Genomic DNA, 288,358 nt, shown 5'->3' with positions numbered 1-288,358 from the left:
CATCCCACTGAATCTTAGAACCAATGACAGTTTCAAAAGAATGGTGAGTTTTCATGTCAGCAAATTATTTGATGAGAGAGCATGATAACAAAAAAGTTTTGCATAAAATATCCCTCATGCAGAAGAAGGGCTAGGAAGACCCTTTCAGCTGGCAAATGTTTGTCATTTTTCCCCCCAAACTGGGAGATACAAATGTGACTTAGTAATTTCCCTTGCAATGAATTTCTTCATGAACTTCTCAGTTGCCATAAATTAAAGTGCTTATTATTACTGAGAATGCCTGAAACTCATTTGGCCCCAAAGTATCACTGAAATTTTAATGAATACTCCAATTTTTATTATATATATATATATATATATATATATATATATATATATATATATATATATATATATATTTTTTTTTTTTTTTTTACTGACTCCCACTACAAAGTCTGATATTTTTAATTGCTAACGAGCTGCTGAAAGCAATGGAGAAGTTGGAGATGAGGCTATATAGGTGGTCAGGGCTCAGGTTACACAGGGCTGTAAGAGGAGCTTAGAGTTCACTTACCTGTGAGTATGGACCAATTTCTACATGTTTAAAAGAAAAAAAATAAAAATTTCAAATACGTTCTAAACATCTTCACATTAGTCGACGAGGCAAAAATACATTTTCCCCTCGTTGTTTAAATCAATCTTATCTTTCAAGTGTAAATTCAGTCTTCTGAAAGCTTGCCACAGAAGGGCATGAGCCAGTTTTTAATTTTCTCTGTTTAATTAAAAACAACATTGGGGCAGCCAGTTAGCTCAGTTGGTTAGAGCATGATGCTCATAGCACCAAGGTTGCCGGTTTGATCCCCACATGGGCCAGTGCGAGCTGCACCCTCCACAACTAGATTGAAACAACTACTTGACTTGGAGCTGATGGGTCCTTGGAAAAACACACTTCAAATAAATAAAAGTTTAAAAGAAAAAAACAACACTATCCAAGATGCTACCATCAGGGGGAACTGGGTGAAAGATCCATGAACCCTTGTACATTTTCTGCAACTTTCCATGAATCTATAATTATTTCAAATTTTTAAAGTTTAAAAATAATAATAACATTAAGATAGCAAATAGCCCTGTTGGCTGGAAGTTGGATTTGTTTAACCCTGCGTCATCTGAGTGCTTAGATGGCATTTTGAAGACATTGAAGCTGGAAACCTTTCCTTTCCACAAGTTTATCATTCCAGAGAGCAATATAGAAATATAGCCTCCAAAAATGACTCCAAATTACAGACATTTGCAGCCATTCAAGACTTGGAGTTTATAAAATGTCTACTTTCCTTCCATTTGGAATCCTTTGTGGGGGGAAAAAGCCCTTTGGAAACTTTTCTCCTCAAAAATGATTACACTGAAAGGCCTGGCCTTGTTCTACATTCTGTGTGCATTTTGGGTTCAATTTACATCTGGGAGTAGATTTTTTTTCATCCATAACTACATTTAAAACACAACTATGGAGTTGTGTTAACAATTGTTCATTTAGGCAGTCTGAGTTTGCAATTGATGGGGGCAAAAATCTCTAAATATTGAAAATTTGCTAAAAATTGTCAAAAATAGTATCATCTTTTTGTTTGGGGGCCACTGACATAGTACCACCTGGAAATCCCTCAGAGTCCCTCAGGCGATGCCTCTACTTCAGTCTTGCAGAAAAAAGTCTTGAGGGCCATTTATGTGCTAGCCACTGCCAAGAGCAGCAATTAGGTTGAGAGACCACGTTCCAGTTCTGATCCATGCCTTTCAGGACAAGAATTAGATGTTCTTCTACCAGCCTCTCAGCAGCAGACTCATATTAGCAAAATTCACAGAAACAGCGATGGAGACGGAGTTACAATTTATTATATTAATATGGGATTGACCCCTCGCTCCCTCACCAGGGACCAAAATACTAACTTCCCAACCAAAACCACTCTTGGGTATGCAAGTGCAAAGAAGTGGTTAAGAGTTGGGGACCTGAGAGCCTGATGGCCTAGATTCAAATCCCAGCGCTCTTACTATGTGAACCTGGGTAAATTAATTAATTTCTCTGTGCCTCAATTCTATGACTATAATATCTGGATAATAATAGTAACATATGTCATTGGTTATCATTAAGATTAAATGAGATAATGCATGCAAAGGGCTTAAAAGAATGTTCTCTAAATGCTTAGAAAATGTCCTCTATTATTATTAAGTCGAATTATTCACCAGACGACTGCTTGGTGAGCCCAGAATGAGAACAAAGGGCAGTTGAGGCAATAGTTCCCCCTTAGTTAGAGACATCAGTGACATATCCCTTGTTCCACCGCACCCCTTGTGTCACCCTCTGATCACCAGACTACTCATGCCCTTCACAGCCTGCCTATGCTTCCTTTCCCTGGGCCGGGCTGGAGAAGCTTGACACATCTTGCTTTTCTAAACTCCTTTTTCTATGTGAACCACCTTTTGTCTGCTACCCCATTTTTGCCTTCTGTTTAAAGGGTAGTAAGATTTTTCTTTACACAATTCTGGTAGACATTATATCTCCACCCCACCCCGACCCAGCCGGGTGTTGATCCAATTAGAACCCCACTCAGAGCTCTGACTGGAGCACCCAAGGTCACAACCCATGTGCAGAAATCACATTATCTTTCCTATGAATCACAACCCATCATTTCATATTGGTGTCAACAAGATTTAAGTCTTTCAATAAGAGCTACACATGCAATTTTACAGTTGCATAGTTCTTACTCTTTTTTTTAGCATAATTAAGTTTAGAGCACATGTAATTTTATTTTAGTTTCCATTACTTTATTTGTCACTCAGAATGGAAACTATATATGTTTGCATATTTTTTAATGTGGCAGGTAAACATGCTGAGGTAGCCCACATCGACTCGTTTGATCTCAGTTTTCCTGCTTAGCTGAAAGTCGCCTACTTCCAATCTGAGCTTCGTGTTTTCAGATGACTGGCTTTGGAAATCTCCTAGCCTGAGCACATAATTGTTGATTTGACATTTCCTCTCTGATTGCCAAAAGCACTGATGTTTTATACATCTAAGACTAAACTCATAATCTTAGCCCCCCAAACTAGGTCTTTTTCCTGGGCACTTCATTTGCATGATGGTACCTCTATCTATGCAGCTAGACGAGCCTGCAACCTAGAAGTCATTCCCAACACCTTCCTTCCCTTGCCCACCATATGCAATCCATCTCCAAGATTTTGGCTCTTGAATCTCCCCTGAATCCATCAAAGTCTCTCAATCTCAGATGCCTCAACCCTCAACGTCTCTCCATCTCAGATGCCTCAACCCTCAACGTCTCTCCATCTCAGATGCCTCAACCCTAGCCACCTTTGTTTCTGAGCTAGACTACAGCAATGGCCTCCTGACTTGTCCCCCTCTTCTCCTTCCTGATGCTCCATTCTCTTATTGACCATTTATTGATGAAGGAAGCATGTTCCATTTTCCAGATTGCCTAGCTGTGCTTTCTAACCTTGGTGTACATCAAATCACCAGGACTCCTTGCTAAAGCGGCATCCACCTGTGGAGACTCTAATTTACTAAATTTTGAGTAGGGTTCCAGAATCTGTATATGTAATAAGCCCCCAAAATGATCCTGATGCAGCTAGTCTGTGAATTAGCATTTGGGGAGCCTTGGCTACAGCTCATCAGGACCATATCTGGCCCATTTTAGAGATGGCCAAATATGTTTCCTAAATGAATCAGAAATCAGTACCCATCTGACAAATATTTATGGAGCCGCACTATGTACCAGGCTGTTCAGGCACTAGGGGTAAGGTAATGAATAAAATGGACAAAACTCCCTGTCTTTGTGGAGCTTACATTCTGGTAGTAGGAGACAAACAAAACAAAAAATAAAATATATGAAATGTTAGATGGCAATGAGTGGAGAAAAAGAAAACAAGTTGAAGGATGGGGGCGATAGAGCTGCGGAGGGAGGGGCAGATTGCCATTCAGATAAGGAGGTCATGGAAGGCCTCGCTTATTGGCTATTGGGAAAGTGGCTACTGAGTAAAGACTTGAAGGAGAGTGAGGCATTCAGATAACTGGAGAAAAGGCTTTCCTAGACGAACTCCAGAAGCAGCAAGCACACTTTGCTCTTCCAGCATTCTCCACAAGAAAAGTATTCTCTGCGGACCATGTGTTCCTTCTCCTAGTCCTCAACTCCCAACTGGAGAGGATTTTCCCAACAAAATGTGGTATTGCTCTCCTCCATGTCATTGCTCAAGTATTCCTTCTGCCTGCAAACCTACTCTGGACTGGACCCCTCAGGTCTAAAACTTTACTAATTCAGCTCTTCTATGATCCATCACATCCTGATATCCTTCTACCACAGCACCTGAGATGCTGGTTTACATGCTTGTCTCCTCCATCCCCAAGACAGACCTCAGGCTGTTTGTCTTGAGCTATTATGGTATCATTAGTGCATAGCAAAGTACTGGGCCAGAGTAGATTCTTGATAAGTGTTAAGAACAGAAAAGAAAGAGGGAGGAAGACCTAACTTCACGTTAAATGCCAGGATAGGTATTATATAGTGGAAGGTGGGCAAACCAGGACTCCTGCCAACCAGTCCTATGGAGAATAACACCCTCACTTTTCTACCATCCTTCAGTAGTCTGTCTGGAATTCTGGAATTGCCCTCAGGTGCAGGTGAGTGATCATAAGATATGGTAGTAATAATAATAATAATAATAGCTGTCACCTGTCAGGTGTAAGTTATGTGCCAGGCCCTACACTAACTCCTTTACATGCATTACTGCATTACCTCATTTAATCCACACAACAGTTCTATGAGGTACATACAGTTATTATCTCCATTTCACAAATAAGGTGTCCCAGCTGGTGAGTCATGGAGCAAGTATCCAAATCCAGGGAGTGTGACACCACAGCTCAGATATTTAACTTCTATTTCTGAGTCAACTGAGCTGTAATTTCAGAGGACCCAAGTTCTGTGTCAGGAAGCTGGGGAAAGCAAGCGAAAAAGAGAGAAAGAAGGATGGTCTGGGCCAGAAGAGACACCTGCTGATGGAGAGAGAGGGTATGTCAGCAGAGTAGACAGAGGTCTAGGGCTTAGGAACCCTCATAGTCCTCTCAGGAGCTGAGGGGTTCTTTGACAAAGCTCTACCCAGAACAGAGGAAATGAGGCTGAGAATCCTCTGAGGAAATTTGGGGAGGGTAGCTGGACTTGAAACTGGATTGAGCAGGGATCCAGAAATCAGGAGTTTCTGATGGTGACACGTCTCCTGAGTTGGCCACAAATGGACCTGGGGCTGCTTGGCTCTCTGGGGCCTCCCACTGGCTAGGACTACCTGGTTACACGGTTCCAGTGGCATCATTCATACTGGGCTGCAAGAGAATCTTTTTTCCACTGGGTCAGCAGACCTGAGAGGAAGTGTATTCAGTCCCTGTGTCCACGGGACTCTCGTACCCATCCCACAGAGTTCCATTCTCCACAGCAACTCTCTGTCATCCTCTATCCCACTCTCATCCTACATGCTCTCCACCCCCACGACAGCCTTCCTTCTGTTGGATTTTTCTACCACCTGAATAACAAAATGTTACCATAGGGAGATAAAGGCACAGGGCTTGGGTCAAGGAAGAAAAGACACCGAAAAGGTGAAATGGAGAGAGGTGAGGGGTCCAGCTTGAGCCCAAGTAGGGCCTCTAATTCTGGAAGCTCTGGAGAAACTTGATACTATGGCCAGGTCCTGAGCCAGGGCGGGAGGAGGGAGTAAACCATCTTCCCAGAGCAGGAAGTGAGGGAGAGAGAGTGAGAGAGCTGGGGAAGCGCTCTGTTTTCTTTGGCCTCTGCCAGCCCAGGGAGGGAGGGAGAGAGGGGGACCAGAGGGAGGAGGATGGGGCTGGTGAAAAGATCCGGCCTTTGTGTCCTGCCCTCCCCCAGGAGATGGAGGCTGGAAGAAGGCTGGGGGTGGAATGGTTTGGAAGCTAGGCCACAGTTTCTCCCACCCTGCTCCCTGTGAGATGTGCAAGGGAGCTGGGGCCATAGCATTCTGGAATCAGACCAGTCAGGTGAGACCATGGAATGTGGAGAGGAGTAGGAAGACCAGAGATGGGAGGACAGAGCATTATCATGTTGGAGGGATGGGACTGGCCCAAAAGCACAACCCCAACACTCTGGGAAGCACTACATTCTCCCCAGCCTTGATCTCTAAGCCACCTCCCAAAGGCCTTAACCTCATGCAGTGGTCTCTCCAGCAAACAGGGCCTGAGGAGGTGGGGGGTCATCCTGGGAAAAGTTCCAGGTTTAGGGAGGCCAAGGCACCCCCTTCAGGAAGCCAGACTTGTAGAACCCCAATGTGTCTCCTTCGTGTATGCTGGTTTGTAGACAGATGTAGTCATTCTACTCCCAAGAGAAAGGCTTCCTTCATAGCAACTCTATCCCTAACCGTAATTCTCTCAGCAACTTCCATTCCAAATATCATCCTAACCCCAAAATCCATCCCTCACAGGAACCCCAAACCAATCTCAACCCAAACATTATTCAAAATCGCTGAATTTAACTCCATACCTTTATCCTCATCCAAAACCGTACTGTAGCCCCAGCTCCAGACTCTCAACCTGATCTGTGTAAATCATATGCCTGACCACACAGAGGTGTCTGTTGTGAGGTGGGAATTAACAAACAGTAAGAGTTAACATGCATCAAGCATTTATGAGGTGTTAGGCACTGTAATGGGCCTTTTCTATTTACTGCTATATTAATACCAACCCTATGAGTTAGTCATTACTATTACTACCATCTTACAGAGGAAAAAACCAAGGCTCAGAAAGACTAGTCTGGTTACTCCAGTCAAGTGCCACCAGCCCTGAATGTGACTGGTGGAACCACTGCTCCCATTTGCAAAATCTCACAGGGTGAGTGTGGGACTTCAAGTAGGACGCCTTCTGTCTACATAGGGAATGTTATGGCTGCTCTAGAAGCCAAACCAAGATCCATTTGATCCACATGGGGTCATCATTTGAGATCCACATGGGGTCTCTGCTCTTATATTAAGTGAGAGTTGGCTCTGCGGTGTCAGAGCCTAGAAACCCACTGCAGAGTGACAAGAGAATCATAGCATAGGTGTGAAAGATCTAATCCAGGGAAACAACCCAAAACCTGGTTAACTCCAAGTCCTGAAGAACCACTGAAGACCCACCACCACAGCCCCCACCCCACCACTTTTGGGGAAGAGGGGCTCCTCCTGACCAGCCAACTCTAACTTGATCTCAGCTAATACTGATTCATCCTGAGGACTGTGCTCGGAGCCTTCCAGAATACAATGTGGGGTGTCCTCGACCAGGACAGGGATGATGACCTTCTAAGCTTAATGGTTTGTCCCACGCACACACTTACAGATGGGCTTGTTCCTAAATTCACACAGTGTCCCATTCAGGACCTCTCCAAACTTTATGTTTTCCCTAATCCAGTGAGGGAAACCAATGGGGGGTCTACCTCCCTCATTCTAGAGGACCTCACTCAGGGGAACACTGGCCTGCAAAGTTCCTGGGACATCAGCAAATCTGGGTGAGACCAAAGGGAAGGTACTAGCCCTCTGGAGTCCTCTATACTTTCCTAGCTTAAGCATTGTTTAAGGGTTTTTCTGGCCAGGGTGTCTGTCCAACCATGAAGGACCACATCAAGAAATGCTCAGTGCACTCCACCGCCACCACTTTCCACCGTCTTGAGAAGGTGACCTAGCAAGAGAACTTTGGCCACAAACGTGCCTGATCAGAGGCCAGCTAGGAGACCCAGTCAGTCTATGGCCCTAGGTGCTCTGGCTTAAAAGCCAGAAGAAGTCCACTCATGGATACTTCTGGCTTGTGGGCCTGGAACATCTTGGTCACACAACCTTGGCCCTTATTGTTGCATGTTGGCATTACCTGGTTCCTTTCTAAAACTGTCCAAGGACCCCAGAGATAGCCCAAGGTGGCCCCCTGAAGCCACCTGTGCCCAGTCCCATCTTGCTCGCCCTTCTACCATCCCCCACATTTATCTCCCTCTCATATGCAATATGAGTGCTCTTTCTCTTCTGCCACCACCCCCATTTGTCATCTAGGAGCAATAACATGGAGTCAGTAAGAGTAACAAGTATAATTAGCTCCTGGAAGAGAAGGTAGAATTCGCATAGGCAGAGTAGGACTAGGGGAGGGAGAGAGCCTGGGGAGGGAGGTATGAGGCTCTGACAGGATCACTTCCCAGCTGTCTCTGCCTGGAACCAAAGAGATAGGAATCCACGACTGCAAAAAGGTAGGAGCTGATGCCTGCAACTGAAGCCCATCCCAGCAGCTTCTCTGGGCCGGGTGACATGGAGTCCTTCTTAGCCCTCCCCTGAAAACTGACAGCTCCTGAGGCTGGGAACCCACCACCCACAGATCCCCTACAGATTCCACAGATGCAGATAAAAGTCAGAATAGAAATAAGCGGTTCTAAGAGGGGCAAATGCAGATGTGGCCATGAGAGCCCCAGATGTGGCTTAGTCATGGCCGCCGCCAGGCTGCTGTGGCTCTGAACAGGAATGTAAGCCCAGATGGGGCTGGGGCTGGGGCTGGGGGCTGAGGAAGGGACAATGCACAGAGCTGTTTTGTGGGCTCCAGGAGGGGTGCAGCTCTGAGGAGGAGAGAGCTCTAGCATCTAACTTCATGAAAAGACTCAGCCTGGTCCTGGGGAACATAAATTTCGGCAAATGAATACTCTAACCTCATCTACCGCAAGCCTTATTCCCTTCATTCCACACTCTCCTCCAACTCCTGCTGCTCTTCCCCACTTCATCCTCCAGCTACAGAATCAGCTTCATTGGGATTCTTCTCTGCGGGTGGCCCCGGGGTTCTCCTTGGGCACTTCCTGCCACAGAAGAGAGGGCAAAACTGCCTCTGCCTCCAGGAAATGGGGGGAAACGTCAGTGTCAGCCTGGCAGGATAGCCTCTGTCCTAAGCCCCGCTAATACCCAGCATTCCGAGTGCCATAAAGATGAAGGAGCCCACGGCCCTGCTCAGGAGCCCCTGCACATAAACACCCCCAATGGTACAGCTCCCTGTGCCATTGCTAAGGAGGCCCATTTACTTCCTACTTTGTTTTGAATTTTCATCTCAGGAGAAGTTTGCAATCACTAACAGCAGGAACTTTCCAGAAGTTGCAGAATAAAACCAGTGTATTCTCAGCCTTGCCACTTACTCTCAAACGGAGCACCCAGAAGCCGCCGCCTACCAGTGAGTGGAGGAGGCAGGAGGCTGAAGGCGTCAGTGGAGTCTGGGTGGGACAAGGCCAGGAAAGATCTCCTTGCGCAGCCCCCACTTCTGGGTGAGCTTGGCCTGCACCCCAGCCAGCCTCCATCCTGGCCCTGTCTGTGAAAATAAGGAGACCAGCCCACGCTCAGCTATTCACAGAGAATTAGCTATCTCAACACAAAACATCTCTCCTGGACAGGAAGTTTTTCTTTAAATATACACTAAACCGCACCCATTGCAGAATCAGCCATCGTCTTTGGTCAGGCCTCAGGGGAGGAAAGATGGAGGAAGGTAGCTCTCTCTGTGCTCCCTTAAGGAGCCAACGCCACAGCACTAGGATTGCCAAATCTGCTCCACAGCCTCCACTGCTGCTCTTCTGCATGCTGTAGACCCATTCATTTGCAGAGAGCAGCTCTGTGATCTGCGTGGAAGTCCTAGGACTATGTGTTTCAGTATCACCTTGTTCCTTCGATGATCTCTAGGGATGGCCTACTACGTCTACTGCAGGAAACACAACATCTTTTAGAAAAATTTACTCCAGAGAGGATAAACAAATTCACCTGAGGTGACACAGTTGACAGGTGACAGAATAGGGCCAGGACTCGAACTCAGGTCTGTGCTTTCTCCTCTATGTCACACTCCACCTGAGAAGGCTGGATGCTGGACCCTGAGTGGGCAGAGGAAAGTGGCTAAGGAGAAACATGCAGAGCTTCCCTCTGGTTCTTGCAGTCACGCTCCAGCTGTCACTCGACCTGGCTGCCTTCTTGACAGGCCACTTCACACCTGGGACTCATCTTCCTACAGCCCAGGCACAGGATTCCCTGCAGCCAAGCAAGGCAAAGGGGGAGCCAGAATCACTGCTTCCTTCTCCTCCACCAGAGGATAGCTTTTAGCGTTCCACCTGGAATTATAGATTGATGAGGACTATCAATGTCAGAGGGGTTTAAATCAAGGCAGACTCCTGGGAAGAAGGGAGATCATGGCCAGTTTTACAAAAAAGTGAAATTCTTTGTGCAGAAAGGAGAGAGAAGAAAGCTCCAGAGCTAAGAAGGTACGGATCAAAGGTTGGAGAAGTGGGCCCACTGCCATGGGGAGGGGGATGGGCATCAGGAAGGACACGCACTATATGGGGTTCCTGACCATCTGCAGCTGTCCCATCCAGAGCTCAGAATCCCCAATCCCCGATCCCCCATCCCCGAGGGGGCTGCAGCAGCCCTCCTCCTGCGGTCTGCTCCACATTCCTCACATTCTTTATGCACAATTAAGGAGAAATAATCAGGGGAGCAAGCAAGGCCGCAGCAGGGCGGCCATGCCCTAAGCTGGCGGCATCATATGTGTGGAAACAAGACCCCTTGGTCAAGCCAGACCAGACCTCGGACCAAGGCGCCTGGGGGGATGAGGAAAGCAAGCAGTGAGGACAGGGGTGTCTCTCTGTGCTCCACAAAGACAAAAGAGTGTGAAGAAAGCAGGGATCAGGAAAGAAAAGGAGTTGAGAAGGCAAGGTCAGAGCAGAGGCCAGGTGTGCCTGGCCTCTGACAGAAGTTCTCAGTCATCAATTTCCTAAGTACATTATTGCTTCGCTGCGATCACAGCATTGTGTCACCATCCACCACTATCATCAAACGCCCTTTGATGCTGAGAGCTTTCTCACCTTCATCAGTTAGTGGCATGTGTTAATTAAGTGTGTCAGTAGAATAGTACCTCTCTGTGGTCTTCAAAATATACCATCCATAGTTTGCAGGGAAATGCCATTCTTGAACTCAGTGGAACATGCATATCATTTCTTCCTCTGGGACCCAACAGGCCTGGTCAGACAAGCCAAGTCTCACTCCCTCCAACCTCTATCCAAGGGCTGCCTCCACCCCTGACCCCCATCCTTCACCTTTACGCAAACCTTCCCTGACATCCCCAGCAGACCCAGAGTCTCCTCCATGCTCCCCCTTTACTGAGCATGTTCTGTGTGCCAGGCACTGTGTTAGCACTTGATAGATGACCTCATTTAATCCTTTTAACATCTTTAGAGGTCATTATTATTATTATCCCCAATTTATCCATGAGGAAGTTGAGGCTTTGAAAAAGATTAAGTAACTGTCCAAAGGGACCCAGCTAGTAAATCAAAGAGGGGGAATTTGAATACAGGATCATAAAATGCCAAAACCTATGCTCTTAGTCTAACAATGAGATGTTTGAGGACAGGGTCTATATTTAGCCTTACTTACCACTATATGGCAAAGACTGTGCTCAATAGAAGATAGATGGATGGATGGATGGATGGATGGATGGATGGATGGACGTACGTTGTGCGCTTTACGGAATTTCAGCAGTGGAACTAGGCCAAAAAGCTCTCTTCCTACCTCCTAGGCCAATAGATCACATTTGTGAGATGATTTGTTAGAACAAAGACCCATTCTATGCTCTTTATTGGGTCTACGGTGAGGACACACTCTGTGGCCACTTTGGAGCTTCCGTCTATAACCATATCCGCACTGTGGGGTCTCCCGTGGTCAGAGGTAGGGGCCAGTTTATAATCAGGAAGGGAATCAGTCTGGGCCTAGTGTAGAGGGGGTCTGTATGTCAAAGGAAGAAAACACCTCTCTGCCATGCTGACTTGCAGCTGAACCGAGAAAAGACAGTTCCTCTCAAGCCAGAGTGCCTTGTTCCTGTGAATTTAGAGGTGGAGAGATGATACGTGTGACAGTAACTGGTGTGTGGGACAGCACAGGCTGGAGTGCCCTGGGAACAGGGGTGAGGGGCTGTGCCCAACAAGGGAGCACCGTGTCCTCTTCCCGAGTCATGGCGTGGCACGTGTGTGTGCTGTATGTGGTGGGGCAACAGGGGCTGGGTAGGGTGTGGGAGAGACAAGCACACACCTGTAATAACATTGGCTTCAGACGCTAGGAGAGAAGAAATTCCCCCAACTGTTTTATCAGAGCCGAAGTTACCAAATTACGTTGTTGTTTTAAATTTGAGCTTCTCGGCCTGCAAACTGCAAACTCAGGGGGTGGGGGTGGGGTGGGGGATCTCAGGTTCATGAGCTGAATGCTTGGCTGGGCCTGGAGCTCCTCCACTTCCCGACCCAACCCAAGCTCCCAGAGATCCCAGGCCCAAGGAACAAAAGTCTTCTCTCTCGGGGCTTTGAAGTAGAAACACTAACTGCTCCCTTTAATTAGAAAGAAACCCCCTATTGTTCCTGCTTTTATTACTGATGGATGAAGACATGGGGAGGGGGGATTCTGCAGAACAGGGGGGTGGGGGAGGAGTGGAGGGGACACGGAATCTCTATTTAGATTAGAGAATCTCTACACTCAGTCTCCATGCACCGAACCAGACTTCTTTGTCCACCCAATCAACCAAGATTTACAGGGCATCAGCCTTTGATTAGATGTCATAGGAAAGAGTGAAGACAGGGTCCCAGCCCCCAAAGAGTTTATAATCTAGGTTAGGGAGGCAGGGCAGGGGGACAAGAAATGAAAGGTAATTGATACTAAATCAGTACTGCCAACATAAGCAAGAAAATTTTGGAGCAGGGAGATAGTCTCGTAAGACAAACTCCTAAGAAGATTCTGAGGGTAGTATCTACAGGCTTGAACTGAATGCTGCAGACTGGAGAGAATTGACAGAGAGTACAGAGAGGGTATTCCCGCTCAGAGTAGGTTAATGGCCTGGTCAAAGGCACAGAAGTCGGAATGGGCACAGCTTCCTTGGAGGACAGTAAGGAAGCTGGCCTGGTTCTAGAGGAGGGTGTGTGTGTGTGTGTGTGTGTGTGTCTCGGGGGGTGGGGGGACGGGGATGACTGCAGGGAATCAGGTTGCATTGAGCAGATGTAACAGGAGAGTGGAAGAGTTTGAAAACACATAGGGGAGAATGGCCTTGATGAGACAAGTGGGAAACCATTGGGCTTTCCTGAGCAGGGGAGTGACCTGATAATAGGTGGCCCTTGGGGAGATTAATCTGGCAGTCTTATGCAGGAAGGCATGGAGGGGAGGAAGAGTGAAGGTGGGGAGACCAGTTGGGGAGCTCCTGAGGAAACTCAGGTAATGATGGCTAAAACTAAAGTGGTGGCAGAGGGGCCGGGAAAGAAAAAGTGAGTCTAGGGTGGATTTCAAAGGAAGAAATAAGATGTGTTGACAGAATAGATATAAGGGGATAAAGGAGTGGGAACACATCTCCAGTCTGGGAGACTAGGAGGGTGATGGAGGAAGAGAGTAGAAGCCCCCCCAAGGGAAGTGAGGGACCAGAAGAGTTAATAAACAAAGCCTCCCAAGGCTTTATGCTCCTTTCCAGAGCCCAAAGATGTCTTGAACCAGGTACTCAAAGAATAGCAACTCCAGGGCGGGAAAGCTCTATTCCTCCAGACTGGGAACACCATTATGAAAACAATGACTTCTGTACAATCTTTTTTTCATGCACATCAAAGTGATTCACACCTGTGCCTCATTTGATCCCCAAAACAACCACAGGAGGTATCATTATCCCCATTTTACAGATGAAAAAAACGGAGGCCTGGAAAGACTAAACTTCTCCTACGTCACATAAGTAGTTAAGGGCAGAGCTGGGAGCAGAAGCCTTCTGACTTTCAGCTCAGAATCCCTTCCAATACCTGTTGGCAGCCCAGGGGAAGAGAAGGGCCTGGCGCTATGTGCCCTGAGTCACTGGGGACCAGGAGTCTGGGGCTTAGGGAGAGGGTCCACCCTGGACTTCAACCGCACCTCCAGCCTGCTCCTCACACTCACATAGGGCGTAAGTCGGGAGCCCAAGGTTGGAAACGCCAAGTCTAATCAGACCTCACAAGCCCACAGATGGTTTGAATCAATGTGCTACCTTGATAGGAATAATGAGGAGTCCTGAAGACAGTCTTATGCCAGTTCCATCCGTCTGGACAGAGAACAACATCTTCCACAAAATTTCCCCAACCAGGGTTCCATCACCCTCCAAGATGTTCAAATCCTTTATGAGGAAGACCCCTGGTCCCACATCACAGCTGCTCCCCAGCCCCCACCAGCAGAACCACCCACAGGTTTTCCAAAAACTGGCCTTGTGTTCTGATTTGACACACTTGGACTTCTTAGGTCTTTCAGGTGGTTGAAAATGGTTCCTAGGGAGAAATGAGTGACAATAGGTCACAAGGCCAGGGCAGGGGTTGTGAGGCAATATGGGGAGTGAGTGGGCCTGCATCCAGACAAACGCAGAACCAGACCAGTGCCCCTCCCCTACTTCCTGGCAGAATATTTCCAATGTTCATTGTTTCATTCATTCAACATAAATGTCATCAAGACACTTCCTTTGACGGGACACCTGACCTAGGGCACCCAAATCTCATGAAGCCTGGGGCTAATCCATCTATGAGGTCCTGGAGCCCCAGGAACAGAACCAGACCTATGGTTTAGTAAAACCTCGCCTCTTGCTGGTAGAGTCTGTTGGAGCCAGGCCCCCAAAATGGCAGCAGTGGCCCTTCCCCAGAAAAAGCTCAGGTTTGGGATTTCAACTGCCTTTTCCCCCACTGAGGGTGGCCTGTGGGCAGGGACCTGCTTTAATAAAAATTTGGCCTGCCCACCCCCTTGCCTAGCAAAGCTTAATTTGAAGCTTAAAAAACAATGAAGTTAATTTTTAAAAACCTTTCATTGAGTTCCATGAGACCCCTATTAATTTTATTGTTTCAATAAAGCATTTATTTAATTGTCTCCAGAAGGGCCCTGTTAAATGCACAGATGTTACCTGAGTCAGAAGGGAGGGAGCTGGGAGCCTTTTTTTCACCCTCTCCCTTTAGCACATTAGCAGGATTCTGTTATTGGATTAACTGATTGTCACCTTGAAAGTCACAAAATAGAGTTTTGAGGGAACGAGACACAAGGCAGGTAAATTGTGGGGAGAAGTTCAGGTCACAGTTGCAGGAAGTAGGAAACCAGGCTCACGATAAAGAGGTTGGGTTTGGTTGAGACAAAGAAAAGGATGTTTTTCTGCTGATGAGGAGACGTTGATTATTTAGCCTCTGACACAAACCTGATATTTCTGAAAAATGTCAGAGGACAAGTGCATTACTAGATGCATGGTGTCCAAACCCTAGGAGGGGAAGGGTTCAGCCTGAGTTGGCAGAAGATCTCTGGAATGTCACGTGGAGTCCTCCCACAATTATTTACTGACTAGCTACTCTATGCTGCCACTACTTGGAGCGGTGAGCATACAGCAGTGAACAAAGCAAAACCCTGCTCTCATCGTGCTTATATTCTAATGAGGGGAGACTGACAACAAAAAAAGCAAAAATATAATTGATATATCAAGATAATTTCAGACAATGATACGTGTTCTGAGGACAAAACAGTAATGTGGTGGAAAGTGGTCAGAAGACGCTGTCTGATGGGATGATATTTGAGCCAAGACTTGAATATACAGAGAAGGAGCTGACTACGGAGCCTTCCAGGTGGAGGGAACGGCAAGTGCAAAGATCCTGGGGCCCTATTTTGAGAGGAGCATTATCAAATGAGTAAGTAATCAGAGGAGCTGAACTGGGGAGAGGCCCAGGAAACCCTCTTACATCAAGAATATTTCAAGAACTACCTTAGGATAGAGACTGCATCATTCATCTTTGAGTCCCTAGTTATTTGCTTCGTGTTTAGCACAGAGTTGGTGACCAATAAATGTAGGATTAAAAGGGGAGAGAGAAATGAGAGAAAGAAGAAGATCGAACACTTAGAGAGAATGTCATTTAGTCAGATTATTTTTTTTATTTAATAACCAATTATTAAAACAGAAAGAGAGTGGGGAGGAAAGCTCAGTCTATATACTAGTTCATTTGTTACCAAGCTAAGGGGGTGGGGGTGTTGGGGGGAAGAAGGCATGAGAGATACCCATCTGGATCCCTCTAGAAAGGCAACATTTAATTGTACAAATAGTAATCACTCCTAAAATTAGGCTCTGATCTAGAGCTTACAAAATGCTTTTGCCTACATTACCTGTTTCTAACAGCCTTGTGAAATCACAAATAGCAATATTAGTCAATATTTAATTAATTGCCTATAGTTCTTGGCAGTGTGCTAAGAATATTGGGAGCGGAAATCAAACAAGGCCCTGCTTTCATGGAATATCTAGTCTAGAAGAGGCAGACTTCGATCCAGGGACACAATGAGAAAAATTACAACCACGGTGAGTGTTACCATGGATAGGTACCTACGGCTCCAAGAACCCATTCTGGGGGGATCACAGAAGGCATCCTCGAGGAGGTGTCTTAGGAGCTGCGCTCTAAAGTGGAATGGAGTAAGCAGGCAAAGAGGGAAGACAAGAGTGTTCCAAGCAGAGGAACAGGAAATGGGGGTGGAGGGAGAGTAAGGTGCAAATGAGGCACAAGGGAAGGTGAGTGAGTCTAGAGCAGAGATAGGGAGGCTACTTAAGGGGGAAGTGCAAGAGATGGACAAGGCGGAGAAGTGTGGGCAGACAGTATGTGGGACCTCAGAGAACATGGAAGAAGGTTTGTCTTTGGCCTGCTGGAAACCAGAAGCCAATGAAGGTTTTAAGTTATCTTCAAATACTTGAAGAGTGTCCGGAGGAAGACGGCGTAGATTTTACGATCAACTCATCTCTTGGCTACCTGTAAGAAAGCGAGCTTGTCCATCAGGGGGCTGCAGGGTGGGGATGAGTGGGCTATTTGAATGTCAGGGAGGAGTCGTACTTTAGTCAGGAGATTGGGCAGTATCGATGGCTCCACATTTTTCACCATCAAGGTCCATTTTATTCCTCCTGCTGTCCCACAAACACTAGCTTTTTTAAAGAGTCTGCCTACCAGGGTACATTTACATAACACAATTCCGCCCCCCCCCCCCATTTTTATTACTAAACAACCAGTCATTCATGAACACAAGAGATCCAGCTACAAGCAAAGAAAGTCTGTTTCCCTTGACTGGGCAAACTTATCATGAAATACGTATCATTTCCGATAGGCTTTCTAAAATATCGACAAGAGCTCCACCGCTCCCCAGTACATTCACAGACTCCTGGGGATCTTTGGGCTTCAGCCTGGGAACTACTACTCTACGGACAGACCCAAGGTCTCTTCCAACCAGGGGACTCTCTGAATCATGAGGTACAGTCTCAGTGCACTCAGGCATTTGAGGAAAGAGCAATGGATGTGAACTCAAGCAGTCAGGGAAGGCTTTCTGGGGTGGGGTGGGGGGGGGGAGAAACAAAACAAAAGTCTTGAGAACGGCCTTGAAGGATGGGCAAGCTTTGGACAGGTGGAGAAAGGGTGTCCTCAGGCGGGAGTAGCAGAGCCTGCTGTAAGATTGGTGAAGCAGCCCGCCAGGCTGCCACACTGAGTCAGGAAGTCCTGGTGGATACAGACTAGGAGGGGGAGGTTGCTCCTGACTTTAAATGCCAAGCTAAATTATCCTCCAAATGACAGGGAATCGTTACAGAGTTTAGAACAGAAAAAACGATGTGTCGGAAGCGGTGTTCCTGGCAGATGAATCTGGTGCCCATACATGCTTTGAGGTGGGAGAAGAACCACGTGGGGACCCAATCGACAGACCAGTTGTGAGAGAAAGAGCCTGGCCTGGGGAGGACGACAATGAGGAAATAAAGGAGCAAATCAAAGGGACATTTTTTTTAAAAGAGCACAGGACTTGAATGTGAATTTGGAAGCATCAAAGAGATTTTGAGGTGTCTTGGAGCCTGCTGGTACAGAAATGAGATAGTCATCAAGGGAAGCTCCTGGGGGGAAGGAGAGGATGAATCCATGGGGCATCTCAGGGCGTCTTTACACAGTAAATCCTTCCTAGTGGTTACCTCTGCAGGTGGGGTTGGAGGGGCAGGCAAGGTGGCTTTTACATCTTCTGATATATAATCTTTTAATGGAGGGATTTTGTGTAATTTTTACTTCCTATTTTGTACTTTTTGGAATTTTTCAAATAATTATTTTAATTCCATGCAGGCTCACAGAGTCTCGTTAACCCTTTGTACACCGTCACTGCTGATTCATTCCCTCTCCGCGACAGTGAAGGGGAAAGTGGGAATGATTTACAGAGTCTGCCAGGGTCTCTGAAAAACACTTCATCGGGGTTTAGTGTCAGCTCCCGAGTCTGTTGGGTTCTCTGTAGTGATGGTGAGGGTTTCCTCAATGTCCCTCTTTCTGTGTCTCCCTCCTTTTCTCCTCACTATCCCCTGCTCCTACAGGGCCTGCCTGGGTAGCTCAAAGGCTCAGACATCACCAGCCCCCCATCTCTGAAGCCAGACTGCAGTGCTGGGCTTGGAAAGACTGACCTTGGGATTTTTATAGCTGAAATCAGCCCCAGCCCAGTTCAGCTCATGAGCTAAGCTACAGGCGGCAGGATAGATGATGGGAGAGTATGAGCTCTGCTGTCAGACACATCTGTGTCCAAATCCAGCTCTGCCACAAGTTACCTAACCTCTCTATGTCATTTTCTCATCTTGAAAATTGGAGATAATAATAGTATTTATCTGCTAAAAGTATTAAGTGGATTAAATGATGATGAAAGGCATTTAATAAGTGTGCTCTATCATTAATGTTAATAAGAACAATAAAATAATAAATCTTTATAACCAAACTTTGTTGCTTAGAGGCAAAAATAACCTTAATGCACTTCCATCTTGATTTCCACTGGTGGCATTTCTTAGCATCTCTGCCTCTCCCTTTGACTGGTTGCTTTCCCCTCCCCCAACCCCCTCAAACCAACAAAGAGCTGAGAGAAGAGCTGAATCAGGGCCTGAATTGCTGCTTTCTGATTCATGGTGGTCTACTCTGCCACTTATGTTTTGTGTGGCATTTGACAGATTCCTTAATCTCATGAGCCTCAATTCCCTCGTCTATAAAGCGGATGTAATAATACTGAGCTCACAGTCTGTGTCAAGAGGTTAGACAGTTCCTGGCACACAGTAGACTTTCAGTACATAGCAGTTCTCCACTGGGGTTCCAGGTACAGATCAGCTCTTTCTTACCTGCCCTCCAACCCCCAGACCTTCCTTAATCTCCTTTGTATCAGTCCCTGATGGTTTCAGGTGAATCTTCCCATTACGTCATAAGCTCCTGAGGGCAGAGGCAGGGCCAAGGCCTCATTAACCATAAGGCGTATTCTTCCTCCTGGGTCTAGGTCCAGGCCAGCCTCCTGGGACACCTGGGGAAGAAGGAGAGAAATGTCAGCCCAGCAGAGGTCCAGAACCAGATGCACAAACTCAACAGCCCTTCTTCCTTCCTCTCTTCTCACCGTTTTCCAAATCAGAGGCCTCAGGCTGCTCAGAAAGAACTGATTCTTCCTATTTGACCATGGCCTAGCAGACAAGTTGCCCCACTGGCTCAGAGAAGATGTGATATGTTAGATTCCATCGCTTGGCCCCTATGCTCCCCTTTCCCATCCCTGTCTCATACAAAGGCCTCTGGACAAAGGCAAAAGCCTCCCCTCCACTACCCCCTGCACCAAAGACCATCCATCACCCATTGATCCAATGGCCAACTCTCCGTTCCTCTATCTGCCTGGGGGAACAGAGGCCCTGGGGTGCAGCCCTCACTGTTCTTCCCCCCTAAAGGATCTTCAGGACTGAGGCTCAATTCTGGGGTAGGTCCAATGCCGGGTGATAGCTCTAAACAGTCAACTCTCAGTCTTCTCTGTCCCACCCACCCCCCAGTTCCTCCAATCAAAGCGAACAGTGAAGGGGACAGGACACACATCTCAGACAGCCAGGAAAGGGAAAGAAAGAGAAGCTGTCATAGAGCATCTCTCTGGGTTGGTAGGTGATGTTGAGCAAGAGGGAGGAGGGAGAAAGAAGAGCCCGAGGCCCAGGGAGGGAGATTGAGAGGGACTCGCTAGACCACGGGCCTGGAGGCCCAGACAGGCAGAGAAACCAGCCCAGGCAGTGAGAGCTCTGGGAGCCCACAGAGCCTTTTGGTTTCTGGAGTCCTGGAGGGCCTCACCCTCTGCCAGGGTCGTGGAACCAGAATGGCTCATGTTCCATCTTGAGACCCATGGAAGAACTAAGCTCTTTTCCAGAAACAAGTAGAAAGAGTCCGCCTGAGCCAGGGGTTTCCGCTCTGTCTTTGTCTGACTACCCTTCCCAAGATCCAGGGGGTTTTGTCTGTCTCCATGTTTCTGCGTCTTTGTCTACCTGTCTCCTCTCTCTTTCACTCTCTGCACCTCATCTCTGTCTCAGATAATTTCTTGGGGTCTCTGCCTTGGGGCTTCCACTCTCCAGTGTGTAGGAAACCTGACCTTCATCATCTGTTTTTTATATTTTGGAAACGTCCGCTTCACTTCCTACCTGAGGGAAGTGGGGGTGGGGGAGAAGGCTGCCTGGCTCCAACCCTTTCCCTCCCCCCTCATTTTCTGAATCCGTTCCCTCCTTCAGCTCCTTGCCCCAGGGAACTTGGAGCTGAGCCCTTCCCTGCTCTGGGTCACTGTGGCATCAGTAATCAGGCCCTGATTCATGATCTTCCCTCCACAGCTCACCGCAGGGTGAGGGAGGCAGCAAGGCCTCCTCTGATCCTCTGCTGGTTTGCGGATTTGGGAAAAAGTGAAAATTCCAGGCAGAGAAAGAGCCCAGGAGGCTGAGAGATTTCACCAGTGGAAACCAAAATAGAAAGTAGTTAAAGTCATTTCTGCCTCTAGGCAGGGTTACAGCCAACCAGGTTGCCTAACATGTTGTCACAGATGTTTATTTGTTTAATATTATTATTAATGTTAGCAATAGATTACACATACTGAGGGCTTATCCTGTGCCAATGTCTTTGCATTTCAACCACTCAACAACTTTACATAGTAGGTACTATTATTATCTCCCATTTTCTTAATACTACATAGAGAGGTGAACTGATTTGCCCAAAGTAACTCAGCTAATGAGATCTGAACCCAGGTTTCTCCAACTCCGAGTCCTGAGCTCTTTACATCAAGGTTTCCAAGACCTGAGACATGTATTTTGTTATTTCCTTTTAAATGAAATACATCCACAGAACTCAGAACAAACCTTCAAGATCCCAGGGACCATGTATCCCCAGTTGGAAAATCATGATCTGTAACTCACTGCTTTCTGGGAGACCTTGAAGAACCAGCTAGCAAAGATTATGTGGAAAGGCTGGAAGAGGGCATTTCAAGAAGGAAGAACTGGGAGGGCACAGTGAAAAAAAATGCAAATGGTGGCTGTAAGTCGGGAGACAGTGCAGGCATGAGGCTGGGGGAGTCTGGTTCTGTGCAGGGAAATAAAAAGAAGGTTAACTGAGCTAGGTAGAGGGCTGGGGCCAGCTCAGAGGTCTGAAAGCTCAGTTCAGTTTATGCTCCCGGTTATTGAGCAGCAGACTACTACAGTCGGCACTCCATATCTGCGGGTTCCATTATCCCCAGATTCAACCAACCATGGATGGAAAATATTTGGGGAAAAAAATATTATATTGTTGCTTACATGTACTATGTAGTTAGGCCTACGATAGTTGTATATACTGAATATGTAGACTTTTTTTTCTCATCATTATTCCCTAAACAATACAGTATAACAACTATTTACATAGCATTTACATGATATTAGGTATTATAATCAATCTAAAGATGATTTAAAGTATATGGGAGGATGTGCATAGATTATATACAAATACTACTCCATTTTATATAAAGGACTTGGACATCTGTGGATTTCGGTACCCACAGGGGCTCCTAGAACCAATCCCCTGTGGATACCACAGGAGGACTGCTCTCCAAAAGAGGTGCTTGAGACTTGGGCTGGAAGGAAAAGGTAGACAATTAAGAGGACTGCTGAGAGGTTGGTATCACAATCCTGGCATCTTAGGACAATCTGACAAAACACGCAGAATGAAGTTATCTAAGACACTGCCAAAGAAATTTGGCATTTTGGCGTCTGGGCCATCTGCTTCCTTCCCAAGGATTGCTATCCAAGTTAGTGTTTGGGTGGGGTTGGGGTGTGGTAGGCAGAAGGAGGAGCAGGAAAATACGGTGTGTCTCCAACACTGAGCCTTCACACTAGCAGAAACTCTGGTCTAAGAGTACTCAGCACTCTGAGCTGCACACTAGCCTGAGGACTGGTCTGGGAGGTCCAGGCTACTGGCCCTGCCAGTTCTTTGGGGGAGAGTAGGTGGGCAGATTGTAGACCTGGAACCTGAAGCAGCAGTTTTGTGTCTTTTTCAATTCTTTGAAAGGATCATTCCTCTCCCTGGGTGGCAAAAAAAAAAGAAAGAAAGAAAGAAAGAAAAAAAGCAAACATGCAAAATTTGGTTAAGAACTCAAGTACTGCCAGTTCAGAAACTCTAATCTGTTCAAAAAGTGCAATCCCTTTTTTTCAGAGGCCAAAAACCTATTTCCATCAAAGATTGTATATCTCTTTGTGTCTGGGAGCTGGTGAGGGAGACAGAGTGAGTGTGAGAAGGAGAGAGTTGAAATGTCTTTGTTCCTGTGTGTGTGAGGCTGTGCTCAGTAGGCTTATGTGTACGCATTGTACGTACATTTGTGCCTGTTTCTCAGGCCTCTGTGTGCATTGAACTTTCAAACCATAACAGAAACACTAAAGCTTGGCAAAGATATCACAGGAATAATTATCTAATTTTGGAACATGTTATTATAATACCTACATGATGTGTAACGAACTTAACAATGTTCACGTTATATTCACCAACTCTGAGTTATAGACCCGCAATGCCAAGTCCTACCTCAGAGGCTTCTCCAAGACCTGAGAGCAAAGCAGGCCCCAGAGAAAGCTCTTTAAGGGATATCCCCCCACACAATGGCTTCTTCATGGATCAAGTTTGGCTGGAAGGGGGCAGAGCCTATCCTGGGATGGCAACTCTGTTCCTCCCCAGGAAAGGAGCCTCTGGAACCGGTAAGGAAATAGCCATATTGGGGGTCACAGAGACAGATAGGCTATCCCTGATTCAGCTATGAGCCAAGAGGCCTCATGATTCGCAAGGCTCTCCTCTTCCCCAGGGGGCTGGATTGAACTGAGGCTGAGTGTGAGGGGAATGTTTGCTGTTTGCTGCTGCTCCCTGTTGACTTTAGCCAGTAGCTCTGTTTACAAACCCAGGTTGGTTTTCCCAGCACAGTTAATTAGACCAAAGACATCTGGAGTGAGGGCTGGGGAGGGCATCTGCTCAGAGCCTTCCCCCAACACCCAGCAGCCATGGGCCAGCACCAGGCAGAACAGCTAAACAGGACCAGACAGAACACCACCAAACCCGAAGTTCTCAGGAGAATCGTGGCTTCTCTCACTCTGCTGTTCCCATACTTGCTAAGTTAGAAGGGGCCCCAGTTCTCTGAGTCGTCCGGAACCACAGGAGTCAGGGCTGCATGCCCCTACCTCAGTGGGATCACAGGCTGGAGATCAAGGACTCAGTCGTCTCTTCTACACTTCCGTGTCCAGGCAGAGATTCCTGCCTTCTCTCTCATCACAGTGACTCTGCTTTCTATAGGAATACCAGATTTCTTCAGCCCCCTGCAGTAAAATCTCCCCTCACTGGACACCTTCTCAGAGAGGAGGCTCTGGGCTCACCTCCCCCCACCCATCCCTGCCTCCTCTCCAGTCTCTGACACTGCGAGGAAGGAAAGAGCTTAATCGGCCCAGCACCAGAAGGAGGCAGGAAGGTGCCCAGGAAGGTGAGAGGATCTAGGTGGACAGTTCCAGGGCAGTGGGGAAGTAGAGGGCTGGGGAGGGGGAGGGGCAAGGGCTTATCTCTCCCAGGAGGGGGTAGTTCACTCCAAACAGCTAATGCACTGGCGTGTGAAAGCCCCTCAATTAGCACTAATGATGCAATCAGGAGGGGAGGAGGAGGGACCAGAAGTTCTGGTAGTCAGCACCAACTTACACACAAAGTACGCATTCCCTTCCTCCCACAGAGTGGCCCCTTCAGACACACCAATGCACACACGCCTTAGACAGTCTGGACCACTCCCGTCCGTGGGTCCTAATGCACTCTTTGCAGAAACAACTAACATGCATATGGTTCGCGATCCGCTGCTGACCGCGTTTGACTGCGGGGATCCTGAGCAGAGGGGTTCTATTTTAGGCTTCAGGGACAAGGAAAATCAGAAATCAGAAAGACCTGGTAGAGGAGGTGAAACAGGGTATCTCCAAAAACCTCATGATTATTCCTCTGATCCCAGAGTTCCCGTCCCACGCGCGCTCGCAGGTGCCGGCCCCTCTGCGTCCGCCTCTCTGCCACCCTGCCCGCGAATCCTGGACTGGGCGAGGAGCCGCCACCCTTAGTCCCACCCGCGGGAGGCGGGACCCACGCGCCCGCCCTTCGCTCAGCCCACCCCGAGGCCCCGGGTCCCAGGGAGGGCGCTCTGAGATCACGCGGACCCCCAGCACCCCAGACCTAGCTAACCCCCTCCGGAGCCCGTTACGCGCCGGCCTCGCCCATTTATCTCCTCCCGCACCCAGCCGGCCGGCTCCGTTATCCGCCTCCCGGTCCCGTTATCCGGCAGCCACGGCCGGGTGTCCGCCCTGGCGCGGGGTCGCCGCCGGCCCCTCCCCCTCCTCGGGGCCGGAGCTCCGGGGGCCGCCGGCTGGGCAGGGCCGGAGCCGCCTCAGCGCCGCTTCCCAGGCCCGGACGGCCGCGGGAGGAGGTCCTGCTGTCAGTCAGCGGGGAAGGCCGGGCCGGGCGGCCGGAGGGGGCGGCGCCGAAGCCGGGCTCAGGCCGGGAGCTGGGAGGCGGAGGCGGAGGGGGCGGGGGCGGGGGCGGCTCCGGGCCTTATAAGCGGCGGGGGCAGGGCGGGAGGGAGGCAAGTGTCAGGCCGATGTGCGGCCCGCGAGGGGCCGGGGTCGGGGCCGCCGGGGCCATGCGCACGAGCTGGGCAGGGGGCCGGCGGGGCGCAGAGCGGAGCCGCCTCGGAGCCTGAGCCTCCCGGGGCCGGGGCCGGGGAGCCGCGCGGGGCCGGCCGCCGGGGGGAGGGGAGCGATGCGGCGCCGGCGGGCGACGGTGGCCGCGGGTTTCTGCGCCTCCTTCCTGCTGGGCTCCGTCCTCAACGTGCTCTTCGCACCGGGCTCGGAGCCTCCGCGGCCAGGCCAGTCCCCCGGGCCGTCGCCAGCCCCGGGCCCGGGCCGTCGCGGGGGCCGCGGGGAGCTGGCCCGGCAGATCCGAGCGCGCTACGAGGAGGTGCAGCGCTATTCCCGCGGGGGCCCCGGGCCGGGGGCTGGCCGGCCGGAGCGGCGGCGCCTGATGGACCTGGCTCCGGGCGGGCCGGGCCTGCAGCGTCCCCGGCTCCCGCGGGCCCGGCCCCTGCCCGACGGCGCCCCGGGCTGGCCCCCGGCTCCCGGCCCGGGTTCCTCCGGCCCGGGCCCGCGCCTGGGCTGCGCCGCGCTCCGCAACGTGTCCGGCGCACAGTACGTGGGATCCGGCTACACCAAGGCCGTGTACCGGGTCCGCCTGCCCGGCGGCGCCGCGGTGGCGCTCAAGGCGGTGGACTTCAGCGGCCACGACCTGGGCAGCTGCGTGCGCGAGTTCGGGGTACGGAGGGGCTGCTATCGGCTGGCGGCCCACAAGCTGCTCAAGGAGATGGTGCTGCTGGAGCGGCTGCGGCACCCCAACGTGCTGCAGGTACGAGGGTGGGGATGCGGGGATGAGGGTGCTGGTTGGACGTGCCCAGGACGGGTCACTCTGGCTGGAAGAGAACCCTTGGTCTTATAAATAAGAAAACGGAGCCCCAGTGACTGTGTCCAGGTTAACCTAGGAGCGGAACCCGGACCCTGAACGTTTCCCACTGCACCATCCTACCTCTCACTCCTGGGTTTCTCAACCTCCACACCATATCCCTTGAAGACAGAAGCCAGGATAGAGGATGGGAGGTCTGTGAGGACTCAGCACCCTGTTTCTGGCTGAAACTAGGGTGTTGAACACCAGGGAAATGACCCCAAGCCAAGACGCCGGACAGCGGTCCTCCCTGAATCAGGAGATCCCAACTGCAGTGGTAGGGTCTCCTGTCTTGGTGGAATCTGATCCCCACTTTTCTCAACGTCCAAAAAGTGACTTTCTAACTTTGAAGATGGGATGGGACATTGGTGGGGTTGGGGAGGGCTAGAAAGAGACCCTGTGTCCAGCTAGATTCCCAGAGACTATCTCCACCCGCTACCACACCCAGAAACCACTGGAGGGACAGGAGGGAATTGGGTAGTAGGCCAGAAAATGCACAGCCCTTCCCAGAAGTGACCATGGGTTTTTCCAGACCTTCAAGTGGACCTTTGAACCATTGGGGAAGCCTTGGGGTCTTAACTCAGTGGCTCAGAGGACAGGCTGAGGGCCTGAGGGTCTGAATGTCACATTATCTGAGCAAATGTGATCAAGAGGCTGAAAGATTGAGAAGGCCAGATGCCTAGGTTCCCACTAAATGGCACTCTGTCTCTCCTGTTCATTGGGGTGTGCGACGGGGGCAAAGAAAAAGATGAGTCCCCTCCAGGCTAGACTAAGAGTGGGCCTCTCACAGTCCCAGCACTGCCCCAACACACCCACTTTCTCCTCCCCTCCAGCTCTCCGTCCTTGAGTCGGCCTAGGATTAGACGAACCGTTCCCTTTGCACATGTCTGAGCAGACTAAGAGGGGAATCCCTGACTGCTCTTGGCCTCGTGAACATAGGGTGTATGCAGATTCGCCAGTGGAGGAACCTTGCCCACACCTTCCACCTCCTAGTCCATTCAAATTAACCTTTCTGCACCCAGCAGAACTGATCAGAAACCCAGGAGTCCCTCCCCCCGTTTCCTTAGTATGAACCCTTGGCCAGGGTGGGCATTGCAGAATAGGAGAGATAGGCCAGAGAGCTGTGTGTAGTCCTGCTGATTCATGGTTTCCCCAGGCTAGCCCAGCCCTGATCAGACACTTGTGACCCGGTTCTGGGACCCAAACTGGTTGCAGGCCAGGCAGAGCCAATAGTTGTGGGTGGTTATGCTTATTTGCATGGCTGACACTGGAGCTTCAGGGAGTAAGTGGCTGGTTACGTGGCCATTCTAGCTGGGAGGATCTTGTTCCCTTCCCCGGGGCTCTTGGAAACCCCCACTTTTTGGAATCCTGGGGTGTCAGCCAGATTCTGAGGTGGTAGAGAAGGTCTTGAGTGACTTAGCAGGACAATTAAGTATCAGTTGACTCAAGACACCCCTCTCTTTAGACAGGTTTGAGGTTTGATGTGCTTTCCTGTCTCTTAAGGAGCTTCTCCCTCCCTCACCCACCCAAACTCCCTAACAAGCAGCTAGCTAACTGCCCCACACATACTGCAGGATGTCCTCCACTTGAATGTCAGGCCCGCAGCACAATTCTCAAGGTGCCAAAGAAAAAAATTACAGCTGAATAGTTTTCATCCATTCCATCACTAGACCAAGACTGGTCCCCAGGGCACAAGTATTATAAGGTGGATAAGGTCCCAGATCCTTTCCGTTGGGGGAAAGATGAAAAAGTACCATTACAGAGAGGCAGGGGTCCCTTAGTGTGAGTTCAGGAACTACTTTTGGATGGGTCTCACCCATTGTTATCCCCCAATCCTCAGGCCACTGTCCCTTTGGCTTCTTCAGCAATGCCACCTCTGCTGCCAGGAAAGCCTGTGGTAGGGTCTTCTTGCTCAGGAGGCTTCAGTGAGGGTGCGCAGGGAACTAGAAATAAAGTTGTTTTAGTACCTCTCAATCGTTTAAAATTTCAAAACTGTTTGACTGTTTGCTGAGCTGGGGAGGAGCCAGAGAACATTTCTTAGAGTTCCTGCTCCCCCAGACTGCCCGAGGCCCCCTCCCCTACTCGGGCAGCCCCAAAGTTGGTACTGTGGGTTCTGATAGAAAATGCCCAGGATAGCATGCTCCACGGGGCACCTTCCAGCACTCGCTCTGGTCTCTAGGGACTGCCTGGGTGAGATCTCTACCCATCTTCTGTGACCCCTCCCCAAACCACCTCTGATACACACATACACACACACACACACACACACTCCCTCCCTCACGTGACAGAATCCTCTATAGCCCAGGGTCAAAGGGCGCAAGGGTCTTACCTCCCCCCCACCTCTGTTGTCCTGGAGCCTCAGGCCTCAGATGGGGCCCCTGGCCTGCTTGGACCCAGATTCTGGCCCTGCTAGAATAGATTTCTTCTCCCAAATGAACAAAAGATGAGACTGAAATGCTCAGCCTCAAGCTTCCTGGGGGGGTTAATGGTGTCTTTTTATTTTTTCCTGAGGGGTGTTGATTAATACCTCGTTAACAGCGCATTTAACGACCTCCGGGTGTTTAATAACCTTCAGAAGTTTCCCACAAAGGCTCAGACTCTGGGCAGGAAAATGAGAACCAGGCCCCAGGGCTGCCCCCCTTACCTTCCCCCGCCTCACCAGGGTCTGGGGCCTCCCTGGGCTGATTTGGGGAATGGGGGGGGGTAGAAAAGAGGGAAGAAGAGGGTACCTGGGACTGTCCCCAGATCCAAGTCACAGTCCCAGGGATCTGATGGCGGACACTGAGTGGTGCCTTCCCTTGTGCCAGCAGGTCTGGGACAGCTGACTCCAGGGACGGGGAGCTGCAAGGGCACTCCTGGGATGGAAGGGGGCACGTAAGGGCCTGGAGTGGAGCTGGGAAGGGTTTGAATGATGGCATGAAGGGTGGCGATATACAGGGACATCCAGCCAGTGGGCTTGGTCCCCCTGCCACCCTGCGTCATGCAGCTCTCCCTTCTCCCTACTCTGCCCTGGACAACCCGTCCTTTGTGTTCCTACCCCACAGGGTGCTGGTTGTTTTGAGCATAGTCTGACCCCAGGTCACGTGGAGTACAGAGGAAGAGGCTGGGAGAAGCAAGGTTCTCTGGGGATGCTGGTTTAGGTGTTAGTGACAAAGTCAGGCTGGGCTTCCCAAAAGTCCCGGACCAGCTTAGCTGTACTAAGTCCCACCCCAGATCAGACGGAGTGGGCAGGCCTGGTGACCATGCCCCCAAAGAACTGACCTTCCCCAGGAGCCGGCCCCCACTGCCAACCCCGTTGATATGTGTGGCCCCTGCCCCCCAACGAAGGCAGAGAACACCTAAGAATATGCCCCCTAGATTCTTTGTTCTTATCAGCGCTTGGAACCAATCCCCGGGGAGCTTGCTTCTCCTCCCACAAGACCTGAGCAGAGTGAAAATAAAGCTGTCAGAAAGTGGAAATGCTGAAGAATAGACAAGGATTGGAGCAGGGGAGGAGGTAGAATAACCATTTGCTGGCTAGTTGATTAGCAAATGGTATTCTTGGAAAGAACCAGACTATAGAATTAAAGTGACATAAATTTGAATCCTAGCTCCTGGATTTATTCACCGTGTGGCCTTGTGCAAGTAACTTAACCTCTCTGAATTGGTTTCTTAACATGTAAATTGAAGATAGTAATAGTCCCTACTATGCCCATTTGAGGTTATTACAAGAATTGAGTTATACATGTAAAACATGGAGAACAATGCCTGGCTTGTGGTTAACACGTGGTAGCCAGACCGGCCCATTTACCTGAGTGGCAAGAGGTAAGGGGCTCATATAGTCAGCAGGAACTCTGGCTACAGGGACAGAGGGCAGGCTTCCCAGGCAATATTGCTATTCTCTGCTGGGCAGAGTTAAATCAGAGGCCTCGGGATGGCCGGGAAGGGGTGTTGGGACCGAGGGAGGGGGCATATGATAACCTCGCCCTTCTCTGTCCCCACCCCCACCCTGTAACCTAACCACTCACCCTGGGCCTCTCCCAGCTATATGGCTACTGCTACCAGGACAGCGAGGACATCCCCGACACCCTGACCACCATCACGGAGCTGGGCGCCCCTGTGGAGATGATCCAGCTGCTACAGACGTCCTGGGAGGATCGATTCCGAGTGAGCAGGGAGGGGGGCCGGGCCCCAGGCCTCTCGCTGGGATGGTTCTCCCTTAGAAGGCCAGCCCTCCGAAGCAGCTTTGGTGCCGCCTCAGGGGAGGGAGAGAGAGGGAGATGGAGCAAAGCTGACTCGGCCATCGGCCAAGAGGTTAAAAAAAGAAGCAAGACATAGATGACCCTGACTTTTTTGGTGCTCTTCTACACACACACACACACACACACACACACACACACACACACACACCCCTTCACCAACACACACTGTCAGCCGGACTGCCGAAGGGCCAATGTCCTACGACTAGAAAAGACCTTCAGGCCATCTTGACCCTCCCTCTCCATACACGGGACCATACTAACACGCAGCTTCAGGGAGGAGATTCATTATCCCCCGACGTCCCTGCTGCCCACATCCCACTTACTCCATGTCACATTCAGGGTCAGGCCAGACAAGGATTACTAGAAAGTCACGGGCTTGCTCTATAAGGCCCCTGGCCTCAGCCCTTAGCACTGGGGCCTCGAGGAGTAAGGCCAGCCCCGCTGAGCTAAGTCTGGAGCCCTGGAGTCCCCAGGTCCCCGCCCAGGACAGGAGCAGTGAGCAGCCTTGTGTCTGCCCCTCAGATCTGCCTGAGCCTGGGCCGACTCCTCCACCACCTGGCCCACTCCCCGCTGGGCTCGGTCACTCTGCTGGACTTCCGCCCCCGACAGTTTGTGCTGGTGGCTGGGGAGCTGAAGGTAACGGACCTGGACGATGCGCGGGTGGAGGAGACGCCGTGTACCAGCAGTGCCAAGTGCATACTTGAGTTTCCAGCCAGGAACTTCACCCTGCCCTGCTCAGCCCAGGGTTGGTGCGAGGGCATGAATGAGAAACGCAACCTCTACAATGCCTACAGGTGACCTTCAGCCCCACTCAGGAAGGCCAGTGCGAGAGAGTGGGCCGGGGAGGGCATGGCTGGGAGAGAGCCTCACAGGTCCCGGAGGGCAGCCAGAGCCCACGGCTCAGCCCTGACCAATGACAGAGCAGGGGCCTGGAAAGGCTTCCACCCAGGCAAGAGGAGAACATTCAGGCTCTTGCTGATGAGGCTAAAAATAGCCAGCTCCAAGGAGAAATCCAGGTTGGGGGTGGCAGCTGGAAGCTTCTTAAAATAGTGTCAGACTCAGAGCCTCAGGCCAGTGGCTCTGGCCCTGCCTTGTCCTCCCCTGGCCCTTCACCTCTGGAAGCTCCTCGCTGGGCCCCAGCCATGGGTCTGACACTTGTCAGTCAGCCAGGGGGTAATGTGGGGCTGAGCGGGGGAAAACAGACCTCAGATTTCAGTTGGGTATGAAGTTAGTTGTGGCCTTAGCATGTGCCCCCCTCCTCCAATTCGAGTAGCCTCCATGGTACATTCTGGGGACGCCTAGTTGGCAGACCCAAGGGATCAAGCTCCCTGGCCAGATTCTACCCCAAAGTCGGCATAGAGGAAGAATGCTTCCCCAAAGGCCGGACCACTGAGCCCCTGGTTCTCTCTGTCCCAGGTTTTTCTTCACATACCTCCTGCCCCACAGTGCCCCACCTTCACTACGGCCTCTGCTGGACAGCATTGTTAATGCCACAGGTGAGCTCTCCAGGGCCCAGCAGCTTCCCATCCCCCTGCCCCGCCCCCAGCAGATGTGGGGACAAGAATGACCCAGGACAGTGCATGGTCCAGAAAATGTCGTTTACCAAAGTGGTATTCTGTGGCAAACCCCCCCCCCATCCCCAGGTCATCTGGGCCCAGGCTCCAGAGGGAGAGAGGGAAAGGCAGCTGGCTGCCTACCTAGGGGAGGGGTAGGAGCCCATGTCCCCTCTCATAGCCACACTGAATCCTGCAGGAGAGCTCACCTGGGGGGTGGACGAGACCCTGGCCCAGCTGGAGAAGGTGCTGCATCTGTACCGTAGCGGGCAGTATCTGCAGAACTCCACGGCAGGCAGCAGAGCAGGTGAGTGCCCTGGCAGGGATCCAGGGGCTCGGAGATGGGGAGCAGATGGGAAGGTGACTGATCCCCCATCTGCTAATTGGGCTAAGTGGTCATTGACTCTCTAAGGCTCATTTGGAGTGATGCACAGAGAATGCTGACTATGTAGCCCTTACTTGGAGGTCTCATCTCTGGCTGAACTAGAACAACTATAATTTGCCTTACACTGCAGGGTAGGGACAGACATCCCTTCTATGGGTGGCTCCAAACCCCACTATGTAGTGTGTGACTTACACCTTGGGCCTCACTTTCCTCATCTGTGAATTGGGTTTAGTATTACCTGCTTCACAAAATTCTTATGGGGATGACATACCAGGTGAAGCGTGTGAAAGCAATTAACCCAGTTCCTATTCCACAGCTCAGCCGGAACACAACATATGTTTGCTTCTCTTTCCTTCCCCTACCCTTGTGGGGCTAGGAGGGGGACTGGAAGAGGAGGGGGGCTGCACACTGAAACCAGTCCAGAAGTCCCAGAGCATGGGGAGAAGTCTAGCCACTGCTTACGAGCTGTGGTCCCTCCACTGAGGCCCTGGGGTTTAACTGGTGGGCAGGGGGATGAGGCTTGGGCAGCCTCTGTATTCAAGGAGCTCCGGCCAGTCTTAGGGGTAGGGAAGCCCTCGTTAGCCCTGTAAATAAAGTTTAACGAGGTGAACAATGGCTGGCTCTGTCCCTTAGGACGCCGTTTATGGGGCTGTAAATCACAGCCAGCCCTGGACTTTGGTCTAGGCCCTGGTAGAAGAAGGAGGCAGGAGGGCGGGGTGACCAGAGGCCCAGGGTTTCTGCATTATCAGTCCAGAGCCGGGCTCCGCAGTCCGCGGGAAAGACTCGGGTGAACAGGCAGTCTGCCACTGAGCCGCTTCCTGATGGAGGAGATTTCAGAGGCTCTTCTGTGTAATGAATGGGGAGCGCTCAGATTCTTCCTCCAGCCTCCTCCCTAAACACTCAAGGTGTGGATTCCCAAATGGTAATTTGTGTGTTTTACATTCATTTGCATGCCTCTTAACTTCAAAAATCCCTGCTTGCCCCCCACCAGGGAGGCTTCCCTAACCTCTCCCCAAGGCCAGGAGGAAGTAGGACCAAGGGGTGCTCTAAGCTCATGCTACTCTATTTGTGGTTGGCAGACCAGTAGCATCAGAAGATGGTTAGAAATGCCAATTCCAAGGCGCCACCCCAGACCTTCTGAATCAGAGTCTGCGTTATAACAAGATTCCCGGGAGACTCACATACACAATGAAGTTTGAGAAGCCCACTGTAAATGTCCAACATGTCCTGACCTCAGCAACCAGCCTGGACAGCCAGTCGCTCTGGGTGGCATTGTGTGCTGCCTGAGCCAGCTGCATGCCCTTAGATTTGGGAGATGTGTGTCTCCCCAAAACTAAATCTGAGCCTGCCTTCATCTCCATGCGAGGGGGACTGGGCTGGATTTTAGCTTTCTCCTAGGAAATGAGTCTTACTGCACTCTTCAGAAAGTGGCCCATCCCTCACCCCTGGGCACACCGAGTTCTCATCTGAGCTCCATCCCCAACCCACAGAGTACCAGCACCTTCCCCACAGCACCATCCCCCAGGAAGACTACCGCTGCTGGCCGTCCTACCACCATGGAAGCTGCCTCCTTTCCGTGTTCAACCTGGCTGAGGCCATGGACGTCTGTGAGAGCCATGCCCAGTGCCAGGCCTTCGTGGTCACCAACCAGACCACCTGGACAGGTGAGCCCGTGGGAAAGGACATCCTGAGGGAGGTGACTGGATTTCCCTGGAAAAGATTGACAGGTAGTGGTCCCGACAAGAAGCCAGAGATGATGACAAGACAAGAAGGCTGAGATGATGAGAGGCAAATGCATGTGTCCCCAAGGCAGTCACATTAGGAGGAGCCCTGCCTCCAGGGAGAGAGAGATCCCAACTTATTCCTTCTCACCTCTGCCCGCAGGTCGGCAGCTGGTCTTTTTCAAGACAGGATGGAGCCACATGGTCCCTGATCCCCATAAGACCACGTATGTGAGGGCTTCTGGCTGACCTCTCTGAGGGCTCAGCTGACCATCCCGGCCAGCTGGGCTTGCCTATGGAGGGAGTGACTTGCACTAGCAGCACCGCATGTCACCTGGGAAACCCTGCAGACAAGGCTGACCTCCCAGACAGACCGAGGTGACCCGGACAACGTGCAATAAAGCCAAATGTTAAAATGTGAGTTTACCAGTCTAGATATGGGACTGCTGGCTCCAGGGCCAGGAATTGTGGGGGCTGACTGCCTCTCTAACCCTCTGGACTGCCAGGAAGGCTCAGGCTGGTCTCCACTGGGGGACTCTGCCCCTCACTGGGACAATTCCACGGGCAGCCCTATCACTGTGTCGTAGTGTGAGAATGTAGCCAAAGCCCCGGCTGCTGCTGCTCTTGCTACAGGTGCCATGGCCTAGTGGGGGCTGCATGGGGACAATCGGTCATGGAGTGTTCTCTCATCTGAGCTCCGGACGGGAGACTTGACAGGATGCTCCGGGACGTCAGTGATTCTGTACCTGGGGAGGCTACCTCTGGCCACAGACCGGGGGTGCTCACGGGCCAGCCCAGGGGTTGGGGCAGGGGAGCACACATGGTATGAGCCAAGATGTGGGGTTGAGGAGCAGGTTGCGGTTTGAGCCAGGACCTGGGGTGGGGATGGGGCCGGGGCCTTTCTGCCTCATTTGCTTTCAGTGAAAGCCACAAAACAGCCACAACCAGCCTCTCCCCCCTCCTGGAGTTTGTATATCCAGAAGCTTTTGTACTTCTTGTTCATTCAAATGTTTATTTTTGTAAAAAAAAAAAAATCAGTCAATAAAATGATGTTTCACGGCAAGGCCTCTTCCCAATCCAGTTTCTTGGGCTGACTGACTCGTCCACAGGTGTGTCTTTGGTATATGTTTGTAGGGAGAGGGTGTCACGGGGGATGACCTTTGAGGGAGTGAAACCTCCATGACAAACACTGAAGTCGGCAAAATGTGCTCAGGCCCTGCTCCCATGGTGCCCATGTCCCTCCACAGCCATCTACATCCAAGTCTCAACAAAGGACATAAGGGACTCCTTCCCCTAAGAAGGTTTGGATTTTAACACATATCAGCTTCTTATATGCAGAGCCTTCACCCAAAGAAGTGATGTCCTAATGGTGGGATGTCAGCCTCCTCGGGGGACATGGAGCAACCTCCAGTCAGGTCAGCTTTTGCCTCCACACAGGGTTGGGCCTGACCATTGGATACTTTTCCTTTTCAGAGCCTTTCTCTGAGCAAGAAATATATGGAAAGTGGAGAGAAAGGAAGGTCTAAGGAAAGAGCAGCCCCCTGTTCCTGGGTTTTAAGAGGGAGGGTGTAGCACTGGAAGGCCCAAGTCTATGCAAGCACAGAACAAAAAAGAAGACCTAGGGGTTCAAGACCATGCTGAGGCCAGAGAGAAACCCAGCATGGATGTAAGTCTTCTAACCTGAAACCCCACATCTTCTCTCCTGTACACCATTCTGCTGCTAGAATATTCTCAACGTGCAGAAACCATTGAGGGATTTAAAAAGAACCACTCTTTAACTCTGAACGCAGTTTCTCCTCACCAGATGGGGTGGGTGTAATTTCTCACATACAAGCTATCCTTGTCGTTCTAAGTGATGGAGGAACTGATTTTAGCTCTGGCATCTTCATGGACACCACTGGGACCCTCCACCACAATGCCCGACCCACAGAGCCCACATCTTGCCTCTGGCTACCTGGGCTTGGTGGTTGTGGTGGGGGGAGGGCCAACGCTTCCACAGAACCTCACACCATGACTCAGCCAAGCCAGATCCTGCCCATGGTCATCACCCTCCGTCCCCGCCCCTCCAAGGAGGACTCAGCTATCATCAGCCTCCAGACCTCTTTCCTCAGCTGAATTCATGCACTACAACACGTATAGCCTGTCCCATGCCCTCTGTTATCCTCCAACTACCAACCAGCCTGTGGGGCTCTGAGGGCAGGAGGAAACACATCACGATGCTGGGCCCAAGGGGGTGCCACGGGGCTGGGGTGGGAAGGTATGAGGGGTCTGTGCAGCCAAGAGGGAAACAAAGAACCTGCTTACAGTCATCAGAGATGCTCCTAGGGCTCAGTGAGGAAAGAGAAGGCTGAAGATGAGCCAAGCACTGCGTTGTGGGCTTCTGGAAGTTTCCAGATGAGGGCTTTATTGGCCCATGGAAAGAGACAGTCTCTGGCCTCCGTGAGGTTGGTTATCATTCCAATTTTACAGACCTGAAAACTGAAGCCCAGGTCACAGCTGCTAAGGAATTTAGTGAGCGTTGAAATCCATCCCTAACTTCTAAGCCTGTCCCGGAGGGGAGAATTACCACAAGAGGAATCTAAGTTAGAGTTAAGGAGCCCTCGCTTACTTGAGGTATGTGACAAACTAAAATGGAGGTCCAAAGTGCATAAAATCTTTTTAGCAAGACTCACCCACAAGTGGCTGAAGGGATGGTACATAGCTTTTTCCTCCTGAGTGAACCTTGCCTCAGAACCTTTCTGAGGGCAAAAATGGCCAGGCTCAGTCCTGTAGAGAGAAAGGACATTTGCAGCTGGGAATGGAGGGGTGATGGAGGGCCCTAAAAGGAAGGAGATAGCGCATGAGAGCCCGAGGCAAAATCATTCCTCCCCTTAGATGGCCATTTACATGTAACCACCTGTCTCCCTGGAAAACCTTCAGTTCCTGGGGACATTCTGTCCTCCCTGCGGAAGTCAGACACCCCACCCCCCCAAAGTCCATGTTCTTTCCGCTCCACTGCTCAGCCAGCAATACCCAGGTATCGTGAATGAAAGACATACATTCACCCGACTGAAGCCTAAGGTGGCCGTGCCAGAGGAGGCAAGCCAGCGGTGGGTCCTCTCCAGGGCTGGTGAGGTAGGAAGCAACACAAGAGGGCTGTGTTGCTGTTGGTACCCCATGCGGCTCTGGAGGAATTCTGGCCCGTCCTGCTTTTGCTCACTGTGTGATCTGGGCCAGGACAGGTCCCTAAGTCTCCATGTCCTCCTCTGCAAATTTCAGATTCGTAATATCTGCTTCACAGGAGTGTTATAGGGATTGAATGAAATTATGGACGTAAAGTTCTTGGCCCGTGTCAGCAAACAGTGAGTGCTTAGGAAATACTGGCTGATACTGTCATTGTTAGTGTTATACATGAGCTGAGCTCTCAATGTTTACTTACCACCTGGCCTGGAAGAGTATCCAGGTCAGCTGGGGACGACTGTCCCCACACCCCACACCCCTCAGCACCCACAACAAGAAACACTACCTCCGCCTGGAGGAGGTGGAGCCCAGCTCTCTGGGTCAGTGCCCTGGGAGTTGAGTGTATGGCAGACAGAAGGAGGAAGAGGATTAACATGAAAGCAGAAAATGGGATTAAGAGGCCTCAGGAAAATGTGCCCACACACCCCCCATCATGACAACAGATTTTGCTTTCACTCTTTGGCTTCTGGAGCCCAGAGCATGTAAGGCTTGGTTGCCCTCTGCTCCCAGGGACAAAGCTGAAAAGAGCCACGGTGGACTCAGTGCATGAGACTACTCAGTCTGCTAGGAAGAGGGGCCTGGCTGCCTTCATATGCACTTTCTCATTTCATCCGTATGGCAGCAATGTGAGACAGGTGATGGCTCAGAGAGGTGAGGAGCCAGGATTCAAGCCTAGGTGATTGTGCCTGAAAGCAGGCATTCCTTCCCTCCTACCCACTATCTCACACAGGAGCACAGCACCTCCCGAGACCCTAAAGATCAATGACCGACTCAACCCTGCCACTTCCCTTGGGAAGGATTCCCAGACTCACAGCCTGCCTTTGACGGGAAGCCCAAAGGGCAATTGAAGGAGACCAGGTCTGCCTGTCCGGCATCAACCTGTAGAGATGAGGATGTCCCCAAAGAGCCCAGCCTTGTGAAGGAGCCCTGTGAGAGCTGTTGTGCAGGGCTGTTATTCTCCTGTGAGTCCAGGCCAGTGCTGCCCCCTTGGATGGAGAAAGTGCTTCATCAGTCCCAACTATGTAAAGGAGACAGACCACACTATTTCCTAAAATTACCTCTCAAGCTCTAGAGGATCCTTGATGACAGTGTAGGGGGACGTTTATTTTCCCACCCCATGCCATAAACCCTTTCGGCATCCTGCCCCATCTCACCCAGCCCCTCCACCTCTTCTCACCTGCCCTCTGCTGGCCTCATTCCACTTCCAGATGTCTCTCCTGAGGTGCTGTGACAAGACCTCCTCGCTCTATCATTCAGGGCCCCAACAGGAAATGGAGAGTTCAATGAAAATACGATAAATTTACAAATGTGTGGGTACAGGGGAACCCCAAAGGGTAGTGCTGTAACCTGGGGCTAGTAGCAATAGAGCGGATACCATCTCTACCGGAGGGGGGGGTCTGTTACCAGAACCCAGAAGAAGTCAAGTGACCAAAAGACACAGCCAGGCAGGTGACCTCACAAGGAGAAAGTCAGAAGGACATACTCTTGCCGAACTCTCCTCCCTCCCCCGACTCCTATCTCCTGCGGAGCTCTCCATTCGTCAAACCTACTTGAAGCCAGAGGAAGCTGAATGTGAGGTCCGTAATCATCAGGCCACTGTGATGGAGAGCAGGGTAAGAAGGGGAGAGAGCAGATCAGGAGAGGCAAGGAGAATACTCCAGCACACCACCCCACTTCACATATGAGCTTTTGTTGGGCTTGAGGGGAGGACAAGAGAAGCCTTTCCTTTTCTGTGCCCAGTTCCATTCTTAAATGTTCAACTACTGTTCGGTTGAAGGAACACATTGTGCCCAAATCTCAGTGTGCATTCTCATCGAGGCCTGAGCAACCCCAAGGAGACAAAACTTGGTTCTTGGGAGATGAAAAAAGTCTTAGCAATCACAATGGCTTGTGTGACCTTCCAAGGGCCGCAGTATATAAACAGATATACAGTATATCCATGCTATTAAAATTTCCTGGGGGTGGTAGCAATTAGAAAAAATATCCACAAGAGTGCTTAGCAGGATAGAGGGCAATAATGAAAAATAGGTTAAGAAACACTGGATTATGGTGACCTATAAACTTTTCTTGGGTTGTCACTGAAAGCTTCAAATCTGTCACCCTCAAAAAGTACAGTTTATACTATATGTACTAATACACTAATATCTCTTTAAACTACTCATATATATGTTTAGACATACTCTCTGTGCAGTTTATAATAAAAACAAAGTGCAATTTGAATTATTTTTCACCTAGTGCTTTATTCAATGTACCCTTGCCCATTGCGAACATCTTGGGCCACTCCCGAGCCTCCTGCATGTCCCCACAGTTTACAGCTTTTGGTTAGTATTTCCCTGCACAGAAGAGCTCATTGTCATTGGCAAGCCAGGGGACTTCAAGGTATACTCACTCTTCTCTCAGCTGCTCAAGCCACAAAATATTTCTTGAGTGCTAGTCACTGTAAGGAATACTGAAATATCAGACATTCCCCCTGCCTTTCAGAAGCTCACAATGTCACTAGAGATGTCACAAGTTGGACAAATTCAACAAGGTAATATATGAGCTGTGACTCTAGGGCAATGAGGCCAATTTCCGCATGTAGGTTGTGAAAGCATAGGGCTTGTTGGTCACATCTCAAATCACTAAGAGCCAGTTAACCTGGTCCCCTAAGAACATCAATTCCCCACCAGGAGCCCCACTGTTAACTCTTTTTCATCCAGAGAAAGGCTTTTTTATCCTTACTCTGTATTTCTTATCTCCAGTAAGCCAGTTCCCTATTGTCACTAGACATTCTCCCCATTCCCATGGCGACTCAACAGGCTTTGGTGTAGAGCCTGTCAGAGGCTTCTTGAAAGTGTAAATAGAGTGTGTCTACTGTTTCCCCCCTTATCCATACACTTATTTGGCCCTTCAAAGAGCTCTAGTAGATTAGGGAGGCACAATTTCTCCTTACAAAAGACAGGCTGCCTTTCCACAGGAGGCGGAGTTTGCTCAAGTGCTCCATAATCCTGCCCTTAGAGGTTCTGCTGACTTGCCTGGCGTGGAAACAAAACTTGTGAGCCATTTCCCAGAAGCCCCTCTGGCACCCTTCAGTTCTTAAGCACAGAGGTCAATCTCAAGAAAAGGCTCTCATTTTGTCCTGCCCTTCCATAATATCCATCTTCTTGTTTATTTGGGGAAAGACATACAGGCAAAAAATAAAATAGAATAGAATAAAATAAAATATAAAATAAAATAAAATAATAAAATACAATAAAATGTATGCTTTGCTTTTCGCTGCTTGGAGATTGAAGTCACTGTTATTAATCGGAACTCGTACAGAAGATAACAGTGAGGTTATCTGTATCACATTTCATTTTATGACATATCACCTTGTTTACACTGCTCTTTCGGTTGTTTATAGGATATAGATTACCTTTAAAGGCTCTGGTCTTGTTTCGTCATTATTTTTCCTCCCATCAATAAAAAATTTTAAAGACAGCCATTGTTCTAAGAAATGACTATTGTACTTAGGGCTCAAAGATGCTTTAATCAGGAGAGACGGTTTGTCTTGTATCTTTGCCTCCCATATCTTTTTGAACCAGGCTTTGATGCTATGTGAAGTTTTCTGACTACATCGTTGAGCTATGCAGCATTTTGCAGTTATTAAGAGCAAATGAGTTTCTTCTTTAAACATAGGCCTCTGCTTAGCACATTTAGTACTATTTGACTTGGGTCTCAAGATAGTGCTATTCCTGGAATGAACTTCACATGCTGAAATTTTTTTTTAATTACCCACAATCCTATCACATATGCTAAAATGACCTTTTCTTTCCTATAGCCTCTCCAACAATTTGCTGAGGTGAAGAGATTTATACAGGGTACTTTTGGGTTAGGAATTTACAGGTTAACTCTTTAATGCACGAGTCATTATGTAAACCATTTGTGCTACTTCTGAAAATGTATTCTGAGCAAATAATTCAAAATAGGGAAAGATTTAAATGCACACAGATGTTCCTTGCCACATTATTTAGAATAACAAAAGATGAGGGTTGTATAGGAATCTGATTAAAATATAGAAATTAGTGTTAAATGAAAAAAGCAGGACGCAAACCCATGTATGCAACTATGGAAAAATGTATGTGAAAAAAGACTGGAAGGAACACACACAACTAATAATTTTGCAAGAATGACAAACTAATTAGTATTTTTTAATTTCCTAAACTTCTCTTGTTTATTACGATGTTGCTTGATTTTTATTTTTAAATTTTAATTCAATAACTGTTTCAGTGGATTAAAGGAGTAGCTCAATCTTTTCACCTAAAGTGGGACCAAAATCTCTCTCTCGTATTTTATATAACTTTTATTTAAATTGGACTTTTGGAAAGTCAGCCCCAATAACCCCCTGATCCATAAAAAGCATTGGATGGCTTCATACAGGAGGTGAAATCATAAATGACTACAGGAGCCAGCAGGGAAGGAGACTGCTACCATCTTGATAACTTAGGCCTGAATGCATAGGTATCTCAAAGGAATCCTAATTTATGCATTTTGACCACTAATTCAAATCCAAAAATAAAGGCATTTGTGGGCTAAACACAACATGTCTCAAGCTGGATTCAGCCAGCTGGCTGCCAATTTGTGACCTCTAGCCTAAAACCCATTTCTGAGGTTACAGTCAACTGCCTGATTTCCCAGCACTCAGGCAACCCAACCTTCCCCATATTCTCCCATTCCCTCTTCCCCAGTGAGCCAGGCACCACTTCTACTGTTTGATGAGAGTGATGAAGGACATTAGTCCTCAGAATTATGAAGGCTTGTAAATCTGTCCCTAGTTGGAAGTATTTTTCTTGCCAAAATGTGAAAGCTGGTGACATTTGAAATATTAATTTGTTTCTCTGTCTGTCGCTTACATTTAGTGTGTCTGTGAGGAATGGATTTGATGCTGTTCAAATATGTCCAATTTCATCCCCGCGCCCCTTCACAGTTGTCAGATGGGGCCAGCTGGGCCCAAGCTCTGCTTCCAGCTTGTTGTCAACCAGACTTGAGCAGTCAATATGTTTATCACTAATTTTTCCAAAACCATTGCCTGGCACCACTTACTGGCCTCAGAGGGCTGACCTCAAGATATAGCCACCTCTTTTGCACCGTCTCCACTCTCTCTCCGTCTCCCTGACCCTCTCATGCCTGGAAGCTCCTTTGGCACCACGACCAACCGTGAAGGGATCCTACCTGCTGCCATGCTGGCATCTGCTTCTGATGTCTCATGAAAAAACCCAGGTAACCTCCACCTCTGGAAAATGAGGCTTTTCCCTAAAGTGACCCCACTGCCTTTGCCACACCGGTTTTCCCACTGTTCTCAGGTCCTTAGATATTTGAACTTGGACTTGCAGCAAGGTGCAGCTGACAACCCAGGACTGACCATTATTCCCTATCCCTGCTATACCATGAACCATCTGGCCCCACAAGGTCAATGTGATGGCCCTGCTGCCTTGGGCGGCATGCCAAACTGCACCAGCAGGATCTTCTAGGAGCTTGGGTATTGATCAACTAATTAAGCACTACCCATCAATAAACAAATGAGTGAGACTCCCCAAGTAGTAAGCTTTGGCTTCTACAGAACGAACTGCCCTTTCCTTTCCCATCCAGGACCTATTGTGGTTACAAATGCCTCCTATTAGTTCTTGGTTTATTTTGGGCACTGCAGATGCTGCCAGATGTTTACTTTTAACATGAGAAGAATTGCATTGCTCTTATGGCTAGGGAGGAAGAAAAGAGGAGCTCAGGGCTCTGGGCAGGACTGGCGTGCCCCTCTACAGCCCAGTCACTGCGGGCTCTTTCCCTCTCCCCTCCAGATGTGGCCCAGCTCCCAGCCCATTTTGCCAAGTCAGCAGATCCAGACGATTCCAAGCCTGGAGGGCCCTGCAGGCTCCAGAGCCCAGGGGGCTACACACATGGCCCACCATGTGGGGTGCATGTGTGTAATTTCGAGGTCAGGCCGGGGCTCCACTAGCCCTCATGGTACTCTCAGAGAGGGACTCCTCACCAGAGTCCCCTTCTCACTTTGGCTCCCATTTTGAATCAGCTCCCTCCTTGACAAGACCAAAAGACAGAATTCCCTTTTGAGTGATTTGGACTATGGTGAAATGACACTTATGGCAGTTATGGTCTTGGTAGGACCCCAAAAACTAATCTTGGAACTTCACAAAGCTTGATCCATTTTGTAGCTACGACACTGTGGCCTATCATCACAGTGTCCAATAGGATTTGCGGGATCTTATGCTTCTAAGGGGAGCTGAGGCTGATGGCAGAGGCCAACACAAATACAGGTTGTTCCCACCAGGGTCCAAAGTCTTCCAAAGACATGACAGGCAATTACCTACAATCCATAGCCTTTGAAGGAAAGTTCCTAATCCCATGTCACCTCATGCCACCATTATTTTCACTGCTAAACAAGGAACGATAGCTTACTCCTTTGTTATCCATCAACCTACCTGGTCCATCCTCCTGCTCCCTTCAGTCTTCTTGGGCTCTAGTAACTTAGAGGTTAAAAATAGCTTCTCTTTTTCTTTTCTCTTTCTGGTGCCCAGAGAGCAGGACTGGGCTCATAACTAGACCATACTCCCAAACAGAAATGGACCTCCGAGGAGTGAGAGGAGAGCAACAGCTCCCAGTCCAGCCTAGACAGGCTGGAGGAGACTTACAGAGGAGATGCCCAGGATAGACTCACACATTTTTATTGAGGACTTATTATGTGGCATCGCACAAGTAGCTGTATGGCTGAGTTGGCTACAACCCACATGCTGGATTCTTCTTAGAATTTGTAGCAACTATGCCCCTCCCATTTCTGAGCCATTTAACCCAACTCAGCAATGATTGGGAGCTAGCAGGAGAAGGGGAGGCAGCCTTGATAGCTTTCTGAAGAATAAATGGGAGGCAGAAATCAGAAAGTGATGTTTCAATATGAAACTGTGAACTTACCCAGTTCATGCCTGTATCCAACCACCCTGCAGACCCCAATCCTTCATCATCTCAACCCCCTACACCCCTCAACAGTATATAATTATTCAGGTGGAAACTGAAGTACTCCCAACCAGTGCTCAGCCTTCCTTTTCCTCTCCCCAGAGCTACTCTGGGCCAGGACTAAAGCCAAGGTGATCTTCACCACCGCCGGCTCCAGGAAGCCCCTCTCTCTTTTTTGTCAAAGACTCCTACACGCCTGGGGCAGGTGCTTGACTTCAGAGCTCAGGAAAGGTGAGCTTTCCTTTCTTGCTTGCCCTCATGGAGTCTCTGATCCTTCTGAGAAGGTAGCCCCATCGATTAACAATTTATTCATACACATACCTATTCCATTTTGCAGCTTTATTTAACAACATTTCAGGTGGCACCCCCTGAACACTTTAGGGAGCCCCAGGGCGGGGACACAAGGGAAGAAGAGCCTTGGGACATGCAAGGAAGACTGGGTGATGTGGAGCTCTGGTGGCTCCCTCCTGAAGGTGACCAGGAGTGAGGTTATTCTAGCATCGTCCTCAAAAAGAAGAAGGAAGTATCCAAAGGCTTGACTGAGACTGTGGCCTTAGCCGCAACCCTATGCTTGTGGGTCCGTTGATCTCAAACCAGGGAGAGGTAGTTAGAGACAATAGAGAATATTGCTGGGGCCTTCAGACAGAGGTTGTGGAGGCATTCTGAAGGAAGTGATGATGAACTTGAGCTCTGAAGTCAAGCACCTGGGTCTGAATTCTAGCTCCATAAATTGTACCATGTGGGACCTTACACACATTCATTTACATCACTTACCCTTAGGTTCATCATCTATGAAAAGGGGATATAACAGTCCTTACCTTATAGGGTAGCTGTGAGATATACATAGAAAAATGCTGGTAACTCAGGAGCCTGTCATACCATAAGACCTCCATAAGCATTAAGTATTATTATCATTATTGTTTTTTATTATTAGGCTCCAGACCTGGCCCTCTCCAAGAAGTTCTGAAGGAAGATGACCATCTTTCGGGGGGTCAGTGTGTCAGGGGCTCATTCAGGCTTCCCCAGCTCAGTATTCAGCCAGATGTGGCTCAGTACACGTAGCAGATGAGGTACACTGGGGGCCTGGGACCGGACAGGACCACCCATCGGGCTGGGGAAGGTGCTGGCAGGATGGCCTCAGCTGCAGCTGCTGGGCAGCCATCCAGGGTGACAGGCAGAGTGCAGTGTACAATGGTGTGGAAACAGACAACAGGTGGCAGCTCAGCAACAGTGGGGGGGGGGGGCAGATCTTCTAGCATTTGGGAACGGGGTGTCCCTGCCAGCAGGTGGGCCACAGCAATGGGCAATTCCATAAGGGTATTCCAAAATCCAAGCAGGCAGGCAGCATCAAGAAAGTCTATCAGAAGATCTCAGCACCCATCAAAGGTTAGACTCTTAGGGAGAGGCCAGAGAAAGCAAAGCAGAGTCCCAGGCCTAGAAGACAGACAGGTTATGAAGAGAAGCTGCAGGCCCAGCACACAGGGAGAAGTGGCACTGCCAGCACACAGCCTCTAGCTCACAGGAGGGGCTGACAGTGGGGCAGGTCCCCATGTGGTCCAGCCTCACCCCCAACCCCGGGGCCTCCAGGCCAGGCTAATTTCCAGGGCAATCGGGCCAGGCCTGAGATCATGCTCTCTCCAGAATGAGGGTACAGGGTGGGTGCAGGTGAGGGAAACGGGAGGTCATCCTGGGATACTTCCTCTCTCTCTCTCTCTCTCTCTCTCTCTCTCTCTCTCTCTCTCTCTCTCTCTCTGTCTCTCTCTCTCTTTCCAGCTACTACTCCAGTTTTCTTGCCCTTTTTCTATTTTTTTTTCCTACCCTAGATCTTGCTTATTGATAAGGAAGAATCAATATGGGTAGGATCACCATTTTTAAAACAAAAAGCCCAGTCTATCAGGCCCATAATAGCCCCTCTGACAGCCACCTGACAAGTGACCTGTGCCCCAGTGGAAGGAGCACTCTGCAGTGGTGAACACAGCTGGAGGGAGCTGGACCCCAATTAAGGAAGAAGGGTGAGGGACCCCTTAGCCCCTGATTTGGCTTCAGCTCCCACATGTCTCTTCTTAGGCTCAGCTAACAACTCCTCCATAAACTGTTCTAGACCAATATGTTGCCAATGACCCCAAAGACTTTGTTTTGGAGACCGAGTGACCTTGAGAGCAAGGCTCACGTTTTATCTCCTCCAGGCCCACATCCGCACAGACATGGCAACTTACCCCAGATTCACCGTGTAGGCCATTAAGCCTCATACTTGTGCATCTACATTAGTCCCAGGGCCTTATACACACACACATATTTATACTTTTCTCAACCTGCAATCTTAATCACAGGACTGCAAAACATAAGGGTACAAGCAAAGAGAGAGGGTACCACATCGGGGACCTCATAGGGCAGAAAGCAGTCCCTAGAGCACCCCCAGCTTCTGGGCACATCAGCCACACTGTCGTTTTACCTGCCCTGGTTGGGCCTCTTCTTCCTCCTTAGCAAAGTGGTCTGAGAAGCTAGGAACCTAGACCTGGTGGGAGCAGGCCAGGCTGCCTTCTCAGTTTGCTCTCAGCTCTAGAATAAGGTTACTGGTGTGTATAACATAAGGATCCACCTGGACATGAACTCTGTAAAATCCACCTGGAGCCAGGACCTTTCCTCACCTAAAGGACTTCCTGGGAACTTAAAAGGCAGATGGCCAGTGAGATCAGTCAGAGGAAATTTAATAGAGAGAAGAGGTTACCTAGATGATGGAAGAGCTAAGAAGCTACACAAGAGATGATAAGCCCATCCAGACATGAGCAACAGCAGGGAGCCACTTCTGCCCTAGGGTTGGAGAGGAAAAGGAAAGTGAAAACGTGGAGTTACGAGTCCAAAGCCAGGGCTAAGTGGTAGGAAACGCAACCACAGAGAGAGGGGTCATCTGATGTGAGCTAGAGCCACAAAGAGATCCAGATCCTGACAAAGGCACCCTAGGAAGCAGAGAGAAAAACATACCCGAACTTTCCCCCTCTTATACCCTCTTAATATTCTGCCAGCACACCCTTCCACTGGGTGACCTTTCCTGGAAGCCAAAGGGCAAAGAGACTAGGAAATGTAGTCCCTGCAGAGCAGCCCTCGAAAGCCAAGGAACTAATCTGAGAGCAAGCAGGCAATTGACTAGCACCAGCCCAGAATGCTGACCCACTGAGCCTTGGATGGGCCAATTAGAAGTGTCTCTGCTTTAGAGAAACAGGAGACCAGACCCCCCACCCCCAGGGAGTATCCTCCTTAGTCCTCTCAGCCTCACAGAGGTGGAAATGGATCAGCTGTCTCCAATGCCCCGTTGACGTGCACCATCAGAAGGTTCTTTTGCACATTCATCACAGCAAGAAAACACCCCTGAAGAAAACCGGGCATTGTTTGTAAAGAAGTAGTGCCCTTCCTCAAGGGCTTTCTGGCTTTGTGTCCTAGTTAGGGGCTGGTCTAGGCACTGGTGGGACCCTTGGAGTCATTTCCTACACGAAAAATGCATGCTCTGAGCCTTGGCGAATGGTAAGGTATCTGGCTGGAGACTAGGAGGGAGGCATTGTCCAGGGCTCCAGAGCACTTAACATGCTCCTTGGAGGAAGTCAGAGAGCTCTTCCTCCACCTCCTCCTTCCGCTCCCCCAAATCACGCCACATTGGGCCCAGCTTCCTTCTGGCCTCTTCCCTAAGATCTTCAGCCTGAGCTGGGCATTAGGCACATGTACCTCTATATCCCCCACTCCCCCTACACCTATTCCAGGAGTCAGTCCTGAAAGGGGAATACCCTCCCTGCAAGATCTTCAGCACAATGGGAATATGGGTAAAGGAGGAGGAAGGGTGGGGAAAAGAAAAAACATTTCTATGATTCCTGGAAGCTTTTCTAGCCTCAGAAAAGGAAAACTTTGCCCAGCATGGGTTGCAAGTCTGAATATGAGCCTGAGACAACATGCAAAATGGAAGATTCTGCCCCATCCTGCTTTGGCCCTCCTTCACCATCACAGCCTAACTTCTGCTTAGACATTGTCATTTACTAGCTTCAGTGTTTCCTGAAAGTCTGGTGTCCTCGGCTAGTCTGCGAGTTCTCCACAGGCAGGAAGCAGCCCCACCTGCACAGCACAGACTCAAGCATGAGCCCCAACCCTCACCGTGCTGCACAAATCCTTCACAATGGGTCCTATATAGGAGCAGCTACAGTACAAAGCCTAGTGTAAAAATGAAAATATGGGCCTCCCTGTTAAAAATTAAGAATTTCAAGATGAGGATAACAGAGCAACTATAGGACCCTCCTAAGCATGGAACCCTGCAGGACTCCACTGGTCACACACCCATGGAGCCAGCCCCGGTCATGTGTGGCCCCAGTGGTAGCTTGCTTCTAACCATCGCTTACTTACTTCCCTGGGCCCACAGGCCATTCCCACATCAACAGGTGGAGTCTACTTCCCCGCTGTTGAACCTGGACTTTACCAATAGGACATAATGGAAATGATATTCTTGTACCTCCTCCAAGACTAGGTTATAAGAAGCGTTGCAGGTTCTGCCTGAACCTCATGAATGCTTGCTCCTGGGACACCCCCATCTCAGAACTCAGCTACCATGCTGGGAGAATCCCAGGCCATAGGGAGAAAACACTCGTAAGTCAATGGACCCGGCTGAGCTCCAAGGGAACAGCCAGTGTCAACTGCCAGTCATGTGACTGTACCACCTTGATCACCAGCCCCATTAAGCTGTCATCTGACTGCAACCATGTAAGAAACCCCAAGCAAGAACCAGCCAGCTGAGCCTCGTCAACCACAGAAGTATGAAAAGTCATCATAACTTGTTGTTTTAAGCCACTAAGTTTTGTAGTGATTTGTCACACAACAATAGATAACGGGGACATGCTCCAAGGAGTGGTGGCATTCACTCAGAATCCAATGTGAATGGCCTTGGTTGTATGTCATGGCAGTACTGGCTGAGCACACAGTAGGAGTTCAAGGAAGGGTGACTGCCCTTCCTGACCACCAGTGTGTTGGCACCAGTAACGTGGATCTCCTGACCCAGGAAATGCCCTCACACTGGCAGATGCCTTCTGTGATAAAATATTTGCCATCTGGTTTCAACCTGACATCTCCCTGGCTGACAAGGACACAGATTCTGCTGTCTCCAGAGATTCATGACCACTTCCTCCCACCCCATTCCTACCCTTCCTAGCTCAGGAAATGAAAAGCAATTTTTCCCCAGGGCCTGTTTACCCATAGCAACATAACAGGATTTCCAAAACCAATCTCGCAGCCAGTGCAATATCTGTCTTCACTGCAATAATAATACAGATGCTGCACCTGCCTCTCGATTCCGTCTTCTGCCCTTGTGTTTGTTCTTTTGTTTCTCCAGGATCTTTAAACATCTGATTAAATGTCACGCTTCAAATGAAAAGTTCTGAAGATGGAAGATTATCAGACTTGGTAACTTTCATCAGCCCTCCTCTCTGCCCGGCAGCTTTTTGCAACCCCTATTTTCTCCCTCCTCACCCCCTACCTCCCAGAAGTCCTCTGTGCCCTGTGAATTTCTCTCCCACTTATTGGTCACACTATTCTCTCCCTGAAAACCTTGACATGGGTATCAGCGAGAGGTGGACCTCCTGTCAGCATGCAGCCTGAGACTGACAAAAAAATGCAATTTGGCTGGAAATGGGGTTCCCTCTATGTCAAATAGACAAAAAGGCGTCTGATATTGCAAGCTCACATGACACTCCCTTTCTGTGATGCCCTTTACCACGTGGCCCTGCTCCTCAAAACACCAACTCCTCCCAAATTCACCCCTCCCTAAAGTGGACAGGCAGTGCAGGCAAAACTAAGTGACTGACTGCTAAGGGATATATAACCACAGGGGGTCCTAAGCCAAAGTCTCCCACCAACTGCCCCACTTGGGACAATGAAAGCACGCAGTGGGGCCCAGGCCATGCTTAGTCTGCACGGCCTGATCTTCATTTTCATTTTGTGAACATAAATTGCCACTTTAGAGATCTTGGTTATAAGACAGGTCCCCAAGCAGCTCTTATGTACTCTAGTACTAGCAAGTAGCATGTTCGCCTACCAGGGTGGTGGATCCAAGGCCAACAACTGTAATGCAACAGGAAACATTTTTTGAAATAATGACCAATTCTTTTCCTCCCAAGGGCTCCCTTCTGTCCTCCCACCCCTCCACCCCACCCCCAACCCATATTCAAGTAGTTAGGCTGTTCTATGCTTTTGGCCTCAAGGGAAGGATGTGATAGCGAGAAAAAGGAAAATACAAGCTTTGATGTCTGGACAAGATTAAAATATTTAGGAGAAACATCTTGAGTGAAAGCAGGGCCTCTCTCCACCCTTCCTCTATACTCCCAAAAATAAACAGTAAAGATTCCTCTTAAATGGTGAGGCGGGGAAAGAAGTAGGGAAGGTGATGAGAACAGAAAGGCTAATGGGCCCCTGACCTGAAGGGTGCACGCAGATGGGATAAAGAACATGCCGCAAAAGGGCCTCCATAAGGGGCACTGCTGGCACCTAGAACCCTGGGCACTACATGTCACCAGCACCCAGGGACCCTGTGGCTGTCTTTCCCAACGGGCCCAGTGGTAACTCTTCATTCCACAGCAGCCAGCAAGGGTGGGAGCTATACTTTGCTGTCTCCCCATCCAAGTTACCTTCACCCAGCCCCACAATGTCCCAGGACACCTGAATCCTCAAGAAAAGGAAGTTGGGTCCTCAACCCCCATTGTCATCACCACCCCCACACGCTTCTACCGTGAAGGAGCACAAAACCTCCCTCACTACCCACAAACTGGAAGAGACTTAAACCTGCCTCAGTCACAACACAGACTGAGCATTTGCTAGGTGGCAGGCATTGACATAAGGCTTCTCATGCCTTATCTTATTTTGTGACAGAACAGGCATGTGAATTCCTCCCACCCACCCTGAAAACCTGAACTCATACTTAGCCTCCCTGCCAAGCCTTTCCTTATGGCACTGCTCAACCTCACAGAGTAGTTCATCTTTCCTTGACGTTACATCTGAAACCTTTCTTCATTCTATCATTCCACCCTTACACTGCATTGTGACTATCTACTAACGGGTCTATAACTCTTACTGGACTGGAGCGTCTTGAGATCAGGGCCCAAATCTTACTCATTTTTGCACACCTGGCAATTGGCACATAATAGGCACTAAATTAATATTTGTACAGTTAAATAGAATTGTCCACCCACCCAATTCTCTTACTAAAATTAAAAACAGAATTCCTCGGGGGAGAGGAGAGGGGGGAGAAAGGCAAAGGGATGAAGAAGTATACATTTGTGGTTACAAAATAATCGTGGGGATGTGAAATACAGTATGGGGAATACAATCAATAATGTAAAAACTATGTATAGTGTCATTGGGTACTAGACTTCTCAGGAGGGTCACTTCATAAATTATATAAATGCCTAACCACTACACTGTACACCTGAAAGTAATATAAAATAATATTGAATGTCAACTATAATTAATATATATATACATATATATATATATATATATAGTCATGAGATGTAAAGTACAGCAGTGTCGGGTGGGTAGTAGACTTGTTGGGTTCATCACTTTGTGAGGGGTGTAAATGTCTAATCATTATGTTCTTTTGTACACCTGAAACAAATAATAAAAAAAGAGGATGATCCCCAAATCCCTTCTTGTTAAAAACTAATTGGTGTTATTGGCATGCATCCCAAACACACATTTGAACAACAAATGATATTTAATAAAGTTTCCAATTCAATAAAAGATATTTTTCTTATAATTCCACTATATGCCAATTTTCTTTCTCATAGAAATATTTTCTGTATCTTAATTAGAGATTTGAGATAAAAAATAAACATGAAGAAAATGCTGAAGGTGGATTTTGAGGATCATGAAATGATCAGACAAAAACAAAACCCAGAATTCCTCATTAAAGCAATTCCAAAGCAAAAGAGACAGTCTTACAAAGGAAGCAATTAAAGAAAACACAATTTAGCAAATTATCATCAGGTTCACCTTTTCCCAACAGTCCTTAATTTTTTCTAGAGCAGGTGTTCTGAGCCCCTTGAGCGCTGGTCTTACCTTTGAGCCCCTCATTCTGAACTCCAGCCAGGACCTCACCTCTTATTTTATTGAGAAGAATAAGAATGTCTAATATGAATTCCTTCAAAGTCTCATCTCTCTGCCTCAAAAATCTCTCTAAAATGACTGGCAAAGTATGAGGGGGCAGGGGAAACCTCATACACTGCCAAGGTGCAACTGATAAAATCTTATTGGAATACAATTTGGTGATGGGTATCAAAGTCTTAAATGGCATAACCTTTAACTTAGCCATTGAAGTTCTAAAATTTTGTTCTAAAGAAAGAAGTGGACCAGCGCACCAAGAAATCCACCAAGATGGTCTTTGCAGTGTTGATAAAACACAACCCTCTGAGCTTTGTTTTTGTACCATCTTTATTTTCTGGCTGCTCTGGCCTGCTTTCCGTTGCTCTTCTCCCTCTTTCTCTAATATCCCCAAAGTCCCTACATCCCACCTGAAAGTCTCCTTGTCTGTGTCTCTTATCCCATTTCAATTTCTTCTACCTCACTCAGACCCCCCATAAACCCCCTAAAGACTATCAAACTGGCCACCTTGAAGAGAGAGCATCATTCCAGGGGTAAAGAAAGAGCAACTTAGGTGGGCTTGCTGACTCCTGGCCCCTGCGTGTCTCTGACTCATGCTCTGGCTATACCACTCTGCCGAAGCCTGGGCAAAATTCTTTTCTCCTGAGTTCACCTAAAACAGATTGGAATTTTTCAAAAGGAACTTTAGTGGGCTTTTTTTTTTTTAAGAAGAAGGGAGATAAATTCTGCTATATGAAACATAAAAAAGAAAGAAAGAAATGAGTTTGCGTGTTTCCTATCTTAAAATAATGACCACCTGGCAAGACATCTCTTCCCTGGTAAAGCTCACTGAACACCCCAGCCCTGGCTGCCTGCCCTTCAGCTCTGTGTGCATAACCACTTCTCCTTCCCACAGGGAAAAGTGGTCACCTTGGGTGAATCATGGAAATCACATCTTTCTCTGCGGTTACTGTTGCAAGTTATACTGTATTTTATTATAAATTTTCATGTTTAAAAAGTTAATCCCTGATCATGTTTAAAATGTTTTTCAGTGATACCAAAGCATATACAGTGAAAACAACTTACTTGTATCATCTCATTCCTGCCCAGCTACCTTTCCCAGACACTGTTCCCTGGCCAGCATACCACACACCCTGTTCCCTTTCTTGCCTTTTTCACGTAACAACATATCTTAGAGATTTCTCCATAACATGCATATCGATTAGCCTTATTCTTCTTATCAGCCATATGATTGTGCCATAATCCATACACCAAGTCCCTGTCGGTAGACATCTGAGCTTGTTTTCAGTCTTTTGCTATTGTGAACATGCTGCAGGAAATATCTCTGAATGTTTCCCTTTGTGCATCTGTTAGAAAAATGCTAGAAATGGAATTTCTGGGTCAAAGCAAATGTGTATTTAAAATTTTGATAGACATTGTCAAGTTGCCTACAAACTGGTTGTTCCAGTTCACACTTGCACCAACAATATGCAAGAGCATTATTTCCTCCCAGTTTTACCAATTATCCACCAAACTTTTTTTAATCTTTGCCAATCTCATATATAAAGATTAATATTTCAGTGTAGTTTTAATTTTTTTGTTTTTAAGAATAGGTGACGTTGAGCAGGAGGACTTTAATGCTTGGGAGGACAAACTCTGGTCCCCGATTGCCTGAGTTCAAATCCTAACCCAACCATTTATTAGTTGGGCACTTTTGGGTAATTTACTTAACCTCTTTACATATTTGGTTACTCATTAGTAAAATGAATATCATAATACTAATACATTCCTCGTATAGTTATTGTGAAAATCAAATACATGAAGATTAAGTTCTATATAATTATCATTATTATATTTTAAATGTTTAACGACCATTGTATTTTTTCTGTGAACTGTGTATTCATATCCTTTACCTACTTTTCCCATTGTTTGTTATTTCCCATTGTTTCCCATTGTTTCCCATTGTTTGTTATTTTTCCTTTCTGAAATAGAAAAGATTTTTATATATTTAGGAAATTAACCCTCTGTCATTTGTATAGCAAATATTTTCCCTAGTTTGCCCTTGTCTTTTGACTTTATTTATGGCATTTGTCATTTAGACGTTTTGAATTTTAATGTAGTTAAATATATCAACCTTTTCTTTTATGACTTTTGGAGACTTTAAGCTAGTCTCCAGAAATGTCACACTTCTTGAAATATGAATGAATTGAAACTAGAACTACTTCCTATTTTCACTCTGCCTTTCCTCCCCTCACTCTCTCCCTGTCCTGTGAATAAGTAAAGGTTATTTCTTAATACCTTCTCCATGGCTTTTCCACGTTCAATGTCTCCTTGTGCCCATCTAAAGTCCATCAAAAGTAACTCTAATCAGGGCACTTCCCTGCTCAAACTGTTCAATAACTTCCCATCTCTAATGGAACTAAGAACCGGCTTCTCATTAGAGGCATCTGCCTAGATTATACTAATGTATTTTGCCAGCTGGTGATTCCCTTATCCGCTCTTCTAAATGTCTCCTATCCTCCAGTCCAACTTCACTTTTCAATATTCCCCTAAATATTCTTTCCCTCCTCCCTGACTTTTATCACACTATTTCATCTACCTGTAAAGCCTTCTGCCCATCTCCACCTACGCAAATTCTCCTCATCTTTCAAGACTCATCCCAAACACCCCCTCTCCATGAAGTCTCCACTGGTCCACAACAATCCAATATGAGCTCTTCTTCCCTTGCACACTCAAGGCACCTCATTTGTTCTTTTCCTGAGATATGCATCTCAAGCTGCCTTAAATAAACCAACAAATCAATCTCAGAGAAAAAAGCAAGCTGTGTTTTATTCATCTCTGCACCTGCCGCGGCTCCTTCACCTCTTGTAGAAATAAATTTTAGATACAAGGAATCAGATTTATAGAAAGGGGGAATTATGAGAAAGTTACTGTTCCCTGGCTAAACCATCACATCCAGACAGTTGGACAGGAGGCTGCAGAAACTGCCTCCCCTAGTCAGTTTCCCTTGCTGTGTCAGATACTGGTTAATCTTTTTTCAGTTACAAGTGAAAGAATACTCAACACTTAAACAGAAAGGGGACTTCTTGGGTAGATTTAGAGGCTGTAATGTTGCCATCAGGAGCCAGTTTCTCTCTCCAGCCCTCAGTCTCACTTCCTGTGTATTGGCTCCATTGTCAGGCAGGCTGGGCCCTGTGGAGTTAAGATAACGGCAACAGCTCTAGCAGTCAATCTATTCCCACTTCATCCCAAATTCAAGTACAGAGGGAAAGGGCATCTGTCTACCTCCTAGCAGACCCAGCAAAGGTCTCATGGCTTTTCTCTGTCTCTTAACGAGTTAGATGCCCACCTCTGAGCCACTAACTATGACCACGGGAATGTATTGCTCTGATGGGTTGGGCCTGAGCACATGTCCACTCTGAGAGCCAAAGACTAAGTGGATTCTACCAGTATATATGCTCAGCATACACCCTGGACTAGTTCCACAGAAGGAAAATGACGTCCATTTAGTTACCAAAAGAAGAAAGAACAGATGCCATTGAAAACCACTAAATACCCACCATGCAGAATGCAGAACACTGCTGCCCTCCTGGAGGAGGTGGATGGGCCTGAAGCCCCAACGCTGAGCTTCCTGCCACTCTCCCCTGCCCTGGAGGCAATGGTTCTAGCTTCCAAACACAACATGGTCCCCCAAGGCTTGTGGCTGAGCCGCAGGACCAGTGCGAACAGATCCTAACCAAACCCCAGACCAGGAGATGGCTGGCGTGGTCCAGCCGGCTCCAAGTTATTAGAACCAGGAGTTCCAGCCCTAGTCCCAACAGTTGTAGGATTGTTTATCTTTGTTGGGGAAAAACTGCAGCCAGAGCCATAAATCACTGCCCAGCTGGATGGCTTCGCTGAAATGTTTGTTTAAACAATGAAATCTCCTGACGGACTGAAAATATAGGATGGATCACCCTGTCCTTCTTGGGACTAGTCTCACAGGCTGGAGCCTGAGGCCTGTGAAAGGGACTCGAAATTGTCTCCCCACCCCCACTCCCATCCCTCCCACCCCCAATATCAGCCCTAAAGAATGAAGCCACAGCATAGCTAATCTGAAACAGCAGATAATGCAAAAGCCATGTCTATCAATCTTTGAAATGCAGTCTGTGGAGTGGTTTGCATTGGACGTGCCTTCCTAATGGAAGTAGCATTTCTTGGCTAACGTGCATCAAGAGGCTGCTGCTGGGGTGGTCTCTGGAAGGACAGTGCGTGGAACGCGGGAGCTCTGGCTCTGCCCTGACCACTTTCTGGGCCTTGGTTTCTTCACTTGTTAAGTGAGGGAGTTAGACTCGGTCTTTATGTTTTCTTCCAGCTCTTGCCTGCGAAGGAAGGCAGCTGTGGGTTTACATTCTCAGAAGAAAGACTAGATAAACAGGAGGGGGCAGGGCAAGGAGAGGGAAAGGAGGAAGAGGAAACTATTGAACTGGAAGACTCCCTGAGGTCCCTTCTAGCCCTAGGGTGCTCCCTTCTGTCATCTGTGGCCCTTCAGAGGAGAGAGGCGAAGCCACTGACCAAGGGATAAGCTGGCAGACCTGTAATTAGGCGCCTGCTCCACTCTGCAAAGGAGGTAAACGGTGACCACCGATGGGTGTGAGTGACATGGACCACATCAGAGCGCAGGCCCAGTGCCTGTGCCCAGGCAGTGCCTTGCTCGGCTGGCTCATAGAGGAAGGGAGGGTGGGAGCTAGGGAGCCTGTAGGGGCTGATGGAGCTTCACGGGGGAGGGGAGCATCCAGAGGTGAGCAACTTCCTCCTCAGTTCTGTCTTAAAGGAAGAATGCAGCAGAGGCCTGAGCCTCTGCAGTCTGGGGGCTGTCACCCTGGCTCTGTGATGGGAGCCATGACAGGCCTGTGATAGAGTATGTGATACGGGGTATTGATTGGTCTGGTGTTTGGTTTGCCAAATGTTTTCAAGAACATATTACTTGTCGGGTACTGTGGGAGACTTTGGGAATGCAAAGATGAGTACAACATGGGTTCTTTGAGAATTTGTGGTGGGATATTCCAAAGGGGTGAACGATGGGATTCACAACAAGGATCATGGAGGAGACTGGGAAAGAGTTTGTTAATGGTTATATGAGGGAGGTGTAGGGTATGGAATAGGGTCTGTAATTAAGATCTGCAGTGGAGTCTGTTATGGGATTTCACGATGGAGAGTATGATGGATGTTTTGGAGGTCTCATCAGCTATAAAATGGGAATATAATGGGGTGTGTGATGGAAGAGTATGTGAAGGAGTGGGGGTTGTTAGGATATGTGATATTTTATTAACAAAGAAGCCTTTCCTGACAGCCCAGATGAGATCAAATTCTTCTTAATATGGTCTCAATAGCACTTTATGTTTATCATTTATAACACTTACCACAGTTGAAATGAGTTCATTGTTTCATAATTATTTGTTCAATTTCTGACTCTCTTACTAGGCTGTAAGAGCTGTGGAAGGAGTAGCCTTGTGGGATCTTGTTCAATCTTATTCACTACTATACCCCCTCTTTCCCCCCTCCCACCCTAACACATAGCCCATAGGGCTGGGCACATAGTAGGCACTCAATAAATATTGAATGAACACATAGCTCTGTGGTAGTCAGGGTGGTCAAGCCCCTCCCCAAATCCTGCAGGGCAGCTGGAGGTCCTCAGAATGAGCAACAATTTTGTGTCAAGAGTCAAGTGACTTTGGTTCTGTTTGAAGGGAGCTGTTACCATCTGGTGGCCAAAAGGAAAAAATACACTGAGAGTTGTCTTGCATCCTGCCCCAAGCTTCCACTGCCTAAGGGGCCAGCCAGCCAGGAGCCACCCCTCGGCCAGAGGCCCAGCCCCCAGCCACACAGAAATCCACCCTCGCTTTCCCCACTGCCTCAGAAATGGAGCCAGAGGAGGCTAGAAAATGGAGATTGTGCAGGCCCTGAGCTGGACTGCCCCTTGGTCCATCCTTCCATCAACTTTCCCTGCATATCATGGCCACTCAGCCCTGCCTGCTTCAGGCTGGGCTCAGCTCCCCTTTCCCTAACTTTGAACTTAACCCTTTATTTTGGGGAAACAGTTAGCCTGGGGCAGGGGAGTGATGCAAATGAAGCTTCGATTCAATGGCTTCCGTATGAAAACGTTTCACCATATGAGGTTTCACTTGGGACTTTGACCAAAACCCATACAGAAATAGGATGGAGGGGGGCAATTTAAATGAGGACTCGCTCACCATTATGTAGAGCGAAAATGCTGTCATTTGTGTGTACAACTGAATTGACCCACTCTAGACAGTGCGTGCTTGGGGAGGCTGTTTGCAGATATAGGACGTTTCTATGTCCTCTCGTTGACAGATAAGCAGATTCCTCAGCACTTACCCTCTTCCTTCTCTCCCTCTGCTCTCCTTCCCTTGATACCAAACATCCCTGGGCTCCCATTACAACCAGGCCCAGATTTTTTAAAAGTCTAATCATTCAGACCAAACTTGTAAAACAGAGGAAATGGAGCTTTACCTGCAATATAAAGGGATAAGTTGCTTTACAGTGTCAGTACAGCACCACTGAACAAATATTTGTTACACACCTATTGTGTGTTAAGTACTATTCTAGGCACTAGAGAATGAGCAATGGAGAACATAGGCAAAAACTCCTGTCCTAGGGAGCTTACCTTCTAGTGAAGCATCCTTTAATTACACGGCTTTCACCATGGAGCTACTCATCCTCAGCTAAAACTGGGCTAACAGCATCCTCCCTGCTACCTCCCAGAGCAATGTGCACATGAAATATTAGCCAGAGAATTGCACATTGAAAGGATTGGTTCATAGGAATCCAGCTGCCCTGTAACCTGAGTTAATAATACCCATCCATGTTTTATAATTGTCTTTTTATAATTCCAGGTAACATTTTATTTTCACGGGTTGCCATTGAGTGAGAGACAACAACAATGCCCCAACACCGTCTCATAAAAGCATGCCGACTGAGTACAAACAGTACATTTGCTAAGCAGACCCAGATGCATGTCCCTTTGCCACTCCCCCCTCAGCACCCTAATCCATTCTACATGGCTATTCCCCTGAGGACACAGGGGCACCTCTGAGCGGCTGGCATCAGAATGATGCTCGCCAGTGGACAGGAAGAAGCCCAGGCAGCTTACCAGTAATAAAAGATGTCCTCGTCTCCAATGTACCACTCTCTGCGGGCGCCCAGGTGGCCCGAGTCAGCAGTGCTTCCAATGCCACAATTCTCCCCAAGGCAAATACGTCTCCTCCAGCTTGAATGGCTTTTTGCATTAATCTCCCAAGGAGTAACCTCATTCCTTCCATTTTACCTTCCATTTTACAGCTCCTTCTTTGCAATCACTTTTAAAATGTTTTCCCTGAGCAAAGTTTAAGGATAGAGAATGCTACCCACTAATGAATGCCACCTTACAGCATCCTGGGGGAGCAACCCTGAATCAGTACCTGTACCTCAATCCTCCCCAACCTCAGGCTACATCCTCACCCCCACAGGAGTAGGCAGGACCAAGGGAGCCTGCCCATAGGCCTGTCTCCTGCCTTCTTCACTCATCTTGGTGCTGAGCTGACCATTGCTCCCAAATGTTTCTGTACCATTTTCACCAAGAGGCCCACAGTATTCCACCCATGTGTCCCACCATTCTTATCACAGCTGTGTAGAGTCAGCATCCTCAGGGGACTCTTACTATAAAAAGATAGGCTAGATAAGTGAAAAGGGCCTTAAATTAGATTATTAATACAAATACAATAAGATACATCAGAGTAAAAGAAAAGTGGGTGGATTAACAAAATAACTGCCAGGTTGAAACACGTACACACTCACAGCTCTTTCTCTAATGAAAACAACCAAAAAACACAAAAGTTAATGTCCTGTGCTTAACGGTGAACAAAGCTAGGGTCCTTGACAGGGAAAGCACTGTAAGGACTAAAAAAATCCTGGCTAGATAGAGCACAGTGGACAGTGAACCTTCAGGCCCCATCACCAGGTCCAGCTCAGGCCAAGGGCACAGACATTAGCATATATGTCTGTAACAGAATGGAGGAAAGTGCATTTCTCAGAACTCCTCTCAGGGAGAGTACTGGGACTTTAAAGCTGGTTAGGTGGAGGTACAGGCAGAGAGTGGCGGGAGTCAAACCACTCAGGGCAACAACAGATGCTCAAGTGACAAAGGATGGAGGTCCAACTACCCTCTAGGGAGACAGGCTTTTGTTTACCTGGTGGGATGTACACATTTGAGGCCAGAGGGCACCTGCTCAGGACAACGCAGAGGAGGCTGAGACTGCAAGAAGGAGCCACTGATGGTAGGCAGCTTTATAAACAGAGGACCAAAGAAAAGAACTGCATCAGTAGTGTCATCAGACACCATGCAGGCCAGAAGAGAAAGGAGTGACATCTTTTAAATGCTGGAAGAAAAAAAATGTCTTCCCGGAATTCTATACTCAGTGAAATACTTTTCAAAAAGGAGAAATAAAATTTTTTTTTTCGGACAAACAAAAGCTGAGAGAATCACATTATCAGTAGGTCTCGCTTTCAAAAAATGTTAAAATAAGTTCTCCAGGGAAGAGGACTATGATACCAAACAGAAATTAGGATTTACACACCAAAATTAAGATCTCCAGAAAAAGTTACAATCAGAGTAAATACAAAATATTTTTTCTCCTTTTGAATCATTGTAAAAGATAATTGATTGGCTAAGCCAAAAATAGTATTAAAGTATTGCACGTTGATAGCATAAAAATTAAATGAATGACACTAGCTGAAAAGTTGAAAGGAAAGAATTTGGATTATATATTGTTGATGGTTCTTATACTATACATGAAGAAGTATGTTATTAGTTGGAGATAGGCTGTGATTAATTAAATATGTATATTTTAAATCCCAGGGCAACCTAAAATTGTGATTAATTAAATATGCACAATTTAAATATGTACAACATGAAAAAACCTTAAGGTATAAATAATATACCTTATTATATTATATTATACCTAATATAATAGCGGAGACAAAAACAAATGATAACAAATTCTCAATCCAGAAGCAGGCAGTAAAAGAGGAAAATGTGAACAAAGAACAGAAGAAAGAAATAAAAAACAACTAGCAAGGTGTTAGATTTTGATCCATGTGAATGGTCTTAACAATCAGATTAAAAGATGGAGATTATTATATTAAATAAAATAGTGAGATCTAACTATATGCTTTAAATATAAAGATATGTATAGGTTTTAAAAAAAAGGGTGGTAAAAGATATACCATGCAAACACTGATTTAAAAAATGTAGTAACTAGTTTAATATTAGGCAATGTAGACTTCAATAGAATAAATATTACCAAGGATAATAAAGAATGCTCCTTAATGATAAAAGGGTCAATTCACCAAGACATAATAATCCTAAATTTTTAAGTACCAAGAAAAAAAAAATACATTAGAACTTCCAAACACATGAGGCAAAAAATGATAGAACTGAATAAAATAAGTACACAGAAAATCAGTAAGGAGATAAAAGACCTAACCATCACTATCAATGAACTTGACTAATTGAATTTATAGAACACTCCCCCCACAGTAGAATTCGTATTCTTTTCGAGTGGGCCTGAAACAGTTACTAAAACCATTTTGGGGGGCATAAAACAAATTTCAACAATTTTAAAAGACTTAAAATTACACAAAGTATTTTATCTGATCAAAATGGAGTTAAATTAGAAATTAATAACAAAAATATACTTGGAAAATCCTAAAATATTTAGAAATTAAAAGTCTGATGGGAGTATTTACTAGGTTGTTGCTGTTTGGTGTGAGATATAGCCCTCTACTCCACCACCTCGCAAAAATCCTTGGTAAAATCTGCATAGCTTACCAATGCTTTTGCCCAGGGGGTGGCGACCTATTGCTCACAGAACAAATGTGGCCTGTAAGCTAAGAATGGCTTTTAGGATTGCAAAGGATTGTGAAGGAGAAAAAGAAGGAAGACGAAGAGAAGGAGGAGGAAAAGGAGGAAGAGGAGGAAGAAGAGAAAGAGGAAGAGGAGGAGAAACATCAGCCCTAAAATAGTCTAAAATATTTGCCAACCACCTTTAATCTTATAAAATGAGTTGGGAAGTGTTTCCTCCTCTATTTTCTGAAAAAGTTTGTGACACATTGGTATTATTTTTTTTCTTTGAATGTTCACCAGAGAAGCCTAGTGTTTAGGGTTTTCTTTGTGCGAAAGTTTTAAATTATAAATGCAATGTCTTTACTAGATATAGAGCTATTTAGAGTTTTTATTGTTTTCTTTTGTCAGCTTTGGTAATTCATCCCTTTGTGTTAATCAAAGTTTCCACCTGGCATCGTTTTCCTTCAATTTAAAGGATTTCCTTTAACATTTCATGTAGTGCATTTTGCCAGTGTTGAGTTCTTTCAGCTTTTTTATTTTTATTTTTTTTTAATGCTTCTATTTCACTTTCATTTTGAAGGATATATTTTGCTGGATACAGAATTCTAGGTTAACATCTTTTTTCTTATAGAACTTGAAAGATATCATTCTCCTGGTTTCTCACTTTCATTGTTTCTGAGGAGAAGTCAATGTTTAATCTTTGTTTTTTGTATATACTGTGTCATTTTCTTCTGGTTGCTTTTAGAGATGTTCTCTTTGTTATTAGAGTGCATCAATTTGATATGATGTGCCTTGGTGTGGTTTTCTTTGTGTTTATCCAGCTTGGGGTTTGTCAAGATTCTTGGATATTTGAGTTTATGGTTTCTATCAAATTGAAAAATTTCAGACATTTTTTTCCAATATGTTTCTGCCATATTCACTCTTTTCTCTCTTTCTGGAACTCTAATTATATGTTTATTAGACTGCTGATGTTATCCCACAGGTCACTGAGTTTCTAGGGGCTTTAGTTGGGATAGTTGCTATGTTTGCGCGTTCATAGATATGTTCTTCTGTAATGTCTAATCAATGTGCTGTTGAACCCATTCAGTGACTTTTTCACTCCGTATAATTTATTTTTTAGTTCTAGAAAAAATAAGACTTTTGTTCTTTTTTAGATTTTATACTTCTCTTCTCATTATGTTCATGTTTTCCTTTAAATCCCTGAACATCTTTGCAATAGCTCTTTTAAAGTTCTTGTGTGCTAATTCAATAATCTCTGCCATTTATGGATCTGGTTCTTATCATTGGTTTTTCTTTTTCCTGCTTCTTGTCATGCCTACTAATTTTTGATTAGATACTGCTGGATATGGTGAATGTTACATTGTGGAGTGTCTGAATTTTGTTTTCTTTCTTTGAAGAGTGTTGAGATGAGGGGGAGGGTCAGATAGTTGAGCTACTTACAGGCAAGCTAAATGCTTTCAAGGCTTATTTTTGTGCTTTGGTAGGGTAGGTTCTAAAGCAGTGGTTCTAAATCAGGTAAAAAATTTCCCCCACCCCCCAGGATACTGGCAATGTCTAAAAATACGTTTGGATGTCACAACCAGAAAGGTGTTACTGGCATCTAGTGTTTAGATGTCAGGAATGCTGCTCAATATGCACAGGAAATCCCCCCAAATAAAGAATTGTCCTTCTCCCCAAAGTATCAATAGTGCCAAGGTTGAAAAACTCTGGTCTGGAGTACCTTCACCCTAGGGCCAATGTTACCCTACTAATAGGATATCTATTTGATGGCTACATCTGCTCTCCAGTCTGGCTAATTGGAACTCGAACATCTCCCAACCTGACGTGAGCTCTGGAAATTGTTCGGCTTACAGCTTCCTGGTAGTTGTGTTCCAGTAGTTGTCCTTTGCCAGGCTTAGTGGAGTCTTACCCCGCACAAGCACAGCTTAGTATTTAGTCAAAACTCAAGGGAACCCATGTAAATTGCTGGAGTTCTTTCTCTGCATAGCTTCCCCCTTTCTAGTACCGTCACATAAATTCCAACTGCCTAAGCTTTCCTGACATCTAAACTCTGACATTTCAATTCAGTGAGATCTCCAGACTTTGTTTGGGTTGCCCCTTCCCTATGCTTGGTCTATAAAGTGCCTCCAGGCAGAAATCCTGGGTCATCAAAGGGCTCTCTATGTGTCTCTCCCATTTCTACAGGTCATGCAAGCCAAGGTACTACCTGCCTTTGTTTCTGACTATCTTAAAGATGTTGGTATAGTGAACAGCATTGAAAGACAGAGATAGTATCTCCCCCTGGAGCAGAAGGCAGGTTTCTGTCCTGTCCAGTGTTACAAAGATAAGTTCTCTCTGGAAGGCACAGGTCAAGTTGGCTTATTCCCCATTATAAACGATTCTGGGTCCCTAAGCTCAGGGTTCCTCTTCTGTAATGCAACCTACTACATGTGCATATGTCACCTGGACCTCTTCACATCACTATGTGGGGACTGGGACTTGAGGAACCAGTATAAATACAAATACTCTGCCCGCTGCTATTGCTGGGAGCGATAACGGCCTTTTCTTTCTGCCCTAGGTGTCTTCTGCCAGCACCTATGAAACAGCATCAAGCTAACCTGTTAACTGGTAAGTAGGGGAACATCTCAGTGCCCTACACAGTTCTTCACGTGCCTATTAGGTACTAGGCACTACGCTAGGCTCTGAATATGGACCACACACCAAACACAGGACATAAGCTGCCCTTCTGCATTCTACAGTCTAGTGGGAGAGATAAAGTTTTAAAAAGACAAACATTTAATGTTTAAATGGCAGCAAGTATTTAGAAAGAAGTAAGGAAATTACAACAATAAAATGACAAGGAGGACAATTTTATATTAAGTTGTTAGGGAAGGCCTCTCCAAACAGGTGACATTTAAACTGTGCTTTGAAGAGTGAGAAAAAGGCAGAAATACGATGAGCAAGGGAAAGTGAAAAAACAGTATCTACAGAGGTCCTGAGGCAGAAAACAGTTTGGCACATTTGAGGAATTGAAAGAAGACCAACAGAGGTAAAGCACAGTGAACCATAGGCCTGGTGGTGCTAGATGAGAATGAAAAAAATGGACAAGGTCTAAATCAGAGGTTCTCAACCCTGGCTTTTGCACCTATTCCAGAAACTTATAAAAATAACAGTGCTCCAGGCCCATCTCAGACCAATTAAATCAGAACGCTTAATAGTGGAGCTCAGTCACTGGTCATTTCTTAACTATTCCTAGGTAACTCTAATGTGAGGTATTGAGGACCACTGATCTTGACCCTGAGTATCCTTGAAGGAGTTTGAGTTTTACTGAGGAGTTTGGGTTTGAGTCAAAGTGTAATAAAAAGCTATTGATGATCTAGAAAAGAAATTTGTTTTTATTTATTTTTTAAAGGAGCTATCTGACTGCTTTGAGAAGAATGGATTAGAGGTCAGTAGTGGGAGCAAGGAGATAAATTGGGAAGTTATTGAAATTGTCTAAGAAAGAGATGATGGAGGCTTGGGCTAGGGTCTGGCCATGAAAAGAATATTAGGAATACTGGGAATTGAGGTTGGATGAGTAGAATGATGCCAGGTAATAAGTGCTCTGCCTCAGGACCTTTGTAGATACTATTCTTTTTGCCTGGAAAGCTCTTTCCCTTGTTCCTCCTACATCTGCTTTTTCTCATCCTTCAGCCTCAGTTTAAAAAATACCAGGTTAAGGAAATTTGGCTTTATCCTGTGGGTATTGGAGGAAAGGGGATATTTAAAAATCATGACTTTGGATTACGTCCAGATGAACATAACAAAAAACATGACTTCCAGTGGCTTAAACAAGCAGAGGTTTGTTTTTCTCAGATAAATAAGGAATATAGAAGCAGTAGCATTTGTTTAGCTGAAAGACCAACAGCTTGGTCTTTCCCTCATGGTGGCAAAATGGCTGCTGCAGCTCCTTTGTAACCACTTTCAAGGCAATAAAGAAAGAGGATAAAGGGCACGAGCCAGTTGTCTCTTTTAACAGGCAATGACAAACTTTCCCAGAAACCACTTCCACTTATTTTTTTTACTGATCATAACTGTGACTCCTTTCCCTACAGGGAGAGTAGAAAAGAAAGGATATCATTTTTTCCGGACTTTATTATGCAAAGCAACAAGAACTGCTAGAGTTCATGAACTAGGGAATAATATCATCAAAGAGGTGTTTTAGGAATGTGCAGCAATGGAAAAGTAGAAAGGAAAGAACTAAAAATGGAGATGAGTTAAGATACTATTTGCTATCAGTTCGTGGGGGAAAGATCTGGATTAGCATGAAGACAACAGAAATAATCAAGGGCTTAATTTAAGGGACATAGCTGTGTCATTTATTCCTTCATTCAGCAAATACTTATTGAGCGCCAACTATGTGCAAGGCAATGTGCCAGGTATTATGGGGGAATACGAACATGAATCAAGCACAAATCCTACCCTCAAAGAGCTTACAGTCTAGAAAGGGAGAAAACACATGTCCCCAAATAGCTAAAACGCAAGTGAGTAAAATGATAAATATCATAAAATTATGAAACTTCAGAAGAGGAAGTTATTACCTTAACTGGAGAGATAACGGAGGAGGTGGCATTTGAACTTAGTCTTAAAGAATTAATAGGAGGGAGAAGGAACGTAGGCAGGGGACAAGTAACAATGGAGCACTCTAAGCTAATTGGCTAGAAAGGATGGTGAAAATTAAGCCTGAAAGAAAGCTGATCTAAGGAATTTGGATTTTATTTTGTAGACTAGCAAGTATTCATTGGACCCCTACCAATGAATAGGGTGAGGTGCTGTGCTAAACCCTGAATTTCTACATGTGATTGTCTCCCTGTGTTTCCATATACGTGTGCCTGCTTGTGAACACATGTATGTTTCACTGTGTGTACATAGCTTTGTCTCTCATTTTAACAATTTCTTTGTGTGTACATTATACTAACTCTGTGTCTGTGTCTACATGTGACCAGCAGATGGCACCACAAAATCATAACTAGCAAGGACAATTCTGCGTCTTCCAGCCAAGTAGCATCTCAGACCCTATCAGTCCCTTGGAGAGATGCCCTTGGAGGGGCTGAATATTAGTTTATGTATTTCCATCATTATCATTATTCACCACTGTATTCCCATGCCTCCCGTGTTTCCCCGAAAATAAGACCTAGCTGGACAATCAGCTCTAATGCATCTTTTGGAGCAAAAATTAATATGAGACCTGGTCTTATTTTACTATAAGACCAGGTCTTTAACATAATAATATAATATAATACCGGGTCTTATATTAATTTTTGCTCCAAAAGACGCATTAGAGCTGATTGTTGGGCCTTATTTTCGGGGAAACATGGTAGTACAGAACCTGGTAAATGGAAATATTTAAACACGGTAGTACAGAACCTGGTAGTACAGAACTACATGGTAGTACAGAACCTGGTAGATGGAAATAGTCCATATATATATAGAATGAATTGATGAAATGCTAACATGCCCCATGGGAGAAGTAGGAGATAGGGGGTGGGGCAGGGAAAGGGGAGAGAAGGTGGCCCATCAACAAAGACCCCACAGGAAATAGGAATTCAGTTACATAGAAGTTGCAGAGGGGTCTGCAGGGGAATGTGTAATAAAATAGTAAACTCAGCCATTGCTGTCACTCCTAAGACTTCCCCTTCTTATGATATGGCATCTGACCCTGATCCTTTCCTTCAGCTTTTATTTAGTGCTTTGTGAGTACAAGGACCTGTGGGAAATACCACCTCTGTTCTCCAGGAGCTTACAATCTAGGAAGATAAGTAAAATTAAACACAAAAACAATACAATTCTCTCTGCTGAGAAAGTTTCTTCCTGCCGCATGTGAGAAGTGCTCTGTTAAAGACAGGGCCACAGAACCAGAGGAAGGTCCAGCTGGGTCTATTCAGGGATCTTCTGATCCAGAGACTTTTTTTTTTTTTTTTTTTTTTTTTTTTTTTTATTAATTAATTTATTTATTAGTTTCAGGTGTACAAAACAAGGTAATACTTAGACGTTCATCATTTATATCCCTCATACTGTGAACCCCCCTCCCCCCATCCACTATCCCTCCGACCTCACACTGAACCATCACATTATATATATAAAATTATAGTTGGCATTCATTAATGTTTAGCTTCTGATGTACAATGCCATGATCAGGTATCCACAGTATCCCTGAGGTGGTCTCCCAAATAGGACGCATGTCCATCGGATACCCAACAAAATCTTTACAACATTATAGAATACCTTCCCCAAATTAATTTTCAAAAGAAAAACCCTGAGGCCATCTTGTGGTTACCAGCTGCTTCCAAATCCCTTCACCTTTCCCCTTATCCCCAACCCCCTCCCACACACCCATCTAACCACTCTCGGTTTTTTCTCTGCGTCCCCAAAACTGACTCTGATTAGTTCATTCACATAGTCTTTTCTTTAGATTCCATATATAAGTGACTGATCCAGAGACTTTTGCCAAGTGCCCCTCTGGCACCTCTCCCCTGACCCCTTCCCTCCCTGGCTGCCTTAGGAAACTTCCTGTCTCTCATCTGGGCTACCACAAAGTCTCACTCTTTTCAGAGCCCAAACCTGTGATCTCTCAGCCTCCCCATGCAAGCACAGGCACCCTTCATTAGCCCGTCGGGAGGAAGAAGGCCTCTGCCCACAATGACTACCCCTCTGGTCATTTCATACAAGAACACAGATAACACCTTCAGTACTCACTGTGCTCCCATAGGGGAACTGAGGCTCAGCATTTTGCAGCAAAAATCTTAAACCAACCAAGGACTAAGTGGAACCAATTTCAGGTTGGCGGCATGGATGAGGGCCTGGGAATATCAAACACTTTAATGGTCTGGCTGCTTCCTCAGTCCTCCCCACTGCCTCACTCCTTTCTCTGAGCTACCAGCAGCACATAGTGCTGGATTTGTCACGCCCCCGCAGGACAAGACCTCCTCATGGCCCAGAGGAATCCCACATCCCTCATTCTGGCACTCAGGGCCCTCCACAAAGTGGACCACACCTCCTGCCTCAGCTGTTTCTCCCATCACCCCTTTGTGCCCACTTGTGCCCTACACTCTCAGAGCCCTATATGTACATGCACTTTTTATAGATGTAGTTCCTTTGGCCTTGGAAGTCCTCCTGCCCCATCTACACCTGGAAAATGCCCACCTGTCTTCAAATGGCACCTTCTTCCTAATGCATTTTCTCCTCCACTCTAACCTGTTGTAGCCTTTCCCTCCTCTCATGGCAATTGTTATTGTCAGGTTCATTACCTTACTGTTTTATTTTTCGAATGCCCAATGCCTTCTATTAAACTTTAAGTTATGCAAGGGAAGAATCTGTCTCTTATTCACCCAGTATCTAGCACTTGTTTGACATGTAGTAGGTGCTGGTAAATGCAGAGAAGGTGATACAGCTAAGGGTGTTTGCTGTATGTCTATGCTATGAGGTCCAAGGACCCATGAGCTCTGAGGGACACACAATATGGATATTCTTTCCATGAAGAGATGAAAAGAACACTGAGCACCTATGAGGTGACTTCTAGCCCCAACCACACCTCCATCAGACTCCTGGCCTCAATCCTCAAGGACACACCACTTTAAAACTATCTCCCCTTATTGCCTCCCTACCTTCTGCTATACCCTTCTCCCTTTCCCTTCCCTTCTCTCCCCTACTGTTCCGTAAAACCCTGAGTCTGCTGCTGCCCACAGAACCCTGGGGAGAAAATAGAAGGGCTGATGAAAACTGAGATGAGGAAGTGATTATCAGAGGTCACTGTCTTGGTCAGTTCCTGTTTCTGGAGCAAAGATGCCAAAATCTGTTCCTGTTTCTTGTGGAAAATGTAGGGGTTTTGACTTCCAAAATTCCCAGAACCAATACTGTCACTGTGAGCTGTCTGTGTTTCTGTCTGTGTGTGTGTGAAGGGTCTGCCAAGGCTCCCTGGACCTACTCCTCATGGGCAGAGTATCCAGGGGCAAACTTGAAAATGACACCTCATTCTCTGCCCCTCCCCAGTTCCACCACCAGCCACCCACCAGACCTGTCTGAGGAGGGGCAAGCACATTAGGACAGGCCTGCCTCTGGCCTGCTATCTCTTCCTGGGGCCTTGCAGGAGATTCCCGGCCCAGGGCCATGTCTGGCTACTCAGAAGCCCATGGAGAGGGTGGAAATTCAAGCTGGTCACTTGGACTCTGAGGTGATGTTATGGACCAGTGTGGGAAACTCTGTCCCTGCCCTGATCCTGAACTTGAAGCCATCCCACCCAGAGGCAAACAGACATAGCCACCACCTTCCCTACCCCCAACCTTGGGTCAGGGCATCTTCTGTGCCACAATTCCATTTCGAATGGGTGGATAGCACCACTTCGTGTGGAACCAGACCCTCCTAAGCCCTTGGTGGAGAAAGGAGGAGGGCCAGCATGGGAAGTGTTAGAGGTAGAGGTGGGGGAGGGTAGGATAGGGAAACAGGTACATATCAACTAAGCGAAGCTCAGACTAAAGCCAGGGTGAGAAGAGTGAGAATGGACCTTGGGAGTAAGGTTAGGATCAAAGTGTGAAGGTCAGAGCGATCTTGGGGAAGTAATGATGCCCATCATTACTGGGTGAGAGGGCTGGACGGGTCCTTAGGTGACAGATTCTTTGTGTATGTAGGAAGCAAAGATTAGAACTTTCTAGCAGGATTCACATCTGGCCTGTTTTTCCTTTGGTTTCTGCTTCTATTTGTACTGTGCCTGCCCAATTCCTCCCTCTTTCTCTCATTCATTCACTCAACAAGCATTCCAAAAGTGTCTTTACTGTAAGGCAAGCATCATACGGGACAATAGCCCACAAAGGTACATAAGGTTCAGTCAGCCCTTGACCTCGTAAAGCTATGGCCTAACTAGGGAGATAAATTTATAAGCCACCATTCATGATCTGGTGTGAAAGGTGAAGTAATGTATGCCATGGCAGCAGATGGAGGGTATAGAAGACAATGGAGGTCAAGGAAGAATTCACAGAGAATAGAAGCTATTTGAGCTGAAAGTGGGATTCACCAGCCAGAGAAGGGAAGGGAGGACCTTCCAGGGTGATGAAAAACAAAGGCTGGAGAGTGTAAGTACGAAAGTCCTCAGAGAGAGTTTCTGAGTGTGGGGCAGAAGGGAAAGGCCCCTCTAAATGATATTCTTGATTGGACCAGGCACCCCAATGAAGTGGAGACTGAGGGAGGAGAGAGATCCTAAGTCAACCAATCCCTGTTCTAGCCTCACCCTCCTAGCAGAGGTTACATGGGCCCTAATCTAGGGTCCTACATCCACCTTCCCCACCCCAAACCAAATTTGTTTTGAACTTGTCCAGGGGAGTGCGGGAGGGGGACGGTGGCTTTCCCAAGCTATGCTGACCCTAACGAGGTTTTCTATCCCCTCCTCATGCCTCCACACTCTGGAACCGTCTGAGACAGCCTCGTTACTCAGGCCAAGGTCACACTGTTCTGACGGTTGTGGCTCTGTCTCTACTTCCTGTGCCACCTAGTGGCAGAGGTGACAGCCAGGTGGTACAGTATGAGGGGTCAGCCTCTCAGTCCAAACAAACTCCCTGCCTCGCTCTCAACGCCTGCAGTAAAGCAAGGCCTGCACAGAAGCCACGAAGGCCAGGCCTAAATCATTTGCAGATAGTAGTGGCTAGGGCTTTCCAAAAGCGAAGGCTGGGACTAGCAGAGGCCTCCCTGCCCCGAGCCTCCGCGTCCTCCTACGCTGGGGCCCGACGGGTCGTGCGCCGTGGGCAGGCTGAGGCTGAGGCGAAGCCTGATCCTGATCCTGAACTTGAAGCCATCCCACCCAGAGGCAAACAGACATAGCCACCGCCATCCCTACCCCCAACCTTGGGTCAGGGCATCTTCTGTGCCACAATTCCATTTCGAATGGGTGGACAGCACCACTTCGTGTGGAACCAGACCCTCCTAAGCCCTTGGTGGAGAAAGGAGGAGGGCCGGCATGGGAAGTGTTAGAGGTAGAGGTGGGGGAGGGCTTAGGGCTGCTTCGCAGGGGGCGCACCTAGACCACCCGAGTCAGAAGCAGGGTAAGCCATCAGCCGGCTCAGCCGGGGAGCCCGCGTTGACCCCCAGCGGCTGCGGTGAGTGGGGGAGAGCGCTCCAGAGGAGAGGGCCCAGCCGGCGCGAGGCTCCGAGCCCCGACAGCCCCGGCCAGCGCCGCGCGGCGCCTGCGCACCGTCCCTCGGGCGCCCTCCCCGCCCCGCCCGCCCCGAGGCCCTAGCGAGGCGCCGCGGGAGGAATTCCAGCCATTTCCTCTGCGCCGCGCGGTATGTGGCCTGCTTGCTGCCCGACCGCAGAGCGGCCCGAGGTGGGGGCCAGGCGGCGCGGGCCTGTCCCAGCCACGTCTGGCAGCTGCCCGGGCTCACTGTCCTACTCGGGATTCCCGGCCCGCCGCCCCTCGTCCCGGGCGACCAAACCGGCCTTTCCAGCAGCCCCGGGCCTGCCCGGCGCGGCTCCTCCCTGCGCGGCTGCCGACCGCACCGCTCCCCGCCGGCCGCCCCAGTCCCCGCCAGGCCCCCTACCCGGCCACTGCAGACCCCCGGGAAGTCCCCAGAATCCGAGTTTGAAACTGAAGTTGGCACTTGCTTCGTCACCTTGGGGCAAGTCCCTTAGCCTTTCTAAGGCTCAGTTTCTCCTTTTGTGAAATGGTAACCCTAACAATAGTGCTACCTCGTTTGTGCTGCCCTGGGTTAAATGAGAGAAGGAATGTGCTGGACTAGAAGAGTCAATGATGTTTTTTCTCTAGGTATCGCTACTGTCTTTTGCTTTCCTAGATCTTTCCATCCTCCCTGCCATGGCCTCTCCAATCTAATTTGCGGGTGGAACAATCCGGGCCGGCTCTACAGATAGGCACAGTAGGCGGCTGCCTCCCGATGGGGCCTGCTCCAGCCTGCTCCTTCTATGTCTAAAAAAAATGCCTGAAGGTCAGATGGGAGAGTCTTCCTCCGGATTAAGCATTACCCTCTGGGTTCTTGAAAAGCCTAAAGGACAATTACTAAAATTTTTATATGATGTCATCGTAGTGTGAGAGCCGCCAGAGACGCAGTGATTAGAAATTAGGGTGCGGACCGGATGATGGATGCGCAGGCGTGGATACACGCTGGTCTGAACAAGAGGGTTGGCCACCACGTGCTTTCCGGGCTCCTCTTTCAAAGTGCAGATCCCCCGGGAGAGGGAACATTCTTTCAGTCTTAAACCCTTTGGAGGAGCAGTGAAGAAACGCAGAGCCAGAGCCTGGGGAGACTGGGAGGGTGGGATCCGCTTCCCCCGCAGCCCACACCTGCCTCCCCCACGCCCACGGCTGCCGTAAATGTCACACAAGATGCGGTTGGAAAGCCCCGGGTTTCACCCGGCCTAACCACCGCCTGCTTTGCAGACATAGCACGGACGAGCGGCTCTGCCTCGGTGTTCCCCCAGATGGCCCCTTGTTTTGATTTTGTAACTTCCATTCCAGCCAGAATCCCAAGGCCAAGAATCAGCCCTAGCAGCAAGATGTGCCTCCCTCGTTCCCCACTCCTGCTACAGCCACAGACCGCATAAATCCAGGTGGAGACAGGTCCAGAAACACAGGTGCTATAAATATCCCAGTCCTGCCGGGAAGACAGCTCTCAGGCAGCCCCTCCCCACCCACCCTCCTCTGAGCCCGGCACTTCCGGCCTTCGCGGCGCTGCAGGCGGGTCTCCCCGCGGTGGAAGGGGCGGGCTTCATCTGTAACAGAGGCCTGGCTTCCCCTTCCTCTCCCGACACCCCCTGACTGCCCAACCTGAGGATTTTCCCTCTACTAAGGGTACACCTCCCTCGCAGTCGCAGATGGCTCCTTCCCTCCCTCCCCTGGTACCTGTTCTTAGAAGGCTTCTCCCAGGGACTCCATGCTGTGGCTAGTCTTCAAGAAAGGCTGACTCCTCTCTCCAGATGGTTGCCGTTGGTTGGAAGGCAACCTAAATCAGATTTACAATTTAAATTTTGATTCTAAACTTTTTGGTAGCATCTTTTGTTTTGGGGAAAAAATAGGCTGGAGGCACAGTAGATCTAAAAGAGCCGAAAGAAGAAACGGAGTATATGCAAAGAGGGGAGAAAGCCCACTAAAAAGAGGCGTTCTCAGTAGGCTGGTTCCCAGGAGCTTAGTGGGACTTTCTGAACCAGTCTCCTGGGCCTGGGACTTGAAGAGGAGCCTGTGGGCAGCCAGAGATTCCACTGGGGAAAAGATTAATGAATTTTCACCACCTAGGGCTGAGGATACAAAAATTGTCCCCAGGAAACTCAGACCTGATGGCTTGGAGAGAGGGTAGAAAGAGCACGGCAGGTTTGAAGACCATGAGTGAAACAGATCTGAACCACCAGTTTTCAAATGTGGTTGTGAAAATAAGCTTTAACTAAATAAATAAATCCCTGTTTTAAAACATGGTGGGTAATCCTGAAAATGAAGTCGCATTCCCTCTTCCAATATGGGAGTTTTCTCTTTAGTCACTGTGCTAAGAGAAGCACTTTGCAAACTCTAGCTCGCTGAATGCTACTTAGAATGTACTATTAATTTCCCATTTCACAGATAGGGAAACTGAGGTCAGAGACGCTAATTAGCCTGAGGACAAGCAGCTAGTAGAAGAGAAGTTTGAATCCAGGGAACTGACTCTTACAGGCATATGTTGAACCTCTGTTGTGGGATGATCAACTCCACTGGTCTCTCTGACCAGAGATGAAAATGGCTCTACTATAGTCTTCAGCTGCCTTTCACAGTGAGGAAGACCTTCCTGTAATTTTCACCTGCCTCTAGCAGACCTGAATGATTACAACTTCATTGAACTTGATGGTTTTCCCGAAGGTCCCAGGCAACCTACTCCAAACCCCAGAGTGGAGAGGAACAAACTGTCCAAACGGACTGGATGCAAGTCCCCATGAGCAGAGTCAGCCCTGGACCAACTCTTCCTGTGTGATTTTGGGACCACAGGAGCCCCAAGGCATCTTTTTACTGAAAGTCAACCATAAAAGAACCATTGTGCTTAACACAGAACCAGATGTGTGCTTAAATTTACATAGGTCACTGGATCTCACCTTGGGCCATGGGCCAGGGTGACCCAAAGATATATTTTGTCTGGCTTTCCTAGCATTTTTTTTTTTAAAGTTGAGTCAATGACCAAACATTTAAAATTGGAAGATTGCAAGGAAATATCTGGATTTTTTAGCTTCTCTCTCATCCCCCCCATCCCACCCCTGATCTGAAGATCTGGCCACACTGACATGTGCTCTGGAGCCTACCACAGCCCCAGCCCTCTCATCCTGTGTTTTGCTTCCACCCTACTGCTTGGCCCATTGGCATTTGAATTTGCTGACCCCGATCTCCCTCCCTAAAACATAGATATTCACTAAAGAGGTAACTACAGGCGTCTTACTAGTCACATTCCAGTGTAGCTGTCTTTTGCGGAGAGCTGGTTAAGGGAGATTAATGGAAGTAAATTGAGATGAAGGTAGGAGAGAAAGTGGGACTCCTCCCAGACAAGACATCAGTCTATCCCAGAGCAGAGCAGAGATTATTTCTTGCGTCCTAGAACACCATACGACGAGCAATTGGTGTTCAAACAGCTGTCATGTGTGTGCATCAAAAACATCACCTGTTTCCCCGGAGCTCATCCTTTTTATTTAACTTTTATTAGCCTCCTGGGTTCCCTTCCCCAACCTCGTCTGGAAAGTGCCTTGGGTAGTGTCCAGAAGCAAACCCTGGAGGTGATTAGCAGGCTGGCGACTCAGGCTATGAGTGAGCCCAAAGGAATGGGTCTGGCTTTCGACCAGGACAGAGCTAAACCCAGAAGAGGAGCTGAATGAAGACGAGCACCAACTGATTAACTGGGGTCTGGGCAGCCAGGAGCTGAAGCACGATCTCATTCACCAAGATGGTGAGCAGCTGTGTTTTCTGAAATGTGGACCACATGAGAGAAAATCATCTTCCCTGAATTTGGAAGCTCTGCCTGCCAAAGCAGTTTATTGTGCAGGCAGAGAGGAGAATAGGTTTTGTATGGAGATATGGGAATGGATGAGATGGCCTTAGACGGACTCTCTGATAGACCTCAGAGCTGCCTCAACCTTCCCAAAATGCCCATCTAGGAGGGTTTCAGCTCTCTGAATATTTTCACCCGGACTTTATTTTGGCAGTAGCTCATGTGACAAAAGAGTAACCCGTGGGTAAACAAAGCCCAGGATGTGTACTCGGGTAGGGACTAGGGTTGATATAAAGTACTTTTAGGGCTTTTAGAGAAGCAGGAAGTTAGTAATCAGAGACATAAAGATCTATCTGACTTCTTTTAAAGCTAGTAGGTAATATGGCAGTCAGAATCATCATAACTGCTGGGTACAGTCTTTGAAAAAGGTGAAAATTTAGAGAACAGAAGAGAGGAAAGAGAGGCCCCTGTGGGGAATTGCCAGGCTGGGTCAAGGCACACTCAATTCAGAGAGCCTGCCCTAACCTACCCCATCATCAGGTGGGAAGGAGCCCCTGAAACCCCTTCTGAGCCCTAAAACTATGTCTTGCCACCATTATCTGCCTCGCATCCAATGGGACTAGTTGTCCCGTGTTCTTATCCCTGTTTATGTCAGTCCTAACGTCCCCGGTCCCATTTCCAGCTCTCTAATCCCCATGAAGCCCTGTCTTTTCCCTAGTTGGTGGCCTTCTCCCACCCTCTCCAAATCCTGAAATTCTTCCTCCATGACCTCTAGAGTTCAGAATTCATGATTACCAAGATCTCCTTTATCCTCAACTTATTCTTTGAGTATCCTCTTCTTTCCCTATGGGAGACACCTGGCTCTTCCCTGAGTGTCCTGCTGCCCGCCCCACCCCCACCACTCCCAAACCTTCTCAAGGAAAGCGTGCTTCATTCTCTTACAGCCCTCATCACTAGGCCTGGAGGGGAGATAAGTGTACTTCTTACTCCTCATTGTCACTTTAGATGTGTTTCCTCCCTCCATCGTGAATTCTTGCACCCCACATTGAATTTCTTGTCATCAGATTATATCAATCACTGTCTTCTCCTGACTCCCAACAGTCGTTTTTCAATTACTCTAGTTCCTGGTTCACTGTCACTCTCTTAACTCTTTGTGATTTTTAATATACACATAGATGGCCCTTCCAACACCCAGGCCTCTCAGTGCTTTGAACTCCTCCATTCAACCCATAGTGGTGATTACTCCTAACTGTAACCCCTCCATAATCTCAATTTTATGCATCCCACTCTGACCCAACCTCCTATTTTTTCCAGCTCACCTCCTTGCCCAATTTTAACCATCATTTGACCCCACCAAAATCTCCAATCTATTGATCCCACCACCCTTCACTATTGCCCACCCCTTTGATGTTCTTACTCTACTCCTGACCCAGTGTAAATTTCATGGTTAGTCATTATAATCACCCGCCCCCTCCACACACCCTCAACCCTTTGCCTTTTTTCTTTGTCAGCTTCACCTGGAATGACAATAGACTTAGTCAAATTTAACTCTCTTTCTAATCCACACCTCCACACCTGGCTAAAGAAAAATACACAGCCAACTGCTTAATCTTACTTTATATTCATGATGCTGAAACTCAAGTGAGCTCTTAATGCTCTTAATGCTGCCCAACAGTCATACTTATCTTTCCCTGATCCATTCACTCACCCGTGCCCCTAGATGACAGTTTCAGACCTTCTTTTCTCTTCTCAAACCCTTAACATTTCCTTTCCATTCTCACTCTCCGCTGCTAATTGGATTCCTTTTTTTTTTTTTTTACTGTCATGATTGTAGCAACCAGAAGAGAACTGTGTGAATTCCCACCGTCACATTTACCTCCTGTCCAGCAATTGCATCTTCATACTTTGCCTTTCCACCTATTATCAGAGATGACCCATCCATCAAAAGAAAATCCCTCTGCTTGTACACTCAATCCAATCCCTGTCACCTACTCAAGGACCTTACATCAGCAGTTCTCTCCTACACCAAATTGTCACTCTCTACTGCAGCATTTCTATCAGCACACAAATATACTATCACTTCTCTCATCTTAAAAAAACAACAAAGCCTTTTAATGACTGCACTTCCCTTGGCAGCCTCTGTCCCGTTTGTTTGTTCCTCTTTAGAGCAAACTTCTCAAAAGACTCATTTATACTTGCTCTGTCTGGTTCCTCTCCAGTTCTCTCTTAAACCAGCCCCAAATCAGGCTTATATCCCCATCACTCCACAGACATTGTTCTTGTCAAAGGTAGCATGACTTACACGTTGCTAAATCCCATGTGGCCAATTCTCAGTACTCATCTTATTGATTAATGCCATCTGATGTAATTGACCACATCCTCCTTGAAACACTTTCTTCACTGGGCTTCCAAACATTTCACTCTCTTGGTTTTCCTCATACATCACTGCTCCCACCTCCTCTTTTTCCTGATCTCTAAATGTTGAAGTGCCCGGGGCTCAGACCCCAGTTCTCTACTCTTTCTTACCCACCTCTTTGGATGATCTCATACAGATATATGGTTTTAAATACCATCAATACGCCCATGACCCACATTTATATTTCTAGCCCAGACCTCTTCCCTGAGCTCTAGACTCCAGATGTCTACGCCACATCTCCAAACTCAAGATGTCCAAAACTAAACTCTTGATATGCTTCCCCAAACTTGATCTGCAACGTTTCCCATCACAATCGATGGCAACTCTGTTCTTTCAGTTGCTCAGCAAAAAAACGAAGTCATCCTTGACTCCCATCTTCCTGTCCTGTGCACATCAGATCTAGCAGGAATTAACTCTACCTTCAAAATACAACCAAAATCAAACCACTGCTCACCTCCTTTATTGCTGCCATTCTAGTTGGAGCCACCAGCATCTTTCGCTGAATTACTGCTATAGCCTCCTATCAAGTCTTCCTGCATCTCCTCTTGTCTTCAACACAGCAGCCAGAATGATCCTTTAAAAGTATACCTTAAAGGGGGGTGGGAGATGAGGGTAAGAGGGATCAAATATATGGCGATGGAAGGAGAACTGACTCTGGGTGGTGAACACACAATGGGATTTATAGATGATGTAATACAGAATTGTACACCTGAAATCTATGTAACTTTAATAACAAGTGTCACCCCAATAAATTTAATAAAATTAAAAAAATGAAAAATAACAAAAAAAAAACTCAAAAAGTATACCTTAGATCATATCACTTCTCTAATCAAAACCATTCAGTAGCCTTCCTCTCATTTCTTTTAGGGTAACTCTTCAAGAACTCCTCATTTCTTTCACTGTAAAAACAAAAGTCTTTACAATGGCCCAAAACGTCCTGCATCATCTGCCTACTCCTCCTCTCCCTGCTCTGTCTTTCTCTTCTGATACGCTCTTCTTCACTCATTGTGGGAGTCCAGACTCCTTACTGTCTCTCTGACAGAACTGAGCATGTTTTCACATTGAGGTTTCTGCTCCACCTGACCGGTTGTGCCCCAGAAATCTACTTGACAAACTTTCATACCTTTAATCTTTAGATCTCACCTTTTAAATGAGATCTACCCTGATCACCCTGTATAATACTGAAACTGGTCCTTTCCCCTACATCCCAACGCTCCTGGTCATCTTTAACTTGCACAATCTTCCTTTTTGTCCCCGTGGCACTTGCTACCTTCTAACGTGCTATGTAATTTATATATTATGTTTATTGCATATTGCCTATCTTCCCTCTAATCCCCTCAGGGATCTTTGTCTATTTTGTTCACAAATATATTCTAAATGTCCAGAACAGTACCTGGTACATGGTAAGAAGACAATACATTATTTGTATATGAATGAAAAGAATTCAGACAGAGAAGGGTGTATTTCCTTGGCCATCAGAAATGACGAGGCCAAGAGCAAAGGGGAAACTGGAGCTAGAGAGAGCAACTGAAGCTTATGATAAACACGCGATTCATGAGCAAAGTCAGGTCACGTTGAAATGAACAACCAAACTGTGTACTTATAATTACCAGATGGATGGCTGGATGGATAGACAGGCAGACAGACAGACAGATAGATAGCTGGCAGCTCCCACATGGTAGGTAATAAAGTGACTTTATTTACCACAAGTAGAGTAAATAAAGGCCTGGGCCAATGACATGGACCCAATTCCCTTCATGGTCAGTTGCTTTTTAGTCGCTCTCCCAGCCGTAAGTGAGCCAATCACACTGTTTGACAGAGAGGCACCAGAGAGAGTAAAGGCAAGCCAGGATCCTGTGAGTGAGATCTTTCAAAAAGAACCTCTTCTCTCTTCTCCTGTTCTCCTAGGTGCCTTCTCAGGAGAGGATATTGCAGTATCAGATATTTGGAGCTGTCCCTGGGCCCGTTCCATCAGAATTCTGCAATCATTGGATGTAAATGGGTTAACAGTTCTGCTTGCCTGGCCCCCAACATGTTCCCTGTGAACAGAGGCCTTCTGGAGCCCATGCCTTTCTGTCCCACAGGGATTGCAGCCTCCAGGCAGACTGCCAACATGTTCTGTCTCCAAAGATGCCAATGTTATGCAAGGAGCCTCTGTACTCGGGATAAATCGAGTTAAATGAAGCTCCTCAGGCCTTCCAGACGTTTTGGTTACAGACCCTTGCGTGTCAGCCAGGTGGCTGCCCTAGGGGCTTGAGGCCAGAGTCTAGGGCAGGAGGCTTTACCTGTCTTGAGGAGAAATAGAATCCCAGAAGCCTTTCCAGTCTTGAGGCTTCACCTCACAACGTTCCTAAACAACCCCAGGCAGGTCTTAGTTGCCAAAAGGCTCTGAGCAGAACCTCCAGAGAACCTCTTGGCCACTCATGCTGACAAGACCCCAGGAGATACTCAAACCATGTGGCAACACAGGGGCATGCTTAGCTGCACCTTTCATTATAAGGAATATATGTTGGAGGAATATATTAGCAATATATTGATGGAGGTCACCTAGTGCTAAGAGGGAAACCAAAAGGCAATGAAATAGGGTAAGCCTGTGTAATTTTCTCCATAGAATGGAGACATTCATTCATAAGGAAGGCATTAGTGTTTGACATGAATAAGGACGCCGGATGCCCTGTGTGGTTCAAAGTAAGCACAAAATACAGTAGAAGAAACGGCACTCCTGTAGAAATATGTACTTTCAATCAGTTAATATATTTACCCTGTCTCATGAGAAAAAGTCAAAGGGGATAAGGTGATTCTCAACACACAGTCTAACATCTCTTTCTTCCACTCACAGCTGCCCCATTTTATTCGTCTTTACTCTCCCAAAACTCACCATGTGCCCCACCCCACCCTCTGCAACACACACACTCACACACACAGACTCTTGATGCCTTTCCTCTCTCTATCTTTTCTCCATTTCCAGTATAACAATTCCTGGCCTACTCAGGCTCCGTCAGAGTCCTGAGTCGTTAGCCTGATTAGCATAGTAGCAGACCAGCTAAACTGGAATCTTCCCTAGGCAGTAGTCTGATAAAGCTGTACATACTCATGTGGAGCTATCGTGTGATCCTATGCCTTTATTCCATGTGTCTTTTTAGCCCCCAGAAGGTGGTTTTAATATCCACATCCATGAGCATTTTCTTTCTAAAGGAAAAAGAGAGTGAGATAGGGAGGCAGGAGTGAGAGGAATCAGAACATGTCTGGGGAAGGAAGGAGGCAGAAGTTATTTTGATCTGCTCTTTTCACTCAGCTCAGATGCCTACACTGGACAGTGCCCAGGTTATCAGTGGATTGTGGGACATTCCTATGTTAGAAAAAGAAAGCTGACCATACAGACAAGAGGTTAAGGCACAAAGTCAAAACAGAGAGGATTTTTTGGACTTCTGGACCTGGCTTGGAGCATTTAATGTGAAGACAGGAACTGAGGACATAGAGAAAACATGGAAATGTATTTTGAATTTTTTCCATAATTACATAAATATGTTCAACCTAGAAAATAGGAAAATACAGAAAAATATAAGAAGAGATTCAAAAGGAAAAAAAAACACACTTGTAATACCACCACCCAGATACAATCAATGTTAACATGTTGGTTTACCTTTCCAGTGTTGTTTCAATGTATAAATATTCTTTTAAACATCAAATTATACTTATACAATGTATCATACACATGTCCAAAGTCATTAAATATACTTCTGTAATATGATTTGTTAAAGCCATTTATGATTTTGTGCTATGGATATGCTCTCATAGATTGAACCAATCTAATATAGACGAACATTTAGGCTGTTTCCAAGCATGGAATTTTAACTGTGACAAGGTTATCTGCACAGCCTATTTTCAGACATGCTGACCTCTATCCCTTACAAACAGATAAGGATCCCTTTAAAGTTCTATACCCAAGAGAACCCTGCCATGGCAGAAGTAACTGTTCACAAACGTTAGCTGTCCTTGTGTTCTTCGGAGAACGCCTGGTATTAGGCCTTCTGCATCCTTACCTCTAAATGCTAAGGCCAGACCATTATTGAGCAAATGGAGAGAAAACGTTTGCTATTCTTAGTCAGGGAGTTTTCCCAATTCAATCAATGCATTATTCTTAAAAGTATTTTTGTGCTACTCCTGAGATAGACGTGATAGAAGAAAAGATACTGGGTTTTTTACCTTTCAGAAACTTGCAATCTTTTTGGGTTGACAAACATAGTTATGGAAGTTAGGTAGAAACATAGACTGTGTATGACTAAATGCTAACTGTGGTTCAAATCATAAGGGCTTTAGGAGGTGAGAAAAGTACTGTAGAAACACAGTGTGGAATTGAGTGGTCTGAGAAGACTCCATCGAGGTGGTGGAGCTTGAGGCAGGGTGGGCAAGGAGATGCCATGTGGAGGGGACACTGTAGCAAAGGCTCAGAGGCGAAAAAGCACAGGAAGCAAGAAGGACGTTCATCTGGCTGCAGCCAAGGGAGAAATGGTCGGTCAAATCAGATAACTCACATATGGGGCGCATGGGCAGAGGGCTAAAAAGATGTTTGGCCCTAATTCTATAGATAGCTCCCCTTGTACTGGAAGTGTTACACCAAGAAAAGAAACATCGAATCGAATAAATTCAATCTGGGATTTTTTTTAATTTTTATTTTGGTTTTCTTTTTGTTATTTTTTGGTGATGGTGGATATGATTTATGAGAAGAGCTTCTCAAGCTTTTAATATTGCTTATCTATGTGGTAAAGTCAAGATAGGGAAATTGGATTTCCCAAGAGTCCTTGACCATAGAACTCTTTTTATCGTGGAACATCTCCTCTGGTGTTCCGTGAGACACAATCAGAGGCTAGTGAGCCATTGAAGATTTTGGAGCTGGAAAGCAATACATGGGGGAAAACAAAGTTTTGGAAGATTGATCTCATGGTAGCATGTAAGGTGAACAGGAGAGATAAGAGCCTGGATTCAGGCAATACCATATGATAATTGAATCAAGACTCAAGATAAGTAGGGAGGATTGGAGAACACTGGAACGAAAAAATGGAGGGCAAAGCATTGATTGAATGCAGTTGGAATTTGGGGAGATACAAAAGTGTCAGAGTTCCTGGGTCTTGTAGAAGTTTGAATGAGTATTTTGATTGCAAGGGGCAGAAATCAACTTGAACCAACTTAAGAAAAAAGAGAGTGTGTTTAGGAAATAGGGATACTTCATGAAGAACTGGATCCATGTACTGGAAACCTGGCAAACAGACCCCTGTCGATCTGGTCTCAGCTTCTCTGTGTCTGCTCCATACTGTTTACGTTCTGTCTCCCGCTTCTTCTCTCCTCTCTCTTCTTCCCTTTCTCTTTTCTCCTCTCCTTTCCTCCCCTTTCCTCTCCCCCTTCTCATTTGTGGAAGAATATGGCTTCTCTACAGTTCCTGAGTTTGCATGTTCCACTAAGTTTGCATATCACAGTTCCCGCCATATCAGAAACTCCATCTCATTCCCAATTTCAGATTTGTAGTAGGAAGAATCTTGTTGACTCCCGGGGGACTCATTCTCCTGTGATGAGAGGGGCAGGTTTTAAAATGCAAACATGGCTGCCGAAGACTTACCCTGTGTATTAGAGTGGGGGTCACTTACCAGGAAAAGGTGTCTCCTCTATGACCTTTAATTGAAAGTATGCTCTGGACGAGTTGCACAGAAACAGAGTACTGTTGATGAATGGATGACTATAAAGCTGTAAAGCAACTTCATTAGAGAGTCCATATCCTTATCTCTTTCCCAAACTCCTTTAGTTTCCAAGTCCTGGCAGAATCTACCAATGAGGGAAGCAGGATAAACAGTAGTTAAGAGCATGTGTCTAGAGTTAAATTGTCTGTATTTTGGATCCTGGTCTTGAGTACTTGAGCAAGTTATGTAACCTGCCCGAGTCTCTGGTTTTTCACCAGTAAAATAGGTATCATGAAGATTAAGTAAGAGAATATGTGTAAAGTGTTTAGCACCATGCACTCAATGTTAGCAACACCATTTTTAATGCAAATTAACTGATGGGGCTGTAATTTACATCAGTAGATCCAATTATTTTTGATAAACTGGTCAAAAGAAACATGAATTGGCACATGGGCAAGTGGTCATCTTGGTTCTCCAGATATTCCCATGAACATGGCCTCTGGAATAGAAGGTTTGGGGAGAAAAATAAGCCACAAAGATTCTGTGGCGCCAGTGGGGACATTAGAGATCACAGCTCATTTGTGCCAGTCACACTCCCTTTTGTTCTTAGAGATTTAATATCTATCTACCTATTAAATGGTCATGATTTGGAGGAGAGAAGACAAGAAGAGGAATTGCTTTCAGCTGGCCCTAGTCTTTAAATAACCCGGGGTACAACATCTTTTAAACACAAAGGAGACCATGTGTAAAACATTAGTAAAATTCAGATATAAATCTAGTCTTTGACCAGTCCAGAGCTAATCAATATGCTTTTTTACTCTCTTTGAACTTTGAGTTTTCTGGCAACAACAAAAATCCAAAACCTCATCCAAAACCATCGTCCAGACGGCCCACTTTCTGTGCTCCCTTCCCTCGTGTCACATATTGTTGACAGAACTAGTCTCGTTACCACATTCATTCCAGTGGTGATTCAAATTCTTCTGCAGAAATGGCCTTGAAAGACAGAAAATTGCTCTTGTAATCACTTAATAAGGAATCCTGGGCATGGAATACAGACCTATGAATATGGATTTATTCTTAGCTTTTATGGATGCATTTTTCTCAGTTATTTTCATTGAAAATCACGATGAACCAATTTAAATAGCAAGGTAAATTGAGATGGAAAATTACCCATAATAAGAATTTTGATGAAAATATAGGCTAGCCTCCTTCTGAGCACATCAAGGACACTTTGTTTAAATTGCAAGTTCGCATATATTTGAAATGTGTTTGTTTAAATGGGTCCGTTTTAGGCAAAATTAAACTATTCTATTCCTTTCCAAAAATCAAGAATTTGCTTTGGAAAAAAATCATGTAGTTTGATGTACAAAGCAGAGGGGGAGAAAAGTAAGTAATGGGTGAGAAAGACCCACCCAATGACTGCAGCCAGTTTTCCTAGGAAGATTCATGACCATGTCTCAATACTGTCCTGCAGTTCTTTCCAGTGGATTTTACTATAACTCGAAATCATTAGAAGCAACTGCTGCTGTTCTTTGCCTCAAGGACTATTTTTGCCTCAAAAAAGAGGAAAATTCAGGACACGCAAGATAATCCTCTCACAATCTAAGAGAGGAACCAACCCATTTGTTATAAGAACTGAAACATCAGCTATGTAGTACCCTAAACATTAGAGTTTCATCCCTCACTATTATATACTATTTGTGTAAAAAAAAAAAAAAAAAGCGAACACCCACAAGAGGTGGTTGGATGCAACAGGGATCAATCAACTGGCTTAGGTTGGGTTAACTATAACCTACAAAAACTATTCTCTGTATTTATTGCAAATCCTTTGCAGAAAACGGTAAGAAAAATTCAGCATTTTTTAAACATTCGGAGCTATTTACAACAAATGAATCTTTACCCTTACCAGATGTAAAAACCCTTACCAGATGTAAAAACGTTCCTGTAATGCAGGAGTTTCATAACTTGGAGAATGTTATCAAAGGCTATGCGAATCGTGTTCCTCCCTTTGACTTGAAGGACCTCTTCCCTCTTAGGGTCATTATTGCTTCACAGCGTCCCAGGAATGAAAGGACTTTCAAAGGTCATTTATTTGCCTTGCAACCCAACTAGCAGCATCTGCATTACCAGGGAGAGAAGCTGGATAGAAATGCAGAATCTGGGTCCACCTGGGTCTTACTGACTCAGAATCTGCATTTTGACAGGATCCCCAGGGGATTCATATGCACACTCAAGGTTAAAAATATGCCATTCTAGGTCATTCCCTTGCCTCTGAGCAAAACTGGGCACAATGGATAGACCAGTCTCATGTAGCCAATTTCAGGTCTTTTAATACTGGGGGTGCCAAACAAATGTATACACATTTTCAGCGATGTTATACTATGTATTACTTTTGGAAGTTGAGTTGAACTATGGTAGCAATGTGCAGGTAGTATGACGTTTTCGCTCAAAAGATGGCGTTAATCAAATGAATGCTAGTGTCATTCATTGTATTACAATTTTAATACAGTTTTTTTCCTTTCTTTAAAGTTGTATACATTTTTTGGCACCCTCTGTATTTTGTCTTGAGTCATTGAAAGGAAAGGGGAAATATACACATTTAAGGAAGTCTTGCATGGTCTAACAAAGTTTGCAACTTCTTCTATATGTTCAATACCTGTTCTTGGAAGCGCTACAGATTAGGTCAAAGGAAAGAGAAGCAGAAAATGGAAGGGGTTCAAATAGCAAAGTCTGATTAAGTAAGAGTAGAACAGAAGCTGCGTCTATGAGGGATGGGAGCAGCAATTTCACCAAATTACCAGTTCCAAAATCGTCTCTGCACTGTGGGTGATTTAGAGCCCTGGAAGCTTAAAGGCTTGAGTCCCTTGCTGTAATTCATTTCAGATTAGTAATTTTTATCTAGTACTTCCCCGCAGCTTAAAACGGGGCTCTGAAACTACTAAAGTGAATTCATCTGGTGATTTGTATACTCATTCTACGGTTATCCTGTAGATTTCAGATTTGTAATAGATCTGGAATCTGGACTATAGAAAACTCTGTGGGTTAATGGCAGCCCAAGAAGCCAAAGACTGAAGAATTTAAGATAGTTATACGAGTATATGTGTTCCAGTGGTCTTCAAATTTAGCTGCACATTAGAATCACCAGAATAATATTTCTGAAATACCGTTCTTGAGTTATAAAACATATACAATAAGCTGTACATATTTAAAGTGTATAAGTTGATGAGTTTTGGTATGTTATATACCCGTGAAACTATCACCACAGTCAAGCTAATCACACCCAAAATTTCCTCCTGCTCCTTTGTAATCCCTGACCCCATCCTGCAACAATTTGTATGCTTTCTGCCCCTATGCATTATTTTGCCTTTTCCACAATTTTACGTAAATGGAAACACGCTCTGTAATTATTCTGAGATTCATCTATGTTGTATTGACTATCCTTTTTGTTGCTGAATAATATTCCATTGTACAGATGTACAGATGTACCACAGTTTGTCTAACCATTCACCATTGAAAGACATTTGGGTTGTTTCCAGTTTTAGGCAATTAAAAATAACACTGCTATAAACATTCATGCACAAGTATGAGCATATAAGTTTCATTTCTCTAGGTAAATATCTAGAAGTGGGTACGATAAGAGTACATTTAACTTTAAAAGAAACTAACAAACTGTTTCCCAAAGTGGTTGTACCATTTTGCTTGCCCACCAGAAATGTCTGAGTTCTATTTGGTTTACATCCTTTCCAGCAGTTGGTATTGTCAGTATTTTTTATTTTAGCTATTCTAACAGATGTGTAATGGTATCTTCATGTAGTATTAATTTACATTTCCCTAATTACTACTAATGTTGAGAGTCTCTTCACATGTATATTTGCCGTCTTTATATCTTCTTTGGTGAAAAATCTTTTTTTTAAATTGGGTTTTGTTTTATTTTCTTAACTGTTAAATTTTAAGAGTTATTTATATATTCTGGATACAAGTCCTTTGTCAGATATGTGATTGGCAAGTATTTTTTCACAATCTTAACAGAATCTTTCAAACAGCAAAAGTTCTTAATTTTGATGAAGTCAAATGTATTAATTTTCTTTTGGATTCTTCTTTTGGTGATATATCTAGGAAATCTTTACCTAACCTTGAAAACAAGATCACAAATATTTTTTCCTATGTTTTCTTCTAGAAGTTTTATAGTTTTAGGTTTTATATTTAGGTCTATGATCTATTTTGAGTTAATTTTTATATATGATTCAGGGTTTGGAATGATGTTTACTTTTTTGCGTATAGAAGCTCAATAGTTCCAGCACCATTTATTGAAAAGCCTAGCCTTACTCTTTAAAATTGCCTTTCTTGAAAGTCAATTTACCATATATTTATGGGTCTGTTCTAAATTCTCTATTCTGTTCCATTGACCTAGTTGTCTATGTTTATAATATTATAATATTATCTAGATTACTATAGCTTTATTATTTGTCTTGCAATCCAACTTTATTCTTTTTTGTAAGAAAAACAAGAATTTCAGAATAAGCTTGAATTTTAGAATGTTTATCAATTTCTGGATTAAAAACGCCTAGTGGGATTTTATTGGGATTACTTGAATCTGTAGATCTATTTCGAGAGAACTGACATCTAAATATATTGAATCTTCCAGTCCATGAACACAGTGTATCTCTCTATGTATTTAGTCTTTTATTTCTCTCAGCAATGTTTTTGCAGTGCATATCTCTTACACGTTTTTGGTGAGGTTTATCTCTCAGTGTTTGATATTTCTATGTTCTTGTAAATGCTACTATTTATATAATTTCAATTTCTAACTGTTGAAACTATTAGAAATACAGTTGATTTTTAATATTAATCTTGTATCCTTTAGCCTCACTAAACTCATTTATTATTTCTGTAGCTTTTTTGTAGATTCCATAGAATTTTCTACATAGATAATTATGTTGCCTAAAAATACAGCTTTACGTCTTCTTGTCCAATCTGGATTATTTGTTTTCTTGTCTTACTACATCAGCTAGAAGCAGTACAATATGGAATAGAAATCGTGACAGTGGACAACTTTGATTTATTCTTGGTCTTAGAGGAAAAGCAATCAGTTGTTTCCATTAGATATGGTGTTAGCTTTAGATTTTTCATAATGCCCTTTCTCAAGTTGAGAAGTTCTCTGCTTCATGGGGAGTTGCTTTTTTTTCTTTTTTTAAATCAGAAGTAGAACTTGGATTCTGTCAAATTCTTATTTGGTTCTATTGAGGTATTTGTCTTGTTTTTCTTTTAAGTCTGTTAATATGGTGAATTATATTAATTGGTTTTCAAATATCAAACCTGCCTTGCATTCCTGGGGTAAACCTCAGTTATTATTTATTACCTTCTTATATATTGCTTAAGAATTTTTGCATCTGTACTCATGAGGGATATTAGTCTCTTGTTTTCTTTTTTTGTAATGTCTTTGTCTGGTTTTGGTATCAGTGTAATGCTGGTCACACAAAATGAGTTGGGATATATTCCCTCTTCTTCGATTTACTTGAAGCATTTGTGTGTAGAATTGGTATTATTTCTTCCTTAAATATTTGATAGAATTCACCATCTGAGACTGAAATTTTCTTTATGAGAAGATTTTTAACCACAGTCAGTAAATTTAATTTATTTACTCCATGTAGAGCTATCCAGGTTATCTATTTCTTCTTGAATACGCTTTGGTGATTTGCATCTATCACAGAATTTTTCCATTTCCTCTAAGTTAACCAATTTTATTAGCATAAAGTTGTTCTTAATATCCCTTATAATACTTGTAATATCTGTAGGATCTATGATATAACCTGTCTTATTCCTGATATTAATAATTTTTGTCTTCTCTCTTCTTTTCCTGTCAGTCTAGCTAGATATCTATCAATTTTATTGATCTTCTCAAACAACCATCTTTTGGTTTCATTGTTTATCTATTATTTTTCTGTTTTCTATTCCACGAGTTTCTTCTCTGATTTTTATTATTTACATTCTTATGCTTAGTTTAGGTTTAATTTGCCCTTTTTCTTGTTGCTTAAGGTACAATCTAAAGTCATTGGTTTGAGATCTTCTTTTCTAATGTAAGTGTTTAGTGCTGCACATTTCCCTATAAATATGTTTTAGCTTAGTACCAGATATTTCCTAATTTCCCTTTTGATTTCTTTTCTGACCTGTAGGTTATGTAGAAGTATGTAAATTTGTTCCCAAATAATTGGATATTTCCTAGATATATTTCTGTTATTAATATGTAGCTTAATTCCACTGTGGTCAAAGAACATACTTTGAGTAAAATATTTTTAAATTTCTTAAGGTTTATTTTATAGCCTAAAATATGGTCTATCTTGGAAATTTTTCGGTGTGCACTTGAAAAGAATGTGTACTCTGACATTGTTAAATGGAATGTACTTAAAATGTCAATCAAGTCAAATTGGTTGATAGTGTTTTCAAGTCTTCTCTATCCTTACTGATTTTCTATCTACTTGTTCTACCAATTACTGAGAGAATGATGTTGAAATCTCCAACTATAATCATAGGTTTGTTTTTTTTCTGCTTCACACTTCTACACATCGCACTGCCAAGGCCACACATGGTACCAATTAATTTAGAATATCTCAGGGGTGTGACCCAGACGTCAGCGTTGCTTTTTTTTTTTTTTTTTTAATTCCCTGAGTGATTCCAGTGTACAGACAAATTTGAGAACCACCGCCTTGCACGGTCCATGTTATATGGATTCAACAGATTCTAAAATGCATTATCTTACTTAATCTTCATACTTGCCGTTGAGGTAGGCATTATAAATTTCCATTTTACAGAAAACGAAGAGTCTTGGACACTTGTCCGAGATCACAAGGTTGATCAGAGAGCCTAACTGGGATTTAAACCCAGGTTTCCTAACTCAAATTGCTTTTTTATTATTTTTTCCAGTGAGGTATGTTTATTGACTTAAAGTCAATGTCTGTATTTCTATCCGGTCTGCCTAATACTCTGTTTTGGGTTGTGGGCAAGAGCCATGTCTAAGGTTTGGGTTAGCAAACCTTATAATTTTCAGTGGACCTACCACAGTGTCTGTACCCTGGAGATTATTCTAAAGTTTTTTTCTTTCCTCTTGAAAGATCTAAGTATCTGGGTTCATCTGACCTCATAGTAGTCACCAATCTGCCTTTTTCATGGTCCATCCACAACCTAAGGTTTAAATCAGGCTGTAGTTAATCCCAACACACAGGCTCTTCTCCAAAAACCATCTCAGGCTGCAGATTGTCGGCCTGCTTCATTCCATTAATATATGACATTGGCAGCCAGGGATCAGATTTTGCCCTGAGCTACACACACAAGTTTGGGGCAAGATTATGAGGGTAGAGCAGCTTAAGGTGGATGCGTCTCCTCTGCATAAATGCGGTTTTGTTTCAGTGCTTCCAACTGTTGGTACGTTATGGTTAAGTTGGCCAAGGATTAATAGTTAAAATTCAGAAATGATTTGAATCATTCCTCCAGGTAAATGGCTCAGCTGCCTCCAGGGAAAAGATCAGTCAAAAACAACCTGGACCATTAATATTTTAGAGACAATGTTCATTCCAAAGAGATAGATGGAAAGACTAAGGAAGTACCTCTTTGGCTCTCTCTCTCTCTTTTATTTTTTTGGTTTTCAGGTATTATCAACCTCAATATAGATTAATGAACTGATGTGAGTTTGTTCCTTTTCATAAATATTCAACTATGCACATCCTTTCTCCAAAACTGCCCTCCTGGACCTATTTTCTGTATCTTCAGATCCCATCATCTGGCTCCTCTCATTCATAAGTTACATTCTGAGCTCAAGACTTGATAGTTGCTGATGTGACTTTCTGTTTTGAATGTTTCCTCATTTACTGCCTAAAGTGAAAAAAACACCACAATACATTAGGGAGCTAGAGCATTCTTTCTTAAAAAAAGGAATTATTTATTACTAAGACAAGTCTACAACAGCACTAAAGGTATTTAAAAAGAATACCTCATTTTTTTCACCACGTAACCACTTTCTCCTCTCCCAAATTTCCTTCTAGTCTTCAGTCAGATATAGAAATATTTTACATAATTATAATTTTAAAGTTTATATAATATTTGTGTTCTTATTTAACATCATTTAATAACACTTTTCATTATCCTTCCTAATTATCATTTTTGTGGCTGCATGGTTTTCCCTAGAGTTGCCACATTTATTTAACCATTCCCCTGCTGCTATACATCCAATTGTTTCCAGTTTTCACTATTATAAGTGATTCTCCCGTAAACATCTTAAGTACATGGAAAGATTCCCCCCCTTCTTCTTTTGAATTATTTTCTTTGTAGAAATTTCCAGGAACACTATTGCCATGTTGAAGGGTTTGAATGACTTTAAGGGATGATGAGCCCTTAAAAAGATCGTACCACAAAGTTCATAGCTCATGTCATATCTTGATTTTTAAAATTAATTATAGCACAAAAGCGTCAAGATGCTTCCTAAAGCATCACTCACTTTCCAGTCTCATCTCACAGAGTGGTCCAAGCAATGCAAGATGAATGTATCTCCATTACCTTATTCTTTAGTCCACTGAAGCTCATGAAAGAGAGAGGGAGGGAGGGAGGGAGGGGGGGAGGGAGGGAGAGAGGGGGAGAAAGAAAGAAAGAAAGAAAGAAAGAAAGAAAGAAAGAAAGAAAGAAAGAAAGAAAGAAAGAAAGAAAGAAAGAAAGAAAGAAAGAAAGAAAGAAAGAAAGAAAGAAAGAAAGAAAGAAAGAAAGAAAGAAAGAAAGAAAGAAAGAAAGAAAGAAAGAAAGAAAGAAAGAAAGAAAGAAAGTTCTCCCACACTTTAAGTGATGAGCTTTTGGAATTAAGTCTTTAAAAACTCCAGAATAAAACCGTGGGGCCAAATCAACAATGCACTTCCGGAGATAAATCCTGTCTTAGAAATGAAATGAAGTCATACAGTATGTGTGGCAGGAGGATGCTGGGGAGGGGGTGCAGGTCAGATATGATTGGAACGCCAGTGTCACAGTTGTCCCTTGCAAACTGGTCTCTGGGAGCTGGGTCAAGGCAGCCGAGTTGAAAGCCAAACACAGACAGCAGCTGTTGAGGATGTAAAGTCTTTGGCCAGAGTGGATAGGGAGCTGGGTGTGGTCACCCAGAGGCCAGTTTCCACCCCACCCTACAGGCCCAGTGACAGGCTGAGAAGAGAGAACTTCCCATATCGCATTCCAGTCCTCCTTTCTGGGCTTAGTGGGAATGTCTGTGAGAATGCCGGAGACTGGCTCCAACTGCCTGAGTGAACTGCACACACCTCCCTCAAGGGTATCCCCGCCCTCGAAGACATGGACGTTTCTGAGGATGTCATGTCCAGAGAGACAGAACGCAGGACTGACCTGAGACCGCTGCACGGTCCGGCTAGAGCTCTGGGTATACGTCCAAGTAAATCCCACCAGCCTGGTCTTTGAGGGACTGAGTGGAACTGCAGGAGTGTGTGGGTTTTTCCTCCATTGCCCAAGTAAATGCCGAACCACATGGGCGACACCAGCCCAAGGATTTCCAGAACATTGCACAAGAGCCCACCGGGATGCATCACTGAGCAGGGAATCTGCATTATTCATTCCAACGTCACTTTTCTTGGAAACCCTGACTGCTTCACTCTCCAGAAATAATTCATCAAACTTTTCTCTTTGTTGAAGTCATACTGTGAAAACTCCCATAATCGAATTTCCCACATTAGGATTCCTGCTGATAATTATGTAACAACAGAGTCAAGTGGGGAAAAAGTGGATCAGACATTGACATCTTTTTCTTTTTTTTCTTTCTGTCTTTTAACTTTTCGTCATGAAAAATTTCAAACACCCACAAAATGAGAAAGGATGAAATGCTGAAGCCCGATTCCCCACCACCCAACCTGAACAATCTCCACATGGGCCAATCTTGTTTCATCTACTACCCCCCACCCCACTCCCATGCCCCCACAAATATGCACACTTTGTTTGAACAGAAAGTTTTAAAAAGCAAGTCCCAGACACTGTCATTTTACTCGTACATACTTCAGCATGCATCTCTAACAAAGACTTTCTTTTTTGACATAACCTCCATTTTAGGCATTAGGATTTATTTAGTCACTACAGGTATTTGTTTAGCATTTAGTATTTGGTGCAAGGCATTCCAGTAAGACTCTGGACACAGTTTACTTCACGAACTCTCAGTTTAGCAGAGAAACACCTTGGAAATTCACAAACGCCCGGAGAAAGAAATGCCCTTGCCTGAAGAACATTGCTATTTGCTCATGAAGAAAACTGCTCACCCAAGTCAAAGTGAGTTTTGGAAAGGCTGCGCTCTGGGAGCTGGCAGAGCTTGGAACAAGAGGCATGTCAGAGCCTGACTTGCTTCATCTCCCCTGGGTATTCAGAGTATTAAAAGGACATTGCTTCCTCCTTTGAAAACTGCCCTTTTTTTTCTTAACTACCTTACACCTACCACTTGAGGTTATATTGTCAAGATAGAAACACTCTGCTGCTTGAAAAGGTCATGCTTTCAAAAAGACACCATTCTGTAAAAGAGTTTTGAAAACCTAATTTGCATTTCTACTCATCATTGTGTATGTATAAGAAACAGAAGGGAAATGTTGCTTCAAGTAAAAGCAACCTCAGTGTAAGGATTTCTGTTTGCTGTGTATTTTTCCTTTGCAATCTCAGCACCTGATCTACATATTTACGCTCCCAAGTTTAGGTAGAGTAGCTACATTGGGTTGACTTACCGTAAGCATAGCCTTCGGGTGAGTCCTTGCCTCAAGGACAGACTGATAAATCTTCCCTCAGTCACCAGTCATGAAGATCCTACACAGGCTTTGGGCAGCTGCCAGCAGCCAGGCCGTCTAACTCCAGTCTCCTGTGCTTAAAACCCCAGGTCAACTCCCAGAGACAGTCACAGCATCCTACTGATTTTCCCTTCCAGGTTCTCATCACTTTATGCAAATTGCTACGTCTTGGACTCTGATTGCCCCAGTTTGAATGGGATATCCTCCTTAGGCCCAGTCACCTGTGGCCAGACATTGGGATGTGCTCTACAAAGACGCTGCTGGAGCCACAGTTGTGGGTAAGGGCTTTGCATAAGGAGAGGGATGGATTTTGTAAGTGGGGCCAGCAAGTACATACTAGTACCCAATAGAAAATGAGCTGTTTTCATATATTTCGAGAGATGTTCCCTCCACCTTGACCACCCTTCAGAGGTCTGTGTGATTTGCGCCTTTGTCACCTTCACTCCTTTCCGGTCTCTGCACAAGTACCCATTACTCTCAGGGAGGCCTTCTCGGAACACCTACATCAAATAGCACACACCCACTGCCTCTCTCAAGCCTTTAATTCTGCCTTGTGTGTCTCTGTGCCCCTTATCACAACCTGACACACATTGAGTATTTCTTGTCTGTTTTGGTCACTATGGTATTCCCTGAACCTAGAACAGTGCCAGGCATGTGGCAGGCATTCAACACATTTGTGCGGAATGAGTGATCTCCTTAAGAACAAGAACTTGTTTTCTACCATATATGATTGATCAGAGCAGGCACTGATGACAGGTAATAGGGGCTCCACAGGAAATCCATGGGGAGATACAGACGAACTTTCCAGAGCCAACACTTATTATGAAAACCTAGCTGTTCTAACAGGAATGTCTATTTCTTAAATCTGTATCCTCTGTGACTACTGTAGAGCTTGTCACCACCAGCTTATACTTTGCTCTTGCCCCTCAGGGTCTACGTGAAGCTTCTCAATGGCTTGACTCTAACAAACTTTCAAGCACGTACACTTTAAGAATAATATATCCCTCTCAGAGCTACACCACTGAAAGGTGTGCCTTCAACAACAGAAAGATTTATTACTTTCTTCCCCCACAGAAAAACCACAAAAATATTTCCTTCTTGACTGCAGCAGTAAGTTCCAAGTTTCATTAAAGAACCGGCCAGATGCTTCCTCCTAGCTTGTGTGGGAAGAAGTTAAGATAAAGAGCATTTGAAACTCTACCTCTGCACACCTGCCTCATACCTTATTCCCTTCTGACGGGTCTTCCTGTTTCTTCGAGGTTGGGAATATAGAGCTGTGTGTGACCTGCCTCCCCAGACAGCTGGGGCTCTGGCACCCCCGTGGCCCCTTTCCTTCTGGTATTAATAATAAATGGCTCTTATTGAATTGTGCACCTGCCGTAAACCTGGCACTGCACCTTCCAAATTGTCTCAAATTCGTAACCCCCAAGCTGTAAAAGAGCTGTAACCCGAGTGCCTGCTGCCTGGACTGGCCCTGTATCCATAGTAGCAGAATCTATCTTTCCTCCAGTATATTTGCATAGAGGGAGTTAATCTCTCAACTCCAAGGCCAGTCCAGGCTGCAGCCTGTTCCTCTGCTTTCACCTGCTCCTAAACGCCACGCTATGCCGGCATCTCTGCTCACTGGAGTGTGAGTCCTGGTGTTCTGGGACTGCCATCTTCTCTTGATGTGACATTGATGTGGCCTCAGGGGTGTGGTAGGCAGACTAATGGCCGCCAAGAATGTCTACATCCTTGAACGTGTTACCTTACATGGCAAGAGGATTTTTGCAGATGTGATTAAGTTAAGGACCTTGAGATGGGGAGGTTATTCTAGATTATCTGGATGAGCAGGATGTAATCGCAAGGGTCCTTATAAGGGAAAGAAGGAAGCAGGAGAGTAAGAGTCAGAGAAGAGATGTGCCGATGGATACAGAGGTCAGAGGAATGTGAGGAGAGGCCAAAGAAGGCAGGCAGTCTTTAAAAGGTGAAAAGGGCAAGAAAACAGATTCTCACCTAGAGCCTCCAGAAGGAAGATGGCCCTGCTGACACCTGTGAATTTAGGTCCAATGTCCAGGCCAGTAAGACAATAAATTTGTGATGCCTTTAGGCCACTCGGTTTGTGGTAATTTGTTACAGCACCAGTAGGAAATTAATGCAAGGGATGATGCAGGGAAATCGTGTTTGCCTTTGTTGTCTTGCCCCTTAATTCTACACCTCTAACACATATGTGTAAGCCACTTCATTGAAAGTTTGGGGCTAAATAAAAGGGGGGAAAAACGCTGCGTATTAAATACAATTTCTCCCAGAGCCCAAGGAAGATAAGGAAAAACCTTTATCAGGGTTTGTTCATGGGTATACCCCATTTCCCCGCCTTGCCCCAAGTTTTCCCAGCCCCAAGGCCCACCCTCTTTTTCTTCTTTTCCTCTGTGAGCACACTTTCTCTTCTCCATGGCAAAATTCATTCATTCGATAACTATTTACTGAGTAACTACTATGTCCCAGGCACTGTTCTAAGTGTTGGAAATAGAGCAGTGGACACAGAAGAGAAATAATACAATCTACCACAGTGCTTACATTGCATGATATTCCCACCCAACCCTTACCTTCTACCCCAAACAGAATAATTTGTGAGATACTGATAATTCACAGCAATGCATTTCTCAACGCCTGAGTTACCCAATTAGGAATCATGCCAACTAGTTAGATGACTCCCAGAATAATCCACATCAGGCTTCATTTCTTCATTTCTTGTTCTCTTTAGGGTCCCTCTGCCAGCATGAAGTCAAGATACCCTTCTTCATTTTTCCTGTGGTCTTCTAATCTCCTGTAATTCTTAGATCACACACATGGCACATACACCAAAGACAAACCATCAGAGTCTAAATCCATATTAAGAATGGGAGAGGCCGGCCCGGTGGCTCAGGCAGTTAGGGCTCCATGCTCCTAACTCCAAAGGCTGCCGGTTCGATTCCCACATGGGCCAGTGGGCTCTCAACCACAAGGTTGCCAGTTCGATTCCTCGACTCCCACAGGGATTGTGGGCTAGCCCCCTGCAACTAACAACAGCGACTGGACCTGGAGCTGAGCTGCGCCCTCCACAACTAAGACTGAAAGGACAACGACTTGACTTGGAAAAAAGTCCTGGAAGTACACACTGTTCCCCAATAAAGTCCTGTTCCCCTTCCCCAATAAAATCTTAAAAAAAAACAACAAAAAAAAAGAGAATGGGAGAGAAGAATCTTCCTAAAGGCAACATATTCTGCCCAACTACATAAGGGCAAGCCTTTACTTTTGTTATGCAGAGCAGCTCCAATTCCCCTTTTCCCAGCCCCCATTAGTGAACTATGCTCAGACTATGTGTCAGAAATGCTGCCCATCACTGTGCCTTTGTAAATGGAAAGACCTTCACTGTTACTGTCGTGCGGGGTGGCCGGTGGGGTCTCTGGTCCTGCTCCCCACATAAGAATGCAGGACACAGTAAGGCCAAAAAGGAACACCCACGGAGCCATAGATAGGGGAGTCAAACCAATATATTCTCGCTGGCAGCTGGGCTGGAGACACAGGAAGCAGGATCTACATAATCTGCCTAACAGCAGTCCGCGCTTGCCAGCCACCATCTTCTTGCTAGCCCCCATTTCTTTCTGCTAGCGTAGCCACAGCTGTTATATTAGTGGCCAATGGCTTACAGGTTACAGCTGACGGCCAACTAGCCACAACTGCTGGCCATCTGATCACAGTTGACGGCCATTTACTACCCGAGCCAGCACCTTTCTATGTGAGGCCGAGAGCCTGAAAACTGTTTTTTTGGGCTTTGTCCCCACAGTTACCAACATCCCCTCCTACGCAGAGAACTGGGAGATGCTGGGTCGATTTGTTTTTTTGTTTGTTTTGTTTTTTGATATGTTGAGCCATATCAAATTCCTACCCAGAGCTTCCTTGGCTAACAGTAGAGGAAGTGAATCTGTGCCGTCTGTCCCCCATCCATAGCAAGCCCTCAAGACTTGTGGGACTTTTCTTCTTCTTGTGATAGAAAGGAACCCCCAAGGGTAAGTACCTCCTTTTTATCACTTATATGATCCTTTCCTCCTCCTCTCTTACAGTCTTTTCCTAACAAAGGGTTCACATGTGAACAGCAAATGTTAACTCCCTGGACACGGAGGAATTGCAGAAGGAACAATCGTTAGGTGTAGATTCCATTAAGCTTACCACCTTTAGCTATCCTACAACACTGGTTGCAGAGTAATTATTGTAATGTAAATAATAATACATTGATTATCTGTTTATTGGGTGCCAGGGACTTTACTAAATGTTGTTCTTGTATTAGCTCATTTAGTCCTCACCGGTGAGGGTAGGACTATTTTTATCTACATTTCACAGATGAGGAAAGTGAGGCTGGGGGTGGGGGAGAGTCCAGAAAAATTGCTCCAAGGTTACACTTGAAGTTGGTGGCAGAGCCAGGTCTCACATATGTCTGCCTGCTGATCAGACCCTAACCACTGTGCTATACAGCTGTGATGTGTTTAGTAACTGGAAGGCTATCCAGGGTGATACCTTCCATCTCTCTTCCTTTTTTAAGTGAAAATAATAAAGGAAGAAATGAAGGAAAAGACAGGTTTCATGAGCACATTTGACCACCCTGAAAATTAGAGATAGATGAGAAGAAACCTGAAGCCAGGAACAAGAAATACTTTTAAATTATTGCTAATTAAGCAATGGGTACGTTTGGAAATCTGTGGTTTAAAATCAAGAGCCATGTAAGGACTGGTGGCAACATTTATTTTGAAAGTGTCAAGACCTGCCACCTCCATTTAGATGCCTTTAATAAATGAGAGTCCAAAATACTCTAAAGAGAATCCCAGCAGAGACGACAAGCCAAGAATCCTTGGCTTACAAAAGAATGGGGGCTGCGTCTTCCCAAGTTACCATGCACAGAAGCAAAACTTGGCAGAATCTGAAACAAAGGATTTTGATCTTGTTCCTACCATTGCTTCCACTGAAGGAAGCAAATAAAAACAACAACAACAACAACAACAAAAACACTCACTGGGTTACATCTACTACTGCTCCTGAGTGCCAGACCCGGCTAGGTATTGCTTAGAAGAGAAGCTCACCCTGTTCTCTGCCCAGTTCCCTGGGCAACCCCAGGGAGGCAACCCCAGAAAGACCTACATGCAGGGCCAGATTTTTCTACCCTGACTTATTTTCTGCAGAGTTTTGTTTCTTGAGGAAATTTTCCACATAGAATTGAGCCGCTGCTCTGACACCCTTTTCATTGAGTAATTCCTGGTGATGTCACACCAGCCAGGCACTAGGGGAAGCCCTGCTTTCATGGGTTGGCTCTTAATTTAGAAATTTTTATTTTCTGACTCCCCTCCCTTTTTTGCTAGACTCCACAGCTTTTGAGCAAGATGCCTGAGTGGTGAAGTGTTGCCTGCTTTTGCAAAAAGGAATTCCTGCTCGTTGAGAGGCAAATGGTTGAGTGAAGGCAAGATGTGAGTCCTGTAATAGTACATCTTAATTGGAAAGTTGGCAAGAGAAAAAGACATGTGGGCTCCGTGGCTCCTGATGGGGTGCACGGAGCTGGGCTGAGAAGATGGGCTACGGACAATGGGACTCACAATCACTTCCTGGTGCCACAATCACGGGTACCTGGGGAGGCAACCACCTCCTGCCTGAGACCTGGGCAACCACATCTAACCCACATCCCCACCTTCCTCCCTTGCCTCTCCGTAGCTCTGTGCAGTGAGCTGGCAAAGGCCAGCTTGGCAAACCTCGACTGTAAAAGCCTAATCCAAACAGCATGTCCGCTGAGCTCAGCGGGGTGACTCATGTGCAGTGATGTGTGAGGCCAGTGAGCGGAGGAGATTAGGATCTGGCCCGCCTGCCAGCCTACCCTGCACTTCCTTTGATCTACTCTGATGGTTTTTAATTCTGCAGAAGCAGCTTCCTGCCAGCGGCAAGCACCTCTCCGTGCAGGCTGGAGCCATGTCTATGCTGACCTACTTGTCAGAGGGGAGGCTGGCGTGTGCTGATAACCCACACGGAGCAGAGAGGGGAGCCTCTTTCACAGAGGTGCCCATGGTGACATCAGAAGCTGGCTCCTCAGCCAACACCACCAAGGCCATGTGTGTGAGCAGCCTGGGTTCTGAACCTGAGGCTGGCATTGGTTAGAATCACTGCGTAGTAAAGAAAAATGGGCCTCTCTCTAGAGGACTTTTTTTTTTTTTTTTTTTTTGGTAAGCTGGGACATCTTTAAGGACAGTGTCTGGCACAAAATGAAGCACTCACCTAGGTTCTTCAGAAGTTCTATGACACATCTATTTTGCTCAAATGGAACACATTCAAAGTATGTTACTTTCTTGAACTTCTTTTTCCTGCTTGAGTGGAATGTGTTTGGCTTTGGATTCTTCCAGATCCCCTCAATGACCAATGCCAAGCAGAACACCTGAAACCAGGTTTCAGTCTCCTATCTTGCTCTCTCCCTTTTCTCACTTTTCTCAGGAAATGGAAGAGTGATTCTCAACTTTGGCTGCACTTTCGAATGACCTTGGGGAGCGTGGGGAGGGACGACATATTTTAAAAATCCCCATGACCCAGCTCCACAGCAGTATAATTCACTCAGAGTCTCTGAGAATAGGACCAGACATCAATCGTGTTTAATGCTCCCGTTGTGCAGGCAAATTTGGGAATCACTGAAATGTTAGGGTCCCTGTCATCAGCTGTTAACCCTGAGAATGGTTTCTATTTCCTCAGCTGTCCTCCCGACCACCAATCAATGTGAGGGCCTTCTGGAGACTGAAGTTCAGGTAAGATATTACCTGGATGGGGTAACTAGCCTACATATTCTGAAGAATCTGTTCATCTGATTGAAAGTGCTTACCATTCCACTGAGACTTAGCACAGAGAGTGAACATGAGGAAATGAAATGCAGACTACATGGGTCTCACAGGGAAGAGGTAGGGCTGGTTTGGCACACAGAACAGTGAGCAACCCAGTGAGAACTTCGGGGAGGTGGGTTTGTATGTGGTGGTGACGGGTTGTGAGTAGAGCTTTCAGATAAAATAAGGACCACAAGCTAAATTTGAATTTCCAATGTACAATGAATAATGCAATATTTGGGACATACTTATACTAAAAATTATTCATTATTTATTTAAAATTGAAACTTAACTGGGTAGTCTATATTTTATTTGCTAACTCTGAAAATCCTAGTTGTGGATGGCAGGCTAGAGAGGAGAAACTCAGTAGTGAGGGAGTGGTAGCTCTCGCCTGGGTGGTTACTACCCTCCAGGTGGGGCATTGAGGAAAATGTGTAGGCATTTGGGGTAGTCCCAATGACTGGAGATTGCTACTGGCATTTAGTGGGTGTGAATGAGGATGCCAGACATACTGCAGTAAGTGGAAGAATTGTCTCATCTAAAATGCCTGTTGTGCCCAGACCAGTCTCATCTACTTCACAATTTTACTAAGGACTGACTCTATCACCTTCACGTCGTTGCTCCCTAGAAAGCAATGCACTGGCCACTCTGAGAAGTTCAGAACCTGTCCCCAGTAAAGAGCCAACCAGACAGAGTCCCAGGTACTTGCCCTAGTGCCTCCTATAGCCCAACAAAACCGTACAGCTGATCCAATGAAATGAACCCCTGAAATTAACTGCAAGCCTTAAAAACTTACCATAAGTACTGCCTCCTTCAGGAAGCCCTCCTTGACTGCTTCTGTCTTCATTAGTTGGTCTTCTCAACCCCTAAAACCATATTCTTCTCATTTAAAACTTGAACGTATTCTTTTAATAGTTGCATGTGTGCTAGCCTGTGAGTTAGTCTCTCCAACTAGCCTGGGGACATCAGGGAAGGGAGATCAAGTGCTGGGTGACTTTAGTTGGTTGGTTTGTTGTTACACTTTTATCTGCTTCTTTAAAAACTCTGGTGTGGCTAAAATCAAATGTACAGATAGATGAGGCAGTTCAAGTAAAAATAAAAGGGAAGATGAGCAACCACACAGAGGAAGGGGAAGATGAGGAACCAGAGATAAGATAATTTTGTAAATGGATTAAATTTAAGTCTGGGCTCCCTGACAGTCAGAGCAAAAAAGGAAACACAAGATTGCATCAGTCTTTATTGTCTGGAAAAAAAAAAGGAAGCAATATTAGCTCATGAAGAAACATAATCTTTTCCTTCATGCTAAATTCAAAGTGAAATTTATCACATAGATCCTACAAGGATCCTGAGGAACATAATGGGTAATGTCTGCAATTGAGTTTCCAGAAGATACAAAAAAAGTGGGGATTTTTTTTTTTTCTGTTTCTTATGTTTGCCTTGTAAGAAATGTGGAGCTATAGTACTGAACCTTGGCTCAATGAAGGCATTTTTATAAGGAGTTAAGCGAATATAGTCTAAGTTTACTGGTTTCTTGTGATCTGATTAATAATAGGGGCACTCAGAAGTTTTTAACTGCCCAGAGCTTTTATGAAGCCTTTCTGCGTGGCTCTCCTAGGAGCTTCTGACAGCCTTAAGGAAAAGGGGGGGATGCTGCAGAAACTAGGTCTGTGGTGAGGGGGAGAGGAAAGACGGCTGGAAATAGCCACATTTCACTTCCCACCCTAATTCCCTCCCCCAAGCTAGAATCAGACAGTTGGAATTACCCACCTTTCCCAGAGGCATTTTCCAGCCACATCCCCAAGAAAGGGATAAAGGAAAACAGTCTGTCACCAAGGGTCCACCCCAGGGCAGAATCCTGAGAATGGCTACAGGGACTGCCTGACCCTGTGTATCAACCTTAAATGGGTGCTACATTTGGGGGGTTTGCTGGCCTCTCTTCTACAGGCAGAGAACAAATAATTAGATGACTCAAAAAGACTTTCCTTTTTTTTGGTTTTATTTGGGACTTTACAAAAAAAAGTGAGAGACTAAAACAAACAAAAAATAAACCACAGATTTAAATCCCGCCTTGGGCTGGACAACATTGGGGAGAGGAAACTGTGGCCCGGGGCTTTGAGGAATTGCTGATTAACACTTGTTCCCCCTTCCTATCCCCTACCTCCTACCCTACATCTCAGATGCCAGCCTTTGTGTGTGATGGCTAGCAGTGCCCAAACCAAGATGAATTACTCTATGTGAGGACCCATAGCTATCAAAGGTCTAAGCAGCAGGTCTGGGATGAGAGGTCAAGGCCAAAGGCAAGAATCTCTGACACAGGCTTTGGTTTTTTGCTTTTAGGTGGTAGCAGCCTCTATTTCCTTCCTGCAGGTTCAAAAATGATGATGGAGTAGGCAGAGCTAATCCAGGTACAGGTGGAGAGGCTGCTTGTGCAGGAGTGACTGCTTTTCTCCCCACTGCTGCCTCTCCTCTCTTCACTGATGCTGGAGGGAGGGGGACCACTAGGGAGGCATCTTTCCCTCCTTCCCTGAGTTGTGCCGCCTTATTGGCCCAGGGGCGTGCTCCTCAGGTTGGTGGATACTGGCCTCAGTGTGGGACTGTGTATACTGGACTCATTTTCATTTCCCTGGCAAGCCGGCAATGTTGGCCCTGGCCATCCCCTTCACATAGGATTAGAGGGAGGGGATTTCATCAGGCTCATTTCTGGCTACCCAGCATCTGAACTCCCTTCCCATATTTAGGACATTTCCCGCTTTATGAATCTTGGTGCCCTAAGAAAGAGCCCCAAAGGCCAGATGCTCTCTTCTCTAGGCTCCTCGGAAACTAGGACATGGACACATAACCAAGACTTGTCCAATCAGGTGCACCTGCTCCACATGGAATCAGACGTCATTGGCACAAAAAAAATAGGGACAGTGGAGAATCCTTTCTGGAGGGAGGCTGCAGGGCAACAAAAATTATCCAGGCCCCCAAGGCAGTGGTGCTTATGGTGGTGACCAGGACGGAAGGTGGTGACAATACAATTGTGGTTTCAGCCCTGGGCAGTGGCCGCATGCTGTCCTCATCTCACCCTTGCTCTGCTGGCCTTGGATGGGATTCTGAGTTCCTGGTTCCTGGGTTTTCCGAGCCTGCTTCTCCAGCCTTCTCAGTCATTTTATGAGTTACTGGATAGCCTTTCAACAAATTCCTTTCCTGCTTAACTCAGTCAGAGGTGGTTTCTGTTGCTTGCAAATGAGAATCCTGACTTTGTCCAACTACAACTGGTTTCAGTCAATCGCTTGCAGATGCTTTTTTTTTTTTTTCACTGCCTGCATTCTTTATGCCTCTGCCTTCCTGGCAGTTCCACAAGTGATACAGAAAAGGAGGAATGAGCATGCAGAGAATTTGACCACAGCTGGGAATTGAGCCAAGAGAACTCTGAAGAACTTGAATCTTAGATCCCTCACTTTGTTAGGTGAGGTGAATGCAGGATGAATGAGACAGAAGGCTGTGGGCTGTCCATCGTATTTTATTTTGTAATCTCTAGCTTGGTTATACGATGATTGCCCATGACACTTAAAGATCCCATGAGGGCATGGACCAAGCCTGCCTTGTTTTCCTCAGTACCTACGTCATACTGGATACTCAGTAAATAGTCGGAAAAGAATGATGATGGAAGCTTGAGAAAGAGAATTCAGGAACGAGAAGCTTAATATATCCTTAAGGTCTCTAAAAAATGAATTGTCTCAACTGTGTGGGAGCTGAAGATGAAGGCCTGTGAGTCGAGCCAACCGTGCAGATATTTGGTGGTGTTGACTGAAGAGCAAGAGCCTGGAGCTTTAGCCATCAGACTATCAAAGACAGAGACGACCCACTTCCAGGCAGGCAGAGCCTGACTTGGGTCTAGCCCAGACAGAATGCGGGTCCATTTCTCCTTGGAAGGGGGCCCTGAGAGTGCCTGCAAGCTAAACTGAGATGGCTCTCCAAAGAGCATTTTGAATCCGTTTCAAATGCTATGACAGTACTTGGTTGAAACCCCAGAACTGGGGTGGGGCGCTGGGGGATGAGTGGGCGGAGTTAGTATGAATCTAGAACAGGAGGGCAGGTTTCCCCATCAGCTACGTACCTTAACCATAAAAGAACTTCAGTGCATGGATTGCAGTAATGCTGGGTTTGAGCAACACTTGGATTTGGATTTGGGCCACAAGGAAGCATGTATTACGAACAGACTCTGGTTCTCATTCTTGTTTGTGGGATGAACCCATGAAAGCTTACCTTAGGCAGGTATTTTAACTAACACCCATGCTTTCATTTCCCAATTTTAAAATCCCTTGTTTTAAAAGAGAAGGTTTGGGCTCTCTCGCTCACCCATTTTGTATCTAAAATGCAACATTTCTGTTATTTCCTTTAAGGACAAGAATCATGTGTTCTTCAGTACACCCTTCCATCCAAGTACAAAGCTGGATACAGCAGGCTCAGACAGCCTGCAGTGTGGCTGTGTCCCAGGGAAGCCTAGGCCGGGCTCCTTGTAGAACTTTCTCAAGCCAGGACTTAAGGCTGGCAGTGATAAAGTTAGAAGAGGGAAAACACTGGCATTCTTTGACCTGTAACTAAGATCTACAATCAGTGCTTAGCTTTGCAGCTGGAGCTAGATTTCCAAAGTACCTACTGCTAGCCCAGACTTTGTCTTTACATTCACAATGAACAGTAGAAAACGGTTAAAGCAAACACTTCAGTACAATCTGGGACTCGTGAAGGAGAGAATTGTGAAATCTCATACACATGTACATATGGTTTAAACTTGTACTGTGCAACTTGGTTTAAAGTTGTGGAATCTACAGCGACTGTTTTTTTGCTCGGTGAGGGTGCTTTGACTCTTTCCGTCCTGGGCTTAGAATGATAAGCAGATTTGAAGGTCATAAGTGACAGCAGACAGGATAGTCATCTTATTTCCACTGCTTCCTCCCTGGGGAGAGGCGAGAAAACTCCAGAGAAAAGAGAGATGGAAAGAAAAACAAGTGAATCCCAACAGGGAAGAGAGAGAATGGCAACAGACATGGGAGCTCAGCTGCCAGCAAAAGTCTGATGCCCTGCATTGCTTGAAGGAGAGGAGGCAAGTTTTCCCAAATCCAGGCGCCCCAACATGATTGCGAAAGCCACACCCATCGGCCCACAGACTGCCAACACTGCTGCAGAACCAGTGAGACACCTTGGGGAGCTGCCCAAGTTTCTGGAGACATCGCTGCAAAAGCTGCATTTCTCCTTGGTGGATGCTTGAACACAAGCATGGAGTGAGCCCGAGCTGCCCCAGAGGTGATTATTTTTTTTGTTAAGGCAACATTAATTTCAGAAATTTTGTCCTAGGGCTAACAGCCAATTCCTTCTCCCACCGGCGGCTGGCAGGACTGACTGAGCAAGCACATAGAGCTTTGATGTCAACAGAGGCAGGCAGGGCAGGCCCCGGTGGAAAACTGTGAAGTCAGCAGAGTTATCTCCGGCACTCCTCCCTTCCCCCTTGCTTCCCCTTTCTCCACCCATTTCCCCCCTCTCAGCTTCCAGTTTCTCATTTCCCAGGGGACCCTGGAACATATGAAAACCCGCCATCCTGAGATATGAGGGGGGCCAGCTCATGGCTCCAGCTATCAAAGTCTGCTTTTTTTCCCAAGTCTAAAACAAACAAAGGCTTGCATTCCATACATTTCCTAAGAAAAGAGAGTGAATACAGAAACCTGGTCTTTTGTGCTCTCTCAGTTAAACCCCAAGAGTTTGGGGCCTAAAGTTTGAAGCTGTCTTCCTGCCTCCTGGGGTTTTAAAAAGATTCAAAAGTGCCTCAGACCAATACAGCTGCTTGGTTTATGGCTCAAATTTAAACCACAAATTATAAAATGATAAATCTCTGCTCAAATCTCTTCCAGGAAGGACTATGTTGTCAAGATTAAGTTACAACCTCATGGACATATGAGTGAGACTAGCTGCTGACTAACTCTCACACTCATTTTCCTGCTGGAGATATTTTCTCTTTGTGAACTTTCATTGTTTTTCTGAATACTTTAAACAAAGAAAATGAAGGCAGGAAAAACATTGGGACTTCTTAAACCATGGAGCCTTTTACATGCAATGGCCGCTTTCATTTTGTGAGGACCAAAGGAAGTTTAAGGACTATCTTTCTTCTCGAGCACTTTGCTGCCAGAGAATATGGAGAAATGGCTTCACATGCGCAGCTGCACTCACTTCAAACTCTAGCTGGAACGGGTAGTGTGTGGTAAATCAAAGCTGTTGCAAGGAATTTGGGTCTTAAAGTATTTGTTCAGTGATTTGGGCAGGATTGCAACATGAATTACAGTATTTCGTTCCCATGAAAATCAATTCTTTGGAGTGTGACCAGTAATTAGGCCACATGCATGCTTTCCTGTAATGATGCACCTCTCTGCCAGAGCTTTGGCAGACCGAAGGAAGGAAGGGAGAAGAAATACTTGTTTGAGGCAACTATTTTGCCTCCTTGCAGGGTCTGTCACACTGACCTCTTTCTGATCACCTGGGGCTGCAGGAAGAAACTCGGTTCCTCCAGAAGATACCTTGGTCCCACAACTGTGACCCGGTTTCTCCGGGGCCACCCCAGTCTTGAGGACCATCAGACTGTGAGTCATAATCACTTTAGCATTCACCCCTAAGTTCTTTTGTGTTTATTTTACACCTCAGACCCTTCCAGTCTGTCTGTTTCTTGGGGCCCTTGGTTTTTTTGTTTGTTTGTTTTCCTGATGTCATTTCATGTTATTGTCCACACCAGCCACTGCAGGCCCTGCCACCGCTACTTGTCTCTGCTTTTCCTGAAGTCAGCCCCGCTGTCATTACTGCTGCTTTTTCTGGGATACTTCAAGTTGTGGAGAGAGTTCTTTTCCTGTGATTATAGCTCTTTCTTCCAATTTTAACTAGTCTGGCGTCTCTCTGATTATAGTTCATTAGGACTCCTGAGACTAGAAGGCATTTTTTTTTTAAATGCAGCTTTGTTTTTATTTTTAAAAATAACATGTATTATGACTTACGTTTGCACAGGAGTATAAAGATGAAAACAATAATGGTCATTAATCCCACAGTCCAGGTAACCCCTAACAGAATTTTAAAAACAAAATAAAACTATATATGTGGGAAGAAAATTAAAACAATCAAAAAACTTATAAAAGGAAAAATAAAAGTTTCCTCTTCTGCCCCTGAGTCCCTGTCCAAAATATAACTACTATATCATTTTTGTGCGTATCCTTGTTACTACATATTTATATAGATCTTTTAACAAAACGTTACATGAAAGAGATGTTACTATACTTATTTTGCATTTGCTTTTTTCACCTAAAAAGCCATCTTAGACATCTGTCCACATGTACACTGCAGATATACACCCTACTTTTAATGTCGGCAAAGTCTTTGTTAGAAGAGACTATGGAAGGCATTCAGTTAATATAATTCCTGAGCCCTTCTGTTCCTTTACTTCCATTCCTCCCTGAGTCCAGAGAGACTTAGCTAACTAACAAGTCTAGAAGAATAACATGCTTCTCTATGCTACTCTAATAACATGCTTTAGAGTAGACATGCTCAGTTCTACTCTACACTTCCTTCGTAGGATTGAGTTGCCTAAAGGGCGTGTGCCTTCGGCTCCCACAGAAATGAGCAGAACTGGGTGAGTGTCTGCCCAATTCTGGGTTTCAATAGTAAGAAGACTATGTCTCTCACTTAATATGAAACAGCATATGGTGCCATGTCAACTTTGCCTTTTATCAGAGTTCTTTAGGCCTGCATCTGCCACTCTTGTTTTATTTCTCAGTTTGTTCAGAATCTCTGAGCAGGGAAGAAGGCTGCTACTTAGTTGGTCCTATGCAGAATCGCCAACTGTTGTTCTTTATTTGGATATATAAAATTTTATTTAATCACTTTCTTAATGATGGATGATTAGGTGATTCCAGTTTATTGCTTGAACAAACAACAACTCATTGAATATCTTGTACATACACAGCTGAGTGTACTTTTTGCAAGCACATCAATGAGTAATTTCCTTACAATATAAGTGCTGCATTATACATATGTGCCTTTGTGTCGCAAATAATGGTGGGCAAAAAAGCTTACCCCCAACCTTAATAGGAGTGGGGAAAGGGGTGCCTAGACAATAAACTAATAGTTATAATAGCAGTAATTAACATTAATTGATTTCTTGCTGTGTGCCAGATTCTGTGCTAAGCATTTTATATATACTAACGCTTGTTAATCCTCATAACAACCTTATGAGATAGTGACTATTATTATCTCCATTTTACAGCTGAGGAGACTGAGATCAAAATCGTTAAACAGCCCAAGGTCACAAAGCTAGTAACCAATGGAGATGGAATTCAAGTCCAAGTTTGTGTGATTCCAGAGCCTGTACTTCTGACCCCCATGCCACGTGTTCCCCGTGGCATAGAGTGGGTAGCAGGTTCAGGACTCTGCTCACAGCTGTGTACATACAGAGTGCAGTGACTAAGCACACAGAATCTATAGCCAGCCTCTGGGTTCAGATCCCAGCTTGGCTTCTTACCAACGATGTGATATGTACCTCAGTTTCCTCATCTGCAAAATGGAGATTTTTTTTTTAAAAAGAGAACTAAGTTATTTTAATATTTGTAAAAGCCCTAAGAACACTGCTTGGCATAGAGTAAGTCCTTCATGATTGTTTGTTAAGTAAAATCAATTCATTTATTTTACAATTATCTTTTTCATTCCAAAAGCAATACATGAATTCATATTTGTATTACACTAAATTCAAATAAAATACAAGTATATATAATAAAAAGTGAAAGCCCCGCTTCTCCTTAAACATCTGCCTCCACCTGACCCCATTCAATCCCACTCCATCCTTTGGGGTTAATGTGTCTATGCTTCCAGACTTTGCTTTTTTTAAAAAAATATTTATATGTACATATTTTTATTTGTACACAACTGGGATTATACCACTGAGAGAGAAGTTTAACATAGTGATTAATAAATGGACATTGGAGCAAGATCATCTAAATTCAAATCCCAGCTCATCTGTTTACCAGCTGGGTGGCTTTAGTTGGACAAATTACCTGATTATTCTGAGACTCTGTTTTCCGCAATGGGAAAAAAACTAGTACCTTCCTTGTTATGGAAATTAGTGAGTTAATGTCCATAAATCTCTTGAAACAATGCCTGATACAAAGAAAATACTCAGTAAGTGTTACTTCTCATAATTATTTCTACATATGTTGTATTGGGACTTGCTCTCTCCTTTAACAATGTATTTAGGGGTTATTCCACTGCAATATCTATTGATATGCCTCATTTGAAAAGGGACTAGTATGATGTTTCAGAGAACAACCACACTGAGGTTTATTTAGATGTGCCCCTATATGGACAGTTTCTAGCATTCAGCCCTTTCTCATCTGAGGATACAGAGCTCTGGAGTCCAGCAACACAAGCTTCACCAACCATCACTATATTCCACTTTATTTAACAAACACATGTGTTGTTTACTACATGTCATACAATGTCCTACTCACCTTAAAAAATGTTAGCTCATTTAATACTCATACTAAAGTAGGGGCTATTTAATCTTCATATTCCAGATTGGGAATCTGAGGCACAGACAGGTTAAGTAACTGAACCCAAGATCGCATGGCTAGGAAAAGGGGGGCTGGGAGTCCGGCCCAGGCAGTCTAACTCCCAAGTTCACAGTCTCCACCTCTCTTCTTTGTTCTAAAATCTGTGGCATCACTTCAAAAGGACCCTGAGCCTCATCTTATCACATTTTACACCCATGTTGTGGGTGGGAATTCAGTCTCTTTGGAATATAAGGTCTGATGACCATTAAGTTCACGAACTTGCCACCGTGCGCTTACATTGGCAGCACTGTACAAACAGCTCGGTAAGGTTTCATAACCTTCGTATATCCGTGTGTCACAGCTGTGTTCATGTTGACATGTGGCGGTGTCTTGCTGAGTGGCGTTCATTATTGTGCGTGTTTTTGTGTGCCGTCGCGAGGATGTCTGAGCTTGAATTATAGCAACGAACAAACATTAAATTTCTTGTTAAACTTGGCAACAGTGGAAGTGATATCAGGGACATGTCAGTCCATTTATGGGGATAATGCCATGAAGACAACAGCAGTGTGCAAATGGATTAAACGTTTTTCTGAGGGGAGACAACGCACCCCTGATGAAGAGTGGTCAGGGTGGCCAGTAACGAGCAGAACTAACGAAAACATTGCAAAAATTCATCGAATTGTGCGTCAAAATCGTCGGCTGACTGAGAGAAGCATAGCAGACCAAGTAAAGATCGATAAAGAAATAGTTAGGAAAATCTTAACAGAAAATGTTGTCATGAGAAAGTTGTGTGCAAAAATGGTCCCAAAAGAGCTCTTGGCCTCACGACAATGCACCAGCACACACGGCATTGTCTGCGAGGGAGTTTTAAGCCAGTAAACAAATAACTGTATTGGAACACCCTCCCTACTCACCTGATCTGGCCCCAATGACTTCTTTCTTTACCTGAAGATAAAGGAAATATTGAAAGGAAGACATTTTGATGACATTCAGGACATCACAGGTAATAAAACGACAGCTCTGGTGGCCATTCCAGAAAGAGTTCCAAAACTGCTTTGAAGGGTGGATTTCACCATGGCACTGGCATTGGTGAATAGCTTCCCAAGGGGAGTACTTTGAAGGTGACCATAGTGATATTCAGCAATGAGGTACGTAGCACTTTTTCTAGGGTGAGTTTTCTAAGGTATACAAGATCTTAATTGTCAGATCTTGTATACTTAAAAATATAAAAGTAAACTAAAGTGCAACATGATTTGCTAAATCAACCTGATTCCTTCAACTACCAAGATCCAGTGTTTGTAAGGACTGTTCCTGACAATAGCCAGCCAGCAATGAGAAAGCCCTTCAAGGGATGATCACAGCACTTGCTCTCAGAGGCCCTGGGTCTCGGTTCTCAACTCTGCCTCTCTGTTCCATGTCGTCCCCGAGCAAACTCACAATGCAGGACAGCCTTAAAATAAACAAACACATTTGTGTTGTACCCGGTTATGGAACAGTGCATATTCAATTAGGTGGTGTGCAAAATTCATGCAAATAATGTTCGTGTATGAGTCTTTCACAACTGACTTAGCCGACTCCAATTCCTCAATTGCTAAGGGTCAGAAGGTCTGGTCAAAAGTTTGCTAGTAAAACCCTACCTCCTCTGTCCTCTTTCACTGCCCCATCCCTACCTTCAAGCTACTTTAGCTTTTAGACATGTGTATACTAAATGCCTCTTTCTGTATAGATATGGGTGAGATATTTCTTTTGGAGTAAGTCCAAACAATTTGGCAAATCCACGCTTGACATTAGCCACAGGGAAGCATATTTAAAATAAAAAAACAACAACAACAAAAAATAACAGAGGAACAAGACATAAAATTGGGGCAGACTGTGGACTTACCCTCTTTCGAAATCAGAATATCTTTCCAAATAAAAGACTTCATAAAACTGAATGGGTTTTTTAAATGTTATGCTGTGTTAATAAGAGTTTAAGTTTTCATTTCAAAAGTTATTGCTCATTCTAACATACTAAAACCTGCATGTTTCCTTTTATAAATAAACTTCTATCTCTGGATTCTGTCCTTATAGAAAGAACTTAAGGCCAGTTTTTTTCTACCCATCCTAAAGTTTTAAGTTTTGGCTCAAGGAGCTTCCTATCCGGTTCCAGCTGTGACATGTTGAAAGTAGGGCTGGCAGCTGTGCACAACTTCCTATACTTTTGGAGCTTTTGCTGTGGCTCTAGCACACTTTACAGTTTAGGAAATAGGGAGAGAAGAAAATAGGGTGGAAGGTAGGGAGAGAATGAGGGAGCTCTGGTGGGAACAGAAACTAGAATCTTCTCAGGAACTCCTTTCTACTTCTTTTCACACCACCCAAGGGAAAAATTGCCTTTACCACATGTCTAGTCATTCCTTTCATAAGGAGGTATTTGAGCAAGGAGTGGACTGGGTTGGGATGGGACCATGAGCTTATCTTACCCTTAATTATATTACATAAAGCTGAAGATTGAATATAGGAAACTACATCCTGACAGAATTTCTTTGACCAAAAACAGAAGTTGATTGAAAAAGAGGTGATCCATTTTTCATTAAAAATGTTTAACACACGCACAAAATCAATCACCATGCCCTCCTGCCCCAGTAGCATCTCATGTGACCTGCTCTAACCCCCTGGTCCCTGGTGAAGAAGTAGGTCCAGCAGCCATGCTCTGTATCATGTGATCCAGCTCTCTGATCTCTGATCTTCTCATAGCTGATCGGACCAGAGGTAGGCTCCTGATGTAAGAAGAGTCAATGTCTAGATTGACTAGATTCCCATGACCTGTGGCCAGATTTTTAAAGACATGCTGGGCCAACCAGAGTCTCTCAGAGAGGTGGCATGAAAGCAAAGAAAGAAGTTACCAGTTAGTAGCAGGACAGAAGGGAGTATGGATGAACCAAATTTATAATGATAAAATACCATAAACACCTATGAATTTCTCTTGGGAAGTTCTGTACAGTCACTTCAAACTGTGAATTAGCTTTTAGCACTAGTTTCTCTGTAGCCAGCCCATTATGGTTCCTGTTTTTGTGTTTCTGAAAGCTTCCATTATCTTATCATGTGTTTTTCTTAAAGTTCTTGTACTCGAGTTAACTACAATGAGTGCCTGATATTTGTAGCCAAAAAAAGCCAAACTAAAGCATTATCAAATAGGCAGAGAAAAATAGAGTCAAAATAAAGGGGATTGAGGATTCAAGAAAGTTTAAACCAGAAGCAAAGGAGTAGATAACTTTGATACGGCTCTTGAGGTTGCAAATAATATTACTGAACTTAACTCAAGTCTATTAAAAAAGAAAAAAAATCATGTATTTATGTGAAGGAGGCTAACGTAGCTCCAGGGCAGACAGAATTCTTAAAAACTAGTGTCAGTTCCTCAAAATGTTAATCATAGAGTTACCATCTGGCCCAGCAATTCCATTCCTATGAAAACATATGTGCACACAAAAACTTGTACACCAGTGTTCATAGCAGCATTATTCATAATAACCAGAGGGGAAAAAACTCAAATATCCATCAACCGATGAATGGATAAACAAATTTTCATATCCATACAATAGAATATTATTTGGTCATAAAAAGAAATGAAGTTCTGATACTTACTACAAATGGACAAACCTTGAATAAGTGAAAGAATCCAGACACAAAGACCATATGTTGTCTGACTCCATTTATATGAAATACCTAGAATAGACAAATCCATAAGAACAGAAAGTAGTTTCGTGGTTGATAGGGGCTGGGAAGAGTGAGGCATGGAGAGTGACTGCTTACAAGCCCAGAATTTCTTCTAGGGGGGATAAAAATGTTTTAGAATTAGATAGTGACAATGGTTACGCTACTTCTGAATATACAAAAAACCACTGAATATGTTAAAAGTTTGTATATTTTAAAAGGTTGAATTTTATCACATGTGAATTATATCTCAATAAAGCTCTTATTACATATATATATACATATATATATATATATGAAAACATAACAAAGCAAAAAAAAACAAGTAGTGCTGTAAAGTGGAAAACCAGGAAGAAACCATATAATTCTCTCTCTCTCTCTCTCTCTCTCTCTCTCTCTCTCTCTCTCTCTCTCTCTTTCTCTCTCTCTGGCTCTCATCTTTGCTTCCCTTTGGACATCTGCTTCATTCTTATCTCTCTACAAATCAGCTTTCTTAGCTTTTTCATGCATGTAGTAGACAGACTATGAACTCCACAGTTGAAAACTTATATATTGTGAGAGACTAAATAGATGATCATCTACCCATTTTCTCTTCTTTCTGAGTATAAAACTAGACTATATCTCCCAGCATCCTTTGCAATTTGGTAGGGTCATATGATGAGTTATGGTCAGTCGCATGTGGGCAGAAGTGATGCATAGCATTTCTAGGCCTGACCAAGAAATACTTTGCAGCCCTCCATCCTTTCCCTCTTCCTTTGACTAAGGTCTTAGAGAATAGTTGAGCCACTAGATGGAAGGTGTCTGGGTACTTGATAATATTGGTGGAGCATAGCATTTCCCCATCTCCACTGACCTACATTGAATTTTGATATGATTGAGAAACAAAGTTAAGCTGCTGAAATTTGGGGATTGGTTGTTATAGCAGTTAAGCAATCTGACCATATGTGTCCTCTATACAAGAGACTAACCCAGATTGACTGGATGACTAGCTCTCAATGCCAATTGAAATCTTCAGGTAAGAAAATTGTATTGGCCCAAAGTAAGTCAGGTAGTCTCCTAGTTGAGTCAACTGAAGCCAATGCATAAGGTCACAGAGCATAAACATAGTCCCCTGGGGGCCTATTCATGTAAGTGAGCAGCATTTCTTAGAGAAAAGATGTCTACTGTAATGTTTAAATAGGAGGGGTCAGTGTGAATTAATGAGATGAATGAATGTGTGATGCTTAGAATGGCGTTTTTAACTCTCTCCATCACATTCATAGATATACATAGTCATGTGCTGCATATAGTCATGTGCCACTTAATGATGGAGATATGTTCTGAAAAAGGGGTCATTTAGTGATATTTTCATTGTGCATACATCGTAGAGTGCGCTTATACAAACCTAGATGGTAGAACCTTCTACACACTATGCTATATTGTACAGCCTATTGCGCTGAGGCTACAAGCCTGCATGGCATATTGCTGTACAAAACAACACAAGATTAAATCAAGCACCAGAGAAAATGGTACAATCAACAGACATGGTAAACATGAGGTCTATGAGGCCATTGCTGGCATACACAGCACACTGTTTTACATTAAACTTTTTTTTATAAGTAGAAAGCATACACTCTAAAATAACAAAAAAAGTATAGTGTAGTAAATGTGTAAACCAGTAACGTAGTCATTTATTATCATTGTCAAGTATTATGTACTGTACATAACTGTGTGTGCTCTACTTTTATACAGTATACGAGGTTGGACAATTAAGTTCACATTCATTCTAGGAAAAGTGCTCCATACCTCCTTGCTGAATATCACTATAGTCACCTTCGAAGTCCTCCCCTTGGGAAGCTATGCACTGACACCAGTGCCTAGTCCATCCTTCAAAGTAATTTTGGAACTCTTTTTCTGGAATGGCCATCAGAGCTGTCGTCGTATAACCCTTGAAGTCCTGAATGTTATCAAATGTCTTCCTTCCAATATTTCCTTTAACTTCAGGTAAAGAGAGAAGTCACTGGGGGCCAGATCAGATGAGTAGGGAGGGTGTTCCAATACAGTTATTTGTTTACTGGCTAAAAACTCCCTCACAGACAGTGCCGTGTGAGCGGGTGCATTGTCGTGATGCAAGAGCCATGAATTGGCAAAAAGTTCAGGTCATCTAACTTTTCCACGCAGCCTTTTCAGCACTTCCAAATAGTAAACTTGGTTAACTGTTTGTCCAGCTGGTACAAATTCATAACGAATAATCTGTCTGATATCAAAAAAGGTTAGCAGTATCGTTGCAACAAGTTCAAGAACTTAATTGTCAGAATTCATGTATATATAAATGCAGTGCAATAGGTTTGTTTACACCAGCATTACCAAAAACCGGAGCAATGTAGTGCACTGTGAGGTTACAACAGTTACAATTGTCCCTAGGTGATAGGAAATTTTTAGCACTATTGTAATCTTATAGGACCACCATCTTATATGTGTCTGTCATTGATCAATATGGCATTATACATTGCACGGCTACAGATACAGATATGGATATAGATGATAGAGATATAGATATTCTGAACCCGTGGAGGAATCCAAATACAGATGTTTTAGTTGCAGATGCTGAGGTTTCTGTTTAATAACGCAAAGAGCCATTTTTACCGATTGGGACAGGTATACCTCTATCCGGAATATAGCAATGTCTCATTTCCACTGCTGATGATCAGAAATAAGAAGTTGGGGCTGCAGCAGGGTCAAGAGTAACAGAGGAGTTACCCATCCAGGGGGGTGAGGCATGCTCCAGCACCACAGTGACAGGCTGAGAGCTAAGGACAGGGACTGCCAGGCAGGAGCCCATGGAACCCCTGCAAAGAGCCATATGAGGGAAATTTAGGGACAGTGACATCCGATAGCCACTTTTAAGTTTTCTTTTCCTGGACTGTAATTTTCTTCTGTAATCCTCAAGACTTCGTAGAGTTTGTTAAAATTGCAGCCTTATGTTAGCTGCGTCTTGGGAAATGGTAAGATTGTTTTCACATTTCATGTAGGGTAGATTAGAGTGACAGCCAGCTGGAAAAGCTGTTATGAGATGGCCAGAAGTAATTGGAAGAGAGTCCTGGAGCAGGCCTGCTGACTGTAAGGTGACCACTGGAAACCAGTATGCATTGAGAAATTTGTAAACACTTGCTGGAGGTGTTCAGAAATACCTGGAGAGAGGACTGGCTTTCTTGTGTTCATACAAAATGGAGAGTAGAGTTATAGTATATGAAAGGAAAATAATCCAGTAAGTCTGGAAAATCTGGTCTCTCTCTCTCTCTCTCTCTCTCTCTCTCTCTCTCTCTCTCTCTCTTTCTTTCTCTCTCCCTCCCTCTCTCTCTCCATACACACCACACACACACACACACACACACACACACACACACACCGGGGGTGCCAAAAAAATGGTAAGTGGACATTTTTTTATAAGTGGACACTTTGGTCAACGTTGCTCAAGCAGTAGTTCACCATAATCAGAAGTGCCTGGATGTTGATGGTAACCACTTTGAGCACCTCTTGTAATTGTAAACATGACTCGTATTCATCTTTTGTTATCGGTATAAATTGTGTATGACAATTTTAATTGGATTACAATTTTAATCCTTTCTTAAAATGTGTATACATTTTTTTGGCATCCTCTGTATATCCAGGAGAATGGGGATATATGGGGAAACACACACACACACACACACACACACACACACACACACACACACGAGGTCTGACAATTAAATTTGCCAACTTGTTACAATGATGTTGCTAACCTTTTGTGACATCAGAGAGATTATGAATTTGTACCAACTGAACAAACAGTTAACCAACAAGTTTACTATTTGGAAGTGCCAAAAAGGCTGCGTGTAAGTTAGATGACCTGGCGGGGGTGGCCGCATGGCTCAGTTGGTTAGAGTGTGAGCTCTAACAACAAGGTTGCTGGTTCAATTCCCACATGGGATCGTGGGCAGCGCCCCCTGCAACTAAAGATTGAAAACGGCGACTGGACTTGGAGCTGAGCTGTGCCCTCCATAACTAGATTGAAGGACAATGACTTAGAGCTGAGGGGCCCTGGAGAAACACACTGTTCCCCAATATTCCCCAATAAAATTGGGGGGAAAAAGAAAAAGAAAAAGAAAGTATGCTTCCTTTCTAAAAAAATAAAAAGTTAGACACCCCGAACTTTTTGCCACCAATTGATGCCTCGTGTATCACGACAATGCACCAGCTCACACAACTGTGAGGGAGTTTTTAGTCAGTAAACAAATAACTGTATTGGAACACCCTCCCTATTCACCTGATCTGGCCACCAATGATTTCTTTCTTCACCCAAAGATTAAGAAAATATTGAAAGGAAGACATTTTGATGCTATACAGGACATCAAGGGTAATACGATGAAAGCTCTGATGGCCATTTCAGAAAAAGAAAAAGAGTTCCATAATTGCTTTGAAGGGTAGACTAGGCACTGGCATCAGTGCGTAGCTTCCCAAGGGGAGGACTTCAAAGGTGACCAGAGTGATATTCAGCAATGAGGTATGGAGCACTTTTTCTAGGATGCATTCACGAATGTAATTGTAGACTTTGTATAGTTTCTCCCACTATCCAAATGTAGAGCATTTCCTATGAAAACTTGAAAGCCAAAATGGCATAAAGTGAAGAAGCAATTACCATTAATTTATATGGAAAATATTTTGCGCATACCCAGACCCAAAACATAACCTACTGAATCATACCAAATACACTTATTTATGAGTACATCCAGTTTTACGCTAAGTATAGCACCCTTGCAAAGCTCTCTTAGGCTTTTCTGATACCTTAGGACACATCTTGCTAATGGAAACACAAAATAAATCGAGATAAAGCACAGATGCTCACAGACACAGTTCACAGCTGTGGCGCTTGATGCCGAGATGCTGAGTGTGGTTCCCGGAGAAGGAGCTGGTGGGGCCACTCTTGCTGCTCTAGGTGCGTGCTGCCCCTGTAAGGACTCACGGCTAAACAAATGCTGAAAGCTTTTTGTGCTTTTCACTCGTTTTTGTAAAAGTGAAAATCCTCTTTGGACTTCTTTCGGTTATCGAAAACAGGTACTAATGTAGATCTTAGCACAGTGGCGTAATGTGAACTTTCGAAAAGTGGGGGATAAACACATACACACAAATGGATGTGGTATGTGTGCATGTATGTGTGTGTGTAGCATATATATGAACGTTAGGTTTATAGTATATATTTTTTCACTTAACTTTATGTCATGAGCCTTTTTTAGTATCCTTTCATATCATTTAAGTACATAACAAGTATAAAATGAATAATGGCCTCTTAGTAACCTATGATACGATTATACTATGATTTATTTGACAAATTCCACTTAGTGGAACTTTTTTTCAGTTTTTCACTATTGTAAATAACACTGCACTGAACATTCTCACACATTCTATAATAAATGTTTAAAAAAATTATTTCTCAAGATAAGTTCTCAGAAGAGTATTTTTTGTGCAAATGGTATGAATGGTTTTAATTTTTTATATATAGACTGACAAATTGCCTGCTGGAAAGATCACACCCAGAGAAATTCCATATCCACTGCAGCCACCACTCCCATCCCCCCCAGAATTGTATGGGTGTCCATTTCACCCATCTTTGTAGGGTAACTTGCACATTTGGGGGAAGAGCTGTGCTCATTTAAAGAGGGTGAACATGTCAGACACAGAAAGCCATTTGCTTGTTACCAAGGAATTTCACCAAGAAAATAAGTCTTGATTGCCTTTCTTTCTCCAACAGCCTTTATTTAACAGGTTTGGCTATGAGGAAACATCAATATTTCTTACAGAGAGAACTCGCTAGCTTCCCTTATTTGGAACTTATATTTATTTTTTTAAGGAAAGAGCTGGTCTTTAATTTCTTTTTTATTATTATTATTAGTTTTAGGTGTACAAAACAACACAATGATCAGACATTTACACACATCACAAAGTGATAATCCCCCCAAGTCTACTACCCCTCTGACACCGTGCATAGCTATTACAATACCATTGACTATATTCCCTATACTATACTTTACATCCCGTGACTACATATATATATATATATATATATATATATATATATATATATATATATATATGTTTTTCAATTACAGTTGACATTCAATATTATTTTATATTAGTTTCAGTTGTACAATGCATTGGTTAAGCATTTATATAATTTATGAAGAGATCCCCCCAGTAAGTCTAGTGCCCATCTGACACTATACATAGTTTTTACATTATTGGTTATATTTCCCATACAGTATTTCACATCCCTGTGACTATTTGGTGACTACCAATTTGTACTTCCTAATCCCTTCACCTTTCTCACCCCTACCCTAATCCCTCTCCCATCTAGCAACCATCAGTGTGTTCTCTGTATCTATGTGTCTATTTCTGTTTTAAGGTAATTTATTTTCAATTCTCCCCTTTCTACTTTGAAGGCAAGGTGAAATGACCCATCTTCTGGTGGTATGATTGAGGGAAAACCTTGTCTCCAAGTCTCTCAAGTTTATCTCAACTAGTAGGCATCCTGGCTCTAGGGAAATGTCTACTAGGTTACATAACATAACTATGGTTACCATGATTTTAAAGATCATTATCAGGAATATGAATGGAAAAACGTGATGGGAACATAGAGACCACTTACAGGACCAGACTGACTTATGCAATGTTTGTTAGAACATGAAAGAGTTTCAGGGCGGATTTGAGGTCAAAGCTGTGAGAAAAACTTTACAAGCAATGTGCTCACACCAGCTGTCCTGGCTATCACTGAAGTGCTCCCCTCGATTCAAGGATAACCATGAGCAGCACGGAGTCCCCAGCTCTCCAAATGGGCAGGATGTATAGGGCACAGCTTACTTGGAAGTGTCTACCCTTTTGCTGATCCTGCTCCCAAAGGGGAAGTGTGGATAAGGGAAGATATCTATGCAAGCTGTTCAGTTTCTCTGATGTCATTGACTCTTAATTCATAGGAAGTCATTCTCTAGAAGTACACTAAAGCTCTGTTCTGCAATTTAAATGCTTGACATAATAAATCCTCCACTGAAGAGATATGAAAACTAAGCAAAAAGTTTAGTTGATCTCCTGAATCATAGTTAAATCATGAAAACCTGGATTACTAATGATATATGAGACTGTAGCTGACTGCCAAAGTAATGTATGTGCATTGTAGAGATAGAAAAAAGTACAAAGAATAAAATAAAAATCACCTATCATCCCAGAACCCAGAGATTACCACTATTAACATTTTGGTAGATTTTTTTTCCACTCCTTTATCCATAGATCTATATACATATAATCATCTCTTTTGTAATCCTGAGATCACACAGTATTATTTTATAATCTTTTTTCTTGTAGGTGGTATCTGATTTTACACCATTACAAATAATATTGGGCCGGCCCGGTGGCTCAGACAGTTGGAGCTCCATGCTCCTAATGCCCCAGGCCACTGGTTCGATTCCCACAAGGGCCAGTGGGCTCTTAACCAAAAGGTTGCCAGTTCGACTCCTCCAGTCCCGCAAGGGATGGTGGGCAGCGCCCCCTGCAACTAAGATTGAACACGGCACCTTGAGCTGAGCTGCCTCCCAGATGGCTCAGTTGGTTGGAGCACATCCTCTCAACCACAAGGTTGCTGGTTTGACTCCCACAAGGGATGGTGGGCTGCGCCTCCTGCAACTAGCAACGGCAACTGGACCTGGAGCTGAGCTGCGCCCTTCACAAATACGATTGAAAGGACAACTTGACTTGGAAAAAGTCCTGGAAGTACACACTGTTCCCCAATAAAGTCCTGTTCCCCTTCCCCAATAAAATCTTTTTAAAAAATAATAATAATGTTGTAAGGAGACTTTTTTGTAGGTAAATCTTAGTACATAGGTCTGATTATTTCCTTTGGGCTGGCTAATTTCTCAAAGTGAAGTTGCTGAGTAGTCTAAGGGCTTTTGATAAATAAGACTAACGTGCCCTTCAGAAATGTTGACCACTTTCCACACCTATTGGCAGTATATAAGACTACCTGTTTCCCAGTTTGATTTCTGGCAAGTGATGTCTCCTCATTTTAATTTGTACTGCTTTTGAAATATTCTTGTTATTATACAGAATTATCAGTGATTTGTATTTCTTTCTTTGTGAAATGCCTGTATATGTTCTTTTTGTGCCTACGTTTCTTTTTTTTTCAATCTTAAAATAGTATGAAAAATGTATTTTATTCTGAACATCATGTCTGGAAAGAATATCTGAGTTCCTCTAAGAACTACTATTTCTAGTTATCCGATTGCTATTTTGGTAACATTGACAAAAAAAAAAACAAACACACACACTTAAAATTTAATGCTGCAATCACCTGTCAAATAATTAGGATGAGATAAATGTTGTTGCATATACATTAGGTTAAACACTACTTATAATTTAGGGTTCTTTCATTTAATCTTTTGATATATTGGACTACAACACTTAAGTCTTATGATAATTTTCTAAAACCACTTGGAAACATTTTCCTTAACTTCTAGCCTTAAAAATCCATTTTAATGTCTTTATCAATACTCAGTGTATCCAAATGAAATCATTGTTTTGTGGCCTTAATCGTTGATACAACTTAATACATTTGAAGGTGTGATGAAGTAGCTCCATCTTTCCATTTGTTTATGTGGTCTGAAATCACAGTTCTGCACAGTGGACATGTTTTCTCTCTGTTAAGCCATAAGGTAATGCACTCTTCACAAAACACATGCTGACAGATGAGAAGAATTGGCTCTTGAAATTTAGCTTGACATATTGAACAAATATCATCCACATCTGATATTTGTCTCTTGTTGGCAGCTACTCCGTAACTTGATCGTGTAAAAAATATTCACAAAACCCATCTGAAAGTTCTTAGATGTCCCATAAAGTCCAAAAGTTTTAGTATGAGATAGAATAAAGCCAGCAATATCCAAAGATTCCATCTAGTTACATTTCCAAACTCCCAATAACTTATAAGGTAACAAAACCAAACTGGTACGGGAACAAAAGTTTGATAATACTGACATAATTCTTCTAAAATCATATACCAGTAACCATTGGATTTAAAAGGCATGATGAAAGAAGGCACCAATAAAATAAGGCATGTTCTGCCCATGAAGAAGAATTTTAGAATGAAGTCTGTAATTCCAACAATCCAAAGTGCTTCCCAGAAGCTCGAATGGCCCAGAGTAGGGTTTAAAAAAATTAAGCTGCAATAAAGTGAATGAGAATGAAAGCTATAATATAGAAGAACAGAAGATCCTCGTAAGAATACCAAGAAGCAAGCACGCTGAATCTTTAAGCACCTTTCTCTTAGAAAAACCTGATTTACAATGCTTTTGTTTGCATACATAAAAGTTGTAAGCAGCCCAATTCCAAGAGAAACTCCTATTATATGCTGCATAACAAGTTTGACATGTTGTGTGGAAGACTTTTTTTGCAGGCACTTGAAGAGATATCAGAATTCTGAGAAGGAGCTGCTTCTGTGATCGCCAGACTCCGTGGCAGTATCATCAGGTTGCCTTGCCTCGTTGTGGGAGTGAATCCATGAGCGACTGTGTGTACACATGGCTACAGCTAAGGATACCTGACCTTATATTTCTGGAGCTTGAATTTTCAGCACATTTTTTAGGTATGGAGTTTATCTGGATATGCTCATCTCCAAAAGAACTTTCTCCTGTCAATCTTGTGTGGACACATTGGGAGGCTGACGCCTCCCCAATGTCTGCAGCAACTAGAGGACTATGCAGTTGGCTACAGTTGGCTTGCATCACCCTAAAATACTTTTTAGTGATCCACATTTCTTTGTTTCGGGTCTCTGTCTCCTCTCATGATGATGAGAAAACGGAGACATCAGCAGCCACTGTAGGAAGAGCAGGAGACACGGCTCTCAGCCCTCCGTCATGGCCATCCCCTTCATAACCCACTACCAGCAACTCCAGTCCTGTGTCTACATTTTGGGAGCTGCAGAATACTGGATGACTAAGACTGGCAATTGCTCCGCACTGATAAGAAGATGCCTTTCCCACACCTTCAGCCCTAGGAAGCCCCCAGGGCTTTTCCACAGAATGGCTTCTTGCTTGTGGGTGAGAATGGCCCATCTCACACCATGGACTGTCTGTACTTGTACCTGTGTCATGTCTCACCATACAGCCTGGTGCAGAAATGCTGCCATTTTGGAATGAAGGTTTCAGGTCTGAGGTAACCTCATGTCATTTTGTGTTCATAGATTAACAGATTCCTAGATCTTCCCAACACTTCAACCATCCGAGTTTAAATGGAAGGGAAGTGGCCAGGAAGGCCTTATCTGGTAATGGCCGTTCAGTTAAGTGCAAGTCCCTAGGTACCCAAAATCAAAACCCGCTATTGTGACTGGGAGCACTTTGGTGATGAACATCATAGGCCAGAAAACTGGAAATGCTCTGCTGTCACAGACTATTCACACCTTGATAACTCAGTGTTGGCAAAGCCAAGTGTCAGACTAGGAGGAGGGGAGGAATGATACAAAAATCTTCTTGACCACCTGTCTGGACACACACACACACACACACACACACACACACACGTACACATACGTGCAGTCTGTTTGCACATAAAATTATTAAGGAAAAAAACCTAAAGGGAAAGACATGATCAAAAGCAAATTTTTCATTTTATATTCCTTCCTGCCTTTTTCCAACAATAATTTCAGACTGCCTAAAGGCAATTTAATACAATAACACCCATATAGCTTACTTTTCTGATGAACCGATGATAGGCACTTGAAAGACTGCCTCCCTACAGTTTACAAGCAAAAAGGAAGCTGTTTTTTAAATCCATTGGAAAGGCTTTTATGTGCTTTAATTACGTCCACAAAGAACCATAAACTAGAGGTGAGAAACCTCCAGGTTTTTAATCTTACTATTATTGTCCAAGTGTATTGCACTTAGGAACACTTATGATGTCTTAAATTTCTAGTTACAATTTATTTTTAAAATGCCTGTTCTTTACTCATAGACTTCTGATATTTGGAGAGAGAAAGATTGAAAATAAAAAGAATAAATCTTACATTTTATGTTTATTATTATTTAAATCAGAGGCCATCTAATTTGTATGCTTTTATAAGATTTGGTTATAATGTTTTGATACTATATCTGGTCATTTGGTTATTGGATTTAAAATTTGGCATTTTAAAGGGCCATAGTGTAGTGACTTTCTAAAAATATGCAATTGAGATATCATGTAATGGTACCCCTGAAATTCAGTTTCTAGTTAATTAGACTTAGTTTTATCGGATCTTCCACAACAGCTTACTAAGGTTTTACTGTGGTATGAGACAAAATAAATACGGATGAGGAATATTTGACTTACCTCTGTGTAGGACATAAATTAGTAGAATAAATAAAATATTCTGAGGAAAATAAGAAATAAATAAGGATGAGACATAATCCAAGGAATGGTAATTATATTAGGTTATAGTACAAACAAACTAAATAGTGGAGTGAGGAGGGCAGTAGTAGGGCAGGGAAGAAGCATCTTAGTAGGTAGTGGAGACACTAGGAAATCAAGTTCTTCAGCCCAAGGAGGAAGTGGGAGAGAGGACTTGGTAACCCTGGCTTATAAGCATACTCAGATACCCGTCCCTTGATTCTAAAAATTTGCCCACTTACCATAATTTAGCTCAACTTAATTTTCTGCTTCTGCTCTTCTTTGTCCATTCATTTAACAAATACTTATTAAGAATTTGCCATATGCCAGGTACTTTTCTAGGAGCTAGAAATATGGCAGTGAACAAGACAGACAAAATTCTGCCCAACTCCTTTAAACTATAGCCTATATTTTCTCTTTATACTTTCACACCACCCTCTTAGTCTTTATACCCCTACAACCTGATTTATTTTTCCACCATCATGATAAAACACCTTTCCAAAGGTCAGTAGCCTTCACTATATTGAGTACCTAATTCTCGGTGCTCATCTTCCCTGGACTCTGAGTCATTTAATAGCATCCAATTTCCTTCATTTCTAAAAGTCTTGGTTCTTTTGGCTTCTGTGATATGGCACTAGTGTGATTTGTCCTCTACAACCGTTATTGCTTCTTCCCTGACTTGTTCTCTTGCCTCCTAAATATTGGTGGTCCCTCAAGTTCTACAGTCTGCTCACTTCCATTTCCTCCCTGTCAAATCTTTTCCCTTGATGAAATCTCATGGTTTAAATCTTAGGCTCTACTTAGAATATTCTAAATCTATATTCCCAAACCCAACCTTCTCCTAAAATCTAATCCCCCTTTTCAAACTGTGTGCTGCAGGCTTCCATCTGGGCATCTGGGCATGGTATCAGCACAATCTGTTTAAAACTAAAGGCAGTGTTTATACCACATAGGCTTCTCAACTGCAAACAACAGAAACCCACTCTGGCTAACGCCAGCAGAAGATGAATTCACTGAGAGGATATCAGGTGGCTTACTGGGTTGACAAGGAAGCCAGAGGACCAAACATGGAAAATGGGCAGGAATCCAGGCAATCTAAAGTGCAGAGAGCAGCCTGAAGTTCACCCCATAGGAGGAGTCTGTAGAGGATGCTATCCTGGAGCTGGCTGTCCTCCTTCCTTACTCCACACATGATCACTGGTCCTCTTCAATTTCTCAACTACCTTCCAGTGTGGTCCCCAACTGCTAGTTTTTTTATTATTCCCTCCAGATTAAAAGCCCTAGGCTGGAGATTCCGGTTGTTCAAGGACATGTGCCTACGCCCCGACTGCCAAAGATGACCTCTGATTCCCTTCAGTTTCCCACAAAAAGAAAGGGGTTTTGATGTGGGCAAACCAAAAAATGGCAATTAACCACTATATTTTCTTTTCTTATCACCTCATTTCTTTACATTCCCATCCGTATTTAATATTGCCATCATTCTCTCCATCACTGGGAGTTGCACATGGATAACCTCTTTTACTCCTTCCTCTCCTTTAGCTTCTGAGGCCATCCGTCATCTAGGTCTGCAAGGGTTTTGTTTGTTGTTCATTTATTTGTTATTTTCCTTTAACTCTTTTCTTCTTGGACATTTCTGTGGCTACCACTCTTTTGCAACAGCCTCCTAATTGAATTCCCTACTTCCAGTGCCTCCTCTAATTTATCCACCCACAGGTTAATTTTTCTGTAGCAACACTTTGGTCATATCACTTGCTGCTAAAGCTACATTGTTTATAGATGTCTCAGCCTGGCATTCAAGGAGCTCCACAATAGAATTCCAATGAGACTAAGAGGCAAACTGGTACAGTGAACAGAGCTTGACTCTGAGATGCAGACTGATAGTGTTTCAAATCCTGATTTTCCTACTTAAGGGTATAACTATGTACTCTTGAGGCTTATTATCCTGGTCTAAAAAATGGGAATAATAAAACCTACTTCTTGTAGGCAGTTGTAAGTCAACCCTTTAAAAGTTGGAATGATGTTACAAGTTGTATTTGGATTGCAAAATCAACTCAGAGATGCTTGTAATGGACAATATTCAATTACAGACCTGCTGGTTCAAAACCTTAAATAAGTTTGTCACCAATGTGGCTTTAACATAGGCAAGTTGGGATCAGCATGATAAACATTTTGGGGCTGAGTGGCCATCTAACCACCATTTATAGCATTGTTCCTAATTTCAAACAGCTGACTTACAAATGACCTCTTTGGAAGTATTTTATTAGCAAAGAGAGAACTTCCTGTGTTATTAATTTTGAGAGTTGACTTTCCCTGATTGGCTGCTTTCCATTTTAACACTGATATTTGAAAGTATTTCCCTGTAGATTTTCAATTTTGTGAGAGGCTGCTATGAATTCCTTATGGGGGAAAAGGATATAGTTATGGTGGACAAAAGAAAATGATTAGTTATTACTCGTATTTCTCAGACTTGCCCAACATCCAGTAAATGTGGTGAAACTTGAGCACATACAAACTTTTTTGGTTCTACAATCTCAACAAGTTTAAGCTCCACTTCATGGCATAAATTCTGGGTCAGCACTGGGAAAACTCAGTTCCACAGCCCAGGCTGGGTCTCTTCTCTCTGCTAGTCATGAATGGCACCTACAGAACTACGGAAATTAACCTGAATCCACATTCATTCTCTCACTCATGCATCCATGCAGCAAATACTTCTAAATGAAGCATATTTGGTGATTCCCACAGGATAGATTTCAGTCTTATAAGCTCTTGCCAAGAATTTACAGCACTACTAATTGCTTGATTCTTTTCTGAGGTCAGTAAGTCTGGAAAGTCTTAGGTAAAAGATAACAATCATGCCAAGATTGGTAAAAGTTATATAATAAGCATGATATTTTTAAATCAGTTTCTACAGATACAGTTTGTGGGTCAGTATGTGAATTAATATGCATTGCAACATATATTTTGTTTTTGCATATTTAATGATTTTAAAACATTAACACATTTATGATATGATTAAAATAATATAAAAGTGAAATCCCCTGTATCTCTCCCTAACTTTTCCTTCCCCCACCTCAATTTCACTTCCCAAAGGCAACTACTTTTTAACACTTTGGGGTGTATCCTCTTGCACTCTTTTTTGTTTTTCTCTTGCAATAACTTTAAAGTTATCCCTAGGCATTATTTATGGTTAGGAGCTAGAACAATATTTCCATTTAGCCTCTTACAAACTTTGGAATTGTTTCATACACTGCTTACGTTAAACATATGTTAAATATGTAATAAAAACAAAGAACCCCTTTTTCCCCACTCATATATTATTAATTTCTGATTTAAAGGTCAAAGAAAAACATCTCAGGTTTTTTTTTCCTCTATCATACTTATGCGTATGTGGAGTATAAGTATATAGAATCTACACAGTTCCATGATTATAGCATTTAGTTTTTAAAATAACATTAAGACAATGAAATAAAAGAAGCAGAAAGCCCAGCAAACTTAAAAAACAAACCCAACTTAGTAAGTCTTGACAACACTTTTAAAATGTCTAAGGGAGAGACAGTCAAGAAGCCAGAAAGAGTTTATAGTTATCTTTCAAGGTCATCTAGCTAATGAGAGCAAAGCAATCAGTATAAGAATCTTATTTTTCTCCAAATCTTAGGTCAAGTCTTTGAGAATAGGTGTTGTATATCTTCACAAGTATTCTGAAACTCCTCATACAATGACTTCATTTTGACATAAAGGGGCAGGTAACTGCACAGAGTCAAGATTCAGTGTATGAAAAGAACATTTAAAATTTTTATTATGTTAAAAATTTTATTAAATTTTTTTATAGCTACAGTTAGCCTTTTGAAATAATTGGATTCCTGGAGAATGATGCATATTGTATATTTGCCTGAATTAAATTACATTTAAAGGGCTAGAAATGAAGGACAAGGGAAGTTCTGTATTGAAAACAATCTAAAGATAAATCCTTTGTTAGAGTTAAGAATCTAGATAACTACTCAGTAATTTGTAACTGAGTGTAGTGTATTTAGATTTTTATGTGTGTTTGATGATCATGTACAGCTATATTTTCATTTTGAGGGATTTATATTAAATTTTCCATTTTATTATGGTATTATGAAATAGTTTATAAGATCTAATTTTATAAATGTAATGCAGAAAAATTAATACTGGCTCCTTTCAAACAATTGGGTGCCTAACCACTGCACTGTACACCTGAAGCTGAAGCTGAATAATATTGTATGTCAACTATAATTATATATATATATATATATATATATATATATATATATATATATGTATATATATATATATATATATATATATATATATGGTCACGGAATATGGAGTACAGCATAAGGAATAGAGTCAATGGAATTGTAATAGATATATACGATGTCAGAGGGGCAATAGATTAGGGGAAGGGGGTTATTATTTTATGAGTGCTGAAATGTCTAATTATTACATTATTTTGTACACCTAAAACTAATAAAACAAAATTGGGCACTGGTTGTTGAAATAAAGTATTCGGATTGAGTAGTTTTCAGAGTTCTATGTTTGTTAAATATTCAGCAAACATTTAGTGAACAGCTACTCTGTAGTAGTCACTGAGTGTATGTATAATGGTGAGCAAACACAGACACAATGCAAGCCCACTTATAATAATAACAACAGCTAATATTTATTGAGTTCTTGCAACATAGTGGGCCCTGTTCTAAGGGCTTTATATATATTATCTCATTGACTCCCCTCAGTAACTGTAGGAAGTAGAAATAGTATCCTCATTTTACAGATGAAAAAACTGAGGCACAGAAAGATTAGGTAATTTGTCCAATGCTACATAGCCCGTAAATGGTGGAGTTGGGTTTTGAATGTAGGCAGTACAAACCCAGAAGCTGTACTCTTAACCACTGGGATGTACTTACTCCCTTGCCTATATTCTAAAAACTCCTTGTAGTGTACAATATGAATGAGACACTTATTAAATAATCATTCAAATAAATGAAAATGTGTAACTCTTATAAGTGCTATGAAGAAGAGTATGGCAGGAACTACTATTTGGCTTGTCGCCAAAATGTTTCTCTTTTCCTTCTAGTTACGGAGTTAGACCGTATTTCCTAGCCTCACCGACCATGAAGTGTGGTCATGCAACTAAGTTCTGGCCCATGGATTGTGGATAAAAGTGAGGTACACACTTCTGTGCCTAGGACATAAAAGCTTCCTGCTTGATCCTCTGTGTTCTTTAACTATGGCTGAAAAGAGTGGAGTTCAAGTACAAGAAGCCTGGATCCTTGAATGACTTCATAGAGCTGAATACCCCGATGATCTACATTGGATACTGATAAGAGAGAAAAATTTTTATTACATTAAGCCAACTGAAAATTTGGGATTGTTTGAAATAGCAGTTAGCCTATCTTGACTAACACAGAAAATGAAACCTTGAAGTTGAGTGCTGTTGGAAGGCAAAAAGAACTAAAACATGTGACCTTGAATTCTTCGGTGGGTTGGGAATGGTGTAGAAACAGATACTGAAGTTTGGATTACTTGAGAGCCCTGTTACGTCATGGCAAAAGATTTGGTACAACTGTTGCTTGAGATAACTTAGAAGGTGGCACACCACTTGTCTAGTAAGCCTACAGCTCTAGAGGAAGTTTTTGGGAAACAGTAATAGTGTATGTTGGCTATTATTTACTAACTTTAGTAAAGCATTACGAGAGAAAAGCTCAAGCATGATTTGACTGGTTTGCAAGAATAAGTAAAAGAGAATCAAAGGAAGCCCAGAATTTTGGTGGCTAAAAGATTAGAAAGCTGACTACTTCTAGACACCCAGATAGAAAACAAAATATTAAAAAATTTTGAGTAACAAAAGTCCATTTAGACTCAAGTTCACAGCAAAGATCTGATTAAGAGTGTGGTCTTTTCATCCAAGTCTGTTGGCCTGAAGATAGCTCCCATTAAATTGAGAGAGAGAGAGCAAAGATGTAAACCAGGCTTGAGCATTATGTGTAGGAAAGAAGTTTGGGTGTGATTATTGGCACATGTTGCTGACTGGAAGCAAATAGAGGCCTACGAAGTTTTTGAGGGAATCATTTTCTCAAACAAATCCTTCGATTATTTGAGTTGGAAAGTAACATTTGCATCTCATATTTGCACCAGTAGGAAGTGAGCAGCCTATAAGGAAGGTTTATTCCCCAATACTCTTTTGTAGAATAGCACAGCCAGGGGCCATGGAGTACAATGGACAAAGGAATCCTTGGAAAGAAGAGCAAGATTTAAGAACTTTCCTTACCCTCCAGAACCTATCCCATCAGGGTTCTGGAATTTCTATGGACAAGTGACTGCTGTATTTCTCCTTATTTGTTCTTTTTTTGATCGAGCATTTATTTTATTTTTCCTGTCCTTGCCTTTTTTTTTTTTAACTTTTGGTTGGCTTTACTAGTTAGGATAAACATGGATTACTTTTGTAAAAATTAAAAGTAACTACAACACGCAGATTTACCATGAGGTTAATGAAACAAGATCCAGAGGTCTCTTCAAAGGCTCTAGAAAAGTGTGTCTTTCACTGCAATTTCACTTACATTTAATTAAGTTCTTGTTGGCTGTTTTTGTTTAGCAATAGATTCCAGGAATACCGCACGACCCCCAACATCCTCTCACAGAGGTGCAGGACCAGAGGTCATAATGTGAAATGAACACATGGCTGGAACTGGAAGTATGTGGGTAGTTGGGAGAAACAAGGTTTGAAACATGAAGAGCCAGAAGCTAGTCTAGGGAATTCTTCTAATCATTTGATATATAGAAGTGGACAATTTGTTTTTCACTGATGTCAACCACGATGGAAGTTCTCTCCTGTCAGGAATATACTTAATAATTCAGTGTGTATAACTTAAAATTCATCATACATTTTATTTTTTTGGTTTTTTTTAAATGGGAATCACATGAAATAGAATTAAATCAGAATTCCTGCAGCAATACTACAAACAGCCTGTACTATATGTGTTGTGATTTTTTTATGCATCCCAATTATCAATAATGAGGACAAACTGATCAACCATGCTAGAAAATAAAAAACTAAATTATCTTTTTGCCCTATCTATTACAAAACTACATTTTAAAAAATCACTGTCATATTCATAACCCTGATCTCATGGCTTGCTGTAACGTTGAAATGGGGTTAGATGCATAAAGCACCTGGGTACAAAACCTGTCACATAGCAGGATCCCAACAAAAGATATCTAGTAAGAAAAAAAAAATTGTCACATGAAGAGCTAATCAAAGAGTATGCCAAGAAATTTAGGAAAAACGTATTGGAGGTATGTTGGGTAGTTAATTGAATGTTATATTTCTCAATTTTGTAATGTTTGTAGTATTTGCAGGCTTCTTAAAATGTGTAATCTATTGTGATTTCTTTTCTCAGTCCAAATAAATATTCCATTTAACATTATTTTGTATTTGCAATTTTTGTATTCATTTTTCTCAAAAGGGCCCCACAAATAATAAAAGCTTCAGGCCTCACAAAACGTAGATCCTTTTTTAATTAAAAATATACAGTGTGATCAAAACATACGGTGAATGCTGCTGCCAAGTGCCATCCAACAGAAAGGCAGGGAGCTTCAATACGGGAAGGGGCACGTAGAATTTTAGTAACAGTGTGTGACAAATTTCAACTTGTTCAGTGCAGTCAGCCAGGTGTGAGCTACAGTTGAGAGAAGGTGTGTTTTAAGGTGTGCCGTAAATCAGCCTTCATTATGACAATGCTCGGTGTCACACATCTCTTTTGGTACATGGCAATTTCTGTCAAATAAAAACATTACAGTGTGTCCTCATCCACCTTATTGACAGTGAGACTTCTGGCTCTTCCGCAAAGTCAAAATGATTCAGAACACCGAGGCAGCCACAACAGCGCAACTAAAGATACTCACGAAAGAGGACTTCCAGAACTGCTTCAGAAAGTGGCAAGAAAGATGGGATAAGTGTGTTCGAAGAGCAGGGGAGTATTTTGAGGAGGATTAGTGGCCATGTGTCTTTTACTGTAATAAAATTTTTTAATTCAAATATTCACCATATTTTGTGATCACACCTCATATACACCAGTATACACCAGTATATCAATGCAAGTTCCTATTCTTCTAATAGACCTAAGACAGAGAGTGTTGCATGCAGAAATAGGAGAGCAGTTGTCAGAACAGAAACATTAAGTGATCAGATTTAAAAGAAACTCACCTGAACCAATTCCCAGCAAAGACAATGGGGTTAGACTAAGGGTTCTCACACTTGTGTGTGTCCTAGAATCTCCTGAAGGGCTGGGCTCCCAACGTTTGTGATTCTATAAATATGGGTTGGGAACAGAGAATTTGGATTTCTAAAACTAGAGTTTTCGGGAAAAAAAAAAAAAAACTTAGTCTTTTGCAGCTGATGCTAATGCTTCTGGCTCCCAGACCATCATTTGAGAACCACTGGATTAGACCAATCAGGAATGCCAATTATGGTTTGGGAAGGGATTCTGCAGTTCTATCAAGCCCCCAGCTGCTGCTGCTGCTGCTGCTGCTGGTCCCCAGGCCACTCATTGCGTACGACGGCCCAGAATGCCTCCTCACACTCTCCCTGGTCATGTTTAGTCCCCTTTCCAGCGCACACTGTCCACCTCCAACCCTATGCCCAGAATGCTTTGGGAGGACATTTCCTCCTCCAAAGAATACAGAGCGCAGCACTTTCAGCATATCTGGGAGTGAACAGCAAAAGGAGAACCCACATCAGTGAGCCCTGAGACCCGTGTTTGTTTCATAGGTATATCCCTCTTGTGAGGTGAGCTCCGGGCTCAGGGGAGGGGAGGCAAAGATGCTTTAGGTAGGACCGGGATCCAGGCATGTTGGACTGAGGCAACGTCCGCCTGGCTGAACGTTTGGTTAACCAGCAAGACTTTCATCAAAAGGTCAGTATAATTGTAAGTGAACTGAGGGGAGGACTTTAAAAAAAAGAAAAAGAAAAGAAAAAAAGAAAAAGAAACTTACAGGCATGAAAATGTTCACGGTGGGGGAAACGTTGGGTCAACACTTTAATTTTGAAGAAGGAGGTTAGTGGCTATAGCCTGGATTTATCCTGGCTGCCTTATGGCTAGTCTCTACGTCGTATGGTAGATATTCAGAAGACGCACAGGTCTGATATCCAAAAAAGAAAAATTTAAATTGTCAGGGAAGATTTTTAAAGAGGTACCCAAAGGGAAAAGCATAATGGAAGAGAGCGATGAAATGTTTCACAATCCTTCCACCCATCTAAGTCCTCTCGGCCCCACTTATCAAGAGAGCTGCACGTCATTTCTCACCTCCCTCCCCCACACCGCCACCCCCTCCTGCCCGTCTCTCTGGAATGACTCGTTCCTCCCTTCTCTGTTCTTTAGTGCTGCCTAGATCCATTTAGTTCTGGGGCACCTTCCGTTCTCCTCCTTAACTCTGACTCTGATTCACACACTCAGGGGCAGGGAGGCGCTTGGAGAACCACAGGGAAGTCTTTCAAGGATGGAGACTACGGGTGGGGGGTCGAAGGGGGAGGAAGGCGGAGGCTGCGCAGACTTCCACGTTTTCAGCCCGGTCCTCCCATTTGGAAATGAACGACGCGCGGCCCGCATAAGGTTGGGGGACTGGACACTTATTGAGCCACGCGGAGTGGGGCCTGGAACGCAGGCTCACTTCCTTCCAGCCCTTGGTTATAGCTCCCCGTAGGCGACCCTGCGACCTGCTCCGTGAGGGGTCGCTTGGCATCCCTGGTGCAAAGAAGACCAGGGGGAGTTCAGAAGCCTGGGCTTTTGCTCTGCTTCTGCCAGGCTCCCTGACCTCGGGCAGGTCCTGCCTTTGCTACGGCTCCGTGTGCTCCCCACAGGGGAGGCAAGATGGAGTCTGGGGGCCTGCCCAGCACTCACATTCCTTGCTTCCGTTCTGTCTCGGGTCCTGCAAGTGTGGCCGTGGCGTCCTTAAGCTAGTCAGGCAGACTTGCCCGCATTTGTCCCGCACCCAACCGGGGCAGAGGGCGAGGCCGCGGAAGGAGGGAATGCCTTCCCGCCCCGGGTTGCCTCTTTTGCGTCCTCGTAGTACACACGGAATGCTCCTCTCCTTTTAGGGGCGCTCCAGGCTTGGGCTCTGCTAGGCCTCCGCGTGCTCCCCAGGGGCTGCGATCACAGAGAGAATCCCTCCGTGTTCTGGGGGGCAGAGGCCGGACACCACCCTTTATTCCTAACGCACTCGGAACCAGTTTCCGGACCCAAGTCCCAGGTCCTCAGGGGGCCCGCGGCGCAAGCGCAGCCACCAGGCCCGCGCAAGGCGGGAGAAATCCGAAGCCAGGGCAAGGTGAGAAGGAAGGGTTGTCAAGACCCCGCCTCCGTGTCATCACGTGGAAGGCGGAGTCGGAAACGTGACGGCGTGCGCCGGGGGCGGAGCTTCTGGTGCGCGCGGGCGCGGGGGCGGGGCGCAGCGCGGTGCGGCGCTCGCGGCTGCTGCTGGGGAGGGAGGCCGGGCCGGCGGCGGAGCGGTGCGGGTCTCAACCTGACGGGGCAGTGGCCCTGGCGGCCGCGGCTGAGTACCCCTGGGGCGGACAGACGGACCGGCGGACGACGGAGGCGGGAGCTGGAAGCCGAGCCGGGCGACCTAAAGAGCGAGCGGGTCAGGCTCAGCGTCGGCCACTCTGTCGGTCCGCTGAATGAAGTGCCCGCCCCGCTGAGCCCCGATCCCGGCGCTTTCCCCGCAAGATGGACGGTTTCGCCGGCAGCCTCGGTGAGTGCGCCTGGGGAAACCTCCCCCTGCGCAGGGTGGAAACCGTGTGCCTTCTGTATACAGCCCAGGCCCTGCTCTCCGCCCTGCCCCCCGGGGTGGCAGTCGTTCCTCTGCACATGTTCCCCTCGAGGCTGCAGCCCCTCTGCGGGCTCCGGTCGAATCGTGAGCCCTCCCCCCTTGCCCAGCCCTCGGTGAGACCCTCTTTTCCTTCCAGCGCCCCCTTCAGCGCCCGGTCCTCCTTCCCCAGAAGTGCCTCCTTCTGCGAGAGGCCCCAGGAGCTGTTACACCCCTCCCCGTACGCTCACGGCTCCCCCCACAGACCCACCTTACGGGGTGGGACACCCCTTTCTCAGACGCTGAGCCCACTCAGGGCACACCATTCCTCCCGCTTTCCGCATACTGATCTCCCTTTCATGGTGGAGACCCCCCCTCACCCAGGCAGAGGCTCCCTTTTAGCGCCGGGACCCCCATGCCCCCTTCGGGAAGGGGGCACCCCCCTCAGTCTTCACTTTCCATTTGGAGGCTTCTTTTAAGGGTCTTAGGGTAACTGACCGCTTCCCTCCGCTCCCTCCGCTTGTCTGGACGTTTCGCAGAGGTGGAGAGAACCGGCAGCCCCGGAGCATCATTTGCCTAACGCAGGAGAGGAAGAGGTGCATGCATCTGTGTTGGGGGACCCTCTTCAAGAGGAGTGAAAGCAGAAGTCTTTGCTGGCTGTGCAAGCGTGCTGGGGAGAAGTAATCCTGCCCAGTGCATCCCTGGGAAAGGGGGCCTCTGTCAGGGAGAGAAGGGATTCTCCATTTTTGGAATATGTTGTCTTTGTGGAATGGAGAAAGGGAACAGGTTATGAAGTCGGCTGAAGTATCCTTTCGGCGTCCCCGTTCACCCAAATAAAGGGAGTAAACTTTGTGACTGGCCGAGGGAAACAGAACGCGAGGCTGGTACTCGGGGCCCTTTCACCTGTGTCTGGAATTACTGTTCTTTGAGGCCCTGGAAATCTGGTTACTGTAAAGATTGAGCTCAACTATTGTGATGGTGAGAGAAACAGTTTCTGCTCTGGCTGATACTGCAGTTACGTGATACCTGCTGCTCGATTTGTATTCTTGGGTGTTTTATTTAGAGGGAGCTTGTGTTCAGACACCTTTATTGCATTTCTTGATAATAAATCCCTAGTAGTTGGTTCGTGTTCCTGGATCAGTACATGATCAGGCCACGGGACCTACTTTATTCAGACATGTTGGTATTAGAAGGATTTTTTAATTTAAGTAAGAAAGTAAGTCGAAGAGTAATGGACCCCCTAAGTATTAAATAATAAAAACCGTAATTTTGGCCCTTTCTTTGGGAAGAAAATAACCCACACATTAGAATGCTTTGAGAGTGAAATTCTAAAATAGGAAGCAACTAAGTGTTACTCTTTCCACCCCAAAGGCACCTGTTGTCCATTATCTAACCTTTGATGTCTTAATTCCTTATGTAGGGAGGTCGTTTCATTCTTGGGCTCCTTTTAAAGAAGCATCTTCTCATTCCTTTTTTTTTTAGCCTCATGCCTGGACTTATTCGCTAATTGTCTTGGACCAAAAGACTTATCCTATATGGTCACAAATGGATGATCATATACTAGGGCAAAAAATTGAGTGTCTAGGGGGGTAGTGCTTGGGGGCAGAGCTATCTTTGCACTGTTAGCTCCTCAGCCTGTAGGAATGATGGAATCACTACTCACAGTAGAATCGGCTGTCCTACATCCCTCCTGTTGGTTCTAAGAACTTCTGGAAGACTTGCCGAAGCTTCATCTTCTGTGTTTTGAGGGAGTCTTTTTACTAGTTGGAGGCACTTAAATTTATCTTGTGGATATACCTTGTTAAATAATTTTATCGCTTCTTATCCAATTCATGAGGCAACTGATCTGAGAGACTGAAAGATGAAGAAGATCAATTGCAGTCGGGCTCCCACGTTTCATAAAGAGCATTAGAGCTGACCCTAATGTTGGATTTTTTTCTTATTCATTTGATCCCATCCTTTGGATGGTACATTGATGAAACCTTTCTTTCGATACGGTATTGATCAGAAACAGAGGTGATGCTGGTCTCTAAAGAGAGGAACCTGTGTCAGTGGAGAGGGAAAGGAATGATTGGTTCCTGGAAGTATTTCTGGAGCTGGTCCTGATGAAGATTCAGCAGAAGCTCTGCTTTCTCTTTCTGTCCCCCTTGTAAGAGTAAAACTAGGCCTCATCTTAATTGAAACCTTAAAGGGTTGGGGTGGAGGAGGGGTAGTGCTGGTATATTTTACTGGTAGCCTTTAAGCAGAGCTTTGCTCAACTCTTGCCAAATTGCGTGTTTCTGTTCCCTGCAGTTCATTAGTCTAGAGCTTAGAGTTACATTGATCTTCATTTTATCAAGAGAGCAATGAATGTAAAGGCAAGCACTTGTATTCTAGTAGATGTTTAAAAACTTTTATTGAACCAAACAAGAATTCAAAACATGTGAAGTTCTTCTGGGGTCACAAGTATTGAAAGCGTTTACTTAATTTTCAAGGAAGTGTACGTGTGTATCTCCTGTTATAGTTCCCTCGTAGGCGATCCTACGATCTGCTCTATGAGGGGTCACTTTGCATCCCTGGTGGAAAGAATACCAGAGGGAGTTAAGAAGCCTGGGTTTTTGCTCTGCTTCTGCCAGGCTCCATGACCTTGGGCAGGTCATGCCTTTTCTAAGGCTCCGTGTTCTCCCCAAAGGGGAGGCAAGATGAACTCTTGGGTCCTGTCCAGCACTAACATTCCTTGCTTCAGTTCTGTCTTGGGTCCTGCAAGTGTGGCCGTGGTGTCCTTAAGCTAGTCAGGCAGACTTGCCCCCATTTGTCCCTCACCCAACTGGGGAAGAAGTTCCTGCACTTGGTTGCCTCTTTTGTGTCCTTGTACGTGTGTATAATGGGTAATTGTAAAAAAAAAAAAATACATAAGAAACTACATTTTTATAAGCAGAAAAGTTGATGCTTTATAAACAGAATGATTCTAGAGAAATTGATTGTTTAAAGGAATCTTATAGTGAATCACTTTGTAAGTGGAAAACTTAAAATTTTAACTGTACCCGATTGTTGAGTGTTTAGATAGGGGAAACATTCTATTATGTGCATTTCAACTCTCTAATGGCAATTAAAATGTGTGTAGTGGTTTTTGAAATCTTTGAGAGGAATGTTAAGTGACTGGCCATGTTATATGTGCCACATAGAAATTATATACCTGTTGTATTACTTTTTGTTTTATATAAAAACAACTAAAGGATGCTTTCAATCTCCGCAGCTGATGAATTTCAGGCAATTTGGCTGGCAGGTGCTGGTGCTCTGGAATTTCCCTTAGGCTGGTATCTTTAGTTTATGAATTATGGTAATTAAAAAAGGCAGCACTTTGGAAACAACTTTTTAAAAACTTAGTGGGGAGGGGAAGTACCCTAAACAACTTTATGTCCTGCCTCCAGATCACTATATACAAACACATAAGAGACGCTTACAAAATGTATATACAGTATATATTTTAAATCTCAGGTATATGTGCAAAAGTGGAAAACTATTGACACAGCTTTTCTTATTGATTTTCACAAGACAGGGATTAGGTGCATTTCATGCTTAGTCTTTTTAGCATTTCTCTTTCATAATAAAGGCTTTAATTTTAAGACTTTTATCTTGGAATTCACCTAGAGGTTAGTAAGTGTTTATATTTTAAAGGAAACACACAGTTTAATCAACTATGTCAGTTTTAACTTTTTCTGCTCCAAAGTTTAAAAAACAAAAACAAAAATCACAAAATTCTTTTTAAAGAAAAATTGTAATGAATGAAATTGTAGGGTTAGTACCTATAAGAAACATAACATTCTGGGTGTGGGGTATAAACAAATAGTACCACGGTGCATCAATTTATGAAATATTTTAAGAAAACAATCCTTAGCGCGACAATAGAATTATGATTCTCATCTCATATATATTTTTGCTTTCTTAAATGTACAGTGCAGTATATGATTTTTAAATGTTGATCTAGTCTAAAGCATTTTTTAATATGTTTCGTCACATAAAATGTTTCTCATTATTGGGAATTTTTTCTTAATTTATAATTTATTCTATTTTGAAGGGCTTAAGTTATATAACAAGACATGAATAGTAATTTTTAAATGATTACTACAGCATCTATAATAGGAGTTAGCTAGAGTATTTCTTAACATGTATGTGGATTAACACCTATTTTGTGACCAGTATTGTGCTGGGTTGTTCTTATGGGAAGGACAAATACAAGACACGCTTCTATCTCATTAGGAACTTGCTATCTTAAATAGATATCTAGAGATGTTTAAGCATAAGGAAAGTACCAGAAGTGGGAGTAGAGGGAGGAAGCATCATTTAGAATGCCATGCAATGTAATGTATTAAGTAAGCATGTAATTTCTGAGAGAGCCTGTGGAGATTGCTAAATTTATCTCTGTAGAGCCTGGCTTTTTAAAACAATGAAGTCACTGATTTAGCAGTTGAAATATTAGGGAATAATAGTACTAGGTCTTTTCTGCCTATGTTTAAATTTGAATAATATGTGGGTAAAGTACAATATTAATTTTATGTATATGAGTCCATTTCTGTAACATGTACAACTTAAATGTTTGTTCATAAGAAATTTGAGAACATTTTTATTTTAAAATAGATCAATTCTAAGACTTTTAGAAAATCTAAAGAAATAATCTACTTCATCCTCTAATCAGTGTGGAAGATTCCCAAATCTGTAGTATATTTTAACATCTGTTTATGATCTTTTGTCCTAGAGTTTTAGTTGTCTCAGACTATTATAATGCCTTAACTTTGCATATTGCTGTATAGTTTATAGAAAACTTTATCTCCATTAACCACACTAACCTGGGGAGAGAAGAAATTCCCCTTTTATACATGAGGAAACTGAGGTTCAGAGAGTTTACTATTTTTTTGAAAAGACTATTTGAATACAGGGAGCCTAACTTGTCAGGTTTGTATCCATATTATTTTAAATAATGAAAACACAGTACAAAAGAAGAAATAAAAATGAATTCTTTTTTTCTAGCTTATCTGTATGCATATTAAAGATATTTAATATCTGATAACTTGTTGATATACTTGTGTTTAGTCTTTTTCTATGCATAGATTTTTACATAGTTAAAAGCATGCTGTATATGTATGTATATATGTATATGTATGTGTGTATTTATATATACGTTTATATTCTTGGTTTTTCATTGGATCCTAACTTTTTTTAAATCTTGAACTCAGATTTTTCTGAGGGAGCCCACTGTTCCTTGCCCTCCCCCTTTACCGACTCTTCCTAACTCAGTGGTACATCAAATCCGACATACCAGAATCTGAACTATTTTTCCTCTAAATCAGCTTCTTTTCCTTATTTTCCACTGCATGTATCACCCAGCCTTGACATCTCCGAATCAGGTTTGATTCCTTGCCATTTTTGCCTACCACATTAAAGGCTCTTCTAAGACTTGTCAGTCCTTGTCACCTTCTCTCATCCCTTACTTTTTCACCACCACAGTCCAAACACTGTTCCCTGTTTGGATTATTGCATATCCTCAGGAACCTCCACCTGTCTAATTTATTGGCGAGATGGGGAGCTTCAGATTAATCTTCCTAAAGCAGTGCGTTGATTGTGCCATTCTCTCTCAGATTGCCTCATTGCTTTAATGACTACTTTCAAACACTTCAGCCTTGTTCTCAAGGTCCTCCATTAGGTCTGGCCAAAATGACCTATTTCTTGTTTCCCAAATTTGGTTGGTATTTTTTTCATCCCTGTTACTATTCTCAGTACCTTCAAGGCCCAACTCAAATATTCCTTATTTGTTCCCTTTCATTCCCAACCCAAAGTACCTTGTTTCCCCGAAAATAAGACCTAGCCGGACAGTCAGCTCTAATGTGTCTTTTGGAGCAAAAATTAATATAAGATTGGTCTTAATTTACTATAAGACTGGGTCTTATGTAATATAACATACGACCAGGTGTAATATAATATAATATAATATAATATAATATAATATAATATAATATAGGGTCTTATATTAATTTTTGCTCCAAAAGACGCATTAGAGCTGATTGTCTGGCTAGGTCTTATTTTCGAAGAAGCATGGTATTTACCCTTGAACTTTTAACATAAGGGCATTCTTAGGGTACTTATCACATAATATCTCTTCTTGCAAGGTGGTAGAAGTAATTATTACAAGTCTTAAAATTGTATTTCCCCAGCCAAATTATAAACTTGTTGAAGGCCGACAGTCTCGTGTCTTTGAAATCTCATGGCAGAGCAGTGATTTCATGTTCCAATGAAATTTGGGGAAGAAATTAGTGGACCAGTATATAATTAGCAAGTTAACCTTCATTTTCACTATCGTTTCATAAAAATAACTTTTGAAGGCCAAAAAATTATCGTACACAATCTCAGAGTCCTTTAAAAAATTAACTCATTAGGTTGTTCTTATTTTTCTCATTTCACCTGAAATGAGTGAAAACTTTGTTCCATACTTTGTTGGGAATCTGATAAAGAGCTCAGTGCCAGGTTCTAGGGTAGTGGTTTTCAAGTACAGGTCTTGTGCATGACCTGTTTTGGATTTAGAAATCAATTTATTTGGGGTCAGGACCAACATTAATAAGAATAAGGAAAAGAAAGATGATAAAATACTGATGCTTCACATGATATTGCTTCAAGAAGGTTTTCAGTTTTAGAATTGCCATGTAAAATTTATCTCTTACTATGGGTCACAATCAGATGAAAAATACACTTCTAATGGCTAATCCCTATTTTGAGAGACTAGGTGGGAGGCTGACATATACATGAAAAGGTGTATGAACAATCAGAAGCTGTTATAATAAATTGTGTGTTCTGTTTTTGAAGTTTTTAGAATCTGAATATACTGATTAGAGTATAGTTAATATCAATAGCAGCAAAAATATATCTATAATTCAAGAATCAGTGTAATTGAGGCAAACTCACTATGTAGAAATTTGATTTTATAAAACTGATAGGTTGGGGTATGTTATTTACTTTGCAGAAGGATTTTTTGCAAAAGGATTCACCATATTGTGTTTTCAGCTTTGCTAAAGTTGTCGGTGTCTTGACTAGTTCCCCACCTCATTAGCTATTTAAAATCTATCCAGTTTTTAAGGCATGGCTCAAGTACAATTTTTTTTTTTTTCTGGAAGCTGTGCCTGATTATTCTAGTCTTGTACTCAAACCATTGCACTGTAGTGCTCCTAAAGTGGAGGAGGCTTACACCTAAGGGATCTGGGAGAGTAGCCAAAAGCTGGAGTCTATTTAACTTAAAAATGCATATGATAATTTTGCAGCCATTATAATAAGGATTGGTTGAGACAGGAATCATTGCTAGATAGATCCTAAATCAAGATGATATTTTGATGAACAGAATGTTTGCATGGTTTTAAATATCACCCTATATATTGCTTATTGCAAGGGGGAAAAAATAGTAACTATACAGTGGTGATATGGGATAACACCTTGAGTGCATGATCACAAAAAATAGCACCAGTAGACATTGTGTGCCTCTGAATGTGATGCCCTTCAAAGAACACATCACTTATGTCATTTTTCAGCCAGGAATGCATAACCTGAATGTAATCATGAGGAAACATTGAATTCCAAATGGAGAATATCTTATTTTTTAAAAGGGTGAGGAGACTACTTTTGAAAAATAACATATTGTTACAGAGACAAAAGAAGGCTGTGGAAATGTTCCAGGTTAAAGAAGACTAAAGAGACATGACAACTACTTGAAATACCTGATCCTAGACTGGATCTTGCATTAGAAGGAAAATGCTATAAAGGATATTATTGGATCACTTGGCAAAATGGGAATGTGGAGGGTAGATTAGATAAAATTATTGCATCAACGTTAAATTTACTGAAGTTAATAACTATCCTAAGGTTATGTAAGAGAATTTTTTTATTCTTAGGCAGTACACACTAAAGTTGTGAGGGATCAAGGGCCACGATATAAGTAGAATAACTTGCTCTCAAACTGTTCAGGAAAAATTGTGTAATATGAGTATGTATATGTGTTTTATATGTATACATGTATATGTGTATGTATGTATACAGAGTCATATAGATATGTATATATGTATAGAAGGAGAGCAGGAGCAAAGGAAAATGGGAAGATCCTTACTGCAAACAAAGCAAATGAGTAAAATGTTAATAGGTGAATCCATACTGTTGTACTATGTATCCATACTTTATACTATTGTTCTTACAGCTTTTCTATAAGCTTGAAATTATTTTCAAATGAAAAGCTATAAAAAAAATCCTGTGAATTTTGCATTCTGTTCCATAATACAGCATTTTAAAAATATAGAAATATCTCCTGTCCCAGAAAATTCCAGGCAAACTCTTGGGATAAACTGTGGCTCCAAGAATATGTTCCATGTATATCATGTGGTTTCCTTTTATCCCTAGGCTTCAGTTTGAGAAACATGCCTCTGGGCCAGAGGCAGCTGTGGTTCAGATTTAGCCGACAGACATGTTTTGTTTGGCCCTTTTGAGTAATTTAAAAATTGGGAAATTTCACATAAAAATCTGGGTCTTTGGTTTCTCTTGAAAATGGAATGGTCTTGCCACTGGGCTTGCATTCCAGATCATGCATATCCTCACTGAGTGGTGTTTCAGGTAAGCAACCCCAGTCCTTACCTTACACCTACTGGCTTCAGGTATTTACTTCAGTACCTCGCCTTTATAGGCACGTTTGCAGCCTTCACCTAGGTGGACAAGAGGTGGGGGGGGTGTTTTCTTTATGTTCATAGTGATTTTATTAAATTGCTAAACGGATGCCCTATCACCTACTGACATTTTAGTGTGTAAATCCTATAAACAAGGACATTCTCCTGCACAACCATACTATAACCAAGACAATCAGGAAATTAATATTGATATTACTACTATCTAATCCTCAGACCCATTCAGGTTTTGCTAATTGTCTTCATAAGGTCTTTTGTAGAAAAAGGATCCTGTTCAGAATCAAATGTAGCATTTAGTTGTCATGTCTGTAGTCTGCTTCAACCTGGAACAGTTCCTTCATCTTTCCTTGGATTTCATGACCTAGACGTTTTGTAAGATTATAGACCAGTTGTTTTGTAGAACATTCCTAAATTTGATATTTCCTCCTCATCAGATTCAAGTTAAGTATCTTTGGCATAAATGACGCAGAAGTGAAGCTGTGCTTTGTTTTGTTGTATCCTGTCAGGTGGCACACAATTTTGATTTGTCCCATTACTAGTGATGTCCATTTTAATCATTTTATTAGCGTGGTGTCTGCCAAGCTTCTCCTCTGTAAAATTGCTTTTTAAAAAATTGTAATTAAGAAGTACTTTATAGGATATGCTTTGAAACTTTGTAAATATTCTGTTCCTCATCAGACCTTCAATTTACTGGTATGTTTATATCTGTATGGACTTGGGTATCTTACTTTTTTCAATGGGTCATAATCCATTACTATTTATTTTGAAGCTGAAATTGGCCCCATTTTGGCTAGTGGGTGCCCATTCATGCTGGCTTTTGCATTCTTTTAACATGTTCCTATTATTTTTTTGAGGGCTTTCTTACTTTTTGACACAATGAGATGATTCAGGTGCACGATTCAGCCCATAAAACCAGGCATATATATATTTTACATAATTTTAAGTAGGGTTCGGGTTTGAATTAAGTCATTTTAAGTTGGTGAACATTTTCTTACGGTTCTTTAGTAATTTTATAACTGCATAACATTTTATCTTACCGTGTTTCCCCGAAAATAAGGCCGGGTCTTATATTAATCTTTGCTCCAAAAGACACATTAGGGCTTATGTTCAGGGGATGTCATCCTGAAAAATCATGCTAGGCTTATTTTCTGGTTAGGTCTTATTTTCGGGAAAACATGGTACTACAGTTAAACATTGTGTTAAACCCACGGACTAGACCATTAATGTAAATTAGCTCGAAGGTATTTGCTATCAATGAGAAGTCATTCAGGATTATATGTCTTACTATCCTGTTTCTATATTTAAACAATCAGCAATTATCTTAGAGCAAGGTACTGTTAGGTGGTGTGTGTGAGAGGGTTGGGTAAAAGAAAATATATTTAAGCAGCAAAGTCAACCATGTTTTTTTTTCTCACTTAAAATATTGTAATCATCTTTCCTTCTCAGCAAATTATAAATACAAACTTTAATGTATCGTATTCCATTATTTGAACATCTGGTCTTCTTAAGCTGTGTATATAGAACATAATTTAGCTTATTTTTGATGACTGATGGTGGTTATTATGAGCATTAGACATGGTTCTGTGCTGTAATACAGTGGTGCCTTCAAGAGCTATTTGTGTGGGGCCATTTGCTCTGTGTACTGACTCTAGACAGTTATAACTCTTCCCTGCTATTATATGGCACTTAATGTCAGTGCTTTACCCTTTCCTCTCTTTTTATTATTATTTTTTTTAAATCTCACCCATAATATTTGAGTTTATTTCTCTTGAAAGATAGAACTCTTCTTTCAGTATCAGATCTAAAATTTGACAGTAATTTCTTAATATCAAATATACAGTCAGATATCCCCAGTTTTTTCATAAGTGTCCTTTTACAGTGGTTTATTTAAATCAGGATTTAAACAAGATTCATGCATTGCATTTGGTTGCTATGATTCTTAATCTGTATATTTCCCTTTCCTTTTTTTCCTTTGCATTTTGTTAAAGAAACTAGGCCTTTTGTCCTATAGAGTTTAACACAAGTACTGATGAATCCTTTGGTGTTATTTAACATGTTTCTTTGTGTTCTGTACCTTTAAATTGAAGCTTATGGATTTTTACATATTTGTATTTCTATCTGCTACCATTGCTCTTCTTTTAGATGCTCAGATTTTTCCATTTTTGGCCTGTGGGAACATGTTGACTCCTAAATCCCGATCCAAGTGGTCTTTGCTGGCTTCCTTGCTTTTTGATGCGACAGGATGTTCAAACTTTTCTTTCACACTTTCTGCTCCAATTCTGCAGTCAGCTATTTCTCTAAGACGCTAAGGTTCCTTTTGGAGCAAGATGGTATTCTAGGCTCTAGAGGTGCTCATTGTTACTGGATTGGTGGTGGTTTCTAGTCTAGCCTCTTTTTTTGCACAATTTTTAAATCTGTGGGCTGGGAAACAAGATGAAGCTGGTTTGACTTACATAAGGATTGTTTTGGACCTCAAAAAGGAAGAACCCAGAGTTCAAGGCCTGTGCCTATTTAAATTGTATGGTTGTCACGCCTACAGGGACAGGATCATACCTAATAAATATTGCTAATGTTTGTGATAATGTGAATAACAGGATACCAGATGTTCCTCAGTAAAATAATGGATTTCTGAATGAGGCCCTTAGTAAAATACATGAGTTTTTAGTTTACAAACTTGACAATACATATATGTTTTAAATTATAGATCATTTCTGCTCCCTGTATTTTCTTTTGTTAAGGTTATCTTTCTTTTGTTTCTTTTGTTTTTCTTTTTTTAAGATAAATCAGTAAAGTGTTGGATCAGTAAAGTGTTAGTATATTATAGAGTCAAATTATGCTGTATTGTATTTGCAGTATTCCATAATAAGAATTTACTTTCGTTTCCTTTTTAAAAATATTTTCCTTAGAATGTACTTTTTCTGACTTTCTAAAATTGATGACTTCCTGTTTTTATTTTTCCTTAAGTCATATTTGACACTTGCATACTGGTCTCAAAGTGACTCTTTTATGCTGATCTTTAAGTGACAGTAATATGCTGATTTTTAATTGACATGTCAGAGCAAATGATAAAATTTGTTTGCATTTTTCTTTGAGCCTTTGTTCCAGAAAAGTGTCATAACTGACTTCTGTTGATGAGTGAGTGGGAAGTTTTTTGTTTTTTGGGTTTTTTAAAAAAACTTTGAAGGATATCCTGTTTTCAGTTTAGTTGGGCCATAGCCTTTGATTTTCTTTGACTGTTTTGAGTACCTCTTGGCATTCATAGATTTTAACCCTCTCCAATTATGGTTAGAATGGATATGTTTTTGGCACAATTTCTTGATTTTTAGGATCCAGTATGGTGCATTATTTGAGATAAGGTATTGGAGAACAAAGTTTGGAATAAAGAGAGCTGATTGGGAAAGTAATCAGTATTTGACTTCTTTTCTTGAAGTTTTTGTTTGTGAATGAGATTTAAAAATTATATGCACACTGAAACTTCTTATCTTGGTTCATTAGTGCATACTCTAAAGTTGTGGGTTTAAGACTTATATAAGCCACTATTTTGTGTTTCTTGGTCATAAAGATATTCATTAAGTAAAGGGGTTTTAATTCGCTTTTTTGGATCACACGCTGTATGCTAAGTGCAGTGATAAATTGGTGAATGAGACACTTGAAATCCCTGCTCTCATGAAGCTTATAATTCTGTGGCAGATTCAGGCAATATTTATTCAGGAAATATTTATTGAATGCTTGGTATGTGCTCTGCAGTCTTCCAGCTATAAACAAAGCACTTATGGAGCTTATAATGTAGGCTTTTACAATATAGAGTAATAAGAATTGTGATGGTGAAATATAGGAAGCTTTGGAAGCATGGAGGGCTACCTTAAGCGTTCACTATTTAGCCTTTTATGTTTTTTTCAAATGCATGTTTTTGTTTGGGATTTAAGCAGAAAAATAAAGGTTAGGTAACAATGGACCTTCTAGCTCTTGGAAACAGTTTAAAGGAATGACATTTACTTTTTTTCCTACACCCATACACCTGAGAAAATGACAAACTACCAATAGAGATCACTTTAGTTGCAATTTTTCAACCTGTGGAGGGGCCGTTGTCATCTGTGCCCTACTGGTGTCATCCTAATTTGAGGCAGTGAATTCAGTAACTTCTATCCTCTCCCTGTTTAAGTGGTAGTTTTCTAAGATATTTGCTTTTTCTATGTCTTTGATGGAGTATGAGTCCTGTGATTGTTTAGTTTATGATCTGTAATGTATACTTGTTTTAGGAAATAATCATTGATGCTGTAATTTATGGACTACATTTCAAGAAATTTGGTTTACCTGCATAACTATGAAAAGGGGTCACAAAGCAAAGGCATTAACAGTTATTTAGCCATGATTTCAGGAACTGTCAGATACTTTCCATAAATTAACCATAACTTTCTAGAGAACCGAAAACATCTTAATTTCAGTTTACAATATACCATCAAAAGGAACTGGTAAGTAGATTGAATAAGACTGCACCTGTTACTACAACCCTTCACTTGGAGATGATGATTATAGTAATATATCTGACAGCTTTTTGGGGACTGAAATGAACTATATATGTCCCAGAATGCAAATCTGATAATTCAGCAAATATTTATTCAGCAACTGCTATACACCAGGAATTGTTTTCATACTGGGACTATATCAGTGAACAAAAGAAAGAAAAATCCCTCCTCTACTGAAGCTTATATTATAGTGAGGGGAGATAGACAATAAACAGGTTTCCGTATTCACTCTTAGGACATCAATGATTCCTGTATAACCATTGATGTCTGCATTGTGAATTATAAAACATATTGTAGCATAGATGGTGATACAACCTGTGTGAGGGTTGGTTGTGTCAGATAAGCTTAGAGAAAAGTAATCTTGGGAGTGCAAAAAAAAGCAGGTAGGTAAAACATTGAAAACAGTGCTTCTTTGTCATCATACGTCTTGGTCACTGTATCTGATTGTGATAGGATTTGGAATTTGTATACTTTCTTGTATGTTCATTCTCAGATTCTTAATTTGTCTTTTTGTTTCATTCATATTTAAAATTTTATTTACTATAGTACTTTTATATGTTTGGACATGTATTCCTTTCATTTTTAATATTTTTTCTTGTGGAAGAATTTGATTGTATTTCTATAAAATCTTATTTTTTTTGAAGGTTAATTACTATAGGTCACTGTTTGTCAACCTGGATTTAGGACCCCTATGCAGTTACTAAGGAGAATTTCCAGGATGCTGTGGAGCTCTGTAAACAGCTGTTTGTGGGTGGTGGTGATGGTAGAGCAAACAGTGGGTTGCATGACCAGGATGAGGTCACCTCTTTCACCATTTGGCCCCCCTTTCTTTCCGGACCTGAACACTTATTTTGGTACTTAAAAAGCAGTTTGGGCTATTTGCTGTACTTTGAACAGGTGTGTAGTAGCAGCACCTATAAGCTGATGTTAGACGTTTTTTGAATGAGACAGGAGTGTACTATGTCACAGCAACAACAAAGAAGTTGTTTCAGTAGTTGAAAACCACTGATGTAGTTTTAAGCGTTCTGACCTGTTTTAGGCAATTGTTTTAATGTCTAGAAATTAATGTCTTAGCATTTGGTCTTTGCCTACTCTAGTTTAATATGCATGTGGCCATTGGATTATTCTTTCAATATATTTTTATTGTCGCTCCCCAGTTTAAAAACTTTCTATCATTTCTAATCTCTATGAGATAAACTTAGCTTGGTATCCAAGCGTCCCTGCCACCTGACTCCAACCTTACCTTTCCAGCCTTACCCCTGACTGCTTCCTGTATTTTTGGAATCTTATGTGGATCCTCTCAGTATCCCTTTTCTTGACTCATTTCTTGCTGAGAAATGAGTCTCATTTCTTGTTTCTTCTTGTACCATTATTTATTATATATAATAATGTGTTTATATATAACACATATTATATATAATAAGATATTGACAGAGTTGCCGTATACTCTTGGGCAAATGAAAATCAGCAGAGAAGATAAAGACAGACACATTCCTAAGAGTTATATAAGAAAGTGTCTTTAGAACAGGTTTTGAGAATTTTCTTCATCTGCGTATTACCAGATTATCTGTTTTTACCTCTTATCACTGACATTTTGTATAACCCTGCATGAGCCAATCTGCTCTTTTGTCAAACTTCATTGGACCTTTTTAAAACTGAGTGTTTAAAACTCTGTTCCTTTGGGAATTTGGCTGGCATTTTTGTTATCAAATGAAAGGCATTCTTGATAACATTTTTACAGTCATTTGTCTTGAAACATCACAGAACACCTCATTGTCATATATCTTTTTTTTAATTGTCATATATCTTGATTTTAATGAAAAAGAAAACTACAGAGTAGTTTTGAGATGTCAAAATTTTAAAATCAGCTTTATCGAGCCGTGGTTTTCCTACAATAAGATATGCCTACTTTAAGTGTATAATGGGTCCTGAAAATTTTATATACGTAGCTGTGTATTATCATAATCAAAGACATAGAACATTTCCATTCTCCCAGGAAGTTCCCTCTATTCCCAGTTACTGGCAACTACTGATCTGCTTTCTGTCATTACATTCTGTCTTTTCTAGAATTTCATATAGCTGACATCTTACAATCTGTGGCCTTTTGTGATTTTCAAATAGCTTAATGCTTTTGGAGCTTAATACATACACACATGTTATGTATTTCAGTAGTTTGTTCCTTTTTATTGCTAAGTAGCATTTTATTCTATTGAATACATCATAATTAGTTTATCCATCTATCAGATGATGGACATTTGTCTATTTTGTAGAAAGCTGCTATGAGCTTTCACATACATGTTTCTCCACAACCACTAACCTACTTTCCGACTGTGGATTTGCCTGTCTGGTGCTGATTTTTTTAAAATTGGGTTGTTTGTCTTAAGTTTTGATAGTTCTCCATCAATTACGTGTTTTGTAAACATTTTCTTCCAGTAGTGTCTTTTGAAGGGTGAAAGGTTTTTATTTTGATGAAATCCAACGTATCAATTTATTATGAGTTTAATTTTTCTTCTTTTATAGTATATACTTTTTGTGACCTAATTAAGAAATTTTTGTCTAACTCAAGCTCACAAAGATTCTAAAAGAAAACTGTTTCCTCTACTCACAACACTTTTGAAACCAAATGTGTGCGTTTTCTATACCAGGCAATTCTGACAGTACCTGGCGTTGACGCAGATCCTTAAGGGTTCAGTCCCACAAGACTGCCCCCTACTTCAGATGCCAGTTTCAAGTCCGGTCATCAAGTACTTCTGACTGACTAGTTCTAAACGGGGGATTCCCATAGACTCCTCCTTAGGTTGGATCATTTGTTAAAACAGCTCACAGAATTCAGGAAAACACTTTACTTACTATATTACTGGTTTATTGTAAAGAATACAACTTAGAAATACCCAAATGAAAGATGTTTTGGACAAGGTATGTGGAAGGGGTATGGAGCGTCCATGCCATCTTCCAGAATGTCACCCTCCCCGCACCTTGATGTGCTCGTCAGCCTGGAAGCTCGCTGATCACCATCATTCAGGGTTCTTGTGGAGGTTCCGTTACATAGCAGGGATTGATTAAATCATTGGCCACCGAGATGGGGTCGATCTCTAGTTCCTCTCCCCTCCCCAAAGGTTTCCACCCTCTCATCACATGGTTGGTTCCTGTGGCAGCCAGCTCCCAGCCTCCAAAAGTCACCTTGTTAGCATCCACTCAGGTATGGTTGAAAGGGCGCCTTTCATCCCTGTTATGCAGAAAATTCCAAGAGTTTTAGGAGTTTTATGCCACGAGCTAGAGGCAGAAATGAAATATATTTCTTACGTCATAGTTTTATTTTCTTCTAGTTTATAGTTTGAGTTCTTATTTTTAGGTCTTTGATTCCTTTAGAGTTAATTTTTGTGTATGGTCTGAGGTTAGAATCAAGGTTCATTTATTTGCACATTGATACCCCTTTTTCCAGCACCATTTGTTGAAAATATTAGCCTTTCTCTGTTGAATTGCCTTGGCATCTTTGCTGAAAATCGATAGACCACCTACGTGTCCATCTGTTTCTGGACTCTGCATTCTGTTTCATAGATGGCTGGTTATCTGTGAAGCACTGTCTTGATTACTGTAGCCATATAGTAACGTTTATAATTAAATTTGTTTATATTTAAAAAATAATTTAGAGGAAATAAATTTAAAATTTCAGACTTACAGAAAATGATATATTTCAGTAATTGTTAACATTTTATATTTATACTTTAAAGTTTAATTTTTAAAATTACTTTGAAAAACATGATGTCTCTTGAGTCACTAACAATTTTAGGAGTTAGAACAGGCATTAATATAGCTGTATTCTAATGAGGAAGCGATAAGATTGCAGAGGGCTAAGTGTGAGATTATACAATGAGCGTGATGAAGCAAGACCGAAACCCAAGTGTCGTGCCATCAGCACTGCGCTGTGCTCTCTACTGCAGCAGTGCTTTCATTTGCTACTGTTCTCTCACGTTCAGTATTGGACAAGGAGTGTTTTTATCAAGAATTCAACCACTCACCTTGAAAGTGTAGAGCTATGCGGAAGCAGTTACTCCATTTTTCCTGGTCACCAACATCACAAGACACATTAGGAGGTCAAAATTGGCTTTTTCCGCCCTGCTGTGTGTTTCACAATGAAAATAGGTACTAATGATTTCATTTTACATTTAGAAATGTAGGAAGAGGCAAGATTTGTTAAATGAAAGTGGAAAGATTCCTTTTTAAAAACCTGTTCTAAGAATTGAATATACTCTTTCCAAAATGAGAAAAATAAAATTTAAATTTTAGACTATTTGAGTGTGTGAGTTATCTATATTCTCTTCTGTTGCCACATTTACTACTTTAAGTCCCTTCTCCCCAAAACCCTACAACCTGAGATCATAGTTAGGAGGTTCTTGCAGGGGTACTAGTGAAAGACGATGACAACTGGGGTTTGGGTAATAGTGGTGAAGTGGTAATATTTGTAATATATAATGAAAAGACTGTGGACGTGCTGATGGGTGCACGTAAATGGTGAAGAAAAGGAATGAATTATGGCTAATTCCCAGTTTTTTACCCTGATCAACTTGATGTGGCTGTTTACCTGGTGTGGGGAAGAAGGCTTAGATGAATTGGAAGAGCTGCCCAGTGGAGGAAGGGAAATCAGATAGAAGCTATTATGTAGCCTTTTTACAAGTTTTTCTTTAATTTATTTTTATAGAAAATATTATCACATTTCAGAGTTGGAAGGTAGAGACATGATGAAATTACTTATGATCCTACCTTCCTAAACAGTCATTTGATGTGTTTTGATGTGTGTGTTTACAGTCTTGTGTAGGGGTTGGCAAACTTGACTCTGTTGTAGCATGAAAGCAGCCATAGACAATATATAACAGATGAGTATGTACTTGTGTGCTATTTCATCATTTTTAGTTTTCTTCAATCCTTATCTAGAGACCCTGGGATTCTAGGAACAGCTGTAAAAAGCATTCAGGTTTTGCTCCTCTAGAGGAGTGATGGGTGAAACCCAACCCTAGTAAAATTGCTTCACAGGCCCTGACATGGTGAACAGTATGGCTGGGAGGCTACGGGAGTGATGTGTTGGGAGTGATGTGTTGGGCGGATTGGATCCATTAGCTACACATTACTCTTTAGCTACATCACAGCACGCTTCATAGTAAACACTACAGAATGTGCACACAATTTATTCCACTGAAGGAAAAATTAATAAAAGGTGGTTTGGGGATGAAGAATAAAAAGAGGGAAAGTATTTTGAGTTATGTCTGTTGTGTAAGTGTTTAGACTGACAGTGGAAAATTTCTTAGGAATGAAATTGCTTTTGCAATTTTATTTCTTAAGGCCAAACCCAATCTAATGCTATAATGAGAACTAAAATGATTTAAATTCTTTTAAGTTTTGGCCTTTTTTCATCTCTGAGATTTCTTAAAAGGACATTGTTGATATACTTTGTTTCAGCTTTTTCACTAGTTATTAATCTGTTAAGAGTCATTATGTGCACTTTTATTTTTAAATGTGTTGATCTTTATTGTCAGATGTTGTAGGATTTCCCTTCTACCATTTTTAGGGCAATTCATGTTTTTCTCATTTTAAATTATATTTATAATATATTTTGTGTAGTCTATGTAAATACACACAAAAATATATCATCATAAACTGTTTCTGATGTTAGTGGTGTATTTAAAACTGGAATGTCCTGCAATATTTGGTGAAGAAAGTCAAGTTTTATTTAAAAATAAGGTTAAACAAAATATATTTATATTTTTTTCAGTTATTTCATTTTTCGCTTCATTTTCGTTTGGATTATTTCTATTTTTGTTGATTTGTTGAACTTACATGCTATGACTGCAAATCATTTGTCAGCTATAATTGCCATTAGTATTTTCCTCCATGTTTTGGCTCACCTAGTTATTTTCTAAATGATGTCTTTTGATAAGTAGAAATGTTAAGTTTTTGATGAAGTCTAATTTACTGTTTTGTAGGTAAATGATGATAATTATAAAAATATAAGACACAGTGGGCCGGCCTGGTGGCTCAGGTGGTTAGAGCTCCGTGCTCCTAACTCCGAAGGCTGCTGGTTCAATTCCCACATGGGCCAGTGGGCTCTCAACCACAAGGTTGCCAGTTCAATTTCTCGAGTCCCGCAACTGATGGTGGGCAGCACCCCCTGCAACTAAGATTGAACACGGCACCTTGAGCTGAGCTGCCGCTGGGCTCCCGGAAGGCTCAGTTATTTGGAGCGTGTCCTCTCAACCACAAGGTTGCTGGTTCGACTCCCGCAAGGGATGGTGAGCTGCGCCCCCTGCAACTAGCAACGGCAGTTGGACCTGGAGCTGAGCTGCTCCCTCCACAACTAAGATTGAAAGGACAACAACTTGAAGCTGAACGGCACCCTCCGCAACTAAGATTGAAAGGACAACAACTTGACTTGGAAAAAAGGCCTGGAAGTACACACTGTTCCCCAATAAAGTCCTGTTCCCCTTCCCCAATAAAATCTTTAAAAAATATATATATATAAGACACAGTAAAATTCTAAATGTCAGTCTACATATGCTTGTGTGGGTATCCAGTAGACATTACAGAGACCCAGTCATTGGCTCATGTTTCTTAGATACAAGTATTAAACATGAATTATCTTTTAAAGAAGCTGAACTTGAATTCTCCTACTATGGTAGCATTTGTGCCAGCCTTTGGTTAATCATTATTTTGTTGATTGTGTTTGGTTCAAGATGACTCATTTTTCAAGGAGCTTTATTGCAACTTTGCATATTTACCACAGGAAACCTGGACGGAAATGTAGCATCAGATTATTGAAGATTTTTTTTCTCCAGTCTTCATTGTACCAAGTGTTATTAAAGTTAATTAATTTTCAATAACTGAATTCTGTAGAGAACTTGGTAGTATTTCATTAACCAAATGTTACATGATCATGTTATCCCTTTTTCATTGCAGACAGATGTATCTGTGAGGATTGTTTAAATATTGGTCATGATTCATATCATACACTTATTTCATTTAGATGAAATTATTTTATTTTCATTAAGTTGAGTATTGTAATTGAGAATTTTGGAATCAGATTTCAGATTGAACTTTGCTTATACAATCTACTAGCTTTGGAAGGTTGGGCAAATTAACTTCTCTGAGTCTTAGTTTTCTCATTAATGAATTTGGATAAAAATATTGACCTTGCAAGATCAGGATTAAAAGGACGTATGAAAGAATATGTAGCACTTCATATGTGCTGGATTCAGTGTAGTATTGTGATCATCAGCTGCTGAGATTGAGAATAGCTTACAGTCAACATTGAGGTTAGGCATGCCAGCCCGTCAGCCCTCCTCTTTCCAGGTTCTGACACTTAAGTAATGGACACAGCATAAAGTAGATGCCTCCATCTCTTTCTAAAATGTAGGCCCTCTGATAATACTGGAATTTGAGAACGCAACATGGATCTATCGACAAGTTGGGAGTTGGCTGCTATCATCCTTAACAAATCCTCGCCTATGGGGAGAGTTCAGTGTGCTAACTTACCTGGCAGCTGGCTGGAAGATTACAGGCCTGCTTTTGCACAGCCAGTTATCAGCCCAATGGAGAGCCTGAGCGTGAGTGCGAGTGAGAAACGGGAAGATGGCCCTGCTTTCTATGTAGGGACCTCATTCCTTCTTGTTAAACATGAGGTCCGAGGAAAGCTTTGGACTCTTAACCCATCAAATTAGTAGCTCCTATCCTCCCCAGGAGGCAGCATAAGTTTGTGGAGTAGAGAGCCTGGCAGTTTTTTATAATACCTAATACAGTAATCACCCCTGCCTGCCGACCCATTCCTCCCTCTGTGGGAAAGAGAAGGGAAGTCCCATTGTTTTATAATGTGAGATTAGTATGAGTGCCTCTGTACTTTGAAAAAATAAATTTCACTTACTTATGTACAGTGTTTCTATAGGCTGTAGAATAAATATATACAAGAGCTATGCAAAAATGAAAAGTGGCTGCACTAGAAGAATCTAAATAAATGTTGGCTTAAGGAAGTAAATTGTGTCTTTTTAACTTAACAGAAAAATTATTGACGGTGAAGAAAACTCAAAATAGATGAACATAGGCAATAAAATCGCAAGTCATCTATTGTCAAGAAGTGATAAAGACTTCTGTTTGTAAAGGTATATTTAAGAATCTACTTAAGCAAATAATGTAATATTTTTTAAATGAAAATTCCCATCAGTAAATAAAAAACAGTAGTCTTTAGAAAGATAGGAACGTAAATAGTGTAAACTCAAATTATAAGTCTTTTCAATAAATCAGTAATTTTAAATATATAGGAAATATATTGTAGGAACATTTTATCTTAAAAAACAAAAATTTGAAAGTAATCATTTACTGGCACTTCAGAAGAAACCAGTGAACGTGTATTAGAAGAAGGGATAAATGTCAGTTAAGCCATTAAGTGTATTATCATTAGCTATCGATACAGATTACAATTCTGAAAACTTAAGAGGTATCTACCCCCACGCCGCCTCCGCTCCTCTAGCCAGGACTTATAAGACAGAATTAGAGGAATAATATATCTGCTTGTAATTTGAATACATGTACTTGAAATAGGATAATGGGCTCTACAGAGAGTTACAGTGGGTGTAAATCCTGGCTTCCACAGTTACTCGTTTCTGTCCTCGGGCAACGTACTTAATATTTCTTTGCCTCATTTGTAAAATGGGGCTAATCCAGGTATCTGTCTAGTTCCTAGGGTTGTTGTGAGGCTATAATTAGGTTATTGGTGACTTTAGTAGAACTGTAGAGACCAGTTTGCTACAAGGTAGGTGGTGAGTGGAAACAAAAAATGCCAAAAACAACTTACTCCTACCAGAGCTTTCTTGGGGGAGCTAGAGGAAGTCTGACTTAAAATTGAACATGATTTTTTTGAGTTGAAAGAAATGTGAGTATATTTATATGCTGAGGGCAGATGACGAATGAGTAGGTAGGTCAGATGTGGCGGGGGCGGGGAGGGAGGACGTATGATGGACATAAAATTTCTGCAGCTAGTAGTAGAAGGGGTTGTAGGTGCTGTGATGCAGAGCACTGAAGGGAGGATTAGTACTTCACCAAAAAGACAGCTGTTTCACTGAGTCTGGAGAAAAGGATATAAGCATGTTGTTTGGGGGAGGGGTATTCCTACGCGAAGTCTGCTGTTTTCTCTTTGAAAGAGGAGTTGAGGACACATTCTGAGTACCGTGTTTCCCCGAAAATAAGACCTTGCCAGACAGTCAGCTCTAATGTGTCATTTGGAGCAAAAATTAATGTAAGACCCAAGACCGGGTCTTGTATAATATACTATATTATAACACAATATAATATAATACAATATAAATACTGGGTCTTATATTAATTTTTGCTCCTAAGTCCGACTAGGTCTTATTTTTAGGGAAACAGTAAGTGTGAGATAGAAATGAAGTTAAAAGCTGGAAAAGAGTTGTGAAGATTTGAAATTGTTACTGAAGCTAATAGGAGTGGGAGTTTACTTGAGAAATGTAGAGAGATTCAGATGAGTTTGATGACCATTTTGTTGTGGCTTCTGTGGTGGCCCCTGACTCTCTGTAGTGCTCTGATATTGGGGAGGACAGACTTGAGAAAGAGTGGTGTGAGAAGTGCCAGGGACCAAAAGTTGCAGATACTGTATTGAGAGAGGAGATATCTTGGGGGTCTAGGCTGGATGGGGAAAGAATTGAAGCCAAAACAAGGCTGATAGGTGGGAAGAAAATAGAGGAGCATACTGTCAGAAGTTTCCATGAGGTTAAAGAGTAAAGTGTGATGGGAAAGAAGCATGAACAAGCCAAAGGACAAGCATTGATGCTTATAGGCCAAAGTAATGAATTTTAAGATTTCAGATTAGTAACTGTTCTGGGTGATAAGGGCTAGAGTGGTCCTAAAGGTGGGTCATTCGGTTGAGTATTGGAGGGAAAGACCGCTGTAGTTGGCTATCTCCTCACTCCTTGAGAGCAGCTAGGATGTTCATATGCATCTGGAAGTCACCCAGGTGGATGATGGCTGAAAAGGCAAGTGAGATAGTAAGACAGACATTAAAACTCCTGCAAAAGTTGGGGAGTCGGTTGATGATAATGATTAAGGTTAGGTAGAGCCCAATTGCAAGTAAAGGAGAAAGGTTGTTAACAGAGACTTTTGGAGTAATCATACGTGTGCCACTATAGGAAAGAAGATTTTAAAAAATGCTGACATCGTCTGTTGTGTTATCTGAGAGGTATAGAGAAAGAGAGGTAGAGTGAGGTTCTGTCGAGTATCTAGGGAAGTTTATTTATAAAAGAAGCAGCAATGCAAAGGGCATAGTTAAAAACTGTAAAGGAGGGTAACCTATCAGGAGAGAGGGTGGGTAGGAAAGAGAAGGAACCAAGCTTTACAGAAATTCAGATTCTGTCCTTTACTCGTCAAATGGTGAATGTGTTAAGGGACAAAAGTGATCTGTGTGTTACTGTGGTAGGAGACCATTTGCTGTGTATGAGGTGGTGATAAGTATTACAAGGAACATCATTTGTGCCAGTCTCAAAAAACAGTTTTGATATGGTATCGTTCTTTAATGAGGTGAGCAATGACTGGTAAATAAGGTTGCTACGATTTAGAAGAGAAATCATCAGTACCGTGTAGACATGAGTAAGGAAGTAAGAATTTTAAAGGTAATTACTTATAGACTTTGCTACACACATGGACAGAAATCTTGTGAATTCATTGTAAATGTTTAGATAAATGTTAATTTGTGGTTGTCAGGCAAATTTAATTCATTTAACAAATATATATTGAATTCTTATTTGCTGGTCACTGGGATCAAAAGCTCTCTCTCTGGTTGAAAGGAGTGTTACAGAAATTGTGGCACTAACTCAGACTCATCAGTTTTCTTTGTAGAGACCTTAGTCCTCGAATTCAGCAGTTTAGCTCTAAATAAACATAATGATTCTAAATTCATACTTAAAGGAATGTTTTAAATCTCTTTTGGCATTTTTAGAGTTTTTGCAGACACATGATAATATTGGCAGGTCTTTTATTGAATCTTTGGTGGGAGAAAAGAGTACATAAAGCAAAGGACTGAAGTTTCCAGTGCTTTGCTGGGGAGTGTAGGGGAAACAGGCAGGAAATGAGGGCCCACCCACAAACTACAACAGCATAGTTTATTCCAGGTCTTTGCCACTTTGCCGATTCTCCTTGGATTTGCCTGCTGTTTTTTCCTAGGGATGACCCAGATCAGCGAAATGAATTGCATCCTCTCATTGTTGCACATGGCAATGGTATCGTATTTCCCAAATTCCCAAGTTTGGACGATGACAGTCTCTAGATTTATGACTTACTTTAAAGTTGAAGTCCATATAAATAAATTTCTTTTAAGGGAAGAATACCTGTATTCTAATTTCCATCACTAGAGTTGAATTTCTGAAGATCCTGTGAACTTGGCTAATTTTCAGAATGCTTTTCTTGGCTGCATCCTAGCTAGGAATTAAACTGAGAAAGCATTCCTATCAAAATCTAGCTATTTAATTAAATTAATATGTAATAATAATCAACATTTATTGAGCACCACAGTGTTTCAGGTCCTGTTTCAAGTACTTAACATGAATTGACTCAGTCTTCACAATAGTTTACAAAAGAGTATTATTATCCCCATTTTACAGATGAGGAAACTAAGGCATGGGTTGAAAGTAACTTGCCCAAGGTCACACAGGTATGCTCAGTGTATGTCAATTTTTAACTTGGTTTGCAAAGTTGAACTTAAGACTATTAAACCTTTAAAAACTTAAAATACAACTTACAAATATGCTATAACAACACTTCCAACAAATATCATTTAAACATAAGTTTATTAGTTTTATTCTTCATAGTCCAGTATAGTTTATCTTTCCATGTATAGTAGCCTTTTTTGTTTATCACAGGATCTGAAATAAAAACCTTTTGAATCTGTTATATATAGTATAGTTTTTCTGAACTTGAATAAATTTGGTTTGTCTTTAGGCAAACCAAATGTCTTGACATAGCTGTAACTAAAGTTAATATAACAAAGTTCACCTGAATGTTATATAGATTTTATTTGTAGGACAATGATGGACTCATTGCCTATGGAAATTGTACAGGATCACTGTAAAGTCTGGATCACAGGTTGATATTATAAACCATTTATATATTTATTTATCTCTGTTTCTGGACTTTATAGCCACCCTTGTTTTATAGAGGCCTTTTCTACGTGTTTTGGTATGAGTTTTAGTTGCCTAGAAGTAAAAGAGAGAAAAAAATCAAAACAGAGATATGTACTATCCTTTTGTGCCATATATATATATATATATATATATATATATATATATAGGCCTGGACCCCAACAGTTTGATAGGGAAAGATTCCCCTGTAACTGGAAACTGGATGATGATGGTAATAAAAATAAAATATCATCTAATATTTATTTGATGTATTATATAATATGTATTATATTATGTATATATGTAATACATATAGCTATGTATTAGCTATAGTGCTAAGCACTTTATATGTGTTTTTCCTTTTTAATCTCCACAATAGTCTCACGAGAGAGATAATGTTGTTTGTCTTTAAAAACAAAAGAAAAAAGAAAGAAATCTGAGTTTTAGAGCCATTAAATGACTGGAGGAGTTACATAACTAAACCCAGGTTGGTTTGAATCTCTTGTCACTCTGCTGTATGACGGGTTGGCAAACTTTTTCTGTAAGTGTGGCCAGATAGTAAATATTTTAGACTTCGTGGGCAAAATTACTCAGTTCTGCTGTTTTTGTAAAACAGCCATAGACAGTACCTAGAAGAATGGGTTGGGCTGTGTTTTGATAAAACTTTACTTATGGACACTAAATTTCATTTAATTTCTGTGGATCCTGTTTGTTTTTCAGCTCTTTAAAAATGTAAAAAATCATTCTTAGTTTGCTGGTCCTACAAAAACACATGGTGGGATAAGATTTGGCTTCTTAGCAGTAGTTTGCTGACCCCTGCCAAATAGCTTGTTAATTGTTCTTTCCCCTACCAAGGATAACAAAAATGGAGAATTCTTCTAATATTTTTTAAGAATAAACTAGTATTATTAGGTATACTACAAGTTAGAAATGAATCTGGGTGAAAGTTCTTTGGAGCTGATATTCATGATATGCTAAGATTATGAGACCCTTTATTATTTTAATTCTTCCCATAACCATACCATGTGATTTTAGAAATCATAAATATTCAAATCTTAGTCGTTCGTATTAAATTGTCATTTGTTCTCAAATCATCAAAAAAAAACTTTGATTCTAGGCCTTTTTGTATGTAAGGCGCTGAGGTAATTTGATTCTTCTGGTAAGGGGAAAAGGTGTTGGAAATATAATGAAGGGTACTCAAAAAATGATTCATGCAGAATTTACAAAATTGGCATCTTATAATGCAATTTCTCAATTATAAACTTGACTTTGTAGAGTGAATTTCATATAAGTTCGGCTTATGTGCAACAAAAAATACTTCCAGATGTGATCACTGATATACAATTCTGAATTAAAATGCTTACTGAAAACTTGCAGTGTTGACAAACCAACACTAATAAAAATCTTTTCCTACACATAGTGAAGTTTATCAGCAAACGTTACCATTTTAATATTTGGTAAGAAAAAGGGATAAAGCTAAAACTAAATTAATTTCAATTTGACCAATACCAGCTATAGCTGTAGATGGTGTTGAATTAAATGGTCCTTTATAGGAACTGTATGGTTGATGCCGTCAGCTTCCCTGGCTTGTCTAATCCACAATAAGCACTCACTCAATCAATGTTTGATGTTAAATTCTGTGTAGTGTGGCCTGAATCAGCAGGCACTCAAATGGAGGAATCAAAAGATCTAGTAACACAAAAGGAAAGGTTCTTTTTAAAGAATTGTCAAGTTGAGTGAATCAGTCAGATTCTAGACAGAAATGGAGAAATGATTTGTATTAATAATAGTATGTCAGAATCATTTAGTGTGGTTGGCTGTTGCCTGTAGTATGAAATCTAATTTTCTTTGGGGTGGGATTCAAAGCCCTCTCTAATTTGGCCCCAGCCTTCTTTTCCAGCCTTGATTTTCATTCTCCCGTGGTAATAGACTATAGTCAACCTTTATCACTCACTCACTTGTCCACAAATATTTTTCCACTTTGAAATGTTGTTCTTTGTCTTTTCTGCCTAGCCGGGTTTTGCTTAGACTTAAAGATCTGAATCGAATCTCTCTTTTTTTTTTTTCAGTATGACCACTCTTGTCCATGTGATCTTTTTTCCCCTCTAAATTCCTAGCACTATTGCTTCTGTCACTCCTTGGTAGTTACTTTTACACTGCTTTGTGACATTTCTCATAAAAATGTTGCATATTTCCTTATGTCACCCCAGCTAGATGTAAAACTTGAGAATAGAGACCTTGTACTTGTTTTGATATATCTTAGAACTTGGGAGAAAAGTTAAAACTTCATGAATTACATGTTTATGTGTATGGGAATTTTTTTCTAAAATATATTATTTCTCCTTTCTTTTTCTTCTTTAACATTTAACATTTATTTTGAAATAATTTCCAATAATAGAAAAGTTACAAGACTAGTACAAAGAACTGAATATTCTTCACTCAGATGTACAATTGTTAACATTTTGCCACACAGGTCTTATCATTCTTTCTCTGCATACATTTCTTTCTTACTGAACTATTTGAGAGTAAGTTTAAATATGCCCGTTTATCCCTAAATACTTCAATGTACATTACCTAAGAATAAGGGCATTCACTTTCACAAGTATTGTACGGTAATCAAAATCAGGAAATAAACATTTGTATAATACTACTTTTAAATCTTTAGGCGTTATTTGAAGTCCACCAGTTTGTTCCCTATAGCATTATTTTTCCTGTTCCAGTTCAGGATCATGGCATTGCATTTAGTTTTTATGTTTCTTTAGTGTTCTTGGCTTTTTCAAATCTGGAACTGAATCATTCCTGAGTCTTTTTCTTTTTTCTTTTATGGCATTAACATTTTTGAAGATTATCAGCCATTTATTTTATAGAATGTCTCTCAAATTGGGCTTGCATGATGTTTCATCATGATTAGATTAGGATATACATTTTTTGGCATGTAAACTATGTAAGTCCTTAGATGTTGTGTCCTTAGAGTGTAGCATGTCAGGAGGCACATGATAGATGTTCGTTACATTATTTGTGATGTTTTCTTTGATCAGTTGGTTAAAGTGGTTCTTTTTCTTAACAGCCTGTGGGCTCTCGTACAGTGGAGCCATTCAATATACAAGAAATATTCGAGGGCATTATCTACATTAACTTGAGGGATATCAACTGCTATATAATTTGGTAAATAAAATTTGAATCGTCAGAATGAATTATAATAGTCACTGGTGAGTTTGACTAGCACAGTAATCAAGACAGGCCTGGGCATTTATCCAAACACTTATTAAGGATTACTATAAAATTACAGTAATCAAAAAAGTGTGGTGTTGGCATTTGAATAAACTGGAAAAAATTTTAGAAAAGGACGTACTCAAATATAAAAAAGTATTTGGCATATGATGGAGATTATATCTGAAATTAGTGGGAAGAGTATGGATTAGTTAATATATTTGGGGAAAATATTTAGAATCAATTTGTACCTGTCACACTCAGTTGCAAAAACCCAGAATCTTCTAGCTAGTCTGAGCAGAAAGGAATTTATTAAGAAGACCTGGGGGAAAGGGGGCTGTAGGCTGTACTTGAGGAATTAAAAGAAAACCAAAAAAACAAAAGACTGGCCTGGGTTCAAATTCTGGACATACCATTCTTTGGTTATGTAACTTTTGGCTTAAACTCTATTTGGTTAATTTCTACATCTCTAATATGCAGATAATTTAAATACCTTTTTGTAGCTCAAAAACCTTTGCATATTGACAATTCCATATGGTTCTATCTAATAATTGTATTTGTGAAGATTAAATGAGACTGCATACAGCATTGAATAAATGTTCAATACACGTTATCAATATATTATTTTTCAATGTAGTTCTATAAAAATAATGTAAAAAATATCAGCATGATTATTGATTACATCCCAAAATGAGATAATTGTTTTTGAGTTGGATATACCGTATAACACCTCCTCTATGTGGTATTATCATTTGTAGTTTTAGATAAGAAATTTTTAAACGTAACCAAAATTTTTATAAATATATATAACTATATGTATACACACAATCTCCAAATATATAGTAATATCAGGTATAACAATTTTCATACAAGTAATTTAAAGAGTATTACTAATACCTCAAAGGTCATTGAAATGTCTCACAGTGGTTTGCCTTTGCACTGAATATTATTGGACCCTATGCTCTGACTTCTTGTGTCTTTTTAAAATAGTTGTTTTCTTATTGGTGAGTAGTTCTTGCTTACCTTAGCTTTATTTGAGCCCCTTTTTATTTATTCCTTTTGATTTTCTGTGAATTGGAAAGCCAGATTACTTTGGTTTGTACACTGTTCTAATAAACTTAGTTAAGAGGTAACTTACGAGGGCCAGAGAAACCATCCTGATAATCAATGTTTTTCATACTTTGTACTTTAACTTTATGGCTTCATAATTGTATGGTTTAATTTTGACTCTTACAGGCTCTTGTTTTGGTCATCCCTCTGGTTCTTGGTTCAGCTCTGGTTGGTTGAAGTTGAAAAATAAATGGCTTCTCTCTGAATTTGGCATAATAAACAAAATTCTGATTCATCTTTGCTTTCCTGATAAGTCATTAATTACCTAATTTTTTTTAACTTTTTTTTTTAAAAGATTTTATTGGGGAAGGGGAACAAAACTTTATTGGGGAACAGTATGTACTTCCAGGACTTTTTTCCAAGTCAAGTTGTTGTCCTTTCAATCTTAGTTGTGGAGGGTGCCGTTCAGCTTCAAGTTGTTGTCCTTTCAATCTTAGTTGTGGAGGGCGCAGCTCTGCTCCAGGTCCAGTTGCCGTTGCTAGATGCAGGGGGCACAGCCCACCATTTCTTGCGGGAGTTGAACTGGCAACCTTGTGGTTGAGAGGACACGCTCCAACCAACTGAGCCACCTGGGAGCTCAGCGGTAGCTCAGCTCAAGGTGCCGTGTTCAATCTTCGTTGCAGGGGGCGCTGCCCACCATCCCTTGCGGGACTTGAGGAGTTAAACCAAGTGAAGAGACTGGCCCGTGTGGGAATCGAACCGACAGCCTTCGGAGTTAGGAGCACGGAGCTCCAACCGCCTGAACCACCGGGCGGCCCCCTAATTGGTTTTTTATGTTTAGGCAATCATATCTGATTTGCAGTTATATTATCTTGTTTGTGGGATTTCCCCCAACTTAAATGTTGCAATACAGATTTGTAACGAAGAGTCCTCTGAAAATGGCGGTATTTGGAAATAAGCATGCTGACACCTCCTGAAGTCAGACATCAGTGAGTGAGAGCCTGCTTTGTGATGGCAACTCAGATTTTCTATTTCATGTCTTCTTCAGTGGGCAAATACAAATTAATTTGTAATCTACCACTTTGGTTTTCAACCCATGTTTGTGTATTTATTCCACTTATTCTTCCCATTCACCCTGGGAGGAAGGTCTTATTTTATTTTCTGAGTAGAAAGGTTTGTGATTTGTTTTAAGGAGAGCACAGTTCACAGTGGCCCATGCGGGCATTGAACCGACCACCTTTGTGCTACCAGCACTGCGCTCTTAACCACCTGAGCTAACCAGCCACCTTTGTGATTTGTTTTAGAATATGACGTAAACTTTCATTCTCATGTCTGTTTTGAAAGTTAGGTAGCTATGCCTCACATCATTTAGGACCAGAATTTTTTATGATACTAATTTTGTGTATATGTTTGCAATCAAAGAACTAAGATTTATGTTTAAGATTTTGTATTTGCAATTGTTGTTTTCTTTGCAATATATTAATATTTAATTTTTATGTGTTTTATTATTTCCTTTCTTTTTCTACCATTTTATTATAGAATTAAAACAGATACAGAAAACCCCACAAAATGAATGTATAACTTAGTAAATTATGAAGTAAGCACCCTTGTAACCACAATCCAGAACAAGAAATAGAATTTGTCAGTCTAGTAGCTCCTACATGTGCACATCGCAACCATAGTCTCTTCCCTCCAGTCTCTTCCCTACCAATCCTGACTTTTGTAGCAATCACTTCCTTTTTTCCGTATGGTTTTTATCCCCTAAGTGTCCATTCATAGGTACCAGAGTTTAGTCTTAATTCCCTTTTTTAAGTACTTAAAATGCATCTTTGTTATGATTGGATTGTAAAAGGAATGAGAAATTACAATAATAAAAAACATAATCACTAGTATTATGATGGTACCATAACCAAAGTGTGGATTTTGCAGGCACCAGAGCCCTGCTAAAGCGAATCTTGCTCTGTGGGCTCAGCCCCTGCACAACCACTTGCCTGCTGTAGTCGTAGCCAGTCCTCACAGCCAGTCAGTCTGAGGGTCAATCCCACCCACTGATGTGCCAACAACAATCAAGGCTCAACTACAACAGGAGGGCACACACAACCCACACAAGGGACACCCCTGGAGCACCTAGCTCAGGTGGACGAGGAGACTGCCCCACTTGTCCCCACAGGACACCTACTACATAAGGCTACTCTGCCAAAACTGGGAGACATAGCAGAGCTACCAAATACATAGAAATAAACACAGGTCGCCCAAATGAAGAGACAAAGAAGCATGTCCCAAATGAAAAAACAGGACAAAACTCCAGAAAAAGAACGAAACAAAATAGAGGCAAGCAATTTACCAGAATCAAAACACTGGTTATAAGGATGTTCAGTGATCTCCATGAGAACAAAGAAATAGGAAACATAAAAGTGCAGCTAGAAAACAAAAAAGAACCAGTCAGAAATAAAGAATACAATAACTGAAATAAAGAATACATTAGAGGGCATCAATAGTAAATTAGATAAAGCAGAGAACTAAATCAGTGGTTTGGATGTTGGGTAGCAGAAACACCCAATCAGACCAGCTAAAAGAAAAAAGAACTTTAAAAAATGAGGATAACTTAAGGGACCTTAGGGACAACGTCAAGCTTAACAACATTAGAGTCATAGGGGAACCGGAAGGAGAAGAGAGAGCAAGGGGTTGAAAGCCTATTTGAAGAAATGACTGAAAACTTCCCTCACCTGGCGAAGGATATAGACGTACAAGCCCAGGAAGCAGAGAGAGTCCCAAACAGGATGAACCCAAACAGGCTCACAGCAAGACACAGCACAATTAAAATGCCAAAGCTTAAAGACAGAGAGAGAATCTTAAAAGCAGTGTTTAGTAGGGAATGAATGACAGTAGTTTTAAATACAGGCTCCAAAAGCGTGACCACCTGCAAAAGCATAAATTTGATTATTATAATTCTTCTTTATTAGGTTATGAATAAGTTTGAGTGTTTCTCCATATTTTATACATTACCTAAATTTATATAAATGTTAAAAAAATAAAAGATTGAATGACATCTGGAAAAAGTCCAATTATTTACTGCTGGGTATTAAGTACTAAATGATAGAGGTGAGGCTTATAAGAGTTTAGGAAAGGAAGGGTTCAGTGTTGAATAGAATAAAAGGAAGAACTTCATGGAGGTGAGACCTATCAGGTGGGTCCTAAAGGTAGGATATGGGGAAGTGGGCCAAGTTGTTTCAGACCAGAAAGTGAACTGAAGGCGTTTTCTGTAGAACAGTGAGGAAGTTGGCTTGGATGGAATCTTACGTTGATAGGAACTGGAGTCGTTGATAGGAACTGGAGTCGTTGAAAGTGTCTGAACCAAGCGGTTAATTTCTTCTGTCTTTTGTAAAAAGGTTTAAGTCACTGCGTTCAAATATGACATGCCTAAAGGGATCAATTCTAATTGTTAAATAACTCGGATATTTAAAATCTGCAAATAAAAAGTTATTAGAGACATTGAAATCTTTATCCTTCTAGGAGGGTTTATACTTGTTGAAATACTAAATTTAAGTTGTGTAACTGGTCCTGTTACTGTGTAGTGTGTTGCTAGTGTTCTGACTAGGGTAAGATTTACCCTTTGTCTTGATGGGTAGTATAAACTTAGGCTGACAGCAAACAGTAATATTTTCTTCCCAGATACCTAATAACCCACTTAAAAATGGTATGTAAACATATATAATGGCTTTCTTTAGTCATTGTGGTACTTTGGGGCCTTTTGGCTCATCTGTTAAGATTATAATGTGTTTGTTGTTAGTTTTAATTTCTTAATGAAAAATTTCCAATTGCATATTTTACTTACAAAGTAATTTGTGGTGTTTGAAATTTGAACTAGTGTATGTTTAAATCACCTTTAATGAATTAAATATTAGACTTCCAAATTTACCTTTTAATACCATTTAAAATTTTTATTTAACTGTTTCACATTTTAAAGAGGAAGAAGGGAAATATATTAAAAAATAGATTGCAATAAATGTTTTTAGCTACATGTATATGTGATACCATAGAAATCAGAATATTTTGTAGATATTTGAGACTGTTTTGTGGATCATTTTTAGAAAGCTTCCCTTCCCCAACAAATTGCTGCTAAAATTCTATCTTAATTTCCTTCTTATTAGGACTTTTTTCTGTTTAACAGGTATATTGATATGATATTGACAGATATATTTACTGTATGTGTACATTATTTAGTACCATAGTAAGGCAGATTATAATTCCTTTCATACACTTCTGTGTCTTAATTTTCTAGTGTTTTTTCTAGAGCAACATTGTACCATTGTATTTTTCAGGGTTTAGGAATAGAAAAGCATTATCTGCCGATATATTTTATGTATATATATTTTTTTAATTAAAGTTTATTGGGGTGACAACTGTTAGTAGAGTTACGTACTGTTTCCCCAAATATAAGATCTAGCCAGACCATCAGCTCTCGTGCATCTTTTGGAGCAAAAATGAATGTAAGACCCGGTCTTATTTTAATATAATATAAGACCAGGTCTATATAATATGATATGATATGATATGATATGATATGATAATATAAATACAATATAATATAAGACCGGGTCTTATATTAATTTTTGCTCCAAGAGATGCGTTAGAGTTGATGGTCCAGCTAGGTCTTATATTCAGGGAAACACGGTAGGTTTCAAGTGTACAATTCTGTATTACACCATCTATAAATCATGTTGTGTGTTCACCACCCAGAGTCAGTTCTTCCATCACCATATATTTGATCCCTTTTACCCTCAACTACCACCCCGTCTCCCTTCCCCTCTGGTATCCACTAAACTATATCTGCAGATATTTTTTAAGTAGCTCCTAGAGAAAGAGGAGTTGGCAGTATTGTGTAGTAGTAAAGCCCTGGAGTAGGAGCTTGGAGGCTTGTGTTCTCGTCCTGGCTCTGCCCTGTGTATATAACTTTGGACGTCAGTTTGGGCATCTTTAATAGGGAGGCTGGTAGAGATAAAGAGAGGGCGGAGGGTGTAGCCACCCATTAGCTCCACCACTGGCCTCTATTTTTACTGCTTACGTTGCATTTGCCTGTGTAGGCTGCTGTTTTAACGGCCTCTTATTTATTGCCCAGCTTCTGTTCTCATCTTTCTCAAACCTCTCCTTTGCCTTAAATTCACCCCCTATTTAGCCACCAGGGGATGAGTTACTTAAATTGCGGTTTTGATTTGGCCTCTCTCCTCTCTCTCGCAGGACAATGGTCTTCGGAGTGAGGTGTGTAAAATGATTTATTGGTGGTGCAGAGAAAAAAATATTAGAATTTTCAAATTTGATTTTTAAATAAAAAATAAAAAAATTAGATCTTGCTAATATTGGATAGAACAACTAACATGCTCCCTCATTCAGCCTATCAGATAGAGTCACCTGTCACATGAGGAGGAGGGGAATTCTACGCTGCAGAGGGATTGACAGAGGAGCGCTCTTTCATTCCTTCTCCATATATTGCAGTATACTGTCATTTACCTGTACTGTAAACGAATTTACTTGTTACATTATCTAATTCTCACAAAATAGATAAGTGACTTGAAAAGATTTCTTCAAAGAAACCATAGATTTAAGATAATGTTAAAAAGTCAAGCACAAACAAAACAATAAGAAAAAGGCACAGCTGTTCCTTCTGTTCTTAATTCAAGCTCTTTGTCAGCCGTATTACAGGTTTAAAACCAGTGATTTGATTAGGTCTGATAAGAAATCATCTTCCTAAAGTCAAAATTATTGAGAAGACTTGTTTGAAATATGGATGAACCTCATTCTGAATATGTATATACATACACATGTAAATATGTATATGCATACATATGTGTATATATATTAAAATACTAACTAATAATTGAAAAACCAAGAAATAGTTTATTTGCCATGCCTTAATGTTATTCAACAATCCAGGTCTGCATGAAATTTAAATATTGTAAACTTTTGGGGGATTAAATCCTATTAGGACAATAATGCAATGTATGGGAGTATGTGAAAGTAATAAAAAATTACAACTGCAAGATTAAAATATTTGCTTCACTTCGAAAAAATAAGTATGCTATTTTCCAGCACACACACACACACACACACAAACTAATGAAAGTAGGAAGCTATCACTGTTAGCAGGACATCTAAGATATTTATTTTATCTTTATTCCGTACTTTTCAAATGTCTAATTTTTATGTTTTATAAGTTCACAACATATTAGCATAATAGTACGTGTATAAAAATATACATGTATTGGGGGTATGAGCTTAACATTTAAAAACCTTTTTTATTGCCATATAACACATGTAATCATAATCCAGGTCAAGAAAGAGAACATACTCAGCACCCCAGAAGACTCCCTTGATTATGCTTCTCCCCATTACTATACCTTCTCACATCTCCAAAAATAACTGCTATCTTGATTTCTGACAATATAGAATAGTTTTGCCTGTTTTTGTACTTTATGTAAGTGGGTTCATAAGGCATATGTTTTATGTCTTGTTTCTTTTGCTCAGTATTATATTTGTAAGATTCATCCACGTTGTATGTAGCTGTAGTTCATTCAGTATCATTGCTGAATGATATTTGGTTATATGAATATGCAACAATTTATTTGTCCATTCTAATATTGATGGATATTTACTTTGTTTCCTGTGTCTGACTGTTACAGATAATGCTCTGATTCCTGCACATATCTGATTCCTGTACATATCCTGGTACTCATGTGTACACATTTCTGTTGAACATAATCATAGGACTGGAATTTCTGGGTCACAGGCAAAGTGTTTATTCCACTATAATAGGTAATGCCAAAATGGTTTTACGTATTGGTTGTACCAGTATATAGTCCCACAAGCAGTTCCAAGAGTTCCTGTTGCTCCACATCTTCACCAACACTAGATATTCTTAGTCTTTTTAATTTAAGCGATCTAGTGACTGTGTAATGGTATTTTATTGTGGTTTCATATTGTATTGATTACTAACAAGGTTGAGCACCTTTTATATACCTATTTATTGGCCATTTGGATGTCCTGTTTTGTAAAGTTCATATTCAAGTCTACCGTACATTTTTCTATTGGACTGTCTTTTTCTAATTGATTTGTAGGTATTCTTGGTATATTCAGGATGTGAGCGCTTTGTCAGTTATATGTTCCAACTACTTCACCCTGTTCTGGCTTGCCTTTTCACTCTTAATGGTATCTTGTTATGAATAGACATTCTCAGTTTGAAGATTGGTTCTGCTATCAATCTTTTCCTTTATCAGTAGTAATTTCTGTGTCCCATTTATCTTCTAAAAGCTTTACTGTTTGTCTTTCACATTTAGATCTGCAGTGCACCTGAAATCGATTTTTATATGTACTGTGAGGTGTGGGTCAAGTTTCTTTCTTTCTTTTTTATCCATATGGAAATCCATTTGACCCAGCATTATTTATTGTCATGACTCTTGTTTCCTTAGATCTCTAAAGTGCCACCTTTGGTCTTTATGTGAGTATGTTTATTTTGGGATTCTCTTTTTAATTCCATGAGTCTATTTGTCTATCTTTGCCTCAATTACTATAGTTTCATAATAAGTCTTGGTATCTAACAGAGCAAGTGCTTCTACCTTTTTCCTTTTCTTCAGGAGAGTTTTAGTTGTTCTTGACCCTTTGCTTTTCCACATAAATTTTAAAATAAGCTTATCAAGTTCCATGCACATGTGTGTGAACACACACTTACATATACATACAAAAACTGTTGGAATTTTTTTCATATTGCATTAAATTTGCAGATCAGTTTGGATAAAGGTGGCATTATTTTATTGTCTTCAATCCATGAACAAGTACATTTATATAATTATTTAGGTATTTATTTTCTCTTGACAACATTTACTAGTTTTACGTTTAGAGGTCTTGAACATCATTATTTTTATTCCTAAGTATTTATTATTTATTGACTACTATAAATGATACCTTTAAAAAGTTTCTCCTTGTTCTTTGCTAAGATACAGTAATACAGTTGATTTTATGTATTGATCTATGTTCATCCAACTTGCTAAACTTCCTGCTAATTCTAATAAGCTATCTGTATATTTTGGGGATTTAAATATATAATTATATTGTCTGTATGATATTTTTATTTCTCTTCTAATCTTTATTTCTCTTATCTTACTGACTGCAGCACAGAATAGAAGTGGTGAGAGTGTTTTGTTTCCTATCTCAAAAGGAAAACTTTCAGTATTTCAATATTAAATATAATGTTGTAGTTTTTTGGTGATTTTTGTTACATGCCTGTTCCAGTAAATATGGCTGCATAATCAATTAAAAATTTAGTGGCATAAAGCAGCCATTTATTATGAACACAGATTCTGTGAATTAGGAATTCAGATAGGGCATACCATGGAGTGCTTGTCTCTGGTCTGTGTTGTCTGAGGCCTTGGCTGAAAGATTCACAGGCAGGGGGAAGGAGTCATCTGCAGGCTCCTTTACTCATGTGTCTGGTTTTTGATACTGGCTCTTGGCAGGGAACTTCCTTTCCTCTCCACCTGAGTCAGACCATGTGGCCTCCTCACGTGGGCGAGTGTGAACTTCATAGCATGGTAGCTCGTCTGTCCTAAAGCAAGCATTCCCACGGAGAGAGAAAGCCAAATGGAAGCTGTATCCTTTTTACAGCCTAGTCTCAGAAGTCACATATGTATCACTTCTGCCGTAGTCTGCTTGGAGTAGTTAAAAGCCCCCCCACACAGAAAGAGGAAGGAACAGAGACTCTGCCTTTTGGTGAACGGCGTGTCTGTCAGTCACATTCTAAGAGGAGCACTTAAGATGGCCTACATACGCACACGTAAATAGTTATATGTGTGTTTAGCTAAAGAGACAGAAATGCAGAAAATATGATCAGTTATAATGCTTTCTTATCAGATTAAGACTGTTTCCTTCTGTTGATAACATTTAACATATTTGTGTTGAATGGATATTAAATTTTTATGAAATGCCTTTTCTCTGTTGAAATGAACATGATTTTATTTTCTGTTCATGAGCTAAATTTCATTGATCACAATAAATTCAGCTTGGTTGTGATTTGTCTTTTTTATGTATAATTATTTTTTATTAGTTTCAGGTGTATAAAACAATGTAATAGACGTTTACACCCCTCACAAAGTGATAACTCCCTTCCCCCACTCTACTACCCCTCTGACATTGTATACAGCTGTTAACATTTCCGCTGACTCTATTCCTTATGCTGTACTCCATATCCTGTGACCATATACACATATATATATATATACTATATATATATATATACACACATATATATATACTATATATATATATATAGTATATATATATAATTGCATTTAGTTGGCTACCAGTAATACTTTTTTTGAGGATTTTTGCATCTTTGAAAGCTTCGATAGTAAAGACCAAATTCCACTTTTTGATTCTTGTGAATATTGCTGCTATGAACATTCATGTGCAAGCTTTTGTGTGGACATATGTTTTCATTTCTTTTGGGCATATGTCTAGGAGGGTATTGCTGAGTCATATGGTAACTCTATGTTAAACTTTTTGAGGAACTGCCAGACTGTTTTCCAAAGGGGCTCCACCATTTGCATTCCCACCAGCCTGTGTGACAGTTCCACTTCTCCACAATCTCACCAACTTACTGTCATTTTGATTATAGCCATCCTAATGAGTGAGAAGTGCCATCTCGTTGTGAACTTTTTAAATTATGATGAAGTATACATAAAATTAAGTTTACTGTTTTAACCATTTTTAGGTGTACAATTTGCAGTGTTGTGCAACCATCACCCCTATCCATTTTCAAAACGTTTTTCGCATTCTGACAGAAGTTCTGTATCCACTAAAAAATAACTCCACATTCCCCTCTTCCCAGCCCCTGGGAACCTCTTTTCTACTTTCTGTCTTTATGAATGTGCCTATTCTACATACCTCATACAAGTGGTATCATAAAATATTTGCTCTTTTGTGTCTGGCTTTTCAAGGTTCACCCAGGTTGTAGCATGTGTCAGAATGGTATTCCTTATTAAGGCTGAGTGATCCTCTGTTGTATGCCTATACCACATTTTATTTATTCATGTGTGGATAGACATTTGGGTGGTTTCTAGCTTTTGGCTCTTGTGAATAGTGCTGTTATGAACACCAATGTACAATTAATTGTTTAAGGCCCTGCTTTCAGTTCTTTTGGGTATACGTAGCCAAAGGTTCTAATTTCTCCACGTCCCTTCCTGTACTTATTGACTATTTGTATGTCTTCCTTGGAGAAATGTCTGGTCAGTCCATAGCCTAGTTTTGAGAGTGGGGTTGTTGGATTGTAGAGTAAGTATACCTTCAAATTTAGTAAATCTTGCTGGATTATTCTTCCAAGTAGTCTGGTAATGTACACTTCCCTTCAGAATGTATAAAAGTTCTCATGCCAACGTTTGGTATTGTCAGAGTTTACAGTTTTTGTTTACTTAATGAGTGTGAAATAGTAGCTTGTGATTTTAGTTTGTATGTCCCGAATTACTGGTGAGGCTGATCCATCATTCCTTCTTCCCTACAAACAGAGGTTTGTCTAGTCATATCTTTTTCACATTTTCCATTAGGTTGATGTCTTATTGATCTGTAGGCAATACTTACATATCTCTTATATGTGTTATAATATCTTTTCAATTTGTGCTTTTAAACTTTTTTACTTTTTGAAGTGGAGAGAACTGAACTTAAATGTGTACTTGGGATTTAACATGGTGTCTGACAAACTAACCACCCGGTAAAATGTAGAATGAATGCTTTGTGGAAATCTAAACATTTTTAAAGAAATAATGCTACCTAAATTAAATGACAAATGAGTGCTAATGATTTTTACGGTTATGTGTTAATTGTACCTTTATGGTTATCTAATAATGTTTTGGATCTCCTATTGTTTGAATGTCCTAGGCATATTTGCAAGTAGATTAGAAAGACAGTTCTTGCTAGTTTGGGTTTATGCTGAAAGTCATTCAGAAAATAGTCAATCTATTAGATCTTCCAGATACTTTTACTTTCTAAGATAAAGATGCCCGTATGCACACAATTCTCAGCCAGAACACTTGGCCTGTGCTGGCGGGCAGCTGTATAAACATACAGTTTTGATTGTAGGAGCAGAATCCCAGAAAATTTCTCTGATGTTCAACAGTGAATCCACTCAAAAAGAAAGCAGGATTTTCTTGGGCCTTTTACTGTCTTTTCCATTTTCAGTTTTGTATACATATAAAATAGTGTCCCTTCTCTTCTAATTTTTTAAAGGATTATATTCTACCTACTTTCAAAATTTATATTGGCCTGTTAAGGTTATTTCTTTTACTGTCCCTCCCCCCAAAAGAAAAACCCTAAACTTGCTCTTGGTCCAAGAACTCAGTTTTGTATGAAATACTGCAGTACATAAACCCTTCAGTTACATAGTTTGACGAATGAAATTGATGAGTTTTCTAGATACAACTTGTGGTTGTTAATAGGTTTTCTCTGGGTCTCTTCCTCTCCTTGCCTCTCCCTCTTCCTCCTCCCCCCCCTTTTCTTTTAAATAGGCTAAACTATCATGTACTTAAAGCTTCTCATTTAAAATATAATACTCAATACTTAACAATCATATCAGTTGGGTTATATCGTAATCTTATTATTTAAAAGTTATATTTTTGCCTGATGTTTTATAGGCTTACATAGTGAGTCTCCAATTGCATTGTCTTCAGAAAAATTCTCATTAATATTTTTCTTTTACCATAAAATTAACCTGTTTCAGACACCAGACTTTGATTCTTCCTTCCTGTTAAAAATTGACTAACTTGCTTCTTTGGCTCCCACTATTTTTGGTATATACCTATCAGGGCAACTGTTGTATACTATTTTATTGTCTTTATTTGTTTACATTTCTTTCTCTCCCACTCATCTGTGCCTCTTAGATTTGGAGGCCATCTTATTCAAACCCTAACAATGAATGGCATATAATTAGAAGTTCGCTAAATGTTAACAGTGATTATCAAATAAATAACATACATCTTTGCGTTGTTTTGAATCTTTCCTGATAAGCCCAATTTAGTCTTTTTAACTTTCTGATAGTGTAATGGAGTTTAGTGATTAAATAATTAGTAAAATAGCATCTCTTCCTGATGGTGTTTCAGAGATTGTTTCAGTAAATTTTTGACCAGTTAGGTTCTTGATCCTACAAATCTGACTGTTCATTAAGAATTAAAGCAATCTAGGTGTGGGTTTACTGGGCTTTTATTTTAGAATCTTAATAATTATTTTAGTAATAGCTAACATTTATAAGACTTTTACTATTTTACTGTCATTTTTAAAATGTTCTTTACTAATTTAGCTAATTAAATTTTATATAATGTTACATGTTAGGTGCCCTTAGCCTCATTTTCATGTTGAAGAAACTGGGGCATGGAGAGATTAAAAGTCTTGCTCATGGTTATTCAATTAGTAAATGGTGAAGCCAGTTTTTGAATCCAGATAGTCTAAGTCTAGCACTGTATTCTTAACCACTATATACATATTAAATCCGTTTTCAGTTACAAATGAACTTTGGATTCTAGGAGCAATTTTAATGAAAACTGACACGGTATTTTTCTTAAAGCGAGACAGATGCTGTATTTTCTACCAAAGGATGATGACTCATTCAGTGAGGGAGGAGGAGAGGGAATATGTGAGTGAGTTTAGGACTGAATACTACAGAAAGCAATGCGATTGTCAGAGGAATCAGGGAGGAGATTAAAGTGAACTTTTTTTTAAGGATTTTATTGGGGAAGGGGAACAGGACTTTATTGGGGAACAGTGTGTACTTCCAGAACTTTTTTTCCAAGTCAAGTTGTTGTCCCTTCAATCTTAGCTGTGGAGGGTGCCGTTCAGCTTCAAGTTGTTGTCCTTTCAGTCTTAGTTGTGGAGGGTGCAGCTCAGCTCCAGGTCCAGTAGCTGTTGCTAGTTGTACAGGACTCGAAGAGTTGAACCAGCAACCTTGTGGTTGAGAGCCCACTGGCCCATGTGGGAATCGAACCGGCAGCCTTCGGAGTTAGGAGCACGGAGCTCCAACTGCCGGAGCCACTGGGCCAGCCCTAAAGTGAACTTTTTAAATGAGAAATATAAGTATTTTAGCTCATTTACTTATAAAAATAATATGTAGTGAAATACGAGTAACTCTGTCTGGAGTCCTGGGGTTGAGGTCCAGTATTGCAAAAATATTTAACTTCTTGTTTGGGCTAAATCTCTAATACTGCAACAACAAGAACAAACATATACTTCATTTTCTGCATATTGTGGCAGAGGGGGGAAGAAAGTAGGCAGGTGGCTAGGTAGGTAGATTGATGGCATTGAAGTCCAGGTACAAAAGAGGAATGGGGGCTGTTCAGAAAAAGAATCCAAGAAAGGAGGAAATATTTAGGGCAGTGAAGGGAGTAGCGGAGAGATACCTGTCTTTTCTATCAGAAGATCATTGGCTAAAATTGTTTCGTGTGGATCTTCCTCCCAGCTTTGTGAAACTTCTAAGGGGTTCGGTTCTTGTAAAGCAACCCCAACCCTCTGCCTGTCACTAAGGTAATAGGCACCTCTGTCTCACCCCTTGTTTTGTCCTCTTTGCTCGATGGTCGCAATACGTCAACCACTGCAGAGTTACTACTGCTACATGTGGTTCTTTCCAGCTGTGGAGGAGAATTTAAAAAGTAGCCTCTGCCCTAGAGGACTTCACAGTTTAGTTGGGAGTTTGAAATGTAGCTTTATTAAAAGATAATTAACAATATCCTTCATGCGTCAGATGGTAGAGACCATTCCACACTGACCACTCGGCTTAAGCAATTTCACCAGCACCACTGAGCAGGTGACTTTGTCTCCTGCTTCACAGATTAAAATTTCGGTATAAAACAAACATCTGTGCTTATTCTCATCTTCTCCCCTTAATTCTTTGATTAAACTGTGTCCTTTTTCAAGATTCATTCTTTGGCTTGTGTTTTCTTTTTGCCCTCCACTTCTTCTCTAACACTAGAGTTTTGCTCTGTCTACTAACATGCCCTCTGGTTTTACGTAGTACAAATAATTTTGTCATTGGTTCCTTTCCCAAACCCTGTGTTTATAGTGCTCCATGGAAGAAAAACCTGTCATCAGCCTTGTACAATACACTCCCCCCACCCCATTTATTCCCCTTTTCCATCTTCAGATTCCTTTAAAAGACTTCTTTACCCCTCAGTGGCAGTTCAGTGTTTTGCAGTCGTTCTTTTGTCCCCATCACTCCACTGAAACTAATCTGGTAAAGGTTCCCTAATTGCCAAATCCAGTGGACCATTTTCAGCCCTTGTCTTTTGATGTCTTTGCAGTCTTTGGAATTTTGTCTCTTTTCCTGAATATATGACTATCTTTCTGACAGTTTTTAATTCTATATTCTCTACAGGTTTCTTTTATTCTGGCTGCCCTTAAAATAACCTTGGCCCCCTTCTTATTTTGTCATCAGCTCTCATGACTCCAGCTATTGATTATATCCTAATATAGCTGCTAGCTGTACATCTCTAGTGTAGACTTCATTCTTAAACCCAAGACTTAGTTATACTTTTGTTTAGTGATGTCAAACTCAGCAGGTCCAATACGAGTTGCTCATTCTACTTCTTTGTTTCTCACCTTGTTTCTTTTTCTTTATTGCCTGTCTCAGTGAATTTACCTAATTATTTACTCTGTCATCCAAATAGAAACAGGGATCTTTTCATTTTCTCATCTAAAAAAATGACCATATTTCATCAGTTTTGTGTCTTGAGGAGCATCTCTTAAATCTTTCCTTTTACTTCCAATTTCTAGTGGGGAAATCTGGTGCTAAAATTGTTTTCGATTCTCATTAGCATTTTGAAAATTTTCTATATGTAATAGAACTAATACTTGAATGAATGAGTGAGTGAGTGACTAGGCCTTTTGAAAAAGATATTTGACTATAATAGTAAAGAGAGAAAATGACAGAAACTAAACTGAGATTAGGAATCACACACTTTCTGGCATTAAATCAGATTTTGATTTGAGAAGAAAGGAATGCCCAAAGTGTATCATCTACAAAATAGTAGTAATCTACAAATGAGAGTGGTGAAAAGAAGCTTTAGTATACTGTGATGTGTAAGAGAAGACTTTTTATGTTACTAGTTAGAAAGAACTGGGTTACTTTTTGACAGCCTTTCTACCCTTAGGAGGCTATCAGTCATTAGGAGGTTAAGAGGTCCTTTAACTGGATTACATTTGTTGTAAAGAGTAGTTTGACACCTGAATGGTAAAACCACAGTCTTTTAAAAATTTGTCTGGTGATTGACAAGAAATACGGTAACATTTAATCTGCTTCAAAGCTTCTCACCAATCAATAAGAATTTGAACTTTCTAGTCTGTGCCTGGCATACCACATTTCTGTTCTATCATTATATTTCCCATTCTGTCTGCTTTTATTTTATGTGGTCTCCCCTAAATGTCCTTTGTTCCAAACATATTGCACACTTCTCAGCCCACTTAACTCCTGTTTTTCAAGTAGCTCCTATGCTTTGATGAATCTGTACCAGTTATTAATCGAAAGTGAAGTACTTTCCCAAGTCTCACTTGAGAAAACACTTTTTTTTCCATAAAAGCTTTTTGTGACTATTTATCTGGGTCATTTGTTTCATTCCCCTGTCTTTTATCATTTTTGTTGTTTTAGTTTATCCTATCTCAACCTTTGTGGTGCTTCTCTTAACGTTCAGTTTGGTTTAGGTTTCATCCATTTCACAATATTGTATTGGTGTGTATTGATAGCAGTCATCTTTCTGTTTTACTTTTAAATTTGCTTTTCTTAATTATAAATATAAAGCTTAAAAGCAACAAATACAAGAGGTAAACTGCCAATAGCTTTGTTTTGACACTTATTTCCATGAATTTGTTCTTTGATTAGCTTTAGAAGTAGTTATCAAAAGAATAAATACATGTTGCATTCATTAACTTTTACCTGGTTTTACATGGTATTATAAGAGAGATTAAAGATATTTATAATTTGTATTCCCTTATACATTTACATTATTGTGAGTATGCGTGGTTTAAAATTGGAATAGCTGACCAGATCTAAATTGTTTATTATAGCTTGCTTGCTAGGGCAGTTGTATTATTTTTAAATAATTTGGAAAGTTAGGGAATTAAGAAAAATGACTGTTCTCATTGTTAATGACATCCATTATCTTACTTTAGTGAAATGGTAATAAATCAGCCATGTAGGTCTTGACACTTAGGTTTTAAAAATCAATGAAAAATGACAATTCTTTCAGTTTCTTGGCAGTTTGAGGGTTTCATTTTATTTTAAACAAAAACGAAAGGAAGAAGGAAATATGACTTGCTACTTTGCACACACATTGTTTATTTCTTAGTAGAGAGAATACTCACTTTGGGGGCTTTAATGTTATTTATAGAAACTATTTAGTATGTTGTGTTTAACGTTATTTATAGAAACTATTTAGTATGTTGTGTGTTTCAGTTTCAGAACGCAAAAACTATTTTTGTATTTGAAACAATGGTACTTCATGCTTAACCAAGTAAAAGAAGATGAGAAAAGTAGTGCCCGAGGACAACGAAATTGTTGTCGTGAATCTTCATGTGGTTCATTAGTTCGTGTGTTTCTCCCTGGGGTTTAGCCACTCCCCAAAGCAGCCCAAGTTTTTCTGTCTGTATTCTACCCCCTTTTGCCTGCCTGCTCTGTTTGCTCTCTCTCCTTCAGTTTCTTTGTCTCTCTCTACAAATAAGTAGAAAACTTCTTTAGTTCAGAGAGCAAAGGGCCAGGAGAAGAGCTATGTTAAGAAGTTTTTATTTGTGCCAACATAGAAGTGCTTTGTGGTAGGCCATCTGGACCGGAGGCTTTCCTCAGAATGTAAAGTATGTCATGAGATTTAGAGAGCTGCGATTTGCTCTGCACCTATCTGGGAAGACAGCAGGAAACTTAGAACCCATTGTAAGTGGCAAGAATGGAAGACAGCTTGCCTGGTCCCGCTTCAGTGTGTGGTTCGTCTACACTTACGAACTTCTGCACTGGTAATGTATGTCTCCTTTCCTAGGAAATCAGACCTGTCTCACAAACTTTGTGACTCAGTGACACGAGAAGTCTGAGGAGTTGAGAGTGATTCTAGATGCCTGCCTTTTTTTTGTTTTTCCTCCTCCCTTTAAATATATGTGCCAGTAAGGGCATAAATATTTGCCTGCATACTTTCATAAAATATTTAAGACTGTAACCACTGTATAAACAAATATATTCCAGTTGTGAGGGCAGAGTGGGCTTTGCTCAACTTGTTCTTTCCCTGCCCTCCCCCCAAAAATATGGCCATTATATTATTCTTAAGGGGGAAAAATTAAAACAGCAGCTTTTAAAGGAAAATAATCAAAAAGTGCCTTTCTTAAATAATAGCAAATCAATTTCTTGGCAGTTTATGTGGATTTGATTTTAGAAATTGTGTAATTAATCTTGACGTTTGATTCTATGAAATCTAATCAAAAACTTCATCAAAAACAGAATTATCTGTTTTTCTGTGTTAAATTAAGCAAGACTTTGATAAAGGCCATTTTAATTGTGAGTGAATTCTGGTGATAGAAGGAAGTTCGGTCCTTCCCTAGGACCAGCCATCATGCTCAGAGTACTGTAGCAAAACGTTTTTGTTTTTAATTTTTTTACTTAACACAATTTCTCTCTTAGTTTATGCTAGATGAATTTTTGGTAAGAATATCTTACAAGGGAAAAACAAACTTAGTTTTTAAAAATAGAGAATAAGTCAACATTATTTATGTTATTTCATTGAAGCCAGAAATTAGATATATATTTTTTTTAAATTATAGTTGGCATTCATTAATGTTTAGCTTCTGGTGTACAATGCCATGATCAGGCAAAATTAGATATTTTCATATAATCATATTGCTAACTGGATGCAATTAATATTGTCATTTACTAAAGAAATAAAATATCCACGCTTTAACAGTTAAAATGTCTTATTTAATTAAAACTGCTTTGAGAGAAAAATTTGATTAGCAAACATTAATTTTTGTATAAATACATCTTCATGTGAGCTGCTGTGTTTTTATGAGTATATTTTCTTATGGTTTATTTCTAAAAACACATCTTAGCTGTTATAGAATTTATAGTGCATGACTTCTTGATATAGTATTTAAATATTTGTCTGTATGTGACAATATTTGAATACAATCCCATTTTAGAACAAAACAACAAAATAATTTAAGTTGATAAATGCTTTCTGATGTGAATTATTAATGTGAAAAATCAGTTGTAATTTTGTTTTGTGTTTTGAGGAAATAATGTTTAAAGACAAGGTCTTCCTTTGGATGTGTTGTATTGATTTTTATGTCTCTCATTAGCCTGAGGATACTCTTTGAACATCATGATACTTGTATTTTTACAAAAATGTTTTCATTCACTATGCATAAAGATCTACAAATTAACCAAACTTGTGTTGAAAATTTGGGTGCATTACTAAATATGTTTACATCACCAACAGAGTTACCTTTGCTTTTGTTTTTCACTGAGAAGATAATTTAAATTTTGTTTATAAAGAACTTTATTTTGTAGAAAAGTCGTCTAAAAGAGTATAAAGAAGCAAACATCCCACTTCCCAGAGACCTCCAGTCTCTCTACACATCAGTATATGTATGTATACCTGTGATACACAGTTCTACACAGATATAAAATATACTATAAATGTACCCTGCATGTTTTTTCTCTCCTTAGTATGTTGTCACTCCTACCTAATAAATTTACTCACTTACGATTATAAATGTACACCATCCTTTTTGAGACCTACATAATACACCATAATGCAACAACCCTTTATTTAATAAGTCATGTATTAATAGTCCTTTGGGCTAGTGCTTTTTAAAAAACTAAACAATGCATGCTTGTGTTGCTGTTTTCTCATGGTTCTTCACCCACCCCTATTAGCTCCTCTCATCCTCTACTCATCTGCCGTTAACACTCTCCACAGAAGGCCGGCCCAGTGCCCTAACGCAGTGCTTTAGAGAGGGGAGACCACAGACCAGTTTTCATACTTGATTTTTGGATGGTATTTTGTATAATATCATATACTTTTTCGAAGTGGACTATTTTTTTCCCCAAAGCTTCATAGGTAATGACTAATCTTAGGGTCATACCATTAGCCCTCCAATCAAACATAAAAATCATCTGATTTAGTTGTTTTTTGACACAAAACGTCAGGGTTCTTTGGAAGTGCAACTCCATTTTTACCTGTTTTGGAATTTAATCTGTAATAATGGCTTCATGGTCTCAAAAAAAAAAAAAGTGAGTAAATCAATTATGTAATGCAGTTATCCTTATCCCCTAACCTCTTTCAGAAGAGATAAATCACTCAACTTCCCTCCCCCCAAAAAAGTATAATACAATATGTTTTCATTGTTTTTATGACACAGATGTTCTATAATCTGTGGACATCACCTTATACTGTACTACCCCGGCCCTAGACCATCAGAAGTAATTGTCATAAATTTTGTATGTATTATTCCCTTGCTGTATAGTTTTATTCCGAACAATACATATTATTTACTTTTATATTTTTTGAACTTTATGTAAAGTTCATCTGACTTGCTTTTTGCACTCGTCGTTATATTCCTGAGATTTGTATATGATGTAGCCATCGTTTGTTTTTACCATCATTTATTTTTATTTTTATCTGTAGCCTATAGTTACATCACAATTTATGTACCAAATTTATAGTTGGTGGACATTTAGGTTTCCAGTTTGTTTCTGTTACGAACTGCTGTTGTGAACATTCTTGAACATGTCTCTTGGTATATGTATGTGTGCAAGAGCAGAGGTTGGGAAACTGCCTGGCAGGCCACCTGTTTTGTAAATAAAGTTTTATTGGAACATAGCCACATCCAGTCATTTACATATTTATCTATAGCTGTTTTTGTGTTATAAAAGCAGGTCTGACTAGTTGCTACAGAGACTGTATGGTCTCCAAAGCCTGAAAGATTTACTATCTGGCCTATTACAGAAAAAGTTCGCCAACCCGGCTGCAAGACAGGGTATGTACACCTAGGAGTGCAGTCATAGGATGTGTGCATCTTCAGTTTTACGGGATGATGCCAGAGTTGTTTTTTTGCCCACCCCAAAGTCATTGAAACAGTTTACCTCCTACCAGTAATGTGTGCGAGTTCATGTTATTCTGTATCCTTGGGAATACTTGATATTGTAACACTTTAAATTTTTTACCAGTTTGGTGAGAATAAAATGGTATTTCATGTGGTTTTAATTTTCCTTTCCAAGATTATTAATGAGGTGTTTGAGCCTCATTTGATACATTTATGAGATACTTAGTCAAGACTTTTAAATTTTTTCTATAGAATTGTTTGTCTAATCGACTTACAGGAATTCTTTATTCAGAATACTAATCCTTCACCAGTTATACATGTCGCAGCTATCTTTTCCCAGTTTGTAAATTGCCTTTTCTCTTTATTGTGTCTTTTAGTGAGCATGCACTGTTAATTCTAATGTAGTTAAATATCAGTCTTTACTTCTATGAGTAGTACTTTCTGTACCTTATGTAGGAAACTCCTCTACTTGCTAGATATGGAGATAGTCTCTATATTTTCTAAAGGTTGTATAATTTTGCTTTTAATTCTTTAATATATTTAGTGTGTGTGTGTGTGTGTGTGTGTGTGTGTGTGTGTGTGTGTGTGTGTGTTGGAGATAGGGACTTCAATATATACTTAATTTGTAAATTTTAGTTTAACTTGTGAAATTCAACCATTATTTCTTCACATATATTTTTTTTTTCAGCTAGACTCTTTTTCTCCTCTTCTTCTGGGACTCCAGTGACAAAATATTAGTCCTGAGTCTGTATTTATTTTTTCCTTCTCTACATATATAGCAATTTTTTAAATAGAAGAGGTCCTAATTTCAGAGCTTGTTTTCTCTTATAAACAGTTCAGAAAGCTTGGTTATCCAATAACCCATATTGTAGGCAATTAGATCAGAAAGGAGTGCAGACCAGCACTCCTGGTAGACCAGCATAGTTAATCAATCTGTAAAAAGGGAAACGTAAGCTATCATGAAAGATTCAAAATTTGAAAATGTGGTACTTTCAGTTATTTAATTTGAAATATAATAGTTTCTAGGGTATCATTTTATCACAGTGCTTTATGCACACAGTATTAATATTCTCGGTGAAGACCTAGTCATCGACAAGTGACATTATAATTGTATTCCCTTATTTGGAAGACAAGAAAGTATTTCATGTTAGAAAGATTTACATAAAATCATTGACATTCATAAGGTGCTAGAATGCTATAGGCATGTCTCATTCTAATATGCTGGATTGCCAACTTTAGGATATTTAGAATACAATACAATATATCTGCAAAGGTAACACATATTTCTTGACAATACAGAAGACATTACCATTCACTTTAGGAAATTAATAATGAACAACTATCATTGTAGTTTTAAAACTGTAATATTGAATGTTAAAGTTTACTCGTTATATATACCTTTGCTTACATCTCTAATGAAAGAGACATGCTAATAAGTTGAGTAGACTGATGGTTAAAGGTTTATGGACATCCTTTCTCTCTTCTTCCCCCCCCCCCATGAGTTTAAGGACCATTGAGAATTCACTTATAGTTCATACTTTAACCCTCAAGTCTAGAAACTATTTTTAGAAGGAGCAAAGAAATAAGAAACTACTATGGTGTGAGGAAAAGGAACTAAGGGAACTAATATACTTTGATTAAGAAAAGCCCCCAGAAAATAGATATATTCTTTTTACTGAACAGATGTATTCCTAAAAAGTTTATTGTGAAAGAGAGTGTGGTACATTAGAGATTGGGAGAGAAAAAGTTTTCAAACTGGAAAAGGCAAGAGTGATGAATTCTAGAGTTCCAAGGAAGGAACTCTTGATCCCAGTTTACTGTGTGACCATGAGTAAGGCACTTACTTTCCCAGAGTCTTAGTTTACTTATCTATAAAACAGCAGGAGGGGTTGTTGGTCTTTAAGATAGTCTCTTTTCTAGCGTTAGTAGTCGTTAGTAGTCGATGAGCGCAAAGTTAATTGCCTCACACTCTAATTCCTTTATAAAATTGGAACTCTGTGCCTAGAGGAAACTTACTTTAAAAAAACTAAGCTTCAGAAGCAATGCATTTTGGCTTCAATGTAAGTTTAAGTAACATATGATAAGTAACATGATATGTTTTGATTGTGAAATACAGATAATGTAGAAATACACTAAAAAATTTCCCTTTATCCCTATCCTTTTAATCTCTCCTAGTCAGAAGTAACCCAATTACCAGTTTGATGTGTATGCTTCTAGACTTTTTTCTATATGTACATTATATACCTATATAAATATCAAGTTTTTTGCTTATTTTTTAGAAGTATGTTTTGGTGTGCACGTGTGTTTTAATAAATTATTCAGTATATGTTGTTTTGCAGTTTGTTTATTCCACGTAAACTGTCTCGTAGAGCTTTTCAATTTTTAGCTTATACACCTATCACATTGTTGCATGGTATTCTTTGGTGTGAACATATCGTAGCTTATTAACCCATCCAGAGACTTTAGGTCATTTCCAATTTTGTGGCATTAATGAACAGTGAAGTAAAAAACACTATGCAGGATAATAACTTACTGAATCCTCAGTATATGGCGGTGTGCTGTGCGTCATTTCATCTAACAATCTCAGGCTTAAGTACTAATTAGCAAACTCATTAGCATGGAGATATTACACATGCGGAAACCATTCAAAGAGCTGCTAAGCAGCAAACAGATTTACTCAAGCAGTGTAACACCAGAGCTCATGCACTATGCCACAGCTTTTATTGGGTTCCTGAAGCAATTCTTGCCCCTAAAAAGGTGAGGAGCCAAGATTTTAGACAGGAAGGGGTTCTAGAATTTTAGAGCTATAAGGAACTATAGAAATCAACTATTATACTCCTTTACATCTTCTTTGTGATCTGGAATTGATCATCCAAACCAGGCAACTTGAGAGTGAAAGGAGCATTATGATAATATTTATACGGAAATGGCAGACGTGTTTGTCCTGGGCAAATTGAGACACATGGCCACTTGAACCTTAGCCGAGGCCACCATCACCTGTCACCTGGGTTGCTGCAGTAGCAGCCTGCCTGTTCCCCTCGCATTTACTCTTGTCTTGTTTTGGTCCATTCGCACCCAGCAGCCAGATGACGTTTTTAAAACAAAAATCTGGTTAGATCACTGAATAGTTTAAACCCCTTCGTTGGCTTCATGAAAAAAATATATGTTTATTCAGTCCTCTTGTGATTATTGTTAGAATGCAACGTGAAATAGAGTAAAGCACACTTGAATTGTGAGTCAAGAGTTTTGAGTCTCAGATACCTAGACTAGTTTGGTGACCTTGGGCAAGCTATTTTCCTTCACAAGCTGTTTCCTCAAATACAAAATATAGATAGTGTGAGGAAAGGGGATGAGGTAATAAATGTGAAAGGTACAATATAAATGCAGGACATTGTTAATAGTTAACTTTGTGCTTGTTATGCCCTTTGAAAAATTGTCCTTGTATCTTATCACAGTATCTAGCAGGTAATGGTAGGGTTTTTACAAGCTGAACAACCTTTCATGTAACTATCCAAGTTTTACAAAATAAAAAGCTTAGTCATTTTTTAAAAAATTCAAAGTTCATAAAAGTTAAGTGACTTGGCAAAAGTAAAAGCTATTTACCACGTCGGTGCTAAAACCCAGGACTATATAACCTTCGCATTATAGTCTGGTAATCTTTCCACCAGGCTTTGCTGTCTTCCTAAAATAATTAAGATTATTTGTTTATTAAAATCACAAATACTTTAATTGATTGTAACTTAAATATATAACTCATCCTTTGTAAATTGAGAACAATCCAGAAAAGCATGTCCACGTAATTTACTGACTTAAGACCTTTGGCTTACAAGTGATAGCTTGCAAAAAGGGAATTTATTAGGTTACATAATGAATTAGTATGAATGTTAGAGCAGCTCTCAGAATTGAAGGTCATGGCTTTAGAGACTAGAGCTGGAGCTTGGAGCAATTGAGGCTCTCTATCTCTTCCTTATGGCCCTAGGTCAGTTTCCTTATAGCTGGCAAACCAAGAGATGGGCTATACCTCCTTTTCTGGAAAATTGGGAGGATTCCATTTGGCATAGCTCATATCAGACACCTTTGGTGTAGTACAAGAGGGAACCATATTAAGGAGGATCAAATATATGGTGATGGAAGGAGAACTGACTCTGGTGGTGAACACACAATGGGATTTATAGATGATGTAATACAGAATTGTACACCTGAAATCTATGTAATTTTACTAACAAGTGTCACCCCAATAAATTTAAAAAGAAAAAGATGGAGCCATATGAAATTGGTAATAGGCAAATATGTTTTTATCAACTAAAAAGGCCATTTCACGTGTTTCAGTCTGTTAATAGTGTGGGGTGCTAGAGGAGAGAATGAAGCATCATAGATTGACAGCCCAGAGGAACCTCAAAAAAGAGTGGAGTTCCACAAAGGAGAAGAGCTGGTGTTCTTCCTAGAAGAAGGAAAATGGGAAAGCATTCTGAGCAAACTAAAAAAAATAGTTACCATAATATAACACCCTTATACATAGTATGTGAGTCAGCTAGAATTCCGCTAGACCACTGTGGAAATGAAACATATAAAAATTACTAAACTGAGCTACTGAATTGTTCTTATAACCATGTTTCCCCGAAAATAAGACCTAGCCGGACAATCAGCTCTAATGCATCTTTTGGAGCAAAAATTAATATAAGACTCAGTCTTATTTTACTATAAGACCAGGTATGATATGATATGATATGATATAATATAATATAATATACCTTAACATAATATAATACAGGGTATAATATAATATAATACCAGGTATAATATAATATACAAGGTATAATATAATATTAATTTTTGCTTTGTACAAAAGACGCATTAGAGCTGATTGTTCAACTAGGTCTTATTTTCGGGGAAATACGGAAGTTCTTTTCTTAAGCATTTCAGAGTTTGACAAATCTGCCTTTATATAACAAATGTGCCCAAAGCTCTCCTTTTATATTATACCTTTTATATTTTATATATACCTTTTATATTTTATATATATACCTTTTATACTCTGCTGTTATATGTTAAACATTTATTGAATGTCAAACGTATCCTAGGCACCTTCCTCATAACGATCCTATTTAAACATGAAGAAATTAAAGTTCGAAGAGGTAAAATCATTTGCCTGAGATTATGCAGCTGATTTATGTGGAACCAGAATTTGAAGTCTAAATTGAAGATTAAACCCAACTTTTCTTTCCATATTAGTACTTCTCAAAGCTTGTCCCTGAAATACCTAAAGGCAGAAGAGAGTACATATGTATGCCCGAGAGGTCTGTAGGCATATATAATCTTAAATGTGAATATTGTTTACCGCTTCATAATAAATGGTGAAAGCTTTGCTTTTTAAGTGGTGAGAGTGTTTAACTCAAATTTTGAGTTAAATGGTCTTTTCAAGAAGCTGTATGGCACATTGTCTCAGTATGAGAAAAATGGCACATTCTGCCTTACTCTGTTTATGTCACTCCAGTCCAAACCATTCATAAATAAGATCTAAAATCACTCCTGAATCTTTCTGCTTATAGTGAATTAGCCAATAGCAATTCAACTTTCTATATCCGTGAATTCTGATTGACCCAGCAGTGTACTCTAAAGTCACATAGCTTTGGAGGCAGTAGGTAATTTCTATGTTATAAGTAAACTTTAAGTATTATTTTTTTTGTGATATACTAAAGGCAAATATTAGCTATGTGCTATGTAGAAACCATACCTTTTCTTCAAGAGGTTGGGACATTAGGGGGAAAGAAGGAACAGCAAAGAGTCTTTTGCTAATTACATAGCAGTATTTTGTGGGCTTTTGGGAGTATAGTAGTGAAGTGTGATTTTTGGTCATTGATGCTGAAGGTGAGTGGTTTTCGTTCTGATACATAAAAGCAAAACTGAAGTCATTTATACTCCTTTTTTATTTTCATATAGAAGTGTGATAATGGTGTGGTAATTAAAAAGGATGCTTTGAATAGTTTGCTGTCTTGAAAGTTTCCAAAAGTCTGCAAAGTGATGTAGGTAGTGATCGTTTTTGGTGAAAAAAACAATTAAGGTGATGGTATAATAATGGGGAAAATTTGACCTTGGGGAGAATTGTCATAACTTTATTTATATGTCAGATATATTCACTTTTACTATTTTAAATTAGTTGAAAGAGCTATACAAATTTTTGTAAAAGTTAATCTGTATAAAAACAAAGGTTTTTTTTTCCAATTTTTCTCATGTTTTAGACTTATATGGTATAATTCTTATTTGACATTAGATTCTTTCTTAAGCAGTTTACTTTAAAAATATTCCATATTTTCTTTATTTTATAGATGATAGTATATCTGCTGCAAGTACTTCTGATGTTCAAGATCGCCTCTCAGCTCTTGAGTTACGAGTTCAGCAACAAGAAGATGAAATCACTGTGCTAAAGGCAGCTTTGGCTGATGTTTTGAGGCGTCTTGCAATCTCTGAAGATCATGTAGCCTCAGTGAAGAAATCAGTCCCAAGTAAAGGTAATTGTGTTGTAAAATAGGAAAAGTCTTGCTTTTTGCAACACTTTCTTTGCAGTAGTTTATAAAACTTGTATTATTTTACAAGTTGTGTAAAATACAACTTGTGTATTTTATCAGTGACCTTAAAATAGGCAATATAAAACTACAGTCTCTCTTTTGGAATTGGGAACAGCAACTATTGCCACTCTTTCAAAAAAATTTGCCTGAGAGGGGAAGATGGTAGTAGCTAGAAGAAGATGCTAAATTGAAGGTCAATTTTACTTTTTAAAAAATTTTTATTTTTTAAGATGGTAAAGACTTGAGCACAAAGATATGTTGAGGACAAAAAAGCAGCAGAGAGGAAAGTATTTGTGGGGGAGCAGTGGTGGTAATAGATGAGGCAAGTTTCCTGAGAGTTTGAGAAAGGATCTTAGTGCAAGCAAGGAACTATTAGTCTTAAACAGAAAGAAGACTAGCATGGAAAAAGACAAAACTAAATGGACTTTGCTACATATCACAGTTTGGGGCTGGAACTTCATTCCTTATCACTGTCTCCTCACACAATGATGCCCTTTAAGAGAATAAGACAGTTCCTGGGTAGTGATAAAAGAGGGAGTAAATGTTTAGAATGGCTACAGTAGAAAATAAAAGGCCATAGACATGTGAAAGAAATGCTCCATGACCTTAAGAACAATAAGGTAGGAAACTTGGAGGAGGAGCATTTATTCAGTCTGGTTTTGTGATTGCCATTCTTACATTATACCTCCTACCCTCAAGTACGCTGGGCCTAGGTGTTAATAGTGCAAGCTTAGGGATAAATGGTGGCAGAAGTATCTTTTCCATTATTGGAAAAGATAAATGTGTCAGTGACAAGGGATAAGGGACTTGAGAGTTTGGCAAAAGACTTGATAGAAACCACTTTAGCTAATAATGTTATATTGTGGTTTTTTAATTTTTTGAAAACCAACTTTGAGTATTGCCAAGATCACTCCAAGTAAGAATTTACTTGGTTACAAATTGATTTTTATAACAGGATTCTGGAGTTAGAGTAGAATGAGAAGCCAGATAGTTGATATATGTGGGCTTTACAGGGTAGATAAACTTGGCTTAGAGGAAAAACAAGTTTCCCGTCTGTAATTGGTGTATGAGGTATAATCAGACAATACAGTGAATATTTAAATTTAAAAAATTTTATGACAGTAAAAGACACATTGCCATTAATCCCCCTCAAAACACTCTCCCTCACTTCGAAAACACTTATCCCATTATTCTTGCCACTTTCTGAAGCAGTTCTGGAAGTCCTCTTTCGTGAGTGTTTTACTTCATCCATCATGACAAGCTCCATGTCACACACATCACTTCTGGTATAGCAATTTCTGTCAAATAAAAACATAATGATGTGTCCTCATCCATCTTATTTTCCGGATCTGGCAACGTGCAACTTCTGGCTCTTCCCCAAAGTCCAATCAGGACATCGAGGCAGCCACGACAGCACAACTAAAGACACTCATAAAAGAGGACTTCCAGAACTGCTTCCGAAAGTGGCAAGAAAATGGGATAAGTGTGTTTGAAGCGAAGGAGGAGTATTTTGAGGAGGATTAATGGCAATGTCTTTTACTGTAATAAGTTTTTTTAATTTTATTTAAACATTTTATGTAGTATGCTGTATGTAAACATTTTATATAAAGTATGCTATAGAAAGTAATTGGAAAAAATATTAAGTGGTTCTTCATTATTGGCATTGTATATAGTCTAATAAAAATCAACTATCAGTTTTGACATTAAACAGGATTAATATATTATGGTATGAATCTTTGGAATAAATAATTGAAGCAAAATATTTTCTAATAAATGAAGTTTTCATAAAATGCTTCTTAAGGAAAACAGTGAAATTATTCTGTAGGGATTTTGTATTTTTCGCCTTCAATTCAAAAGTAAAGTCATTTCTGATACAGTCCAAATTTTTATCTTATGTGAATCTTTTCTAGTCCCTTGTGAAATTAGAATTTATGGTATTCACTTTCACATAAACTCCTGACAGGACAATAATCGCTATCATCTTAAAGTATTTACATTTTCCAGAGGACTTTTCTTTAGAGGTAAGACTAAATCCTCATGGACAAATAGAGTGGAATCCTTTTATGAAGCTATTGTTAAAAGTGTAGGTCAACTTCCTTATTGATGAAGACAGCTGTTATATAGTTTTGCTAAATGGTGGTGATATGGGGACATGATTTGGCGTCAGTTACTGCTAAAACTAAATGTTAATGACGTATGTGCTGATAGCTTAATGATATTCTACTATGTCACTTCGTAGTAGTATTGCCATTCACTAAATGCCACCTAACTAGTCATTTCAGTATTTTTAGTTCTCTTCTTTCAGTTTATACTCTCCAGTGTGCCAGCAGTAGAGTAGTCCCCCCTAATGCACAGAGGGTACATTCTAAGACCCCTACTGGATGCCTGAAACCGTGGATAGTACCAAACCCTATATATGTTGATTTTTCCTATACATACATACCTGTGATAAAGTTTAATTTATACATTAGGCACAGTAAGAGATTAACAATAATAGTAATAAAATAGCACAATTGTAACATATACTGTAATAAAGGTTATGTAAATGTGGGCTTTCTCTCCCAAAATCTTATTGTATGTACTGTACTCATCCTTCTTCTTGTGATGATGTAAGGTAATACAATATCTGTGTGATGAGATGAAGTGAGGTACTCAGAACGGTGTGCAGTTTAAAACTTAGAAATTGTTTATTTCTGGAATTTTCCATTTAATATTTTTGGACCACGGTTAACCGCAGGTTACTGAAACCTTGGAAAGCGAAACTGCAGATAAGGGAGGACTGTTAGAAGCTAAGCCCTATTTTTTCTTGAGTATATTATGCCAGAAACTTAACTGAGGTAGAACGTTTTCCCAATAGTTTTTAAGGTGCCAGTCATTTAAATTTCTCATATACCTTCTCTTCTGTTGGAGAATTCTTTCCTTTTGACGGCATATGTTCATAATATATGCACCAGTTGCAACTGAATCCCTGCCAAAAGAAAAAAAAATACCTGTACTTTGGAGCAAAATGGAAGGTCCAAGGAACACTTTGGCAGTTTTAACTGCCAGGGAGACATATTATGTCACAGCTGGTGCCTGGGAAACCTATTAAGATCTTTTGGGGTGACCAAATGAATGTAATTTGAGAATACAGCCCTGTGGCATTATGTGAAGACAAGCTGTTAGTACACAGTGGTATAAAGGCAAAGGAGTCAAATTTATCTGAGAGTGGTAATCAGTCATTTTAAACCAGGAAACTGCTAGTAAACCAAAAGTATTAAGCATTATAACTGCCACTTGAGAAATGAGAGAACTCAGAGGCAAAATTGAGTCGTAGAGGATGTCAGTTCTCCAAAAGAAACATTTCTGATTATGTAGAATCTGGGATGGTGTGTACCGTCACAGATGTGTTATCATTTGGCTTCTACTCCACATAACATTCGGGAGAAGACAGGGATTGCCATAGGTTTGCTGTAAATGTTGTTGATAAGTAAATTACATTAAGCAGGTTGGAATGTGTGAATTCCCTCAGTGGGGCCCTTGGGCTAAAATGACTCATAAATGTGGTAGGGGATGGGAAACTGTCTTATTATTTTGGCAACAGATCAAAGACTTCTAAACTGCTCTTTGAATATCAAAGTATATGGGTGGCTATTACCCAAGACCAGGAAGCAATTACCACGTATAGAATTCTATTTCTCTATAAGAGTCAAATTCTTTGGTCATTTCAACTCAAAATACACTTTTAAAAAAAATTAGTGGTCAGAGTTAAAAAGAACTAAAGTACACCTTCCTGGGAGACAAGAGGAAAGGAGAAGTTTACAGATAAAATTCAAATGGAAAAGATAAAATTTTATGGAGTATATGTAGTCCTCAATATTCTCAAAGAATGAAGCAAAGTAATTGACAGAGATTGAAAAAAAAAAAGTTGGCAGGGAGCTTGAGAATACGGAGAGAGTGGCAGAGATCTGCAGTTGGCATATAATAGGGAATCTGAGATAAATGACAGATTTTGAGTATCAACTAGAGTTCGTGCTCCGTGAACCATTTTACCCTTCTACTCAAAAATTTCCCCATCCTATAAGGCCTCAAATTATTTCCTGAAAATGATCTTCCCATTTTTCATCTCTTCTTGGAATTGTTTTAAATTTTTTTTGTATGTCTCTTTTGTTGTTCCTGCTAGATTATGTATAAACTGTTTGAAGGCAAGGATAGTTTCTTACTAACATAGCCTTGGAATGACACAGTAAATACTTGTTAAATTGAATGTAGAAAGAAAAAGAAAGTTACAGAAACAGAAAGCTGGGGTTTAAAAAAATTACTGCTTTAGAGAGAGGGATTGGGATAGATGCAAGAATAAGAGGGTATTATGGATCAGGATAGCAAGGATTTCAGATTTTGAGATTTTGAATATGCAGCAATTCCTAGTGATAACTTTACTGTGTGAGTCTAAATACAGTGAGTGTATTTGCAAACTGTCAGTCTAAGGTATCAGAAAGGTCATCCGTTTAGGACTATCATCAAGGAATAGAAACCATATAATTAGTATTCTCATGTCATGATAAAGTATAAAAATTATTGTTGGCCTTCAACACTGGGATTTTGATGGTTTCCACTGTGATTAAAACTAAATTGGTACCTTCCTGGTTTACAGACTTCTGGCCTAAATTTCTCTACTTCAGCTGGGTTGCTGCTCAGAAATAGAACTACTTTTGTACCTATGAGTACTAGAGGTCACTGTTGCTTCTAGTCTTGCAGGCTAATCTTTGAGAGGGTTATGGCTCAGACTTTATAATGCAAAGCACTGGGGGAGAAGGATATATGTACACATACACATGCATGCATGCATGCATGCATACATACGTGCATAAGTGTAGCTAATGATGCATCCTGGTCAGGAACTTATATAACTGCAGTAGTCATTTTTATGTTCCTTTCTTCCAGTTGAGTTTCTAATATTCTCAATTTCAAAGAATACACTTTAGACTTCTCAACTGAAAAAAAGGCCATCATTCACAGTAGCTTTTTGTTTTCTATCTCTGCTTTTACTTACCTCACTGCCTCTACTGTGGGAGATCATTCACTCTTTTATCCAGATGCTAAGGATTCCCAGTCCTGAGAGTTGTCTCAAACTGTAGGATTGAAAGTGACCATTCTGGTCTCTTACTATTTAAGTATCTGGTGACCTTGATGATTAAGTCTATTATCTGCTTAGATATTTCTTTTCTCCCTACTCTACCTGGTAAATTCCTATCTATTATCATGGCACAGCTCAAAATGTCCCTCTCCACTAGGCAGAATTATTTCTCTCTACTTACTTACTTACTTAACCATTCCTTATGTCTGGACTCAAATTTTGATTTCACTGCCTACTATAATATAACTTTGAGCATGTTAATCTCTTGAGGCTTCAGTTTCTTCATCAGCAAAATTGGGATGATAGTAATAAATCCCTTTTAGGATTATGGTGAAGGTTAAAGGATGTAACAGTTATAAAGTACTTAGAACAGTGCTCAGCACATAGCAAGTGCTTGATAATTAATATTACTTCACACCACTTACCATATTGACCGTTGTCTGTCACCTTCATCTTTTCAATGTGCTAAGCACTGTTTTAGGTGTGATTCTTCTGCAGGATTTTGACCTCCTTGATGCCAGTGGCTGTCTTGTACTATTTTGTAAACACAAGGCTATTTATTATTAAAGAAATAAAAGATACTGCATTTGCCTTGCCCCAAAGGACTTCAGGTAAAGTGAGAAAACAGATAAGTCAATAAGTACTAAGTACAAAATTGTATGATAATTGGTATTAAAAAGTTAAATTTAGGGTGTTGTGGGAACACCTAGGATAAATAAATACCTAACTCAAACTGGAATTGAAGGTTCCTTGCAGGAGGTGACATCGGCACTCATTTAACCTTGGTGGTCTTAACAGCCACTTATTGGTGCCAATTTCCAAATTGTTATCTATATTTTAAATTTTAGCTCTTCAGAATTATCTGCTTACTAGATTGCTCTGCTTATAGGTCCTTCAGAATTTATAAATGTAAAATGTCCCCAAACTGATCTCATCATCTTTTAAACCCTAAACATTTCTTAAAACTACCTCCTTTTCATTCACAGTACCTAGCTCTTGTTTCAGGTCCCCATCATCTTATGTTTGGACCATTGCCCTGAAATCTGCTAATCATGTAGCCTATAGAGCATTTCTCTAAATTATAAATTGACCTAAGTCGTTTTTTCAGCTTAAAATCTTTTAGTGGTCTCTGTCCTCCAGCTAAAGTCACTGTCATCTGACTCCAGTATACCCCTGCCATCTGGACTCACTTCTCGCATTTGGGCTCTGTTCTCTCATACTACATTCTCACCATATAAAGAGCTTTTTGTCTATCCCCACCCCTGCCCATGCTACATATACATACACATCCCACTTTGCTGTTACATACTTTCTGTTCCTTTATACATACTGGAATAAAATCCCAATATCTTATTACCTGCGTCTTATTTATCTTTTAAGATTTTGTTCTGCGTTATTTCTAGGAAGCCCTTCTTGAGCTCTGTGTCCCTATTCATCCTTACAGAATTATGTGTCTTTTCTTTGTACATCCATGATACCCTGTTTATGTTACTGTTACTAACTTATCACATGTTTTTATTGTCAGTGTGATTCTTCTGCAGGATTTTGACCTCCTTGATGCCAGTGGCTATCTTGTACTATTTTGTAAATACAAGGCTAAGATTATAATAGGCCCTGAGTAAATATTTGATGGGTAGATGGATGACAAATACATGTTAATTTAGGCAAGCAGGGATGACTAGCATATGCCAGAGAGAAAGACCATCCCGGCGCAAAAGCACAAAGGAGTAAAAGTACTTAATTTAGGAGTTCAAAATAAATTAAAGCATGAAGTGTGAGGTTGGGAGTGTCAAGAAATGAGCCTGGACTAGTAGGTAGGCCTCATAGTGAAAGGTTTTCTTATACCTTGCTAAGGAATTCAGTTTTTATCCTGAGGGCACTGGAGAGTCATTAAAGGATTTTAAACCAAGGAGTGACAGGTAGATTTACAGTAATCCATTAATCTAAGATGATTATATCTATTGCGTTTTAACATATCTGAAGTTGCAGTGCATGTTACAGTTGATTGTGTCTTACAGTTCCCATAAGCAAGCACTTCTTTCTAGTGGTGTTCAAGATAATGGTGCATATTACACTTGATGGTGTATTAAATTCGCAGACATATAGCATGTTTTAGAAAGATTATTCTGGCACAGTGTAGAGAATTACCCTTAAGAGCAGGATTACACTGCAAGAAGGGAGTATAAATATAGAGTGAACATACTCCAAAAGAGAAATTTGAGGCAGTAGTGGTGAAGATGCATCTATTTAGTCATTTAGATGATGATTTAGTGCTTTGTATGTGCCAAGCACAGTGTTAAGCATGGGGGATACATACAAGAGTCACGGGAGAAGTAGTGTTTCCAGAGAGAGAGTTACAGATCATTATAAATGGTGATTAGGACTGTGAAGAAAGTAAGGAGGGTAGTGAGAGAGTAAACTAAGAGAGGCACTTTAGATAGGGTGATCAAAAAGCCTTCTTTGAGGAGATGGAATTGAGCTGAAATTTAAAAGATGAGGATGCGCCTTCCAGGTGAAGAACTTTCCAAGAAGAAAAGCCAAATGCAAAAGCATTGGTATGAGAAAGGATAGGGAGGAAAAATTGAATTCAGGATTTCAGCCGTATGTTCAAAAATCAAATCCACCTTGACTTTATCTCACACTACATACAGAAATTAAGTTAAAATGGGTTGTAGACCTCAATGTAAGGACTAACACCATAAAACTTCTATAAGAAATTATAGGAGAAAATCTTCGAGACCTTGGGTTTGACAAAGGTGTCTTAAATAGGACACAAACATTAGTAATAAGAGCAGATTAATTGAGCTTTATCAAATTTAAAAATCTTGTTCTAAAACTTTTGAAAATAAAAAGGCAAGCTATAGAGCAGAAGAAAATATTTGCATAACATACATTTGTCAGTAGGACTTTTATCTGGAATATATGAACAATTCTTACAACTCAATAATTAAGAAGACAGCCCATTTAAAAATAGGCAAAAGATTTGAGCAGACACATCAACAAAAAATATATGGATGTCAAATAAGCACATGAAAAAATATTTAACACCTTTAGACATTAAGGAAATGCAAACTAAAACCACAGTGAGATGCCACCACGTGCTCTCCAGGATGGCTGAAATTAAAAAGATTGGTCATTCCAAGTATTTTCAAGGATGTAGAGCAGCTAGAAATTCATACAGTGCAGTTGGGAATGTTAAATGGTACAACTACTTTGGGAGTTTCTTAAAAAGTTAAACATTCATTTGCTATACTACCCAGGTATTTACCTTTAAAAAATGAAAGCATATGTCTACACAAAGTCTTGTACATTTATGCTCATTGTAGCTTTATTTGTAATAGTATAAAACTGGAAACAACCAAATGTTAACAGATAAATGAATAGAAACATTGTGGTATATCCATATAATGAGATAGTACTGGGCTATAAAAAGGAATAATCTACTCAGGGACTTCTCAACTCAGATGAATCTCAAAATAATTATGCTGAATTTAAAAAGCCAGGCAAAAATAGATGTATGTTGTATGATTCCATTTATATAAAATTCTAAAAACTGCAAACTGATTTAGAGTGATAGGAAATAGATGGGGACAAGAGTTAGGGAGGGAGAGATGAATTACAAAAGGATACAAGTAAACTTTTGAGGATGATGGTTATGTTCACTGTCTTGATTGTGGTGATTGTTTCACAGGCATATATAGACCAGGGGTGCCAAAAAATGTACACAAGTGGACACTTTGCTCAACTTTGCTCAAGGAGTAGTTCTCCGTAATCGGAAGTGTCTGGATACTGATGGTAACCACTCTGAGCACCTCTTATAATTGCAGAAGTCAAATGTGACTTGTATTCATCTTTTGTTATCAGTATATATTGAGTATTACAATTTTAATAGTTTTTTCCTTTCTTAAAGTGTGTATACATTTTTTGGCACTATATGTATGTATGTGTATATATATATGTGTGTGTGTGTATGTATGTCAAAACTCAGTAAATTGTACACGTTATATATGTGCAACTTACTATATGTCAGTTACATCTCAATAAAACCAGGGGAAAGATAAACAAAAGGTCATAGAAGCATGACTTTGTCACCTTTGAATGTTGGCAGTAAGGAAATGGAATCAAAGCAGATTTTGTTTTCTGGTTTGTACAGTTAATAGGCGGTAATGTGTTTCACCACGAATAAGGTATGTCATAGAGGAGCAGTTTTGAATTGTTTGGTGGGAAAAGGGATGCATGAGTTCATGGGGAGATGTTTAATAGCAGTAAGATATGAAATATTCTGAGAAGGATATGATGGTGTCAAGAGATCTGAAACCAAGATATAAAATATGAGCAAGAAAAGAAGATCCGGCAAATGAGAGTGAGGAGGTCCGGTCAGAAAGCTAAGAAGAAATTCAGGCAAGGGCAGTGTCCTAGAAACTTCAGGACATTGTCTTTGTCTGAGTGATCAGCTGTATTAGATGCTGAAGAAAAATTGAGCAAGATGAGGACGGACAAGTATCCACTGAATTGAGTGACAGTGAAGCCATTGGTGATTTTGGCAAGAAAAATTTCTGTGAAGTAGACGATAGCCAGATTGCAGGCGGTCGAGGTGCAGGTAGGACAGTGTAGACTACTGGCTCTTTTCCGAATATTAGACTTGGAATCGAGGGGGATGGATGCATTGCTGGGGGGAAGGGTTAGAGTTCCAGGATCAAGGAGCTGAGTATGTGTAAGGCAGATGTTTCAGCATATGTTTTCTTACATGCCAAGGGAAAAGAAGCAGCAAGGAGAGAGGGTTTGCAAAGGGGTTATGCTATGGAAGCCAGCATTCATGTTTAAAACCCTAATCCCTGATGTCATAGTGTTTGGAGTTGGGGCCTTTGGAAGGTAATTAGGTCATGAAGATGGATCCCCTCATGATGGAATTAAGTGTCCTAGTAAGGAAAGAAGAGGAAGAAAACTGGCATGTGTGTCCCCCCTACCCCATTTTAAGAAAATTACCATAAAACAACATCTGCAGATCAGGAAGTGGGCCCTCACCAGAACCCAGACTGCTGGTTGATCTTAGACTTCTCCAGAACTGTGAGGAATAAACGTTTGTAGTTTAAGCCGCTCAGTCTCTGATAATCTGGTATAAGCAGCTTGAGCTGACTAAGGTTAAAAGAGGGGAAATAAAGAATAATCGGCATAACAAGTTTCCTTCAGAAGCAGGTTGGAATGGGCCTTGGCAGTAAGAAGGCAAGACTGGTCTTAAAGAAGATAAAGGTTCAACAGAGGTGTAAAGGTGAGTCAGGATTAGGTAATGCGCACTGAGTGAGATAATGAACTTAAGCTCTGCAGGAGTTACCAAGGAATTTTTATTTAATTTTTGAAATAGATTTTTAATATTATACAAATAATTTAACAACATTGAAGGACTTTTGAAAAAAAAATGACCCACAATTTTATCATATTAATGTAGGTTTCTGTTTTTCTCACTTTCATCAAAGGCTTTAATTTAAGGAAGTGCGCGGGATCAGAGCTATGTCTCAGATAAATCTGACGGATGGGAGGAGCAAGGGAAGGGTTATGAATGAAGGTAAGCCTTGGTCATGCAGAGTGGCAAAATGGAGATCTATCCAGAGACACAGAGGAAGAAGAGCCACAGAATTTGGGGAGACAGAGGAGAGGGTCAGAAACGATTGGTTTATAACGTGAATGACAGGGTAATTAGATGCAGTTTTCCTTGTTATCAGTGATTACTTGCAAGGAATCAGTGCTCATCTCATCCTAACCCACCTTTACACCTTTGGTAAAGACCAACCTTGCTTTAGGACTGCTGAGGTTCACCCCCAACCTGCTTTTGAAGAAACCTACTTTCACCAACTAGTCTTTCTTTCCACTCTTATAATCATTTTTCAGAGTCTTCTTCAACGGCTATAACTGTCTGTTTGCTATAGCCAATTAGTTAATAACTCAGAAATTATTTCCCCTGCTTGGTGACTTTATTATTGCAAATCAGAAGCACCTGAACTAAACGGTATCCTCACAGAAAGTGGAATGTATTCAGGGAGGGGTATGCAGAGACTTCAGCTCTAATGGTAATGTATTTACATTTACATATTTCAAAAGTCAGAATCAAGAGTTTTGCTTCTGATAATGGCTGTATACAAGTAAGCTCCTTTGTATTCCTTTAATTCAAAACTTAGCAGTTTTTACAGGATGGAATAATTTCAACAAATGGGAAGATGTCTGCGGAGTTTTAGTTGGTCAGTTTTTCATTTTTTCCACACAGTAGCATTTTAAGTAATGTTCTGTTAAAGGTTATAGGGGGCTCAGTTTTATAAATATATTAATGTTCAGGAGAGTATATTTCATAATCAGTAACTAAAATTTCACAATAACATTGAAATTACTGAGTAAAGAATTACAGCAATATCAATATCGATCACATCAGTATCAATATAAGATGTCAATTTAGGTTAGTAATTTCTAGAAATACTAAGTTGAGGTTGATGTGCCATTTGAGGCATTGGTAAAAGAATGGTAGTTATTTTTTAAATGACATTCAAGAGAATGCATAAAATTCAAATGCAACTGAAACAATTCCATTACATGTGAAAAGCAGCGATATAATATTTGTGAATTATACAGAGGGTGCCAAAAAATGTATACACATTTTACGAAAGGAAAAACTGCATTAAAATTGTAATATACTGATAACAAAAGATGAATACAAGTCATGTGTATACCTCCTGTATATAGAATTATGTACATATGTTTTGAACAGTGCTAATAATTTGTTGGTGTTTTGTGACTAGAAGACCCATAGGTTATTAATTTCAAATGAGCTACAGAGGACTTAATACTCCTCAGGCAAATTGTGACCCTAATCAGAATATTTAGAAACTGAAAAGATTATCCTGTTTATAACTAACTGGGAGTATAATATGTTTGTTTTCCTGTGGAGACAGATGCTACCTTGGTGTGTATGCAATACAAGATCTTCTTGACTAAAAAGAACACGAAGACATTTTGTTACATATTTGTTTATGAGAGGATTAGACATGATTTAAAACAGGAAATTCAGAAGTATCCATGGCTTATGTCAGTGTTGAGCTCCAGTTCTTCAGAAATAGAATATGTATACATAATTCATCTCTGAAAGGCTTACATCACGTGTATATGTTGGGGGGGGAGGTTTGATAAAGAAATAAAAAATATAATAAAGTTATCATTTGTCAGTTTTTTGGCTCCAGAATTTCTCAGGTGGTGTTTTTAATTTTATTTTCTTTCACTAGTCACTATACAATCAACTACATCCAATGAGAGTTCAGTTTAGACTAATGATTTGTTATAGTACTTGATAATTTTCTGTCATATATTGTGTTTTTGAGGCATACTTTTTCACTCACATCAGCACCTTTTTCTGTTTTTCCATTCACTGCCATGTGATTATGAAGATGAATGATAAATTCTTCAGCCACCTTGAAAGCATTTGATTGAAGAATTAAACAGTAAACTGTAGGACTTAGGAAACATAGGTTATATGTTGCTTTCTTTTTTTAAACTTTTTTTTATTGTGGTACAATATACATAACATGAAATTTACTACTTTAACTATTTTTAGGTGTGTGGTTCAGTGTCATTAAATACATATTGTTGTGCAACCATCACCACTGTCCATCTTCAGAAACCTTTCGTCTTCCCAAACTGAAACTGTAGCCATTAAACAATAACTCTACATTCCCTCTTTCTCTTTCCACCCTGAGTCCCTAGCAACCACCATTCTGTTTTCCATTTCTATGAATTTGACTACTCTAAGTACCTTGTATAATGAGATTATACAATATTTGTCCTTTTGTGTCTGACTTACTTCACTTAGAATAATGTCTTCAAGGTCTATCCATGTTATAGTATGTTTCACAACTTTGTTTTTTTAGGCTGAATGATACTCCATTGTATGTATTAGGTTTGTGCAAAAGTAATTGCGGTTTTTGCAGTTATTTTTAACCTTTTAAACTGCAATTACTTTTGCACCGACCTAATATATACCACATTTATTTATCCATTCATCTGTTTATGGATATTGGGTGGTTTCGACCTTTTGGCTATTGTGAATAATACTTCTATGAACATGTGTGTACAAATACCTGCTCAACTCCATGCTATCAATTATTTCGGGTATATATACCTAGAAGTGGAATTTTTAGATCATACAATAATTCTGTGTTTAGTTTTTTGAGGAACAGCTAATACTGTTTTCCACAGCACCTGTACCATTTTACATTCCTACCAGAAATGCACAAGGGTTCCAGTTTCTGCACATCCTTGCCAACATTTGTTAATTTTGGGTTTTGGGTGTGGGGGCGGTTATAGCTATTCCAATGGGTGTCATTGACTTCTCTTGAGATGAGGTTTGGGACATTGAAAGAGCATGAGAAGTGGATTGCAGACTTTATGTTTTTTTATATAGTGGTTAATGCTTTTTGTTTTGGGGTTGTTTTTTTTGGTGTTAACAAAAAGTAAAACAATTTACATTTCAAAAACCAGCTGTTGATATAGCAAAAGCAATGTTCAGAGAAAATTTATAGCTGTAAATGCCTGCGTTAAAAAAGAACAAAGATCTCAAATCAGTAACCTTAAGAAAATAGAAAAAGAAAGAAAAACTAAACCCGAAGATAGCAGAGGGAAGGTAATATAAAGATTGAGATAAATGACGTAGAGTATAGGAAAACAATAGAATTAATGAAACCAAAGCTTTTTAAAAAAAAAAAAATCGACAAACCTTTAGCTAGAAATGACTGAAAAAAAGAAGGAAGCCTTAACAGTTTACATCATGTAGTCCTATTGAAAAATGGGCAAAGAACTTGAATAGATACTTCTCCAAAGAGAATACACAGATGTCCAGTAAGCCCAGTAGAAGATTCACATCATCAGGGAAAGGCAAATCAAAACCACAGTGAGAGAGTACTTAATACTCACTGAGATGGCTATAAGTTAAAAAAAGAAAAAGTATTGACAAGGCTGTGGTAAAATCAGGACCCTCATACATTGTTGGTGGGATTGTAAAATGGTGCAGCTGCTATGTTTGTTGATTCCTCACTAAGTTAAACATAAGATAACCATGGGACCCAGCAATTCTACTCCTAGTTATATATTCCAAAAAATTGAAGAGATGTTCAAATGAAAACATATATAGGCAAATGTTTATGGTAGCACTACTCACAATAGCCAAAAGGTGGAAACAGATGTCCATCAATGGATGAATGGATAAACAGGATGTAGTATATTCATACAATGGGATATAATTCAGCCATTAAAAAGAAGAAAGTACTCGAGGTGCTGCCACATGGATTGAACCTTGAAAACACTGGTTAAATAGATGAAGCCAAACACAAAAGAGCACATATTGTATTGCTTCCATCTATGTGAAATATTTGCAATAGGCAAATCTGTGGAGATTAATGCAGATTAATGGTTGATAAGGGTGTGGGAGGAAGGAAGGTTGATAAGGGAAGGGAGGAAGGAAGGAGGGAGGGAGGGAGGAATAAATGGTGACTAATGAGTACAGGGTTTCTGTTTGGGATGATGAAAATATTCTGGAACTGAATAATGGCGATGGTTGCGCAACATTGAATATACTGAATGCCACTGAATGAATGTACCTTTTAAATGGTTAAAATGGTAAATTTTATGTTATGAGTATTTTACATCACAATTTTTTTCAAAAAAAGCTGTAATAAAACAGGAAGTCACCTATTTGGCAGACTAGCACTAGATCTGATGACAAGTGATATTAGCATAATCTGGGAGGTTACTGTACCTTATAATATGTGAAAATTTTCCTGGGAAGTTTCAAAAGATAAATATAGTAGGTCTCCCGCTTCCTCTCTTCTGAGTCATTTGGTCTTTGCTGGGTCATTTGGTCTTTCCATATAAGGAATATCTATATTCCTTAATATAGATACAGGAATCTCTATATTAAGGAAGCACTTTAGATGATTATGATACAGGTGGCCCCAGCTGCTTACTCATATCAACAATGCCGTATTACACCATCATGTGTGGTATTTTAGGCTCTATACGTAAAAGTTTTTTAATCTGTGCTTTTATGAAGAGAAGCAAACAAATATAAGAGTGGCTAGATTTAAAAGTTAGATTTTCTTGTGTGCATGTGAGAAAACTGGGTCTAAACATTCAAAACTGTTCTCTATTACCAAATATTTAAATAAATTTGTCCCTTGAATAGATGTGGCTGTTTTGTTTCTTTGAATCTTCCTGTCCTTCTACTGTATAAATTAAGAAACAGAAGTTACTTTGTATACTTATGGTTTATTAATATGGAATAACATGCTAAGATTTAACATTGATGATTTCTGGGATTTCTAATTAAATATCGATAGAACCTGAGCTGTTTCTGAAAATCAGTGACACGGGGATTTTTGGTTTAATTTGAAGCACAACTTTGGATCATGTGCTTTAAAGATGCTATGTGTGAAGAGCAAACCATTTAGCTAGGTAATGAGTCATGCTGCCATTTAGCAACTTTGCATGGCTTTTCTGTGTTTGTATCAGATTAAATCTTGAGACAGTATTGTATGCTATATACCAGGGGTAGCAGTTTGCTTACTAGTTCCAAACACGAATGAACTTAATTTTTAAAACTCCAATGTTTGAGAAGTCTTTTGAAGTTTGATGTTAAAAAAATTTTTCTTAACCATCTTTAGGCCAGCCAGGCATTCGAGAAGCTATTTCCATGTCCTGTATAACCAATGGGAGTGGTGCAAACAGAAAACCAAGTCATACCAGCTCTGTCTCAGTTGCAAGAAAAGAAACTCTTTCATCTGCTGCTAAAAGGTATCCATTTGTAAGGGGGGGAATCTAACATAGATTGTCTGAATGTGAGATAACTCAGTCTACTTTTGAAATGAATATGAAATAGGTCTTACAGAATTTGAGCGTGTCCTTTGAATTCTCTAACTCTGAATATAGAGACATCCAGCCTATACGCACTCAGTTTACATTCATTGTACCTAGCGAGTTGTGTGAGGCAGCTTTTAGTTGTTAGTAAAGAAAGAAACCAGATTCATTTCATGGTTTTATTTATTTTTTTAACAAGCGTTTGTTGAGATCAGCATCACTATATTTAATGTATTTACACAAATGAATTTTCTGTAGCATTTGATACAGCATGCTTATTTTATTATGAAAGTAGTATAATTGATATACAGTATTATATTAGTTTCAGGTGTACAGCATAGTGATTTGACATTTATATACCTTAGGACATGATCACCACAATAAGTCTAGTACCCATCTGTGACCATGCAGAGTTATTGCACTATTATTGACTATATTCCCTATGCTGTACATTAATTATATCCCTGTGACTTATTTACTTTATAATGCAATTTGTATCTTTTAATTCCCGTTCACCTTTTTCATCCAAATCTGCACTTCCTCCCTTCTAGTAACCATCAGATTGTTTTCTATATCTATGAGTCTGTTTTGTTTGTTTTTAATTCCACATAAGTGAAATCATATGGTATTTGTCATTCTTTGATACAGCATTTTTAAAGGAGAAATAGAATCTTTGATATGTATCTACATTAAGAGAACACTATTATAACTTTTATTCTTCAACTATAACTGTAAAATTAAGGCTTAATTCAAAATACTGTAATACTGTGGGTGTGTGTTTGTGTGTGTGTGTGTGTGTTCGGGGACTGAGGGCAGGAGGACAGTGGAAATACTGCAGTATAAAAGTTTGGTGGATTACAGATTTACATTGTACATATATGTTCTTTTCATCAATTTATTGTTTCATCAAAATTGCTTTTGTGTAATTCCTAGCAAATTATTCCATGTAGAGTTTGGAGAGACCAACAAGAGATCAATTACATAATCTTACAACTATTTTCTTCAAAGAATGCTTGAGGACCTTCAGTAATAGAATAATATTTACAATGTACTGATGGAAAAATGGTTGCCTCAGTAAACCAATGCCAGTGACTGAATTATTCATCAATGTGGATTTATAGATGTTAACCAGACATTTGGCTACAGGAATGGTGAAGAAATGACAAGATCTTTAGACCTTTTCAAAGCCCCTTCTAGAATTGTCGTTGAAATCATTTTCATTACAAAATCTAGACTTTTTCCTCCATAGCATGCCAAAATTTATTACCAGTGCTCCACTTTCAAGAAACAAAGGATAAATTATGAGAAAAACGCATAGTGGAAATTTTTAATACAGCTTTTAATCAACTTCCTTTTGTCCAGTAATAGTTTGGATTTGCCCCATTTTCTTATATAGCTAAAGTATAGTGCAGTGATCAGTATTATGCATGATAGTGACTCAGCAGTTACTATGTGAGTTTGTTACTTTATGATGCAGGGGCTCTGTAATGTTTTGCTTTTAAATAACCCAGCAGGAAATTCTCTTTTAGGTTGTACTGGGCTTACATAAGGTTAAGTAACCTATGCATTCAGGATAGTTTGAAGAACAAGAAGAAGTAATTTCTAACTCTGTTACAAATTTCAAAGTTAGTCGGATATTTTTGAGGTAGAATTATATTTCTCAACACATACTTTTAAAAAATTGAACATGAAGTGGGTACTGAAAGGTATCAGAACTAAATCAGATTAGGAAATGTCACTGTCAAAATTATATTTTAACATTCAAAAATATTATAATGTGATATATTATTTATACGATGTATATTTGTTTAAAATGTCCTTTGATTAAGTAAGAAGTATAGACAGTTGATAGATAGTTTTCTATCCTTCCAACCCCAAATTCAAGTCTTGATTTCATCTGCTTTGCAGTGTTGTCAAAAGTTGCTTGTGTAACGTAAGGAATCTTATCCAGTATGATTGGGAATGGCAGGTGCTTCGTTAATCAAGAGTCAAAGTATGGAATAACAGAATTTATACATAAATATTTTAAATATTTTAACATAAAACTTTACATATATTCATCTGTCAATTTGAATGAGCCTCCCACCCCCTTTTCTATTAGGTTAGTGCAAAAGTAATTGTGGTTTTTGCAATTATTTTTAATCTTTCCAACCGCAGTTACTTTTGTACCAACCTAATAGGTATGCATCACTGCTTAGTTTCCTTATTGACTATCTTGCATAAAATATAACCATAAATCATTTTTATAACTTTTTGTTTCATTTTTTTTAAAAACTGAGTAAGAAATTTAAAACTTACAAAACAATATGAATTAGAACCCATATCTTTATGATTTTTTCCCCTCAATGTCTTACAATTGTCTCACATACACAAAATATAATGTTTTGGGATGTTTTTTTTAGTAACTCATTTTTATAGATTCTTTCCAGAGCATTCAACTTAGTTTTCATAGAAATTACAGTTCTCTTTTCTATGTATATTTTGTCAATTTTCTTTGTATTTAATTAACTTACAATTAAAATAACAAGTATGACTAGCATAAACAGATTCCGGGGAAGAAACAGTTGACTGTTGGTAAGTTTAAAACAACTGGCGGGAGCAGAAGTATACAGAAGAAATGGGAATTAGAGGATAACCTACAAACATGAGCACTCAGTGTGCTTCCAATGTCAGTATGTTTTGTAACGTAATGGGAAGTGTCACTAATGCTCTGATTTTGGTAGGTTGAAGTCAGTTAAGAGTTCTATCGTCCCCCAAAATCTGCCAAGAAGTCATTTTGATTGAAAGGGGCAATCTTCGTAGATAAAATACCTTAGAGTCTTATAAACTCTTCACTGAAGACTTTAATAACTTCAGAATTTTCAAAAAATATCTTCATTGTTGAATGAGAGCAGTGTAAGTTGTATTAGCTGTATGACTTAGGATTTTGAATTCTATAATCACTTTTTCCATCATTTGATATATATTTTTAAGTTGTTTAAATATGTGTTGTTCCATGTTATACTTTATTTTACAGTGGTACAGAAAAAAAGAAAGAAAAACCACAAGGACAGAGAGAAAAAAAAGAGGAATCTCATTCTAATGATCAAAGTCCACAAATTCGAGCATCACCTTCTCCCCAGCCCTCTTCACAGCCTCTCCAAACACACAGACAAACTCAAGAAAGCAAGAATTCTACTCCCACCAAAAGGTTTTAACTGTCCCCAAGTACAGTGCTAGGCAACGGTTGTAATGATACCTAAGTTCTGTGACATGGAAAAAGTTGGCTATCCATGGATTCCAAGAGAAAGCTGGGTGGCTTTTTTTTTTCTTTCTTCGTTGCTGTAATCTATATTTTAGCACGTTGGGAAATGAAGATTTAAGGTCAACAAGATTTCTCAGTTAAAACTGGGGAAAAAACTAAGTTATAAACAGTTTGATGAAAGAAAGGAAGAAATAACCTCAAACCAAAACAGTGTTTTTATAATAAAATTATAGAACTTTAAAAATTTACGTATAACTGTGCATAAATTTATAGCCATATATAATTTAAAAATTGCCATATATAATTATCCTCTCCACATTTGGGCATCATTACAACCATCAACTTGCAGTGGCCCCTCTCAGCAAATGGCTCTTCGCTGTGACTGCATCTCAGTTTCGGTTTTGGGAGGATAAGTTCTTCCTTGAGTAGAAAAATGAATCCATTTCACCTGGTCTTTTCTATGCTAAAGGCTTGCTTGAGGGCTTCTCTGTGTCTGTAATAATTAATATTTTAAAGTTACGAGAGGGGGAGAAGGAAGAAACGTTCTAACAATGTGTGTGAGCCTAAATTGGGGATCTAAAACTGCATGCTGAGAGGTCAGTGCTACAGCTGCCTTGTAATCAAATGTTTACATCAACTTAATGACATTTGCCTGCTTTAGAAATGCTGGTTCCAGCTGTGTGATTAGGTATAGATGTACTTTATCATCATACTTCTGTTTGGAAATCTTAGGAAATTTTAAACCGTTCCCAGAACTGGCTAGGATTTTAGTAAAATAAATGACAATCATTCCTAAAAATTTTTATAATGTATTTTATTTGATCAGTTTAATATTTTGCCTCAAGTCTCTAATGGAAATTTGAGAAAACAAAAAACCCTTCACTTCATTGATGCATGTTTAACTTTTTGAAAATGCTCTCTCTGTGTATCACGCAGATTCTTATGCTATCTAAATGGTTTGTAATTCTTTTGCCTGTTCTCATACGGAGTTTTTCTTGGATATAGCTCATTAATGTTATGCAACTTTGGAGTGTGTGTGATTAAAGGTGGCTTTTTTAATAATAAATCTCTTTAAGGTTCTAATTTAACTTGGTATCTTCTTTGTTCCAGACTTTTTTTCAGCTTCTTAAGGTCTCTTGGAAATGTGCTTGCCATTCTGAATTGCTCTTTGGATATACTGTTTCAAGAAGTCTTGAAGACTGGATGAGTTGTAAGATAGTTAGCAATGCAGCCAAAAACTCATTTATAAATGTAAAAATTTCAGTTATAAGTATATGGAATTAGTATTGATAATACAACATTCTTGTGTTAAATCGTATGTAGTTCTGGTCATGGGTAAAATTGTCTCTAAAAGATACAAACAAGTTTTAGTCCCACAGTTTATTTAGAAATTGTCATGTTTACCATATATAACGAGGACATAAAAAACAAAAATAGCCTTGTAATGACTTAGGAAAAAGTACGTTTTTTCATAGATTCACACAGTTTCACAAATTATGAGAAATAATGCTTCTTGCAGATTTAAGCACATGGTTTTTTTTCCCATTAACAACAACAAAAGTACATTTTTTAAAAACTCAGGTAATATTTGTTCTAATGAATCTTCTAAATAATAGTGACAATTATAAGAGTTTGGCCATTGCCTTGCGTAACTCCTTCACTCATCCAGGCAGAACCTTTCAACTAATCCTTCCTTCTCTTTTCTGGATTAGCTTTAGGAAATGTTAATTGCTGTTTTATGTACTATGTACACTGTAAATTACATGTCATTTTACTGAGAATTTTTCTCTAAGAATTTAATATGTTTCTTCCAGCATAAAACGAACACCAACAACTGAAAAGTCACATAATTCGTGGGAAAATTCAGATGATAGCCGTAATAAATTATTGAAGGCTGTTTCAACATCAAAATTAATATCAAAAGTTATAAAAAATACAGACAAGTAAGTATTATGCTTTCTGAGTTGTATCTAAAAGTTAATAATTATATGCCTATCATATTTGCATGTATAATTAAATGCTTAGCTTGAATCCTTTTTTAAAAAAACCTATATTATAATTTTATGTTTTTTTCTTCTAAGTGCATTTATTTTGTTAAATGTTCTAGAAAAGGCGATGTCTTCCTGTTAATGCTTCTCAACTCACATAATAAATCAGTGGTCCCATAAGATTTGAGTGTTTTTCATAAGTTCTTTCTATGCTTTCATCATTTAGGTAATCTTATAGAATATCCATTGTTCTATAAAATAATATATATATTAGTAGTTGAGACCAGTGAGAAGCTTTTTAAAATACTGAAGCTTTTAAAAATCACTTCTAGAGATTTATCTGGGATATGGCCTAGGCACTGAACCTTTTACAATTTCTTCAGGTGATTCTGATGATCAGCCAAATAAAATTATAAAATAAATGTCTTTAAATTCCTTTTGTAGGCATAAAGATGTCATCATCAACCAAGGTAAATAAATCCCTTTTTAAAAATATTTATGTTGCTTTTCTACATCAGTTAAATTATTACTAATTGATAGGAATATTGACTGTTTTCATTAACTGTACTTTATTAGCTCATAATAAGTAAAGAGAAGTGCATTATTATAGTCATTTAAGAAATGCTCAGTTTTTATTGTAAGATATGTCATTTTTGTCTCAACCAGCAAAAATGTCAACCCGTGAAAAAAACAGCCAAGGTAAGAATAAGCTGCGTAGTTGGTCGCCTTCTAAGTTAATTTCTTCCTGGATCTCTTATTTGGCTTTTCATTATTTACACTACCGACTTTCCTCTAAATAAAGGAAATATGGTAATTTGAACTGGTGAATCCATCTACTTTTCTAAAAATCCGTCTTATTTCTGTGAGCTCTGGAGATTCAAGGTCAACAGTAGAAATAAGCACATTATTACAAAGAGGTATAAAACACGGAAATTTCCCTTTTTCAAAACAATAAAAGTTGTACTTAGAAAAGCCATTTAAAAGATTGATAAATTTTAACTCAACTTCCTGTCTTGCCAACTTCATTGCAAATAATCACTCATTTCTTAAAGCTCAGACTGAAAATATTATATAATGAGTCTAGCAAATCCATTTCCTCTTAAATTTTTTTTATAATTTCTGACTACTTGCTGTTGTTGGCTTGTTCTGACCAAAAGAAGAGCAGACTTTCTGTAAATATGTATTTAATTGCAAAGTAGGGAAGTTTTATACATTAGTTTTACATTCTCCTTAGATTGCCTGCAAATTAATTGAAGCATGCTGTCTAAATGAAAGCATGTCCTTTCTGTGCATGCTTTTTATAGTTCATTTCTATGTATCATAATTAGTTTTATTTTCTGGGCTATTATATTAACAATGTGGTTAAAATTTTTGTTAGAGATTTCACTTGACTCCTATGGAATTTTACTTTCTTTGGTTCTAATAGGAAAAGAAATATTTATTTGTAATCTTCTTTGGATCATTTGTTTTTACACAGAAATTTTAAATGAAGTTGATTTTAGCTGGCGTTCTTCTCGGTCTTACTTTCTCCCTCTTTTATAATTAAATATAGGTTAAGTAATGGTTGAAATACTTTAAGGAAAAAATGAGATTTTATTTACAAAGACAACTCTTACTATTACATAGCAAAACATTTTTTAAAAATACAAGCAGTGATATTTAGTGGAAAAAGTAGTGAATAAGAATCTCTGTGTTTAGTGCTTGGTCCTGACTCTTCTACATAATAGCCTTGTGACCTAAGCAAAATGACAATGTCTGAGAATTTTCTAATCTGAGAATAACTATGAAAGCTTACTTCACCTGACTTTTGAAGGATAAAATAATATATATGAAAATACTTTAAAAATAGAAGACACTGTAAGTATTAAAAAATGCTATTATTATTATTACATGTTTTGGTTAAAGAGCTTAAGTTTTATAAAATCCTTCTAGGGTAAATGAGAACGGGCTACCTGCCTCTTTCTCATGTGGTGGTATGTTCTTTGGAAGGAAAAAGGAACTTAAGTTTACCATATAAGTGAGTGGTTTGTGTTGGTGACAGTTTTCAAAAATCTTCAGGTACCGTGTTTCCCCGAAAATAAGACCTAGCCAGACAATCAGTTCTAATGTGTCTTTTGGAGCAAAATTAATATAAGACCTGGTTTTATTTTACTATAAGACTCGGTAATATAATATAATATGATATAATATAATTAATATAATGCCCGGTCTTATATTAATTTTTGCTCCAAAAGATGCATTAGAGCTGATTGTCCGGCTAGGTCTTATTTTCAGTGAAACAGGGTATGTAGGTAAATAAATGTATGTAAAAGGGGAGGGTTTTGCTACGGAAGCATCACTAATCAGGTTTTTAGCCCATGTCTGTGAATAAGGTAGGAATGAAAAGCTAGAAAGGCATATAGAAAAATAAATTAAATTCTGTTACAAGAATTTTAACTCAAAAAGATTGTCCAAGATGTTGCAGTTTAATCTTGTCAAATGTTGCTTGCATTTAGCCTTATTTTTGGAATTTTAGCCTATTCCTTTGCTACTTTAATCAGCTACCATGTTGCCCCGAAAATAAGACCTAGCCAAACAATCAGTTCTAATGCATCTTTTGGAGCAAAAATTAATATAAGACCTGGTCTTATTTTACTATAAGACCCGGTATGATATGATATGATATGATATGATATGATATGATATGATATGATATACCAGGTATAGTATAATATAAATAATATAATATAATATAATATAATATAATATAATATAATATAATATAATATAATACCAGGTCTTATATTAATTTTTGCTCCAAAAGACCATTAGAGGGGCCGGCCTGGTGGCTCAGGCGGTTAGAGCTCCGTGCTCCTAACTCCGAAGGCTGCCAGTTCGATTCCCACACGGGCCAGTGGGCTCTCAACCACAAGGTTGCCGATTCAACTTCAAGAGTCCCCCAAGGGATGGTGGGCAGCGCCCCCTGCAACTAAGATTGAACACGACACCTTGAGCTGAGCTGCCTCCCAGATGGCTCAGTTGGTTGGAGCGCATCCTCCCAACCACAAGGTTGCCGGTTTGACTCCCACAAGGGATGGTGGGCTGCACCCCCTGCAACTAGCAACGGCAACTGGACCTGGAGCTGAGCTGTGCCCTCCACAACTACAATTGAAAGGACAATAACTTGACTTGGAAAAAGTCCTGGAAGTACACACTGTTCCCCAATAAAGTCCTGTTCCCCTTCCCCAATAAAATCTTCAAAAAAAAAAAGAACCAAGAGTAAGAAAAATGAACCAATTGGTAGTATTCAAGTGATAATGTCTGTTTAAAAAAAAAAAAAGACCATTAGAGCTGATTGTCCGGCAAGGTCTTATTTTCGGGAAAACACGGTATATCCTATCTGCAGTATACTCTTACCTCTAGAGTGTACCTTCAGGGAGAACTCTTGTGCTTCAGGCTGTTAGGTAGCTCAGGCCTCACTGAAATTGAGACAGAGTCTATAGAGAGAAGTGGATGGATTCTAGGCGGTTTAGGAGTTAGGTGGAGTATAAGAGATAACAGAGGGAATCTTTGAAAAGCTAGATTGAGCAGCTAGGTCAGAGGCATCTATAAGTAAGGTACGTTTGATGAGGACTAAATGTACAGAAAAGAATTAAGAGTTTGGTTTTGGACAGTTACACTTGAGTTGTCTATAAGACTTAATCTGCCTGCAGAGGTGTATAGCAAGCAACATAGTGTAGGTGTTTAATTTAAATATATGCATTTTGGAGTCCAGAGACTGGATTCACCATTATTTAGCTATGTGACCTTGAGGTTACTTCACCTCCTTAAGTCTTGTTTTCTCATCTATAATTGAGACAATAATAAACCCTCAAAGGATTATTATTAAAATTAAAGCTAATGTGTTTATACATAGTACCAAGTAAATTTTAGTTTTTAATATATATGTCTGGCTGTAAAATTTTGTACTCAAATGTATAAGGCGAAGATGATCATTAAATAGATGATCTCTGATATAAATTGTAGATGTATTTTTAAAGTTTGGTATTCGTTTTGCATAGCATATTTCACAATACAGTTTCTAACGTGTCAGATATTAATCCAAAATATGTGTCATTTTCGGACAGTCTCTTAAAAATATGATTTATTGGTTTCTTTAGCTCTTTTTTGACAATGACAAGTGTGGCTTGCTCCAAGCCATCTAATTTGATTTGGGAAGAAGCCTACTTACATTTGGTACATATAGGTGAGTGGTAGCAGGGAAAACTTAATGTCAAAGGCCTGGACTTCAGCCACAGTAGAGAAGACCTGTAAAACTGCATATTCTGATCAGCACTTAGGCAGGAAGAAGGAACCGCGGATGAAAGCAATAGGAAGTGGACTGGGATGTACGCGGGGCAATTTCTGAGGCTACGTGTGGGTGGAAGGACAGGTTATACCACTAAAAAGGGGCTCTTACTGACAGACCTTTATCTACACTCAAATCCCAGAAGCATAAACCCGTTTCATTACTCTTCTCCCTAATTCTGGTGGATTCTACTCCCATTGAAAGAGAAATAAAGACTTAGTACATCAAGTTAAACTGAATTTTTCCTATGAGACGATTTATTGTCAGATGTAGCAGTTAAGTTCTGGCGCAGCATTATTCATTTGGTTAAATTATTGATTGGAAAGTTTTTTGAGCTAACTTGGGGGACTATAAGCACCTTTTGTAAAATTATCTATTTGGAAAAATACATAATAGTCTGACAGATTTTGTAATAAGCAAAATGAGTACAGCCTGTAAGCTTGAGTTATCGAGTATATTACAATTTTTTCAATATGGAAAGTAAGTGTCACATGCCCTTATTTCTAGACATGTTACTGTTTTTTTCAGGCTTGAATATTAAATCATTTTTCCCTTGTAGCGTCGAAAACTTGTGCTGTTTAGAATTAGCACATAATTAATTATCTGAACATGTTTAGAACCTGAATGACTCAGATCCCTACTGGAGAGAAATCTGATTAATTGAGGAAAGGGAACTCAGCAATCAGCAAATCACGCTCTGACTTCCTCTTATAGTGCATCTGACTGCTCTAAGATTAGATTCATTCTTGCTTAACTACGGAATCGATGCAGTAATATCCTGACTACAGGTGTGTTTAAATGGAAGAATATCATTATAGTATCTTTGAAAATTGAGAAGCACTTGGCTATTATTAGCTGTTTAGCTACCTGTCAAAATGACTTCGGATAAAAAATACTTTAAAAGTCATTTTGAAATACATACTGTCTAAAATCCTTTGGTAATTTGTTATAGCTAAACAGTTGTTCAAGTAATCTAAAAATATAAAATCGTTTACAAAATTGGAGGGGAAAATCTAAATAATCGTCCTTTTAAAAGCTGTCGCAGTTCTGATGTGTTTCTTTATTGTTCTTTATCAAATACATATTTTAAAATTCAGTAATTTAACAAGTATTTATTGAATGCTTGTTTTGTCAAGTCCTGTCTTAGGCACTCAGAGATTCAGCAGTTACAATGTCTGAACTCTGTGGAACTTAGATTCTATATATAAGAAGTGGATAATAAATATTTAATATGTCAGGTAATACATACTGGGAAAGAATAAGGAGAGTAGAGAATTGCTATTTTATACAGAGTAGTCAGGGAAGACATTTCTGATAAAGTGATATTTGAGCTACCTGAAGGAAGTGAGTGAAATATGTAGCTGTCTGGAGAAAAGCATTTAATGAGAAGAGAAGACTAGATGTCAGTGAACCCTGAGGCAAGAGCTTTCTTGCTATGTTAAGGAACAGTGAGGTCATTGATCATAGTATGCATGCAATTTTGTATTTGTTCACCATTACATTTATAAAATATAGGTTCATTCTAAGCAACAGGAGCTTCATTAGGCACCTCCCTTAGGAAAGGGAAGCAAAAATGGTTTAGTGGAAAGAATGTACTAGAAACATGAGACCTAGTTCGAGGTGAAATGACCTGTACCACAGACATTTATAGAATCAGAATCCTATCATGACTAAAATTAAGAGTGTAAGTTGGGAAGGAGAAGCTCAAAATTCCATTTGCCAAATTTTAAAAAAATGAAACATTGGTCATCTGATCAATTTTAAAAAAATGAAACATTGGTCATCTGATCATTTTTTTTCTATGACTCTGAGTCCTTGAACCTCAGTCCCTCACATAGAATTAGGCTTGTACTAGACATCACTAAGGGTCTCTAATTAATAACTTTTTGAAGGCTCTTTTTTTGCAGCAAATAGAAAAATGGAGGGCAGCCCCTGTTCCTTCACTAACTTGTTTTAATCTACCTTTTAAAGAATTTGAATGCAGGTGCTTTTGTTCAGTGCCCTGTGTTGTTTTCTGACCTGTTGACTCCGGGCATGTTCTGTCCAAAACCCTATCATACCCGTGTGAACAGCATTGTATCTGAAAGAGCTAAAATTTACCTATAAAATATATAAGAGGGTAGTGTCCTACTGGTACTGTATATCATGTTACTTATTGAGACGGAGGGAGTATATTGTTACCTGCTGAGAGAGTGTGCAATTTGAGACAAACCAAAAAGTCAAAAGCCCTTAATTGAGCTATGGATAGTATCTTTCCTTTTTAGTACTGAGATGGTACCCAAAAGTTTACAATTCCAGAATTTAGAGTGTGAATAAGGAGGAAGGGCAGGAAACTGAATACTGCATTTCCAAAAAAAAGCTTCTAAAATTTAGATCTTGGGCCTTTTAAAATAGGCTATATGAACATTACTTAGATCCTTAGGTCTGGGCTTCTTCAAATATTCTTTATTTTAAAAGGAAACGAAAAATGGAACCTCTCTCTATTGGAGATTTTTAAAAGCCCAATGAAGCAAAGATCTGAGTTCTTGATGTTGTGGGTAAGTCTTCTAGATTAAAATACGTTTAAAGGCTGTCGAACTTTTCAAAAACTATCCCAACTTCTAAGAATGTGTTCTTGTTGTCCCTTTTCCTTATTTTTAGCTGAGAAAAAAAAGCCCGACTGCCCCCTTTGGACATGGAGAACATGACTTTTCACAAGAGAACATCTAGTTTTGTGAATATTTATTTTATTCTGGTTAAACACTTTTTGCCCATACTGTATTTTCACAACCATAGACATAATTTTTTTTTTAAAAGCTGTACTAAAAAATGCACTTAACCAAGAAAATCTCCATTCCTCAAACATGCCACTTAACTGAGATGGAGATAGCATGATTACAGATCCATTTTGTCCAGAAATGGCAATTAGACTCCATGGTGTGTTGCTCATTCTGACATTTTCCTGAAGCACTTTGAAAAGTATTTTGAAACTTGTGATAGGCTTAGCAGTTGATCAGTGACATATACCAAGATTTCAAGAAAAGGCATAGTAAATCGTGTGCCACATTCCTGAACTATACTCACAATTGGTTCTTCAAAGAACAGTTTCACCAAAAATATTCTGTTGATTATTTCATTTAAGAATGCTTTTTAAACTTTTTAAAGATTGTGAAGTAGTTTAATGTCTAAAAATGTGTGCTAATAATACAGCAATCACACATGTACTGACCACCCAGATTTATTAGATCTTTATGTTTTGCTTTATTTTACTCAGTTTTTGAAAAAAGAAAGCATTAAAGGTAAAATTGCAGTCTCTCTTTAATCTGTTTATTAGAATTTCATATACAGGTTTTTATTGTTCCTCTGGGGCTTCCTGATTCTCTTTATTATATTTAGTTGAGAAAAGAGTAGAGGGATAAATATTTTGATATTTGAAGTATATTTTATGAATTAAAAAAAAAATTAAATCCAACTTGGTATATTCAGATGAAATGAAAAATTTTTTCGTTTATTTAGTACTTAAAATAACTTTTCTTAGGGATATAAATGAATGAGTTGAGGGAGTTTTTAAAGTACAACTATATTTTGCTTAGTTCAGAGAAGTTTTCAGCAATACGAGGTCTGATGACAATTAAGTTCGTGAACTTGCCACCGTGCGCTTATATTGGTAGCACTGTACAAACGGCTTGGTAAGATTTCATAACCTTGGTATATCAGTGTCTCACAGCTGTGTTCGTGTTGACGTGTGGTGGGGTCTTCCTGAGTGGCGTTCATTATTGTTATTGCGTGTTTTTGTGTGCCGTTGCGAGAATGTCTGACCTTGAATTATAGCAACGAACAAACATTAAATTACTTGTTAAAGGTGGCAAGAGTGGAAGTGAAATCAGCAGTATGTTAGTACAAGTTTATGGGGATAATGCCAAGAAGAAAATGGCAGTGTACAAATGGATTAAATGTTTTCCTGAGGGGAGAGAACGTCTCTGATGAAGAGTGGTCAGGGTGGCCAGTAACGAACAGAACTGACGAAAACATTACAAAAATTTGTCGAATTGTGCGTCAAAATCGTTGGCTGACTGTAAGAAGCATAGCAGACCAAATAATCATTGATGGAGAAACAGGAAAATCTTGACAGAAAATCTTTTCATGAGAAAGATGTGTGCAGAATGGTCCCAAAGGAGCTCACTGATGAACAAAAGCAAAGGAGAGTTGAAGTTTGCCAAGACCTTTTGGAGAGGCAAAACGATGTTTTGGGCCGTGTTATCACTGCTGATGAAACATGGGTGTACCAATACGACCCTGAAACAAAGCATCAAAGTGCACAATGGAAGTCAGCCAATTCTCCACGATCAAAAAAGTTCCATCAGTCCAAATCAAGAGTGAAAGTGATGTTGCTGACCTTTTTTGATATCAGAGGGATTATTCATTATGAATTTGTACCAACTGGACTAACAGTTAACTAAGGTCCACTACTTGGAAGTGCTGAAAAGGCTGTGTGAAAAAGGTAGATGAAAACAACCTGAACTTCTCGCCAACAATTCATGGCTCTTGCGTCACAACAATGCACCAGCTCACACGGCTCTGTCTGTGAGGAGTTTTTAGCCAGTAAACAAATAACTGTATTGAAACACCCTCCCTACTCACCTGATCTGGCCCCCAATGACTTCTTCCTTTACCCAAAGATTAAGGGAGTATTGAAAGGAACACATTTTGATGACATTCAGGACATCAAGGGTAATACCACAACAGCTCTGATGTCCATTCCAGAAAAAGAGCTCCAAAATTGCTTTGAAGGGTTGACTAGGCAAGTGTTGGTGCATAGCTTCCCAAGGGGAGCACTTCGAAGGTAACCGCAGTGATATTCAGCAATGAGGTGTGGAGCACTTTTTCTAGGATGAGTTCACGAACTTAATTGTTAGACTTTGTATAGCAAGTCTTTTAGAAGTTTTATATATTCTATATTGTTGGAATAGACTTCTTTCCTATCTTTTCCCAAAGAAAGACTTTTTCAGGCAGTAAAATAATCTAAAATGCTTAAGTAAACTCCCATATCTGATATATTCAGGTAATTTTATGACAATCACAGTTGTAAACAAAAACAGCAAAGAGAAATCTGAGTAAAGGAGGTTTAGGTTCAAGAAAGCAGTTAACTGCAAGTTGATTTATTATGGTAATTAGTATGAGTTGATTAGCTGATGTCTCTGTTATAAGCTCTTAAGGGGCTAGGTTCACATCTCTCACATCTTCATTGTGCACCCTCAAATACCCCCCGCCCCCAATGTAATTAAAATTCCAACAAAATTTATCAGTCAGTAGAGCTCTGCCTATAGAACAAAGAAAATTAAGGTAGTATATTAGTACTTGGTCAAATTTTCAGATTTGGGTTCTTATCCTAGCCAGTAAAACTAATTGCGTAATATTTGGCAAACACTACAAATAAGAATTTTTTGAAATCTGTCAGATAGGAAGATTAGTGAATTTAACCTACTTCACTAATCTTATTAAATTCACTCATTGGTGAATTTACATTCTGAATTTAACCCACCCCTTTTTAAATTTGGGAATCTACATTTTTTATGATCTATTTTTACAGCTAGACCTTTGTAAAAGGATGAAATTCAGATGTTATGATAGTACAAATCAAATTCCCGTTCAAAAGTCCAAAGATCCTTACAGATTATATTCTTTCATTGGAATTTTAAAAAATTGTTACTACAGAATAGCTGGGTCATTAACTGGTACTTGAAATCTTTTGTTTGAAAATAAATTATTTTTTAGAAAAGATTTTAGCTTACCTGAAATGGTCTTTGTCACTTTCTACTATAAAATTGTAGTCAGTATTTCTAGCATCTTGTTTACCTGTCTATCGTTTAGCTCTGTGAAGAATAGAACTGGTAATATCAGAGAAAAAACTCAAACTAAATAAAGATTCTTTAATTTTCTGTCTGTTTGCTGGAATTAGAATCACACTCTACATGCTACATTTTAGTGAAATATAAAATTCAAATTCCAGTTTGGGTAGACTATTTAGTTCTAAAGATTGTAAAACTAAAAAAAAAAAAAAAAAAAATGGATTCTGAAAGTAAAACTTTTAGAGAGAGAGGTGCTTTAAATGGTGGGCATTCTCAAAGTTCTGCAGGCTTTCTACAGGCAGTAGTACCCATTCCACAAGTAACTGTAGTCAGCGTCCAAACCGCTGACGCTCTGCTGTTGTATTTGAAGGGCTTTATTTATTTATTTCTAAATAGAGAGACTGTGAGAAAAAGAACTGGAAGTACTGATCCTGAGCACAGTCCTAGTGCTGACTCCCTTCTCCCTCTGCCTGAAGTTTTCTTTCCACTTTATCATCTGGCAAAGATTAAGACGATTTGATAAGCATCTTTTAAAATGTATAAACAACTTCATATATCAGTTATTTAAATCAGTATGAATCATTTCAGCAGTACTGCTTTTCTTAGAACCCCTGAGATAACTATCTCACAAAGTTTGGATTGAGAATATGAAGATCATTTTGCAATTTGGAGCACTCTGGGGAACAGGACAGCCTAGGGGAGATGCTAAAGCAGAAGAGTAACAAAACCTGAGGAGACTGAAGAGGAAGTGCTAGGAGGTGTGCAGAAGGATGTAGAAAGGAAAGTGTAACATCAAGTATTTCAAATTTTTGCCTAGCATTCACTCTTCTCAAAGATAACAGAGCAGGAAGAGCATCTTCGTCATCTATTTTACTCTCTGATTTCTTACTGTTGGCTCCACAGCTTAAGCTAGTATTATTTGGATCATGAGTAAGCTATGTTGTCAGGTAATTGGACCCGGACTAGCCTCAGGACCTCACCATTGTCTGAACAGTATTGTCCAACAAAAATATGATATATAACACATGTAATTTAAAATGTTCTGTTAGCTACATTTTAAAAACTAAAAAGACAGAGGTAAGATTAAGTTTAATGTATTTAACCCAGTCTATCCGGAGTATCATTTCGCTGTGTGATCAATATATAAAAATCATTAATGAGATGTTCTACCTTTTTTCATACTAAGTCTTCAAAATCTGGTGTGTATTTTACACTTAACAGCATATTCTCCATTCAGACGAGCCACATTCAAAGTGTTCAATAACCAGTGGCTGTCATTTTGGACAGTGCAGATATAGAACATAATTTTAGAATGAAAATGTTTCCCAAGTTCTAAATAATAGACAAAATTTTGGAATGCGGTCTAAAAGCTCATTTGACCTCTCTGAGCCTTTGTTTCCCCTTCTGTAAAAGTGGATTGGACTAAGTGAGCTCTAAGATTTCTTTCAGTTCTAATATTTATAAGTGTCTAGAGAAATGAACCAACAGCATTTATGGTATTTTTATTAACAGTATACCACAAAATTTCTTTTATCATTTAGCTATCATTGATCAGATTCAATTACGAATATTTTATTTGAGCATATATAAGCTAGTAAGTGGTAAAGCTAGGATTCAAACCAAGGTGTGTCTTTATCACCAAACTTCCCATTCTCTTCTCTGTATTGTACACCTCCCTCTCAGTCCCAGGAATTTTCATGGTGACAGGGTAGGAGATAAAATGATGAGATTAATTACATTTTGGTAAGCAGCAGCTTTATTGTTGAATACTGATAACCCTATGCTATGTTTACTAATTATCATGAGATAGACAATTTTAATAATTTCCTTACATTCTTTTTCTGGACCACCAGGCTTTTTAATGTTACTGATCTCATACTCTTCTTTGACCAGTCCCATAGCCCATCCCATCCCCTTGAGTTTGACAGCTAGAAAGTAGCATTGGGATAAAACAAACAAATTTTGACTGTTACCTGACAGCCTCAAGAAAAAGTCTACGGTGAGAATTTGACTCAACAATGATTGACAAGGAAAGAGGCTCATCTATATATTTTACCTAATTCCCAAGGTAAAGACTGTCTTCTGAAAAAAAGAGGCTGCAAACTAGTGACCCTGTGTGCTGTATGCAGGCCAAAGCTGTGTTTTCACATGATATCTTATTTTCCCTTTTTTGGAAAAGGAGTAAACATTTTAAAACTGCAGATTTTGCAATAAATTATAGGTATCCTACTCTTGAAAAATGAGATCTAGCAACACTGAACCCACGGGTTTCATAGAGTTGACTAGCTTCTGCCTCCCTGAGATGGGGTGTGCTAGTGCCCCACCCCCAACCAATCATCCTGTGTTCTCCCACTGCTCTCATTTTGCATTTCCTGCCTGGGCCTGGAGATATTTGAGTTTGCAACCCTGTTTTAAAGTGTGCATGCTAGAATCAGCAGAATTGTGGCTTATTTGTCTACACTTGTTGTTCTGTGGACAGTCACTTTAAAGCTTATTAAGAGATATTACTGTGTGTTGAATCATGTTTTATAAGCAATTCCTAGACACTGTTTAGAGTGGTCACAAATCATTATCAACAGGAAGGGAATTAAATATTGTTGAGAACATCATATTTTACGTCACAGCATGATGCCTTATTTGATCGGTTATAATTCCAAATAGTAGTAGTGGTAGTGCTTTATGTATTAGGAAAAATGATGCCAAAGTCACATAGCCAGTAAGTATCCCAATCAGTCTTTTTCCAAAGCTCATGTTCTTTCCACTATAATGTATTGCCTGCCTCTCAGTCCCAGGAGTTGTTTGCATTGCCTAAATTGTGTACTTGGCCTCCAGCATACATACTGGCAGTATGCAGGCAGGGAAAGCATGTACATCTTAACATGCATTGCCGCTTTATATTATACTAGGAGAGCTGACAAGCACTAGATAGATAGTTCCTTTGCTTTTACTTAGTTGCTTGTGCTGCTTGACAATTTATGAAGATACCAATACAGTATTCTGAGCTGTCTGTATTAGCAAAGGAGAGCATTTTCTTTTTTTTGATACTATGCCTAACCTGTTCCCTTTGCTGGATGTACAATCTCTTCTAAGTGGTGATAGAAGCATTTATTAGCTGTTTCATTTTTTTCATTCAGAAAGCATTATGACATACACCTCTGATCAGAGATCCTGGAAGAAATTCCAAAGGACAGGATATCTGCCTTTAAGAATTTATAGTCTTAAAAAAAAAAAAAACTTGAATGAAAATTATATAACAAATTCACACCTATAAGAAAATAAACTGTACAAAACAGGACTAGGGGATATAGATGAAGATGACTGCAGAAGGGAAATAGTTGCAGCTGGTAATCATTTAGTTATCAAAGTTCAGCTATGCTAAAAATCATCAGGAAGCAGAGCCCACTCTTAGATTCAGAAGTCATAGAGACATACATCAGTGGTATTAAAACCATGGTGTGGGCGGTCTTAGCCTGTCCTTAGATCATAGAGGCTGAGCACACTGTGAGTGATATTAATAAAAATAACTTGAACTTCTCACCCATAACAAGCACAGTTTTTAAATCTGCCTGAAGAAATAGTTTCAGACATTCAGCAAAGTAATTTGTCTTTTCTTCTTCCATGGTTTGCATTATAGAAGCTATTGAATTATTATATGCTCTACTCCTTAGTGGCCTCGGTCATTATCAGAGGTCCTAAGGTTGCGTCAGCCTCTGGTTGAGGATCACGTTTTCAGTCTAATGCTGTTTTTATATTACGCCAGACAAGTTCGCAAGTGTTAGATACTTCCTATGCTTTCGTCGTCAGTCCCTTACTTTCTCCTCCTCTTTTAGGTTCCTTCGTAACCATTTCACTATCAACATTTGTTAAACCTATCTGTATGTAGGTGGGAATGGTGGGGCCAGGGATGGGTTGTGTTGTTTGTGTTGTTTTGTTTTTATGTTTAAGGAGTAAGATACAATCTCATCTGTTTGATTAAGTGAAGTATTGTTTCCATTTATAAAAGGTGTATAATATTGATTTGATTCAAAATTGTCTTTTTGACATTTTTAGTATATGTGCTGCCGAAGCGAGCACTTTTTGACATTTTTTATTTTAGTCTGTTACAGATCTTATAAACAGCTATTGGTTTATGTAAATAAAAGGTGTTTTAGAATCTATGCTACCAATTAGAAGCTGTTTCCTACCACCGTGTTTAAAATGTTTAATGTATTATAATTGAATTTAATTGCTTAGATTCAAGGCTGATTGTATCCACAATTGTGAAGTGAGGGACACTGGTCCTCTTTCCTCCCAGCTCTATTCACTTCTATGTGTAGCAGAGCGCTTAGTCTCTCCCTGTCCTGACTTAGAAGGGTGTTTGACTCCTCTCCTCGTGGTATGTTCTGAGGCCATGTTTTTTGTACATCATTAAACATCAGTAGGTTGGTCATGTAGAGTGGTAGGCGTGCTTATTGACTACCCTGATAATCTCTGTTTTCGACTGTTAGAGAACCTTCCATCACAAAGTTATTTTCTTTTGCATTTTTCTACCTCAGCCTTCCTGGTCATATTGAAATCTGTCAACGTATACAGATAAATTATATTTTAACTACGAAACTATTCTCATTTAAGGAAATGATTAGTTGTTTTTCTCCTACAATGACTTGGACTAGGTCTTTATAAAAAAACGATCATATATTATGAGTCTACAACTCTACCTATTTTTTATCGTTTTTATTATATCACATTAATAATCTACTTTTCTATGATTATTCAGAAAAGACGTGTGACTTAACTTTTGTCTTGTGTTTCAACAGAAGGAGAATATGTTAAAATGTTTATGCGAGGTCGGCCAATTACAATGTTTATTCCTTCTGATGTGGACAATTATGATGACATCAGAACAGAACTGCCTCCTGAGAAGCTCAAACTGGAGTGGGTGTATCCTTTTCTAACATGACAGCAACTTTGTTTGCTTCATTTAAGAAAAATTAGCTTACCTAACCTATCAAAGATTTTTATACCAAAAAAGTCAACGTAATAAGTATAACAACCACTTGAGAAAGTAAAGAGATGCCATCTCTGATCCTTTCACATCATGTTACATCTGTTTTGCTATTAGCAATTTAAAATCATCAAAATTAACATCTTTGGATAGGGCAAACAATACTCTGTGATTATCATGGCAGATACCTGTGATGTGGTAGAAAAGGCATTGGACGGGAATTGGAAGACGAGTGTTTGAGTCTTGTCTCTGCCACTTACCCCCAGCGAACCTTGTTTTCTTCATTTATAAAAAGGAGTTAATAATCCCTACTTCACAGGCCTGTTGTAAGAATTAAATAAGAAAACATCAGTTAAGTATTGTGACCTGTGAAATAATGTGAATTATTTTATTACTCAATTAAGGTTGCTTCTAATTCCAGAATTAACTTCTGGTCTCAGCCAGACCTTTTTTTAAAAACGGCCACATAAAATAGAGCTCTCCTAATTTCACTTAGAAACTCTCCCTTTTAGAACCTCTAAGAAACTCCCAGTGAAATAGAAGGGAGCTAATAGTGTGAACTCTGCTTTCTGCCTCCATTTTCCTGCGTCCTCTTCCCTCAACCCTTGAATCTTCCCTCCTGTGGCAGAAATTAGCTTGGGAAATATCACCAATTCTGTAACTCCCTACAACTTAAGACACTCTGCCTACCAGACTGTGCCTGGCTGTCTCTCATTCATCATTTAGGTCAAGCATAAATGTCATTGTCTCAGATGGCCCTTCTTTTGATTCCCTCTCTTTCTCTCCGTTTAAATTACGTTCTCCTTTTATGCTTCTCCTGGCATCCTGTTATTTTTCTCTCCGCAATTTCTAGTGATACATGTGATGTTTATTTCTGTCGTCTTAGCCAGAACAGAAGCTCCAGAAACACAGGCCCCACATTGTTTGTATGCTCAGTTCTGTGCCTGACACATCGGGAACTCAATATATATTTGTTTGTTGAATGAGGAAACTAAGATTTAAGCCCATTGAAAGACTCGGGGTTTTACAAGAGATAGTGACAGGATACGAGTTTTCTAGTTCCAGTTCCGTCCTATTTACATTATGCCTTTCTGATTCCTTTAAGTATCCTTGAAAAAATTGTTAATTTAACGCCTTGAAAATTATGCTTATTAAAAACCTTGACTCTTTCTTTTAAGATATGGTTATCGAGGAAAGGACTGTCGAGCTAATGTTTACCTTCTTCCTACCGGGGAAATAGTTTATTTCATAGCATCAGTAGTAGTACTATTTAATTATGAGGAGAGAACTCAACGACACTACCTGGGTCATACAGACTGTGTGAAATGGTTGGTATCATTTAACATTGTTCATTTTTTTTATTTCATGCTCTTTTTTTAATGTGGGTTTTATTGGAAATGATTTCTTGTGGAGAGCTCAGAATTTAAGGATATTGTGGCATTATGTAGAATGTATTTTTAAAAGAGAAAAGACACAGACCTCCAAAATGGTGCTGTGGTATCAGCAGTCATAAACAACATGACCTTTAAATCTCGATTGGGACCTTTTCTGCTTTCTCAGGTCTTTCATGGTCCTTTTCTTCTGGCCCGTAGTATCAAATACATGTGGGGCATGCTAGACTTTTACAGATATCTGAGAGTGATAATTGGTTACTAAATACTTACTGAGGATTTAGTCTATGCAAATAAACTTTGGACTTGAGGCTTTTCTTTTTGGGAGACAGAAATCATGGCTGAATAAGGATCATAGTATCCCATAGGGTATCAAAATAAAAATGTGAGAACGCCTTTTAAATGGTTTTAAATTATTCCATTAATTTTGCTGCTACTTAGTTAAGTTCAATTATTTATTGCTTAAATTCGTTATTTTCCAGCATTTAAAATCTTTTCTATGTCAATACTATTCTGGCAACTATGTCAGAAAAAAATATATATGACTGTTAGAGTATTGTGTAGATATTATGAAACTTTTAGAGATGATTAAAATAATACGTTTTACACTGGAAGAATAATGTATGTACAGAATTATTTATTACAACATTGTTTGTGATAATAAAGATTGAAAACAGCCTAAAATTCTTTCTGGCTGGGGATTAGTGAAGTTGTAGTGTACCCATAGGTTACTATGCAGCTATAAAGAACGAATGAGGAAGCTCTTTGTGTATTAATATGGAAAGATCTTTAATATACACTCCTAAGTATAAAGCTTAAAAAACAGAAAGATGTGCACAGTGATTTACCATTTGTAAAAAGCAAGTGGAAAATAAGTATGTTGGCCTCCACATATGTAAATTTTTTTCCAGAATTATTAAGAAGAAGAAACTGATTATAGTGATTATCTGGTTGGAGTTTCAGGGGATGTGGGGGTAGTAGAGAGAGGTAGATGAGATTTTAGCAGATGGGGCAGGATAGGAAAGAGACGTTTCTCATATCGTTTTATAGCTTTTGATATTTGAACCATGCAAATGTATTACCTAATCTAGAAATTTTACTTTTTAAAACATATTTTGAAAGATCTGAATTACTGATGGTAAAATATTAATGTGTTAGATTTTTAGTTACTTTTAATGTAGTTGACTTCAATTAAGGACATAAACTATTTAAGTAAAAGGAAATAGTATTTGTTAAAGAAACATATTGATAAACTCTAGCCTCCTTAGTAATCAAAGAAATTAAAACAAGGTACTATTTATACCAATCAAACTGTCAGGACATTTAAAAAGATATAATTCTTAATCAGGGGAAATTGTAGTGAATCTTTTAAAACATTTTCTTAAATGACAATTTAAATTGATACTACTCTCTGGAAAGCAATGAGCAATACATAACAAGAACAAACAAATTTATATTTCTCAGTTGAGCTTACCCCTCGGTTGCAAGATGTAGAAAGATTCGAGATATGGACATGAAGACATCGTTTAAACATTTTTGCTAGTCACTCATATGTTTATCATGAAAAATGTGTGCATATATGCTGTACTATGTTTAATTTGTACTTAAAAGTTCCTTGCCCCACGTTTGACCTGTAAGAGTTTAGCATTAAGAATTGACTACCAGGTTGGAGGCACTAAGTGTGAAGGTGCCCACTGTTGTTGTGTTCCTTTGTAGAAGGTAGAAGTGATAGAAGAGCTATTAAGTCAATGATATGCATAAGGATTATGTAACAAAATGGAAAAATGCTTATGTTTTAACAGATTAAAATTACACAATAAATACTGCATCTTCACTATAATAAAGCCATGTGAATGTGTATGTGAACCATAGGTGCAGGACGAGAAAGAAACTTGTACAAATGAAAGCAGTTTAATTTGTCATGCCACAATTGTGAATAACGATTTCCTTCAAATTTAGCTATCCATTAATTGGTCTGTTGAGTTTAACAAAGAAAGAAGTATAGCTGAAAACTTAGAAAAAGAAATCTTTTGATACTTGGCGTTTATTTGATTTACTAAACAAAATAAAAGAAATGGGTCACAGTGAGATTTTTTTTTGACTGAAAAATCTGTTTGAAAAATGCTCATACTAATGCATATTTCTGCTGTTTCATATTACCTGTATTTAAAATTGTTAATACTACTTTTTAGCCTTTCTATACATCCTGACAAAATTAGGATCGCAACTGGACAGATAGCTGGAGTGGATAAAGATGGAAGGGTGAGTGGCATGGTTTTATGCCTTCTCTACCTAGTGATATTGCTGTTAGAATGGAATTGATGGTGATTTTTACCACATCTCATTTTATTCTTCTAAAATTTAACTACTAAGAAATTTCTAATATAAGCAGGATAAAATATTAGAATGTAAGAACAGTCCAAAAGCAAAAGAATCATACTACTTTAATATTTTTTTTTCCTAAAAAAAAACCACAAGTGTTCTCCCTAAAGAAACTATTTACTTGTAAACATAGGAGGACTGATAACCTTGTTACTGTTTTTTGTTGTTGTTGCTGTTGTTTTTTAACATAGAATTACTTATCAATGTGTGTAATTTCCCTAAATGGATGTACCCCTTGATTTTATATATGAGTAGAACTGATAACACTTAAAAGTTTTCAGTTACTATTCAATATTATTAAATAGGCTTACATAACAAATTCCTTATTTGTAAGGATGAACAGTGAATATTAATGATGACTGATTAGCAACATATGACTATACTCATGACATTCTCTGGCTTCCATTTCTTTAGTGAAAAGGAGTGGGAGGGGTCTGAGACCCCCTTCCAGTTCCAGATTTGTTTTAAGGAATGTTTGCTTAGCAATTTATTGAACACTGACTTTTAAAAAGTATTATTTTCCCAGGAATAAAGGTAATGCTAAAAGCAGGATATTGAGAACAAATTTGCCTGGGTTAGAATCCTGACTCCAGCTTTTAATAGCTTTATAACTTTGGACAACTTATTTAAATCTCTGTGTCCCCTCAGTTTCCTCATCTGTTAAATGGTGACTGCAGTACTACATAGCTCATAGGATTATGATAATTAAACGAATTAATACATGTAATGTCCTTAGAATAGTATATGGCACTTAGTAAATACTCAAGTCATCTGCTGCTACTATTATTATCACTGTTGTTACTTCCTTATTTTCATGGTCTGAGAAAAAAATGCCTGCTCGAGATTCTTTGGGGGCATATCTAAATATAGTAGTTGTTTTTTATTAGATATTTATTCATCCCTATTACTTTTTAAAGACAGCAAACACTTCCGTGTTGTTCTGGTATTTGCATCCACTTACATACCAGTTAGTCCTGATAACTTGTGTTTTTCCCCTTGTTTTTGCAGCCTTTGCAACCCCATGTCAGAGTGTGGGATTCAGTTAGTCTATCCACACTGCAGATCATTGGACTTGGAACTTTTGAGCGTGGAGTAGGATGCCTGGATTTTTCAAAAGCAGTGAGTAACAGATTTTAAAGGAGTAAATATAAGAAAGCTGCACAAAGAAACAGAAGAGAAGTTATGTTCAGTTGTGTGTGTGTGTGTGTGTGTGTGTGTGTGTGTGTGTGTGTATGTGTTCATAGAAAGTTATAAATCTGAACTGAAAAATGAGATGTTAGCTATTGCTTAACAATGGCCAGCATTTTAACCTAAGCACTAAAATACTTTGTTTTAGATAGGATCCAGGATGTTACACTTAATTATACTCAATTTTATTCTGCCCTGAAATAGGATTTCAGTGTAGTAGCATGAAATGGTTATAGGAATACATACATAGCTTCATAAAATTGAAACAAACAATAAGATGTGCTTTTGTTCAGCTTGAATAATGGAGATCTGTTTTATTTAAAAAATTCACATACCTGAAATTTGGCCTATTCTGCACAAATGCTGTCTTTTCTTAGTGTCATGTTGGACCAAAGGAAACATTCAGACCTTTTTACTAAAGTTTAGTTTTAAAGTTTAGTTTTTACTAAAGTCATGAATTATCTGGGTTCTGAATTGATAACATGAGTTGAAAATTCAGTGTCTAGCAGTCTTTCCTAATCATTGAGGCTTTATTCTGAGGAGAAAATCAAACAGGATGTTACTCATTTAAACATTCTATTTGTTCTTAAACTATATGTAATTATTACAGAGTATCCAGGAGACCTTCTACATTTTAAGATCCATAATTTTTAATTTAAATACCCCTCCATATTTTATTGGGCCTCATTTATACTTTAGAATTACTGATGTATTTATATTATCTCTTCAGTTCCTAGCTATCAGTAGCTGCATTCTGGAGTATGGGAGTTTTGTGGCACATGAGGGACATTTTTAGAGCAGAAAGGTACATTTGGATGGATATAAGAACTTTGCTAGCTTGAAGGCACTGAATGTCAGTGGTCAAATGGATCAGGTATTGCAAGAAAGGCATTTAGGAAAGGAGATAAAAGGACACAAAGGAAATAATTTTACTACCTTCCACCCCCACCTCCCCCATCCCACACACACACACTAAAAATCTCTATAGCAGGAACTGTTGTCATTTTGTTGCTACCACTGTTAAAATGTTAAGACTTCGATTGCCTCATACTCTATTTTCCTAGTTTAGGTAATCATTACAATACAGGCTAAAGGAAAAAGAGAAGAGAGTACAGTAAGCTCTGTCCTTCCTCAGTACCTCCCCTCTTCACCACAGTATTTCTTTATTCAATAGACATGTAAGGCATGTACTGCAAATGCTACTAGAGGAAAAAACAAAAACAATTTTTAAATATCCACAGTTTTCTTTCTTAAACTGGGAGATTTAAATTATGTGAATGAAAATAATTTTGGAAAAATAGGAATTTAGTTGTTTTTATTTATCTTGTTTATTCATATTAATATAAACCAGGTATATCATGGAAAACAAATTGGCAAACTTTAAAATAGCCACCAATTTTAACTTGTTCCATCAAACTCAAAATTTAGTCAGGTGCAAAGTTATGAATTTATGTACATTTCACACCTCCCTCAAGGGAATATACTTTAGATACAAGAAAGAAGTATAAGATGCAGAAGGGACTAGAGTATCCTCAAAATGAATTATCTGCTATCTTTGAATGATAGAAGCGGCAAGATGGTAAATGGAAATCAACCTAGGGGAAAAAATTAAAAATCGAAAATATTTCTTAAAAGAATCTTTAGTATATTTCTGAAGAAAATACAGTCTTAGTAGTATGTTCATTATATTTCAAGGAACCATTTGTTTAAAGGATTTGGGATTATCTTAACATTGGCAGTTTTAATAATATGGTTATTTCTTAGAAAATCAGCCTTATCTGAGATTTTTTTAAAATGCCTTTAATTGACTTTTTTTTAGGATTCAGGTGTTCATTTATGTGTTATTGATGACTCCAATGAGCATATGCTTACCGTGTGGGATTGGCAGAAAAAATTAAAAGCAGCAGAAATAAAGGTAAACAAAAAAAATTTTTAATTAAGCGTTATCTTTTAGCATACATTGTTTGTTTTACAGATACTTGCAAGTATATTGCATATCCTTAATTTGCAAGAGCACATCAAATGGCCAAATTCTTCAGATTTATTGATTTGTCGTTTTTATTAAGAATGCCAGAATACCATTCTTACGGCATTCTTAAGATAAAATAGTCAAGCAATGTCAACCAATTTCAGTGTTATTTCAGACACATTGTGCTACTGAAATGTCAAAGTAGATGGCTGTGTAACTCAAAATTAAGACTGAATACTCTACTTGGCTGCTTCTACTTCTTTAAGAAAATGTATTATTTCATTCAATCTTTAAAGTTTTAAAAATCTAAAAGAAAAATTCAGCCTAAGGAGTATGGCTGACATAACTGAAAAGCATATGTAATGAGAAGCTTTTTGCTCGCAATTATGTTTGTGGGATTGTTACATAAAATGCTACAGCATATTTTATAGTTCCTATAGAACAGTGTTGCTCACTGTGTGAGATGGATCAGGCTATAACTTGTAAGAGAAGAATGTAAGGTTAGCATTGCAACTGCATTCACGTGGGTCAGAAATGAACTCCCTCTGACAGGCTTTCAAAGGGATTCAAAATGACAGGGTGACTAAAAAAAGCCTATGACATGTTTGCTGTACACTTAAATAACATCGCATTCCTCTTCAATTGCTTGTGTGTGCGTGTGCTCTGCTCTCTCTCAGCAGTTTTGTTTTGTATAAGCTTCAAGCTTTCAGCTTATTGGTTGAAAAGAGGTTACTTCTTTTCGATTAAGTTAATCTTTTGAAACAAATAGAGTAGATTTGATTGTACTTGAAAGGAACGTAAAATGTCAGGAAACCTCAAACTTTAAAAAACATCAATGAAGATACAGATCGTCTTTTAGCCATCATTCATAGGGAAGTTATACGGAAGTGAAATATGTGAATTTTGATCCTTCGTAGTAAAGGGTGCCAGATGACGTCTCAATGTCTTTCCTCCTACTGGCCATTCCTTGATCTGCTTTCCAGGACCTTAAGTTGGTATTCTTCAGAGTTATAGCTCATGTCCTCCACTGATATCATATAGTACTTCTACTGTCGCCTTAGTTACTATCTGCTGTGTCCCACATGAGTTAACTCCAGTCCTGATCTGTCTCACAGATTTAAACCTACATTTCTTTTTGCCTGCTAGGCATCTTTATTTGTAGTCCCATTCCCGCAAGTCAAGGTCAACATACCCAAATCTGTCCTAATCATCTTCCTTAGCCCCCAACCAGTTTCAACTCTCAGTGAGTACCATGTTTCCCCTAAAAGAAGGCCTTGCTGGACAGTCAGTTCTAATGCATCTTTTGGAGCAAACATTAATATAAACCTGGTATTATATTATATTGTGTTATATTTATTATACCCGGTCTTACATTATAGTAAAATAAGACCGGGTCTTATATTAATTTTTGCTCCAAAAGACACATTAGAGATGATTGTCCAGCTAGGTCTTATTTTTAGGGAAACACAGTAACACCATTTTCACTTGGTTTTCAAAGCTAGATACGTGGGCATCTTTCATGACTCCTTGTCCCTCGCTTCTCACACCCAGTCAGCCAGCAAGTTCTCTAACCTCTGTCCCAAATGTCTGTATTAGAATTCTTTCCAGTGCAAGCAAAAGATCATAGGGGAATTTTGCCTCAGGAATCACTGATTCTCTGTCTTTTCTCATAGCTTCTCCTTGTGTGTCGACTTTATAGTCTCAGAACTGTAGATGAGTATTTTCAGAACTGTAGATGAGCTCTGTTCTTGCTTAAGTCACAAGGATTTGGAGAGTTGATACATAACTTAATTTATGTAAGTTTAAAACTCAGGAAGGCAACTTCAAAATCTTATTGGCAGAAATTAAAGAAGACCTAAATAAATGGAGTAATATGGAATAAAAACAAATAGAAGACAGTATTACATTGATCTCTGTGTTCATCATAGTCAGAATCACAGCATGATTGGTATAGAAGTTGACAAGCTGAATATTTGTGGAAATACGAATAGGTAAGAATAAGACAAATATACAAAGGTTGAGGGTGTAAAATAACTGGAACTCTCACACACTGCTGCTAGGCATATAAATTGGTACAGCCATTTTGGAAAACGGTTTGGCATTATCTACTAAAGTTGAATGTATGCATATGCATACCCTCTGACCCATCCTGTTTCACTCCTAGGTGTAAACCCAACAGAAGTATATAAATGTGTTGACCAAAAGACACGTAATGAAGAATAATGGTAGTCCCCCAAAAAAGGAAATTACTCAAATACCCATCAATAGGAGAATAAATAAATCAATTATGTGTTCTTTCCATAAAATGGAATACTGTACAATTAGAATGAATAAATTACAATACATGCACCAACGTGAAATGGATCTCACAAATGTAATGTTGATAGACTAAGCCAGACATGAAGAAGTACATTCTATATGATTCCATTTAAATAAAACATTCAAAGCTAATCTTTGGTGCTATGAATTAGGATCCTGGTTACTTGAGCAGAGAGAGGGGATAGCGACTAGAAAAGGGATCTGAGGTGTTTCTGGGATGTTAATAATGTTCTATTTTTTGCTCTAGATGCTGTACAGAGGTGTGTTCAGTTTGTGAAAATTTATCAAGCTACATACTTAGGATTTGTGGACTTTTCTTTTCATATAATACACATCAATGAAAAGTTAAAATATCTTATAAGGCTACATTGTTATCCAAAGTGATTTAATTTCATAGATCAGTTTATGTCTTGAATATCTTATCACTAGCACCATAAGATTGTGTATAGTTTTATAACCTTTGATTAATCAGTTTGACGTAAGAGTCAACTGTCAAGTAGTTTTGATTTTGTCTAAGTGAGAACGAAGGACTATTCAGTTTTTAAAAGGCAACATCATCCTAGAAAAGAGATGACTAATTTTTGCTGTGTTATTAACACATTATGTTTAAAATTTACTTTGACCTGCTAGTTATATTTAGTTCCATACTAAACATTGTGGAGAATTCTGTAACAAGAAGAGGTACTGCCCTTTTCCTTCATTATATAACCCGATAAGGGGAAAAAGCATTCAGACTAGATTGTTTGGCTTTTACTTATGTGCCCATGCAAGGCCACAGTGCCCAAATGTTAGTAGTAGAAATGTAAAATTTGCAGAAATATTGGAGCTATTGTAAAGTTTTTTTCAGTTAGGTCAGTTTTTTCAATTGTCATTTTATTAGTACTATAAGAATATAAAATGTATTGTCTTTAACTCACTTTGTTCGTAAGATTACCATGTTGGTTTGCAGTGCGGAAATACTTCCATACATATGAAGTTCTTCGCTAAGTTAAAAAACATTAAAGATCACCCTGCAGGTGAACAGCAGCTAACAATAAACAGCTTTACAAGCATGTAGATTTCACCTCACTACTAAGTTTAAGTAGATGCTTTTACTAAAATACCAATTTAGTAAGAATTAAATTATTTACTGAACATACTGAAATACACTGTTTTTAAAAACATCATCACTTCAGTAATTTCAGTAAAAGACTACTTGTAATTCCTTTGTGACTCTCATGCCTGTTTTCCTCCCCTTTTTTCACTCTAGTCTTAACTTCTGTCTTTTTTAAGTTTTTTTTTAGGAAATAGCATAAAAGCTCTTTGTTTTTATTTCTATATGAGTCAGTAGTGACCATTTTGTGTCTACTTTTTAAGGTTTTAGCCTGAGGCTGAATCTCTAAATCAGTAATATTTTCTTAAATGAATGAGTGGTCAATAATAATAGTAAAAACAAAGCTAAGACTTTTTTAAAGTCAAAATGGCAGTACATTTAAGACAAATGTACTTTGTTCTTGCATGTGATAGTTTTAGTGTTCTTTTCCCTGACTGTGCAAGAAATTAAAATAATCTAAAATGTCTTTCTAGTGCAGCGTTATTATATATAAATAGCATAAAACATATAACAGTGTAAAGACATCAAATATTATTATAAAAAGTTATTAAAATTTTTCAAGAAAATAGGTCTTGGAAGAAAAAGCATTTTCTAAAAATTTTATCCTGTGTTTGATTATCAGTATTCGTAATTGGTACTTGATGGAGATAAGGATATACATTCATTTAAAGCTTTGTTTCTTTTTCCACAGACAACAAATGAAGTTGTTTTGGCTGTGGAGTTCCATCCAACCGATGCAAATATCATAATAACATGTGGTAAATCTCATATTTTTTTCTGGACCTGGAGTGGCAATTCACTAACAAGAAAACAGGGAATTTTTGGGGTAAGGATCAGACTAAGTTCATTATAAAACCTTAATTGTTTAATTGTTGAGTAAGCATAAAGTCGTCATGCCAAAGGGAAAGCTAAAACTTCTCATTGTTTCTTTGTAGAAATATGAAAAACCAAAATTTGTGCAGTGTTTAGCATTTTTGGGGAATGGGGATGTTCTTACTGGAGACTCAGGTGGAGTCACACTTATATGGAGCAAAACTACTGTAGAACCCACACCTGGGAAAGGACCCAAAGGTACAGTATTCTCCTGTTCGAGTCATTCCTTTCTAATTTGCACGTACTGGTATTGCCGTCCCGTCTCTTACCCAGACCAGGAGACAGAACTGCAGTGAAACACTATGAGAGCTACTAGCATACCTAATGGTTTTAAGGTTCTTCATAATGATTTTTTTAAATTAAATTACTTACCCAGTTATTTATTAAGCATATGTAACCTACATTTGATTCTACGCAACTTTCTAGGAGGTCAATACAAAATAATTAGAAAGAGATGGTATAGATATATGTTAATTTAAAAAGCATAAAGATTAAGAGAAAAATCATTCTGATCTTCTGAGTTTTTGAAGCCTTCACAGAAGAAATGGTATTTAAGGTAAGCCATAATGTATGTACAGGACTACACAAGATAGGGAACCTTGGTCCCAGTTTAGGGAAACAGTGCAAGCAAAAGCAGAAAGATGGCTATGAACGTTGGGCATTCAGGGTAGTGTGAATAAATTTGTCATGTGAAAGTGGTAACAGAAACAAGTGATAGCTAGCCAATTTGAAGGAAATATGATTTTAAAAAATAATAGTGTTTTGTAATTCCTCTTAACAGTTTAATGTATACTAAGCCATTGAAAATTTATGTAGGGATAAAAGATACAGATTTTCTGAATCCTTAAACCTAGTTGAGCTCACCATGGAAGAGAGAAGAGCTGTGAGGCCAAGGATCCTTTATCCCATAGTTAGATGACTAGAAAAGAGCCTGCAAGGATGATAGAAATGAGATATTAAAAAATAAAAACAGAACAAGTTAACAAGATGGGGTGAGGAGGAAGGGGGAGAGAGAGAGAAAGGAACATCCCCTACCCTGTCTCTCCGGAGTCTCTGCATCAGGCTTTGGAAATCACATGTGACTTAATGAATAAGGGAACCCTTGTTCCCATGCTCAGAAGGAAAGACGAAATTTACATGTCTCTCTTCCCTGATAAACTTTCCCAGGACTAACACAATGTCTGGCATTTGGTACTAGCTTTTTAAAATTATTTGTTAAACATTTATTAAGGAAATGACTTTAATCCTACCTTTGAGTGTCAGTGTAGAAGTCAGGTGGTACTGATTAAAGCACTGTTTTCACTGAAATACAGAATTTGAGTATAGCGTTGTAGATGTCTTAGGATTGTGATGATTTTTTTTTATTTATTCGGGTGACAATTGTTAATGAAATTTTGTACAATTTTGTATTACATCATCTATAAATCCCATTGTGTGTTCACCAGCCAGAGTCAGTTCTCCTTCCATCACCATATATTTGATCCCCCATACCCTTATCTCCCTCCCCCCACCCCCCATGGTTGTGATGATTTTTATACTGTTATTTTTTTAGGAGATACACTCACTACGTTAGTGTTTTCCATATCCATTCACCTAAATTTCTAAGTTTTGTAGTTGAATTGAATTAGACAAATTTAGAAGTTAACAAAATCCTTAAATTGTACAATCACTGACCCAGGCATTGTCATGCATTCTTAGCCTCTTTCCTTCAGTTTAGGTTCAAACTTCATATATGGGAAGGATGAGAAGGATGAGGATTCTTAAGAAAAAAAGAAATTTAGAACAATAGTGTTTATCAACTACCTTTCCCACTTATCTCTCTTTTCTTTTTTCTGGGCACATTTGTTCAGTATCAGAAATGCCAGAAAACAGCATTATACATCAAAATTGTGACTTAAATTGTTGGCACAAGTAGAGTTTGAGTATAAATGTACCCTTCAATTAGCTGAATGTGTGTTACGGTGGCAGAGGCAGCGAAAAGTTCAGAGGCTGTTTTTTATTTTGGCTTTTGTCTGAAAAACTTGTGCAAAGAAAATCTGCATGTGCACACACAGGAAACAGGAAATCTAATCTTGTAAACTGGGCACATGAAATGGCCTGTGTTGTGCTCTGCTACATGACTGACCCCATTACAGGCAAACTTGCTAAGAATTTTGTTTCTTCCTTTCTATTTGGGGTTTTCCGTTCTATAAGTATGGCTGGGAAGGATTTGGTGAGTACAGTGAAATAAGTGTTAAGCCCAGATCAGAGCAGATGCTCAGTTTCCATTTTTAAATTCTTGCCCAAACTTTCAACAGATTGAACCTGTTTGCATATCCCTACTATGATATTTCTGTACCCGTGGCAGTCTGAGCTACAATTTGAGTATGCCGTGGTATCATGTCTGATAAAGTGACATTTTTGGGTGGCAAAAGCATAATTTCATAGGTAAACCTTACTATACCTACTATAGTAAGTAGGAGACAAGCCAACTGTATTTTATGCCTCATAAGCTCTCCTGCATATTTTTCTTCTTGCTTCGATACCCTAAATGTAAGCTCACGGGAATCTTCAAAGTGATTAGTATTTTTTTTCTTTTTTTCCAGTTTTTTGAGCTATAATTGACATATAATATATAATTTAAGGCATATGATATGATTTGATATATATTGCAAAATGATTACCACAGTAAATTTAGTTAACATCCATCACCTCAGTTTTTTTTCTTGTGATGAGAACTTTTTTGTTAAAGAGAGGTTTTTTGTTGTTGTTGTTGTTGTTGTTGTTGTTCTAATTTATATTTTTAAGGAGGGTGCAGCTCACAGTGGCCCATGCGGTGATCGAACCAGCAACCTTGTTGTTAAGAGCACCACGCTCTAACCAACCAGTCACCTGGTGATGAGAACTTTTAAGATCTACTCTCAGCAACTTTCAAATATGTAATAGAGTATTGTTAACTGTAATCACCATGCTGTGCATTGCATCCCCAGAACTTATCTTGTAACTGGAAGTTATATGCCTTTTTATCACCTTCACCCCTTTCTGCCACTCCCACCTCTGACAACCACCAATCTGTTCTGTTCTTTTTTTTTAAATGAACATTTAAGTAAGATCATACAGTGTTTATCTTTCTCTAACCTATTTCACTTAGTGTAATGTCCTCAAGGACTATCCATGTTGTTGCAAATGGCAGAATTTACTTCTTTTTTAACACACACACACACACACACACACACACACACCCAACATTCTCTTCATTCATTTCTCTGTCAGTGGACCACTTAGGTTGTTTCAGTATTATCTGTTTTTTTCTGGGGTACAGGGTATTTGTTTCCTGCATATATGAAATATAAAATTTTTCTTGTATGAAATAATTCACAATTTTTAAGTGAGGAAAGGAAGTTGATTATATCTAGAACACCATTAAAATGTTCATTATTTTTAATCTAAGTTCCTTTAAAGGGACTAAGAAATTCCACCATTTTACCTGCCCTCCAAACATGAGCCCATTTGCCCAGTTGCTAAGACTATATAACATGAATTTCATAGTCTCCCTGGATTTGGATTCTATAGTTAAATAGGCACACAAAGCCCTCCAAAGGACATCTTTATTTGGCAGTCAAGGTAAACTTGCTTTTTATGGAAACTTTGTTTCTGTTAGAGATCAGAAGAAAGGGAGAATTTGCAGTTAAGCTTGGATAGCAGTGGTGGTGATTATACCTGGATGTACAATAGGTTTTTAAATTCAAGGATAATTATTTTTCTTGGCAAGTGTTTCAAACATTTGGCTTAAATTAGAATGTTAGAAATACAGGCCCATGAGAAAGAAATCTTTGACTATAAATTTATTTAATAAGTAAATACTGTCTAAAGGAAGCTTTGTTAGTTTGTTTAAATTTGAAGCACAGATATGTTTTAGCTAAATATTAGATCCTCCTTAGGAAATAACTTTCCTGGGGTAGAGGGTGGAGAGTGGGAATCTCACAGAACTGATCACTGCGTAGAGTTTTTATTCTTGATGAAGGCTTTATTCTTCTGTTTTATTCTCTATTTTCTAATCTCCCATCATTCCAGGAAGATCTTAAGTGTTTAACAAGGTTTTTGTCATGTTTTAAAGTATAGAATCTGAGTTAAAAATAGAAGAACTAGATTTCATTTTCCTAATTTCCGGTGGAGATTTATGAACCTCCACACCTCTGCTTTTTGTGATTTCTTACATGGTGCCATGGTACTTTCGTATGACTGTTAATTTAACCATGCATGAGAAAATAAGCCCTTTGCTTTTTGGTGTTTTTTTGTTGTTGTTTTTTAATGCTCAAATAATGCCAACAATATTCTCTGAAAATTCACATCTCTCATATGTCCTTTCTGTCTTGGTCACACCAGAGCCATGATAGATAATTGGCTGGCTGTCCTACTGGACATAATTGTATTGCTCAGTGTTTAAAGTATTTTTAAGTGATGAATGTTGATGTGAGCAGAAGCAGTTGACCTTAATAAAGCAAATTTGTTGGAGTTCTGCTTTCAGCTCTGCTGAATCGGGCAAGCTCTTCTCCACATCAGGCAAACCCTTTCCTTCCTCTCTCTGCCAGATATACCATCTATTAAGTATTTGTATACTAGCACCCTCACACTGAGTAATATTTAGTCTGCTGTAGCATATTTTTTTTTTTTTAGGATACCAAAGCCCTACAAATTTTAATTTTTAAAATATGGCATCTCAAATAGAAAGATGAGTAAAAATGAACACTCTTAATCTTAATAACAGCTTTATTGAGATATAATTTATATACCATAAAATTCACCCTTTTAAAATGTACAATTCAGTGATTTTTAAATATACTCCCAGAGTTGTACAACCATCACTGCTGTTTAACTTCAGAACATTTCATCGCCCCAAAAGAAACACTGTGCCCATTAGCAACTGCTAATGCTTCCCATTCCTCCCTCCCCTCAACCCCTAACAACCATTTGTCTACTTTTGGTCTCTATGGATGTGCCTATTTTGGACATTTCATATAAATGGAGTCATAGTAAGTGTTGTTTTGTGGCAGGCTTTTTTCACTTGAACCTTGATGTTTTCAAGGTTCGTCCATGTTGTAGCATGTGTCAGTACTTCGTTCCTTTTTATGGCTGAAGAATATGCCGTAGTATACCATATTTTGTTTATACATTTGTCAGTTGGTGAACTATTTTATGAAATGAACATTTTCCCCATGTTTATTGAGTTATAATTGACATATAACATTGTATAAGTTTAAGGTATACAACAGTGATTTGATACATGTATACATATGGCCAAACGATGAGCACTAGTCAACGTCTATCACCTCACATCGTTAAAATTTTATTCTGTGATGAGAACTTTTAAGATCTGCTATCTTAGCAACTTTCAAATACGCGTTACAGTATTGTTAACTATAGTCACCATGCTGTGCATTAAATTTCCAGGACTTATTTACCTTATACTGGAAGTTTGTACCTTTTGGCCACCTTTACCCATTTCCCCCCTGAATAATTTTTTTTTCTTTTCTTTTTTTTTAATTAATTTTATTGGGGTGACAATTGTTAGTAAATTTACATAGATTTCAGGTGTACAATTCTGTATTACATCATCTATAAATCCCATTGTGTGTTCACCACCCAGAGTCAGTTCTCCTTCCATCACCATATATTTGATCCCCCTTACCCTCATCACCCTCCCCCCACCCCCTTACCCTCTGGTAACCACTAAATTATTGTCTGTGTCTATGAGTTTTTGTTTCTCGTTTGTTTGTCTTGTTCTTTTTGCTGAATAATTTTTAAATTTGTAATTTTTAAAATTTTTCCAAAGGATCTAACATTTGTTTATTGACTTACTTTGGCCATATTTAAACAAGGCTCTATCTTCCCATTTTTAACCTGGTAACTAATTTGGCTGAGATAATTATCTTCCAAAAAGCCTTACTCTGTCAGCCTCACTAGCCAGATAAAAAGCATTTCTGAGTAATGATCATGATTATAAAAAAAAAAAAGTTTCAGTGTTAAAATCTTATCATCACCTTTAAAAAAGGGGATCTGAGAGAGACAGAGAGAGAGAGTATGTGTGTGTGTTTTAAACTTCAGATGGACTTGACTTAAAATATTTTTGGTATACCTGCTTTGTCCCTCCCTGGCTACATGTAAAGTGCTATAACCATACCAGAAAGTTGGGCTGTCCTTCAGCCATAACATTGGTACAGCTTTACCAGTTTTTGAAGTACTTCTCTGGTTGGTCAAAAGCCACTGCTCCAAGCCTCCAGTGCCCACTTCTGCCCCAGTGCCTTTCCCAGTCCCTGGTATCTGAGCAAATAAAGGGAGTACTCCTTGGCAGGGCAGATTAACAGTGGTTGCTAAATGTTAAATATTATGATTATTAACCTCAGCAGGAGATGAAGGCTTTTTTGAATTTAAGGGAACACTGAATGAAGAGACGTGAATCCTAGTCACAGCTTTGTCACTAACTATGTGGGATTGGTAAAGCTACTGCTATACCTCTGTTTCCTCAGTTCTAAAATTAAAAAATACTACCCTAACTACTATATAAGAGGATTATAAGAGACAGTAAAGTTCTGAGTACCCTCTGTTGTCTATGGAATTATCACTACTTTAGCTTACCTTTTTGTAAGGCTGTATTTTGAAATATTTTCAGAGTAACTAAATATTGACATAAACACAAAAGATTATATTAAACTTCACTATCTGCCTTGCATTAGACTTGCTGAAAATAGGTGTTTGATTGTTACATCATAGGAACTTTTGATTATGGTCCCCAACTTACTATGGTTTGACTTACAGTTTTCCAACTTGACGGTGGTACAGAAGCGATACGTATTCAGTAGAAACCGGCTAGGCTAAGCTATAATGTTCGGTAGGTTAGGTATGTTAAATGTGTTTCAACTTACAATATTTTCAACTGACAGTGGGTTTATCAGGATGTAACACCATCATACGTGAAGGATCATCTGTAGTTCTAAATTTTTCTTCCAGAAATCCACTGAAATCTGATGGAAAATGTTATCACTAGTATTTTTATTTTTTCCCTCATTATGTTAGGTGTTTATCAGATCAGCAAACAAATCAAAGCTCATGATGGCAGTGTGTTTACACTTTGTCAGATGAGAAATGGGATGTTATTAACTGGAGGAGGAAAAGACAGAAAAATAATTCTGTGGGATCATGATCTGAATCCTGAAAGAGAGATTGAGGTAAGGATGGAAATAAAAATTTTTAAATAGTAAATCCTCTAAACTCATGTCTTGTCCCACATTAAGATAACTTACACTTTTCTGGGAAATTGGTGCACATCCTTGTCATTTCATTCCCTGGAAAAAAAAAAAGCATTCATTAAACAAAATAATTTGAAAGAATAAAAAAAAAGGTTGGATAAAATAATTAACTTGCTTGTTTATATTTGAGATGATTTTTAGTGATCCAAAACATAACCATGCAAACTTAAAATTCAACAAACGTTCATCAAATACAATATCCTATTCCAAGGTATATAAAATAACCAGTTTAATTTTTAAAACTTAAAAATAATCTTTTCAACAGTGGACTTAATGGTAATCACTAATTATCTATGCATGTGTCTGCTTCATGATGTGGACCAAGAGTATCCATAAAACCTGACAGGTATTATGTGCTCAGTGAAAATGCGGTAATTGAATAGAAGCGTCAGGAAGTTAAATGGTTAAGAATAGTACTTTAGATCAATAATTCCCAAAGAAAGGGCAAATCTCAGAGTTTAATATAGCTTCTGTTTTTTTGGTGACTTCAATTTTGAACTTATGCTTAGTATTTTCTATATATAACATGCTTTCTAAACAAAATCTTCTCTGAAAAAGAGTATCCTCATAGTACTGCTCTTGGGTTTTATTTCTAAGAAGATAGATAAAAAAGAATTGCTTTATCTCCACCTTGAGTTCATACTATTTCTCTTCTGCACAGATAACTCATACCCTTTGTAGTCAAAGCTATACTATCTAGTTCATCCTCTCTTCCATTTCTAACATAAATTTTGGATTACTTTTAGAATTCAATTCTTTGTGCTTTTAGGAGTAATTTTGGATCCAACTTCATAAAAAGGAAAGAATTACATTATTTCAGAAAAAGTCATTCTTTGAGCTTATTGTCTTAATATAACATTCACTGAGATTATACCATGTAGTGTATTAAATGAGATTGATCTCCCAATGAGTCGGGTTAATGAGTTATAACACTTTACAATATATTGCCTTTTAGTTTACAGAGAAATCTCACATGTACTGTTGCTTATATTTTGATCCTTAGCACAATGATCCTTATAACAATGAAGAGTAGGTAGGGCATGTATTATAATTATCATTATGTAACACATAAAGACATTTGTCTTAGGCCAAATGACTTACCAAAATAAAACAACTGAAACCAGACCATATTCTTCATGTAATCCAATTGAACTTACTCCTCTTCACTCCTAAACTTTAACTCTTGAAATCATATAAAATATAAATTTTAAATGACTGAAGCAAAGAGTGTTGATAATAATATAACTTCTGTGAAATAAAATGTAATTGTCTGAATAAATGAGTTACTATTAGCATAAGATTACCATATTACTTTCGAATTTGGAATTCTGGCATTTATTACCCCATAATTGCTTTCAGCTATAAATGCAGTCTTTGGGTAGTAATTAATGTACGTTAGTGTGTGGATGGTGACATTACAAATTTATTTTTTTTAGGTTCCTGATCAGTATGGAACCATCAGAGCTGTAGCAGAAGGAAAAGCAGATCAGTTTTTAGTAGGCACATCACGAAACTTTATTTTACGGGGAACATTTAATGATGGCTTCCAAATAGAAGTACAGGTAAGCTGTATGATTTTAACCATTAACTGAGCGTTTTTGATGACACCCTTTGTTTCTTACAACAATAGGTGTATTTCATTTTCAGGGTCATACAGATGAACTTTGGGGTCTTGCCACTCATCCCTTCAAAGATTTGCTCTTGACTTGTGCTCAGGACAGACAGGTGTGCATGTGGAACTCAGTGGAACACAGGCTGGAATGGACCAGGCTCGTAGATGTGAGTAAAGCAAAATGTAATTATAATCTCCCCCACAGCAACTCCCCAAGACTAGCAGTTGGGAACTAGCAAAGGAAAAAGGACTCAGCATTGGTTAAAACAAAGTGTTCAGTAAAGGGCAGAGAGAGTGTTTAGTCTCAAAGTATAGCATGAACCCATTTCGAAGAAGCAAATTAAGCAGTGCCAAAGCTCAATTTTTCTGTCAGTTTCAGTAGTAAAAATCAAAAAATTTCACATTGTCGTGGAGCATTGTTATGGAAATGTTTGGGTGTCCTGGTGGTGCTGCAGTTGGATTCAGTAAGTGCTGCTCACTAACAGACTCAACTGTCTTCTTTTTGAGTTGGTCTCCTACTGTGTTTTCTCCCTACCCCACCCAAACATTCACCTTTTCTAGCCCAAAAGGTGCATACACATTCTTTGCAGACTCCAGATGACTGGACAAATGTTCATCGTTACTACCCTCATTATTATTCCACTGCCTACCACACGCTGGTGGTCCTTTACCCTCACCACTCTGCCAGCATATCCCTCCTGCTCTGAAATTCTTTTTCCTCTCATATCCATGTGGCATTTCCCATTGGCTACAATGAAGTTGATTATAATTCCATATTTATATGAAACAGGTTATTTTCAAATGTTTTTGCTACTATTCCCATAGATCTAGGGAGACTTTTCTCATGTACTCCCCAACAGCTGTCTGTCTCTCTTCTAGGAACCAGGACACTGTGCAGATTTTCATCCAAGTGGCACAGTGGTGGCCATAGGAACGCACTCAGGCAGGTAGGGTCTCCAAGGGAAATGTGAGCTAAGTAAAGTGGTGGGGTGTTTAACTGTTGTTCAGAAATGTTCTCAGTCTGATCTGGAGGATTAATCTTTTAAGTGTTTGTTGCTCTTATCTGTTACATATACTCGTTCAGTCATTGGTAATTATTGAGCATCTGCCATTTGTTGGACACTGGTGGCATTCAGGCTACATCAGAGTGCAAAATAAGACTCCCTGTCCTGTGTGTCGGGGTGGAGGTAGAATAAAACATAAACATTATAACTAATTAGAAAATAGTAAGAGCCATAGTGGCGGGGGGAAGTGAGTATAGGAGGAGGGATTGGGAAGGGGTACAGTTGCTAAATGATAAACAAGGTAGTCAGGGTAGGCTTCATTGAGAAAGTGACCTTTCCGGAGACTTAGCTCTCCTCTGTGGTAGTTTCTGTGGTATCAGAAAATGTCTCTCATCTTTTAGGGAAGGAAATTGAAGCTGAAATAACCAAGTTGAACTTTTTATAAATTGTTTGTGCAATAGATTTTGTCATCCGGCCTTTGAATGCCACACAGATAGATAATGAAGGTATACTTCCTGAAATTGTTATTACTTGTCTTTGCAGACCTTGTACAGTACCTTTTCAAGGTTATTAAGTAACATTTATTATCTGTATATTTTAAATAATTGAGTCCTTTTTATTGCCTCTGCTAATAAGTAGCCCTCATCACAAATAACTTAATTTCTTTCGTAAAGCGGCAGAGGAAAAATATGAAGTCAGTTTCTAAAAGTTAAATTCATAGAAAATGTGAAATGCAGATTTCTAATGAAGTGAAACTATTGTGGACACACTTATATAAATATTTTTGTTTATATGACAAATATTTCAAATCAGCCAGTTCATTTAATTCTAACTAAATTTAGTCACTTAGAGTTTTTTTATGTCAAGTTTTTCCCTATGGCAATTGGATACAGATTAACGCCTTGGAAAGTCAAATTCTTTCTCATATATAGTGCTACAAAATCTTTCAGAATCATGGAAAAACAGGTCTTTAAAGTAAAGATAAACATGGAAACGTGGATATGTAACTAGGGATGCTATTTTAGTGGTTCTAAATAACTGAATTTTAGAATTAGGCTACTTGGGGAGTAGTTGGGAATAACTTGCAAATATAGATGCTTTACTTATCTTCGATTTCCCCAAACTACCTGTCAGTATTAGATTATTATTTAGACTTGGACTGAATAGACAAGTGTATGGCAGGTCACTTTGTAAGAAATTATTTTACTCCCAAAATTAGTCTTAAGCACATAAGAAACAACCTGAGCTATAGTATTGAACTGGTTTTCAGAAAACCACAAAGGAGTTTGCTTCAGATCTAGTTTTTGAACAGCTGAACAGATATAACAAATGCTAAAGTCAGTGAAATAGGAGCTACATTTACAGTATCTTATGACAGGCCTTATACTAAATTCTTTTTATATGTTACTTTAAATCTTCAAAAGAGCTCAACAGAATATTAATTTATCTGTTACACAGACATGAAATCAAGACCCATAGAGTTTCAGTCACTTGTAATTGAGCTTGGATTTGAACTCAGGTTCTATATGGTTCCAAAGCTTGTCTCTTTCCACTGCTTTACCAGTACTCTTTGAGATGTGTTTATGGTGTTTATAGCATTATTTAGAAATGTTGTAAAAAAAAGTTTATCTTTCAAGGTTAAATCACTGGCCTACGTATATTAAAAGGATTTACTGTATATATGAAGGAATTAAACACTGAATGGAGTGTAAGGACTCAAGGGATTTGAATCATTAAGACAAACCACTTGATTGGATGGATGGAGAAGCTCTACATATAGAGCCCCAATTTTTGAGGAAAAATTGATGTGATTTAAACTCACTGAAATTACTTTGTAACATTTATGCAGCTGTGAAGTCATTAACAAGCTTAAAATGAAAAGTCACTCAAGTGATTTAAGCCAGTTGTAATCCACTTGCTTCCTCTGGGAGTTATGAGTAAAAGACACCTTATAAATGAGGGATGTGACAACTAAATAAAAAGTGCTGGCAGTCCTTGCTGCTGTGGAGATGGGGATAATTTAGAATATAGGGGAGATGTAGTTATTGGAGTACATTCCATACATAACTACTGTCTTTGGTTTCACATCTGGTTAGATTATTGATTCTTAGAGAACTCCTCATTTTTATTTCTTTCACGGGGTTTTGAGTACCTGGCTATACTGTCTAAAACTGAGAATAACCTGGTTTAGCCACTCAGATTATTATCACTGACCCTAAGCATGAAAAAAAGTCACACTTAGGGCAAGACATTTTTGTTTTAGTATGAAGTAACACATGTCCAGTTGTGCGTGATCCAGAAAAGGTGACTAGCAAAATGTTTAAAGATGTCTCATGTCCATATCTGGAAATCTCCTGCTTCTTATAGTCAAGCACATGTGTGGATAAATTATCAAAGCGATAAAATTATAATTTTAAAAGAGTGTATTATTAATATAATTTCTAAGAGAAAAGAATTAAATGCATAAACCTAAGTGGACATAGTACTTGCTTAACATGCTAATCCTCACATAGTAAGGATTCTTTTCAATAGCTTTATTGAGATATAATTCATATTACCATACAATTCATCCATTTAAAATACACAATTCAAGAGGGTCGTGCAACCGTCATCACAAACTAATTTCTGAACATTTTCATTAGCCCAAAAGAAACCCTATACTCATTATCAGTCTCTCCTCATTACCCTCACCCACTTTCTCCTAGCCATAGGCAACTGATGCACTTTCTGTTTCTGTAGGGTTGCCTATTCTGGACATTTCATATAAATAGAATCATACAACATGTGGTCTTTTGTAACTAGCTTGTTCACTTAACATGTTTTCAAGATTCATCCATGTTGTACAGAATATATAAGTCTTTAATTTCTTTTTGTGGCCAAACAATATTTTACTGTATGGATATTTTGTTGATCAGTTGATGGATATTTGAGTTATTTCCACTTTTTGGCTACTATGAATAATACTGCTATGAACATTCATACACAAGTTTTTGTGTAGACATATGTTTTCACTTCTTTTGGGTATATACCAAGGAGTAGAGTTGTTGGATCATGTGATAACTCTATGTCTAATATTTTGAGGAACTACTAAATTGTTTTCCACTATAGCTGCACTGTTTTACAATTCCACCAGCAAAGTATATGAGGGTTCCAGTCTTTCCACATCTTCACCAGAACTTGTCATTGTCTATATTTCAATTATAGCCATCCTAGTGGGTGTGAAGTGCTTTTATATTGTGGTTTCGATTTGCATTTTTCGGGTGGCTAGTGTATTTCTTTCATGTGCTGTTGGCCTCTTTAGAAAAATGTCTGTTCAAATCCTGTGCCCATCTTTGAATTGGTTTATTTGTCTTGATTGTTGAGTTCTAAGAACTCTTTGTATATTCTGGATACAGTACCTTATCAGATAGATATATGATTTGCAGGTAGTTTCTCTCATTCCAAGGGTTCTTTTCACTTTCTTGATGGGAGTAACATTTGTGGCACAGAAGATTTAAAGTTTCATTAATCAATTTATTCTTTTGTTTCTTGGTCATGAGGATTTACTCAGATGTTTTCTTATAAATTTTTATAGTTTTAGCTCTTTAGGTCTCTGATTCATCTTGAGTTAATCTTTGTATATGATGTAATATAGACATCAAACTTCATTCTTTTGTATTATGGACATGCAGTTGTTACAGCACTATTTATTGAAAAGACTGTTCTTTCACCCCATTGAATGGTTATTGACACCTTTGTCAAAAATCAGTTGACCATAAATGTATGGGTTTCTATCTGGACTCTCAATTCTAGTCCATGATCTATATGTCCATCCTTATGCCAGTACCAGGGTTGATTATTGTAGCTTTACAGTAAGTTTTGAAATCAGGAAATGTGAGTCCTCCAACTTTGTTCTTTTTCAAGGTTGTTTTGGCTATTTAGACTCTTTTGAATTTCCACACGAATTTTAAGATCAGCTTGTCAGTTTCTACAAAGAAGCCAGCTAGCATTTTGATAGGAATTGTTTTCCCTTCATAGATCAATTTGGGAGAATGTCACCATCTTAACAATATTAAGTCTTCCAATTTATTTTTAAAATCTTCTGATTTTTTTTCCATTTATTTCGGTCTTCAGCTTTTTTCAAAAGTATTTTTAGTTTTTAGGGTACAAATTTGCACGTTTATTAAATTTATATCTAAGTGCTTCATTCTCTTCACGTTACTTTAAATGAAATGGTTTTTTTCAATTTCATTTTCAGAATATTCATTGCTGGTGTATATAAATACAACGGCTTTTTGTATATTAATCTTGTGTCTTGCAACTTGACTAAACTCGTTTCTTAGTTCTAATAGTTTTTTTTAGTGGATTCCTTAGGTTTTCTACATATAAGATCATATAATCTGCAAATAAAGATAGTTTTCTTCCTTTCCAATCTGACTGCTTTTTCTTGCCTACTTGTCCTAACTAGAACCTAACACTAATAGAAGTGGCAAGAGTGGTCATCCTTATCTTGTTCTCTATCTTAGCAGGAAAGCATCAGTCTTTCACCATTAAATATTTTATTTGTGGGTTTTTCAGATGCCCTTAGTCATGTTGAAGAATTTACCTTCCATTCTTAGTTTATTGAGAATTTTTAATCTTGAAAGGATGTTGGATTTTGTCAAATGCCTTTTCTGATCTATTGAGATAGCGTGGTTTTTATCCTTTATTAATATGGAGTATTACATTAATTTATTTTCAGTTGTGAAATCAACCTTATATTCCTGAGAAAAATCCTACTTGGTTATGGTGTATAATTCTGTTTATATGTTGCTGGATTCAGTTTGTTAGTATTTTGGTGAAGGTTTCTGCATCTGTATTCGTAAGAGATATAGGTCTGTAGTTATGTTTTGATGCCTTGTCCGGTTTTGTTACCGGGAAGTACTGGCACTTAGGACTTTAATAAGGGTGATATCTCCTAAACTGAAATGAACATTTAAAGCATACAAATGGATAAAATTAGTATACTCGTATACTAGTAATTGTTAATCATTAGTTACCAAAATATTACATTTATTGAACCAGCGTACTACACATGATTTTCAAATATAATCTCTTATTTTTTAAAATTTGTGTTTCTCGATAGGATTTGAAGTTCTTCATAAAACTCACAATACATGGTAACCTGAGCCATTATGAACTTGAAAGTTTATAATCTCTGAATTATTGGTAAAAATACGTTCTGCTTGATTTGTCCCAGACCCCAGTTAATCATCCTTCCCCTTCCTGTGTTTTGAAACCGGTTCCTCAGAAGGCATTTCATCTTTATGCCACCGCTGGACCCCAGGGAAACCACAGACACATTTACCATCCCATCAGGGCGTCACGTCTGCATCGGCTCAGACAGAACTCCCCAGGCAGTTCACACAGAACTTTACTCTGGTCTTGGTTGGACCTCGTTCTATTTCTGAACCAATGTTTGGTATTTAAAGGAGTTTTTGCTACAGTTATTTTATAGGCTGCTAAATAGAGGTGAGACACCCAGATTTAGAGAAATCAATAGACTTGAAGAGAGGGAGAATAAAAAGCAAGGGTAAAGTTGGAAATTGTTTCAAAGAAAGGAATCCACAGAACTGAGTCAGTATACAGAACATATTATATATAATGTTTAATATAGTTATATGTAATGTATAGAGAGGGATGAAAAGGGAGTGGGCGGACTGAGAGGTGACTTCAGAGAAGACCCCAAAGTTTCTTATCCCTAAGATAGAGCGACAGCTTTGACAAGGAAGCGAGCCAGGAAAATGAGCCTGACAAATGGGTAGTAAAGAATTGCACTTGGTTTTTGACGTGGAATCACAGAACCCTACACTTACTCCAGTTCTACTCGTCAGTGCTGATGGTGACTGTAACTAAAGTACTGTTACCAAATCCTAGCCAGGTCCTATTGTTGACTATAAAGGTTCTGCGCATAAGAAATGCTCCTGCTCAAACGGAGATAGCAAAGATATATTAGCACGAGCTGAGATTTTGTTTGATGTAATTAAAAGAGAAAACTTCTAATTAGAAGAGAATAGCTTTTTCCCTCTGTAATTTGGTGTTCCTTAACTTGGCCCATGGGTACTCCTCAGCTCATTCCCCAGGGTCCAGTGTCTTTGACCTCTATCAGCATGAATCTCCCTGAGTTCTCCAGTTCTGAGTCAGTCTTCAAATGCTTATTGAGCTCTTGCAACTTGTATAGCACTGCACTAGATGCAATGAGTGGCAGAAAGAAATACGAGACATGGTCCCTACCATAAAAAGATATCATATGAGTATGCCTGACCACTGTGCTGTACACCTGAAGCTGAATAATGCTTAATGTCAACTATAATTTGATAGATATATAGTCACGGGATATGAAATACAGCATAGGGAATAGAGTCATATAGAATTATAACAGTTATATATGATGTCAGAGGGGTAATAGATTGGGGGAAAAGGGTTATCACTTTGTGAGGGTATAAATGTCTAACTATTACATTGTTTTATACACCTGAAAGTAATAAAAATATATATATCTGCCAAAAAAAAAAGCTACCATATGAGTAATTTAGTATTACTTGAATAAACGGACACTAATACTTGGAGATCCACAGAGAAAGCACTGTGAGCCTGAGTGGTCAGAGAACACTTGGGAGGGGGTGGGATCAGTCCTCCCTGAAGGACTTCTTGGACCTTGCAGAGGCAGTGAAGAGGAAGGAGCTCATATCAAGCAAGAGGGAGGATGGCCTTGCAAATATAGGAAACTGAATTCAGGACAAGAACTTTTCTAAAGACTTCTTGATACCAAAACCGTAGAATCCAAACTTGTTAGCCTAGCTTTTTAAAGCCCATTAAAGATTTAAAAAATGTTTCCTTCACCACTCAAGCCAGAATGGTCAAGTTGTCCTTTGTATACCCTCCAGCCCTTTCGTACTTTATTTCTACTCCTCCTCACTTATTTATGCCCCACGTACCGGTATCCTTGCCACATATGATGTGATGAAATCCTACCATGTTTCTCTGAAAATAAGACCCAGCCAGACAATCAGTTCTAATGTGTCTTTTGGAGCAAACATTAATACAAGACCCGGTATCATATCATATCATATTATAATAAAATAAGACTCGGTTTTAAATTAATTTTTGCTCCAAAAGATGCATTAGAGCTGATTGTCCAGCTGGGTCTTATTTTCGGGGAAACACGGTAAGTCACCCACATCCTCAGTGAGTATGCCTGCCTGAAACTTCATAATCCTTACTACTTGTACAATTCATATTACTTTGAACTATTTACCACTTTATTAACTCAGTCTTTCTCCCCAGTTAAATTATAAACTCCTATTCTCCTTTACTGACTCTTCTCTGAGTCCCTAAATGTTACTGTATCTCAAAGACAGAGAGAAAGCACTTTCCGTGGGCTCACTCCCTTCCCTGGTGTGTCCATCCTGGGTCTGCCACTAACTAGTTCGTTGACGACTGGTCAGGTGTTATGACATCATAGAATTTCTGTGTTCTTATTTGTAGAACAAGAGGGTTGAAATGGTCTTTTCTTCCCTTTTTTTGACTTTACGTTTTTCTGATTATAAAAGCCACATTCCTATTCTTGTAAGTAGAAGATCATAAAGAAGCAGAAAGGGGTGAAAGTTACAAACCTGCCACCTAGAGGATACTTTACATTATGATGAGTATTTTTTAACTCGTGTTATGAAGAGATCAGTTCATTTAGGATACTTTTCAGCTCTAAAATCTTTGATTCTTTTTTTGCCACTAAAGAAATCAATACAGTGTCTTTTTAAAAAGTCATCAGGGTAAATGATAGTACTACATTTTGGTATCTGACTCACAGATTAGATTAGTTTAAATATATGACCAAAGATTTCCCATCTCTAATACTGAGCAGTTGTATTTAGATAGATCCATTAAGTCCTTTAGGCCAGCCATATAGAGCCCCATAATGATTCCAGATTACCTTAAAGCAGAAGCTTGGTTTCAGTGTATATACCCTAGACTAAAATAAGAATACATTTAACACAGTGGAATCTTAAATGTTTACTTCTAGAAAATTATCTTTGTTGAGGATTTGCTGCTCTCTGTATATCTTTGTTAGGGACAGAGGTCTTAAGCCCAGAAATCTTTTGGGAAGATAGAACAAAATCCATGCAGTGAAGAGTGCAGGCTTTAAAATTATTGCTGGGGGTCCATATGGAAGTTATTTACTTTTAATAACAAAGTTTTTTTAATAACAAGTATTGAATTATTACTAAAAATTACCAAAAGTAGAAGCATTAATCTGTGATATGTAATTAAACAGAAAAAGTAGACAGGGTTTGGGTTTTTTGTTTTGTTTTGTTTTTTATAGCTGCCACCTCTACCCAGTAAGTGACTCGGTTTTAGCTTTCTACATGTTATACCAACAGACATTCTGGGTTTTTTCTTAGTACTTTTTAAGGGAGTTTCCAAAAAGATAAAATTGTTTGCAGTTTTCCTGGGAAGATTAAACTGACTTGGAAACAGTCTTAAAACAGTTTCAGTTGGGACCTCTCCAGAATAAAAATTGATAATTTTTAAATGCCTAAAAAGGCATGGTAAAGTTCCCATGAACTCATTAAAAATTTGAAACCTTCACCTGCCGAGTGATGCTGTATCTCATTGTTCTTTAGGTGCATGCAGTTCAGTCTGAATTGAAATACTTTGTTTCCTTACTGTGAAAGGTCAGTTCACTTGGCATCAGCTTTGGCATTTCTTGGCTCAGAGGAGTTTCACAGTGATAGGCATAAAAATTGTTTTAAAAATTACATTCTCAAAAGAAACCTGCAATCTCTAGGTACTGTCTACTTGCAATAAAGTATGTGTCTTATGTACCTTTTGAAATGAAAATGATCAATATACACACAGCATAGATTTCAGAGTGCCAGTTTCCTGCTTTTAAACTCAAGTATTCACAAATAGAAGCTATTTTCTTTATCTGAGAAGAAAACAGAATTTATGAATTAGGTTAGCTACCTAGAAGTTTCAACCCATAGCTCACAAGTTACTAAAATTCATTCATGAACGTGTTTAATCAGAGAGGGATTTCCTTGACAGAGGTAGAGAGTGGGATCTTTTATTAGTCTGTCATCTACCTTGAATAAGGCATGTGAAACATATCTAAACATTCCATTTTTAAAAAATTCTTTAAAGCCCTTTCCTCTCCTAAAGAGTATTTCTTTTAATCTGAAAGAAAAATGGTCTTTTTTCCAGATATTAGTTACGTAGTTAATTTCAATATTAAAAGAACTGTCATTGTGATTTGTTACTGGCTTATTTTAGTGGTGGAATTTTTCCCATCTGAGTAGTTGAAAAAACTTGCTATTCTTGTCTCATCCAGTTATGTGAGATTACGATAGTGATTTTTATTTTTCTAGTCTTCTCACATTCTCTCCAACCTATTTTTTTCCTGTAAACTGCACTATTAAGTAATTCTTGCTAAAATTTGGATTCTGTCATATTCAAGACTTATTTTATATTAAGTTCATTTATTCATTCTACAGATACTTTTTAGTGCCTGATGTAAGCCAGCAGTGCCCAACTCTAAACTCCTCCAACCAGCTATGTATGCGGGCTATAGTCTGCCTCCTCTCACTTACCAGTCCTTAGTCGTTCATGCTTAGCTCCCAGTCTTTTCTTGGTACCCCACATCTCACCATGCTCTTCTGAAACACCATCCCTTCATTCAATTTCTCTTAGAAAAAGGTCTGATAAGTCATTTATTATGTAGTTGGATTTAAGTCATTGTTTTACTCTCAAGATGTTTGTATATTTTGACTTTTCATGAAAAACTCTCAATGAATTTAGTTTCCATGTACAAGTGTTGGGGATGTGGGAGAGGTAGAGTGCCCCCTGCTGATTCCTTTGAAATCACACCAAATGAATGGCCCTCTGCTTTTCCCTTCCACCCTCACACTGCCAATGCATGCTCCTTCCCTCCTCCGTAGCTGTGCAGCTTTCACTCCTACCTCAATTGCTATGCGGGTTTTCCTCAGTGTTTGGCTCAACCCCATACCCTGCATCTTTTCTAAAGGTTTTCCTGTATCTGTTACCATTCATTTTCCTTTTGAGAGTTCCTATACTATGTATACAAAGTCACCATCACTAAGTTGGACACTTAATTGTTCTTTGCTGCACTTGGCTCATGTCCTTTTCCCCAACTCTAGTGTAATCTTCAAGAACCCGAATCTCGTCATCTTAGTCTATTTAGACAGTGCCTAACAAAGAGACACAGTTGGCATTCAGCAACTACCTAAACAGAAATGAAAATATGTGTAGGCCCATATATTTATTTGTATCCCAACATTTTGCAAAATGAATTCATCCTCATTAGAAGAGGGAAACATGTCTTATTTATAGGCATTATTAAAATTTATTGATTTTTAAAAATTAAAAAGGGAAGAAAAAAGTCAGCCATTTTTTTCTATAAATGTAATATCTGAAAAAAATTTTGATTTTTTTTTTTTTTTTAACTTTTTAACAGGTGGTTTGTTCTGGATGCAGAAACCAGAGATCTAGTTTCTATCCACACAGACGGAAATGAACAGCTCTCTGTGATGCGCTATTCCGTAGGTAGGCAGATTTATCCCCTCCCTGCATTCACAGCATCTCTGTAATTGCATATTTTCACTTCTACTCTCTAGAGTTGTTAAGTATTGAATATGTTTCCCCCAACATCAGATTGAATTCTGCTGCAGGAAACTGCAAAAGATCTGCTAAAGTTAAACAACATTGTAAATCATCAAGCAAACATAAACTTATAACAAACTGTTACAACTACATTTGCAATTGAAAGCGGAATACAGTGCAATCAACTCCCCTTTTTTTTTGCACTACACATATTTAGAATTTTGAATAGGTACCAGGCTGAATATTAAATCCATTTAGCAACTGTTTCTTTGTATATAAGAGAATATAAAAGAAATTCCAGTAGTATTCAGAACATACAAATTTTATAGGCCCTTCAGGTTCTTTAAAATCTAGTTACATCATTACTAGTTGCATAGTAATGATTGGTTTGTTAATAAAATGCTCAGTGACTCATAAGAATTTGATAAATTTGTTTAGCCTTGTGTGAATAATTCTTTGTACTTTATTAAAAATATTAATTAAGTTTCCATCATATTCCAGTTTCCTTTTCCCCTTATTATTATGGTTTTGATTCATATCATTCTCCTCTGGAGTGAGTTTGAGCGACATTTGCTTCTATTCTAAAATATATTCCAGTAGTTGTTGGATCAGTGTGGGATCCAAAGAATCTTTTTGATTACTTCTAAGTTGTTTCATCCAAGGAAATACAGAATACTATCCTCTGAGTCAAAAAAAGGAAGGGAAAGTACTTGCTTCAAGCTATGTCTGGCAAGAGTTAAAGCAGAAAAGGCTTTCTATTTTGGATTGGCTTTTTTCAGTGCTGTAGTCAGAAATGACTACTGCAGATGTAGTGATTACAATCCAAGGATCCGTTGGACTTTTCTGACCTTCTGCTGTGTGACAAGTACAACAGAGGAGACTGTAAAGAACATGGTCCCTTCCTAAGATAACCTCCCCTGTAGTGAGAGAGATCGTGTATTCCCAGCTGAAATAAGCAATTGTGTACTCAACTTGCCATGTGAATACTGTGTACTTAGACCCATAAAAGCAGGTGAACATCCTGAGGCCAGTTCGTAGCCAGCTAGAAAGAGATGAGGCTAGAGTGAGGGTGTAGAGTCCAAGGCCTGTGAGTATCTCCTAGAAGGGATTGTGTAGTAGACTTGATGACCATTTGTTTTTCAAGTGTGCTTACTGATGAGAAGATTGATTCATCAAATGCCAAATAACAGTTGAATTGATAAGATTTAACATTTGTAAAATGTCATTTAGTATAGGTGCAAAAAGTAACAGTAAATAAATCTACAGATGTATTTCTCTAGTCAACGCTTTTTCCTGTTTCATTCCAGATGGCACCTTCCTGGCTGTAGGATCGCATGACAACTTTATTTACCTCTATGTAGTCTCAGAAAATGGGAGAAAATATAGCAGATACGGCAAGTGCACTGTAAGTAGTAAACTAATTAAGTTGTAAAACTGTTGGAAAATTTTACTTCGGTTAAAAAAGTTAAATGTTTACATTGATGTATCTGTTATTTTCTATCCTCAGCTGCTTTAAACTTTAATCTCCATCTCTGAAAACAGATTCTACCTGATAGTAAAATATTGCAGTTCCCTGTGTACTCTAGAAGGGTTTCTCCTTTTGGTGGGAGTTTAATACTTGTCTCTCTCTGACTGATTTTAAGGTGGTTTCTTAAAGCTATTTCCACAAGAAACTCTTAGAATAACACATTTTGAAGATGGAGGTGAGTTAGAAATGAAAGGGTATCTCACTTTTAATCCCAGTGTCCCATGATTCTGCCCACCCCAACACCCTGTATTTCCTGTCACCTCTCTGCCACTAAAATAATTTACAGAGATTTGTCTGCATTAAGGGAATTAACAGAAACATATTTCCTTTAATTTGTTACCCATTTCTGAGTCACTAGATTGTCACTGTAAGATGAAGATTAGATTCAATTCTGCAGAGATACTGAGTACTTACCTTACCTTATGGCAGGTACTCTGCTAACTAGAGAAGTGTTCTGGGCATTGGCAGTACACGCACTATTTGTTCCTTGTCCTCGAAAAGTACACACTCAAGCTGAGGACAGGACAAGAAAGGCGGGAAATACAGCACAGTCGTTAAAGGCACAGATTTGGGATCAGACTCCCTGGATTTGAATTCTTGTTTCAAACTTACCAGCTAGTGTGACCTTGGGCAAGTTGCTTAAACCTTCTACTTCAGTCTTCTCATCTATAAGATGAGTATAATAACAGTTTCTACTTCACTGGATTAAAGCAGATTAATGCATATAAAATACTTAGAATAGTGCACGGCGTGTACATACTCAATATATGTTGCTTGTTATGTTTGTAGAAAATGAGGAGGTAGCTTGGTATGTATGGTGTTAGGATTATAGAAAATCACTTGATGAATTAGTGATTAATGGCACAGATTCTTTAACAGTTTTTATCACAAACTAGTTTTAGGGGACTAAATAAAAGAATTAGTTTTTAGAAGCATATACGTAACCCAAACCCAGGCCACTCACTATTTGAAGAAGAGACTTATTTACTTTATTTCTTTTGTGATTTTGTACTATATGTTAAAACCAGCCTATAAACTGGTCTATAAACAACCTCAAAGTTTTAGAATTTCTCTAAAATATTTTTGTTTACCTTGACACAACATTATGAATTGTCCATTAATTTATATAAATCCATCTTTTAGTCAATTTATTAATATTTGTGATATGGAATAACACCTCATTGCACAACAGGATTAAATGAAATGTTCCTCAGAACGGAATTTTCGGATTCCTAAAGTTTACCCTACCAGGCCCCAAATTTTTCTTAATTATTTCTTACCTCAACTTTTTTTAAAAGTGCACGTCTTAATAAACAGAGTATCTCAAATATAATTTAATCTTGATCACAAAGGTAGCACATGCTTAGCTCAGCCCTCACTTAACAGATGAAGAGACTGAGTTTCAGAGAAGATAAATGACTTGTCCATGGTCATATCCTGACATAGTGGCAGAACCCTATTCTCCTCTTAGTAGCGCAAACTTTCTAATAATGATAATGCCTCAGAGTTTTCTATATGTGTATTATTGGACTGTGCTGTTATAGTACATCTGGTTCAGAAGGGAAACAGCAGTGTGTGGCACTGGATAATGAGAATGATCTTGCAAGTGTTGAGAAATGGCAAGTTTATCAATTGCATGAGACTTGGCCTTCTCCGATTAGGCAGCTTTTATCTGTCGAGCAGTTGAAAGTTTTATTTCGAGCTATCCCTAGGAACGGTTTATAGTACTGTTTGAGGCTATAAAGGAAGACTCAATACTCTGCTTTTCTAATTATCTTCTGTTTTGTGCTTTGCTTCCAGCTGTCGCTTCTCCTTGCTGTCTCCTTCTACCAGCTGGTCCTAGAGTTTCATATTAACTGCTTTTATCTGTTGTCTGCTATGATATAGGACAGACAAAGCTGGGCTAATGCTGGCTCTGCCACTTACTAATTTGCGACTTTAGGCAAGTTAATTAACTTCTCTGAATCTTAATTTTATTATCTTAAAATTGGAGTTATAATAGTTTATAGGATTGTTGTGAAGATCAGGTCTTTGTTAAAATATGGCAACTCGAACTGTTCTCATAGAGTTCCATGTACAAATGCTGTTTTCTATTTCCAGTATTTTCTATTTCCAACTACTGACTGTTACTAGTCAGTATTTAAGTGACAACCATTGCTACAGAAAATTATTTAGAACTTCAGAAAATGTCCTGCTAATAAATTTTAACCAAGCAGTCCCTCTTCACGGCATTACTTTCTGTGGAGATGTCAGTTGAGGTGACTGGTACCCAAGGCCCACGAAGGAGCACTTCCGGTGGAGGGCAGCTGGCTAATCAGTGGGATGGTCATTACAGCCCAGGGCCTCACTTGCTAGGAAACAAGACAGGATCCATTTTTAGAGAGATGGACTTACCTCATCCACACTCTCCAAAGCCGGTTTATAAAATACCAGTTTGCAGCAAGAGCTGTACTGACAAGGGACTGAATCCTAGTCTCCTCTGGTCCGCTCCCTTTTCTCTCTATAAACAAGCCTCAGGAAACCAACTCCTATCAGAACGCCAGTTTATTCTTTTAAAGTAAGACATAGAAATGCTAACGGGACAAGACGTGAGCACCCACTAGCCAGCACTTCCCTTTAGGCAAAAAAAAGAAATAGTGCATGTGAAACCAGAGTATCAGCAAGGTGAGCAAGCGTGGCGCCTGCATCCACAGTAGGGTGAGAGCTGCCACCAGAGCTGGTCTTGGTTCAGGTCCCTCTGCCCTGGACATTAGGTGGGTGCTACCCACGTTTGCCTCTGTGGCTCCTTTACTTTGCAGACCACCGTACCCCCATCTCGAATCTTTGGATAGATTCATTCGTGCAGTCAGGCTGTATTCTAGTCTTGCTGGCCTTGGACCTATTACAACTCTTCTTTGCCTTTTCTGCATTGATTTATTTTATGGTAATTCTAAAGTTTTAACTCTCAAAGATTTGGGGGAACATTCATTTTAGTTTCCATAAACACACAAAACTTCATCTTCCATCCACGGAAAGTTATTTCCATTTTCTGCCCCAGGTATCTTTCATAGTCTTCCTGAGGTCTCTCCTTACCCACTTAAAATTTCAGTGTTTAAAAAAACTTATCATAAACTCTAAATTTATTGCGTATTCCCTCATCTAGGTGTCTTCAAAATGTTAAAACTGACCTCATTTAGAATCAAAATCTTTAGCATATAAAGGGCAGAAGAGAGCATTATCTGGTCGACTTTTCATTTCACGAGTAAGAAAAGTGAGGCAGGAGCTCATTTATCACGATCCATTGTTTTATGGTCTATCCCCTCTAATGAAGCCAATCTCAATTAATACAGTATAAGTTCATGAATGAACTAAATGGTCTCCAAAGGTGATAAAGACTAAGTTAAAACTTTGATGTGTCTGTTTAATCCTGAGAATCCTGAAAAAAAACTCAGCATATATTAGAAGAGTCTAGTCAAGAGCATTTTTGGCTTAATCTTTTTTTTTGCATACCCTGTCACTTCCCTTTTCTCTCTCCCATGTCTAACCCTTGCATTTAGTTCTAAGACAATCTGTGTCTTCTTAGAAACAAAGCAAAAATAGGTGCAGTAAAAAATAAGTACCATTCAACTTTTAAAAGAGTTTCTTGCTTTTCGAGTAGCACAGAAGGGGAGAGTAAGATGCTTTATTGGCCTCCTACTTCTGCCAGTAGCCCAGTCTACCAACAAGGAGCCTTTTTTCTCTGTCATGGATGTTACCTAGCTTGGGATGTCGCCTGTATTTTAGTCTAGCCACTCACTATGTCACTGGATTATAGCCAGTAAGACATTGCTTGTGAAACAGCAAAATGGCAATCACAGATTCCACGGAAAGGCATAAATCTCAGTATCTACAAAAGCAGTAAGGATAACATAGAGCACTACTCAGTATTTACTTCTTATAGATTAGTGCTCACGTGTGCCTGCCTCGAAGATCTACGTTAAGAAGAATGATAGAACATACTACTGAAGCTGCTTTTGTACTTGCTGCTATGTGGCAAATGATACCTCCTCACACACACTCCTCAGGTTTGTTTACTGTACATTGCTGGTCTTGGCCCATCTATTTGAAGGAACCCCAGTGATCTTCCAAGAAATAATTTGCTCTTCATGAGCCTGACCTCTTGGGTGGCGGAGGGATAGAGGGGAAGCAATGGAGTCATCCTTCATACTCATCCGTGACAGCCTCTCATTTCCTCCTCTGTGGCCTGTCTGCCCTCTCACTTCCCATTTGCCCCTGCTTGGAGCACACTGCCTTTTTGATAACTTAGGTTCTCCAAATCTCCCTCTAGCATGCACTCCAAACCTACTTGGCGTGATCTGTGGCTTTTGTTCCTCCTAATTAAATCATAGAATTATGAATGACCTTCTTTCCTTTACTTCCCATGAGAACTTCCATCTTCTTAGAGTTTACTGAATACTTTTTAAAGTGGTTTGACTAAATTATAGGAGTCATGGGTTTATGATTGTATCATATTCACTGTATGAGCACCTTGATTTTGTAACTGCTGCTACAGAAGGCCTTTTAAGAACTCTTTGGGTTCAGAAGCTCTTTTTAACTTTTATACAAAGCCCTAGGATTTGTGGGTGGGGCTGGGCTGGGCTGGGCTGGCATGGATCTGATTTTATTTGCTTTACGTGTTGGGCTTCTAAAGTAAGATTTAATACGGCAGAAGGGTTTTATAGCTAAAAAGAATCTGAAGACTGCCAGTTGATTTTTCTGAGATCCCTGAGTCTTTTGAGTGTTAATGTTACGAAGTTTTTACCTCTGCTTTTCCTGTAATGTTTTGAAAAGGTTTTGAAGAGGTCCTTGATTACTTCTAAATTCCTTTTTTTTAAATGCTACTTTTAAGTTGCTTTCTGCTAATCTTTATTGTTACAGAAATGAGTAAAAGATAAGCATGATTTAAATGCTGTGCTTAATTTGGTCTAGAATCATCTGACCTGGGTTTGAGCTCTGGCTCCACCAATTCTTTGTTGTGACTTCCGAAGTTCCTTCATCTCTCAGCTCCTAAGTGGGCATCTTCACACAAGGCTGCTGTGACATTTAGAGTTGATAATGTATGGAAAGTACTGAAACTTACTGCCCTACACATAGAAAGTGCTCAGTAAGTGTTAGGTGTCATTAGCAGCAGCAGCAGCATCTTGCTCAGTAACGAGGATGAGCCCTGGGTTGTACCGAGGGGTGTTTTGCAGCATTTTACATGAATCTCTGAAAGTTCAAAATCATTTTCTAATTATGGACAATTGTGTATTTTCCTTGAAAAAGCTTAAATGTTATGATTGACCTAAAGGTTCTATTCTATTTGCATAGGATTAAAATTTTATTATGCACCTTAATGCAACATAACAGCTTTCTGTTTGGCTCAAATTCCTGTGTACCTTTTAAGGTGGCTACTCAAGTATATTAACCTAGGAGATTTAGTATATTGAAGTTGCAGTGGTACTAAAAATAAAAAGCATTGCAAAGTCTGCTAGGATAGGCAAGAAGTGCAGTGGAAACAAGAGTTCTTTCTGCCAGGATTTTGGTAATTGAAAATATGAATCAAAAAGAAGAGGAGGAAGACTTTTTAACTGTTTACCTAAAAGTCTCCAAGAAAATAACCCATAAAACGAATGCAGTATTTCGATAAGACAGTATGATTCGGTATTACTGTATCTTCAACATTACTATGAAGTAATTATATTGTAGTACTTGGTGACTTAAACAAATGAGGGATGTTTTCTTATTTAAAAGAAGTCGTCAGGGACTCAGGACCCTTCTTTCTTTCTGCTCCATCATCCTCCGTAAGATGCTACTGGAACTCCAGTCATCACATCGCAATTCAAGGAAGAAAGGAACAGAGCAAGGGAAAAAAGGCCTTCCTCCTCCCAAGTCGGTTCTCTGGAAGTTTTCCTGGAAACCCCACTCACTGACTTCTGCCACCCCTAGCTACAACAGAGATTAGGAAATAGTGTCTTAGCTGGGTGCTTCAGGAAAGGGGAGAATGTAGATTAGATAGGCAACTGGCACCTATGCTCTAAAGGTCAGCTTTCTCTCCAACCAGCAAAAGCACATGCAACCTGTAATGGGAAAAAGAAACCCTGTTTGCAATAGCAACAAAAACCATAGATGCTTTGAAAATAAAACTAGCCAGAAAAGCACAGGAAGCTATGTGAAACATGACTGAAAGACAACCTAAGAACCAAAACAATAGACATAATATGTTTCCAGATGAAAAGACTTGATAAAACTATATTTTCTACACATTTTTCTCTAAATTTGATGCACTCTTAAGTTTTCATTGTGACATCTAGGAGCTTTATAAAATGGTTCTGAAGTTCATCTGAAATTGTCCACATACCACAAAATTAGCACTGTTGGCTGGGGATAGGCAAATAGATTAATGGAACAGAAGAGAGGCCAGAAACAGATCTCTGCTCATGTGGAAGTACAATAGATAATAAAAGAGGTATTTGAAATCAGGAAAGAATGAACTGTTCTCAGCCCACATTATCTAGCATCACAGCTACTAACCACAACTTGGTTTATGAAATTAAATCCAGTGCAGTCTTCTGGGGGTACTGGCCACATTTCAAGTACTCAGAAGCCACGGGTGGCCAGCTGCCGCTGCATGAGATTGCACACAACCTAGATGGCGAGGGGACACCTGGATACATACCCACCAAGGAGAATAGGCCTCCCTGTAGGCCTCGGTACTTGTAAAACACATGCCTGCGTTCATTTCAGTACACAGCCAGGGTTGCAACCACTGACGTAAAATGATCTTCCATGCAGTTGACAAAGACTTGGCTAAAATCGTTCTGATTTTTCCCGAGTAGAAATTTTGGGCTCTGTCACTTGTGATTATTATTGTGGTTACAACATTCCACTATTGAATGGCAGTAATGAAAGTGCCAGCTTAGAATACTTTCCTGTTTCTTTTCAAGGAGATATACTAGATTTTGCTCCCAGCTGTGTCTCTGCCCTGGGCGTGATATTTGAGGCTGTTTTCCTCCAAACCGTGCATGTAACTTCCATGGCCATGAGTTGGGTGGCCAAGGGCGCTCTGAGATGGAGTGTGGGAAGGTAGCGTGATAGACTCCCAACAGTCATGTTTAACTTTTTCTTGGTTTATTTATTGGAATCCATACCAGGGAAAAAATGTTCAGTTCATTTTCCAGTATGACTTGACAATCTCCCCAAGGTCTTTGCTATATTTAGGGACTTTTCCTACTCAAGAGTCTTTTTTGAGAATACTTTGTATTGATTTACCTTCTACTACGTTCTGTGTCCAACACAGATGTGAGTTGCCTGAGTGTGATGCGTACATACGATGCTTCTGATGATGTAGTAATGCCATAAAGGCTTTTCCCAGACGGGCAGGTAATTTAAATACGTCTGCATTAGGATGATACATCTTAGAAGACTGTACTTTGCTACGATTATTCTCCATGGAGCACAAGTTTTCTTATCTTAGAAGCTTGGCTTCTCCAGATGCCAGAGCCAGGCATCAGATTCATGTGCACTGTGAAAAGGATTTGTGTGAGCCCGGTTTTTCTGCCAGATTCAGAAAATGTCCAGTCACCACATATGTCCTTCTGGCTTTGAAAATTGATTTCTTGTTAGGTTGGTAGGTCTCTTGTGTGCCTAGCTAGTGATTCCCAACGTGTTTTCTAATATACAACCTAATCTCTGGTAACTTCAGGAAGCTTCACAGTTCTCAAATTCACATAACTTAAATTCATTTAAATGTATAAATGTGTGTATTTGCACGCAGCAGTATGGGGAAGCTCATAATTCCAACAGGGTTTTAGGACATGTCGTTAGACTTCAGGAGGGTAACAGAATAATTAGAATACTTTGTATAAATCATTAAAACTATGCCTACGGTACACTGAATTTATTAACTTAAAAAATAAAACCACCTGTGCAGAAAGTTAGTAATTCAAAAGGTACGTTAGAATTTAAATGTTTTACCACAGAATAGAGGAGATAAAAGTGATTTTGAGTCTCCATCAACTTTGGTAAACCAGTAAGACCTGTGTGATTTATCTGAAATAGTGTGTTGGAAATCAACTGCTTACATGTGAAGCCAACAAAATATAACATTTAGTAGTTTTTTTGATTCCCAACTACTTTACTATTAGTAAAATCTAAGCAGAAGATCACTGTCTTCCTGTTTAAGGAATGTTTTAAAGAGTCAGATGATTATATTGGATCCAGCTGTTCTGAAGGAGAACAGCGTGGGGTGACTTTTCTCCCAGAATATCCTTTGGCGATAGGAGTTTCTCTAGACCTCCCTGTGACTGTATGTGTGCCTCTGGGGTGGACCATGGAAAACTGTACTCTCTGAACAACCTGGAACCAGTCCTTCTTTCTCAGAAATGAAATCACTCTAACCAGTGACGTGAAATAAGGTCTGGTACCTACTGCGGTGTCCTTCAGGGCACACGTGTAGGAGACTGTCTTTCTTGGAAGTCTCTAACACCGGTAGGAGGTGCTTGTCGCTGGTATCTCAGTGGAGAGGCCAACAGGACACTCCCACGTTCCAAGCGCTTACCATTTCCACTGTGGTGAGATTTCTTTAGTTTCGGAGTTCTGCATTTATCATTGGTATCTTCGCATACCTGTGTCTTTGGCTCCCAAAAAGGCAGCAGAAAAGAACTAGAGACCTGCTTGAGCCCTGTTCAGATAACAGTATTGACTATTAAGCTATTTATTACTCAAAACTCTAAAGGCTTTCTAATACTGATCTGTTGTTTCCTAGGGACATTCCAGCTATATCACACACCTGGACTGGTCCCCGGACAACAAATATATAATGTCTAACTCGGGCGATTATGAAATATTGTACTGTAAGTATGAGTGATCACATGTGGGTGAGGTGTGTCTGCCAGGGGCACTAATGAACAGGTTGTGTGGAATCTGAATTGTGCGGAGCATGCATGCTGCCCTCTAACCTGCCAAAGCGTGTGTTACTCTGAGCTGTCTAAGGAAGGAGATTCTCAAATGTGTTTCACTTCTCCCAGAAAGTATGAGTTAATTTATATGTGTAGATATGCAGTCATAAGACATTACTCAGGGAGACTGATGCTTCTCTGAATGGTTTTGTATTTAACAACTTTACCTGGAGGCAGGAAGCAGTATAATGGGTGGGCATTTATGCTTTTTGAAGAAAGGAAAACACTTCAGTGGGAAACAATTTGTAGTTCCATAAAATCTGTTAAACACTTTTTAAATGTGTCTTAATGTGTTTCAGTGTATGGATTATAAATACAAGTAAACATGGCTAGTCTGAATCAAGATCCACTTTCAAATATATTTGTACACAAGAATTACGATTATGTTTCCTGTTTCTAAATTTAAAGGGGACATCCCAAGTGGCTGCAAACTAATCAGGAATCGATCAGAGTGTAAGGACATCGATTGGACGACATACACCTGTGTACTAGGCTTTCAAGTCTTTGGTAAGGACATGACACCCGATGGGAAAAGGCAGTTTGTGGGCTTTTACATATAATTACTTACCTAAATTCCTCAATTAAAAAGTCTACATGTATTCTTTAGTGTTCTGTCTATTAATGGCAGATTCAGAGAAATTAAGTGTATTATGAGTGAACCATACATATAAGGTTTGTTCTCTACAGAATCCAGCAGACTTTTGGTCCCTGGTAAATGTGAAAGACGAAAAGAATTTACATGATAACCTTTCCATTTATTTCCCCTCTACTTGAAAACTGAACCTTTTAAATTTCTAAACGCATTTTTAAAATAGCTTTATTGTCATTCATATACCATATAATTCACCTAAAGTGTACAATTCAGTGGTTTTAGTATATTCACATTTGTGCAGCTATCATCACTAATTTTAGAACATTTTTATCACCCCAAAAAGAAACCCTCTACCCGTTAGGAGTCACTCCCCACCCCAACTCCCTAGCAACCACTAATCCTTTCTTTCTCTATTGATTGGCCTATTCAGGATAGTTCATATAAATGGAATCGTATCTTGTGATCCATTGAGACTGGCTTCTTTCACTAGGCGTAATGTTTTTAAGGTTCATCCATGTTATAGCATGTGTCGGTACTTTATTTTATGGCTGAATAATATCCCATTGTACGGATAGACCACATTTGTTTATCTGTTTATCAGCTGATGGACACTTGAATTGTTTCCACTTTTCAGCTATTATAAATAATCCTGCTATGAACAAACATGTGTCAGTTTCTGTGTAGGCATGTTTTCACTTCTCTTGGGCATATACCTGGAAGTGGAATTGCAGGGTCAAATAATAACTGTGTTTAACCTTTTGAGGAACTGACTTCCAGATGGTTTTTCCAAAGTGGCTCCATTTACATTTCCACCAAAAGTGTAGAGGGTTCAATTTCTCCACATTCTTGTCAACAGTTATTCTTTTGCATGGGAATGTCCAGTTGTCCCAGCACCATTTGTTAAAACATAAAGGCATTTTTAGTAGACATTATTTAAAGATAAAATTTGGGGATCATTCCTAATCTTTTGGACATTTCTAGAAATCTGTCCGCTGTGACAGTTTTCTAAACCTATCCCAATCTGTAGGTATCCTGAAAAAGTTAGAGGATAAATGGAAAAGTTAAAATAATAAAGCCTTGTTTGCAAAGAATTACAGAGAGATGTTATAGCCTGTAATTAGAATAGTAGATATGGATGTGGCACCAATACCTAAAGCAACACCCAAAATATTAGTATTTATCCTTTATCAGTATATCTCTAAAGTTGGTCTCTCTCCTCCAGCCTAATCATAGATCTGAATGTTTCTTTATGCTATGTACATTTTAAAAATAATCCATTATAGGTACCTGTTCTAAATACAATTGCTACAGAGATGGAGAAGGCTAGAAAGAAAGTAAAAACAAAATAACTGATTAGTCCATAAACAATTTCATTATTCTGGGTGAAAGTGAAGCAATAGCCAGTAGCTGATAATTTACCTAGTTATTTTAATGAAACAATGTATAATACTTAATTTATTAAGAGATTTCAGTTAAGGAGTGTTTTGAGTTGGTTTAGCAAATTTTACCAGAAACGTATTTGTTCTCTAGAATAACAAAGAACTACAGGAGGCCGGCATCTCAACCCTTATATACTATTTCCCCGAAAATAAGACCTAGCCAGACAATCAGCTCTAATGCATCTTTTGGAGTAAAAGTGAATATAAGACCTGGTATTATATTATTATTATATTTATTATATTATATTATCAACCCGGTCTTATACTAATTTTTGCTCCAAAAGACTTATTAAAGCTGATTGTCAGGCTAGGTCTTATTTTCAGGGAAACACAGTATTCCATAATTTTAATCTAGAATTTTGTGCTAACTATGATTACCAGTGCCTCATAATGATTCAGAGTAATTAAATTTGCTATGTCTTATCTTTGGACATAAGAAATAGTTACAGGAAAATTCTGTGGGATGGCATGGTAGTAGACTACTGGGTGACCTATGCATTTTCATTAAAACTCAGGTTTTCTTAGAAGTGCCAGCCTGAAAGGGAGTGAGAGAGTATGTAAATTTTACACAGCTTACCCAGAGTGCACTTTGAAGAATTAGTGCTATGGCTTTGTTTCCGTAGTTTGCTATACAAGTAACTGAGAACTTCCCCTCCAACTAGAGATTTTAGAAAGGAAGAATTGCTCAGGTGAGTCAAGCTAAAACTAAAATTATTTTTAGCACCACCTGTTGGTTACTAGCAAGTACTTTGGGAGTCATTAAACTTTCCATCTTGAGGCTATTTTGTTTAATTTTATTATGTTAGGTTTTGGGTAAAACTTTATTTGAATGAAGTCTTGAACCATTAAGAAATTTATGAGGGAAATGTTATTAGGTTGGTGCAAAAGTAATTGCGGTTTTTGCAATTATTTTTAACCTTTTAAACCGCAATTACTTTTGCTCCAACCTAATAGCAGCTGAGAGTTTGAACACAGGTGAAAATTAGTATCTAAAATTAAATAAACCTGTGTAGCCTCACAGTTATATTTTTGAGGCTAATTTTTCTGTGCCCCTGTGCTTCCATATGAAAGGCGTCTGGCCAGAAGGATCCGATGGGACAGATATCAATGCGCTGGTGCGGTCCCACAACAGGAAGGTGATCGCCGTGGCTGATGACTTCTGCAAAGTCCATCTGTTTCAGTACCCCTGCTCCAAAGCAAAGGTAAAATCACTTTAATACAGACTAGCTGTGTGGGGCCTTTTGTTTAGGGATAATTTTGTGTCAGTGGCAAGAAAATATTTGTAGAGTTACTAATTACTGTCCCTGCTACTGCAATGTGCAGGGTAGAATAGGGCCCTCTGTAAGTATCCGAGCCGGCATTGCTTATCTTCTTTCCTCATGCAGGTCAAGAAGGTAGTTATAGAAGGCAGCTAGCTGATGATATTTTATTCTTTTTTATGGTCCATTTGTTCATTTCTATTTTTGGCAGTTTTATATTTCTAAGCATATTAAAATATTTTGTTGACCAATGTTATAAATGTATGATTTACGCTATATGATCAATATGTATGATCAGTATTATAAAACTCATGGGACTGTTTCCCAAGTGACCTATAATCCTGCCAACCTAGTCAGTTCTTCCCTGGCCATCCCAATGGAACAGTTACTAAGTACACCAACCTGACATCCAGAAGAGACAGATGTTTGTTTTTTATAATATATATACATATCATCTGAATGTATAGATGTCTGATTGTTTTGTTTCACCCATACAAATAGGTGTTGAAAGGAAATTACTGCTCGCATTAGTCCTCAGGTTTGATGACTTGTGGCTTTGATTTGAATGACCTGTTTCACCAGCTTAGTCACCATGTTGCTACAAGCAGCCATGTAGAGAGTGAGTCTGATGTTCCTGTCTGATTTATTTCACACAGGCTCCCAGTCACAAGTACAGTGCCCACAGCAGCCATGTCACCAATGTCAGTTTTACTCATAGTGACTGTCACCTGATATCAACTGGTGGGAAAGACATGAGCATCATTCAGTGGAAACTTGTGGAAAAGTTATCTTTGCCTCAAAACGAGATTGTAGCGGATACTACCCTACCCAAAGCCCCCATCTCTTCCACTGAAAGCGCCATACGATCTGATACTCCCACGCTGCCTCCTTCGCAGCCCTTAAATGAGACAGCTGAAGAAGAAAGTAGAATAAGCAACTCTCCTACACTTCTGGAGAACAGCCTGGAACAGACTGTGGAGCCCAGCGAAGACCACAGTGAGGAGCAGAGCGAAGGGGGCAGCGAAGAGCTGGGCGAGGCTGGCGATGAAGAGCCGTCTGGTGAGATAAGGGGGCAGCAGGAGGAAAGGGCGCTTCCGGAGGACCTGCAAGCCCCTTCGCTGCTGCCCTAACACCAGGCCCTCGGTGCGTGGGTCTTATGCTGGAGTTCAGGTAACAGGCCGGGAAGGGAGGGACAATCACTGTTGATCGAGACTTGGGTTTCCACGTGATCTGCTTTCTTCAGTAGTCTTACCTTCAGCCTCTCAAATGCAGTGGACCTAAACGTTCAGTTTGGTGTGTGTTGATTAACCAAACTTAATAGTAGGAAAGACTGACACACTGTCTCAGAAATTACTACGTATGTAAGTGGTATGATGTAAATACTGGAAACAAAAACAGAAGTTGTATTGATTTAAAACAAACCCCTTGTTATCTGAACATGTTTTCTTCAGGAACAACAGAGGCATCACAAACACTGTTACTCATCTACTGGCACAGACTGTGCTACTCTTTTTTCCTGATGCAGAAAAAGAAATCAGAAAAAAAAAAAAAACTTACTGAGAGATCCTCCCACCCCAAGTGTCTTAGAAATTTTTCAGTTAAGAAAAACTTCGCTATTGCCACAGGCAGTGGTGTTGCCTTCTTGAACAATCCATTTTCCTACCCTCCCAGTAGGTGTCCTGATGTGCTTGTTAGTCTACTAGACAGGTGCTGCCTTTTCTAAGTCATAAGGAGGAACTGTCTCTTAGTTTCTTGTGTGCAGATCGATTTTATCTTCAAACTAAGCAAGCAGTGGTTTATTAAAGAGGTTTTAATGTATATTAAACCACTGATATTCAGAAAAATGGGTTCCTCCAAGGATTCCTTTGCTGGCCTGAACATTTTAAATGTTTGGCATTCGAGTGGATGGAAAACAAAAACCGCATGCCTATAAAACCAAACTGTAATAATTACTTGGCTAATTTTAGCTTAGCCTTCAACATAATTTGTTCCCTCGGTAATAGGGAAAAAATACAGTAAAGTTTAAATGATTGAATTGGTGCTTGAAGTTCATTGGCTTGTTGTAATTTTTATACAGATTAATTACAGAGGGATAAGATACTCAGCAAATTGCAAATTCTTTTTTACAGAAGTGTGAATAACTGATTTTTTTTTTTTATCAATTGTATACTTAACAGACTTGCTATATATGGTAATTTTTCTCTGGTGGAGTTGCCATAAGCCTTGCAATTCTAATGTGGCTATCCTCTGCTGTTTTGGGCAATGCATGTATTATTGTGCATTGGATAGCTGTTTCTTTTAAGTTTTGTCATATGGTTTTTAAGTATGTGTTTCCTACTTTAAAAATCATTATAAATAATGCATTTCCTATATGTTTGTTTATACTTGGATTATAAAAAAACTTTGTTTTGATTTATTTTTTAACTTGCTGCATTGTTTTGATATCTTTTTTTTCTTTTTTTTTTTTTTTTTTTTTTTTTTTTTTTTTTTTGGTTAGATCATGTTTAGCAACTTTGGATGAGTTCAGAAGTCTTAAGTATGTATGCAAGTGTTTACGTGATTGTGCCATTCCAAAGTGCATCAGAACTGTCATTCCCTTCTAGTATCTTCTCAGGAGTAATACAAATCAGGTATTTTGTCATCATTTGGTAACATACAAACTCCAGTGAACTCCCAAGGACACTCACAACATTTATATTCACATGCTGTACGTAAGGGTGTGGGTATGTGTGAAGGGGTGAGTGTAGCTACTTACTCTGTGTATCTATAGAAGCAGATATACGCCACATTGAATATACTCAGTGTATGTCTCTTAAGTGTATAGATATATGTCCGTGTGTATCTCTTTCCTTTTGTTTACAACTGTTCAAAAAATAAAAACCTCAAAGTAGCTCTCTTCAAAAGAAGAGAGATAGATTCCAAGCAACCCCTCTTTTTTCAGAACATTCTGTACCTAGTTACAGAGGGCATCAGTCAGTATCAGGCGACATATCTGTCCATTAGCAGTGGTGACTAAATAAATCATCAGGTTGGCATGTGCTCTCCCCTGCAAGAAAAATACGATGAGATGAATGAGTAGTTCTAAGAGGAGAAAAAGCATTTCTTCAAGTACCTGGGGACGCAGCTCTCCATGATAAGCAGGGAGTTTTGTGGGGACATCAGTCACCTTTGGGGTTGCTGTGTACAGTGAGATTTATAATCGTGATCCTCTTGGGTGGTAGTTTCAAAAGACACTACTAATACGCAGAAAGCGTTCCAGCTCTATTGCTGGCAACTACTGTTTAACAGTCAATTAAATCTGTGATAATGGTTGGAAATGGGTGGGATTATGAAATTGTAGATGTTTTTAGAAAAACTTGTGAATGAAAATGAATCCAAGTGTTTCATGTGAAGATGTTGAGCCATTTCTATCATGCATTCCTGTCTCGTGGCAGAAAATTTTGAAGATTAAATAATAAAAATGGAACTGTTTCATTTGTCTCTAAGTGTGCCTTAACTCTCTCTCCATTTGGACAGTCATGGGAACCAGCAGTATAATTATCAGTTGACCATGGCTGCTGCTATGGATACAACTATTCTGGCAGTAACAAACTCCATTTCATAATGTTAGAGGAAGTTACTTCTGATTTGTGCTTCCATTTAATAGGGGAATAGCTCCATTTTAATTTATTTCATGTCTGTACTTTCTCTAATGTTAAACATTAGATAATCCTGGTTACCTGCCTGACCCGACTCCATTGCCTCTGAAATCCTTGAACCCAGCAGGACACTGTATCCCCTCCTTTCTCCATCTCCTTTGTTGCTTTGTACACCACAATCATAAATTGGCTGCTACATATTTTTCTTCATTAAGAATAGACTGAGAGTATGCCATACATTCCCCAGTTTTACAATTACGGAAATGATTTTCATCATGACCTTATTCATCTCCGGTGACTATGAGCATATGTTCACCGCCACTCACATATACAGGCATACCTTGCTTTAGTGCACTTTGCAAATATTCTGTTTTTTTGCTAATTGAAAATCTGTGGCAACCCTGTATCGAGCAGGTCTATCAGCACCATTTTTCCAACAGGTTCAGATGATGGTAAGCATTTTTAATAGTAAGGTATTTTTTAATTAAGTGCACTGTTTTTTTAGACATATTGCTATTGAACACTTAACAGACTACAGTATAGCATAAACGTAACTTTTATATGCACTGAGAAACCAAAAAAAGGCACATGACTGGCTGCATTGCCGTGGTCTGGAACCAGACCTGCCATTTCTCCCAGGGGCCTGTGCTGTCCCGTGAGAGGCTCTCCTAGGGTAGGAACTCCTCTTCTACCGATTGAGACAGAGCAGCTGATGGGCACCAGAGCAACCCCACTAAACAATGTGACTTTCCCTCTTAATGAAAAGGGGGATACAAAAAACTTGTTTATAGGGAAATAACAGTGAATTAGATTTGGGATGTAGTGAGGTATTGGTGTAACTTGTAGAAGGAACTAGGTTTCCACCTTAAAGGCTGGAACTGAAATGAGTAAAGACAAGAACATGTTTTTAGGACAGGAGACAGGCTGAAGAGCAGCTGTGTAGGGCCTGGATTAAGAAGAGCTGCCATTGGAGGAGCACGTACAGCCATTCCTGCCCCCAACACCGGGCTCTCATTTAGTTGTGATGTGGGGAGTGTCCCCTGTAGGCCAGGGGCTGGGCTGGGGAGACCTAGTAACTGGCCCGTGTTTGTTTACCTAGATAAGGGCCTTGCCAGGACTTCATGTTGTGTATCTTCACAGCTTAAACTTCGAGAAAGACATTCTTCAGAAACAGGGAGCAAGAAGGAAAAGGATGAGGATAAAGATTCACCGAGATTTTGGAAAGGAGATAAGGGAAGCAGGAGGGCCTGAGTCCGTCTGAAGCCTTAGCCCAGGAGTAGGTGAGGTCACTGCACGTCTGTGTCAATGTCACAGACACCAGACTCTGCTGGAGCAGCCCACTTTGTCTAGGATGCAAGGATGCAAGGATTGTCTTCAAGGACCAGGCATTCCCCGCCCCCACCAAAATCAAATACAACCCTTTGTAAAGGGGCAACTCCTGCTCTCTTCACCAAGTCTCAGATAATTTTGTTAATTACACCTTTTGCAAAGGAATTTCTACTCTGCCCTCATAAACAGACTCATACAATAACCTTAAATGCTCCGATATAAAGAAGATAAAGGAATAAAAAGAGAAATCCCAAGTGGAGGAAAGTAAGTTTCACTGTCTCCTCTGGAAATGTCAGCCTATTTCTGTATGCAAGGCAGTGTCCTCAGGAGAGCATGGCTTATTGAACTGAATACATTTTTATTGGGTTTTCGTTTTAATTTACCAGTCCAGAAATCTGGCAGAAAAACTTAAGAGTACCAGTTCTGTATCTCAAAGGACCAAATCATGAAGAAATGGGCAAAAACAAGAAACAACCTAAGTGCTCAATGATTACAATATGGCACATCCATAGTACTAAATGTTACTCAACAATAATAGCTCACATTTAAGTGCTTCACAAACTCCTTCAATCGTTTCAATCCTAAATTTGAGTACCTGCATTTTACAGACCAGGAAACGAGGAACAGAGAAGCCGGGTTACACTGACAGCGAGGGGCTGCACCCAGGTTCCAAGCCAGGTCCTCCTGCCTCCAGCGTCCCTGTGGCTAGCCACCATGCGAGTGCGCTTTAGGTGTTCACTGTAGAACAATAATTTAGTGGTTATTAATAACAAGAAAGAATGAAATGGGTTAAACTTCTGGTAAGAAGGCTTTAAGACCAGCATAAAGAAAAACTACAGAAAGTGATTAGGCTTTGGAAAAGGTGGCTTCAGGCTCTGAACAGTGTCACAAAGTTAGAGACCCTTAGCATGCACAAGTCGCTTCTGCCATCCCTACAGCCAGAGCACAGAGCAGAGGAGCCACGAGGCTCTAACACCGTCCTGTGGAACCTGCTGTCAGCAGCTGCCCGCTCTGCCTGCCTGCATTGGCCAGAGTCGGGCACAAGTCCTCGGTCCCTCCTGTTCAATGTAACCCTATTGGTATGGAGACACCTCTCTCTTTTTTCCATCCTATGAGCAATTCCCATTTCACTGAAAAAGTATGGCAGCTTCTTTCTGTCATTGGCAAGTGCTTTTTCCACTTTGTCCTCATTCCCCATCCCATACTCTCTGTGGCAAGCCCGGAGGTCGTGCCAGCCCCATGCAGGCCACAGGGCTTTGATCTCGCATCTTCTCTCCCTCAGCAATGTGAACACACAGTCCTGAAAATAGACTTCACTAGGGAGCCATCCATTGACAGGTGAATCTGGATAATTGCTGGTGCTGAGGACTAAACATCTCATCAGGATTACACAAAATCAGCTCCAGAGGCCGATTCTAACTCCTGGCAGAGTTTAACCACATCTCATTAAAGGAACGGAAAACAAAGCGGGCACTAGAAGAAATGGCTTCAGGGAGGAAAAATGACTTTCTAATAAAAAGCAAAGCCCTCATACGTGGTCATCCCGTTTGGTCCCTCATGTTCAATTCACATAGCTACCAAAGCCAGAACACATCTGGGAAAGGCCACGGGCACTCAGCCTGCCTTTGCAGTGATGTTCGTTTAGCCGACACTGGGTTGGGCTGGAAACAGGAAACCAGAAGCTGACATTCTCTTACCGTATCATCCACAGAACTCGATTGCAGCTCACATTACTAAGTCTGATGTCCATATGAGGCACGTTCTCTTCCTTCTATAGGCTGCAGTCTCTCCACAATAAAAATCTATTGTGCTGCCAACACCTTCAAAGCAGTAGCCAGTCTGAATCCTGGGGCGTGTGGGTGAGATGAGGATCCAAAGGAATCATCCATTGATCAGGTGTATGTCACAAACCCGCCTCATGCAAGGAGCTGTGCTGGGCTCGGCAGGGAATCCAATACCGACAGATACAGCCCCTGCCTTCATGGCGCCTGTAACCCAGAAAGTAGTAAGACAGCCTTGTATATTTTAGAATTAGTACACTGCAAAGTCAAGTTTTCTCGAAATTAGAAAATTCTAACTACATGCTATAGTGTATGATTTGAAATGTGATAAGTAAATATTCCTATTAAGCAATCTTGGATTGGTATTCTTAAAACCACTCATCCATTGCTTAAATTCTATAATAGATAGCATCCAAAAGGTTAAATTGTAATATTTAAAAAATATAGAACCCATATAGTGGGATACTACTTAGTAAAAAGGAACAGGGCCGGCCCGGTGGCTCAGGTGGTTGGAGCTCCGTTCTCCTAACGCCCAGGTCACCTGTTCGATTCCCACGTGGGCCAGTGAGTTGCGCCCTCTACAGCTAAGATTGTGGAGAATGGCCTTCCCTGGAGCTGAGCTGCTGTGGGCTGCCATGGGCTACCATGTGCTGCCAGGAGTGGCCGGTGGGCAGCGTGAGTGGCCAGCAGCCTGGAAAGCTGCTGTGAGCGGCTGACCGGTGACCAACTGCCCCAGCCGGGGGAGCGCAAGGCGCATAATACCAGCATGGGCCAGGGAGCTGTGTCCTACACAACTAGACTGAGAAACTGATGGCTTGAACCAGGTGGGAGGGGGAGGCGGAAGAAGGGGGGAAAAATAAAAAGGAACAAAGTACTGATAAATGCGAATGTGGAGCGCTCAAGGACATTATACACAATGAAAGTCAATCTAGAAAGTTTAACAACTGTATTACTTCCATTTATATAACTCTCGAAATGACAAAACCAGAGAACAGAGGAGTGGTTGTCAGGACAGACACAGAGGGGAGGGGATATCACTATAAAGGCACCCCAAGGGGTTCCTTTGTGGTGACGCAGGCTGTCTCTTGGTTGGGATGGTGGTTATGTGACTCTACGTACACATGGGATTAAACTGCAAAGAACTACACACGTGAACGCATGCAAAAAGGTGGACACTGAAGAAGGCCTGTAGTGTGGATTACAGTAGTGCACCAAGATCAGTTTCCTGGCCTTACTATGTTAAATAAGAGGTCACCTTTGAGGGGAGCTGAGGGAGGGGTTCACCAGACTGTGCTCTTTTTGAAACTTCCTATGAGTCTATAATTATTTCACAATTAAAAGTTTAAAAAATAATGTAGAGGCTTTATTCCCTTTATGCTTTTGAAGGTGGTGTAGAAAAGAAAATGGGCCTCAATACGACAAAAATGGAAACACAGCATCTGTCCTCATGCTTCAGGCTCCGCCACCTACAGGTCAAGTACCCCGCTGCTGATGGTGAAACGGGGTGCTTGCCCTGCGCAGCGGCTCCAGACACCACTCTGCTCCCAGGGGGCTGAGAGAATGCCGAGCTGTGGTGTGCGCATGAAGGAACCGCAAACAAGGGCACGGGTGCTGGGCAGAGGCCTGGCTGTGAAGCATGTGCAGAGCAGGGCAAGAGACAACCCGAGGGCACCGAGAACTCTCCGGCTGGTTCACCCTCCACGGAGAGGTGCCTGCTGCTTCACCAGCGAGGAAGGACATGGCTTCTTGGTCCCCTCCTCCCTCCCGTTTGTGTCACCTCTGACTGATGGGAGTGTCACTGGTGCTCACTGCCTTTCTCCGAAACCCCTGCAGAAGCCACGGCCACCGCCTGCCCTCAGGTGTTCGGGCTGAATCACCTTCCCTTATTTAGAATTCATAAAATGACAAGAAAAAGAATTCCACCCTTTAGCAGGGCCCTCAATTCTGCAGGAGAATTGAGATGAGGTGATCAGACTTTCTCCCATGAGACTGACAGGCCCCCGGCTTCATCGGCAAAATCTATTTTTACATGGCTTACTGTTTGCCAGGCTTTGACATTTCCATTTAGAAGATGAATTAATTCTGAGCTGAGCCAAGAGTCCCTCTGTCTTGGAAGAATGTTAGGATTCACAGGACCCTGGAGCAGTGAGACCCAAACCATTCCCATTTGATGGGTCAGCCTTCCTTGGGGGCAAGTGAGGAATCGGACATAATCTAAGGGCTGCCATGAAAAAGACATTTTTCATTGTGGGTTTCAGTCAGTTTCCGTCTGTCTGCGCTGGCCCAAGGCCCTATCTCCCTGGTCTCAGCCTGAAAGAAGAGAACATGGCCCTGGCCCACCGAGAGCATCTGATTCACAGGGAAACATGCTGCTGAGCTCATGGGCCCTGCCTGCCCCTGCTGTGCGGAGGTCAGCATTCAAGGAGTTTGAGAGAGACTGGCTCCGCTTGCACCAGGGTGCAGGGAAAGCTGTCCCCTCTGGATGACTGGCTGGGGCCTCCAGCACAATAGACAGTGTTCGCACTGGAAGCGATGAGCAGTGTGACAGATTGTTCGGAAAGCTAGGAAAGCCTGCAGATGGCTCCATTAATAAAGCTGCCATTCACAGCCACCACTGCTGAAGTGGTTTCTATGGGAAACCCTCACATTAAAATAGAAGGAAGTTCTCTTAAATTATAGTTAATTACATTTTTATTAAACAGTATCCAACACAGGGACTTGTCGGGGAGAGCACTCCGGAAACCACAGACGTGGCCATTTGCACTGTTGGGCGCTGTGGACACAGCCTGGGAGGCTTCTCAGTTCCGCCCTCGACCCGAGGATCTTTGCTCCTCCCGTTTTGATTCAATGTTAGAGTCTGTCCTATGCCGCTCATTCACCAGCGCTGGGGACACACATACCGTGTTTCCCCGAAAATGAGATCCAGCCGGACCATCAGCTCTCATGCATCTTTTGGAGCAAACATTAATGTAAGACCCGGTATAATATAATATAATAAATATAATATAATATAATAAATAATATAATAATATCAGGTCTTAATTTTTGCTCCAAAAGATGCATTAGAGCTGATGGTCCAGCTAAGTCTTATTTTCGGGGAAACGCGGTAGCGAACACGGGCGGGCTGGCAGGGCACAGCCTCCAAGGACACAGCCCATATCCGCGCCACTTCATGGAGCCAGCCCAGTGGCTTAACCTCTGGGAATTGAGGGATACATCGTCATCTTCTATCTTGAAAATCCTATCCTATCCTTCCTTCTCTCTATTCTCCCTTCTTTTCCTTCTTTCTTTCCTGTCTTCCTACTTCCTTCCATCTTCCTTCTGAAGGGTGGCAGAATGTACCACCCCAAAAGATGCCACTTCAGTCGATTGATTATTTGAGTTGTCAGCACTTGAAAAACAGCAGATTCAGGGAGAGGCTTTCTCTAAATTCCCCTTATCTGCCTAAAGACAGACCCTCCAGAAGGAACTCAACTGTCCTAAGTTCCCTCCCGGGGAGTTTCGTCAGCCAGGAAAGATTGAGTCTCACAGGAGGGGAGACTAGAAGTGAACACCAGAGTCAGACAGATGTTGTCACAAACTACCATCCCTCCCATCGGTTCTTCTAAGGACCCATTCCTCTTTCCCAGAAATCACTTACTCTCCCCTACGAGGCCTCTCCCCTTTCCCTAGCAAGATGGCATTTAAGCCTCAATTCTAAGACACATCAGGAAATTACTCCTTATCCCTGGATTATCTCCCAGGTACACATGAGGAAAACGTGTTAATAAACATGTTTGTTTTTCTCTTGTTAATCTTTTATTACAGGAGTCTCAGCGAAGAACTGAGAAGAGGGGAAGGAAAATTCTTTTTCCTCACCCACGTTTCCATCTTCCTTACTTTCTTGTTTTGTAAATATTTTACTTTAGGTATAACTTACAGTCAAGTGCACAAAGCCAAGTGTTTCTGTGTGTACGCGCAGGCACACACACACACACCCCCACCCAGATGAAGACAGGGACCATTTCTAGCACTTGAATCTGCCTGGTGACCCCTCCTCCTGCCAGTGCTCCCCGGACAGGGGTAACCTCTATTCCCTCCATCACTATAGATTCGTTGTGCCTGCTTTTGACTGTTACATAAATGGAATTGAACGATATGTTCTCTTTTGTGTCTGGCTTCTTTCATACAACATTACGTCTGTGTTCCTTCTGTTCTTATACCCCACTGAGCCATCACAAGCTCTTCTCCTCTTCACCCACTGCTAAAATATTGGTATTTCCCCCATTTTATTTCCTCACTCATATACACGCCCTAACAATGTAACAGACACCCACAGTTCTCCACCACTAAATCTCAAATTTATATCAATCCAATACAGGCCCCAACTGCCTACCAGAACTCTTTGCCTAGACGTCTCACAGACAATCCATTTTCCCCCAAAACACATGCCCTGCCCTGTTTCCCCCAAGCCTTGCACCTCCTCTCTCCCAAGCTGAGTCACCCTGGAAGCCTTTCACACCCGTACTCTGTCACATTGTGTTCATTCTGCCTCTTCCCATCGCTGAAATTCCTCCTTTCTCTCGGCCCATTGCCACTGCTCCCCAGGCGCTCAGTATTTCTCAGCTGAATTCTTACAACTCTTAACTATTGGAATGCCTTTCCCAATATGTCCTCCATATTGGTACGGGTTCAAAAGACCCAAAAGAAAGAACCCTGGATTCTGTGGCCATCCAGCCCCCCAGTCCACACAGCCAAACACACTCACAACTTACCAACACAGTCCGGGCTCTTGGGCCCCAGGAAGGTTCCTCATGAGCTGCCTGAGCTGCACTCTCGTCAGGAGTGCTGCCATTCCTCTTTCCTCACCTCTTCTCCTGCACATCCAAGATGCACTCGCACAGCTCAGGCCAAGTGTCCTCCCCACTGTGTCTTCCTGGAAACCACCTGTGCGTGTTCGATGTACTTTATAAACAGTCCCTGTCACTCCTGCATCCCTCGGCAGGAGCAAGGCCACCCACTCCCAAGGCGTAAGGCTCAGGGACAGCTTGGTCACAGTATCACAAATGGCAGCACACTCTCCTCTTGACGCACACGGCCCTCCTGGGAAGACCGATGCGTCACCTCAGCTCCCCGGGTCCTCCCCCGAGTCAGGTCCAAGCCGGCCTGGGCTGGGTGGGCGACCTCAGCTATTCCTTAACTTTATCTCCAGCAGCCACAGGACACATCTGTGCAAGTTACAGCTCCCGCCCCAACCCCTAGCAGTGACTACTTACCTCGGCCCTCCTGCTGCAGTGGCAGCCCTCTTCCTCTGGCACAATTCTTTCTGATGCTCAATGAACAGGACCCAACTAGGAGGGACGGGCAGGCAGTTATGAACTGATTTTCCAAGTGACTGTTTCTTCAAAAGGACATCATTCCAGGAGAAAATGGAACTGACACCAAGTGTAAACAAAGGCTCTTCTGTGTGACTCGACTCTAATTACAACGACAACCGAAAGCATTTAATGTTGTTCATGAAAGGTTAATGGAATTCATGTTTTGGAGATGCCAAATGCAACACAGACTTAGCCAGAAACACAAAGCTTACCTTCATTCTCTTTATTCTGTCAGAATAAATCCCTGAGAGAAGGTTTAGTCTCTGCATGGCTTTAAGTAAACACCACTGGACTTTGAAGTGGACAGCAACCCGTCCAGCTGCAACTCAATTTTCAAATCAACCTGCTGTCTGACGGAGGTTTTGTGGCCTAAGCAAGGCAGTTGTGGAGGATGGGGCGTAGAGCCTGAAAGGTATTATCCCATTCTGGAACATCTTCCATCTTTCCCCACCCCTCCCGTGACAAGGCACTTCCATAACCTGTGCCAGGCCTCCCTACGGAGAGGCCCTGGCTGAGCTGAGCAACCAAGCTGCCTCCTTCCTTGGCTTTCCCACGGTCCTGTGCTCAGGCTCCACTTGCGACAACTTCAGTATAAGCCTGGTACAGCCAGACCCTGCCTGAGCGCCTCCACTTGACACTTGCCTACCAGCCTCTTCCCACTTCTCTCTCTCACGTTTGGAGTGCTGAAATGGTGTGAAGAGGCCTGGTGCAGACTTCCTGCCAGCTGAGATGCCCGCAGGAAACACCCCTATGTCTGAGCCAACTCCTAGCACTTCACCTGGGCCCCACATCCCAGCCTCACTCCCTTTCTGCCTTGGAAAACCAAGGTCCCTGATTTTGTCAGGTGTACTCTGTAGCTGTACCAAGGCCATTCTGCAATGAGTTTCTGCTTCTAAAACTTTCCCTGCTGACTGGG

General features: G+C 40.3%; 2 protein-coding genes and 1 pseudogene across 10 annotated transcripts; 2 read left to right on the top strand and 1 right to left on the bottom strand.

Moving 5' to 3' along the window:
* Positions 1–24,951: 24,951 nt before the first annotated feature.
* On the top strand, positions 24,952–34,830 carry PKDCC (protein kinase domain containing, cytoplasmic). 3 transcript variants are annotated; one of them, XR_013994647.1, is made up of 8 exons: positions 24,994–25,763; positions 29,880–30,002; positions 30,620–30,891; positions 31,514–31,593; positions 31,850–31,957; positions 33,526–33,699; positions 33,920–34,173; positions 34,390–34,817. XR_013994647.1 is itself a non-coding variant. In XM_081068812.1 (7 exons), the coding sequence occupies exons 1-7, from the start codon at positions 25,125–25,127 to the stop codon at positions 34,003–34,005; spliced, it is 1,482 nt and encodes a 493-aa protein (XP_080924938.1). In that variant the 5' UTR covers positions 24,952–25,124; the 3' UTR covers positions 34,006–34,830. The 3 variants fall into 3 exon arrangements, 1 of the variants encoding a protein (XP_080924938.1); XM_081068812.1 differs by having other exon boundaries at positions 24,952–25,763; positions 33,920–34,830; XR_013994646.1 differs by having other exon boundaries at positions 32,720–33,699; positions 33,920–34,830.
* Positions 34,831–123,496: 88,666 nt separating this feature from the next.
* On the bottom strand, positions 123,497–124,729 carry LOC308505922 (E3 ubiquitin-protein ligase RNFT1-like; annotated as a pseudogene). The gene has a single exon. The product of its transcript is annotated as an E3 ubiquitin-protein ligase RNFT1-like (transcript).
* A 12,015-nt stretch (positions 124,730–136,744) lies between these two features.
* On the top strand, positions 136,745–278,820 carry EML4 (EMAP like 4). 6 transcript variants are annotated; one of them, XM_081068773.1, is made up of 25 exons: positions 136,766–137,073; positions 193,194–193,376; positions 209,244–209,373; positions 212,453–212,626; positions 214,495–214,623; positions 215,113–215,138; positions 215,335–215,367; positions 229,620–229,743; positions 230,986–231,135; positions 233,391–233,460; positions 234,589–234,699; positions 236,588–236,683; positions 240,841–240,975; positions 241,085–241,220; positions 248,076–248,227; positions 249,745–249,870; positions 249,956–250,087; positions 250,800–250,867; positions 261,417–261,505; positions 262,870–262,967; positions 271,855–271,942; positions 272,456–272,554; positions 275,150–275,280; positions 275,994–276,507; positions 277,835–278,820. In XM_081068773.1, exons 1-24 carry the CDS (start codon positions 137,049–137,051, stop codon positions 276,465–276,467), a joined length of 2,979 nt encoding a protein of 992 aa, XP_080924899.1. In that variant the 5' UTR covers positions 136,766–137,048; the 3' UTR covers positions 276,468–276,507; positions 277,835–278,820. The 6 variants fall into 6 exon arrangements, with proteins under 6 accessions (XP_080924901.1, XP_080924900.1, XP_080924899.1 ...); XM_081068775.1 differs by lacking the exon at positions 215,335–215,367 and having other exon boundaries at positions 136,745–137,073; XM_081068772.1 differs by lacking the exon at positions 277,835–278,820 and having other exon boundaries at positions 275,994–276,862.
* The last annotated feature ends 9,538 nt before the right edge of the window (positions 278,821–288,358 follow it).

The sequence above is a fragment of the Rhinolophus hipposideros genome (genome assembly GCF_964194185.1).
Source record: "Rhinolophus hipposideros genome assembly, chromosome: 12".
Classification (NCBI taxonomy): Eukaryota; Metazoa; Chordata; class Mammalia; order Chiroptera; family Rhinolophidae; genus Rhinolophus; species Rhinolophus hipposideros.
Note: the sequence above shows the minus strand (reverse complement) of the source record. Positions and strands in the feature narration are given on the sequence as shown.

What these genes read in the sequence shown, in the direction of transcription:
- PKDCC (XM_081068812.1), top strand. Translation starts at nt 25,125, where the DNA reads ATGCGGCGCCGGCGGGCGACGGTGGCCGCGGGTTTCTGCGCCTCCTTC. An exon ending in AACCTCTACAATGCCTACAG is followed by an intron (nt 30,892 to 31,513) that starts GTGACCTTCAGC and finishes TCTCTGTCCCAG; the next exon opens with GTTTTTCTTCACATACCTCC. An exon ending in CACGGCAGGCAGCAGAGCAG is followed by an intron (nt 31,958 to 33,525) that starts GTGAGTGCCCTG and finishes CCCAACCCACAG; the next exon opens with AGTACCAGCACCTTCCCCAC.
- EML4 (XM_081068773.1), top strand. Translation starts at nt 137,049, where the DNA reads ATGGACGGTTTCGCCGGCAGCCTCG. An exon ending in CGGTTTCGCCGGCAGCCTCG is followed by an intron (nt 137,074 to 193,193) that starts GTGAGTGCGCCT and finishes TTTATTTTATAG; the next exon opens with ATGATAGTATATCTGCTGCA. An exon ending in AATGGACCAGGCTCGTAGAT is followed by an intron (nt 250,088 to 250,799) that starts GTGAGTAAAGCA and finishes TCTCTCTTCTAG; the next exon opens with GAACCAGGACACTGTGCAGA.